This window comes from Tauraco erythrolophus, chromosome 6 (assembly GCF_009769465.1).
Source record: "Tauraco erythrolophus isolate bTauEry1 chromosome 6, bTauEry1.pri, whole genome shotgun sequence".
In the NCBI taxonomy this organism is placed as follows: domain Eukaryota; kingdom Metazoa; phylum Chordata; class Aves; order Musophagiformes; family Musophagidae; genus Tauraco; species Tauraco erythrolophus.
In genome coordinates, this window is record NC_141470.1 from 26936334 (window position 1) to 27176361 (window position 240028).

Genomic DNA, 240028 nt, shown 5'->3' on the forward strand with positions numbered 1-240028 from the left:
ATTTAGAGGAATTGGTTAGATCGTCTTAGTGGCTCAGAAGAACTGGAAGGATTTTCCTCTGTCGAGGTGAGGCATAGATTGCTGAGGGCAAGTAAAAGGCCTCAGCAGTGGGAGATGCTGGCTCCTGCTCTGTAAAGGGACACTGAAAACACCCATGTGGCTTACACAGCTGAGATGCAGCCACAACTCCACAGGCTCCACGCACACACCCACTTGCACACCTTTCCTGATGGGTGTAATTTCCTCCTAAGCCACGTCCAGCCCCTCACTGTAGCGTAGTAAGCACACAGACTCTGCAGGATGGTAGGGATCAAATCTAAGTTATTTTTCTTTACCAAATTTATATCATACAGAGCCCCTTCCAGGCTCCAATCAACGGTAGAATCGTGTATTCCTGTATTTTTAAGTCTTACACAGCAGTCCAAGTATGTACACAGCCCCCTATTTATGCCAGGTGTTCTTCTCACGGGATGCTGCACGGCCTTGGTGCCGACCTTGCTGCTTGTTTCTTAGTCTCTGGAACATCTTGATATTATTGCAGGGCTCAGAGATGAACAGCAGCTGTGAGAACCCTGTCTTTTCACAGAGCTCAGAATCCTTTTCTCTATTTACAATTCCCCCTTTTTTGTTTGTAGCAACTCCGTTGATTACTAAAGCCACCGCGATGCGTGCTTCTACCTTTTGTGCTCGTGGTATTGCAGTCCAAGGAAACAAACAACACTGGAAATAATATTAACAGCAACCTCCAACAGCAATAAGAATCTGTGTGTATAAGTTAAGGCCAGAGAACTAATTTTTTGGATTAATCTAGGATAAATCTTAACTTGCGTAGTACAGCTTTCTAAAACCTACAATACTATTAAAACAGAGGTTAATGCAAACACATAAGGATAAGAAACACGTATCGCTACAGAGGTATTAGGTAATAACGTTAAATTTGCTTCAGTGGTACTTTTTGCCATGTATACTTGAAACACCTGTCTGTCCAAAATAGCAAGGTTAATCTCTAAGTTTGCTCATGAACGGGGAATAAGACACGTTATATATATGTATTATTTGCAAAAGAGACCAGGAAGACCCCACCATGGAATACTGATGGATGACAGCCATGGTGGAACAGTAAAACAGTCTCGTTACCATCCCAAAATACTCTATGTGGTCTCCAATCTATAATCCAGTCTGTTATATCATTTCATGTTCTTAGGGTTTTGGTTTGCTTGCTTGCTTGGTTGGTTTTGTGTTGTTCGTGGTGGGTTTGGGGTTTTTTTTTGTTTGTGGGTTGGGGTTATTTGTTTGTTCGTTTGTTTTTTTCTGGTTTAAAAATGTTTGTTTAAAAGAAAAAGAGATCTATGCCCAGATGGCCAGGAGAAAGAAAGAAAAAAAAATTCCTCAGTTTTCCCCCCCAAAACATTACTCTGCAATTTACCTCTCCCTTAAGTTTCAGCTTCAATGCTTTATTAAAAAAAAAACAAAAAAACACACATCTTGAACTTTCATTTCCTTTTCCTATGCTGTTAGACCTGAGGAAATTAAGTACCTTGCACTGAAGGGTTGCATGGGATGTGAGAAGAAACTGCAATAAAAATTATTCGCAATATACAAGTATAAAAATATCTTGCTTAGGATTCAGGATCATAAATGTTTGTTGTTTCATAGGTATCTGGGAAAGGTACAGACACATGTCCTGATCCTGTAACAAGAGGTAGAAAGCCAACATATGGTACAACCTTCCAGTAAAGAGTCAGCGTGACTTTCCTGTTTCCCTTGAGACCATTACCGTCACCAAAGAAAAAGTACTTTGACTTCATGTCTTTTAAGACCAGCCTTGGGTGATCTCCTCTCAACATGATCTTGTCCCAAAGGACCACCTGGTTTAGAGCACTGTTTTTCGTTGAATATTCTGCAGACAAATACAGAAACAATTGTTTAACATTCCAGTCAAATATACTCTACAGATTTGCAGTAATGTCAAACGTGACGAATCCCAGATCACTTCTTTCTCTAGGTCCAGTGAAATCTTCTACCATTTTTAGCGTGACCCGGGAGACGGCGATGGTGATGGACACACTGTGCTCCTTGAAGGCGGTGGTGATGAAGCAGCCGAAGGCAAGCGCCACCATCACGCTCAGAGAGAAGGTGAAAAACGAGTTGTCCTGGGACAGCACCGTGTGCACCTTCCCGCTCCGCTTGGCCCACCCGCTGCACTGCACATGCTCCCAGGCTCCATGTCACTATTAGTTTCTTCCGGGAAATTTAACTGCGAGTCTTTTTTGTCTGCATTTGACATCCAACTCTTTGCCACAAGCAGCTATCATAGGATCCCGTAGCAGGGAACCAGGGACAATTATTCCGGACCCATAAAAGCAGTGCAAACTAACTGCGAGGTCTGGACCCTGAACCCCTGGTTGTTAAGAAGTACCTGCAGAGTCCTTAGTGTGTCATTTTGCTCTGTTGTAGCAGTCTGTCCCATCGTAGCAGCAGACGGATCTCCCCACAGCTGCTCACCTCAGTCGACCAGTGACAGGCGGTGTCATTAGTAGTCAGGACGTGCAGTTCGGCATCCTTCTCCGTCCAGCTGGGGTACACCACCGCTGTGCCTCCTTAAGTCGTTCGTCTCTCCAAACCCCATTGGAGCGCTGTTTGTAGCGTAGTAAGCACACGGACTCTGCAGGATGCTAGGATCAAATCTAAGTTTATTTTTCTTTACCAAATTTATATCATACAGAGCCCCTTTCCAGGCTCCAATCGACGGTAGAATCGTGTATTCCTGTATTTTTAAGTTTTACACAGCAGTCCAAGTATGTACACAGCCCCCTGTTTATGCCAGGTGTTCTTCTCACGGGATGTGCACGGCCTTGGTGCCGACCTTGCTGCTTGTTTCTTAGTCTCTGGAACATCTTGATATTATTGCAGGGCTCAGAGATGAACAGCAGCCGTGAGAACCCTGTCTTTTCACAGAGCTCAGAATCCTTTTCTCTATCCACATCTCACCATCGGGGTAAAAATGTTTAAAAGCCAATTATGGGGCTTGAGTTGGATCTGCTCCTACATGTGCTACCTATGGAGCAGCCAGCTAGTGTTGAATTGCAGAGCATTTGCCACTGCAAAGTCACCTCTGAATAAGCTGGACACGGCTCCTTCTGCAAGCCTGCAGCAGCTGGTGGGGATGTGATCCACTGCTGCTTTCCCTGCGCTGTATCTGCTTCTGCCCCGCGTACTCAACAAACTGAGCAAAAGGAGAGAGATCCAAGGCCTTAGAACCCAGTTACCCCTTTTCAAACTTAGTTCACAGCATTTGTGGGGGGAAAAAAAAAGCAATGAAATTGGACAGAGAGAGAAAGAAAATGAGGAAAATAGTCAGCAGGATCTACTGGGTTAAGACCTGACCTTGATATTAATACATAGGATCGGATACGAGGACCACGTCGTCATCTAAACTCAGCAGATGTTGGACCATGACCACAGATAGCAACATTCCGGCAGCCACTAGAACGGTTACAGAACAGGCCACCCACTCCATGCAGTCAGCAAGATAACACGGAAGGGCAGCTGCTGGAGCACGCACTGCTATAGAAGGGAGTATATAAACTCCGTAGCAATCACATCCGGCTGTTTCACACTGCAGCACTGGCTGTGTTGGCAGACGTTCTGCAGAACAGACTAGGGAGAATCATTAAACGCAGGCAGACCATGAGCCTCTGAAACATGGCCATCAGCTAAGGTTTCCTCATGTTTTTTGGTCGGCATGCTGGGTAGATACTCCCACTAAAAGCTGTATTATCAGTCTAGTGTGGTAGCAAGCGATGGCTGTCCACAAAGCTCTCAGACTTTTCTAGGATAGCAGCCAGCTTCATTTCAGGTTTTATACAGCCATAAGAATGCTCTGCCTCGTCTAAGGAATCAGTCCCCTCCCCCCAGTTGCTCTGTGTTATGAGTAGGCTTGCTCAGTCATGCACGGCCACGCTGCCCAAAAACTTGTCTAAATAGGCAGCGATGACCAAGACTGAAACCAGTCAAATCAGGAACTTTCCAGTCCGACACGAAAAAAAAAGAAACAAAAACAAGATTTCCGCGACGCAGCCCGCAGGACAGCAGTAAGGCTCGAAGTAAAGCTACACTGAGCAGCTGAAAGGTTGACACAGCTTGAGGCTGTCAAAAAGAGAAGACTGCGTTCACCCCACACTAGCTTCAGTGTTCACCAGGGCCTCTACAGGCCAGTTCCACTCATGAACCTAGCAGAAAGCAGAAGAGGAAAAATGAACCATTTTTGGCCAGTTTGCAGGGTTGGCTCGGCCGACAGATGGATCTGACAAGCTGCAGAATCAGGTGCAGGGTGGGGAGGACAGCAGGTTGCTAGATCAGCTCAAGCTTTCAGGTTATCCCTTTGTGCTGAGGGTGGACGGGGGCTGCTGGTCCAAGCTCTGAAGCAATGGGAAGCAGAAGGTGGGGGGGAGACAGAAGCGAACTGCTTCAAATGCCACAGCCAGATCCTTGAGAGCTAGTATACACCCTCCCTGAGAGCAGAGGGTGCTTCCTCGCACCTGCTGCGGCCAGGCCATTTGTGCTCAAAACTGCCTGGGCTATAAATCCTGTGCCTAATTTGGTCCATGTAAAACCCAGTTGCATGTCTGTGTGTGTGTGCGCACACCGTGGTAGCAGGGTTAGGACCTTCAGTGTTGCAGGCCAAATGATGATGAGACGCACCGAGGAGACAGCTCACAGCCAGCCGTGCCTTGGACAGGGACTCGTGCTGAAACGGCAAAGGCTGAACACCTAGAATTTGGTCAAGTCACCAGGACACTAGGGAGTGAAGATGTTAAATCAAGCCCAAAAGGGAAGCGGCTGTAATGAGTTCTCTTACAGCACATTTCTCCAGTCAGGAGGTGCAGATTGAGCAAGAGGCTGACATCAGCTAAAAGAACAGGATGGTGGAGGGAGTGGCTCAGATGTTAAACCATGTGAATGTTACTTAGGACACCGCGTAAAACATAATTTCTGATTGGGAAGAAAAATTAGACAAGAGTTGCAGCATTGTTACTTAATCCAGGAAACTTTGGCAGTAAAGTTCAGCTGTACGAACTGGCTCAGCATGACCACACAAAAAAAGCTACCAGCCTCTTACTGGAATTCTAAGTGACTGCATCCCTAGCCACAGCGAGGCTTACCTAGCGGTGAAGACTGCCTGACATCGGCAATTCCTACCTCTTTCCCTGCCCTGTCGCCTCAATAGAGCAGAACTTCCCTGGAGAAGATGCTGTGTCACGTCCAGGTCCTTGCCCAGCATGGAGCACGCGCCCCAGCCCTGCCTCACTCATTATCCGAGTGCCTCAGTTTCAGAAGCAAGGGTCAAACAGATTTTCTGTCAAACCTCGTGCTTGTTTAACTCCTGCTCTTATCACACAGCTCTTTGATCCGTCAGTTTAAGTCCACAGACGAGGAAAGGTTGTCTCACTGCCCTGTTAAAAAAACATTTTGGATTTAAGATACCCTATGAGCCAGAACTGCCCATGTATACTTTGCCAGCCGTTATGACTGCTTTAAGGAGTAGACAAGTTGTATTTGCTGATCCTGCTGTTGAGCCATAGAGTAGCATTAGGGCAGCACACGAGTCCTTAGAAAAGATCTCCTCCGTTTCCCTAACAGAAGCTCACTTGTAAGTAAAGCCTGTGTTTACTCTGATGCTTTCTTCATCTTTTCATATACTTTGGAGTCACTGGGGTCCTATGTCCCCTCCCTGTAAACGTGAACCTAGCCTAGTAAAGGAAAGAAGAACATCTACTTCCAGTGTTTGCTACTGAAAATCCTTCTCCTTTGCATCATCACCTTAGTCCTGCTCATAAGGTCCTGTGTCATCACAAACTTCCTCAGGTGGGAAGGGTTCCCTACCTTCTTGCTGTATGTTAGAGACTGGAAAAGCAAATCAATCAGGAAGCTGATCAGTACAGGAGAAAGGAGCGCTTCCTAAACTACTTCAACCTAAACCAGCCCATAATCCCATCACAGTAATGCAACTGCACAGAGGCCTACAGTAACAAAGCTGACAAGCCAGGAACACAGCTGGAAATTGAGGGGACTGAAAAGGAGGAAGGAAGGGGACTGAGAATCCATCTGTTTCTACAGCCACACCCAGCGCAAAAAACACCAGTGCATGGAGAGACTGAGGAACGGGAAGAGAAAGTGACACCCTCTTTAGTTCCGATCAACTGGAAACTTTCTCTTCTTGCACTAAGTCCCTCAGAAGTGCCTTCTTCCAGAAAACAATTGGTAGGAGACAGTTCTACCTATTTCCCCATATCACCCCCCAGCCATAATCAGACAGACCTCTTACTGTTTCAAACAGTTTCTGCTTTCCACTTAGTTAGGAATATTGCGCTTGAGCAACAGCACCTACGAAAGCAACCAAACCCTAAGGGCTAGGAATTGGGAAGCAGAGGGAATCTATTTCTGACCAGCACATGACCTTTGTTCATCTTCCTTCTTGAGAATGAGATAACATTTCATTTTCAGGCAGCATGTTTTGTCTGACATCTGCAGCAACCAAGATAAGAAAGGCACTGTTCGTTTGCCAAAAGCAAATTTTAAAAAGCATTTTTTCACTTGTGAAAACTGCTGGATTGTCCTTGTGTTACATCACAAGTCAGGGGATATGTGAAAGGTTACAGGACTTAGCTTTAATTTCAGAGTTCAGTTGTCCTGCGAAGAATGCTATCCTTTACAACTCCTTCTAGGAAGATTTCATATTAACATTCCCATCTTGCTTACAGCATGAGGATTACAGTCAACAACTCACACACTGAGAAGTTGGTACAACTCCCAGCACTCCTCTTCTTCCTCCCATTTCAGCCCCTTCCCCCCTAAAATGCAGCAGTTTAATAGAATTTGGGGGAGGGTGGAAAGATAACAGAAAGCTGCCAACTGCCAGTAGTGTCTTCCAGGATCATTACTGTTGCAGAGCTAACACACCTGCCTAATCCTGTCATGGTAAAGCAAGAAAGCTCATTTTCCTATAAGTACTTTCCACTTCGTTGGTCTTCATATACATTAGCTCTGCTTCCTCAAGCTGTACAACCGTGTCATAACTCATCTGAGTCTTCTTTCCCTTAGCAGAACCAATCTGAGTGACATTCCCACCTCATCTGACTGCCTAAGGCTGCCTGGAACATCAGGGCATCTCCCTGCTCTTGAGCCTGCGCCAGCCTGTGACCCAGAGCTCCTCCAGCTCACTGTGACCTCAACTTGCCATTACAGCGAGCAAGCACACCCTGCCAGGCGGCGGGGCCCAAGAAAGTCGCCAAGCAGACACCAAGATGTCAGGAGCAGGCAGCCACATAAGTACTCATACCAGCTTTAGGCCTCTGGTGTCCGTGTCTCTGCCCCTCAGGGGAGAAAGGAAACAATGAAAAATGGGAGAGGAAGGCTGGGCGCAGCACCAGACCTGCCGTTCCCCTCCTTCCAGCCCTGCGGCTCACCACGTTCACCCCCGTGAGCAGCAGGAACACGTGAAACAGAAAACAGCACTCACCCCGCAGGCACCTCCTCACCCACCGGGGCCGGGAGAGAGAGGGGCCAGGCCGGCCAGGGGAGGGCAGGGCAGGGCAGGGCAGGGCAGGGCAGGGCAGGGCAGGGCACGGCACGGCACGGCACGGCACGGCACGGCACGGCACGGCACGGAACCACCGCAGCACCCGGCCGTCACCAGCCGCCAGGTCTGCCCCGGGCCAGCCTCCCTCCGGGCAACAGCGGGCAGCTCGGGCCAGACCTGCGGACCGAGAAGGAGCGTACGCGCCGCTGTGGCCCCGAGGGGGCCGGCGGGCGGGAGCGCCGGTGAGGCCGGGGCTGGGGGAGCCCCACCTGCGCTGCCGCCGCGCGGGCCGCAGGGGGCGCTGCCGGCCGAGGAGCGCCCATCTGAGCCAATCGGAGGGCTTCGTGAGCGGGTGCGCGGGCGCATGCGCCGCGGCCCCAGAGCATCCTGGGAATTGTAGTTCTGGCAGGGCGGAGTAGGGTGTCCACCACTACCGCTCTCAGCGCGGCCGCTGCTGGGGCCTGGGGGAAGCCCCCTGCGGTTCGGCGGGCCGGGTCGCGTATAGTTCTCTTCCTCAGGGTCACTTGAGGACCTGCAGAGTATTTTCCGACGCCCCCCAGTGCTGCCGCAGGTTGTGTGGGGGCGCCGGCTGACAACAGACCGGGGCGGGAGTCCCGGGCCCTGCCGGGCCGGCCCGCTGCCGCCGTGGGGATCGGCTCTGGGTGTCGAGGGGTGATGACGTCGCTACGGCGCCGCCGTGCGGCGAGGCGGCGCGCGCAGCATGTTGGGAAGGGAGAGGAAGTGGCCGCAGTGGCGCCGGAGGCGTCTGTGCGGAGAGCGCGGCTTGTGGCCGTGCTGGTGCCTGACATACCTCTGCCTGAGGTGGGCGAAGGAGGGCCGGGGGCAGCCAGGACGCCCTCAGCTCCCTCGGCTGGGGTCTGCAAGTGCTGCCAGGTGAGGAGACCCTCAGCAGCCGGCTCGCAGCCAGCCGGGCCCCGGGCTGCCCTGTGCGGGGAGTCCAGCCAGGGGGACGCGGCCTGCGCGTCGCAGGGACGGGGGTGACATTTATCAGTAGTGCATGCACGCAGATGGCAGCCAGGATTTAACAAGGTCCGAGATTTAACAAACTCCCAGCTAAGCATTTGCGTGGTCACCCCTCTGGTGAGACACTGAGGAGTCCCCGTTGGCCGGGCTGGCCTCAGCCTCCACCTCCTCCCCAGAGCAGAAAGGCACCGTTTCCAAGGTGCCACCATTCACCACATCCAAAACTAGCCCACTGATGACGCCAGTTCACCATGACTGGCAGTAACAAGCAATAGGATGAGTGGAAATATCCTCAAGTTGCACCAGAGGAGATTTAGATTGGATATTGGGAAAAATTTCTTCACCAGCATGGTCAGACCTCTGCTGAGATAAGCTCCAGCTACCATGGAGGTGCAGATCCTGCAGGACATGGCAACAGTGTAGAGAGGAGAATGACATATGGCCATATAGTGGTCATAGGCCATCACAGCCAAAATGAGGCACTCGGCATCGGTGAAGGCAGCAAAGAGAAACGTGTGTGTTGCACAGCCAGTTAAAGAAATGATCTTCTGCTGTGCCAACAGATTCACCAGCATCTTGGGAACAATGGCAGGTGAACAGTTAAGGTCTAAGAAAGATAAATTGCTGAGGAAGTAGTACACAGGGGTATGAAGGCAGGCCTTGAGCTGGATGAGTACAACAAGACCAGCATCCCCCACCAAAGTGGTGGTGTAGGCAGCATCATAGAATGGTTTGGGTTGGCAGGGACACCTTCCACTAGACCAGGTTGCTCAAAGCCTCATCCAGCCTGGCCTTGAACACTTCAGGGATGGGGCAGCCACAACTTCTCTGGGCAAACTGTTCCAGTGCCTCACCGCCCTCAAGAGTGAGGAATTTCTTCCTTGTGTCTAATCTAAATCTCCCTTCTTTCAGTTTAAAGCCATTGCCCTTGTTCTATCACTACATATCTTTGTAAAAAGTCCTTCTCCAGCTTTCTTGCAGGCCCTTTAGGTACTGGAAGGCTGCTAGAAAGTCTCCCCGGAGCCTTCTCTTCTCCAGGCTGAACAACCCCACTTTCTCAGCCTGTCTTCATAGGAGAGGTGCTTCAGCCCTCAGATCATCTCCATGGCCCTCCTCTGGACCTGCTCCAACACTCCATGTCCTTTTTATGTTGGGGGCCCCAGAGCTGAACACAGTACTGCAGGTGGGGTCTCTCAGAGTAGAGGGGCAAAATCCCCTCCCTTGACCTGCTGGCCACACTTCTTTGGATGCAGCTGTCACGGGTTAGGCCGATCCGGCAACCAAACCCTACACAGTTGCTCACTCACCCTCCCCCAGCCCCAGGGATGAGGGAGAGAATTAAAGGAGAAATGGGAAACCCGTGGGTTGAGATAAGAACAATTTAATACAGATAACTACTACACAGTGTAGATGCTCACCACCCCCTCTTATCCGCAGCCTGTCTTGTCCCGAAGCTGCAATCCTGGATGAACGCGAGGCCCTGAAATAGACAGCGAGAGAGAGAGCACTCTGAGAGTCTGAAAGTGAGAGTCCCAGAAGGGAAAAAAGCCCTTCCTTCCAGCTGTCCCTCACTTTTATACTGGGCATGACGCTGCATGATATGGAATACTAATTGGCCAGTTCGGCCCTCAATCTTAAGTTCCACCACAAATCACAAGGGAATCATGGCCCCCTTGTCCCTGCCATGCTCCCCCTTATCCTTTTGTGCTCCTGCACACTGGCAAGAACCCGGCAAGCTGAAAAGTCCTTGAGACCTCAGTGCCAACTACAAACATCAGTGTGCTATCAGCATTCTTCTCAGAGCGACCCTCTGAGTAAAACCAAAACACGGAGCTCTCCTAGCGGCTAGAAAGAAGAGCTGACTCTGTCCCAGCTAAAATCAGGACAGCAGCCCAGGATACGGTTGGCTTTCTGGGCTGCCAGCGCACATTGCCGGCTCATGTTGAGCTTCTCATCCACCAGCACTCCCAAATTCTTCTCCTCAGGGCTGCTCTCAATCCATTCTCCACCCAGCCTGTACTTGTGCTTGGGATTGCCCCAACCCACGTGCAGGACCTTGCACTTCACCTTGTTGAACTTCATGAGGTTCACAGAGGCCCACCTCTCAAGCCTGTCAGGATGCCTCTGGATGGCATCCCTTCCCTCCAGCGTGTTGACCACACCACACAGATTGGTGTCATCAGCAAACTTGCTGAGGGTGCACTCAATCCCACTGTCCATGTCCCTAACAAAGATGTTAAACAGCACTGGCCCCAGCACTAACCTCTGAAGAACACCACTCGTCACTGGCCTCCACTTGGACATCTCTCTGCTCTTTCGTTTGATATTCTTTGCATGGGGATCATCAGTCAACTTAAGTTACTTATCTAAGCCTGACTTCTAGACTACTTCTGTAATCCATGTAGAGAAATACTCGCTCAAATCCTAAAGTATCCAGAGCACAAACATCTGTGTATAGGCTACTGTGGGCATCGCTTGTCTGAGGTCAGGAGAGGACTGTCTATCTCTCTTCTGATCCAATCGTGCTTTCAGGCACCAGTCATATGTCTAGTATTCATCAACTGTCTAGTGTTAGTCAACTATCTCAGATGACTACAGGCTGTAAATCGGTAAAAATACATCTTAAATGCCCAATAAGGAAGGCTGTCAGTGATGTAAATTATCTTTAGATCGAATAAGGGGAATGCGGACTGGAGTTCAGCTCACCTGTGTTGGTATTGTTTCATGAGAGCCAGCAAAAACTTGAAATAGTGATTACCCTCCCTTCATGTCAGCTCCTTCTACTTCTCTTGTAAAGCTGGTTGTTTCATGAGACCATTTTGATGAAATTGCAGTATCCTCTATATTATAGGACCCGTGCTGCTATGGAAAACCATCTAGTTAAAAAAACAGAAAACAAACAAACAAAATAAATTTGGAAGTCCCAGCCATGGATTTAAATAGAAAATGTCACCTAAGATGATGGATCACCACTTACAAATATTTATTTTTTAGCAGAACCAATGCCAGACCACAGCACATCAACTGAAGCCCTTAGGAGCAGCAGAGAAAAGGAGAGCTTTTTGTCTCAAAATACTTCCTTAGGAAATTTAGGAATTACCCTAGGAGATACAGATTTCGCCCCTCTCATAATGAAGCGATCAGAGATAAGTAAATAGAAATTGCCCATTTCCCTGTTAGATACACAGAATTAGAGATAGGGATCTTAGCCACGCAGAAACAGAACGGTTCAGACACACCTGGAACACGATGTTCATATCAGAAAAGGCATTTAGGAGGATGGGTAGCCCCAGCCTGATGTCAAGCTCACTGAACAGACCATGAAAGTCTACTGGAAACCACTGATGTAACAAGTAACAGCGAGGAGCTGTCAAATTAACAGCATCATGATGGACAGCCAGATTTCACGAGTGGTTTGGAGGGCACCAGAGATGGGCAAAACTGGTCGAAAGCGTTGGGCACCCTTTGGGGAGCAGACCCTCACAAAGCCAGCAGTGCCTGGGAACCGTACCAGAAACACCACATAAGACCTGGTTACATTGTATCAGGAATAGTAAATTCAGGTGTGAATGTAGCAAAACTGGAATGAACATGGGGAAGTGATCAGAGAAGATCAGAGGAGACAATGGTGGAGAAACTGAGGGCATCATGTCTGAGGAGGGAAGGGCAAGCAGGGGCAATGACAGAAGAGAGGGTGTTAAAAGGGGCCCTATGCCTGACCACCGCAGCTGGTCCCATCTTCTTATTCAGTTATATTCCCAACTATGTATCTATGACTACTTCTGCCAACAACTGCAGTGTAGAGCTTAGAAATTCTTTTGGGGAAGAGATGCAACTACATGTCAGGTATAAGTGATGAAATTATTCACTGTGGTCAGCTAGGACATCGACCTGCATGAAAACTACCTATCCACGTGGCCATGCAGAGACAGCAGAAAATGCACACACCTAGGAGAACAAGAGCTCCTGGGCACTTCTATGTGATTGGTTGGGAACAGACAGAAAAGAGCTTTAAGGAGAGATGGAGCAGAACATCAGAGTCTAGCCCTAAAACCAAGAAGTTTTGGGAAGAAAAAATGTTTAATATTGAAGATCTTCAGGGATATTTCATACATGGGTCAGACAGACCAAACAGTGTTTTCTTTCAGAGTCTATGGACGTGTAGAAGTAGAGGCATGTTCCTGCAATGTATCCGTGTGGCTACTGTCAGGGAGCTGCAAGGGCCAGCTGGTCCCCAAGGGACAGGGAGCCAAGGCGGACACCAGGGCAGGCGGTGCCTCACTCTTGGAGCACAGACCTACAGGGGCTGAACACAGGATCCGATAACACAGAGCCAAGGGCTGGCAACAGGATCCGATAACAGCCACAGCAAGCAATGAAGTAGGTACAGGGTCCATCCACAGCGTGCCTTCAGGAGCAGGGCGAGATGGACCAGGAACAGGGGTGGAAACAAAGCTGCAGTCTTGATCCAGGGTCCTATCCAGGAGGCAGAGACATGACTGTAGCCAGGCACACCTATAGCTTAGCTAAGGAAGGACAGATGATCCTAGACTGAGCTTAAATGGGTGGTGGGGCAGGGGCATGTGTATGGTGTGGTCCAGGTGAGGCTGACCAGGGCCATTAAATCCTATTAGTGCTCTCCAGGCTCTGACAGCTTCTAGGTGGAGTCGGGAAGCAGTAGTAGGCAGGCTGAATTAGCAGAATAATACCAGTGAGAGGGTGAATCTCTGTCAGAGGAGTGATTCTTCTGGAGAAGTTGAACAACTCATTAAGACTGCACTGATAAGGGCTGCCCTGCACCGTTTAACCCCTCCTTTTGCTTTCCAGATTGAAAAGAACGAAACACAAACCTCACTTTCTGAATCAGCCGAAATACCCGCTTCACATAATAGTAAGTTTTCAAGGATCCACAGCTTTCCAAGTGGAGGAAATACAGTTTCTAATATGTGAAGACGCAAAGTACTTAAAGGGTGGCTACAAAGAGGACGGAGGCCCTCTCTTCGCGAGGACTCATGTGGAGAAGACAAGGGGCACAAGTACAGGTTGCACTGGGAGAGATTTTATCTCAACATAAGACATTTTTATAGTAAGAGCAATTGTTCAGAGGAACAACCTCCCCAGGGACGTGGTAGAGTCCCCATTGCTGGAGGTTTTCAGGATAAAATGGGCAGGGTGCTCAATAATCTCATCTAGGTTCCTTTCCAACAGAAGGTTGGACCAGATGATCTTTCAAGGTGCCTTCCAGCCTGCACTATTCTATGACAATTGTTTGAAGTGTCACCAAAGTAATAAACACTACTCCATGTGTGCGTGCACACGTGTGCATGTCCAAGGTGAATGATAGTTGTATATTAGTCTTTAATCTCCTTGTTCTCAGTGTTTGTGTGGCTCTATGGATTGCACTGCGTCTAAACAGCTCATCTCAAAGTTCTGTGTACATAAGTATTTAAGAGAGTAAAAAGACTTTCAGTGGAAAACAGCCCACTTGGAGGAAATGTGGTATCTTGGCAAAACATCATTAGATTTACTCAGCTACCTTCTGCAGTAGGAGTCTTTGGTTTGAAGTTTTGAAAGTCCTTGATTCCAGATTTATAATGCCACATGGGTATGAGGAAGGTGGTTGCGGCAGATATGTGCATCTTTGCATGTAACTTTGGGCAACCTGATCTAGTGAAAGATGTCCCTGCCCATGGCAGGGGGAGTTGGAAGTAGGCGATCTTAAAGGTCCCTTCCAACCCAAACCATTCTGTGATTCTACGATTCTGCGATTCTATCTTTTGTAAACAGAATTTTAAAAAATAGGCAGGAAAGGGAGGAGAGAATGGCACTGAAACACTGAACGCTAACTTTTTGAGCCCCAAAGTCTTGGGAATTTAAAGCCAGAACTACAGCCCAACCCGAATTTCACAGCTGGATAGCATTTTTAAAGGAGAAAAATAAATCGTTCACGACCTCTTTCATGTTGCACATTTTCATATGTGACAGCACCATACAAAAGACAGATAGGAAAATCTGCCCTGGTTGCATTGCAGACGAGAAAAAAACCACATTAATAATATATTTGAATTTTGCTTATTTCTCCTTAAGAAACACCTTCTCCACAGCAAACACGGAGAAGTGAGAAGACGGATTAATACTCACAACTCAGCCATGTTCTTGTGCACTGGTTCTTCGTTTTGGGTAACATACACTTTGGCAAGGATACAGGGTATGAGAAATTGATTATGGCAGAGATTATCGGAGTGGCTCAGGAGGCCTATTAAACCATCTGCAACTGGTCTGTATGATTATAATAAGCAGTAAAGTCAGTGTCTTTGTCGAGGTTTCAGTTGAAGTTCAATAGCAACTTGCATACGAAAGTTTTTTGAAGGCACATCAAGAATTTCAGGAATCCTTTATCTTTAGAAGTAGACACGTGAAAATGGTTCACTTTCATCCCTTACTGGTTATGTGAGATTAGCCAGGTGCACAAAATGGGTGAAGTCTGGTTTCAGTGGCAAATGTTTGTCGTGGTTTTTGGACTGAGAGTCGAGACAAGAACCGAAAAGGGAGCACCCACTAACCATGGTCTCGGGCAAAACATGACTCAGGCTTTCTTCATAAAAAACAAAACAATTTATTAACAGTTACTAAACAAAAGACAAAAGGGAACGAAACCGGTTACTTGAGAGGAGAAAGAGAAAACAAGGCCCGATCTTAAAACAACACCTCCCCACCCCCTATTTTCCTTTCGTTCCTGGCTCTGTCTTCCCCCCAGCGGCGCAGGGAGACAGGGAATGGGGGAGTACAGGTCAGTTCATCCATGTTGTTCACTGCCGCTCCTTTCTTAAAGGAGGAGGAGTCTTTACACCATTTTTCCCTTGCTTCGGTGGATCCCCTACTCACAAAGAAAAAAGTCCCCAACTTTTCCAAAGTAAGTCCTGCCCGCAGGATTGCAATCCTCCCCATGGATCGCACCAGTTCGGGCTTACCAGTCTCGGCCTCTTAGGGAGCTGCTGCCACTCGCGTCGGCGTGGGTCGTCCCACGGTCTCCAGATGCCTCCACGACCTCGTCGTGCATTCCATGCCCCATTATCAACAGTACCTGGTCGCGCATCCCCTGCTCCACGACCCTCTCCTGGGCTCAGGGCATCTCCTTCCCGACGTGGGTTTCTCCACAGGCCACGAGTGGGTCGCTGCTCCGCCGAGTACACCCTGGCTGCAGGGGGCGCCTGCCATCTCACACCGATTTGCAATGGGAAGCCTCAGCTCCAGTACACCTCCTCCTGCTCCATCTTTGCTGACCCGGTCGTTGTGGTTGTCTTCTCTTAGATATTAATCCTCTCTTTGTTTGTATTCTTCTCTTTGTTTGGAGGGGAGCTCATTCCAGAAATTCACCTTCTGCACCATGGTGCGGAAGAGCACATCAAAGAAGACCTGTATTTGTAGAGATGTCAGTGAGCAACTGCAGGGAAAGAGTGGAGATTCTCCTGAAGCAGCAGTATAAAAATAAAAGATCACCAAACAGAGCTTGCCAACATTTTCCTGCCTGTTTGAGCCGCCGTTCGATAACGGTGCTGTCTGTCCAGCTGTTCCAACAGGGCAGCCTCACTGGTAAGAATAGGAGAGTAACTGCAGTGGGAGACGAATCGGCCCAGGATATCAATTTCTGATGGCAGCCAAAAATAGATGTTCAGAGAAAGAGTATCAGAAACTGGTGTGAGTATATTATGATCCTTCCCTGTTAATATTTTCTCCAGCTCTAGCAACGAAAATTGCAGCTGTCTAACATAGCTGCCTCTTTCTAGGTCGTAGGCACAAGACAAAAACAAAACATGTCTCGTTTTTTGAGGGACACCTTATGGATGAGCACCTAGCTCAGGGGCTTACAGGTGATGACCTCTCCTCAGAGATGGAGTGCACCTCTTTATCCTTGGCTGAAGATGCTTACATTCCTAAAGGAAGCAGGTCCAAAGTGAGGTCTTACTTCCTTTCAGGCCTCCAAAATTTTGAATGAACCTTGGCATACCTCATCCGGCACAGACACCTCATCAAAAATGTGTCATAAAACAAACTTAGTCACTGAGTCCAAATTTTTTGCAGTTCAAACAGCATGAAGTTTGAAAAACAACTCAAACATATTTGCTGAATCCTGTGTGGTTCCCTCTGAAGCCCTTCTGACTTCTTGAGATGTCCATCATGCGTCCAGGCAGATGGGACAGAGATGAATACCTGGTGCTAAAGGAAACTATCTAGACTGTCCATTCCCACCCCACCGGGCCCTTGGGAAGTCGTTTCACCAAATACAGGTATTTATCCTCCTCTTTCCAAACAGAGAGATCAATCACTAGAAATGCTGTTTCCTCTGAGCTGAATATGGAGGAACCGTAGTTTCCCTTTTGCTCTGAAAATGGCAATTTTCCCTGTTACCTATAGAGAAAGTTAGTAGCTTAGACTACATAACTAACTTTGGCACATCTGAAGAGGATTTCACCTTATGAGATGTCTTCAGATCGAAATTGGGAGTATTGGTATGTTTCAGCCTCACAGAAGTCAATTGGCTCCAATAGGAATAACTGGATAAAATTCCATGTTTAGACAATCCTCTAAAAATCCCACAAATCCATTAAAATATTTGGCTCTTAAGATTTGAAGTGTAACGTATGGTTCACCAAGTCATGAACACTCAATTTTTAAAACTTTTGCCAAAACTGCAATTGTTTATGACGTAAGTACTTAAAATTATACTTTGGCTTGTGCTTACAAGAAGATGATTGCAATGCTACCTCTGGGACCACTTCCCTTTGGCATTTAAAATTGGTTATGGTGTCTCAAAAGGGAAATTTTGAAATGGGATTTCAATTCTTCCACTACTTTGCTCTCACTTGAATGAGCTAAATTATTATAAAGGACTAAGCTACTTGCGTTTATTTCTTACCTACAGACCTCTAACAATGCCTGGAGATTGGGCACAGGGTGTCTGCAATTTTCTTTTGTGTATTCTACCTCGGTATTCTGTTTATGGATGAGTTTTAACCTTCTTGCAGATTGGACATTTTCAGGTACAGAAAAAAGCATTTTTTTAATTTTACAAATCTTGAACAGAGATATGTCAGGGATTACAAGGTATTTAATCTATATCAGAATTTAGGTAGGTCCAAGCATAATGATTTCTCTAAGAAACCTCTTTTAACCTTGAAACAAAACACGTACTTTTTTTTGTCTGCTTTTTCTCACCTCGAAAACATAAATGACTCTCATCCTTCAAATTGCTTTGAAATCAAAAGCCGTAAAATTTGGAGCTTGTGCTATCTATTACTGTCCATAATATAAGGAGATGATTTTTGGAAGTAGGTAAGTGGTGTAGAAGCACAGAGCTCAAGTCCATGGAACTTCTCATGAGCCACTTGATCTCAGATACTCCAAAGTATTTAGAAAACTAAATCTTGTAGAAAATCCCATTCTAGTTATTCATACTATTGCTCGAGAAAATTTCCCTTCTTGTTCCCAGAGGCTTACAGTTTTCAGACCCTGAAGGATGTTTTTTTGATGTGGTATGATATTCATCGAAAACATTACCACAACCAGTTTACTGAGAGCAAAGTTTAATTGGTTTTTTGCCTATGCAGTGTAATTATGTGAATTATAAACACCTGAACAGAATCAGAAGCTGAATGTAGTTGTTTATGTTGGCACAGGCTTTAAAATGATTGTGCATATATGTGCTTAAATGAGAGAAAGATATCTCTCAAGTTCTACATCCTTTTTAAGAAAGATGCTGAATTTCGTATTATTCAGGTTCTTATAGCTGACATCATAACTGATAGAGTCCACCTGGACTAGAGAGTTCATGTCTTGAATAAGAATGGATTAATCTCATCAACATCAGAGATCAGACCCCCCCTCACCGGAATTAGGTATTTACAGGAGCTGATTGCCACATTTGCACAGGTGCCAGTGAAAAGCTGGTTGATACAGTTGATACAAGTCTTCTGCAGCTCTTTTATTGTTTGTGTTTGTCCCATACAGATGTATTGGACAACCATAGTGTACCTAAACCGGCAACAAGGATGCTGATGCTTCAGCACCCTAATCCTTCCTTTCAAGTACGGAGGGATGCACCTGCCTTTGAGGACTTGAAGATAGGTTGCCGAGCAGTCTGGGCTCCCTGGGCCGCAGTGGAGACGGAGTCCTCCAGTTGTATGGCTGCAGTGATAGCTCAGCATCTCACCTACCTGAGGTTGGTAACCTTGGGTGAGGCAAACTGCCTCCTTGATTTGAGCTTTCTAGGATTATTTCTCAGCCTCCCTTCCAGAACAGTTTCTGTTTGGAAGATGCTTAATTTTGCAACATTTTCCCTTGACAGTGTAATTGCTAATTGAGGTTGGAGGGTCTGCTTGGTCTTAAAACATGAGATAGGATTCAGTCTCAGGTTAAGGCATCAGATTTAGGCATCTACCTAGAAACATTTACATGTAAGTTATACATCTAAATTTCTGTCATGAGTGGGGAATAAAACTGGTGTCAAGGTTAAGTGCAAAAAGCTACTCAGGTTCATAGAATGGTTTAGGTTGGAAGGGACCTTCAAGATCATCTAGTTCCAACCCTCCTGTAACGGGCAGGGACACCTTTCCCCAGATCAGGTTGCTCAAAGCCCCATCCAACCCGGCCTTGAACACTTCCAGGGATGGGGCAACCACAACTTCTCTGGGTAACCTGGTCCAGTGCCTCACCACCCTCAATGTAAAAAATTTCTTCCTTGTGTACAATATTAATCTCCCCTCTTTCAGTTTAAAGCCATTGTCCCATTGTGGAGAAACCTTTTGGCTGCTGCAGCATCCTGTGAAAGTTCTTTCCCTATGCAGGCTAACTAAGAAACACCTGTAGCTCGTTACACTGGGAAAGTTGCCTGAAACAGGTGCTGTAGCATTCAGCCCATCACTCTGGGAGATGGATGGTCAAGTGACCAATAGCCTTGACCCATCTAGCAAACCACGTGACTCCTGACTATTTAAGGCAGGGTGTTTGGTCCTAAGGGCGAGGCATTTCCTCCTGAGCCTTGGAGGAGTGTGGGCCTTCGTTAGAGTAGAGCCCTGAAGCCTTTGCATTAGAACATTGGTCTGCTTGGAGCCGCCTGAAGCCTTCAGCTGCGACATCCCTTGTCCGTCACTACACGCCCTTGTAAAAACTCCCTCTTGAGCTTTCTTATAGGCCCCCCTTTAGGTACTGGAAGGCTGCTAGAAGGTCTTCCCGGAGCCTTCTCTTCTCCAGGCTTAACAACCCGACTCTCCATCCTGTTTTCACAGTAGAGGTGCTCCAAACCCTCGGATCATCATCCATGGCCCTCCTCTGGACCACTCCAGCAGCTCCATGTACTTCTTCCATTGATTGTATCAGCTAGACATCAAAATAATTTGTTGAGCTGTAGCAGCCTGGCACCACCTGAGACATCCCAGTGTGTCCTGTCATTTGCCCAATTTTCATTCCAGAGGAGCACAAGCCCTCCAGCATCCCTGCATCAAATGTGATGGCCACCTTCAGATGCCTCAGGTACCCTACAGTTTATCAAGTGACATTTATTAGCGTCTGTCACAACGTTATTAATGTAGGCATTCTGCTACTCTCCTTTTTTCCTGCACGAAGACTCGGGATCCAGCAACCGTGACCATATACTACTTGGAAACTTTCTTGTCATAGTAGATCTTAACACATCTTAGACAATATTGTGTAAAGACAGAACATGGACAGTAGGAGCTATAGTGATGAGAATGCCATAAGACCCTAGACATACGTTAAGGTGGTTGGACATATTTAATTTCTTAGATGTGGTATGCATGCTGAATTTTGGCTTTATTGCAGGAAAAGGATTCAGGTCTATGGATTATTGTCCAAAACGTAGATCTGTGTCATAATCAGAGTGTCTGAAGGATTGTTTCACTCCAGAAATCTGTTTTGTATTTCTTCCCATGATAATTTTTAGAACTGGAATTTTAACACAATCTTTTGATATAACATTGAATTTTGATTTTCTAAAGAGGATAGTAACTCTGTTGAGCATTAAAATGTGTATAAATTGGGCATTCCTCTGTTAAATCTGCATAGTTAGACCTCAACCAACATGAACAGGGTTCAGTGAATGTGCATGAGAAAACTTTCTCAATGTTTTCTCATTTTCTCTGGTCACCATAATATGGTAATATACAATGGATGGTATGTTGTGTCTGGTACATTATTTTCCACAGCAGATTCTTCTCCCCTTCAGAGAGAAATATAGCTCTCGTTACACTTATCTTGCAACAGATTTGAGTTGACTTTGTTACCATTTCTTATCTTGACAGTTAAACCACTGGAATAATAATGGCCAGGGAAAACCAAGCATAGTGACCAGAATTCATCTTTCAAGGCTTTTCCTCCCAGCCAAGGACACAGGCTGTTCTTTTCATAGTGTTCCTGGTTTTTATCTGTTCACAATTGTTGGGAACATCACAATCATTACAGTGATCAGAGCTGATTGCCAGTTGCAGTCACCCATGTACTTTTTCCTGCTAACCTGTCCTTCTGGATATCTGCTATGTCTCCAGCAACATCCCCCAGATGCTGCTGAACCTCTTGACCAAGAAGAGGACCATCTCCTTCTCTGGATGTGCTGCTCAGATGTATTTCAGTCTAGCTTTTGGCATGACAGAGTGTCTTCTGCTTGGGGTCATGGCCTATGATCGATATATGGCAATATGTCACCCCTTGCTCTACACCACTGTCATGAACAGGAAGGTTTGCATTCACATGGTCGCAGCTTCCTGGACCAGCAGCCTGCTGAGCTCCACAGTCATAAACAGCCTCACTTTACGGCTGCCCTTCTGCGGGCCTGACATCGTGAACCATTACTTCTGCGATGTGCTAGCAGTGCTGGCCTTGTCCTGTGCCGACACTGCCCTCATGGAGTTGGTTATCTTTATCTTCAGCATCATCATAATCTTCATCCCCTTTCTTCTGATCATCACCTCCTACGCCCATATCCTTTCTGCCATCTTGAAGATTCAGTCTGTACATGTGCAATCCAAGGCCTTCTCCACCTGTGGATCCCACCTAACAGTGGTAACCATATTCTACGGGACAGCCATCTGCATGTACATGAATCCCAATTCAAGGCCTCCACAGGACAGGGACAAAGTGGTTGCACTGTTTTACACTCTTGTAGCCCCAATGCTGAACCCCTCATATGACAGCCTCAGGAACAAGGACATGAAACGTGCCCTGAGAAGGGTAATGAATAGACCCAAATCCCTGTTTGTTTAAAGGCTTTTCAGGGATTGATAGTATTTCATTTAGTGTTAGGTAGTCCTGCGAGGAGCAGGGATTTGGATTCAGTGATCCTTATGGATCCCTTCCAACTCGAGATCTTCTGTGATTCTATTGCATTTAGTTCTGAGTTGAAACAATGCTCAGATGTGATTATTTCAATTGTCCTAGACTTATTTTTACAAAGACTGAGACGAAGTCATAAATGTGCCAGCACTGAAACCAGCACTGAAACAAAAAGACAGTGCATACAAATAACTTTCTAAATGACATTTGGGATTTGGCCTAAAACCCAGAAGCTAAATAAAGACATTGCGACTTCGGCCTGCCTTGGTCTGGCAATTCATTTAAACTAAAAGTGGAAAATGTCAATAGCATCATGACAAGAAAGAACAAAAAAGAAAAAAAAAAAGAAGAAAAAAATAGCTAAAGAACTGTGAGAAAAATTAAGTGCTTTATATAAAGCTTAAAATGTATTTTGCTTCTGAAGGGTTTCATAATTAACTTCCCAGTGTACAAACATTTAAGTTATGTTGCCAACATGAGCTGCTGCTGTGATTTCTCTTAATTCCTGAAGATTTCTCAATGTCTGTTACGTTGGTTAGCAAACAAAACTGCCATCTTCTCCAATAGAGAGTGCAGTTGTTTGCAACTAATATTTATCCCCTCGCACTGTGAGCATTTTCTCAACGCTGTTTCCATAACCTGCTTTGCTCCCTCTATAACTGATTTCTGCCCCTCTTAATTCCTACTGCATTTCAGTCCAACTCTGGGTCCTCATGAGCCAAGATCTTTCCGTTTTATTTTGTCATGTGGACAACTGACAGTAGATTATTTTTTTTTCTGATTTGAGTGAGACATAATCAGATCTGAATATCAGAAAGGGGTTTTCTTTCTGTAACTCAAAGACAAATCTTTAGGTTTTAAGTAACCCAGGCAAGATAAAGAATATTTCAGAATTCCTCTGAACTTACTGACAGCTAAACTTACCTTTTTAAAGATACTCTTTGACCTCGCATTGATGCAACACAGGCAGGTTTGTCCCCCACTCACAACACAGGTGGGTTTGCTCCCCACTCACTAGCTTTCTCAGTCATGGACGAGTGCGCGTTCTGTCTTCTGTGGTGTGGGTTTATTTGTTACTCAGTGACATTACAGCCAAAATCTGGATGCTCTTGGATGCCATTGTAATTCCAATTTTGTGTCTGAATCCCCCACTGACTGCAGAGGGTGAACGCCTCTCTGTAGGCTGATCAACCTTCATATGTAGACATATTGATGACTAACGTTAGATGAAGTCATTCAAGCCTAGAGAGAAACCCACAGAAAGTCCTTCCCCAATGGACTTCAAATTCCTAAATAAACCAACACTTGAAAAGAAAGCAAGAAACAAACCCATATGACATCTAAGACATGTACAGCCAAAGCGATAGAGCATCTTTAAAGGCAAAATCTTGTCTTCCACTTTTAATTTTGTGGTCCAAACTATTCTGCTCTAAGAAACATCATCCAGCCTTATCCCTTTTTTCCTTCTGCCTGTCAAGTTAACCATCACCAGAAGCACCTGAGGAACGTATCAGGAAAACTAGATCAATTATATGGAAAGTTATAACACAGTGGGACACAGCTGACTTTCTGGCATCTAAAGATGGGAGTCAACTCACATGTTTTTAAAAATCCGTAGTGAAACATCTAAGTCTAAGCTAGCTCCCAAGGCTCTGAGGCAGTTCGCTGGGCTCCCTGTGTAGTCAGTGGGCAGAGAAACTCATCCCATGCTACAGAGACTAAGAAAGTACCAGTGAATTATCTATAAACGAGGGGAGAAGACAACAAAACAGCTCATTCATAGTCAGTGTCAGATGAACTTCAGCTTTTATAGACACAAGAATGCCTGTAACCTTACAGGTGTGCAAACACACGCAACCTTACCCAACATGTCTGAGGTTTAACACACCTAAAGGTAACAATTGTCCCAAATACACAAATTAGTGATTATAATTTTGCAGTGCACGTTCTTTTTTTAATGTTTGCCAACACAAAACAACAAAACCTAATAGGCAGGATTTGTACTCATGTGGTTTCCTCTGCAATCAAGCAGAAAGTGGAGTCCCAGCAGAAAGTTGAAGTGTGGAAAATGCAATTAGTGAACAAATCTCACTCATTAGCCAGTATCCTGCGCACCAAAACTGTCTTATATGCATTCCTGCACAGGGAAGGACCAAACTAAGGAATAATTTCAGCCCTGGTTCTTTACACTGCTATCAAGCACCAGCATCTGGAGGTGGCATTCATGGGTTTGAGCCCAGAAACCCGCCCCAGAGAGATAGGTCTGGGCTTTCCAGCACATTGTCCCAGCTGTGGCGCTTGCCTTCCTGGCAAGGCAGGGAAAGGATAAAGCTTATTTAAGTGTTTTATCTTCAACTACTCCCTTACTCTTATGCCACTTTAGATATAAAACACATGAGGACAAATGCCTTGCTTTGATTTTTGGGCAGATCACAGTACCCCAGGGGAAGGTGACATGCCAAATGTCTGCCCTGACTGCTATATGTCACCCTCGAGGGCAGCCAGGGCAAAGGTTTAGGTCTGACATCTGGCACAAGTCATTGCTGGGGCAGGACCTGTTAGCACTTTGGTGAACAACTCGTTCTTCACAGCCCCTGTAGAGGTGTGCTATGCTGGTAGATGTTCCTGCTGCTCAGCACCATCCCAGACCAGGACCCTCCAGCCACCTACCAGGGGAACATTAGTTAGCCTTGAATTATGTCAGCTGACCAAGCCCAGAATTGAATTTGGACCTGGTGGGCTACGTACTGGAGAGTCTGCATCTCCTGCAGAGTCTCTTGGGTTAGTGTAAGTGAGCCCTTGGATAGATGAAGCCTTTAGCAGGTAAATACAAAGATAAATCCAAAGATATTCAGTGCAGAGTAAGCCAGAAAAGGGGAAGCATAGCCAGAGCCAGATTCCAGCCTCTTCCTACACCAACCCAGGATCCCAACCACACCTCTGCTTTTCTAAAAAATATTCTTCCCATGAGCGAAATAGAAGGAAGATAAGGCAAAGTATCTGATTAGTGAAGGCAAACAAATGCATATGAACTGTAAACTTGGGGAGAACAGAAGATCTTAAACCTTAACCAGACTAAACAAGAAGCCTTGTCTAATGGTGGGTGGAGGCAATAGTCATAGCATGACCCACTGGAAGCCTCTCAACAGGCCTGAATTCCAACATCAGCTAAGTCATTATGTCTATTTCCGTCACAAATAACACTTCTCCCTTTCCCAAAACAAGGAACTCCCCTGGGGACCAGCCACCCAAGAGTCATCAGTTTAACAAGCCCTTCTGGGCATGGTGAAGAAGCCTCTAATGATCTTGATAACTTCTTAGAATACTTAAACCTACCTCATTCTTTGTAACAAGCCCCTGGAGACAACTTCACAAACACTGAGGAGGAGAAAACTTTCCTCTTTGTTAAAGGCAGTAAGCACTTCCAAAGCAGTTTACTAATCCACACCCTGAAGTTGGTGGTTGGAGAGTTTATAGGTTGGCATACACCTTTCCAGTCCTCCACTTGGTTAGTCCAGAAGTTACCACTGGAGTTTGAAGGATAACAGATCTGTGCATCACACCATCAGCAGCTGAGAGAGCAGTTGCCCCCAGTCAACAACTTCTGCTTGGCAGAAGTCACTCAGCAGCTTGCATCAAGTGCTTGGGACATCACAAGGGGTCCATCAACAGCCAGAGCAGTGGCAGATGAGGAACCAGATTCCGGGTTCACCCAAGGGGTCCAGTCAGAAGCAAAAGGAGATGTGGCTGGAGACAAAATACAATGTACATACATTTGCCCATCCAGGAATAAAACTATCTACAGCACAAGTCCAAGGTCCATTCAAGAGACAGATGCAGCCATGCACGCCTACAATGCGACATAGGGAAGGCCTGAAGGCCCCCTAAAACGGGGGGTCCTAGTCCATGAAAGGAAGTGAGTGTGCATGTGGCAGGGGGGAGAAAACACCAGGTGAGGCTGATGAGGACCACCGCGACCTATTGTTGCCATCAGGGTCTTGACCCACACGAACTACCCCAGTTCATGGATGCTGACATCCATGCTGACAGTGGTGGTGGTTCTCACTTGCTTTCTGCTGCCTGAGGGGCTGAAGTCTGTGAGGTGGTATCCTCTGTCACCAGCTCTATCTGTAAAAGCATGGCTTGACCTGCAGCCATCCAAGGCTCATCCCGACACTTACCCTCCATCTCCCTCCCTTGCACATGTCAAAACATAGTCCTGTCTGCTGCTGCGTTGCAGCCTTGCATGTCCCCAAGACATGCTGCTGCTTAAAAACAATTCACTTTGATAGGGTATTAAACAATATTAATATGTTAAAAATGCTAAAAGTTGTGGAAAACACTGCCAGTCCTAGTGAATTCACTATTCACACAGGCCAATGTCTCGGCAGGCTTGGGGGAGTTCATAACCTCTCACTGCAGACTGGGGAAGGGGACATTAGCACTGTATTTCTCTTTGAGAGCTGCTTGGCATCGAGGTTGAATGACCAGTGGGACAGTCACGGCATGAGCTCCTCGGTGGGACCTGGAGCTCGCCCCTGCGAGCACGGGGAGAGTCGAGAAACACCAAGCACTACGTGGGGGTCTGCACCCTGAGGTACTCTCAGAGGAGTCACATGTGGGGAGAGGCTGAGCAATAGGATGACTGATGAAATTCAGCATATCTATGTAAAAAGCAACATGCAGGGGAAAATAGAATCATAGAATGGTTAGGGTTGGAAGGGACCTCAAAGATCATCTAGTTCCAACCCCCCTGCCACGGGCAGGGAAATCCTCCACTACACCAGGTTGCCCAAAGCCTCATCCAACCTGGCCTTGAACACCTCCAGGGATGGGGCATCTACAACTTCTCTGGGCAACCTGTTCCAGTACCTCACCACCCTCAATGTAAAGAATTTCTTTCTTATATCTAACCTAAATCTGCCCTCTTTCAGTTTAAATCCGTTGCCCCTTGTCCTATCACTACACGCCCTTGTAAAAAGTCCCTCTCCAGCTTTCCTGTAGGCCCCCTTTAGGTACTGGAAAGCTGCTATAAGATCACCCCGGAGCCTTCTCTTCTCCAGGCTGAACAAGCCCAATTCTCTCAGCCTGTCTTCATAGCAGAGGTGCTCCAGCCCTCTGATCATCTTTGTGGCCCTTCTCTGGACTCGTTCCAGTAGCAACATGTCCTTCTTGTGTTGGGGACTCCAGAGCTGAACACAGTATTTCAGGTGGGGTCTCACGAGAGCTGAGTAGAGGGGCAGAATCACTTCCCTGGACCTGCTGGCCACGCTCCTTTTGATACAGCCCAGGATACGATTGGCTTTCTGGGCTGCCAGCGCACATTGCTGGCTCATGTTGAGCTTCTCATCCACCAGCACTCCCAAGTCCTTTTCCTCAGGGCTGCTCTCAATCCATTCTCCACCCAGCCTGTACTTGTGCATACTCCACCCAACCCACGTGCAGGACCTTGCACTTGGCCTTGTTGAACTTCATGAGGTTCTCACAGGCCCATCTCTCCAGCCTGTCAAGGTCCCTCTGGATGGCATCCCTTCCCTCCAGCGTGTTGACAACACCACACAACTTGGTGTCATCAGCAAACTTGCTGAGGGTGCACTCAATCCCACTGTCCATGTCTTCTACAAAGATGTTAAATAGCACTGGTCCCAGTAACGACCCCTGGGGAACACCACTCGTCACTGGCCTCCATGTGGACATTGGACGAGTGGTGTTCCCCAGGGGTCGGTACTGGGACCAGTGCTATTTAACATCTTTGTAGAAGACGTAATAAAAAGCATTAACTTTAACAAAATTAAAAGCATTAACTTCAGCTTAGAGCCCCAGGGTTTGTACTTGATCTAAGTACAAAATCTTTGCACTGAACTAAGCAAATGGAAACAGTGCCTCTGGCTCTCACTATGATCTAGAGAAGAAAACTTATTTTAAGGAAAGACTCATAAAGTTATTTTGAATAGGTCATTCGATGTGTTCTTTATAAATAAAGAGAAGTATATTCAGTTCAAGGATATGAAGTTATACAGGTACTATCCCCGGAGGCTAGTGGTGGTCAACAAAGAAGTTAATGCAATGAAGTTTTATGGTTCAGCCTAAAAACATTCACATATATAGCATAAATTCTTTCAGAATTAATAAAACTTTATATTTTATCATGACTTTTAAAGTATTCTCTATCTAGTACTGCACATTAAAATTCATGCTCACTCAGCACATGCACCAAGCATTCTGGAAATAACGTTTTGCGGTCGGACTGCTTAACAAAAATGGAAAATATAAACAAGTATTTCCAGTTAACCAAAAAAGAGTGATGGTTCTAAGTAGCTGCAAATATTTTGATGGGAATTCCAACTGCTGCACCCTGGTTATGCCGCCATTCAGAGACCTGGAAGGACTAGAGAAACGAGTCAAGAAGGACTTCATGAAGTTCAAAGTCCTGCAGCTGAGGAGGAATAACCCCAGGCACCAGAAAGGCTGGATGCTGACCAGCTGAAAAGCAGCTTGGCAGAGAAGAGCCTGGGTATCCAGCGGCAGCAAAGTCTTTAAATATCTTCAGCAACTCCTCAGGAGAAAGAGTTTCAAAAAGTGGCTATGGATTGTAACAACATCAAAGCTCTCTTGGAGAAAAGTTAGTAATAACCTGGATAGAAAGTTTAAGAATTCTCCTGGATACTTTTAGTAAGTCTCCAGGATACTTTGTAAAGATATTGGCTTGATGGTACCTTACTTCTTCCCCACAACCTGCCTTGTCTCTGCTTCCTCTCCCTGGTCTATCCATGGCACTATAAGCATCTTTGATGCCTTTTCTCCAGCTCCTGGGGTGTTCATTAGAGGAATGAAACTGAGCTTATACCAACCATCGCAAGGCAGATTTCTATGGAGTGTTTTTTCCAGCCTGTCATTAGATGTCAACATCTGAAGCACGTTGGGATTGAAATCAACAGAAGCTGGGAAACCTGAGCAACAAAGACACTTCGTCTTCAGGCAGGCCTGACCTTGTGTCTTTGCAAAGTGCCATTCATTGGACCTTTCTGAGCCATCTGCCCTGAGACAAGATCAAGGAGTTATTTCTAACAAGGGCCAGTTTCCCTGCAGAGGCTCTGAATGAAACCTCTAGAGAAGGGTCTCTTCAGCGATGGTCCCCGTAGAGTTTTTGGGGACACAAACACAAGCCAGGCTGCATGGTCTGGATGTCACCGTCACTTGGTCAGCAAGCTCACATCTGGGCAAACCGCTGTGGAGCTGCCCCGAGAGGTGGCTACAGTTACGCAGAAAGTCCCTAAAGGTATCTGGGAAGCTCTGTTAGCCCTAGGACAGGTCTGGGACTTACCCCTTCCCCTGGCCTCGGACCTGAAGGGCACTGCTGTGGCTGAGGCTGCGGGGAGCCACTTTCAAGGAAGGCTTGGACCACAGGTCAAATAGAGCCAAAGGACCTGCCTTGCAGGGTGCAGAACCCGACTGGCTGCAGAAGGGGCTCACGGCCTGTTCCTGCCACTGTTGGAGCCTGCAGTCCCCTCTGGGTATGGGGGAGTGCAGCTTTTGGGGTGAGGCTGAGCCCTTGCCGTGGCCAAGACAGGGCTAAGGAGGAGCTCCAGGAAAAATAGCCATCTTGCCCAGGCTTATCCTGAGCACCTCATCCTCCTACCAGGACAGTGCAGCTTCCCAAGTACCCCTGAGCCCACCTTCCCTTTGCCATCCCCAACACACCTGGCCTCACTGGCAGGGTGTAGGCCCCTCACACAGCTCTCTGGGGAACAAGACAACATGTTTGTTTAGAACAAGAAAGCAACTATGAAGAGCAGGAGCTGCTGCTCCACAGCATAGAATCATAGAATCATAGAATGGTTAGGGCTGGAAGGGACCTTCAAAGGTCATCTAGTCCAACCCCCCTGCAAGGAACAGGGATATCTCCAACTAGATCAGGTTGCTCAGGGCCTTGTCCAACCTGGCCTTGAACGTCTCCAGGGATGGAGCATCCACCACCTCTCTGGGCAACCTGTTCCAGTGTTCTACCACTCTCATAGTAAAAAATTTTTTCCTAATATCCAACCTGAACCTACCTCCCTCTATTTTAAAACCATTACCCCTTGTCCTATCATAACTGGCCCTCCTGAACAGCCTCTCCCCATCTTTCCTGTAGGCCCCCTTGAGGTACTGGAAGACCGCTATAAGGTCACCCCGGAGCCTCCTCTTCTCCAGGCTGAACAGCCCCAACTCTTTCAGCCTGTCCTCATAGGAAAGGTGCTCCAGCCCTCTTATCATCTTCGTGGCCCTCCTCTGGACCCTCTCCAACTGGTCCATGTCCTTCTTATGTTGGGGGCTCCAGAACTGGACGCAGTACTCCAAGTGAGGTCTCACAAGGGCAGAGTAGAGGGGGAGAATCACCTCCCTCGACCTGCTGGCCACACTCCTCTTGATGCAGCCCAGGACGCGGTTGGCCTTCTGGGCCGCAAGAGCACATTGCCGGCTCATATTGAGCTTCTCGTCCACCAGTACTCCCAAGTCCTTCTCCTCAGGGCTGCTCTCGATCCAATCACCACCCAGTCTGTATTTATGCCTGGGATTGCCACGACCCAGATGTAGGACCTTGCATTTGGCCTGGTTAAACTTCATGAGGTTGGTACGGGCCCACCTCTCCAGCCTGTCAAGGTCCCTCTGGATGGCATCCCTCCCTTCCAGCGTGTCAACGGCACCACACAGCTTGGTGTCATCGGCGAACTTGCTGAGGGTGCACTCCATGCCACTGTCCACGTCACCGACAAAGATGTTGAAGAGGGTCGGGCCCAACACGGACCCCTGAGGGACGCCACTCGTGACCGGTCTCCACTTGGACATTGAGCCGTTGACCACTACTCTCTGAGTGCGGCCATTGAGCCAATTCCTTATCCACCGAGTGGTCCATCCATCAAACCCATGACTCTCTAATTTAGAGAGAAGAATGTCGTGCGGGACAGTGTCAAAAGCTTTGCACAAGTCCAGGTAGATGACATCCATTGGTCGACCCTTGTCCACCGATGCTGTCACCCCATCGTAAAAGGCCACCAAGTTGGTCAGGCACGATCTGCCTTTGGTGAAGCCATGTTGGCTGTCACCCACCACCTCCTTGCTCTCCAGGTGCCTTAGCATGGTTCCCAGGAGAATCTGCTCCATGACCTTGCCAGGCACAGAGGTGAGGCTGACCGGTCTGTAGTTGCCCGGGTCCTCCTTGTTCCCCTTTTTAAAAATGGGGGTTATGTTCCCTCTCTTCCAGTCATCGGGGACCTCGCCAGACCGGGGGGCATGTCAGAGCTCCCCAGAGATGGAGACACCTTCCTTCACCACTGGCAAATCTTCTCCAGGACCAAACAGAGCATGTCATCAGTCAGCACCACTGCAGTATCCTGGGCTGGGCACAGGTGGCACGAGATCATGTCTGGTGGCAGGGACACTGTGGTGCTGCTGCCAGGATGGGCTGTACTGGCTGGGGTCATTAAGATGGGAGGTGGCACAGCAGTCTAGGGTGGCATTCCTGTGGGAGGCTAACAGGACCCCCTCTCCTTTGCAAGTCTGTGTTCCTGGAGGTGCCCTAAGACCATACTCCTCAGCCCAGGGAGCTGTCAAAGCTGCTAAGGCACTGACTCCTCGAGGACAACCACCTTTGCCCTTCATGGTCTTCCTCAGCCCCATGGGGCTTGGATGTTACAAGCACTTTTGCGCTTTGGCTCTTTCGCCACTTTTGCTCTTTTGCGCTTGTTGCGCTTTTGCTCTGTTGCCTTTTTTTCCCCTCTTTCTCCCAGTACTCCCACTCTCGGAGTACTCTCTCTCTCTCTCTGCCCCTCTCTATTTCGGGGCCTCGCGTTCATCCGGGATTGCAGCTTCGGGACGAGACGGGCTTCGGGTAAGAGGGAGTGGTGAGCATCTACACTGTGTATTACTTATCTGTATTAAATTGTTCTTATCTCAACCCACGGGTTTCCCGTTTCTCCTTTAATTCTCTCCCTCATTCCTGGGGGTGGGGGAGGGTGAGCGACCAGCTGTGTGGGGGTTCCATTGCTGGAGCGGCCTAACCCACAACAGTCTTAATTGGCTAGGATTCAAAGCTAGTCAGGTGTAAGTGGGAAATGCTTCTTGCACTTGCAAACAAGTCTAATCTCATAGTGCCTGGTTTAGCAATCGGAATCTTTAGATTTACAAGGAACCTGAGCACAGCTGCTCCTTCTCCATCCCCACATAATATCTGGAGTAATTTTCAGAACCCTGCAGAAGCTCCAGCCTATACTGAGTTTTCTGTGTGCATTTTTTTTTTTTTGAAGTGCAGTGTCACTTTGTCCACATTGATGCACATCTTGTGATTTGTCAGATGGCTTTGGAGTAAATGGCACTTTTTTGAAAATGGTTTTCACTGTTACAGTTCAAGGATCACAGGAAGCTCTGTAAACATCTGCTGTCTACTCTTAAGTGAATAGCCCTGATTTGACAGTAGAGGACTCGGTCTTTTCACCCAGTTGGTGACTTCTGACCTTTTCATCTAGTCTAGGTAGTCTGTAGTTTTTATGGAGCAGGAACTATCTACCAGGAAAGACACCTTGGGTCATCTTGCATGCCACTAAAGCTTGTGTTTAGAAAACTGGATCCCAACCATACCATAGGTCAGGACATTAAACTCTGCAGGAAGCTCTGTAGCGTTACAGTTACATGGGTGGCCTTACCAATTTCGTAATGCTTGTCTTTGAAATTGAAGTGGTCTTGGATGGACTTACATGCATTTTCTAAAGTTGGTGAAATACACTTTAAAAAAACTCACAAAATAAAAGAAACCCTCAGAAAATCCAGAATATATTACCTTAGAGAAAAGCTCTTCAATCATTAGAGTTGACTTTTGAATCCTTTGTCAACATGACTGACAGCTGAGAACGGATGAAGCTTCAATTATTTCCACTGGTTTAATATTGAGAATGTGCATGTTACCACTAAGATATGAGTTCCTGCAGGAAAGTCGTTAGCTTATCCTTTACACCAAGACAGCAACCACAACCAAGGCCACTAAGACAGACAGCCTTGACATTTGGGTTTAGTAAGGAGCAGTGTGCAAACAACAAAATCACATCAGTTATTCAACACGAGGCACGACAGCCAGAGTGACATGCCACAGCACTTTAACACAGCCTGAGGTCCATCTCAAGTTGTTGGATTTCATCATCCCAGCGTAGAGCCTCATAGCTAAGATACACACAGATTTACACCTACAACACACAGAGGAGACTGCACAGCACTCCCTCCTCTCTGCACATCCATTTCCACCTTTGTGTCAGCCACACCTTCACTTTTTGCCTCAAATGAAGCACCATTACTAGTTATGGAGTCACGTAGACCTAAAGCACACTCTGCAAACCTTCCTTCAAGTCTGCCAACACTGAGAAGAGCCAGGGCGTGCCTGTGCAATGGTCACAAAGCCCGTGACTGCAAAGTCCCCCTTTCTCCCACACTGGCTGCAGTCTTAGAAACCTATCGAACATATAGACATCAGCATAGTTGACATCTCTCATTTATGGGAGTTGATTTGCACCCTGGCAGACTGATTTTGAGATACATCGTGCAAACTATGGCCAGATTGCACCTGGTGGTACTGCAGGTGTTGCAGTTGGAGTCTTGGCATGCACGTGGAAAACACACCCAGACAGATGACCTTAAATGATGCCAAAGGAGCCTTCCTTCCAGTTGATCTCCCACAAAGGATGTGCTTACATTTTCTGCGGGAGCAACATGGTCAGTAAGAGGCACCAGTCCTATAAAATGCTTTAGTACAGAAGAACATATATCTAAGTGTGCCTACAATACCCATTTCCAGCATTCATGCAGCAATCAGCAGATATGTGTCCAACACCTGTGTCTAAGGTTGAGGCTCTCATCTAAGCTTCCTCTGTGATCAGTGGAGAAAAACATTACCAGCTGATGTCATCTCCTCCTGTGATAATGACCTAAAGCTGTGCCATCCAGTTGGCCTTCTGGAGGTGCACACCCTCCCCCTTTTAACTGTAAAGGGAGCCCACAGAAGGAGTTTTGATCCCAGCATCTAAATTTTAGATGGCCTAAGTTAGAGAAGATCAGTCGAACTGCAGCGCCTGTCCAATTCCTAGGGCTCCAGAGGACGCCAGAGACTCAGAGATGTTCTTGTCTTGTTAAAACAGTTCATACCTGACTGATCACTCTTCTTAGGGCACATTTAACTTCTTTGTTCCTCAGACTGTAGATTATGGGGTTTAGCAGGGGAGTGAGGATTCCATAGAGCATGGAAACTATCCTATCCTGATTAGGTGAGTAGTTGGAAGAAGGCCGTACATATGTGCAAATGGTGGTCCCGTAGAAAAGGCACACTACTGTCAAGTGAGAACCACAGGTGGAGAAAGCTTTGTGCCTGCTCTCAGAAGACTTCATGCACAGGATAGCCAAGAGGATGTAGATATATGAGATCAGAGTGACCACAAAGGCACTGCTTCCAAGGACCCCAGCAACTGTGAGAATTACCAGTTCCCTACTGTAAGTAGGTGAGCAGGAAAGGGCCAGCATAGGGGGAATATCACAGTAATATTGATCGACTTCATTAGAATCACAAAAAAAGAGCGTAAAAATCAAAGATGTGTGCAACAGAGAATTAAAGAATCCTGCTACCCAGGTGCCAATGGCGAGGTGAGCACACAGTTTCATATCCACAATATTCATGTACTGCAGCGGATGACATATTGCAACATAACGGTCATATGCCATCACAGCCAAGAGAAAAATCTCTGTGCCTACAACATCAATGAGGAAGAACAGCTGGAGCATGCAGCCAGTGAATGAAATCACCTTGTCCTCAAGCAACAAGGCCTCCAGCATCTTTGGCACAGTGATAGTGGAGCATAAGACATCCAGTAAGGATAAGTTGCCAAGGAAGAAGTACATGGCGTTGTGCAGACGAGCGTCTGTGCTAATGGCAACAAGGATTGTGATGTTGCCTGCCACAGTGGCCAAATAAGTGATCAAGAACAGCACAAAGAGAAGAAAACGGACTTCTGGAGCATCAGAAAGGCCTACAAGAGCAAATTCAGATACCGTTGATAAGTTGACCTTCTGCATCTTATCTTTCATTGTGGAAATGATCGCAGAGGTTTACCTGGAAGAAAGAAGAAGTTGTAACTTAGTCAAAATTGCATTTCCCTTCTAAAGAGCCTGATTTTTTTTTTTGTCCTTTTTACAGTTCAAAAACATTTGCAAGTTTGCATTGCCACACTCAAAAATCTAAGTTTTACTCACATACACCTAATGTAAAAGGCAAAATACAGGTATTAAACTTAACAGCAATTAGTCAAAAAAGTTTAATTCTTGCAAGCCATCTTCTGAGACTGAATAGCTGAAAGTTGAAGACAAAGATACCTCCTCTGTGGTGGCTGGCTTGGTTGGACATAGCCCTGAGCGACCTGACTGGGCTTTGAAGGTAGCTGTAAGCTGAGCAAGGCAAGTAGAGTACAGATCTCTAGAAATCCTTTCAGCATAGATTATTTAGTGTTAATAATATCACCAAAGAGATCTAGATTACTAGCTGAAGCTAAACACCTGATTTTTTTTTTTTAAAGTGAGTAATGCTATCGCAGAAGAATTAAATCCTTTGTAATCAACAGACAGGTAGTATATTTTAGATGTATTTTGGGTTTTTTCAGCTTTATCCAGTGGGATATAAAAAGAGTTATAATCTAGTATCCAATTAAAGACCTCCCTCCTTTCTATAAATTTTACCTGATAGACTTCCATAACAGTATTAGTACTTTTAGGGTCTAGCTGGACTTCCCCCACCACCCAGCTTTCCCAATTCAAAGAAGTCTAAGAAGACTTGGCATTGAAGGATCTTTTCATCTACCCTGCATCACTACATTGAACATAGCTCAGTACTTACAGTAATGATTTCCATAGCAGCCCTACAGAGAGATAAAGCCAAGTTCAGCACAAGCATCTCATTTGCAGATTAGAGCATGATTATGAGATTATGCAAATATCATAATGTATTCTCATTTGCAAGAGATACAGAGACCAAATTTAATAGGTGACTATGATATCCCATCTGAGCCAGACTCATCTGTTGTCTCATGTGTTCACAGAAGTTTGCTTCCAGCTTGAAAGGGACCAAAATCAGGGCTCAAACTACCATAAGAAATATTTTAGTCAGAAGAAATAAAAGGCACATGGTGCTTTAAATCACAGCATCACTTGTTCTTAAAATAGGGAACTTAGGTGAAATACAACAGAAACTTAACACAGAAATACTCACTGCTACAAAGAATTAGTTACTGGTAATATTTAGTCACCTGTCTCTCCAGGAAACATGACTATCCTTTTTCTTCTTTCTACATCTGATTAGATTATCTACACATGACAGAAAAATTATTTTACTGTAGACTCAGGAACATCAATCTGTTAAGGATGTGATGAGTCCAGATTTAGCAGCATAGGAATAGTCATACAGACATCTGCAAATGCTAGCTTGACTGCAAGGGTGAGCACCTCTTCTTTAATGAGGGTTTATAAACACGTGAGGGTGTGTCTGGGGAGGATTCTCTGAAGCTTTTTTTGATGCTTCTTTTGTTGCATATATGAGGCTTTTTCAGAATATTGTCAGAGGGGGCTAGAAAAGTGATAAACTATTTCTTCACTCTGAATCCTTTGATTCCTATGACTTTCATGTTGTAGGACTTTTTTAAAGGTCTGTGGTTTGATACTTGAGTCTACTCCCAGGAAAAAGAAACAGGTGGTGTCATTCTCCCTGGGTACTGCCAGCCATTCCAGGTTACTGAATTTTTACCTCTCGCAAGAGTCCGGTGCTCCAATTTATTTAAATTAAACTACAGTCTGAAAATTGCTTAATCACAAATTGTTTTCAAACCAATTTTTCTTGCTCTGAAGCCTGAAGTCTGTTGCTTACATATATTGGGTCAAAATAAATTTGGCAACAGCTACTCTGCAAAAGAGCGTATCTTAGATGAGGGCAGCAGTAACAGTGTTTTTGCAGGGTAAAGAGCAGAACCTGGTCTAGTGGAAGGTGTCCCTGCCCATGGCAGGCGTGTTGGAACTAGATGATCTTTGAGGTCCCTTCCAGTCCAAACCGTTCTGTGATTCTAACCTGAATGACTGCTGTGGAGTGGTAGTCCTTGTGTTGCAAGGACATCTAGGACAGCATCGTGTGCCAGTGCCCATAAAATCAACACAGAAGGCATTTGCAATCTCTAATTCTTGTACAGGAGCAACCTTTTAACTTTATGTAGCCCCTATAGAAATGACAGGAGATAAACCTCTTGTGAAATCCACGCAAATCCACGCACTACTTGAAGCAGATGTGTACCCTGGCATAAGAATGAACATAAATTACCAGCACTACTTTGAAAAAGCTATCAAAAATTCCTGTCTGGTTCCAGAAAGCATCCAAGCATTATGCATTCATTTATGGAACCACCACTTTTCATCTGTGTACAGCATGTCAGACCTGCTCCTATCCCAGTTTACCTGCCCATAACGCGTGCCCTGTTAACATGAACAATATTGTTTGTCAGTTGTTCTTAAAGCCAGTTTGCTATGTTTGCAGTGTGTGACTCTTACAAAATTAAGACTTCTACATATATGTCAGCAGATAAATTTAAGTTCTCCAAGGGTTACAAAGCACAAGCCTATCCCACTATGGTTGCGTAGACCCGTGGCTGGAATAAATCCTGGTGGTCCAGATCTTTCTCTGTGCGCTGCAGTTAGCCCTAGGACCATCAGACATCATACTTCCTGTGAAGTTTTGCAACAAAGAATGGAGCTAATCATTTTGTAATAAGCCCAGATGCCAGAAAGAGTTACAACAAAGATCAGTCTCATTCATAGCTGTGAGAACTAGGACTGTGCCCTTCCACCTTCCTAAACTGCCTTCATGCCACTTCCACTGACTGACAGCTACCCCGCTTCGTTGTACAGCCACAAAAGAGCAATACCTCATGCAAAATCTCTACGTGGTACAAGGCTTCAAAGTACCTTGCTGTACCAATAGTCAAGAGACAATGTGCTAATGCTGGCCGCAATGAGGGGCCTCCTACTATTTGCTTTCAGTATTTTTAATCTGAGACTTTATGCCTGACAAAGTGCTGACAATCCAACCTTAGTACAACATAACACTGACATTCTGCTCAACTATTCGTTGCCAGCTGCCAGTACATGTGATAGCTAGATATCTCACCAAAACACAAACTTCTAAAAAGCAGTGGTGTGTTAACATGTGCAAGTATAAACCTCTTCGGAGAGGTTCACACCATAAATCTTAAATGCTCCTTTTGGGGTGGGATGCATTGGTCCCATCAAAGTGGCAGTCACCAGGACTATGGAGAGCATGTTGGGCTGCTAGCTGTCAACTCTATGTCTAGTACTCAGTTGTGTATTTATAGGGGTATTCTTAGTTGGATTATTAGAAGTAGAAACACAGGACGGGATCCAAGATACACTTTTCGCCTAACCTAATCAGGCTTTCCATTTAATGAGGTTATTTGCGACCCTACAAAGGCCTAACCCCCACGATTATAACACCTGTGAGCTATACATGCCACTAGTATGTGCCAGATGCAAACACAGCCTTTATAAGCTCTCATGAAAATCATCAAGAGTTACCAAAACTTCCTTGTCTGCACCTGCCATCCTGTTATTTTAATCAGTTTTATTTACCATATGCTTGCCAAGGCCTAGTGAATTTTACATAAATAAAGGCTCCATAAAAGCAGCCTTACTATCTTAGATAAGCATATACTAGATACTGAAATATTCAGTCCATGTTCAGTAATTGTAGCAGCTCTGAAACATTGCTTAGGGAAAAAAAAATTAGGCCTTAAACCCAAATGCCTGCAGACATGACATATTGCTTGTAGAAAGGGTATTCTGCCTCAAGGAAAAGAAAAAACAATTAAAAAAAAAACAATCAAAGTTTCACAGGTAGTATTCCTCATCTTGTAATACCTCAAAGCAGCCGGAAGACACTTGGATGGTGTAAATCTCTCAAATGTTGCTATCCCATACCCCTAAACTGCCGACATATGTAGTATGGTGGAAAAATCCGTGTATCTTACTCACTCAACTAGCTCAAAGTCACTTGCTGCAACTCAATGTGCTCATTTTCCTGTGGCCTCCACAAGAAATCCCTAGCTGAAAAAGCACACTTTAAAGTTACAGTTTTTACATTACATTTTTTAATAAAACAGTCATTCCGCAAAGGTTCCATCCACAAGGGTTCCATCGCCTGGTTAGAGCTGTCCCAGGCCTGCTAGTCACTGACAGTTTTAACAGAAAGCATTGGCCATCTCTCTGAATTCAGTTGGACAGCACAGAGACAGCTGTTTAGTTGGAGAGGGGCTTTATTGCCCACCCCTCGTGCCATGCCAGGACCATCCTCAGCGTAACACAACCAAAAAAAAAATTTATTTTGGCCAATTGTGGGATTACTGAGCTTCATCAAGTTTTGAGCTTTCCAGCTAGGAATGCTTATCACTAACCCAGACTTATTACAGACGTGGCTGCTGAAAATGCTCCTTTTTTTCTAATGACCATTTGTGTTTCAGGCACGAGGATAAACTCTTTTGAGGTAATTCTGCTGTCTTCATGCCTAATGAGGGAATTAAGCATGAAGATTCAGTTTTAGAGCTGTGCCCCCAGTGCAACACAAGTAGCTCTGCTTGACCCATAGTCTTTAAATAATATTGATTAGACCAGGATCTCTTCAAGTTTTTTGGGGATTTAATGAAAGTATTGTAGAGATGCATCCAGTTTTAAAAGGACGTTCTTTTTCCTTGGAGGCAGTCTTCCACTGTCCGCAGAATTAGAGCAATAATCAAACCTGAGTAAAAGCTAAGAAAGCTGCTAATTTCCAGGAGAGAAAGAACTGCAGATTTTAACGATGCCCAGTGGAGCCAATTTACACTCTTGCAAACTCACTTGCCAAATCACACTACTGCAATTTGTCAAGTACCAACTTTTTAACACTATCTATTGAGGCCTTATTAAAATCATCCCAAACTGTTTCCTGGAGAGACAAATCAATTATATTAAATTGCTTGCCTTGAGACACAGGCTCCCAAAAACCATATGGAATTTGCATTTGGCTTCCTTGCCAAAAATCAGAGCACTTATTTCAAATCAATACATGGTGTTTCCTCATAGAAAAGCAAAGGAAGTAGCAGGAACTTCCCCTAGAGGACATGCGGAATTTTTTAAAAAAGGAAGTAGGAAATTACGGTGTCCTGGTTTTAGCTGGGACAGAGTTAGCTCTCCTTTTTAGCAGCTAGAAGAGCTCCGTGTTTTGGTTTTACTCAGAGGCTTGCTCTGAGAAGAATGTTGATAGCAAGCTGATGTTTGTGGTTGGACGTGAAACTCCAAGGACCTTTCAGTGTGCCGTGTTCTGGCCAGAGTGCAGAAGCATGGTGGGATAAGGGGAGAGCATAGCCGGGACAAGGGGGCCACGATTCCCCTTGTGATTTGTGGTGGAACTTAAGATTGAGGGCCAAACTGGCCAATTAGTATTCCATATCATGCAGCATCATGCCCAGTATAAAAGTGAGGGACAGCCAGAAGGAAGGGGTTTTCTGTGCTTTCGCTCTTTTGCCGCTTCTGCTCTATTGCCTTTCTTTTTTTCCTCTCTCTTCCAGTATTCCCACTCTCGGAGTACTATCTCTCTCTCCCCCTCTCTGTTTTGGGGCCTCATGTTCATCTGAGATTGCAGCTTCAGGACGAGATGGCTTCAGATAAGAGGGGCTGGTGAGCAGCTACACTGTGGTATTAAATCATCGTTATAAGTGTTCTTATCTCACCACGGGTTCCCGTTTATCTTTTAATTCTATCCCTCATCCCTGGGGATGGGGCAGGGTGAGTGATGACTGTGTAGCGGTTGGTGCCGGAGCAGCCTAACCCCAACACACAGTTTTTGCGATTATAGATAGATGAATAAAGAAACATTTGGCCATGGTTTTTCCTCTTAAAAAAACATTCCTGGATTTACTATTTCTACTGTAGCATCCAGTGGAAAAGGTTCAACCAAAGCAATACTAGCAACGAAAAACAACTTAGAGTGGACATACCAGTTTCTATGTCTTTGGGGAGGCCAAGAAGCACTTTACAGGCCAATTCCACTGTGAGGATACAAGTAAGAGGAGCTGACACTACACAGCAGAAGAGCTTAAAACTAGTTAAATATCCCATAAATATCTAAACCTGGATTTGTAAATAGGTTAATGAATAACAGCAACAGAAACAGCAAAGATGACTGATTGCATCCCTTCTGCATCTCTGAGCAGAAGGGTTCAGTCTCCTCTGATCCTGCTGCCCAATCAGTTAGTTTCCTTGCATTCACCTAAAAAACCACACAGGCCTATTCAGCCCAAATCCAAACTCTACTGAATCTCAAGCAGCAGCTTTAACTTAACACAAGCTGCTAAAACCCACAGGCTTCTTGAGAGACTGAATGATAGGACTGATCTGGGGTTTTTTTTTTTAGTTACATGGACCCATTACAAAAGGAAAAACAGGTCCCTTGGCTGACAAAAGAGCCAGTTTGCACTGGCTGCGTGCAAGCAGCTGCATTCCTAGGGTACAGACACCACTACTCTCCAAGCTTTGAGATATTTGGCCAAGGGCCATCACTGTGACATTGCTTACTTACATTCTGAATGCAATCCCCTGCTAGCAGAAGCACTGATGTTTTTCTGGAGATAGTTCCTAGTTACTTCAGACACAAACTCCAATAGCTTGTATCAGCTCTGACCTCAATGCCCTTGATTTATACCTGCTGAACAAATGAAACAAAACAAATTAACAGCAGCTGAATAACTGGACCACGGGCTCTGATTAGACTGGCATTGATTTACAACAGCTGAAGACTTTTCCACCTGCTTCCCATAACTGTGTGGTGCAAAAGTTATTCTTACCACAAATATTTTTACTCAGTTTCTTCAGTGGAGGTATTAATACTCTACAACACAAGAAGTTCTGGAAAATTTACTGTAATAGAGTACTATTTAGCCCAGGGATTTTGTTAGAGGTGGTGGGGATTCACCAGAGCTGGGAAATGCCAGTGGAGCACAGCATATTTATCCCAACACTGGGAGACCAGCCTCTGTGTGTTATGGGGTGATTTCCTTGGCTACATGATCTTTGTAGGAGCCATGCTCACTCGTACCAACTGGAGATGTGTTTGGTTGTCCTCAGTTTAGATATTCTGTTTTGCACCAGATGAGACACTTCTCCTAAGGACTTAAGTGATCCTGATCTATAAATATTTTAAACTATTTTTACTTCTTTTAAGCCAGCTTCCTAGCTAGTCAGCTGACATAGTTTGACTTTGATCCATTAGTTTGTTTTAGATCAAGAATGCCAGATAAGTTTGAGGAGTTGGTAACTTACAACATTGAAGCATTTGCCTTAGTAATATGAAACATGGTTCATGCCTATTTTCCTGTCTAGCTTTATCTAATTTAAAATATAGTGTTATTAAACGTTATATGGTTGTGTGTGATTTCTATAATATATATTCTGAAATGTCTCATAAAAACTTTTATTTACTGAAATTATTCAGAATTATGAAAATTATACATTTTTTGGTTTTTTCAATTGAAATTTACCCTAATTTACCCAGAGGACATTTTAATATTTCAACATTTCTCTCTAATGCACAGAAAGATTACAGAAGTAGGAATTTACCATTAAAGAATAACGCCATTTTCTACACTACACCAATACGTGAGGTAAGTCTCCATGATGACTGTTTCAAATGCTTGGACGTGCCAAATACTTGGGGTAAACCTACAGGAAGAGAGAAAGAAACTAACTTTTTCAAAGAGTGAGTCTTCCCAAGGATGAGATGAATCTTTTCCAGGAACTGCCTCTCTCCACTGAGTACGGAGGAAGCTTGGATGACTAGATCAGACTCAGACAACACTTGCACACGCTTACTGGTAGATGACACCAACTTTTTCATTCTCAATTTTTTTTCCCTTTAAAGGCATTTTTTTCTCTATTGAGAGACTTTGAACCATAGAGACTCCAGAATGAGATGCTTCAGTAGCATACCCAAATTTAGGTGATACGCGTCCAATCCTAAATCATTCCAGCACAAAGAAACTTACTGTGTTCTCCTGTTGGCAGACACTGAACTGCTGATGGATTTGGTGATATAATTGCTACCTTCATAAAGGAGAAAGTTTGCTGAAGGAGTACAGAAACTTAATTACTGCAAGGTGGAAATTTCAGTTATTAAAAACACCTTGCTGAGCAAAATCCTGTTGTCTTTTCTTTAGTCTTCCTCAAACACTGGTGCTATCTGCCCAGATACAATGCTGGATTGTGTCACTTCTTCCTCTGTATATTGTCTCTTGTATGATTTTACTGATTCGCTTGTGTGAAAGAGTTTTGTCTATTTCCTGTAAGGTTAAAAAATTTCGCATCCTTATATGTCTAAAGAAAATCCTGCAAACAAAATCTCCACAGTCTTTAACTTGAACATCAGTATCAGTGTACGCATTTAGAGACACTTAGCGTACGTGTCTCCGTCATCTGGTGGCAAAGCACAGGAATAGCATGTCAGTGCCAGAGAAAATTCTTGTACTAGGTTTATTTATTTGAAAATTATGATCCCATGCAAGTGAAGCTGTTTATAAATTTTCAGTTTTTCAACATTTAGTTTTAATATTACCAGTCCATAATTTGAAGAGCTTATATTTTGTAGATCTTGACTTTGTGATATTTATTGTTTACTGCTGCTAGTTGTTGATAACGTATTATCTCACCCAAATCTGCACCAGAAGTGAGTCCATCCGACCTCATCAGTCTAAGTTTCCTTCATGGACAAAAAAAAAGCACTTCTTGAACACTGTTCGTCTTCTCTTAGAATAGACATGTTCATACTCTGGGATCCACAGATCTTTGTTAACTAAAAAGATGATCAGATGAGCAACACAGGTGAAGCTGATTACTTCTGAGATCTCATACTGTACATCATAGGCAGCTAAAGCGTAGAAAACAAAACCTCACACCTTGTCCTTCAAATTGGGGGATCTAAGTCACTGAATGTAAACATAACCCCATTACTCTGTCAGGTATCCTGAAATATTGATTGTGTCAGGTATAGCCATGCTACCCTGTCGGGCTAAGGTGAGAAAGGTCTTTGATGCATAATACATACTAAGGTAAATAAAAAGATAAAGACTAATTCTTGCTTCTTGTGGGAGGGAATTCAGCAGTTACACTGGTTAGTATGAAACTTGTGGTTTTCAGGTCTTAGAAATTAGTGGTGAAAGACCTCTTTCCCATCACCAGTTTCTTCTTTATGACAGAAGGCCAATCATTCTGTCATAGCAACTGTTCAATTCTGCTAGAACAGCAGATTTCAACACAGGCAGAAACTTTCCGAATTGGGAAATAACCTCGATGTGTGTTTCAGCAGTATGACCTAGGCAGAAGCTGCAGCATAACTGCTTGTAAGTCTCTCTGGTAAGGGCTGGGTTACTTTCTGGATTTCCCTGCAGACCTTTGATCTCCTGATGTCTATACATACACATAAAACTTCCATTGTTAACCTGATGCAAGAACTTTTGGAGCTGCTTTTTATTTTTACAGTGCTAGAAGTTGCCAAAACTGGAATAAGACTATTCTGGGATCCCTAGACTGTAACATTCTACTTCCACATTGTCCTGAAGTGATGCTTTGCTAAATGTAAGCCCAGTTTTAAATATGAACTGACTTTGTCTCTGTTATTTCAGATAATTCAGAAAATGCCTATAAGAAACAGTCCAAAAACCAAGAAGCAGTCTAAAAAACTAAAAGAGGCCTAAAAGTCAGTCGCTGTGGGCAGCAGAGTCTTTTTTTCCACACATCTAATAGTTTAGAGCTGAAGTAGAGGAAATTAGTTTCTTTCACCAACAATATGGAAAGAGGAGTCACTTAGGCTCCAGAAGTCCTTTCTACCAGATTTTGTGATAATGGTAGGTAACATCTTAAGAAGAATCTGAAATGTTTTGAACAGGTTGTAATCACTTGCCATGCAGAGAAACAGCTGTGTGATGGGAAGAGTCCATCCATTTTTAGAGAAGGCAGAGGAAACAAACATGGAAGAACAAAGACCGACAACAGGGGTGGAAAAGACATGACAAAGACCACAGTTGTTCAGATCTTTCGATTTATAGTTCAGGAAAAGAATTATCATGCCTTAAAAATTTCTCCATGTTCTTATAAACAGTAACAATGTTGGTGCAAATTCCATTGCGTAATGATGGTTTACTCTTTCCAAGCAAAGTTCAGAGGCTGTTCAATGTTTCCACTCGTGGAGATCCAGTGCTCAAATGGTTGTTATTTAGACTCTACTATATTTGGCAGCACAATTCCTTTCCTTAGAATTTCATCCCAAACATCTGAGCTCTGCCCTAGCAAAACTTCTAATTCACTCCCTGCATCAGAAAGCTCACTGCGCACGCTGTCATTCTGTGCTCAGAGTTTGGTCCTCCTGACTTCTCTTTGAGGAAGCAGAGAAGGACGGTCTAATTGTCATCAGAAACTGCAACTGTAATTGCAAAGCTATGTGAATAGTAAAAACCTTAAAAATATCTCATCTGTCTGCAGCAGTGAAAAATCTATAGGTGGACTAAGGGGGTCTAAAGCCCACAAAACAGAGAAGAGTACCAATGAAATCTATGGCTCTGAAGAACCAAGATTACGTAAATTCCTGAACTGGAACCAAACATCCTTGGATTTCAGGTTATTGCCCTACATGTCTTATTCCAACCCTGTTCCCACACTCCAATCTGCCATTAGTCTGTAGGAAAGTAACATCCAGGTTTGCTGTAAACCCAGCTTGTCTCAGAAGGCTCTGCAGCGCTTCCACAATTTCCACATGGACGCCTTCACCTCATTATTCCTCAGGGTATAGATGAGGGGTTCATCACCGGCGAGAAGACAGTGTAGATCACACAGATGAGCTTGTGGAGGAGAAGGTAGAAAAGGGCTGGAGGTAGATGACATGCAGGGTACAAAGAAGAGGGTGACAACCATCACATGTGAGGCACAGGTAGAGAGAGCCTTCCAGTGCCCCTCAGTGAAGCGGACCCTCATTGGTGACCAAGATGAACTGTAAGATGTGACTAGCACCAGGAAGCAAACCAGGGATATTAAGCCGCTGTTGGAAGCATTAGCCACTCAATGACATAGATGTCTGTGCAGGCAAGCCGAATGACAGGAGGCACGTCACAGAAGTAGTTGTCTATTGTTTTAGGGCCACAGAAGGGGGAGCTGGACTGTGAGCAGCGTCTGGACAATGGAGTGGAGGAAGCCCCCTGCCCAGCAGGCAGACACCAGGACCCAGCACACCCGCCGGCTCATGATGTCTGTGTAGTGCAGGGCTTGCAGTGGCAGTGTAGCGGTCATATGCCATCACAGTCAGGAGAAACATCTCTGATGCCCCAACGAAGTGCAGAAAAAAACAGCTGGGCTTACAGTCTTCAAATGCAATGGCCTTCCTCTGGGACAGCAGGTCCACCAGCACCTGGGAGAGGGACAGAAGTGTAGCAGATGTCTATGAAGGACAGATTGCAGAGGAGAAGGTACATGGTGAGGACAGCTTGGGGTCAGTTCTGACTGTCACAATGATGAGAAGGTTCCCCAGCAGAACCATGGCATAAGCCAGGAGGAAGAAGGTAAAGAAGAGGACTTGCAGCTCCTTGTATCAGAAAGTCCCAGGAGGATGAATTCAGTCACCCGGGAGAAGTTTCCCAGTGCCATTGCTTCAGCTCAGGCTCCCATAGCGCAGGTGTTGGGGTGAAGTCATGGGACTGACCAGGATAAGAAGGGATGTGCTACACCTCCAAGGGTTCGTGGATGAATGAGAGCGGGATGCATTACAGCAGTTCTGCCTCCTACAGAAGGCACAGTGACACATCATAAATTATGGTGAGCAGTGTTTGCAAAGAGCACTGTCCACCTCTCCTCTCCTGCCTTCACACTCCCTTCTGAAATTTCTGGTCCCTCCACTCTGATCCTCACTGCTGAACTCACTCCAACCTTTATTTTCTGCATTGTAGTCGGTGTGACAAAGTCTGTGCCCTTATTCTGTCAGGGAGGAATCACATCCTACTCTCAGAGAACAAGAGCCATGAATGCTGGAAAAATGCAACACTGTCCTTTTACCTACCGAGAGTTTAAAGTGCTACAATGGAAGCGAACGCTTGCCATGCTCAAGCATCATGTCTATGATATATGGCTCAACCATGAGATGCTCCATGTTCTACTCCTAACTGCCTTCCTCTAAATTGACAAAAGGGCTCTCCAGTTAGCTTGTCCACTTTGGAACCAGAAATACGTGCACAGAAACCAGGTCTGGGAGGTCCTTCACTGATGTTCCTCTCCATTGAGCTATTTATTAGCTTGAGTGCTCTCTTAGGCCTGCTGTTAACAGAACATGCTCTCCTGAAGAAATTGTGTTTTCTAACATAGCAGAAGATGCAAAACTTTGCACGGTTTCTCTACCTCTTTGTCACTTAGAGTAATTTTTAAAGTTCTTCAGTAGACATATGCACTCACTATCTTGTGGAGGTTGAAATGTGATCAGCAGAGGAATGCTCATTTTCATGTGCAATCACACCAGGAAATTCTTTAGCTGCTCATTTCTGCCTAAGAGTTTGTAAGTGAACAAGCAGGAGATTACTACCAAGAAAGCAGTGTCTGCTTTTCGTCTGTGCCTCTGTTGCCTTTTGCTAATACCTGAGCACTTTCCTCAGATCCTACTCTATTCTCTACCACTTTCCAGTAGTTCTCAAGGACTGTTTTTATTTCCCATCGAACAGGTTTGCTTCACACATAATTGGGAATTACGTTAACATTAAATGAAGCTGCCTTGAAGGCTTCAAATGACCAAAGCATTACAGTAGTATTTAAATTTTTCTGTATATTTTTCAACAGATTACCAAGCATTTCTCTCTGCTTTTCTGTCTACATTTAGTCCATATCCAGGGCTAAACAATACCCAGCTGTTTTGTTACCCAGTGACCCCTCCCCACTCGAGAAGGGGAATCTGGAAAAGGAAAGAAGACCTGTGGGTTGAGATAAGAACTACTTAATAATAATAATAATAATAACAATAATAATAATAACAACAACAACAACAACAACAATAACAACAAATACAGACAAGTGATGTGCGGTGCAATAACAATAATAATAAATACAGACAAGTGATGTGCGGTGCAATTGCTCACCACCCCTTGGCCAATGTCCAGCCTGTTCTTGGCTAGCAATCCCGGAGCAGGAAAATCCCGAAACTGCAATCCTGGAAGAGAGAGAGTTGGCCTCAGGAGCAGAATGACAAGCGAGATCCTTCAGGGATGGTGACCATTAAGAAACAGAGGCCTTCCCTAACAAACTTTCCAGTTTATAGTCAGAATGATGTTACATGTTGTAGAATATCCATTTGCTAGTTTAGGTGTCAGTCGCCCTGGCCATGCTCCCCCCAGCTTCTTGGACCATCTGGGTCATTAGAAAAACAAGTTGAAATGCCCTTGATCACTACGGATACCTGCATACCACAGCTGGCTCAAACTAAAACGTAGTGTCTTATCAACTTTGCTCTCACTGAATCAAGTGCTGTAGTCTTCTTAAAAATGCAGCTTTCTTTAGAAATGTAGCTTTTCCGAACATAAAATTGATTCTATGATTCTATCCCAGTGAAACCAGGACACTTTCACATAAACAAACACAACCACACATATATGCTTTAATATGTCATGGCTGATATGAAGAACATAAGCAAAGGAGAGGAAAAAATAGTTACTACTGTACCCAGTTACTAAATGTTGATACAACATAAACTTTCAAGTCTGAACTCCACAGCGTTTGTTGTTGGAAAACATTTGAAATCGTTTACTCCAAATCTGTTTCAAGTTACTCATCCAAGAGATCAGGGCATTGTTTCACTCTTCTTCCTCCTGCTTGTAATTGCCATATCCTTGCTCCTGTTTAAGTTTTTTGTTGCATAGAAATTTGTTTCAAGAGATTTTCAAGTGATTTTTCTTTTCCTGACAGGTTACAGGCAAATGTTACTGTGATAGTATCAATGTCCCATTTTCTGTCTGTCATTTAAACAGAAAGACCCAATGAGGCAACACCTCCAAGGCTTTCTGAACTGACCTCCATGCTTCCCACATCTTCCTTCTCCCTAAAGTCGTCCCATCCCAGCACAACATATAAATACTGCTGTAATATACTGGATAGTAAACAAAGGCAAAAAATAGTCTTCCGCTAGTGGAGTTGGACCTGTGAGAACTGTGTCATTACCAAACTCCAAGCAGCTACCCAAGGGCCCTATTAAGCAGTTTTGGTGGCTGGGTCCCTTGGCGTAGAAGAGCACACCAATTTGCTCAGTGAATTTCCGTGCATGGAGTCCTGAAGGTTGATAAAGAGAGGATAAGACACCACGCACTTCTAAGCACTCAGAAGCCCTTTGTATGAAAAAACAAGTCTCTAGTAATAAAAACATAAATGTAGAGTTTTACTACCGATCCCCTCATTGAGACAGTGTTGGGCACCAGGAAACGTTGCTTGAGATCAGACATTGGTGGGAAACTGCAGTCACTCAGGGATAGATGATAGATGGACCAATGCCTCATCAGGATGAGATATAAAGATAAACTAATATGAATGTTCATTTCCCAAAACAAAGGAAGGTCTGGGCAGACCAAAGATGTCAGTGGTGATGTGCCACTGAGAAATGCGGCTCAAGTTCAAATCAGCTCTGCCTGTGACATTAATGGGTAAGAGATCCTCCTATCAACCCATAGCTTTTTTATCTCATTTGCTCCCCCGTCCTGTTGCAGACACTGAGTGAGAGAGGGGCTGGGTGGGTGTCGAGCAGCTAGCCAAGGTAAATCCACCACATGGCATGAACTTTAAAGATGGGAAACTAGGCTCTGAAAGCATGCAATCTAGAAAAAGAAGAAACATGATTATTTAATTTTATGGACATTTCTGCTACGTCTTCCAGAGGTGATAGGAGTAGCATCTTCCTGTGAGGAAGAACCTGGAAATCTAGAAAGGAAATCTTGGTGACGACTATATACCTGTTTTCGTCCTCTAACAGCAGGAAAGATAAACCTTCCTCTTCTATCAGTCATTGATAATTCTTTCTCTTTCTATTCTGCCTGAAAATATGGAGAAATTATAAAAATTCTTTGTCTGAGTAGTGATGTTTTACTTCTCATTTTGCTAACATCATAAAGTAACAAGGCCTTATTGCTGTACTTCATCTCTCTGTGTCATCAATTAACTTGAGGCGAATGAGTGAGTTGTCAACTATTTTAAGGACATCCTGTTCCTCTGCTTCCCATCCCAAAATATTAGTGCCAACAGAAGTTTTTAGAAAATTCACACCTTGACCACAGTCCAGGCAATTTGCAGTATAAGAGCATTGTCCAAGTCAGTTAAATTCATAGGGCATTTCACGTTTCCGTGCTGGAAATGGCTTGGAGAGTGTCCGACCAAACAACAATGTTCTCCATAAGACTATGAGTGAATGTTTCCGTGTTCAGCTAGGAATTTGGTTTGTAGTTTCAGTATGGAGAAATATTTAATTCTCATATTTCCACTGAGATACCTATGCCTTAGATAATGCTAGTGTAATAGCTGCAGAGTACTGGCCAAAACATGACGTTTCATCCAGTGTCTAAATAAAACTATTAACACTGTCCTGACAATTCCACTGGACTGTGGATTGGTCAATGTCTATGGTCTTTAACCATGCTTGGATTGCTGCCCTGATAGATTATAAAGGCCACCTATGACATAAACTCAAGGTCTCAGAAAGGTGTTAGACAGCAGGGCTTCTTTAAATGAAATTCATCCAGGCAAGAATAGCCATAATTTTAGGTTTATAGTACAGGAGGGTTTTTTTGGACCTGGGCATTAACTTGTATGTCTTAGATTTGTTGTCACTGGACAGCTTAGGTTATGAGTGTTTGAGGAACCAGGGGCAGGAAGGAGAACAAAACCGAAGCAGATAGCACGTTCACCAGAAAGTACCAAATACGTAAAAATAGGAACATTCAAACTCACGATTGTAGGAAAGCATTTAGCTATTAGCCTGGTGACCTTTTAAATCACAGTATTGACTTTGAGCTGTAATAATAGCAAATATTATTACTGGAAATTGCACTGGCAGGGAAAGGAGAGAAGATTCCCCTCTTGTTACTGGCATCAGCAAATGACCAAACTCGTACCTAGTACCAGCTTTTTAATAGCTAACATGGATTCAGCATATGACAATGTGATAGTCATCACAAGGCATTTACCGCAAGCAGAAAGGGAACACCAGCAGTATGATTGCTTTCAGCAGCAGGCAGCAATCAGTTTTGCAGACGTCTTGAGCCACCATTTCCCAGCTGAACGGGCTACAGAGTAGCTGCAGGTTGTCTGACTGAAAGTTCACACTCTAGGTAATAGGATGCTCTGCCTGGAAAACATTTTTAATATTTACATATAGGTGTTTATTTATTTGCTGGTGTTTCAGTACAATCTGCTGTCTCTTCCTGTCATGCAGAGACCTAATATAACCTCCTACATCTCTCATGGTCCTATTTTACAAAAAAACGAGTCCCAACTGCCCAAAGGCTGCTGACTTTCCTCAGCAGCTTGCTCAGTTTTAGACATTTCATGTTAGCACATTAAAATACATTAGACAAAAGCTGCCAATGCTGTGCCCTACTGAAAGGTTTGTTTACTCTTGGAAGCTGGGTACCACTGTCACTACTTTGTGCTGAAATTTAAGGAGATGCTACTCTCCAAAGCTTTTAGGAGCTAGTAGGAAAGAATAACCTCTCAAAATAGTTGGTTGTTTCTCCTAATGCTGGGAGAAGCCTAGACAAATGCCCAAGATACTGCTATGAGGTGCCTGAAGGTAAATGTCACTATACCACCCCCAATGCTCAGGTTTGGTAGTTGACGATAACCTCACATCTTTTTGACTGACCATTTCCAAAGAAGTTACATAAAAACTCTAATTTAGTGTCAGCCCTATTCTAAACAGCTGTGCTAAAAACAGAGCAACATTACTGAAAAGTCTCTCCTGAACACTTCTCTTTCCATCCCCGTGGTTTCTTAAGCTCATATTATCTTACAAACATGCATGGTGTTGTTTCATTTCTCACTCCTCTTCACTTTTCTGTTCCACAACTTTTTCATGGCGTTTTTCACCTCTTCATTTCGAAGGGTGTAGATCAAGGGATTGAGCATAGGCGTCATGATGATGTAGAACACAGAGACCATCTTGTCTGCTGAGAAGGTGGTGGAAGGGCGCATATAGATGAAAATGCACGGTCCAAAGAATAGAACTACAACAGTGATGTGGGAAGTGCACGTATACAGTGCTTTGAGACGCCCTTCAGAAGAGTGCGTCCTCAGAGATACCAAGATAACAGCATAGGACACAACAAGAACAACAAAACAGCTCAGGGAAATCACACCACTATTGGCAGCCACAATGACACCAATGATGTAGGTGTCAGTGCAGGCCAGCTTCAGTAAAGGGTGAACATCACAGAAAAAGTGGTCAATCTCATTGGCCCCACAAAACGGTAGCTGAATGGCCAGCAGGGTCTGCACCAATGAGTGTACAAAGCCTCCCACCCAAGAAGCTGCCACCAGCCAGCCACAGACATGCTTGTTCACAATATTTGTGTAATGAAGGGGCTTGCATATAGCAATGCAATGATCGTAGGCCATCACTGTGAGAAGAAAGATCTCAGCACACCCGAAGAAATGGCCCGCGAACAGTTGAGCTATGCAGCCCACAAAAGAGATGGTCTTCTTCTCAACAAGAAGGTCATAAATGAGTTTGGGAGCTGTGACAGTAGAGTAACTGATGTCTACAAAAGACAAGTAGCTCAGGAAGAAGTACATAGGAGAGTTCAGCTGTTCACTTGTATTTATAGTAATGATGATAAGCACATTTCCAAGAATGATAATGGCATAAAAGACTAAGAATAATGAGAAGTACACTTTTGCTACTGTCTTATCTTGTGTCAGTCCATGAAGGATGAACTCTGTCACATTGTTTCTGTTCTCCATAGGCACCACGTAGACAGGACCTGAAGCACAGAAAAGAGACACCAGCTTTGGCATTAGACATAGGACATTATCAATATACATACTGACCACTGGTATGTTAAATATTAAGCATATTTATCTTGCTGTCTTTTTGGGACTGTTTCCATTTAAATTCAATGCTTCCCTCAAGGAATAACAGGTGATATCCAAATTAGAATGTATTACTGACATACATAATAACAAGATCAGATTATTTATTTGAGGAAGGTGGTAGAAATAATACCCTCAAGAATCTTAGTTCTTACCTTTCCATCTTTTGAAAAAGACGACTAATACTAGGTTCCCTCAAGACTCACTTTTACGTTGTAATGTTGATTTAGAAATAAAAGTTGACCAAAATAGACAGTGCAGATATAATTCAGGTCTCAACACTTTGATAATGGCCTGAAGAAGGTCCTTGCGCAAGCAGCGATTGTACTTTCCTTCTCAGTCCCCTAAAGGATTTCAGCAGAACTACTCCTTACTATCTCTCTGACTGCGATAGACCTAAGTACGTTCAGTGACAGAAAGAGCTGGCCAGTGTTTTCTCAGACCACCTTTCTCACAGTACATGAGTGAACTAAACTGGAGCTAATTTGCATTAAGGGTGAATTAACAGGTGTTTGTGTACTTCACCCAGGTCCTGGACTTAGTGTGGAACACCTCATAAATACACCTGTAGAGGCAGTGGGGTAATGAGTGCACCACTGGCAACCCTCCTTTACTCACAAACACCCACAAATTCACCTTTGCGGCATCCCCATGCAGTATGCAAGTATCACTAGTGTTCAATTTATAGATGAAGATAGAGGTGGCAAATGTATGATAACTTTGTGATATCAGCAAGGCTTTTCAGGTCTGAATTCTTTTTGACAATCACAGGACACTCAGTTCTTTCTCCTGAGCTCTCTGCCTCACCTCCTGGCTGCTCGCCAACTAGGGCAGCAGAGGAAAGGCGCTTTAGTGTGTCCTTCCCTATCTCCATGCCCCTCCATGAGCAGAGGGAAGACCAAAGTGTGTGTGTCATGACCATTGTTGCTTGTCGTGTACAGCTCAGGCAGTGTAAGACTGAGCACATAGGAAGTGCTGTCGTCAGCTCTTGAGTCCTCTCTTTAACAACATCCTCTGTGACAACATCCTTTCTGGAAATGGCATATAACTGGGGAAAAAAAAATCAAATAAGACACCAACTGAAACAAAGGCTGAAGAAGCTGTAATGTGACAAAACACACCTCACAAAAGTCACTTAGCAGAAATACCTGTTTTCAAAGGTAGGATTTGAGTCATGCTTGAACAAAACAAAGGAATGATATCAGAAAACTTACACAGTTCATATTTGCCAGTCTCTGAGAGTTCGCTTGCTATTCCTCCTCTGATGACCTCCTCTGACCAGTTTAGGTGGTTTCTTCAGAATGTTTCAGCTGCAAGTTGCTGCTTAGATGTTGTGAAAGCAGTCCATATCTCTGCTGATTCTGAAGCCTACAGTGACTGAAAAGAACAGCCTGACTCTTTATCTGTATGTCCCATTCTGCAAAAAACAACTTCCAAGAACATCTACAAGAACAATTACCTCTCACAAGATGGAGAAATTGTGGCAGAAATATTTAAGGTAAATCACAAAGCAGAAGCACAAGACTATCAGGAGTAATGAGATCCCAGAGGCATATGAAGTTGTGTCAGAAATCATCAGCGGACAAGGAGCTAAAAATTGTACTTTGGATAGCTAGTAGGGTAGTCTCTGGAGAGTGATGTTGGAGTGTGGTCATCTAGACTGTGACATTGCACGTGGGTTTGCTTGCTTACTTGTTTGTTGGCTGGCTGGCTTTTTTATGCTGTCCAGATGAATAGCCTTTATTTACTATCGGACATGTATTTCTTGTAGAAGCATTTCTGGTTCAAATAAACATGACACTTGGCCATTTGCAAGATTTATGTTCACCTTACCTTTGCAATCAAATATTCTTGAAGTAAAGATGTCTCTTACATCAGACATTTATACAAATTCTGCTTTTTGTCCTAAGCTAATATTTCTCACATGTGTTCTTATTTCTTATTAACTTGTTCTTACCATTGCATGTTGACAGTATAAAAAAAAATCACAACTGTGCTATAGAGTGTTATCCCTTAGACATCCGCTGTATGAATTTGAAACGAGAAGTAAAACAGGAAATTACTTCAAAAATTTAGAAAGGTTTGTGGCTAGTCCTCACTGCTTACCAGATATTTTTACTGAGGCAATGCAAAACAGAAGCAACTCTTTAGCCCAAGTATTAATTTCTTACAAGAATTCTTACCAAAGTTTAGAGGAGCTTAATGTTGTTTTCAAAGACACCTTCCCAGAATCTATGGTTGAATATTTGCCCAGAGGCACCCAGAGGTGAGACCTCCAGAAAAAAACCCTGGTGTTCACACCCAAAGCATTAAAAAAAATATCTATTTTTAATATATATATGTATATATGGAATTTTGTGTGTATATATATAAAGTTATAAGCCCTAGCTTGGGCTGGGGACACCTTGTAACCTTGAATCCTACTTAAGTCACGTTCAGGTGTAATGCAGGCATAGGTGTTTATAGGGAATGTAAGTGAAAAAATAAAAGTGCTTCAATTACTTTTGGATGGCAGCAAACAGGTCTTTTCCTTCCTCACTCAGCTGATTTGGTGGTGTTCTGCTGTTTCTTCTCTTCTCTCCTGCAATAGTAGGTGTAGCAGCTGTTCCCATGGAAAACCTGTTTCTTCCCTTGTGTGGGTGTGTAAATGTGCTCTGTTGGGCTAGGAGTTGTCTTAGAATAGAGTTGTACTGGAATAGTTCCTAAACAATTCTTTTTTTTTTCCATTGACACATGAAACTGTGCCTCCAAACACCTTCTTTGGGACTCCTTCATTTCTTGTAGTCAGCAAGGTGTCTTGCATTAGATCTATGATTCTATATTAGTCTAAACATTAAAATAAAAAACCTGAATCAGAGTTGAAGGATAGAGGGGATGGTTGGAAGGATGGTATCAGTGAAGTAGATAAAATTATAGAATTAGAAAACAGTTTGGGTTGGAAGGAACCTTTGAAGATCATCTAGTCCAAACCTCACTGCCATGGGCAGGGATATCTTTCACTAGATGAGGTTGCTCAAAGCCCCATCTGACCTGACTTTGAACACTGCAGAAAGGATTTGTTGCACGGGCAGGGGAAGAGGAGAAACTTCCCCTCCTGCTACCTGCATCAGCAGATGACTCAACTAGCACCTAATATCAGTTTTTTAATTGCTAACCCATGGATTCAAGATACCACCACGTGGTTCTCGTAAAAAGGCATTTACTGCAAGCAGAAAGGGCCCTCTGTTTCCAGCAGCAGGTGACCATACCATAGTCCTCTCTTTCCCAGCTGAATTGTTTACAGAGCAGATGGAGTTCATCTGAAAGTTTATACCTGAGTAATGGGATGCTCTACCTGGACAACATTTTCAGTATTTTTGATAGAATTTATTTAAGCATTGGTGTTGCAGTTAGTTTTCAGGAGCCTCAGGCCTGGGCCTGTGCTAGTTGACAACAGAATAGAAAGGGAATGCCTGCTCGTCACAGAGTTCAGAATGTCTTTTGAATCACAAGATGAACCTTCAGTGTCTTCCAAATGAGAACAGGAGCTAAGAACAAGCTTTCCTTTGAAAGGCAGTTTCTGGTGAATTTTCATAAAAGAAATTATAGTGAAAGATACCTGATTTTCTCTGATCCTTTGGAAATGTCACCACAGTTCTACACCTTTCCATTTTCACTTCCCACTGTTCTACTCCACAGTTTTCTCATGGCACTCTTCACCTCCTCGTTTCTTAGCGTGTAGATGAGTGGGTTCAGCATGGGTGTGATGACAGTGTAAAACACTGCCACGCTCTTGTCCTCTGACAGATTGCTGGATGGACGTATGTAGATGAATGTGCATGGCCCGAAGAACAGAATCACCACAGTGATGTGGGACCCACAGGTGGAGAGGGCCTTGTGCCGCCCTTCGGATGTTTGACTTTTCAAGGAAACCAGGATGACAACATAAGACATGACCAGGATGAAGAAACAACTCAGAGTTATCATTCCGCTGTTGGCAACAACAGTGATGCCAATAGCGTAGGTGTCAGTACAGGCCAGTTGTAGTAAAGGGTGGACGTCACAGAAGTAGTGGTCAATTTTGTTAGGGCCACAGAAGGGGAGCTGAGTGGTTAGAAGAGTCTGCACTATGGAGTGCACGAAGCCTCCTACCCATGAGCCGAGCATCATCTGCCACAGACACACGCCTGGGTCATGAGGGTGTGTTAGGGAGAGGTCTGCAGATGGCAACATAGCGGTCGTAGGCCATCCTGGTGAGGATGAAAATCTCCGTGCAGCCAAAGAAATTTACCCCAACATCTGTGCTATGCAACCCACAAAGGAGATGGTTTTATTTTCAACAAGGAAGGTCGGCAATCATTTTGGGAGCTGTGACGGAAGAGTAACAAATAGCTACAAGGGACAGGGTAGCAGAGGGAAGAAATACATGGGGGAGTTCAGACTTGACTGCTAGTTACAGTGATAACAATGAGCAGATTTCCTGCCACAATGATCATATAGAAGATCAAAAACATCACAAAACATATTTTCTGCACCCCTTCCTTCTCTGAGAGGCCCAGAAGAATGAATTCTTCACACTGCTTGCGTTCTCCATGTTAATCAGTTGGGCAGCAATATGCAATGTACAGCCTAGGCACATGGAAAAGAAAGACAGATGATTCATCAGTTGTTTCATTATTAATAATGAGTTCTTTATCAGAAGTGCATACAGACTGAGAAATATATAGGGTTAGTATTAAGTTTATTAAGTGGCATTTTTTGTTTTTTTTTTTTTTTCCTTCTCCCCCTAGGTATTTAATTCTCCTTGCATGAGACTTCAGCCATGCCAGTTGCTGCACTGAGACAGATGCACTTGTGTTATGTTCCTCCGTCCTGGTCCTCCAGGATTTTTAAGGACTAGATCTATGGCTGGTATGCTAAGAACAAGGCCAGAGTGTTCACCTCAAGCACTACAGTGGTTACCGATGTTTAAAAACATGTTTGCCGTCAGCATAGACCAAGTCCATAATAACGATCTTTGTAAAAACAGTGCCTTTAAGAACACCTGGAAGTATTCCGTGGAATGCAGATTAATTTTATAAGTAAAAATGATCTTGAATTGTTGTTCAGAGGGGAAATGAAACCATGCACAGGAAAAAAAATGTGTATATAGTTTTTGTAACATAAATTTGTGGCTTCATGGACTGAACAATGAGTTCTGGGGAAGTTATCTATCATGGTGGAAAACAGCAAACAATTTCACGTATGACTTGCTTGAGTTATTTGGCTTGCTCTAAATCTCAGCAATGTTCCTCTGAGGGGAGGGAAGAATGAAAGGATCTTTTCAGATTCTTCTGTTACAGCATCGTATGGGTTTTAATTTATGCACTCTGCGGGATATTCTCAAGGGCTAACCTCTGTTTCGTGAAGCCAGTCTAGCTGGTGATCAAAGTCTCTCTATAGGCAGAACAGCTAAACTAAGGTCCTTTACAGAAACCTTTCTTTTTCTGTTGACTAGGAGGAGCCTGAGTAAATTAACATCCTCAGAGTAAAGCTAACTTCAGACAATAATACTTTTGTCCCCTGAAAGTAGCTCAGAGCTTTCCATAATGCCATTCACATTTTTTTTTCTTTTTTTTTTTATTTTCAATGTGCTATGGCTGAACTCCTTATCTCTAGGCATTTCTACACCTCTACAATTTCTCTTTTCAGACATGGTCACATTGCAGTATGTGGGGCTTCTTTGGTTTGACTTGTTCCAGTTATAGCCCCTGGAGCAGTACGTGTCATAGTAAATGAATAATCTACATCTTTGAAAAGACTTGATCCTTAACACTGCCAACTTGCCATTAGCACTCAGATATCAGAGTTCCTTTGGTCAAAGAAGCCTGGAAACCACTAGATTAAGCTCTTTACAGAGATTAAGCAAAAATAGGCATCTCGTAGAAACAAATTATCAGCTGTATGGGATTCATCCTAGTATCAAAACATTCCCAGCCAACTGCTGTTAAAAATCGCCATTGCCAGTCCTGCCCAATGAAATCGCAAGTGGTTCTCCCTGTTTGTGCAGATGATCTGAGCAGATCTGTGGAAACTACAGCAAAATCAGAAACTCTTGTGAAGGCAAAAACTGATTAAGCATCCACAGGAAACGCTGAAATGGAGAAAAACCAAAATTGCTCTCAACCCAAAAAGTAAAGCCTAGAGAGGAAGTTGGGAAAGTTAGGGACTTTTCCTGTGCTTACAGCTGTATTAACAGTAGGTAAAAGATTTTAGAAAAGGGGGTTAAAATTTACACAGATAATTCCTTTTCTGATATAGATCCAAGAAAAAAAAAGATCAATTAAAACAATGCGATATCAATTTCTACCTAGTGTTACCAAGTTGTGATCCTTTCCATCCCTCCTCTTTTCACTTAACACTGACTCAGGTTTCTACAGAAAACAAAAGGACAAAACAGGTACATATTTATGGCTGCGTGGTAGCCAGTGGAAGAGAAACAACTGGGCTCCATCTAGTCCAGAGCAGAACTGGAAGCAAACCCCACCAGTCTCAGTGTCGTGTTTAGGAAATCAATGATTCAGAAAGGAGTGACCAAGAGATAAATGATGAAGGAAAACCATATTCCTGAATAACAGCAGCTGAGAAGCTCCTAAGCTAAAACAAAGTGTATATTTTTGAAAGCATTGTAAAGATAGGGACCCATTCACAACAGATAGCTCTACTGTGCGTCCCTCTTGGTAAGGCCCCTGTCACCACCACCAAATTGCATTTTGCAATATATTCATCTGCCTTGTTCCATCTCATTTACTTACATCATGTAGGCACCTATATCTGAGCGAGTCATATGCACACTTTTATATGCCTTTGCCAGGCAATTCATGACCAACCTAAGGTGTCTACTTAAAGATGTGATGAATTACATGCTGGAGGTGCCTATTTCTTCCATTGATTCTTAAGAGGATGACTAGAATGACTAATTCAGTAGAGGATTCCCACACGTCCTACCTCTAAAAGTTTCTTTTCAGGGACAGACTAGAGGTATATGATATAATGCAACCAATTGCAAAATAAAATAAATACAATGTGGACTGCTAACATTTCAAAAATGATGAGACGTTGCACCATCTCCTTATTGCAACCATCTTCCCTAAAATCTCAGGTTGTTAACGGACAACAAAATATCAAAATAACCTAATCTGGGACTGCAGTGCTAGCTCTGTACGTGGATAGCCATATACAGTTGCAAACTTTAGTGAAAATTTCTTTTTGTATTTTTTGTCACATTTGTTCACAAAGAAGGGAAACAAAAGAGGAAAAGAAATTAGGAAAAGAGGAGAAAAAAGGGGGAAAAAAAAGAAAATAAAGAATCCAGAGGACCTGGAAAACTTACCTCCTCTGTATTTGGAGATCTAATTTTTTGTTTAAAGGTTGTATGATTTTATCTCCTCAACACCTGCCTTCCCTGATAGTAACGTGTTACAGCACAGAGTCTTTAAAGAGCATAGAATGGCTTCTGGAAAGCTTCCAACACTTGCTTAGGAGGTACCTTTTACTGTAATAATCTCATCTAATTTAATTTCTTGCTTTTCTGTGTATCACAGGTGTATCTTGGTATTTTCTGCCTGTGTGAGAACAGTTTTGATGGGCTGTCTGGGTCGAGTGGCCTGGCCTGCGTGCGCTGAGCGATGCAGTCACAACCCAGCAGCAGAAAGAAGGCTGAGAAGAAAACTGTTTAAATAGCACTCTTTAACTGTCTCCAAGGAAATCTCCCACCTCAAGGGCTCTTGGGGCTGGAGGAGGGAGGCATGGAGGCTCAGTGAAAGGAAGGCATGAAAGGAAGGGGCAACAGAGGAGAAATTAATTCCATCTTGCCTGAAAAGTTTAAGCGAACACATTTTAACAAAATAGCCATCAATCGGTGATAATGATATTATGAAGGTGTTTCAGAATTTCTCCAGTAGAAATAACAGCCAATGGATTACCTCAGTATTAAACTGGACAAGCACGTGCAGCAATCTAGTCCAGTTAACCCTTTCCAGAGTCCTTCATTAAGCCATGCTTTATGGTTTTCTCGTTCAATCCACCACTTCAGCTTTATACCATTGTGAATAATAAAACAGTACTTTGTAAATCTTTGTGGATTCCAAAAAGAAAACACATAAACCCCAAATCTTCATTAATGAAAAAGTCAGAGGGATTTCTATTAGTAAGGAGAGAGGTGCCATGCTCTGGAGGTGGTAAAAATTACCTCTCACAGGTAGTCTTTTTAGGGGGCAGGTTAGGCACACTTCTCTCACTAGCGGGTAAGCTTAAGCTTTCAGAGACAGAAGATGGCCTGGATTACCTCTTGATGACTCTTCAAGTCCTGTTTGCACGAAATTTCACTGGCAACCGAGTGAATAAAGCCTTTTGCAAGAACTTGCATGTTTTAGCAAAGGCCAGCGAATTACAAAGTAAAAAAAATCCTTCTTTTACAAATGAGGAGACCGAGGGAGGAAGTCAGCTCTTTTATGCCAATGGAAGTCAGTCGAGTCTTTGTCACTCTAAGGCTTTCCTATGGAAAAAATAGATCTTTCCAGAAATTGATTCACCTGATCTACCTTGGACCTGATTTAGGATGGTATTAAGTCTGAAATAGGCATCTAGATTCTAAACAAAGTTACTTAGGGCAGACAAAGGCCGCCTCCAAAGAGTTACAGTCAATGACTCAATGTCCAAGCAGTAACCAGCAACGAGTGCTGTCCTTCAAGGGCCTGTACTCGGACCAATACTATTTAATATCTTCATCATTGAAGAAGGGATCGAGTGCATCCTCAGCAAGTTTGCAGATGACACCAAGCTGAGTGGCGTAGTTGATACGCTGGAGGGAAAGGATGCCATCCAGAGGGACCTGGACACGGCTCAAGGAGTGGGCCCATGAGAACCTCATGAAGTTCAGCAAGGCCATGCACCTGGGTTGAGGCAATCCCCACTATCAGTACAGACTGGAGGATGAAGGGATTGAGAGCAGCCCTGCAGACAAGGACTTGGGGATACTGATGGATAAAAAATTGAACATGGGTCAGCAATGTGCACTTGCAGCCCAGAAGCCAATCATATCCTGGACTCCATAAAAAAAAGTGTGACCAGCAGGTTGAGGGAGGTGATTCTCCTCCTCTGTTCCACTCTAGTAAGATCCCATCTGGAGTACTGTGTCCAGCTCTGAGGTCCTTAGTACAAGACAGACATGAACCTGTTAGAGTGGGTCCAGAGGAGGACCACGAAAATAATCCAATGCTGGTGCACTTCTATAAAGAAAGGCTGAGAGACTTCAGCCTGAAGAAGAGAAGGCTCCTCAAGACCTTCTTGTGGCCATTTGATATATAAAGGGGGCTCATAAGAAAGACAGAAAAGGCTTTTCAACAAGGCCTATAGTAACAGGACAAGAGGCAATGGCTTTAAACTGAAAGAAGATAGATTTAGATTGGACACATGGAAGACATTTTTATTATGAGGGTGGTGATGCACTGGAACAGCTTGCCCAGAAGTTGTGGATGCCTCATCATTGGAAATGTTCAAGGTCCAGTTGGACGGGGCTTTGAGCAACCTGATCTAGGGGAAGATATCCCTGCTCATGGCAGAGGGGTTGGACTAGACAATCTTTAAAGGTCTCTTCCAATCCAAACCGTCCTATGATTCTGTGCAATCTTGCTGTCAAGAAAAGCCTCATCTTTCTAAACTTAAAACTTCTGCAGCCAAAGGTGAATCTATGAAATGAAACACAACAAAGCAAAACAGATCAGGTCAACTCAAACTCATCACTGCTCTGAAATCTACTGTGTATTTTTAGCTTCTGACTTATGGGTGTCAACAAATAATTTAATCCACTGCCCATTACTTTGTTTTGTTGAGATTTCTTGAAATTAGAATGGTCCAATAACAACCAAAGTAATGTAACCATGTCCTGACACAGAATGCCAGCAATCCAGGCAGTGAAAATGGACATTCACAAATTAATGAAGAGATTAAATATTGCTCTGGGTGAAAATAGTCCTCTAACTTAAATATTATCTTATACTGTAGCCTGGAGTCCTGGCCAGGTTAATAAGGGTTAACAGTAGTCACTACAGGAAACAGAGTATTGAGTAAGAAAGTAAAAGCAGTCTTACAATCTTTGGGAAAGAAAGAGGAACACAAATGACAGAAGAAGCTAAAGATGAACCATCAGGTATCTGGCCTTCTAAGCTAATTTGAGCCAGATCTGCCGGTTTCTGTAGCCACTGGCACACATGGCAGCAGTTTGGCTAGCATCATATTCATCTCCTTTTGTTTCCCTAGCCAAATGGACCAGCAGAAGTGACTTAATGCACAAACCGAATCAAGAGTTGCTGGTTTCTCTTGTTGTGAAATAGTTCCCTGTAAGGATGTGCTAATGGCAGGAAAGAAGAAAGGTGTTTCCTCCATTTTTACTCCACTTACTTTGGCATGTGGATCTGGACACCATGGTGGTGGTAGCTTATGCACATGGAAGGACTGTGCATGGTAAGAAGATGAGTGAGATGTTGTGAGTGGGGTAGCAGATGCTGGCAAGGGGCTGTCTTGATAGAGACATGAGATGGTGAAGAGGTGTGAGTTTGATAGTGGGCAGGATGGAGCTGAGGCACTGTTTCAGGGGGAAGTTGTGAAACTGTAAATGGAAGGTGTGAGGCTGGAGGCTGTCTTGCAGGACAATTGGAAAGTGAAATTGGAAGTGCCTGAGGTGTGGCGAAGGAATGTGCTGAAAGACAGTATGAAGTGGCAGGTAATACTGCGGGGTGTGAGGCTGCATTGAAAGATGTCATGACATGAGAAATAGAAAGAGGGGAGATTTCGATTAGATATAAGGAAGAAATTTTTTACATTGAAAGTGGTGAGGCACGGAACAGGTTGCCCAGAGAAGTCATAGATGCACCATCCCTGGAAGTGTTCAAGGCTGGGCTGGATGAGGCTTGAGCAACCTAGTGTAGTGGAGGGTGTCCCTGCCTATGGCAGGGGGATTGGAACTAGATGATCTTGAAGGTCCCTTCCAACCCAAACATTCTATGATCCTATGAGAAGTGAGCATTGTGTATTGAAGGCAGCCCTAGCAGAGGTTGTTCAATTGTAGCTCCTGAGGTGTGGTAAGGCCTATGGAGTTTGGGTGGACTCTCCTCCAGGAAAGATTGTGTGAAGCAGTACAAACTAAATAGGCTGATAACTTGTGTTGGGAGAGGTTGTGAGTCAGAAGAGGACACTCCGTGGTGAAGGATGTGTTAAGGACAGTTTGGTAGGGACAATAGGCCCTCAGGGAATGAGAAGTTGTGCTGAGGGAGATTATGAAATCATCAGGAGGCGTTATGGAAGAGGACTGACAATTTCTCAGTCCGTGTGACCCTGAAGAGTGGTAAAGGCATCCTCTTCAAGGACTGTGAAAGTAGGGACACAGTAGGAAAGAAACCATCAGTGCAAGAGGCAAAGTGTAATTTTGTACAGACAGTTCTTGCTTTCTTTGTATTGTGAGAGTGAAGAAGGGAGAAGTAGTAAAAAACATTTCCAAAGCTACGACAGTGACAGGTTCTGTACAAAGAGGGAAGGGGGAAGTGGTTCGAATCTAAGTGACCACGCACAAAAACCTAGAATATTTCCCCAAGAGAGTGATTGGCTGCTGTCGGATGTCACGTTGAAAATACCGTGGCTTTTTAAACAGTGTCTAACTACCCCAGCACTACGGTATGACACAAGGATTTTATCTGGACCATATTGTCACAGAATTCAGGTGACAATTTTCCCCAGCAGATCCATACCAGGCAGCTGCTGCAAACCAGTCACTGAAATTCCAAGGAACCTACAAAACGGTGAGAAATTCTTAGATGGTATCTTTGCCATTGCACTCTGTCTAATGCTTTCTGTCATGCTTTTGGAGAGACATGAGGGGAAGGAGGGAGCAATAAATCTGGAGGAAAGGAGATCAAACATTTTCTTCTCCTGATGGTTAGAATTTGCTATAGGTAAGCAATTGTCTTGATCATTTTCAATATAAGGAAAGCTTCATTCTGGGGACGCTTTTCCATGAACAAGTGCCATTGACTTGCTGTAAATACACCTCTGTAATATACGATGTCATTACTCAGAGACCTAGCATTAGCAGTTTTGGTCTTAATCACTTAAGATTAGCCAATAAAATACAGCATCATAACTTTGTGTCCATAGTCTAAAATGTCTTGTGGTGGTCAAGGTTGTTCAGACTGACGTCTGTCACAAGAGCTATGTAGTACTCAGCATGCAAACCACAGGAAGGATGTTTAATCTCAGAGAGAAGAAGACCACCTAGACTCAGCCTGCTGCTGTTTGATGCCAGCTTTCATTAATTAGTTTCTTTAAGCAAATAGACTCATATCTTGAATGTCTTGCAAACATGAATGTTCTTGGAGACAACAAGAAATCAGTCTTTCTGAAGTCAGACAATAAATAGGAGAACTGTGAGTGACTTTTCCAGCATTCTTTTCCATGGTCATACAGAAGCCAGAGGAATTCCTTCACTTCCACTACCATGGAAGGCAAAATCGTTGCTGTTTTGCAATGTATCCACAGCGCGTCCATTACAGCGTGGTTGTACCTGGAAGTCTTTATGCATATATGACCAATGGCACAGGTCAGTAGTCATTTAACATGAGGAAATATGTTTGACAAGCTTAAGTTAGACAGCTAATCACCTGGTAGAATAGCCACTTTCCTAAAACGGGCACCTGGTCAGAAGGCTGGAGTGAGCTTAGACTGAGCTTATGTGACACTCAAACATTCATGTCCTTTCATAGCAACTGGAAATTTGCTTCACGTTACACAGATAGCTTGTAGCAGAGGATAGTGCTGCATTTGGGTCTTCTAAAGGCTAGGAAACCACTTAACCACTGAGTCTTCCTTTCTTCTCACAGCAGACTTGGTTCAAGAATTACAGATCACTTCAGCTGCTTTCTGCTGTGAATCAAGGTCTGATAATTTGGTTCTGAGAAGTAGGTAGTGAGGAAGTGAACAAAGTCATAAGGCTGTACCTTTACAATTTGCTTGCTGCAGATGTTCAGGTAAGAGGTAGCCTTGCTAGTGATGTTGGTCAGGCCGTATGCTGCTCTCCCCAGATAAGGAAAAGAAAGTGAGTTTGAACTCAAGTATGTTTGTGTTATGAAACTGCTACAACAGATATTCTGTGCATTCTGAAGGAGAGGATGTTTTTTTGTTTTCCGTAGTTTCTTTCAGTATCTGCTAAAATTCTTTCTTCAGAGACCACTGGTCTCTAAAGTCTTAGTGTTAGAAGCACTGAAGGTCCCATAGCAGCTGAAGATGGAATCAACTAGCTTCCTATATAAGAGTATGGTGCGGTGCCAGAAGTTCCCTGGTTTCCCTCAACCCTAAAGGTTTCACATCCTGCAAGCCCTGGTAAAGTTAAGGATGGAATTCACCTCAGCTAACTTCACCTGTCCACACACTAATCCTCTCACTGAAGCTGGCATTCTGCAATGTATCTGCAGTCAGCCAAGACAGGCAGGTGACTGCATACCCTACCTACAACACCTATTTTAGGATAAAATATGTTGCTGTTGGAGGTGCTCATGAACCTCCCTAAATTCAAAAGGCAGCTTTAAAGGCAATGTTAAATGAGATGTTTGCATTTTTAATGATGAAAGCTAGGTGTAACGGTCCCAGCTGGATTCCCAACCAAGCACTGCTGGTGTATGTGCCTTTCACAGAATAATGCGGCAAGATTGTCTCCAGTGCTCCAGGCCATCAGCTGGCCAAGGAAATTACCTGCATCAGGCTTTTGTCTTGCCTATATCCAGGCAACCCTGAAGCAATGTGTCTGGGGTGCTGAGATTGAAACAACAATGATTCAATTTGTCACATTTTGCTTATTTATGGAAGTCTGTCTCCATGTATGCTGCAGCATTTTATAAAGAACAGACTATTCCTGCTGGTTAGGCTGTTCAATGATTCATGTCTTCCTAGCTCTCCCCGTTTTGACTTGTTCCTCTCTTCTTTTTAACTATGTCCTGCTGTCTTTCATGATACTTCGCTGCCTTCCCACGCCAAAATTAATAGCTGGTAGGGAGAGAGAGAGAGATTGTCACAGTCTTTCACCTCATCAGACAAAAAAAGATGTGAATGATTTTTTAACCTTTTCCCCCCAAGATTCTCATTGAGATCTCAGTATCATGGGGGAAGAAGCAGGGTGAACTCCCTCAGGGAACAGGGTGAAATAATTATTTGAGCCATAATTTCAATGTCCTGTGAGGGTCAGACACTCTGTCCAACATACAGTTCTTACAGTTTTTGTCTGAGAAGGGAGTTATTAAGGGCTGATTCTGTCAGACTGAATTTTTTATGGTCTGTACACAGGGCTCGAGAGAACAAACCAACCACATTAAATTACACTTTATTAAAATAGAAATCAGCCATCAACATAAAAAAACTACAGCTACTTTGAGTACTCTCTACCATGTTTTTTGGGCATATGCATAGGACAAAACTCGATCAGTCTTCATGATGATTAAAATTGTATGCTGATTGCCTCAAACTTTCACACACTTTCGACAAGATTTGTCTCACCTAATCCTAGCTACGTGAAGCAAAGACAATTCTACCAGAGTTTTTGACACTGACTTGTCTTTTTATTCAGACAGAGAAAAGAGGTACTTTTCAGACATGATTAATCTGAGCTATTATTGCTTTTTTAAGATACTCATTTCCCAATACTGACTGCAAAAAGGACCCTCAGGAAATGAATTTTCAAAAAGGAGAAATGCACTGCAATCTAACTATTCCTACATGTTGTGTAGAATATGACCTTAGATACCATGCTTTGAACAATGCTCTACGCTCAAAGTCCAAACACAGCAATCCCTCCCTAAATCAAGCTCTGGCTACAAAGACCCGGAACAAATCAGAAGCACCAGCAAGTCATCATGAGGGAAAGTCACACTGAAGTTACCACCATCTCTCCTCTCTGCTTACAGGTCTGTCTGAAATCACTCATTATGAGTGCTTCAACTACATCATTCTTCCTTCTCACTGCAACCAACCAGACTCATGGGACTAATCAGAGTGGTGCTGTGGGAAAGACAGAGCCATCATACGCTGTCCTCAAGTTCATGGAGAGCTTCTGCCTCATCAGCGCTGCCTGTGGCATGGTGGGAAATGGCATGGTCCTATGGTACCTTGGCTTCCGCATCCGGAGAAACCAACTTCACCGTCTACATCCTGAACCTGGCCGCTGCTGACTTTGGATATCTCCTCTGCATCGCCATCGAGACGGTTCAGTACCTGATGCAGTTCAACGTGGGGGTGCAGTTTGGGATATTCCTCTTCCTAGATCTGTTCATGTATGGGACCGGCTTGTATCTCCTGGACTGCCATCAGCATTGAGAGGTGCCTGTCTGTCCTTTGTCCAATCTGGTGCAGAAGCCACCGTCCAAAGCACTTGTCCGGCATCATCTCCGGACACCTCTGGGGTCTCTCCTGCTGCTGAACACACTCGGGTATGTTTTGTGCCACCGTTCGCCGCTCTGCCAGGACCTGCCAGTTCCTGCTCATCACCATTGGAGCCTTGGACTTTCTCTTCTGCACGCCCCTCATGCTGATCTTCAGCCTGACCCTCTTCCTTAGAGTCAAGTGCAGCACCCAACGCCTCCAAACAGGCAGGCTCTTCACTGTCATCATGCTCACTGTCCTCTTCTTCCTCATTTTCGCTGTGCCTCTGAGCGTCCTGATCCTCTTTGACTTCTTGGGCTACAAGTTCCTCTACTCCCCCGAGATCGGCTTTGTGTTGTCATGTGTGAACAGCAGTCTCAACCCCGTCATTTACTTCCTTGTGGGGAGCTACAGGGATCGGAGAACCAGGGTCACTCTCAGGCTGGCATTCCAGAGGGCCTTTGAAGATTCAGCAGATGACAAGGATGAACGGGAAACCCCCCGTGACACAATAACTATGTCCTCCTAATACCCTGCTGTGCCTAACACAGTTACACTGATCTGGAGCTGAGGGCTGATAGTTTACAGAATTGAAGAACTCTTGAGATATTGGGGGAGGGTTTATCTCACCTAACCTGTCAGTATCTTCAGGGTAGATCTCTACCCTCTAGCTAGTTATTTTAAGCTCCATCTGTGGTGGGTGAAAATACATAAGCACTTGGACACAGAATTTTTCTGACCTGTATTAGGACCATATTGAAAGTGCCTGTTTCTTTCCAGCGGCCATTAAATGATTTCACTTTGGTAAGGTGAAGTGTCTTGATATATGCATTTCGTCAAAGGAATCCCTCTCAGACTTTTCAGCTCACTCAATGAATCTCTGTCTTTCAGAGCAAACAATATCAAATTCATAAATTCGCAGTCATTTTTTACTCAGATCTCTGAAGAAGAGGTAGGAACCAATCCTTCTCCTGTTGAAATCAGCCACAAAATTCCTGGAAGGAAAGTCTATAATCTATCTCACTTCGTTTTAAAGTCCTGTATCTCAGCAACACATGCAACCTTTTGCAGCTCACAGAGTGCGTGAATCTTTGCTTCCTAACGTGAATATTTCAAATGGTGAAATGATTCATGCCCTAGAAGTTCCTTTCTTCTATTAACTAGGGAGATTTCCATACCATAGAGTTGTGATGTAGTACAAAAGGGCTCCAATCCCTACCAACTTGCCTTACAACTATACACACTGAGTTGCATGCTCCCTTTCTTGTGTTTCAATTAAATACAGGGCTGAAGTTGTATATTATTTTAGCTTCTCCAGTCCAGGACAGAGTATCTGCATCTAACTACATCATGCATTGGGTTGTTATTTCTTCCTTAAGAGGACAGCTTATAAGAACCCATGGCTTCTAACATCTCCTCCACTAATAGAAATAAATTCAAGGACAGGGAAAAAATAGGAAACAGAATAAAGGTAAATAAATACCACAATTTGCAACGAACTATTCTTCAGACCAAATCTTTTGATCCACAAGATGTGACTATTTGAAGTGGTGCACTATCAGACTATATAACATTTCCTCTTTTAACCTAAATTGAAGGAAAGGGGCAACACAGGTAATTTTCTTTGAGAAACTTTACAGATTTCCTCTTCGTGCCTTCATCTGCAAATATATTCCTAAAGGGAAGCTGCATTCTTCTGTTCTCTATTATGTTTTTTTCTGCTCGTCTTTTTATTAATTTTGAAATGCACCACTTAAAAAAATAGTGATTCACCCTAATGTCTGTGGTTGCTTTTTGCTTCCTGTTTACAGTTCCTGAAAGCTGAAATTTGAGTTCCACTTTTACTATTGTTTAATTTTTAATGCTATTGTTCTGCAATGTACATATGGTTGATTCAGATCAGGTCTATGTCATCAATTACTTTTAGTAAGGTTCTTCTTCTAACTTCTACTGCTGTGGGAAGAGAGCATCCATTTATCAGAAAACATGTTAAAAACGTTTTCTTTTAATGTCTGTAATGATTTTATCATTGGGAGAACCAAAACATTCCGTTATTAATAAAAATGTCAAAAGCCTTTTTTTAGAAAGGAAAACAAAATTGTATTTAAAAACATTATCGTGCTCAGAAGAAGCCATCAACTGATAAAACATACAGAATAAAACTGTAAACATTCAGAACATAAACTGTGAAAAACTTTCCATCCTGACAGTTTGTCCTTAAACATAGCCACTATGAAGAGAAGCAGCATTTAACCTGAACACTTTACGCATCACATTGATGTGAACACTTCACACCCAACTTTGGACATTTAACAGGTGATGCCTGCATATAAACCTCCATCGGAGACACCCTCAATCATCCATGGTAAAAGACAAGCATTCTCAGGGGTGGCGTCTGCCAGATATTTGCAGTGTATCTCCTGTGGTCCAAAGGCAGTCAGTGATAGGATCTGCAAGGAGATGGGGATCATTTGCAGGCTTTTCCACCCCAAACTAACACTAAGATAGTCAGCCCAGCCTGCCAAGGAGAATGTCCTCAGCATCTGAATTAAGTTTGTCCTCTGAATTGCGTGATATCTCTCTGGAAGGATGCCAGAGCATCCAGAAGATCAGAGGTCCTGCATGAGAAACTTACATTCCTCGGGGCCACCAGCACCCAGAAAAAAAAACACATTTCTGCTTCCCTGGGGACAGCTGAAAGGAGACAGTCAGCCCAGGCCATAAGTGTTGAGTGTGCTCCTCAACATGGTCCATGTGGCAGCGGTGTGCAGTGCCTGCGAGGGATGGTGTCACCTATTCCCCAAGGGCAGCAAGCATAATCACTCCTCCAAGGACCCTAGACAACAGTCTGAAATAATCTTTATTTTCTCCGGGATTTCAGCAGAAGGCACACACATTACTGTTGGTATTTCTGCAGTGCCGTTAAAGCCTGGGGGAAGGAATACGTTTAGGCATGTACACGCTTCAGAACGATCTCGTTTTCATCACATGCAGGAGAGTGGAAGACTCTCCAGTGTCTTAATTTGATTCCCTTCCCCAAGCCTCTGTCTCCTACCAGTTATCCCCACCCTCCCCTTCAAGCAGCTACTCCATTCTCCATTCCGAGAGCTTCTACAACAACCAGCCCACTTCTCTCCCTCACCCCAGCCTATGTATCTATCTCACCCACATCTCAAAGGAACAGCCTTTCCCTTGTGATACCTGAAAAGGAAAATTGAACTTTCCAAGACTCATTTTGGAGTTTTAGAATGCAGGCATTCTTTATTGCAGCGCTGGGCGCACGGGGGATATCTCCTCCTAGCATGCACACCCAGCTTCTGGACAGAAAATTAGTTATACCCTAAAATCATGCATAATTCATAACATATTTACATATTCTTAAACAATTGGTTAATTTTCTCTCGCTTTACATGTAAATTACTTCGCATGCTCAGTTCTCTTCGTCCACCCCTTTCTTTTGGGTCTGGGGTGTATTTAGGGTAGGTGGTCCGTGAGTTGGTGGTCGCAATCTCCCCCTGCCGGAATTAACTTTTCCCCCCAAGTCACTGCATGTTCACAGTTCAGAAAAACATGATAACAAAGTTTATGCGGTTTCTGGGATGTTCACTCCAAAGGCAGACAGTTCTTGATAAAGAGTCTCCTTTTTAATCACTCCTGACAGCTTCAAGGATGGTCATCTTGTTAGTTTCTTTAGGTATGCATAAATCACCTACTGCCTACTGAACCCTTCATGAAACTCTTACACAAAAACTTTCACCCCTTTATTGTTGGGTAACACTTGCAGCCCTCCCCAACATTAGCTGCCAAATTCCTTCTCTTGCACCTTTCATGGAGATGTGGCTTCATGCCACAGGAAAGAAGGGGCAGCAGCTAGCGAGAGAAGGCTACATCCTCTGTGGAAGAGGAGTGTCAGGGACAGCTAATTAGTGGCAGAAGGAGGGGCAAGCACCTCTAGACAGCTGTCATTTGCACTATTTAGGTGTTGCACCAGCTCACAGCCCAGTGGTGTCTTAGAACCCACAGAGCAACTTGGGATCAGGCACAAAGAGGAGCAGAGCAGGTGCAACAGTGCAAAGAGGCTTTGGCAGGTGAGATCTGCTGGTGAGACCCAATTTAGGTTCTAGAAATGCCACTTTAGGCCCTGCAGGTTGTACACTTTAAAAGCTTAACTGTCAAAAGCATAGTCACCCATTCCTACCCAGGCCAGAAAAAGATGGCACGCCAAAGCAAGCGTCCATAGGCAAGAAGCTGTAGATAAAGGACTTAGTCTGATCCTGAGATCCATTTAATTTAAACTAAGAGAGGTGACAAAGTCAGGTCATCACAACTTCACAAAATTTGGATCAAGTCTGCTCGAAGGCAACTCCTGACTGCAGAGGCGAAGAAAGACTCTTGCATCTTCACGGTGTGACACCTGAAGACTGAGGGACATTTTTCCCCCTGGAGCCAACACGTGCCCATTTCAAAACTTGCACAGCTAGATTGTTAAGTCTTTTCTTCCTGTCCAGTTTATCTCCTGTCTGCAGTATTTCTGATGATTGCTATGAATAAATCGCTGTGTTTGCTACCCTTCTAAAGTCACTTTCAGCTCAGCCTTTTAAAATACTTTTTCTCTGCGATCAGAAGTGAGCCATGAGTCATTAAGGAGCTGTAAGAGCTCTGTGCAGTTTAGCCAGGCTCCACCTGCCAGCAGGAGAAAGAAATAGGTGCCTTTTTACACATACTGTGAAAGAAGGAAGGCTCACAAGCACTGCTGGGTGGACAGTAAGGGCTGATCATGTCCAGAAAGGATTATCGATGCCTAGCACTCAGGGGATGAAAGCCTCATTATCTGATCTGTCTCCCTCACCCCAGACACATTGGTCAAGCCATTTTTTTCTTGGAGTCTTGGCAGGATTTGGGGTAAGGCACTGCACAGGAAGTGAATTTCAAAGGAGACATTGGGGAAAGGAATCTTCTCCCTTGGAGTAATCCAATCTAAACCAAGTCTGATTTTCCAAGAAAGGCAAAACGAAATAGAACACCATTCCTCTGAGAACTTCCCACAATCTCTGCTAACCACTCATTTGTATGTCCCTAGCATAACAGCTTTTGGCCCCAGTACAAATGCACAAAGAGCCTTTCACAGACGCAAGCAATATCCCAGAGCACAATGGAATCCCTGGCAGGTGATTTTCTCCCCACCTACTCTAGGAGCAACCATAGAAGTGGAGCAGAAATGTCAAATCACCTCACAACGTAAAAGAAACCCATTCTCATCTGCTGCTGACTTCATCCCATTCTCCTCCTCTGCACAGTGAAAACACTCTTTCCTGACAGCACTTGCATCATTATATCACAGAGGACACAAACTGAATCTGCAGACTGAAACATCTTCCCCATCTTTTCCACAGAAAGTGTTTCCCAGAAGATGCAACAGGATAAAAGAGAAATCAAGAGAAAGACACTCTAGAGCTGATGCTAGATCCTGGCTTCTCTGAGAACTCAATTCAGCTGCACAGGGCAGAAGGTAAGCAGTTGAGGATTGGGTTCAGAAATGCCTCACCGTCCACACATTTTGCATTGTTCTTTGTCTCTGCAGTGCCATATTCCGGTCCTCTCTCACAGGCATACATGCACACAGAGTCACTGTGTACTCACACCCTCCCCATCTCCTACTGCTCTGTTTGTAAGTAGTAATGCTTTCTTCTGCTTCTTTTTTCTCTACTCTATTGAACGGTCTCATTTTTTCTTCTTCTGCATGGATGCCACACTTAGCCACCCTCCATCTCTCCAAATTCCTGCATGATTTTGCCCTTTTCTCAGCAGTATGCATCTTGCTAGCTGTTACCTACATAGATAGTAATCACACGTGCCCCTTGAAAGCTATATGTGCCAAGCCACAAAGCTGTAAGAATAAAAACAATGTCAGTCACTGAATGTCTCCATCTCTTCTCTGATCCCAAGAGAAACAGAAAGGAGAGACGTATTTGATTTGAGGTATTTCGTCATGACTGAGGAGCTCTATCACTCTTTCCTCAAAGCAACGCAAGCCAGGCTTATGGAACTAATCAGAGTGGTGCTGTGGGAAAGACAGAGCCATCATACGCTGTCCTCAAGTTCATGGAGAGCTTCTGCCTCATCAGCGCTGCCTGTGGCATGGTGGGAAATGGCATGGTCCTATGGTACCTTGGCTTCCGCATCCGGAGAAACCACTTCACCGTCTACATCCTGAACCTGGCCGCTGCTGACTTTGGATATCTCCTCTGCATCGCCATCGAGACGGTTCAGTACCTGATGCAGTTCAACGTGGGGGTGCAGTTTGGGATATTCCTCTTCCTAGATCTGTTCATGTATGGGACCGGCTTGTATCTCCTGACTGCCATCAGCATTGAGAGGTGCCTGTCTGTCCTTTGTCCAATCTGGTGCAGAAGCCACCGTCCAAAGCACTTGTCCGGCATCATCTCCGGACACCTCTGGGGTCTCTCCCTGCTGCTGAACACACGGGTATGTTTTGTGTACCGTTCGCCGCTCTGCCAGGACCTGCCAGTTCCTGCTCATCACCATTGGAGCCTTGGACTTTCTCTTCTGCATGCCCCTTATGCTGATCTTCAGCCTGACCCTCTTCCTTAGAGTCAAGTGCAGCGCCCAACGCCTCCAAACAGGCAGGCTCTTCTCTGTCATCATGCTCACCGTCCTCTTCTTCCTCATTTTCGCTGTGCCTCTGAGCGTCCTGATCCTCTTTGACTTCTTGGGCTACAAGTTCCTCTACTCCCCCGAGATCGGCTTTGTGTTGTCATGTGTGAACAGCAGTCTCAACCCCGTCATTTACTTCCTTGTGGGGAGCTACAGGGATCGGAGAACCAGGGTCACTCTCAGGCTGGCATTCCAGAGGGCCTTTGAAGATTCAGCAGGTGACAAAGATGAACAGGAAACCCGTGACAATAACTAGGTCCTCTTAAATTTCTCCCTTTTTTTGCCTACCGCCTTTTGAAATGAAGAGAAGGAAAAAGAGAAGAAACATATAAAGATTCGTTTGAATCATTGGGCCCTAGAACCCGGGAGCGGAGAGAAAGTGAATATAGGAGCCTAATTTAGGGTTATACCAAGCCATGTTGCTAGCCCCATATGTTAACCTCAAGTTCAAATGCATTTTGTTTATTTAGGCTCCTCCACATTTAAGATGAGAACTGTCCTTGTGATTAGCTTACTTTGCTTACTGTCACTCTCTCTGGGTGCCAAGTTTAATAAACAGCATTTTTAAATGGCTCTGCCCGGTCTTTGTTTGCTCTTTGCTCTTAGCTGTCACTCTAGAGCTGCCATTTCAGCTCCTTTTCCACCAACTTTTTCACTTCTAATGCCATTGCATTTGCATACCTCACATATTGTAAAAAGTGCTTTTCAAGACTGGTTTCAAAACAGATTATCTCTGGAAATGAAGCATAAAATTGATCTTCCTTCACCCCCCAACACTTACTCTTAAAAAAACCCCAACAAAACACGAATCAGTTGTTACAAAAAGAAACGGAAGCCAGCACACCCACAATGTGTTGGAGGCTGAGAGCGCCATGTGGGAGATATGTTTCTCTGCCCCTGTTCTCCTCCCAAGGTGTCTGACTGGACACTGTCCCTAGGGACTCACCAGAAGGAACTTTCCAAAACTACCCCAGCCGCAAACTGAAAGCCTTCTCTTAAAAGAAGGAAGAAACACTAAGACATGGAGTAGATTTTCATGGCAGAAAAGATGAACGAAGGGATGAGTTTCTGGGAGAGATGGTAGTGCAGGAGAGCTTGAGAAGCATCTGAGGAAGGCACACACTGCACAGTTGTACACAGTGTAGGAGTCTCTGCAAGGCTTGGCAGCAAAAGGTGTTACCTGGCTGCAGGTGCAGACTAGTTTTCAGATTCTCTCTCCTGGCACCTGCTTCAAGTCCCTGTGGGTGACCCATGAAGCTCTGGCCAGAAGAAATCTAGAACGTTTTTGAGAGGAATCACAGGAGGAGGCACAAGGATTTGGAGAACATAGACAGCATTAGTGCTGGTCAAGGACATTCTCTTTCCTGAATGTACCTTTATGATAGAATCCACTTACTTACCCTCAATTTCACTCCTTTCGTGCACCTTCCAAACTCACTTGCATATCAACAAAGGGGCCTTTTCTCCCTCCTTCACCCCCAGCTCAGGCAACTGAGGACAATCCCTGACTGATCACATCTCAAACAGTGTGACACATCCCTGCAGTAAAGCTGACTGGTTGCAGAAATACGAATGGGGTTAATTCAAGGAGTTAAGCCAAGGAAAGAGCTGGGCCAAGGCTGAGCTCTTGGACACTCTACTTGGCATGTGTCATGTCAGGCTTAATCCTCAATATGCCATTCATCTTGTTTTTTCCATAAGAGAATAGATGTCACCTGAGGCTAGAATTAAAATGCTAATGCTATTTAAGATGTTAAAATTACTGTAAACTTCAAAGTACAGATACTATTATTCTGCTGCTTTTCTTTTCAGGTTAGTAAAGTGTCACTACATCTCCCCGGACAGTGAACTGAACAGGAATTTGGAAGGTTTAGAAAACAAGACAGAAAATTTTATGGCATCCAAACAGAAAACATACCTTTGTCAAGACGACGAGCTAAGGACCCAATTGAAGCAGTCATGGTAGGGAGACGTGATTATTGTTACATCAAACTAACTAAACTTAGCAAACTTCAGGTTAAATACGTTCTGAGAATAGTTCCTCTGAGCTCAACCTGCTGACACTACTCAGTGAGGTGACTCCTCCGCCGTCTCTCTGCAGGAGCTGTCTTCTAACTTCCATCTTTGTTTTACTCTTCAGAGGCTTTCCATAGCACAAAAAACCCTTAACCCTTTTTTAGTTATTCCTTATAGGGTAATAGATTTGAAAAAGTGCTGCTGCTGCTTGCAGAAAGAAAATCTCTGGGTGCAACATGTAATGACCAGCTAAAAATTTGATGGATTGATACATGCCCTGAGGAAAACATCAGGCAGGAAGGCAGTGATAAGAATGTAGATCTCTCCTAGCTGATCCTGCTCTGTGTATGTTTTAGATGCTAATGAGGAGGAAGATGGAGAAAATCAGTAGCAAAAAAACAAATCAGGAAATCTGATATGAAGATGGACTTACTATCTTCTTGAAGATAGGCTGAGAGACTTGAGATTGTTCAGACTGGAGAAGAGAAGACTCCAGGGAGACCTTCTAGCAGCCTTCCAGTAGTTAAAGGGGCCTACAAGAAAGCTGGAGAGGACTTTTTACAAGGAGTGTAGTGACAGGACAAGGGGCTTTAAACTGAAAGAGGGGAGATTTAGATTAGACACAAGGAAGAAATTCTTCCCTCTGAGGGTGGTGAAGGTTGCCCAGAGGAGTTGTGGACGCCCCATCACTGGAAGTGTTCAAGGCCGGGTTGGATGAGGCTTTGAGCAACCTGGTGTAGTAGAGTGTCCCTGCCCATGGCAGGGAGATTGGAACTAGATGATCTTTAAGGTCCCTTCCAACCCAAACCATTGTATGACTCATCGTTAAAACACGTTGCTCCACACATCATTAGACAATAGTCTCTTAGGTTGGTGGACTCACCTGGAATTATTGATGCCAAAATGCCAGTTCCCCTCCGGGCTGATGGATGACTGCTGTGGTACAAAACTTTGTAGCACTGTTTACTTCACAGTTTTGAAACAAGACAAGAAGTAGCTGATTTCACTAACCAGCAAGAGGAAGCAAGCGTGCAGAGGTGCAAGCCAGCACCCAACGAGGCTGGGAGGGGATGACTGGAAACCTCATCCTTTCAAAGATGGCAAAGAGAAGAGGAATAGGAAGATGGAAATCAGCCAAAACAGAAAAATGGCGATGGTGCGTAACAACAGGACACAGCCTAACTGAGTTCTTGGGAAGAGTGAGAAGCAGCAGGGAGAGCAGCACAGGTGGCATTCCTCAGCCACGGGGGACCCTGCACTGGAGCAGGTGGGTGTTACCTGACAGGAACTGCCGCCTGAGGAGGACCCATGATGGAGCGGGGAAAAGCAGGAGAGGGAAGGATGGCGGAGAGAAACCGCTGCATACGGGCTGTAATGGCCCTCAAGTGCCCCTGTGCTGCTGGTGAAGGAGTCTGGAGGGAAGGAGTGCAGCTGAGCTGGGGGTAAGAAGGTCGTGCTTTAATTGTCTCTCACTTCCCGAATCTATTTTAATTGCCAGTAAATTGGTTTCCTCCGAGTCAATTCTGTTTTGCCCGTGATGGTAATTGTTAAGGGATCTCTTGTGCAAAGGCGAACTGAGGACACCTTTCTCCACCAGTTTTAAAGAGAACTGAGGGTGTCTGTCATGTGCAGAGGGTCTTCCATAATACATCAAATCCCTGTAACTCAAATCTGTCTCTGTCAGAGGGAAGGACTCATTACAAAGCTTTTCTCGTTGGTGTTTCTCTCCCCGTTTCTTCCTTTCTCTCCCACCCTTTAAGAAGCAAGAGGACATAGGAACTTTCCTTTGCCCCGGTCTGTACTTTTCTGGTAATGTCTGTCCCTATCCAGGTCCCAGCTTGGAGCTGACGCATCCTGAGGTGTGGGGGACAAATGAACCTTGACCGTGACCAAGGGGCCTTCTAGTGAAAGATACAGAAATGGAATGGATGGGAACCAGAGCTGTAGAAACAATAAGCTAAAATGGTTTTAGTGTTTAAAAAAAAAAAAATCCTTCCTCTCAGCACCTGGGTCTGAACCAGGTACTGTAGCGAGTCTGACATGCGATTAAGGCAGATCAACTCCACAGCCTCACTGGCTTTTCACTGGCAATTTTTCCCCACAATTTCCATGTGAGTGTTTTCTGATTGCAACCAGTCACTTGGAAGTCTAATATTTCCCAGCTGCAATGGGTGGAATTTGTCCCCTTGGGATCTTTTGGGACCTTTCATAAAGAAACTGACTTTGCATCACTTCGAACTGAAGGAGGAATGAGCTCATGAAGTCAAATTTCTTCTGAACAAGGACCAAGTTTTAGGTCACTCAGTGACGCTCATGACTTCTAATCTTCTCTGAGTAAATGACTAATGGAAAGAAACTTTAGAAGATAAGCAGTATAGAAAACATCGTTTTTTGCTGACAGATATTCCTATTTTATATAGATTGTTTCTGTCCTGGTGATTATAGCAATATTAGTCCTACTTAATAGTTTGGTTTTTTGTTCTCTGTTTTTAATTGAATAATGTCATGGATACTTGGCACTATGATTTTCTCCATCTTAAAACACATCTTGTTATCTTAGTCCATTATGCTTATTCGGAGCTTTCTTAGGATGCGTTTCCATCATAGCTCTGTTTTGCATTAGAGCAGCAATATGTGCATCACCCATTTTATGGGAAGTTCCTGACAAAAAGGAGGGATCTGAGAAGAACCAGGAACATTCATTGCACAAAGTGTGGTAGAGGAAATAATACTTGAATTACTGTCAAAGACAGCACTAAGTATAAGGCAGATCATAATGAGAATAAACAAAGGGGAAAATGAAGACAGAAAATGGGGACTGGACAAGATAAATAGTTTTTTATTTAGGACACATGAAGAACCTTCACGTCAGTGTGTTCTGAAAAAGGACAGAAAAGCCAGTTTTATTTTAGAACTTCTAGTTGCAGCTGTTAGTCTGGTATTTCACAGCTGCACTTGCGCTTTGGCAGATGAATAACACTTTTTCCAGTGATTCCAGAGGGAGCAAGACCAGCCTCTGTGCGATTCACCCAACTACACGTGAGGATTTAGCACTCTGGGGATGTTCTTCTTCATCTATCCTGTCCAAGCAAATCCTTTATATCATGCAAATTTGTGGAAAAATAACAGAAATTGGGGGGGAATGGGAGAATATTATCCCCCAAAGTACAGCTTATGTCTTAACATGAGCTGTAATATTAGAGCAGCCTTGAAACAAGACACAGTTGCTACTCCTAGCAACAGAATGCACTTGGAAATGGACAAGGCCTGCATCTAGTCGGACGGAATGTGCAATATCTGTGATGTGGGGAACAGAGTGGTATGGAGGTACCACGGCTCATCCCTGTTATCATGGATAAAGAACATCCGGCAAAGATAACCACATATACTACAGGAAGATGGATCGCAATTACTGCCTCAGCAATGATGGTGAAATCATGTTCTGAAGCTGAACTTTGCTCATTATAACATCAATATAATACCAAAATACACCTCCACTTCAAAAGCTACCCGCCTCCGGGCTGCGCAAAAGTATGTGTGACTAGAGTCACTCAAGCTCCACCTAAAAGTAAAGAAATAGTATACAATGGTGAAAGAGAAGGGGGTGTTAGGGAGAAGACCTCCATCGAAACATCTGGGATCAGTTGACAGGCTGGATCTCTCTTCGCTATTGGATAAGAGCTCTGTGTTATGCGCATTTACTTACTAATATCTTGCTAGCTATTTACTAATATCACTGATCAGTTCTAGTTTTATATTATTCGACATCAAATCTGTTTTCGCAGTCAGTCCCTATCACTGCTATCTTCTAATCTGCCTGTCACAAGCCCATGTAATAAAATTTATATCATATATATATACACACATGTAAGTTTCTGGAAACTCCATAATTGATACAGAGACTATAAGGGATTTGACCCATTGCGCTGCCCATGAGGTCCCTGAACAGGTTAGGCAAACATCCTCCAACTTAGCGGGCTGCCCAGGGAGGGCAGGTGGGTTGGGTACAAGGGTCTCATCTTTATTGGGAAGCTGGTAGACTGGTCAAATTGCTCCCTGATCTCTGTTGACCTGGCCTTGTGTCGTAACGTGACAATATTATCCCTGTTCCTCAATTTCACCTGTACCTCTAGTTGTTTGCCACTGCTTTGATCTGCAAGGTAGGTGTTCGCGTGCCATCTTTACTGTACCAACACTTGTCTATCCTGTGCTTAGCAAGTTCCAGAGCTTAGGCACTGCTCCTGTGCCATTCACATTAGACATTTACGCTTGTGTAAACACTTTGGCTGGTGTTCACAGCTTCTTGAGGCTCCTTCTGGCCCATCAAGAGCAAAGCTTTCATGGGAACTGGATTTATTTGAAAGCGAACTCCAGAGCTATTGCCTATACCTACAAATCCTTCATCAGTTATGTCCCAAGACTATCATAAGAAGCAGCAATACTTCTATTGATATGGTGATTTACCTTTCTCTTTTATTTTGAAGAAAACTTCCCTTAGAAAGTATTTGGGTGGGAAGAATTCTCATGATTCAGGAACCACAGACGTGCCAGGTGACACCACTACAAACACAGAGATCCAGCAAACACCATCAGTGGAGCTGAGAGCATAACTGGGTAAGGGGAAAAGACAGTGGGGAGGTATCATGGTTTCTAGTGTGATGTCTGCTAAAACAGTATTGTAATCAGTCATAAAAAGTTCTCCAAACCTTGATAACTAACATGAAATGGCTTCAGTGAAACTGCTGCTCTGTAAAAAGAAAAACAAATAAAAAAGAAAGGTTATGACTCCCTGTTACTTCTTTGAATGTTCTGATCAGGACATTTTCCCTTCTTTCTCTGATTTAGACCAAGCTTCGAAAAAAACGGATTTAGATCCCCCCAAGCTTCGAAAAAAACGGATTTAGATCCCCCAAAAGACCACAAAGACTCATTCACTAACCAACAGAGCAAGAGTTTCATTAGGTTGGGTCCAGGGCATGGAGGCCCCCTTTTCCCCTGGGCTGCCTTGGGGGGGCTCAGAATCTTCAGCCTCTGCCTACCCCACCATGGTCCCCTGCCTGAGCTCTTCCCAGTCCCACCAGCACATGGGATTTGTGTCTTCGGATGTCTCTGTATGAGTTTGAAGTAGCTGCAACAAAACCCATCTCTGCTGGGAGCAGCCTCCCATAGGCTGCCACACCGCACGGGAGCCCTCCAGGTTTGGCCTTAAGTCAAAGTGAGGGAGAAGTTGGCACACAGGGTCCAGACCTGGCCAACATCCAGGGTCTCTCCTCCTCCTCTGCCCTACCTGGTCTGTGCCACTTGCTCCGTATCACCTCGTACCAGGAATGAGGTGAGGCACCAGCCTCAAGAAGACAGTGACAGGGCGGAGAATATGAGGGAACTGAGAAGGTCAACACCTCTGAATATGTTGCTGCAGACAGACGTCAAGTAAAAATTACAGCAAACAGAAGTGAAGCAAATGAAAAGACCAGGCAAAGCCCAGAGCACCCCCACACGTTGCCTGAGAAGTTGTTGTGGCAGTAGCTTCGATACCAGATTGGGAAGAGGACAGAGAGACATCGCTCCACACTAATTGCTGTCAGGAGATACATGCTGCTAAGGTAACAGAAGAAAAACAGGAGGTAAACTACCAGGAAGATGGTGTCTGGGAAGTTCAAACAAGAAAAAAGCCTACACTGTGTAATGTGAATGGTAAACAAAAAAAAAGATGATCAGAGAGAAGTCAGCGATGGCCAGGTTCAGGACATAGACAGTGAAGAGGCTCTTCTTCATGTGGAAGCCCAGGAAACAAACACACGACTACCACATTTCCCAGCAGCCCACAGAGCCAAATGCCCCACCAAAACAGTGTGAAAAGTCAACCGTAAAAGGCTGTGATTCATGAGACAGGCTGTCTCTCCCATGTACTCCATAATACAAGGAATCATTGAATGTAGAGAGGTTTGTTGTGTTGGTCTCCGCCATGGTGAATGACCCTGCTCTGGGTGACCACCTTCTCCTCTCCCACCACCTCCTAGGAGCCTGTCCCCTATCATGCCCAGGACAGGCTCCCACCCCTCCAGCCCTGTCCCTGGCCAGGAGACATCTCCCACCTGCCCATCCCCAGCCACCTACCTCCCGGCGCTCCTGCGAACGGTGCTGCTGCAGGAGCTCCAGCAAGGCCAGACTTGCCAGGAGAAAGGATCTGGTGACAGCTGCTGGGGCCACCCAGCTCTGCTTCAGCTTCCTCTCTCCATCTGAGAGAGATCATGTCCCGTGGTCAGGAGACTCCCCTCACAACTGCATCACGTCGATGACAGCTTCCCCTCACATCTCTCATGGATGGCAATCTTGTCAGTGGGAGTTGTCCACATCACCCCCTTCCTCACCTCCTGCCATCCTCCAGCTTTGAGAGGGGCTTCTGGCTTTCACTGCGTGTACCTGGCGCTGGACCAGAAGACCCTCCACACTGGGAAATAACCAGTGTGTGGACATGAAACAGCATAAGGACTTCACCTGCTGCCTCTGATGAAATTCCCCAGGCTTGTCGCCTTAGAGATTGTGTCTGTGGGTGACACAGGGCTGCAAATGGGATTTTATCTGCAAGATTCTTGTTTCACTAAATCTTGTCCATCAGCACCAACAAGACAGCTCACTTTTCTCGTATTTCCTTTTTTTTCTTTCTCTTTCTTTCTCTCTCTCATTCATTCTCGCTTTCTTAGCTTGCTTCTTTCTTCTTCTTTCATTCTTCTTTCTTCTTTCTTCCTTCTTTCTTTCTTTCCTTTCTTCTTCTTTCCTTTTCTTCCTTTCTTTCTTCTTTTCTTTTCTCTCTTTCTTTGTCATTCTCCAAATTGTAATTTTACCCTATGTCTTATTCTCTACACCACTAATCCCCCCATCACCCACTAGGACCCATTAGCTCACCCATATTTCCAAACCTTTTTGCAGAGCTCTAACTTGCTTAGACAACAGAGATGGCCAAGACTCCCCAAGGGCCTAATGTATCAGACCTTCCCCAGACAAAAGATCCCCCAAAACACCATGAAACTCATCTGCTGAGCCAAAGGAGCCAGAGTTTGTTCGCTTGGGCCAGAGCAATGAGGGTCATTGCAATGGGGAACACAGTCCGTGCGCCGGGACCAAGGCTGGCTGAGCCATGTCGCGCTGGGTCTGTGCTATGAGCCCCCATGCCTCCATTCCCCAGACTATCTGCAAGGCTCCGCACCTCCAGGCCTCCTTGACAGCAGTGCCTTATAGAGTGGTCTCCACTGCAGCGTTCTCAGGCACATGGGTCTCCTCCCTGCTCACTGCTTTCTCTTCAAATACTTGGTGGAGGGTGAGTTTCATGGAGCCTTGAAACCAGCACTGCCGGCAGCTCCCTACCAGGAGGTAAATGAATGGGTTGAGACTGCTGTTCACCGATGCCAGCAGAAAAGATGTATACTCAGGAAATAATTCATGTGAACTTAGATTCAGAGGATCTGAAGACAGATAGGGGAAAACCTCTACACTGAAAGAAATACCAAGGGCAAAGAAAAAGATCACATAGAGAAGGACAGCAACATAGAGTTTCTCCAGGTGCCATCTCTGTGAGCCACATCGGAGTCTGACGAACAGGGACAGGTTGGAAATCAACATCATTGATGACAAAATTATGGAAATTGTAGTGTCTACACTATCAAATACTGTCTCACAGTCTTCAGCGAAGGTAAAGGAAAGATACATCGAGGAAACAAAAAATCCAGCAAGAGCCCAGAGCACCCCACTCACAATGCCTGATAAATGCTTTGGGCGGTGGCAGCAATACCAGATTGGGAAGAAGACAGAGATGCACTGCTCCACTCATTGCTGTCAGGAGACCCAGGCTGCTAAGGTCAAAGAAGTAGCACAGAGATTCGGCTTAAAATACAAAATTTGTGTAGAAACAAATTATGCAAATAAGAGCAACATACTGCTCAAATCTGCCAATAAGAGCAGAAAAAACAGGAGGAGCAAAGAGAAGTCAGCCTCAGCTAGATGCAGGATGTAGATGGTGAAAGGGTTCTGCTTCATATGGAAGCCCAGGAACACATGACTATCCCATTCCCACAAGTCCACAGAGAGAAATCCCTATACATACACCTGCAAAAAGCATCAATCCATAAAGTGGTCTTGAGCATTCATATTTGGTATTTTCCTCATAGTCCACATATCCAAAAATGATGTCATTCAGAGAGACATCTGTTGTGTTGATCTCTGCCATGGTGAATGACCCTGCTCTGGGTCGCCACCTTCTTCCTGTCCCACCCCTCCTAGGAGAGGCAAGGAAGAAGGAAATGAGGGGCATCAGCCCCCCCAGCACTCACCATCTTTCACCATGGCCCCACACTAGCCCCAGGCTGTGCAGGGAAGATCTCGTGCCCTGCCGTGCCCGGGATAGGTTCCCACCCCTCCAGTCCTGTCATCTCCCACCTGCCCATCCCCAGCCTCCTACCTCCTGGTACTCCTGGGAATGGTGCTGTTGTAGGAGCTCCAGCACACAGGGCCTCTGCAAGGCCAGACTTTCCAGGAGAAAGAGGGTGGTGATGGCTGCCGGAGTCACCCACTCTGCTTTGGCCTTGTTCCTTGTGCCTGAGGAGTAGACCTTTGCCTAGATGTAATGTCCCATGGTCAGGAGACTCCCCTCACAATCTCATCATGTCGGTGACAGCTTCCCCTCACATCCCACAGACAGCGATCTTGTCACTAGGAGGAGGCCGCGTGACCCCCTTTCTCTCCTCCCCACAGTTTTTCACCAGGAGGTGCTGATCTGATGTGATCCCATTAAGAAAGGCACTCAGACTTGGTAAAGTATCATTTTAAACGGCATTTACTAGATTTAAAACTATGAAGAAGCCAAGGATAGCACAGATAATTTAATGTCCCTTCAAGTGCTGGGAACTCCAGGTCTTCCAGCGTCAAACAGACCTCTGATCAGGGCAGATCGTGTCCATGGAAATGTTACCCCATTGTGGTCATTCGAGCTATTACAGGATTTTCTTAAAAAAAAAATTCATTCTACTGACAAACAAAAAGGATATTCATGAGAACCATTGCAGCAGTCTTAGACAAAGGCAAGGACATGCAGGTGGTGCACAACGAGTTTTATTCCATGGCCAAAGGTGATGCACGGCACAGCACGCTACAGGCCTGGGACTACTTGGGTTGAGTGTTTCATGGATCACTAACTCTCTGATGTATCAGGATCTCTACGCCCCATTGCCATACTGGTGCCTCCTGGGTGTTGCTGTGCGAAGCTGGCAGTGGAAGACTTGCCCTAGCTCTCTTCTGTTCCTTTGCTATCCTTACAGCCTATATCACCAAGGGGATGGCAGAGAAGAGATTTGGCAGGACAAGAGGAAGGCAGAATGATGAGAATGAGGTGAGCCAGACATCATCACAACGGAGATGAACGAGCTGAAACCCCTCAGAGGTCCCTGACAGTCCCATGGCTTTAATGTTTCTTCTTCCCATCATTCTTCAGGTGCAGAACGACTCGGGTCGTGCCCATCCCTTCCCCTGCTCTCCCAGACCTCATCATACACACAATCCCTGCACCTGGGATGCCAACAGAGTCCCATCAACAGCTGCCAAAGGGGCAGAGCACTGGCCTTGTCTCAACTTGCCATGAAAAAACAGTGTTCAGAACAGCACGAGGGCTTTGCCCGCTGCATCTGATCACATCCCTGACATGCATGTGTCTCCTCTGAGATTACGTTTTGTGGGGTACATAGTGCTGCAAATGTGCTTTTATCTACAAGTGGTTCCTGTTGCACAATCTCATCCTTTAGTGTCACAGGGATTGGCATTCTCATAACTTATTTTTTCCCTCTTTCATGTGTTTCCATCTTTTGAATACATCTTCTTGGGACTTATTGCCTATGCTTGTCATCCTCAAGACTGAAGTCCTCCAAGGATATTCTTTGATTTCATCGGATGAACACACGGTGATGAACAAGGTCTACAGTCTCTCCAGGATGTCCAGCCTGCGGCTGCAGCAGTTGGGGCCAGAGATAGACTTGAAAAAAGGCCAATGCATAGGCTCAAGGTCCATCCATTAGAGAGAGATGGAGATAGGTGTTCAGACAGGTGCAACTCCTGCATAGCTCAGGCAAAGCCTGGTTGCTTGGGCCTGACCCTAACTGGAGCCGTTGGTCCCATCAGAAGGGGACGAATGGGTGGGATCAAGGCAAATTCAGGACTCTGGAAGGGAGAGTCAGAGTGCCTCACATGGACAGTTGAATGTGCTATGTTGTTCAGCCATACTTCATGACATTAAATCCCTTTATTCCCCTTTCCCACAGTTCTAGGCCTATAAAAATCAGGTCATCATTGTCCTAAGATGACAGCACGTGTTTTCCTTTCTCTGCTTCCACTGTGAAAAACATTTCCCTTTTTGATTTCTTCTGTGACTTTGTAGCATCAAATTTCTCATAAATTATGTTCTGTGCTTTGACACATTAAAGCAAAGCCTCTATCTAATGGCAATGTCTCCCAGAAGAAAGTTGGGAGAAGTCTTCAAGCACCAGTTTTGATGCCATTAGAGGCACTGAGCAAAGCCCTCAAGCTGTTGCACATCTGCACATCAGTGATTTCCCACTGTTAAGGGTCCCTGGGTCGTCTCTCTCACCTTTCTGCCATCCTCCGTCCCTGGCAATGATTTATGCACCCTCCTGTCTGAGGGGTGCAGGGACACATCCAGCTCGGGGCTGGCAGTGGTTTCACAAATATCTGCCAGGCTGATACCTCTAGATGGCAGGAGAGGGGTACAGATCGCACCGAGCATCCTCCTCCTCCTTCTGTCTAAAGAGCTGGTCAGCAGAGTCGACCCTGCGGTCCCAGCTGATGAAAAGAGAAACAAACCTACATCAGGTCGGGCTGCAGAGCCGGGGAAGAAACAAGAGCATTCTCTTACACTTGAAGTGGGAATTTGTCACACTATTTAATTCCAGGCTTAAATCATTCTGTGAAACTATGGGTTCGATAGTGCCAGGGAATTATGAGCGGTGTTCCTGCAAGGGGACAAGGAATCTGCTCCTATCAGTCCTACAAAAATCAAGAGAGGATTTTAAGACATGGTTCACTTTTCAGTATCTCCACCAAAGCTTTGTCCACAGGGCCAAAAGCACCCCAAAGGATGCTTCAGACTCTTTTGCATTACTTCATCCAAGTCTATGATACCCTGTCCTTCAAACTTGGAAGGGGACATGAGGCCAGCTGTGTTTCCAGGAAAGGCACCGATTTTGGAAAGGAAATATTTCAAGGTGAAGGGTGAGATAACGCAGTGCAACACAGGAAGTATAATGCCAAAGATCACCTCTCTGACGTCAGAGAGGAGCACAGCGGGCGAATGTCAGCTGCTGAGACAGGAACCTGCCCTGGCACAGCTCACCAAACACTCCCCAAACACAGCTCCAAGCCATGCTGTGAAGCAAGGCAGGGGATTACCAGATCAGATGGTCTTGGTAAGTCAGAGACACTAATTACTATATTTTTTCTGCTCACAGCAGTAATTTCATAGTCACTCCACTGAACACACCTCTTGCATCCCTGACCAAAAAGCACAAATCAGCTCAAAAGCAACGGTTCGTTGGTGGCTGAGTTCGCAGTCAAACGAGAGCTGGTGTATCAAGAGCCCTCGATAGTGAGGGCTGACAGACACAGGGGGGAGAGAGGAGCAGAGAAACACTGCCCAGCAAGTGCCTGAGCCAGGCTACAGAGTCAGTCAGACTGCTACCCTCACAGTCTCAACAGGGTCTTTCTCATAAAAAATCCACTGGTTTCCTTCCCTCTCCTTGTATGCTCTTTCACATGGAAAATCCAGAATCTTTACAGAGTCTTCAGGCAGGGCTATGCTTTTGGGGTTGTTTCGGTTTAACCCCACCCTCTTGTTTTTCTGGATGAGGAACTGACATACCAGAAATGGATTCAGACCTCAGGTCATGGTTGCGAAATGGCATTTGCTCAAGCTAACCATCCAGACAGGCCGGAGAAAAGGATGAGGAACCACAAGAAGCAGTTCCAGTCACAAACCCTTGCGTGCAGGCAACCCATGTGATGTGCAGACAAAACTCAGTTTGCAGCAGAAGCGATGCATTTCGGGGAAAGCCTTCCAGGGGCGATCCCGACCACATGCCTGCTTGCCTGGTAAGAAAGCTGGATGTGAAATCTCCACATATTTTTCACACATGTTGGCACCCTCTGAAGACACACGCACAAGAGTTGGCTGAGGAATCCTTCTGCCCTGCTGTGCCAAGCTTTCTTATCCACCTTCACTCTGCTCTTAAGCAGACACACCAAAAAAAAACCACCGGCAAGAGCTAAGAGCCTCCACTGCTCTGTTTTGATAGCACGCAGGGTAGAGCAAGCTGACTTTTGAGACAGGGAAAGCTCAGAACTCTTGGATAGGACAGGTTCAAAACAAAAGTTTCAAAGCAAAAGGTTTCAGTGGGTATTTCATCACGCTGTCCAGCCCAGGCAGAAGTTCTCATGCTACCCAGCACCTTTAGTCATGCTGCAGCTAATTCCGTTCAGCTGTAGCCAGACACGCAGCAAAGCCACCTTCCTTGTCTCACCTCCATCCCTAGAGTATCTTCTCTCAGGAAGAAGCTGCAGAGGTTTAAACAGTTGTTTCCACTGTGTTTTCTCCGGGAGTTTCATCTCTATTTTGGGGCTCTGTTACGTCTTCAAAAGCCCTCTGGAAAGCAACTCTCACAGAGAGAGTGAACTTCTTTGTACAGCTCCCAGCCAAGAAGTAAATAACAGGGTTGATGCTGCTGTTCAAACAGGCCAACAGGAGAGAGATGTCAAAGACAAAAACAGAAAATCAAACAGTCTTAGCAATAGCCAGTAACCAAAACCAGCAGTGAAGAAAAGGAAGAAGAAGACAGCTAGCAGGACTACAACACAGAGCTTCCTTGGAGGGTGCTGCCATGCACAGCACAAGACCCTGACAAGCAGGGTTAGACCAGAAAAAATCAGGGTAAGCACTGATAAGAGGTAGCTCAAGACAAAGACAATGAGCGCCCAGGGCAGAAGTAGAGGGTTGTGGTGAGCAGGAAGGAGATGACCCAGAGCAGGGCACACATGAGCACTGGCAAGCGCTGGGAGCAGTGGCAGGGGCAGCGGGCTGGGGGGAGGACAGATAGAGACATCATGACGCTGAAGGCTGTCAGGAGGTAGATGCTGGCGGTGAAAGCGAAAAGGATGGTGATGTTCAACGCAGTTGTCACGTCCCGTGAGCTCAGCCCGAGACAAAGGTTCTCTGGGTCATAAAATATCACAAGGGCAATGGCGATGGAGAGGAGGAGGGTGAAGTTGGCGGTGGCCAGGCTTAGGACATAGATGATGATGGGATTCCTGCAGACACGGGAGCTGAGGAAGCAGAGGACAGCCCCATTCCCCACCAGCCCGCAGAGGCAGATGAGCAGCGTGACAGGACTTCGCTCAAGTGACTGGCTTCACAGTCAGTCCAGTCATAGTCATCGTCCTCATGCCTCAGCAGCCCGTGATGCCAATTCCTGTTATATGCCATTCCACTAGGCTGGCTCCAGCAAGCAGGGTTGGCTCTTTCCATGGCGGGGATAATGTGCTCATTATGAAACCTCTGCTGCTTCTCCGTCCTTCTCACACAGCTGGAGGGATGAGATGAAACAGATACATGTTAGCAACTCTGCTGTCCTCCACAATAGACTTTTGAGATATTTGCAGCCATGCCTCAGCTTCTGCATGGAGAAGCACAGAGAGAAACGAGGGACAGGAGAGATGGAAGACAGGATGGGAGAAGATGAGTATGAAACAATAGCATGTCCAAGATGGAGTAAAAGCTAGTGAGATGCCTCCTTCCTGGATTTGAAAAGGGCAGATCTGGAGGAGAGAAATGAGGCACTGGAACAGGTTGCCCAGAGAAGTGGTAGATGCCCCATCCCTGGAAGTGTTCAAGGCCAGTTTGGATGAGGTTTTGGGCAACCTGGTGTAGTGGAGGGTTTCCCTGCCCATGGCAGGGGGGTTGGAACTAGATGATCTTTGAGGTCCCTTCCAAACCTAACCATTCTATGATTCTATGAAATAATAAGATGAAAGGATTGTCCTTGGAGATGTCAAAGAGCTTTGGGAGTGGATCTGATACGGGTTCTCAGATGTCTAATGTTATAGTTGATATTACTAAACTGCTGAGTTCCTTCAGTGAGATGCTCGTTTCAGTATTCCCCTACCCATATTTCCACAATGTTTCTAGGTCTTAATATCCTAAAAACCACTAGTTCCCAATCAGATTTGATGCAAATTGACCAACAGGTTCAAAACCAATGAAAGGAGGCACTGATTAAGCTCAAAAAAAAAAAAAAAAAAGCACCCAGGAAAGTCTGACCTTCTTTCCTCTTGTAGCCGGGAAAACTTCACTAGAGCAGATGTGCTGCAGACTCACATCACCTTATGCTCGCCAGCTGCCGTCCCTGTGATGGGATCTTCATGAGGTTTCCTGGAATTATCACATGGAAAACTGGATGGAAGCCTGCCTTGGTGAGCCTGTGCAGCGTCCAGCATGGGTCTTTCTCAAGTCCTTTCACAAACGACTTTTCTCAGTGGTAGCCAAGCAGGTTCTCAAGGGTTCTTGCAAACAGGCATCTATTTAATTGCATTCAATGGTATCAGGGTTCTGGTTGTAATCTATTTTTGGCTTTGTACAGGAAATGACTAACAAAAAGAGTCTCAGAAACTAGACCTATGGGAAAAGCGATTCTCTCTGTGTCAAGTTCCTCTTTCATTTCATTTTAAAGCAACCTCAATCCCAAAATATTCGTATCTTTGAACTGGCTGAACTTTTCTTCTATCATTCCAGGGGTGTCTCTTTAGGACCCTGCACTACAAGCTCAGCGTTGCTGCAAAACTTCTATTTCTGATTCAGATCTGGGTTTGCCACTTGTGATACCACCATTTCACAGTGATACTTGACCTTCGAGTACACAAGTTTCCAAGCGCCTGCTACTATGTGCATCAAGGAGCTAACTGAATCATAAGATCTGTGCCAGAACCAGCGCACAGGCAGATGGTGGAGAGATGACTTAGGATTTCAGGAAAACCTTTTTTTTTTCCTAAGGAGAGGTGAATCACTGCTGCTCACTTGGCTTTAGCCACCTGAAAGTTACAGGTTTCATCCGAATTGTCTTATACTCTCTCTTTGTAGCCATTTGGCAGCCTACAATGTTTTCCCCAGACAGGCCCATGTAATTTCTAGAGAGCTGAAGGTAGGTGAGATGATTCCTACTCAGACTGACTGCGGTGAAGGTGAAAAGCAAACAGCTCCTGTTGCCTCTGGGAGCAAGGATACTCTTGCTGGGAACTGGACTCCAAGAGCAAAACCGCCTCCTCTCTCCCTCGCTGGCCCTGCATTTGTGTCCCCAACTACAGAATGTCACATCCCCTCACCAAGCCAACCCTTTCGAGTTGCCCCTCTATTCTGCTCTCATGAGACCCCACCTGGAATACTGCATTCAGCTCTGGAGTCCCCAACACAAGAAGGACATGGAGATGCTGGAGCGGGTCCAGAGGAGGGCCACAAAGATGATCCAAGGGCTGGAACACCTCTCCTATGAAGACAGGCTGAGAGACTTGGGCTGTTCAGCCTGGAGAAGAGAAGGCTCCAGGGTGATCTTATTGCAGCCTTCCAGTACTTAAAGGGGGCCTACAGGAAAGCTGGAGAGGGACTTTTTACAAGGGTGTGTGATAGGACAAGGGGAAATGGCTTTAAACTGAAAGAAGGCAGATTTAGATTAGATATAGGGAAGGAATTTTTCACTCAGAGGGTGGTGAGGCACTGGAACAGGTTGCCCAGAGAAGTTGTGGGTGCCCCATCCCTGGAAGTGTTCAAGGCCAGGTTGGATGAGGCTTTGGGCAACTTGATGTAGTGGAGGGTTTCCCTGTCCATGGCAGTGGGATTGGAACTAGATGATCTTTGAGATCCCTTCCGACCCAAACCATTCTATGATTGTACGATTCTATAAGTGTAAACAGGTCATGGTGAGAGAAGCACCAAGGTACACCAGCATAACGCTGCGCCATACAACACTCGCTGCCCGATCTACCCATGTGCTCAACAAAAGAGCAGAATCACCCAGGGTTTCTCAGCTTCGCTTTCATGGGCAACATCGTGAGCATGTTCACCTGAAGTTTTGATTTCCAGCACAAGATTTACAAACATTGGAGATCTGTTTGTATCAGGGTTGTGTTTGTATGTGTTCAAAGGAAGATACGTTCTGTAAATATTATGGCTCTTGTAGCAGTTGGTTGCTGTGTATCAGGAAAGCTAATAAAACCACCTGGCAGGCAGAGCTCAACCTCCTCAAGCTACTCCCAGTAAGAGCCTTCCCATCCTATGTTTCTGTCTCTTTTTTTGGGTCTGTCCTGCCAGTTTGCTCCATGGGCTTCTCCACCTGATGCACAGTATCACACTTTCCAGCAGCCATCAGCTCCCAGCTGGCTGCTCCGTCCAAGCCGGTATGGTGTCAATCACCGGCAGTACTTGCCTCTTTGTCCGTCCCTTCCTGCCTCCACGATTAAACCCTCTTGGCACTGTGAAGGTTTGGCTACTGACTGATGCTGCCAGCTCCCACCAGACTGAGATAGATTTTCTCTGTGGCACAGGAGAACATCAAGCCAGAGAGAGCTGAAAATGTCATTTCTGTCCCTCCCCATCATCTCCTCTGGTCTGGAAGATTATGAGGGTCAAAGTGGTGAGTGCTCAGTTCTCACCAAGGAGCCAGAACAAGGTAGAGGCAGGAAGAGGTGGGACATCTCCACACAGGGAAGCATGGTGCAGATCAGGGCCCAGGAGTGTGGCCATGTTAAACCCTGGAGAACAGAATAGATAAGGCAGGACTTTCTGGACCACATTATTTCAGCATTATAAACTAGTGGGCAGCATGAGGTGACTGTCACAGCTGTAATTTTGAGAACCCCATGGAGCCAGCAAGGCAAGAAACCGCAATCACCAGTACGTTACATGAAAGCACTTTTATTAAAATAACTTAAAAATAAATTTGAGGTGGGAACCAGTCCTATTCCTGGAAATCTCATCAAGCGTGGTCATGTCCTGGGGGACGTGCAACTATCCACTGTCGGTCCTGATCACCCAGCTGGGCAAGGGCTCTGCTTCCGTGGATGCTGGCCTGGGGTGCAGAGGCAGGGCTGCCCCTCTTTGGTCTGCAGCCATACAGGTTTAGGCAGCAATTTCCATCACAGGGGTCTCAGCCACCTCTTGGGAATCTGCCCTATCTTCAAACACCCTCTGAAGAGCCACTTTGACGGATCCCCTGAACCTAGACTTTCCGTAGCTCCCAACCAGGACATAAATAACTGGATTGATGCTGCTGTTGACAGAGGCCAGCAACAGGCAGATCTCAAACACAAAATTAATGTAGATGAAGAAGTTGAGGAAGATCTGAACACTGAGCGGGATGCCGAAGAGGAAGAAGAAGAAACAGTGAGGAAGATGACAGTGTACAGCCTCCCTGAGTGGTCTTGCCAAGAGCTACGCCGAAGCTTGATGAAGAGGATCACATTGGAAAGAACCATAAAGGGAGTGAAAAAGCAGAAATTGAGAAAGCACAAGGTTCCAAGAACCATCCAGCAGTGTTCAGAGTGACCCAGGTCACACACAGAGTACACTAGCCCGGCAAGGACACAGGCGAGGGCCCACAGAAGGCTGCACATGATGGCTGACAGGAGCTTTGGGCGGTGGCATCGGCACCAGAAGGGCCAGAGGACAGCCCACACCTCTCCACACTGATGGCCGTGAGGAGATAGACACTGGTGCTGTATGTGAGCAGAACCATGGAGTGAAATAGCGGCAGCACCCGCAAAAGCTCTGGCTGAAAGCAGGTGAGCATGGGCATATGATATGACAAGGAAAGCTGACGTGCAGAAGAAAGCAGGTATCGGCCATGGCCAGGTTCAGGAGGTAGGTGCTGAAGGGGTTCCTCCTGATGTGGAAGCCAAGGAGCCAGAGGATGGCCCCGTTCCCCACCAGCCCACACAGGCAGATGATCAGTGTGATGCTACCGGTGATGATTTCAGGGATGTGTTCTGCAAAGCACCTGGTCCCATTGTGTCCATCCCCATAGACTGTGCTCTCCATAGGTGCTGGGGACACTGTACGCCAGTCATGAATCATGTTGTTAGGATATCGGTCCATCTTCCTCCTTTCTCTCTTGTGCTCACCTGGGAAAAGCTACAGATGAAGGCAAGATTAGTGACTCTCAGGTCCCCAGTACTGTGAATGTCATCTGGTTGTTCAACCTTCCCCCCTCCTCCATGAGCTACAACATCTGCAAACCAGAGAACATAAGAACTGAGCAGAGAAAAGAAGGAAGGGAAGGGAAGGGAAGGGAAGGGAAGGGAAGGGAAGGGAAGGGAAGGGAAGGGAAGGGAAGGAAGGGAAGGGAAGGGAAGGAAGAAGGGAAGGGAAGGGAAGGGAAGGGAAGGGAAAAGGGAAGGGAAGGAAGGGAAGGGAAGGGAAGGAAGGGAAAAAGGGAAGGGAAATAAATAATAGAAATAAATAGGAATAATAGGAATAGGAATAGGAATAGGAATAGGAATAGGAATAGGAAGGAAAAGCTTGGGCCAGGGTGGCAGGAAACAGACAGCGAACTGGAAGAGGAATGAAGGGAGAAAGAGAAGGCATGCAGAGCCATTTGCCCTTTAAGGACTGAAAAAGGTTGAGGAGGAAAATGGAAAGAACGGAAAGACCGAGGAAGAGCAGAGCAGCGTGCCCCGGCAACAGGAGTGGAGGTTGAGCCTCAGACCCCTCTCACCATCGTGGGGGTTCCAGCAAGAGCAGAGTCCTTGCACAGCCTTTGTCCCAGAGATGTAAACTCCAGTCCTCTGTCAAACTTGCACATGGAATTTTAGAAAGCTGTCATGCCAAAACCATCTCAGATGAGATCTGGCCACGAGGAACAAGGTAACTCCATGATGAGGTTCCTCCAACGGTCTGCACACGGTCTCTGGCACCCTGTCTCTTCCTCAGCTTGAGGCCAGATGAGCCCTGGGACCACAGTCTTGGGTTTCTGCTGAGGGGTGGGCAGCTGTGGGCATACAAACGTGCAGGGGCTTGGTCATCGCTTCTGAGAGCTACGAAAGCAGATTACCAAAGAGTCAGCCTCACAGGATGGGTGTTGCAGACTGATCTGCTGGTTGCTTCAAACGCTTCCTGTTTGCAAAGCTGCCATCATATATATGATCATGAGGTCATCATCTTCTTCCTCCTCATTCTTCTCTCTTCTGCACCCCCTGGCAATGTTCCCGAGATGTGTCGCGGTTCCTATCTGTGTGAATGCCTCCTCTCTGCTGTCACATGAAAGCCCATCAGCTCCCCATCAACCCAGGGGAACAATGCTCAGGCACAGCACCCACCACCCGCTGAGTCTCACTTCCCCGCTTGCAAGAGCTGAGCTGGACACTTCCATCACCCCACGCCACAGGGAGGTGGGAGGGAAGCGGGATAGTGTGACGCACCCAGCCACCACACCCCATGGACAACGCAGACTGCTGGCCCTGCCTTCCTCTGACACTGACAGGTGGGTGGCCGCTCCGTGCCCCGTCCTCACATCTCGCTCTGCTGAGGTTGCGGGATGCGGTGAAAGCCCTCGGGGGACTATTCGTTCCCGAGTGATCTCCACGGGGCAGGAGCCTCCTCACGCCAGCGGCCCGTCTCTTTGCCCTGCTCTGAGCATCTGTTTTTGGGGCCTGGGAGATCTGTCCCACTTCCTTGTGTGATCTACTAAACAAACAGCTTGGAAGAAGTAATTGGGACACACAGAGAAAGGGGAAGCAACTGCAACCCAGGGGAACCAAGAGGAAGCCGCTGTGCAGCAGGTCCCCATACCTCCACACTAGCAGCATGGCACAGGCTGGGAGAACATCCCGCCCAGCCCGGGGCTGCAGTCCTGCCTGCACCTCCATCCTAAATCCTGGCCGGTTGCAGGCAAGAGGGGGGGAAGGGATGCGGCATGCCAGCAGGGTACTCTGCTTCTCCTGCGACTTCAATCAAGCAGAAGGTGTAATCAACAGCCCTGATTTGGCAAGAAACCCAGGCTCCTCTAAATTCCTTAATAAATAATGTTTATTTAAATGATAATGAAGCTGGACCAAAGGAAAGCTTTGACGCAGTAATCTGCCTCATCCAGCCCCAGCTCTTCAGCATCTCCAAAGCCCACAAGCTGCTCCAGCCACCAGCTGGTTTCAGCAGCGGCTTCAGTTTCCCCCGAGGATCACGGGCTCCCTGTACCACCGGGAAAGGGGCTGCACTGTCCCACTTCTTGTTATATTTAAAGGATGATTCAACAATTAAATAATAGGACCTGTAAGCAGGACAGTGAGAGCCCCACCAAGCGTACAGCAGAGGCTGCTGCGGGGACAGTTCCTCTGGACAGCTCTTTCTTAGCTGGTGGAAAAGCACAGTCGGCAGTTATATGGCTCTGTTTCCCACCTGTTTGTAAATAATGTTGAATATTTGTTTAATTTTATATGATGTTAATGTGATACAGAAAAAAAGTAGTAAATAATAGATACCACTAATAGTGAACAGTAAATAATAAACTGTAGATGGTAGGTAATAAATAGTAAATTAGCGAATAAATAGTAAATAATAAATGCTAAACAATATATGACAATTAATTAGTGACAAACAATAAATATAAACAACAAATAACAATAAATAGAAATAATACAGACAAATTAAGCTATAAATCAGTAATAAATAATAGTAATCATTATTATTCCCATGATAGATAACGCTGCCAGCAGCTGCTTGGAGAAGCTCCCTCCTGCCGAGCGGTCGCAGGCAGGCGTTGGGCAGGGGCGTGCATGAGGCCAGAGGATGTAGTTCCTGACGGTTCCAGCGTCCTGGTGCACCCACAGACAACCAGCATGGTGACAACAATGACTGTTGGACTGAGCACCCGGTTCTTTATTTCACCTTGTGGCAGCTACTTTGGCATCAAACTCTCTGATTCTTCATCAGGCCGGCACTTAATAACTCCCGCTGGTGACAGGGGTGCTGGGGACAAGGGTGACAAGTTCCCTCACACCGTTGTCCCTAAAGGCAGCTTTTGGCCTCTTTTTTAAATGTCAAAGTTTCTTCTCTAGATGGTAAAATGGGGAGAAAGGGGTAATATTACAAAACAAACTCACAGCCTTTAATTAAACCTGGAGTTTTGCCCGCTCTGAAGTCGTGCTGTGCTCAGAAATAACCCCCAAGCGAGTTCTTCTTACAAACACTTGGGTTTTTGCCTGGTTGCCATCACAGGGAACCAATTCCTTTCTTTGGGCTGGGTATCACCAGACAACAGGGGACATCACCTCGCAGCATCTCTTCTGCCCATCACCATTTCCTTCCCAGGCCTGTCATGGAAAAGACTTGATCAGCTCCTTCCTGGAAGAGTCTCTGATTTGCTTTGAATCCTTTTCTAGATCACTGTGATCCCAGGAAAAAAAAAAAATGTAAAAAACAGAAAGCAGAGTTGGAAGTTTGTCTTTTACCATCTCTGCCGTATCCAGGGCCAGCTGGACCAAACGCCAAGCCACAGGAACATATGTGTGAACTGAACTTAATTAATCAGCATTTTTCTGCCTGCAGCTCACCCTGCGCTGCCGGGGAGGGCTCGAGTGGAGGCACTCAGTTCCCAGCAGAAATGTTTTCTTACAAACCACCCAGCAATCAAAGGGAACCACATGATTATAAGAAATCAGAACAAAATAATAAAGGATTCTGACAGGGTAGGAACAAAACTATATGCTTGATCACAAAGGGCAATCCTTTCACCTGGATTGTTTAAATAACCTAAGAAAAGCTCAGGTATCTTAGTGTTGAGCTTCCAAGTGTCCCAGTGAATAACGATGCTGCCGAAGCTTGGAATAATTACCACCGCCATCTCCAGCTCTTGCTGTCTTTCCCCAGATGTTCTTCCAACCACAAGTTCTTCAGGCCAGCTTCCTCCAAATTCCCCCTCAGCACACTCCCAGCATCCACTCTGGCCATGGAGGAGCGGACAGGGTGTCCCGGCTTGGCATCCTCCAGGAAGACCCTGCCCAACGAAGAAATGGGCTGGAAATAGTCCCTTGCTGCAGGACCACGGGCAACACACCCTGCCAGATTCGAATCGGTGCTGCCATGGGGCTTCTCCTTCAGCCTCTGCAAAAATCAAACCCAAAGGTAGTTTTTTCATGCTAAAGCAATTTCAGGTTTAGATAAAAATGTTCTGCCCCGGTGGTATCAGGCTGTGTTAAATGCGATGCAGCTGCACTGCAGCTCAATCTCCCTCTTGCTCCCAAAGCTTCTGTTCAGTCAGATTTCCATGGGCCAGAGGGAAAGCACGATCCTGGGCTTTCTTAATCCATCTTCAGCCAGTGTGAATCAGAATGGACCTGCAGAACGACACCCTCCCGGCTTCTGCAGCTGCAGGGTGTGCTTCACAATCCATCCTCCTCCTCCCAGGAAGGCTGAAACCCACGGGCACTGGAGCTGCGCCGAGCTCCAGGTGAGACCCATCACAGCATCCGTAGGCGTGAACGGCACAACAGCATGCCAATGGCTCTCACTTCCCAGGTGTTTTTTTTCCTCATGAAACTTGTCCAAATACAGTTCTGCGTTTGTTTGGCTTTCCCCGGGCACGAATCTTGCGGGGGGGGTCACCACATGAACCCTCTCTGCCCTGAGGATCCCCCAGCATTGGGAAGAATTTGTGGAAGCAGCTGAGGAGACGTGAGCTGTGCCGGCACCATGGGGCTGAGAAAAACCTGGTGTGCTCCTGAAGTCCATTTGCAAGAGATGCAGCACGAATGGATTTCAGCAAAAGGCTGAAAACCTTTCTGTGTGACCGATGGGTGAAGCTGCCTGCTTAAGGTCTGGTTTTTTTAAGATAAAAATAGACATCTGGAGAAAAACTCGATGTCAGCGCGCATCTTAGTGTTAAGGAGCCATCTCTGCCCCTGCAAGCACCGATATCTGCGCTCATAGGAGAGAAGTGCCTCCTGATACAAGAGGTGGACGGGGTAGACTCCTCCCCAGAGGTTTTTTTCACTAATAATACTTCGCAGTCGGCACAGCCTCGATTGAAAAGAAACGGCGCAGATCCTTAAGCGTTTGCACAGGGGTAAAAAGCAAAATTCAAGCTCGCTAAGTCACGGAAGAAGGGAGTTTCCTCAAGCTCAGAGGACGTTATGCTGGCAATTAAGAATTGGCTTGAATGGCACAAAGTGAGAAGATTTGTTGTTTTATGTAAAAGTTTGTTCCCGGAGGTGTAAGAGCACATCAAACACAGTCGCAGGGTTACGACATTCCCGTTTGATTTTGCTGCCTTTTGTAAACTTCGAAAAGGCTAGTTACGGCACATGCCCTTTGGCACTAGTCTGTCTTCATAAGAAGAAGTTTATGATGAGGAGAATTCCCCTTTCGGAAAGAAGCGGCTGCGAGGATCGGGCAGAGCCCGGTGACCTCTTGCCAGAGCTGTCCCCTCTTCAATGAATCATCCCTCCCACCGCCAGCAGCCACGGTGCCAATAGTGGCGCTGATGATTGGTGCCGTTTCTGTGGAAGAGGTGAAATGAGCACAAGATAAAATCTGTTTTCTTCTTTTCCTTATAACAAAAAACCCCACAACTCCCTCCCAGAAAAACAAAATCAAGAAGGAAAGGGCGACACACAGCAGTGCTGCTGCCCACGGCTCCTCTACCCCCCCCAACTAGTTTTTTGAAGTTAATTAGTGAAATCCTGCCCTTTATTGTAAAAAAGACTCTACAGAGAATCCCAACACACCAAAAAATTCAGCCTACCCAGATTTTTGCTTCATATGTGCCTTATCAGGTAAACGAAGAGCCTTGGCAAAAAAAAAGACCACCAAAAGCAAAAAACAAGTTCCTACCATCCCCAAACTAATGTCTCCATCTGATTCACTAAACCTCATTGGAAGAAAAAACACCCATTTCTTGATGAGCTCTGTGTTTTGATTTGAAAAGCCAGGGATGTTTTCAGCCGCCCTTCCCACATGTCACAGGGAATTCCCAGTCTCCGGCCAGTTGCAATATATTTATTTTGATTTCCCAGGAGAGCGGCTGGAGAGAGGTGTATAGAAGCGCCACGAGCCAAAAAGCGGGGTTGAGGTCAGCTCGATTTGCAGCCAGCCCACCCGGGAACGAGCAGCCAGGGAATAAAGGGCTTCCTCCCCGCTCCCGCATGTCAGTATAGTGAAGCACTCCAGTGCAACTCGGAATGACTCCGAATGCTATGTTCAGCCTTAAAAATAAGCAAATAAACAGACAAACTTCCCCACACCAAAAAAATAAGAACCTTGAAGTCAGCATATAACAACCTCTTCGGGAACAAACACGTGACTCCTAAGAAATCAGGTGTCTGTGCACACAACAATTTGGTCGGGCAGCTGGAATCGTTTGTTTCAGGATGTTGAGATACCTGAAGAACGAATGGGAGGTTTCAACCAGAAATCCTTGGGGTGCTACAGACACTCATATGTGCCTGCTCCCAAGCTGTCCCCGTCCATCTCACCCTGAGTAACCAAAGCCCAGGAGCATCACAGTAAATATGCTCTTCCTTTCTGACTCTGCCAACTGGAAAGCAGCCCTGGCCAAGGTTGTGACGAGGGTGGCAGCGGGGTCCACAATGGTTTTGCCCACCTTCGGGATGTGGCTGCTAAATTTACCTCGAGGATGCACGAGGAGAAGGGAATGGGGAGAATTCTGCAGCTCCCGCCGGCATCCCCAGGGCTCGTGGCTTAGCAATGGGCTCTGTCTGCATGGCTTGGTCCAACTTCTCACACACAACGTGGGTGATGGCATCTGCTTTCATCATGCAGCCCCTGCTGAAGGAAGGGTTTTGATATCAAGTGACTTTGACACAAAACCCTCAGAAACAACTTGGCCCTTAACAAAAGTGGCTGAAACTGGAGTTGTTAATGGAATCAATCCAAGATGTCTCTTTGGAAGTCAACTTTAAGCATTCGCAGCACATTTTAGAGCAGCCGAAGGCTATTGCCACAAAGAACCAAGTAGTCAGCCGGGCAACCAGCAGAGAAGCCGAAAGTGCCTTTGAATTGCAGGGCACCATGGCGCGGGAGACACAGGGCATTCCTCGGGGCGATGGATGTCTCTGGAGAAGCTCTGTCGTTTCCATCATCACAACGAGGACGTAAATTATGCAAAACGTTGGCTATATAAATGAAGCCCTTTGCAGACCTTGCAGTGGCTGTGAGGAGGTCGGCTCCCCGGTGACCTGCCCAGGGGATGGCACAGTCAGACCAGGCATGGGGGACAAGTTCTTTCGTGGAGATGTTCTGCTCAGCCCCGAGCAGGAGTCCTGAGCGGCAGGAGAGTTTAACAACATCCAGGCTGAGCTCAAGAGCCACAGGCCCGGAGCATGTGGGCTACCAAAGAGATGGGATCCCATAAAAAACAACCACAAGCACTCCCAAAACTGGTGAAAAGCTGAGAGGGCTGCAGCTCACTGTAAGGGTCCATGGGAAGGGGGAGCACAGCACCCCGAAAGCTGGTCTCTAATAGCTCTCATTGCATTACTAAGGTTATTAGTGATAATTAATCTGAGCTCTGAAAGCCAGTTTATAATCTGTCTGAAAAGAACTGTTTGTTGTTCTCCAACCAGGCTGTCAAAGCTGCCTTAGACTGACAAGAAATGCTAATTCTTGGCTCTGGGTTGAAGGTGTGCTCCCTCGGGCCCCACGGAGGTTTTGGCAATGATCCCTGTGTGTTTCGCAGAAAGGGAGTTGCTTCTGAGAAGCACCCAACCGTCCCTGCCAGCACCGCCAGTATTGCCAGTATCACCAGTATTGCAGAACTGCCGGCATCGCCAGAACGGCTGGCATCACCGGAACCACCAGAATCAGCAAAACCACCAGCATCGCCAGCATCGCACTCCGCTGCTGGAGAGGCGATGCCCCGCCAGGAGTGCTGAGGTCCGGGGAACCCCACGACAGACAGGGAAGAAACGAAGAAGGGCCGAAACTTGCCAGGAGAGGGAAGGCAGTCAGCGCCGGTCGCTGTTGCGGGAGGAGTGTTCACAAAGTTCTGCTTGCAAAGCTTCTGGCAAAAGTCATTTCCTTTGTGGCAGAAAAAAAAAAAAAGACAAATAAAACAAAGGAGCGGAGCTCTGACGTACCCGCAGTCAGAAAACCGTTTCAGACCGTCCTGCGACCCCACTGCAACTGGAGGAGCGGCGCACACTGCTGAGGGGTGCACTGAGAAAAGGGCACAGAGAGAAGCCGGTGGGACAAGAGCAGGGACCTTCTAGTGAGCAGGGGGACCCTCTTCAAGCAACTGTCCTGGGAGGATCCACTTCAGGATACAGATCCGAAGGGAGCGTGAGATTCCAAGACACAGGCGCTTATCTGTCCGAGACTGGCCAGAAAGACCTGCCCTTGCCTCCTGCTTCAACAAGCTAACAGTTAAGTATGATGTTTTCCTTTGTCCCTACCACTCCCTTTCCTCCAGCATCTATTGCCAGCAGCTACATTCCCACCACCCTCTCCTGATGACCAGTAGCTCTCTGCACAGGTCCTCTTCCCGCTGCCCTGCACTTGCCTTCTGCATCTCCCGGTGACCTCCCCTCTGCCTCCCCTCCCATCTCCCTCTCCCACCCCACAATGTCCACCATGCCCCTCCCCGCACGTCCTGCTTGCCATCCACTAATGCCTTCGCAGGGCAGGGAGCTGGTGAGGGGTTGCATGGCTCAGCTCCGGTTTCTCCAAGCCACTAACTCCCCGTCTGCTCTGACCACAGCCAGGGACCACGTCCCACTTCCCGCCATGGAGCTGAACCAGACATCTCCCTCTCCCACATCGCCCGTGCTGGAGACTGATGGAGATGACCTGTGTGGAATCGAGGTCACTGATGTGGCCGTAGACGCTGTCATGCTGCTTGTCTCCCTCTGGGGCTGGTGGGGAATGGGGCCATCATCCGACTCCCCAGCTCTCACATCCGCAGGAACGCCATCACCGTCTACATCTCCCTCCTGGCCTTCACCAACTTCAGCTTCCTCATCATCACGGCCATCTCGTCCCTCATCTACATAGTGGAGAATGTCTCCTGCTCCAGTCTTGTGTTCTTGAGTTTCAAGAGGTCATTTCTTCTTTTATCGCTGTTCTCCTACAACATTGGTTTCTACCTCCTGACAGCCATCAGCATCGAGGGGTGCGTGTCCATCCGCTGCCCCAGCACCCGCCGTTCCCTATGCTTGTCGGCCGTGGTGTGTGCCCTGCTCTTGGCCTTTTCCATGGCTGTCATTGCTACAGTGACGTCTCTATGCCTGTATCACAAGCATGAGCACTGCCGCATGGCTCTCATCTCCATGTACGCCCTCAACTTCCTCATCTTTGCCCCACTCATGGTCATTTCCACCACAATCCTCTTCATTAAGATCCAGTGTGGCTCCCAGCAGCGTCAACCCAAGAGGCTCTACATTGCTATCTTCTTCACCGTCCTCTTCTTCGTCCTTTTCGCTCTTCCCCTCAGCATCTGGAATTTCCTGCAGCAGTTTAACTACATGGCCGTGCCTTCCCAGGTTGTTTTCCTGCTCGCCTGCATCAACAGCAGCATCAACCCCTTCATCTACTTCTTGTAGGGAGCTACCGGAGGCGCTGCTCCTTGGTGTCCCTCCAGGTCGCCTTCCGGAGGGTCTTTGAGGTGCCAGAATACTACATGGCATGCAACAACAATATTATGATGGACGCGCTGGCCCCAGCCTGATGAAGCCTTTCCATCGTTCAGCTTAAGGCCCCCAGGACAGTGGCTGAGGGTTTCCTCGAGTAACCAGATTAATAAACATCTGCAGTATTTCACCCGACTTCACCCTCTCACGCTGTAATTCCTGCAGAACAGGAGAGCAGGGGCATCGCCAAGGTCGATGTGGGGAGGAATGCTCCATGGGAAAGTGCATCAGAATGCAGCTTTCCTCCTCCCTGCCAGCCCATCCCATTTCCTAGGGCACCTGTTTCCCCTTTCCCCAAGGGGAAAGTGCCCCGGAGGACCATATTCCCATCTCACGTGCTGTTGGCTTTTTGTGCCCCCAAGGACCGTGTTCCCATCTCGAGCGCCATCGGCTTATCAGGATGAGTGTTGCCTTTGGGAAACTGACTCAGATAGAGCACAGGTAGAACCCGTTCAGTGTCCTACATCCCTCTCCCCATCCCAGCCTGCTCTGCTTCTTCGAGCTCCACTCTCCTGCAATGCCAGCGGAGAGGGGACCGTTGCCCCCTCACCAGGTTCTGCCGAGACCCCGCTACTCTTCCCTCCCACCGGTACCCAGTTCCTGTATCCCACTGCTCCCTGATACCAATAAACAGCACCGTGCATCCTGGGCTGCCTCCAGTTCCTGTGCCAGCACTTGTTGGCTTCAGCCAGATCCCGCTGCTGGCCAAGGGGTGCAGGTGGAAAGAGGGGAGATGCTCACATGGCTTGTGCTCGCTGGAGCAAAAACCATGGTGAGTGCCGGGACTGTGCCAGCATACTGGGAGTAGGCAGGATGGGCCCAGGGTACGGCAGTGCCCCCAGACTGTTTTATTAGTGTTACAGCAATTATCTCCCCGAATTTATTTATTTTTTTTTAATTTTGTAAGCCAGGTCTAAGTGTAAAGGACTCTTCTTTTCCTTCTGAAACTCTTCCTCTCCCCCGACTTCAGCATGCTGGAGCATTTTCTCCTTCTTCAGCAGGCCGGGACAGTGCAGCAGCAAGGGGAGAGGGACCCCATGGTCCACAGCCCCAGCCACCGCCTTCCAGGAGCAGGGTGCCACATCTGTGGGTCACCACCGGCTCCACAGGGCATTGCTTGCCTCCCTATGGCTTTGCTGAGGCCTCAGCAGGTCCCACAACTTCCGTCATCGCAGGAGTAGGGCGAGCTGTGGGTGTGCGGAGAGATGTTGCCGGAGTCAGCAGTGGTGCGTCGGACGGCTCCAGACCGAACACCGTCGTTCTCGGTTTCGGTTTCCCCCAGTGCCGTCATGGAGGCGGGAGGAAGGAATGTTGCTCATCTTTGAGCTGTCCCACGGAAACATGTGGGGCCGGTGCCCCTCCTGTCCTGATGGACTGCAGACCCCTACCATGTCCCACACTCCCCAGCCAGCCCCACCATGTCCCACACCCTCATCTAGCACCACCACCTTCCCGCCCACCCAAACCCTGGCCAGCCCCACACCTGAGGCTCCAGTGCCTCCCCACGGGCTGCCCACCCCGGGCCGCCCCATAAGGTTTTGCGGGGGGGAGGGCTGTTTCTCGGGGAGTCCCCCCCCACTCCGGCAGAGGTTTCACCCCGGTTGCCCCGGGCCCCCGCATCCCCCACTCCCCCCTCCCACGACAGGCCGGAGAGGAACGAGAAGCGGAGAATGGAACCAGCGGCGTTTATTGGACAAGAGGAGCGAGATCCGGCGCCGGGACCGGGACCGGGCTTTGCCGGGGTTTCCCGCAGTCAGCGCCCGGTTCGGGGGGCAGGAGCGGGGCTGTCGGGCATCATCCGCCGGAACCCCCGCACCGAGCCCCGCCCGGAGAGGGCGAGCGGGGCTGGGCGGGCCCCGGGGAGGATCTGTGGGGGCCGCCCGTCTGCTCGGCTCTCGCTGGAGGGCAGCAGAGCCCCGCGCTCCGCGCTCCCGGCCGGGAGCGGGGCCATCCCGACGGAAGAACTGCGGGGGAGGGGCGGGAGAGGGCGGGGTTGGGGCGGGGCTGGGATGGGGATGGGGCTGGGATGGGGATGGGGATGGGGTTGGGATGAGATGTGGATGGAGATGGGCTGGGGAGGGGGATGGGGATGAGAATGGGATGGTACTGGTATTGGGATGGGGATTGTAATGGGGCTGAGAATGGGATGGGGATAGGATGGGGATAGGGACAAGATGGAACCAGGACAGGACGGGATAAGGGATGGAATGCATTCTGACACACAGCTGCAGGAAGGTGACCTGTAGGCCCTGCTGGGAGCAAGGGTGGGCAGCTGAGCATGAAGCGGAGGTGAGCAGCGTGGCCAGTGTGAACACAGTGGCCTCTTAGCTGGAGACCGTGGTGACCCCCGTCTCTTCGAAGACCCTCCGGAAGGCGACCTGGAGGGACACCAAGGAGCAGCGCCTCCGGTAGCTCCCTACCAAGAAGTAGATGAAGGGGTTGATGCTGCTGTTGATGCAGGCGAGCAGGAAAACAACCTGGGAAGGCACGGCCGTGTAGTTAAACTGCTGCAGGGAACTTCCAGATGCTGAGGGGAACCACAAAGATGAGAAAGAAGAGGACGGTGAGGAAATAACAATGTAGAGCCTCTTGGGTTGACGTCGCCGGGAGCCACACAGGACCTTAACGAACAGGATCACGTTGGAAATGACCATGGGTGGGGCAAAAATAGTGAAGTTGAGACGTACATGGAGATGAGAGCCACGCGGCAGTGCTCATGCTCGTGTGACAGGCACAGAGAAGTCACTGCAGCAATGAAGGCGATGGAGAGGGCCCAGAACAAGGCACACACCACGGCCGACAAAGCGCTGGGGACGGTGGCAGCGGTACCAGAGCGGGCAAAGGATGGACACACACCTCTCGATGCTGATGGCCGTCAGGAGGTAGGAGCCCATGTTGTAGGAGAACAGTGAGAGCAGGAGGAACGACCTCTTGTATGTCCGGGACACAAGAGCGGAGCAGGAGATGTTCTCCATCACGTAGAGGAGGGCTGAGGTGACCATGAGGAGGAGGAAATGAAGTCTGCGACAGCCAGTTGAGGACGTAGACAGTGACAGGGTTCCTGCAGATGCGGAAGCCGAGGAGCCAGAGGACGGCCCCGTTCCCCATCAGCCCACAGAGGGAGACGAGCAGTGTGACAGCATCTACAGCCATATCAGTGACCTCAATCCCGCACAGGTCGTCTCCGTCGGTCTCTGGCACAAGGTGATGTGGGAGAGGGGGATGTCTGGTTCAGCTCCATGGCAGGAGGTGGGATGTGGTCCCTTGCTGTGGTCAGGGTGGACAAGGAGTTAGCGGGACCCCGAAGAATGTATCAGGGAGAGGAGTCTATGGCAGGGGGGTTGGAACTAGATGATCTTTAAGGTCCCTTCCAACCCAAACCATTCTATGATTCTCTGTGGCACAGCAGGGCTGGGAACAGGGGGGTGACGGGAGGGCTGGGGGGCGGCTGCCTCGCCAGTGATGGGCTGAGGGTGTGAGCATGGAGGAGAGGCTGGAGGGGAGGACATGCATGGGAGTGGTAAGAGGGGCTGTGAGGAGCTCTGGGGAGACGCAAGCAGCTCCCGGGGCTGGGCTCCATTCCCTACTCCCTACCTTTCCAAGGAGCAGCCTGGGGCTGAATTGCCAGCGCGTCTGAGCAGGGCACGCTCCCTCCCTCCGGCTCCACTTCCAATCTTCTCCACTTGCCACGATCTTCTCCAATGAGGAGACTGGGGTCTGCGCGTCCTCGGAAGACCTGAGCAGCCTGTCTCTCCTCCAAATAAAGCTGCTTTTTGGGGCGTTTCTGCAAGATCATGGGTCAGGTGGTAAGAGAGGACTGGGCAGTTTGGAGGCAGCTGCTGCATCACATAGCCTCTTCCCCCATCAAATTTCTCTTGGTCTTGTGGGAAAGGAAATATTTTGTGCGAGGGAATACCCCAGAGGACAATACTGCAGCAGCTACATCTCACTGTGAAAGAATCTTGATGCTTTTAGCATTCAACCTGATATCTCATTAGACTGGTAATTACCACCTTTCTAATTGTTTTCTTGTGCTCCACTTCCTCCCCAGATGGTGTCCTGATGCTGGCATCCTGCTGAGATTGGTCATTACTGTGTGCATTTGCCTTCCAGCCTCCCGGCAGGCAAGTCACATGCTGTTTCTCCTCCGTCTTCATTGTGCATCAGGCCTGGGTGGGAATTTGATGTTCGAGACGTCGGTTCAGACCTTCCCCAGCTGGTCTACTGCAGGGCCCTCCCAGCCAGGCTGGGGACCCACCGAGGAATCCGGAAGCAGGAGAGGAGATGAGCCAGCCATAGAGCTGGGGGGAACAGCCGACATGATCCCCCCCCATTCCTCCCTGCACCCCTATTCCAGAAGCCAGTGAGTTGACCTTCACTGAGGTATTGAGGATGGCACCAGTCAGAGGGGAGGGGGTCTTGGGGACCTCCAAGCTGCTATGTGGGGAACATGATCTCTCCATGGGAAGGGATGCCATCCAGAGGGACCTTGACAGGCTTGAGAGGTGGGCCTGTGCAAACCTCATGAAGTTCAACAAGGTGAAGTGCAAGGTTCTGCATATGGGTCAGGGCAATGCCAAGCACAAGTACAGGCTGAGTGGAGAACGGATTGAGAGCAGCCTGGAGGAGAAGGACTTCGAGGTGCTGGGTGATGAGAAGCTCAACATGAGCCAGCAATGTGTGTTGGCAGCCAGAAAGCCAACCGTGTCCTGGGCCACATCAAAAGATGCGTGGCCAGCAGGTCGAGGGAGGTGATTCTGCCCATCTTCTCTGCTCTTGTGAGATCCCCCTGCAGTACTGCGTTCAGCTCTGGAGTCCTCAGCGCAGGAAAGACATGGAGCTGTTGGAGCTGCTCTAGAGACCACGAAGATGATGTGAGGGCTGGAGCACTTCTGCTATGGAGACAGGCTGAGAGAGTTGGGATTGCTCAGCCTGGAGAAGAGAAGGCTCCAGAGAGACCTTCTAGCAGTCTTCCAGTACCTAAGGGGCTACAAGAATGTGGAGAGGGGCTTTTGACAGGGCATGTAGTGATAGCACAAGGGGCAATGGCTTTAACTGAAAGAGGGGAAATTTAGATTAGATAGAAGGAAGAAATCTTTTACATTGAGGGTGGTGAGACACTGGAACAGGTTGCCCAGAGGAGTTGTGGCTGCCCCATCCCTGGAAGTGTTCAAGGCCAGGTTGGATGAGGCTTTGAGCAACCTGGTGTAGTGGAGGGTGTCCCTGCCCATGGCAGGGGGGTTGGAACTAGATGATCTTGAAGGTCCCTTCCAACCCAAACCATTCTATGATTGTATCATTCCTCCCCAAATTGGCACCGGCTGCCCTCTGTGTCCTCTCCAGCTGTGGGATCACCTGTGCTGGTGGGGGAACACAGCCAGATGGTGGGCAAAGCACCCCCCCACCACTGGGTGTCCTCAGCTCCTCCAGTAAGGGCAGAAAGCTGCTTCTTCAGCTCATTAAGCCGGCTAATTGCTGCTGGGACTGCTGACACCACTGCCCAGCTCACCCGTGCACTGCTGGCAGGAGGGAGGCACCCACACATGAGGCTCCCAGAGCCCGGCCACCACCCAGAAACGTCTCGTGTCCCAAATCTCCCATGTCTGAGCATCCTCTGAGCTCCCATCGACCAAAGCGGTGCCATAGGGGGTTTCTGTCCTGGGGGACAAGGGCGAGAACCCCTGTAATACGGAGTGGTCACTGTGTGGTCCACGCACGGCACTGTCTAGGACACAGGGAACAGCCCTGGGTGGTATGTCCCCAAGCAAAGCAGGGTGTTGCAGCCCGTCTCTACCATCGGGGTCACCAGGAAAAAGACTGTGGGCTGGCAGCTGCCCACAGCAGCTAGGTCCCGCTGGGCCCAGTGCCAGGGACAGGGCTTCCTGGCACAGCACAGCACGGCACAACGGGGCAGGGCTGGGCATGGCACATCACCCAGTGTGACGGAAAGGGTGGCAGCGGCGGGGAGGCCGGAGCTGTGAGTCACCCCCCCTGCACCTCCCTCCACCCTGGACTTTGTCTCCCGTGGATGCCCGGAGCAATAAAACCTGGGCACACGGGGGGGCTGGGGCGTCGGGGAGGGCCCCCACCTGCAGCAGGTACCTATAAGTCAGGGGGCACATGCATGTGTTTGCACGCACGAGTATGGGAGTGTGCGTGGGCAGGAGGGCGTGCAAGGGGCAGTGGTGCAAAGTGTGCGCGGGTGCATATGTATGCGCGCATGTGTGCAAGAGAACCCACACACGTATGCAAAGCAGAGCCGAGTGTGCAAGCCGAGTGTGCGAGTGAGTGTGTGTATGTGCAAAGGAGCTGCACATGTGGGATGGAGTTGCATGCGTGTGTGTGTGTGTGTGCGCGCGCAACGGGCAGCTGTGCCCATGTGCGTGCAAGCGTGAGAGGGAGCGTCGCACACGCAGGCAGGAGGCAGGAGTGGGCAGCATGTGCCACGCGCGCAGTGGGGCTAGGGCATGCACGGGCAGTGGGCTCACGCGTGCGTGCAAGGCACCATGTGCGTGCAAGGACGCCCATACACGCGTGGCAGGGAAGGACCCTGCCTGCCGCCTCACCGTGGCCCCAGCCACGGGCGGGTCCGGCGGGAGGGTGGAGGCCACACCCCAGGCCAGGCGGGTGGCTGCCACCACCCTGTCCCCATCCCTGTCCCCGTCGAGGCCGGGCAGGCTCTGTGATCCCGCTGGCCGCCCCCATGCAGCCGGAACGTGGGGGACAGAGCCCAGGACTCTCCGAAGCCGAGGTCAAGGTTGTCATCGTGGGGGACGGGGGCTGCGGGAAGACGTCACTGCTGGTGGCCTTCGCCAGGGGGGACTTCCCCAAGGTACCTCCCTGACCCTCGGGACTTCAGCCCTGGTGGGGAACCCTGTTGCCAGTGGGGTCACCGTCCCTGAGCTGCCCCCCACGCAGACCTGCTGCTGCTGGGCGAGGCTCCCGCAAGCAGCTGGACGGGCGAAGGGCAGCAGCCGCAGGACGGGACGGGCATGGCAGTGGCAGCGGGGTCGTTTGTGAGGCCTGGGGGAGACTGGGGCAGGGGGTGGCCCAACCAGGAGCCGACGGGGGTCCAGGGTGGCCACCCCCTGTCGGTGGGTGGACGGGCACCTCTGCCTCGCCTGGGAGGGGGTCACAGGACAGGGAGCAGGGTCCATCCGCAGTGAGGGCACGAACGAGGCCCAAGGGGTGCCGGGAGGGGAGGCAGCTTGCAGAGACCCCAGCACCGCTCTCCCGCACCCCTCGGGTCCCACCGGGGCATCCCGCCTCCCTGCGGGGATGAGGGGGCCATGTTCCCCAGAGCTGGGGGGGACCAGTAGCATGTGTCCCCCACCACCTGCCCTGGGGAGGCACCACCGTCTCCTGCTCCCCCCATTTCCCTCTCTGGACCCTGCGTACCTCCCTGTGCCCTGCCCTGCACATGTATCGCCTTGGGAGGTCCCATCCACCGCTGCCCCCCCGCCACCGCCCGTGGGCAGGTGGGACCTGTCTCACCTGTCCCCTGTCCCCCACCAGGTCTACGTCCCCACCGTGTTCGAGAAGTACACGGCCTCCCTCCAGGTTGGCAGCAAATCCGTGACGATCCACCTCTGGGACACAGCAGGTGGGACGGGAGGGGATGGGGCAGGCAATCGTGTCCCCCCATCCGTGGGTTTGGGGTGTCCCACACCCATGGGTCATGCCTTGGAGGGGTGTCCCCATGCACTGACCATGGTAGATGGGGAGTTAACCCACAGTGAGCCACAGGTCCTCGAGGATGTCACTCCCAGCAGTGCTGCCTTTCTGTCCCCAGAGCCCAACGGTGTCCCCAGGCTGGAGGGGTGGACAAGGTCCCAGGCTGGGGGAGATTCAGCCCAGTCAAGAACTGGTGCGTAATGGTCTGCTTCTTCACCTGGCAGGACAGGAAGACTACGACAGGCTTCGCCCGCTGTCTTACTCGGATGCCAATGTTGTCCTCATCTGCTTTGATGTCACCAACCCCACCAGCTACAGCAACATCCTAACGAAGGTAGCACAGCCCCCAGGGGGGCTGCCCCTGTCCTGCACATCCTCCTCCTCATGGGAGATGGCATGGAGCCGGAGTTGCTGTCCGTCTAGTGTCCCCATCCCCTGGGTGACATGCGTGTCCCCCTCTCGCAGTGGTACCCGGAAGTGAACCACTTCTGCAAGGGCATCCCGGTGCTGCTGGTGGGCTGCAAGACTGACCTGCGGCAGGATCGGGAGGTTCTGCACAAGCTGCAGGAGGGACGCCTGGAACCCATCTCCCACCAGCAGGCAAGTGTCACCCCCCCGACGGGCCAGGGATGCCCCGCGGCATGGGGCACTACGGGAACCAGAGTCCCCAGGGTGAGGGGTCTGACCCTGTGGGTCCCCACAGGGAGAAGCCATGGCCCGGCATGTCCACGCCATGTCCTACTTGGAATGCTCGGCCAGGTACCAGGAGAACATCCGGGACATCTTTGTGGAGGCCTGTAGTGCTGCCCTCAGTGCCTCCCGTCGCAGCCAGCGCAGGAAGAGACCCAGGAGGGGCTGCGTGCTGTGCTGAGCCCCCCACCCCTGGCATAGCCTTTGGGACCTGCTGCTCTCCCCCCCGCCTCGCTTCAGGACAGCACCTCAGCTCCCAGCTGCTCCCAGACCTCCTCTGCCACCACCAGACCTCTGTTGCCACCGCTGCCCCACACTCCTGTCCCCCCTGCAAGGGCCCTGCGAGGCTGGCACTGTTGGTCGCCGTGGGGTGCCAGCAGTATGACACCCCCCAGGCACGGAGAATCTGTCCCACCAGGGAACCCAGCATCCGAGCATCCTCTGCCAGCCTGCCCACACCGAGCCCCGTGAGCAGATGGGGCCTGAGAGCAGAGAACTGACTTTTGGGGTGGGGGGGGTTTCCCCTTCCCGCTGGCAGGCCAGCGAGGGAGGGGCGACACAGGGCGATTTTGGTGCAGTTCTGCCATTAAAGCTCAACAGTCGTCAGCGCAGCACAGTCCCTGTGGGCAGCAGCAGCCCTGGCATGGCATCAGGGAGACAGGGTCCAGCCATGGACCCTCTGCGGCCGGGCAGCCTCTGGGAACCAGCCCCCTCCCAGCTTTTTGGCTGGAGTGTGCGTATGCGTGTATATAGGTGTGTGCATGTGCATATGCATGTATGTAGGTGCGTGTGCTGCATGTATACAGGTGTGCAGGCGTATCTATAGGTGTGCATGCACGTGCGTGTACGGGTTGTGCACACGCACCTCTGTGTCTACATGTCTGCATGAATGTATATGCATATACCCACCTACGCAGGTACGTGTAGCTGTATGTACACTTGCGCGCATGTATGTCCCCGCGTCTATGCGTACCGATCCCCGTACGCGTGACTGCAGGTGTGCACAGGTGAGCAAGTGAGCGTGAAGCCTGTGCGGACGTGGACGCGCTGCAGCTGCCCGCGCCGTTACCCGTGTACGCGGGAGCGCGCCCCCACCTGCCCGCGGAGGCCCGGCCAGGGCCCCCCGGCCCGCCGGGAGCATGCGCGGAGCGGCGGGATCAAGCGGGGCGGGGCCACTCCCCACGCCGCGCGTGCGCGCTCGCTCCCGCTCCGGCGGGGCGGGGCTGCTGAGGTGCGTGCGCGCCCCCGCGCGGTGCCCCGGTGCCGAGGCGGCCGGGGAGCCGGGGGGGGGGGGGGGGCCGGTGGCGCATGCGCGCGGCGGGCGGCGGGGGAGGCGGCGGGGGGGGTCAGGGGAGGTTGCGGGCGGCGCAGGCGCAGTGCGGCGGCCGAGTCAGTGTGTATGTGAGACTCTGACGGGTTCAAAATGGCGGCGGCGGCTCCTGTGTGAGGAGGGGAACCGCGTCCCGGCCGGGGGGCGGCGGGTCGACGGCGGTGGGGCACGGCGTGGCGGGCGGCGGCGGCCGGCGAGGCCGGCGGCGGCCCGGCACCCGGCGGCGGGGGGTGCGGCGGGGCGCGCCGGCGACGGCGGGGGGACGCGGCGCCGGGCGGACGCGGCACCGGGCCGGGGAGCGGGGCCCGCGGGAGCGGGCAGCGGCACGGGACGGCCGGTGGGGCTGTCAACGCCCGCTCGCCCCGGCGCCCGCGCTGGGAGCGGCGGGGCGCGGGAGGGGGGGCGGGGGGGCGCGGGCCGGCGGGGCCGCCGGGCCGGGCCCGAGCCCGGGCCCGGGGTCGGGGCGCGATCGCTGCCTGACCCGGGGGTTTCTCCTCCGTCTCTTCTGTTTCTCCCCGTCTCGGCGCTAGAAGAGGACAAAGGCGCAGGAGAGACCTGGTGAGCCATTCGCTGGGGGTGGGGGGGGCCCGGCGCCGACCCGCCGCTTCTGGCCGACCCTTAAGTTTCCGCGAGTCCCCGGAGAGGGACCGGGCGGCGGGCGCTGGCCGCTGCCCCCGCCGGGTCGTGCCGCGGGCGGCGGGGCTGCTGCCCCGGCCGGGAGGGTGCGGGCGGGTCTCCCCTTCTTTGCAGCCCCCGGGAGGCTGGGCTGGGAAGTTGGTGGGCAGGGGGCGGCGGGGCGGGCGGCTCCCGGGGCCGGAGGGTGCCGGCTGACAGCTCCCCGGGGACTGACGTCCTGAGCGCCGTCCTAGGGCTTCCCCCGCCGCCGCTTTGTTCTGCCGGACGGCTCCGTCGGGCTGGGGCTGCTTCCCTCCTGCCCCGGGGCCGGGGTGCGGGGGGGGTGTCGGGGCCGCGGCGGGAGGGCTGGCCCGGGACGGGCCTCCGCCGCGGGGGTGGGATGGGGCCGGGGGCTGGCCGAGCCGCGCCGGGCTGGGGGTTTGCCCTGCGCTGGGGCAGCGGGTGTTGCGAGCGGGCGGGCTGGCTGGGCTGGCGTGTTGCACTCCGGTTGTCTGGGTGTTTATAAACAGAGTTTATTAAGTGTAGGGAAGCCGCCTTAGCTCAGCTGGGAAGTCTGGTGCTGAGCGGTCCAGGCGGCGGGATGGGGGAGATGCTAGCGGGACTTGAAACGCTCTGCTGTCAAACCGTGCTCAGAGGGTCCGGGAAGAGTGGGATGAAACAAGTTCTCTCCACGCTGTGGTAGCGGTTCTGTAACACTACACGGGGTGGCAGATTCCTTCTCTGAAGGTCTAGCATAGGCATAGTCCTGGGGATTAAGAGCTGTAGGAGACCTAGGCTTTGCTTTCTTTCTGTTCCTTTAAAAAAAAAAAAATCAGGTGCCGTCTGACACCTTGGGAGGTTTTCCCATGTAATTGTAGTGTCACAAGGTGGCAGATTTTGAGATCTGAGCGTGTAGGTCTTCTCAAGATGGGAGTTAGTCCCCTACCTGCAGCTGTGCTCAAGCACTGCATGTAGGAGAGATCCCATATGCCTTCCTTGTTCATCGGAGATTTTCTGTACCTGTGTAGCTTCTCCCGAGTGCCACGGTACAGGATATCCAGCGGATGGCAATCATGTTGTTTGGAGGAGTTGGCTCTCTAATGCATAATCTTGTAGTCGGGGGAACCAGACTGCTCCCCGACTGCTGTCGAGTGCTTGAGAGCAGCTTGCCTGTTTCACATCACAGTGTGGGCCAACTGAGCTGCCATTTGTGCCAGTGGTAGTGCAGAGCAGAGGCCTTTTCCTGGTCTGAGACCTGCAGCTCATGTCGTGTTACAGAACAGCTGGTGAAGTCATTTACCGTAGGTCATGCCTAAAGTTAGAATAGGAGCATGAAAAGTTGAGGTGGGCTCATCCGCTGTGTTCACTTAGCCCTGCATAGTGGTATGGAATCGGCCTCAAAACGAGCAAAGAAATGAGGAATGTAGGCATCTCTCGTGTCTGTGGACCCTGCTTCACTATTTCCCCCTAATTTCAAAGGAGGAAGAAGAGGAAGACAGCAGTCCTGGAGTGTCCTTCTCACTCTCTTCAGAAGAGTCGGAGATGGAGCCCGAGGAAGAAAGGATCCGTTACAGCCAAAGACTGGTCAGTATCGGCCCTGAACGATCACATTCTGTTCTTGGTTCTGTTGTGACTGAAGAAAGAAAAGTCTTCTACTGGCAAGAGGTTTAAACAACCCAAAAAAGTGTTGTGGTGGATCGCTCCAGCCTCCCCAGAGGTGTTCTCTTAGCTGGCGGTGGGTTAGATGGCTTCGTGTGTATGTCACAAAGTTGCCCCGGGGAAGGGCACTTGGCTACTGAATTCTGGAAAAGAAGAGAGTTGAAGGCTGTGACTGGGTAAGATGCTTTGCAAAGGTGCTGGATAGAAATATGTAATGAGTGTTGGTGTAGTTTCTGGCACAGCAGGTTTTTTCCATGTGTTCGTAACGAGCAGAGAACCTGAAATACTTTGTGTTACCATTACATTGGCCTAGACTTGATTTGAGTGTGCTGCAAAATCTGAGAAAACCAGCTTCAGCTTCAAGCTTGAATTTACTTGTGCCTGTGCACATGTGCAGGTCTCCTGGTGTTTTCTTTCAGAGGAAGCTGTTCCAAAAGTCAGGTCCTAGTTAAGCTCTGTCAGGAGCTCTGGCTTGTCCAATATTTGTGCTGCTGTTCAGGGGACTGCACGAAGCCGATGGTCTGTTAGTTGGGCCATAACTGAGCAGTTTGGAAGCAGCTGCTCTGAGATGATATTTCCGGAGGTGCCGGAGAAGGAGGGAAGCTGCTGTGTCTCCTGCAGGTTGGTTTCATGTTGTTTTGAGGCAGTTGTAAAACCCCTGGGAAGGCCGAGTGTCAGCTCTGTGATAGCTGAAGCTGATGGAGCTCCTCTCTGAGTCACAGCAGTATGTATACCCTCACCTTCAAGGTGCTGTCTGTAAAGGTAAATCCTTATCCTTTAATACTCTAAAATCATTTGGTGTGAGGCAGCGTGGTACTTGGCGTTAAGCTTTGCCCTCAACAGTGAGCAGTTCTTTTTGCTCTTTTGTGGTTGCTGGGTGCCTGGCTGTAGAAAGGGTGCTGGGGAGTTGTAGCCAGCACGTGCCTCATAGGTGGCCTAGGGGAAATCCTCTTGGGAGGGTAGAAACAGTTATTCCAGCATTGATCCCTGTGGAGAGGAGGATACTGCCTAGGCTGTGGTTTGTCCAGATGCCTGGTTTGCTGAACGTGTGGTCCTTTTCTGGTGCTGCTTGGTGTCTGTTGCATGTTCACTTTTTGCAGAGAGGATTCTCATACTAGATGATGTGGTGATGGGCATCTATAATTTTATAGTCACCTGCTTTAGCCCACTTCGGGAACCTGAAGTGATTCTGATTTGAAGTGGTTTTTAATCTCTTCTCTTTCTTTGTGCTTACCAAAAAAAAAAAAAAGAACCAAACAAAACCAAACTTGTAATACCTCTGTGAGCCCTTCAAGATGGTATGTTTTTCCCAAGTGCTTTGGTGGATGCTTTAATTTGGCAGTGCTGCTAAAAGCAGCAGTCTCACCTTCTCCCTTGTCCTGGTGCGCTTGTTCCCACAACCATGCGGCATGCAGCTCAAGGTGCTGGTTTAAGTGGGGAGTGACCAGCAGTAGTGACTGCTACACTACAGTGACTACACTGACTACTCTACACTACAGTGACTGCTGTAGCCAGCAGTCAGGGTGATAGGATAGCTTCTCCTGGAGGCAATGCTGGCTTCAAATTTCTACAATCTCAGCTACACTTTAAGCAGAAGTAACCAAAATGACTGAATAAAGACTCAGCAGATGAAGGAGACTAGTGGCCAGGAGCTTAACAGTTTAAAATGTGTATAATCTCATAAATAAAAATTATTAGGAAGAGTTGCTCTCCTAGTATAGGTGGCCTGGACTCCAGCAGAATATGCTAAGCTGGATAAATAGCTGCACGCTGATGAGCTACATGCTTAAGGGGCTTGAGAAGGCACATGGGCAACAAGCAGAGGATGAGGCTCACCTAGGCTTCTGTGGCCTCGTGTGAGTCTTGTCTCTGCTGGCCTGCAGCCGAAAGGAGGAGGAGGAGGCGGCGGCATGACCCCTGTATGGTAGGTGAGGCTTAGTTTATGCCTCCTGCTTCGCTTTTCCTGGGAACTTCCAGCTCGTTATGCTCTTTTGCTGTGTCAGTGAAGCTCTCTTGTTGAAGGACCTTTAAAAGATGACTTTTTTTTTTTTCTCTGAGATGCATGCTTTGAAATTTAGGGAGCTGTTCTCTTAGCTAGTGTTTCTGGCCCTTGCAGAACAAGGTATCATGAGCGAATTATCCAGAAAGAGAAAAGTGCTGAATATGACTTATTTGAATATCCTACTCCTATGTATACCTTGGTCTTGGGAGTTGGTTTTAATATGCCTACATTAAAAGCTCTAGGTAGAGAAACAGGTAGTTGGTAGTACAGTATGTTTCTGTCCCTGTAACTGGATTTCTTGTGTGTGGCTGGGGATCAATGTGGGTACGATAGCAAAAGAATAAATATATTAAAAAAAAAAAAATAAAAATCAAGTGTGATAGTAGCCCTACCAGCCAGACAAACTGGACCAGTATAGTTTATGGTGTTGAAGGAGCTGAGCTAATTGCATGGGCAAGTAGCATGGTTTGATGGTACCAGTGGCCCGAGATGCGAAGAGAAGCTTGCTATCTGGTGTGTCAGGGTAATTATAACAACAGCATCTTTTGACTGACTGGCTTCCATTGGGATGCAGAGTAAGTCTTGAGCATTTTCTGTTGTTTTATTTAGTGAGCAATACTGTTACCTTCCTCTGGTTCAACAAAAATCTGATCTGTGTGTATTTCTGAATGGATTTGTCTGCATTGGTGAAAGATCCGAGTTTTGAGGAGAAATTTGCCTCTACTTCGGGCGTAGTCACACTCCTACAATAATTCTCTGTTGGTTCGCACATCCCTCTGTAGCGTAATGACGTTTACGTCAGGTGGGTCGCACTGCTCTAACTGTGCTTGCTTCCTAGTTCAGGCTTTACGTCCATGACTCCCAAGATTATGAAGGCCTGAGTGAGTTGGTCTGGATGCAGGGGTACCCCAGCAGCGGGTTAAGGGATATCTGCGTTCCCACCCAGAGATTCAGCTGGACCTCCCTGAGCTGTGAGTAGTGAAGGACAAGATGTGTCAGGCACTGCGGAGTAGTTTTCTACTAAGTCTGTGTGCATATTTCTGCTCCTCAGCTGTATAATGAGGCAGTACCTTGGGGATTGGTTTGAGGTGCTTGCTTTATAAGCTGTAGATGCATGTTTTGGAGGCTCTTAATCGAGGAGCTGAAATGCTCTATTGTATCCTGTGGCCTGAGTGACAGTCCAGGCCTGGCACTAACAATGCGATGGTCCCTCTCTGAGACTTGGAAGTCTTCCGCTGACTGTCACTGGGTGGTCGCACCCAGCCCCATGTCACACCAAGCTGTTCAGCTCCCCCACGAGGAGGCCAAGGGCACATTGGCAATTAGAGCAGGAGACTGGACTTCTTAAAGGTGGCAACGGCGATGCGAGCAGCTCTGGCTATGGACTAACAGCTCTGAAGAAAAAGAAGTTCGGTCAGTCTGGTGCTAACAATGCTCGGATACTCTGCCTGGCAGGCTCTCCAGCAGTTTCCTCACATTATCTGCCTTGCACCACCTCAGTGCTCACCAGGATCTCCATGAGGTGATCTGAGACTGAGGAGAAACTGTTGCATGCATGTAACTTAATGTTTCAGTAAGGTTAGATCTGTGTCAGGGCATCGGCAGGGAAGGAATCTCCTGATGGTGCTCTGGAGCTGTTCAGCAAAACAGTCAGTACATGTCTGGAAACTGGTGCCAGAGGGGCTGTTTGACCCAAGGCTTTCTAAAGAAGTGCTTGGCGTGCTTGAGGTAAGGTGTGCGTGCTGGTGCTCTGGTGACGAGGGATTTCGCTCTTGTTCCAGTCTTCACCCACACAAAGCCGCTTTACCCATCCGAATCTGTGTGAATCTGTGGAGCTGACGAAGGATTCTTCTTCAGTGGAATGCGGGGCTGGTGTCTGCTTGTCCTTCTGCAGGAGAGTCATTGAGTGTTCCTGAGTGCTGGAAGTGTGAGGACATCTTGCCTTCTGTCTGCTCCAGGGCTAATTTTGCCAGGCTGTGAATTAAGACTAGCAAGACTCCATGAATTACGAGTTGGGATTAGCACATCACCGAAGTGATGCCATACACTTTCAGTGACAACATTCAGGGTGAGGAATGAAGGGCAGTAGCGTCGAATCGCTTCAGAAGGGCTTGGGGGAGCATAGCAGGAGGGCACCATTACCCTAACGACAAATCTAAGTCTTCCTCTCTCTAATGCTGTCAAGTCAGCAGTCTGTATCTCAGGGTGTGGTTCCAAGTTAGGATTGTCAGGGTGGCAAAGCTGGTTTAAGAGGTTCTCTTTCTCCCTCCCTCTGTTACTGCCTCGGGAGCTGATGCCCCTGAGCTGAATGCTGCTTCAGGGGATTGTGGATCATGCCCTAGATGGAAGTTTTGGAGCGGGGGGAGCATCTAATCCAAATTGTTGACTGGACTAGTGAGCTAGCTGCCCCACCAGCAAACCTGATGAGACCAAAGAGGTGGCAGACTGAGATGGGGAGACAGGGTGGGGTCAGAACCCCTTAAACTGGCTCTGCTGCTGGAAAGAGCCTGCCTGGTGGAGCCGCACCCTCCCTTCAGGGTGGTGGGTGCTCTCTGGGGCTTGGGCACAGCTCCTGCTGAAGGTTTTGCAGTGTCTGAGCCCTGATGGACCATCACTGGCTGGGTGTGGTGGTGCCCTTGGTTTGATTGTTGGAGTCACCCATGAAGGAAAATGGGACCATGGAGGAAGAGACCCACCTGCTCTTAAGTGCTCTGGGTGCTTGAGCATAAGGGAGGTGAGGGGGGGAGCCAGAGAGGAAAGTGCTGTCTCTTCCATTGCTTGAGGCAGTCTGTGTCCTGCCTTAGCACTGCCCTGCCCTCTGGTCAGGTCCTTACATGAAAAACTGAGGCCTCTCCTGTAAACAGCAGTTAGCAAACCTGTCCTTACATGTTGCTGTCCACACTGTCCTTTGGGTGAGAGTTCACATGAGTTTTGCAGTGATGTGGAGTCATCGGCTGAGGGATGAAGCTTGGGGAGTGTGGAGGAAAGGGTTTCTCTTGCAGACGTTGTGTACTGTGGTGTGGAGTGGCACCTGCATGCACAGCTACATGCCTGAGGGATGGCAAGGCTGGCTCTGACGGGCGCCCGGAGTCACAGCAGCTCTAATCTTCTGGTTTCCAAGTTATTCGTATTGGTGGTACCAAACCTTTTCTGCAGGATGGGGTGGTGTCAAATGCAAGACATGACCCACAGGGCCAGGAAGGCCCATGCATGTTAGCGTTCACGTGACACTCGTGACAAAGTTCCATCCCTTTGCATCCTTGCATTGCCAAGGGGATAGACGGCCTCAAAACTGAGAGAGGGAGGTCAGCGGGGAGCAGGGTGTGGGCTGGCAGGATGCTGCTTATGTTTGGTAAGGTAGCAGAGGAGGACACAGCTGCCTGCCCTCCCATGTTGGTCAAGCAGCTACCCTTGCTCTACCTGGAATGGCTCATGCTCTCCCAACAGTGGGATGGAAGGAGCAATGCCTTCCCATCAGGTTCAGCCTGACTTCTTCTTTGTAATCCTTGTAATGCTGCTCACTACCGGGTAATGATCCCTTGCAGTCACTGGTGTTTGTCATCCTCAGATCCTGGTGTGCTTGACAGAGGCCAGTCTTGCTGGATACTGGCTTTCTCGTAGCTGGTCCCATGACGTGGGACTCATCTGTGTGTGCTGGGGTGAGCCTACCAGTGTAGTTACCACAGGTACTGAAGTGTGGGACGAGCCACACGTGCTGTGGTGAGAATCTGGGTGGTTGTACGTCGCCTCCCCCGTTTGAAATTTGACGCTGGTGATCTCTTGTCTGTTCGAGTGATGCTCCCTCCTGTTACCTGAAAGGGCTCGGAGTTTGTCTGCTGTGTGCAACCCTGTCTGGCCCAATGTCACTGGTCTGCTGGACACACCTCAATTTCCCAGTCTAGACAAGACCTGTGCAAGTAGAGTAATTAATCTCTCCCACATGCCTCTGCTTCAAACTGAAGACACTGCAAATGAGTCATTCCAAATGACCCAGGTGTAATAATTGAGCTCTAAATAATTTAGAGACTGTTCAGATTTGATCTGGGTAGCTCTTTGGTGGAAGCTAGCAGCAACTGAAGGCTGTCCTTGGAAAGCTTTAGAAACCCCTGTGAGCGTTTAGATCCTGAAAGATGCAAGAGCGTGCTGGTCCCAGGGAGAATACGTCCCTGAAACCAACTGGATGATGTTCTGTGTCAGTAGAGAGGAACGCAGGAGGTGAATATCTCAGCTGGTTTCTTACCTTCCCAAGCCTGGCTGTGTCTTGAGTATGTCCTGGAAGCTGCAGTGAGCAAGCAAGCACACAGCACAGGAGCACTTGAAATCACTTGTTACTAAACAATATTTGCTAGTTGCATTGATGTCTCCTGTTAGTAAGTAGGAGTAGGTTTTCACAGGGCTATCCCAGCTGGCGATGATGCTAACAAGTTAGCAGAGCACTCCCTATGTCCCCAGTACCCTTTTATTGTTGGCTAAATTATATCGGGAGCAACCCAGGCGGGTTCTACAGGTCACTGGCTGGGTTTTGGGGAGAAATGGCACGTGTAGGGGAAGTGGTGGAGAAACAAGGTGGTGCACTAACACTGCCCTCTGAAACTGTATGAGGGCAAGCAATTATTTGTCTTCAGGGTGAGATGTCTGCTGGTGGTGATGGAAGGGTGTTGCTGATTCCAGAGGAGGAAACGATGGGTGAGCTCTGAGGAGGTAGCCTGAGCTCTGGAAAGCTTGATTTGCTGCCAGAATTGACTTATTAGTTCACAGACTTTCTTACACAACGCCTGACCTGCTTTTATTTGTGTTGAAGAGGTTAAAGGCAAGTGGAGGAGGTAGAAGGTGAGGAGGAGCAGGGCATACCACGCTGAATCACTGCTTGTTGTCATGCAGCTGTGGCAGGAGGTGGTTGGGGACGGCTGCCGCACCAAAGCGTGTACTGATGTGCTCGGAGAATGGGAGTTGTTGTAGCTGAGCAGATTTGCCTCGCTGGATGTCCTGCCTGTTCTTGATCCTGGTGGAGAGGGAGATGAGAGCAGAGGAGGCTCTCACTTGGTTGCTTTGGGAAAAGTAAAAGAGCAAAGTGAAAGAGCAAACCCCACAGTAGGAGGACAGGGTCTATAATTAGATATCAAAGATAATAAGCTGTCAAAAACTCTAGGAAGCAAGAAGGGTGGGGAGCATGTATGTCAGAATTGGAAGTGTTATCTCCAGTCAGCTTGGAGAACCTGAGATCTCAGTTAGACTTGATGTTCTTGGGGTGGGGGTTAGACGGAACAAACCCATGCAGACTCCCTTCTCGCTGGGAGGGAGCAGTGAGCAGAGGATAGACATATGCTCCCATTTGGAAAATGAGATGTGACCATTTCAGCTGAAGCTAGGAAGCTATATGTGACTGCACTTGTACAAATGTATCCTCAAAAAGCCTGTCAATAAAATCTGAAACCAGCATCACAACTGTCTTCCGTCTTGGATGGTCTCCAGCTAATTGAGCTGCAGACCAAACTCTTCACTATAGAAGTGCCTGTGCTGGTCCAGGCTTGATTCCTTTTCTGGAGGGTTTAGGGTAGAGTGTCAGCCTTTTGGAGGCTGTAGGGAGCTTTGATGGTGTTCTTCCCTTTCTGCAGGGGTCTGAGCTCCCTGTGCTGCCCGCCTTCAGGTACCTGCAGATCTCCCTTGGCAGGGACGCTCATGACTTCTGATTTTTGGAGGGCCGAGGAGTAGGGAAAGTTTGTTCCTACTGCTTCTTCTCTAACTCACTACCTCTCAGGTCCTGTCAGCACCGCCAAGTAGCAGCTCTAGGAGAAAATGCTCTGCCACCTCTGTGTTGCATCTCTGGCAGTTAGGAAATGCTCTGTACTGTGTGTCCCCCACTCTGCTAGAAGCAGGCTGCATGCTAACAGTTGGATCACACTGGCTAATTTTCACTTGTCCTTGCTCATCTCAGGGAAATCACAGGCTCTAGAATGGCGTGAGCTGCTGTAGGTCACTGATGCTGCAAGAGCTCTGCTCAAACAGCCTGGAGCTTGATCTGGAGAGACCAGAAGGGATGCAATGAACTTGAAGTTTTCTGTTTGCTGATCATCCCAGTTTACCTCTTTTCCCAGCTTTTAGGAACCATAGGAAGATGTATAGCTGTCCACAGGTGTTGCTTGCTGGCATTTGAGATGGTCCAGATAAACCTGGTGACAAAGTGTAGCCTGTGAATCCATGATGGGCAAGAGGAAATGGATCCATTTGACAGAGTTTCTCTCTGTTCTGTTTCTGTGCGTCCATGCTTGTGCATCTCTGTTGCTGTAGAAACAGTACTGGTAGTAAACAGCATGAGCTGGCTATCCAGGGACTGTGAATCCCTGTGGAAGTTCCAGGAACTTGAACTAGAGGAGATTTTGGTCTGGTATCTGCCTGGGGTTGCAGGATGGAAAGAAGACAGATGGGTTTATGCCTGTGCTCTCTAGTGCTTCCACTCAAGTCGGGTGCTTGGAAGGATGCCAATCTGGGTGGTGTCCTTGCTGAGGTGTGGTTCACAGCACTGCATGTGATGTGCTCATGTGTGGGAGCAAGCTGATGGTGGGGGAAAGACTGGCAATTCTTACTGCTGTCAACTCAAACAGGTCATATCGATGAGATGAGTGGAGCGGTAAACTTTCCTCCCTGCAGTACATTAAACACTGGCTGCTTTTCATCTTTCCCTGGATCTTACACGTTTTAGCTATCACACTGTACACAAACACGAGTTTTAATAAAGACACCCCCCGACATGCACCCTGCACGCTTTTATGTCAAGGAGGAGGCTCCAGGGTGTGATCATAGTCTGTGGTTTTCGTTAGTGCTGGCCCTCAGGGTTGGGAACTGACTGCAGAATCACGCTGTCGTGTCTTAGCCGGTTGTGACAGAGTTTGGGAGAAGAGGTTGCTTGATAAAAGGCACCAGGGGAGGATCAGGATGTTGCTTGATGGAACAGTTATCTAAAGAACCAGATCCCAACCCGTGAGGTGCATGCTCACTGCAAGTGAGACGTGCAGAGGGGACGGTCCTTTTTGATGTTGCCTCTTACCTTACCTTAACTTTTCATGAGGCAGTGATGAAAGTCTGCAGGGTGAAAGAGAAGAGAGAGATGGTACTGTGGAACTTGGAAAGACACGAAGCGAATGCTGGAGGAACAATCAGAAGGCATGAGAGCAGAAAGGCCTGTATTAAAAAAAAAAAAGGGGGGGGGGGGGGAAGAAGGTGGGAAAAGACTGACCTGTGCTGTTCAGTCCAAGGGTGGCCTGCTTCCCTCCTTCCTCTCCTGTGTACCCCTGGCTCTCAGGAACTGTAATCTTGGGATCGAGCTGAGGCATATGGAAGTGGAAAGAGGAGGGCTGGCAACATGTGGTCTTTTAGGGTTAGTCTGCCTCAGTGTTTCTAATTCACTGTGCATAAATATTTCTGTGTGTTACTGAACTGCTGAGCCCCTTTGCCCTGTTTGGAGTAAGGAAGGGGCAAGTACTGGTCGTGTTGTGGAGCAAAGCGGGAGGGAGTGTGTGCAGTGATGGTGTAACAGTGGAGAGTACAGAGGAAATATCCTTCCTAGTAGACGGTTTCATACACTGTCTATGTTCTTCCCAGTGACCCTGGCTTGTTTTCCTTCTTCGTGAGGATCCTAGGCTGTATAGCTGCAATTCAGGCAGCCTATTGCTATTCTCTTTAAAGAACAGTGCCAGCTTAGCAAGAATTGCAGTACAAACCCCAGAGTTTCCTATGCTTTTGCTATCCAAGTACTCCTGTGGTCCAGCCTTGTTCAGTTTGTGTGATGGGACACAACCGGCAACAGATTTCTGCAGAACTGGTTTGGGACACTGGGAAGTTTGGAGGGTGAGCTCTTCCTCACTGCAAAATCCAAGCTAGTCCTCTGAAATCCCACCATGTTGTGGACAGAGATGTGCTCTGCCTGTCCCAGCACTGAGTGAGCTTGCATAGTGCTGACCTACTGATGCTGGATCAGCTGCACGTCTGTCTCTGAACGCACGTGGTTCCATCTGTCCCTTGTGTAGGCTTGGTGGGCTCAGCAACCTGGGTTAAATGGTCCACTCTTTCCCAAGTGGGAAAATGGGTTAAGTGCGTGTAATTTTCAAGCCTGCCTTTTTGGAAAAGTTTGATCTACTTTGTTCCATTTGGGGGATGCTCTGTTGCCTTCCTATACAAAGCAAAAGGAGGAGCAGAGCTGGGAATACTCATCTACGTGACTGCATAGCACATGTGCTGGGGACTCCCTGGCAGGAAAAGGCTCTACGCACAAGGTTGGTTGTTTTGGGTTTTTTTCCTTGGATTTCTTCTGGTTTGGAAGGTAATTAAAGGGATTTGGAGGGTTTGACAGTCCTTCATGAGCTTCCACAAGCTCTCACAAATCCAGGCAGTTTGTTCAGGTACCAGGGTGCTGCATCTGGTGGTGGATATGGGCGGTTGGAGGGTTAGTAGTGCCATAAGCAGGTCGGGACAGTGGCTGCGGGTGAAATACGCTGCGGGTGACTAGAGTGAGAAGCCGTATCCTTCCCTAGGAGCAGAGTTTCCTTGTTGGGACTATTGCCAGACTTGCCCATCTGTGATCTGATCTAGCACGTTCTTCTGTCTCGTGGTTTTGCTGCTGTGGCTGGTCTGTGTGTGGTTTAGTAGCAGCTGCTGGAGTTCTCTTTGGCCCATTGGTCCTGTTTCCCCCACCTGTCTCTTTCAGCCCTGCTCCAATTCCCCAATTACTCCTTGTGTACTTCCAATTTCGTAACCCAAAAGTGCAAACCAAAGCGTTCTCCCTGCTTGTTCTGAAATGCTGCCAGCCCTGCTCGTGATAGGAATCCCTCCTGGAGCTGTGAAGCCTGGAAGGGCTCCAGTTTTGCGTAGACTCCTGTTCACTCCTCAGCCTGGTGCTTTGAGTCAGTCTTTGTCCAAGAATGTGCAACCTGGGATACGCCAGTTCTGTTCTCCACGTCTTGAGACAGACAGGAGATGATGAGGGGCAATTAATCTGGGTTAAAGCTGCTGGGTTAGTTCTTGGGTTTCTCTTGTGAAACCAGGCAGCAAAAGAGTGAGTTTAGTATGGCCATCTTGTCCAGATAGTCATCATCAGTGGATAGGGCATGCAGAGCTGCTAAAATTAGCCCCCTGCTAGCTTCTTCTAGCATCGGGCTGGCCTCCAGGCTTGCCCTGAGATAGATATGGTCACTGACAGGTTGTCTGGGATCTCTTGCTTGAGGGGTTCTGACCCTCTCTTCAGATCCTACTGCTTGTCCTTCTTCTAGCTGGGAGAGTGGGGAGCCTGAGACCACTTTATTATCATCTCTGTGGCACTGGCAAGTTATTTGGCAAAGCAAATGTGTCTGCAGAGCCAAAATATATGAACAGAATGACATGGGCCCATCTCTGTAGGACATTTTGTACCCTAAGGGTGACAGAAGGTGTTGTGGTTTAGTTAATGCTTCCCACACTTGGGAGGAAGAGGAGCTGAGGAGAAACTGAAGAAATTGAAGGTGGGGAGGAACAGAGGACAGAAGCCTGCTGCTTCTTTGGCAGAGAGAAGCACAAGTAACATGCTTGTGTGGACCAGAGCTTGGAGCCTAGACCAGGAGCTGAAGTAGGAGGTGCAGGCTTGGAGGAGAGGAATATAGAAAGGAAAGCTTTGGTGCTTAGGATAAGCAGTAACCTGGCAGACTGCTGATCAGGTGTCTTGATCTTTGTGCCTTGGTTCTTCGTGCTGTATCTGAAAATACTTGCAAGGGAGCGTCTTCCCTGTGTAGTCAGTTCTGGCATTGGCACCTACTCTGCCCTGAGTCTGCCTTGCTGCTGCCATGCCTGTCCATCCTCCTGCCAGGGACTGTCTTTGCCTTGCACCTTCCCAGAGAAATGGGACCCTTTCCCACTTATATAACAGATCTCATGTCATCTTTTGGGGGGGTGGCTGTTAATTGCTGGCGGATCTCAGCACAACATCTTGGAGACCGAATTCTGGACACTGCTGTATGTCACAAGATTAAAAGACCCGTCAACGAGTTTGGATGTTGAAAGTCTGAACTTATCTGGATTATCTAGACAAGAGCCATAGTTGATTACGGTAAAAGTATATGAGAAGTCACATTCATGAACTGAGGAGAGTTGAGCTTGTTTATTACCAATTTGGATGCGTTTCAGCAAAATAAACCTACAAAGGGATGGGTGGCTAAGAGGCACCCAGTGAGGAGACTCAGTGGTCAATGAGAGATCCACTAATAAGTCACACTGCTCTATACACATGCTGAGGGCCAGGTAGAAGTTATAATACCTGCTACAAGGGAAGTCTGGAAGGAGAAAGCTCAGAAACAAGAGTGAAACGTGACTGCGTTCTTCATGTCAACGTCTTTCCTCTAAAAGAATAGGAAAGATTGTGGGAAGCTTCAAACCAGGCGACCTGCCCTGGAAACGCAGCAGACAAAGGGGAGGAGGCACAGGGAGAGGGAGGAAAAGTGAGGGATGCTCTGGTCTCCTGAAGTGGAAGGAGCTGTGGCACAGGGGGAGGAGGCTTCCTGGGGACTGGGAGATGGAAATGATGGGAGATCAGGGAGGGAATGGCAGCAGATAGGACAGGAAGTGACTAAAATACTGTGGTGTTTGTTGGTTTCACTCTGTAAATATGTGAGGCTCTTTCAGCGAAAGGACAGCTTGTTCTTTTTTTTTTCGAATGTGACCTTGCACTAGTTCTTCTCTCAAAAAACAAACAAAAAAAAATACACAGGAGAATAGTCTTCTGGTTCTCCTCATCAGCTGTCAGTTCCTCTGCCATTAGAGGTGGCTGTGCTCCATCAAGGCAATAGTTGCTGATGGAGAGAGGTGTCCAAGGAAGGGTTTTGAAGAGTACCACCATGGAGCTGCATGAGGCACTTCGCCTAGCATCACTGGGAGAAGGAGGCTGCAGGTGGAAGGATTGGAATAGAAGGGATAGTGCCGGAGTTGTCTGTAGGATTAATATTCATGCTTCCCATTTCCTACATTAAGTGAATGGTACCCAAGGGGGCCAGAAAGAAATGGTGAAGGAGAGCTATCTTAGATGAGAATTACTGGCTGGCTGGTATTGGAGGATGAATAAACTGCCTTTATCTTGACCCTGCCTGACACGGAGAGAAAGGCTTTGGACTGCTTGTCAGTTGTTCCTTAGTAAAACTCTCCTCAGGATGAAAAACGCCTGAATCCTAACGCAGATCGTGAAGCTGGAAAAAAGCAATATTTAAATATTGCTGCTTAACGCTGAAGGCTGAGGTTGTCCAACAGAGATATACATAATGTGCCTGACTCTTAGCCCTTGCTTTGCTGCGGCTGAGCTTCATCTGGGACATTCTCATGGATGGCAGTTCTGGGGGCGTCTGCTGATCTCCTTTTTGGAAGTCGCACATCTCTGAGTGAACTGACAGTTGACACTGGAAAAACTCCAAGTAGTGGAACCACCTCTGGGAAGAAGCGGTCTCAGTCTAAGAGCCCAGGGCTGTGACTTGCTCGTGTGCTCTGGTGAGGCCTGCCAGGATGGAGTCGCACCAAGAAGCAGAAAGAAGAGTGGGGAAGGGCTGTAGCAGTCTGCTGGGCAGGGGTTCTCAACCAAGACCCAGCCCTGGCATGGGCTATGAGACAAAAGTAGCCGGCTCCTCCTGGGAAGAGATCACACTTTGTGCTGTAGGAAGGATTTGTGCAGTTCTCACAAAGTGTGTGCTCGCAGAAAAGTGAGATTAGCATTAGCATGTCATGGCTTCGCATGTCTCTTACCCTTTGCAGACATCACTTGTAGCCAGTTATTTCACCTGGTAGCAATTCCCTGTGTGTCAGGTGAGCATCAAAGCACATTATAGAAGAAAGGGGGTTTGGAATGTCTCTACAGAAGCCCTAGGCTTGTACACTGACCACGTCTGTCCTCATATGGAGACCTGATTTGGGGAGCTAGGGTACTGTGGCTTGGGTAATTGTGCTGTGAGGAAGCTGCAGACTCCGGGAGGAAAAAACTCTGCTGTAGAGATTTGCCCAAAATCCCAGCAGATGCTGTCTCTCCCAAAACACATGCCTGGAAGTGCAGAAGCTTTTCCTTCCTCCTGTCTGCTCTGCAGGCACTGAAATGTTTTTCCCCACCCTCCCAAAACAACAATGACATGAAAGCACTGTGGCCCCAGCCGAGTACACGAGAGACGTTGTATAACTGATGGGAGCTATTTGTATTGTGGCAGCGCTTTTGGGTCCTCAGCCGTGACTGGGATCCTATTCTCCTACATACTGTGCAAATTAGGAGGCCACACTCTTCCCTGCCCACTGGAACAAGCAAAGCTGATCTGGCTGGGAGTGTGGAGGGGGTTTTGTGACTTGCTTTGCTGATGACAAGAGCACTAGACTTTGAAGTTTTCTTGGCTGGAGGAGATGACCCTTTCCTTCCGCATTCTGCATCCCTCTTTCCCCATTGCAAAGGGATTAGAGTTTATTTCCTCATGTTTGCACCTTTGCGGTGTGGCTGCCTTCCATTTGGCTGGGAGGCTGCGCTGTGAACGAGATCAGGGAAGAGAGTTGGAAAGTTTCCCTGATCCCACAGTGCAGATCCATGGGTGGATCTAGCTGGAGTAAGACGAAGTTTGTATTGCTGCTGTTTCGTGTAACACGATTCCACGGCAGGTTAGGCTGGTGGAGTGGCATCCTCTGAAACGCATTGCGTTTCCTCAGTCATAAGCCTCCAAGCTTGTTAGTGAGCAACCAAATCATTTGCTGCATGTTCACGTAGCGTGGGAGTCAGATCTGTCCTCAGAGCTGTAATTTGTGCTCAGGATTAATCAAGACAAAGCAGTTTTGCAGCCCAAATGCTAAACTGGAGTGACCAAGCGCTAGAGCTAGCACCATGCAGGCAGCAGCAGCAGTGGGTCATGGGAAGGGAGCAGGAGCTCCTCTGCATAGCATTTCTGGCAGTTTACCCTTAGCTCAGCCTTGGGTTGTTCAGTCCTGGTGGGACCGTACCCCCAGTGCATGTGCAGCATCCACCTACGGCACCAGTAGGATCTGGATCAGGCCTGGCCATGCCATCATGTTTCTGTTAAATTAACTGGCCTACACAATCCAGAGCCCATGCTGGCTTGGTGCCACTTCCAGCAGGAAAGACAATGCCTGATGTGGCATGCTGTCTAGCAGAGCAGTAACTGCGTCCCCACCAGAAGGAAATCTTAAAGGGAGCTGTGAGACTGGACTTGTGCTGGGTTAGCACTCAGTTGAGTGGCTGCAGCGGTCTTTGTCTGGGGGAGGCTCCCGAGGAGGCTTATTCAGCCGTGCTGCAGTTATACTTAAACCATGTAATAGAGGTTATACTTAATAGAGGTTATACTTAACCTCTGCACGTCACCCTGTCTTTCCTGTCCTGGCAGTAGCTGTAGAAGAGTGCCTAGGAGCAAACCAGCTAATGCCATCTGACGTTCCACCGGGATAAAGGAAATCTGAGTATGTCAGCCAGACACCAGGGTCTCCGCAAGGTGACAGCAGAGTTTTCCCAATATCTTGGTTATCTACCTGGACAGTGCATTTGTGCTGTACCTTGTCACTACCTAGTTTTTGAGGCTCCTGGTGTCCTTGGACAAGTGCTGTCAGCTGGCCTGCGCTGCTCTTTACTGAGAGGTATCTGCTTGAAATGGGGCTGGAGCTGGTCATCGTGCCTGTGGCTGGAGCTGTGTTCCATCCTGGGTCTCCTGGAGGTGAGAGGTTGGTGGTCAAACGGGACATGCCTGAGTTTCGGCCCAGTGCGGTAATCCCTGTTGTGTAGCTTAACTAGGAGCCCTGAAATACACTTCCAGCCTGAGAACCAAATACAAAGTTATTAAGAGACTAGTTTGAATATAGCCTCTTCTTGCTAGCATTTAGCATGCCAAACCTTTTTCATCTCGTGAGGTTTTGTACTCAGCAAAGGCAAGAGAGCTGCTTTTTCCTAAAACCTGCCAACTCGAAGCGAGTGTCTGGGGTAAGGGAGCAGGTCAAAATGCAGACTACAGCCTGGTCCACCACCACCTGATTCCAAAGCAGGTGAGACCTGCAGACTATAGGGCCCAGCATCCTCTGCCTCATTATACACATCCTCTAATCATCCTAATGACAGAGAACTGCCTGCTGTGGCCAGTAGTCCCAGACCTTGTTTCCTAGGCTTGCCTGGGAACGGGGGTAAGTGAAAAACTAGTCATGTGGGAAGGTTATTAGCATGCTTACCTGGACCAGGTGTGCCTTGAACTTCCCTGGTGTGATTTAGTAAGGAATAAGATATCTGCAAAATAATCTTAAGTCTCCTGTAGCTGCTGCCCTTACAACAGCAGTCCCAGCAGGAACCGTGACAGGCAGCTGATGTCTGACAGCATCACAGGGCAGGATTTGAGATGTGTTTGAGCTGGACAAGGCCTGCAGAGTTAAGGGTCTGAACAAGCATAAGGAAGTGCCATGACCTCTGCTTCTTTCTCTGAAAGTGTAGAAATATAAAGGGGGAAGTTCCAAATCGGGTTTCCTTGGCATGTTTGCCCATATGACCTCAGCCTTCTGCACCCTCGCGTAGCGCTCTTCAGGGCAGAAGTGATTTGAAACAGTTCTGGGATGGGAATCGTGGTCGTCCAGCAAACTGGAGCTCTTTGGGCTTCCCTCTTGCATCCAGAGGAGGTGAGGAAGAGTCTAGGGGTGTACATGGAGCTGGAATCAGCTGGGCTGTTGTTTTCTGTTGGACTTACCGGTGCTCTGGCACCCAGAGGTGAGGGCCTCGCAGCTGTTCCTGCATGCTGTGCTGTCTGTGAGAGTTCAGCAAGGTCTCCTGTGGGTTAGCAGGAGCTGAGACCTGTGGGAGCTGGTTGTACAGCTTCCTGCCCCTCCAAAGGTGGGGCCAGCATGGCTCCACCTGCCCATCTTGAGATCCTAAAGCACCCAAACCAAGGTCCTCAGCTAACAGCAGCATACCTCCTCCATCCTTCCTCACCATGGGCATCTTGTGGTGCAGCTATGCCAGGCCCCTCTGGCTCCATCCTTCCCAGGCAGCTGTTTTGGACTATTTCAGACCACCAGCGTGAAGATGAGACATGAGGAGAGGCTTCTGGATGGGGGGTGAGAGGCTCAGTTCCTCCTGGGAGCTGGAAGCCTGGCCCGGAGCTGGAAGCCTGGCCCGGCCCTGGTTAGCTGTTGCATTTTGGCAGAAGCACAGCAATGCTCCCAGAAGCCTGCCGAGCCGGTGCTGGGGCCAGCCTGCTGGCATGTGTGCCTGCCTTGTGCTGGGGGTCTGCGTTTGAAAGGGGCCTTTCCTAAAACACTGGGGCCTTTCAGCAAAAGCTGAGCATGAGGTTGTCTCTCCTGTGTCCCTAAATCCTCTACAGAGCAGGCCCGGCCCCCTCTCTGCTGTGCCCTTGTTTAAAACTGAGCACCACGCAGTGTTAACTGATCCAGTGATTTTTAAGAGAAAGTACTTTATAAGGTGGGCTCATCCTCCGATAGAACACAGCCAGGTACTCTTCTCCCAGTAATACCTCTACATCTTTAACTTCAGGCTCAGGTTCATGTCCTCGAAAGAGCTGGTCCTGGTTTCAAGGCAGAGTGACTGAGGGTTTGGGAGTTTCAGCCCCTGGATTTGTTCTGGGAGCAGTAGGATATGTGGCCCCAGCACCCCACAGCTGTTCCCAGACGGTGAGTTGGTGTTCAGTCCAGCCCTAGCAGCATGAAATTCCAAGTCCCCCAGGAATATGTCACGAGTGGCACATGTTTTTTTTAAATGCATCATTGTCCATTTGTACAAGTATGTCCATTTGTACAAGTATGTCCATAAAAGCCCATAAGTAAAATTAGTTTTATCTTTGTATCATTAAAAACAGTGAAAGAAAGTACTCCTGCTTGCTATCACCGTTTATTGGGTGGCTTAAGACAAAGGACTGAAAACCTGAAACGCTCTTCCAGGTTGTTTAATCATTGGGACTGTCTGGACAGGCCCTCGGAGAACATGGGTTTCAGGGCTCTTTTGGAGATGCCTTGTTCAGGAGCAGGCAGCTGTTTGTGCCCATATTGCGTTCTGGGTGGGGTTTGGAAAACCAGGTAAAGTTAGTGAGGTGTTAAGAGTGGGGAGATGTAAGCTTCTCCGCCCTGATGAGAGGGAAACTACTTGTGAATTGATCGGCCTTCTTGAAAGTGTGAAGCTGAACTTGTATGTTACAGGGAGGGGAAAAAAGTCCTTTTTCGCAACCAGCGACCCCATATGCTCCTGCACTGGTTGAACTAATTAATTTTAAAAGTATCTTTAAAGCAGTGACTCTTCTCTTTCACCGACGCTCTTTAAATAGATAAGGCCAAAAAGGAGAGAGGGACAAGCAAATTGATGTAATGATTGGACTGATAGATGGTTAATACCAGACTGTAACTCACTGGAAAATATCCCGGGTGTGTTTAACTCAGCTTTGCAGTGAGTGGTGGGCTGGGGGGAGCAGGCAGGTGGGGGCTGAGTGGGAAGGTGAGGCCAGGCAGGGCTGGGGCTGACTGTTCGAGGCAAAATAAACCTTCGCCCACTCAAGGGCTTTCACCATCACAGAAAGGTGGGCTCCTGGCACTTCACCTTCAGAGCAAGCCCTGGCTGGATGAGGAAGACAGAGGTAAGCAGAGAGTGGCTTTGGGTGAAGTCTGAATCGCAGCTGTACTCTGAGAAGGAGATCTGCAGCTTGATGCTATAGGGAAAGGAGTCTCAGGTGTGTGTGCCCTCACCTGGGAAAGGGCACTCCGGTCTTTTCCAGGAGACCCTAAAAGAAGGAAGAAATGAGCTATCGAATGTGCTCCGCTCCAGGCTGCGGGAGATGTGCCGTGCCAGGAGGTTGTGCGAGGACTGATGCACAGACGTGCACACCGGTCACCTCACTGACAATGGGGAATTTCAGCATCACAGTCTGTGGCTGGGACCGGTGTTGTTGCTGGGGATGTGACCCTCCTACCCTTGATGCTGTGCCTCCTCGCTGCAGGCAGGTGCCAGCTTTCAGACCCAGATGTGACAGTAGCTGCTGCATCACCTTGTGCCCCATCCTGTCCCTGGCTGGCTGCTGGCACAACAATTGGTGTGACTGCTTTATAATGGGAGCATCCCTAATTGGGGGAAGTCAGCTTGTCTAATTCAGACCAGGTTGACTTTTATCTGAGGGGATTTAGGGAGCATTCCCACGAACGGCTGTGCCAGAGCATGGCTAGTCTCTGGAGGGGTGGCTAACAGCTGGGGACAGTAATTTCTTCCAGATCCAGCAATGCTAGAATAGGATGTTTGTCAGGAATCCTAGTACAGATGTACTTACGAGACCCTCTAAGAAAAAGGTTGCTTCCCCTTGGCTATTCCCCCACTCACAAACAAGGAAATAAATCAGCTTTTGTGTACAAGCATAGCTAAAGATGAAAACTTGAGAACTGTCTTTGTAAAACCCTTCATTTATCGCTTGGCGTTCTGGCAGGGATTTAAATTCACAAGTGCCTTTACCTCCAGCGCAGCAAAATACTGATGGAGCTCTAAAAATGGGGAACCGATTCTTTTTCCTTTGCCCCAGTTATACTGAACTATCTTTCCTCCTCCTATGTTCCTGTGTTAGCGCTCATTAGAAGTGAATTATCTGTCTCCCATATAGCCCAACTCACACAAATCAGTTGGTTGTAGGAGGAGCAAATCTGATGTTTCAGTGGTGTGTTTGGAATCCAGGACAGATGTTACCTAAATAGATCTTCTCTGGCATGTCTTTCTTGAAAACTGATACCAACAGTGCTTTTTGAGCAAGAGACCTCGTGGATTCTATAACTCGGGCAAGGGGTCCCGCAGAGGCCCTGGCTGAGCTGTGCTAGGTTGAGAGGAGGCTCTGGGAAGTGAGCTGGTTATTCCTCCTGGTCCATAACTCTTACCTTCCTGGTCTGCTCTCTCCTCAGCGTGGCACGATGAGGCGGCGTTACGAGGACGATGGCATCTCCGATGATGAAATTGAAGGAAAGAGGACATTTGACCTTGAGGAAAAGCTGTCCACCAACAAGTTTAACTCCACCTTCGTGGTCTTCATGGAAGGCAAAGGTTTGTCTTGGGACTGCTGTGCTTCGGTGTGTGCTACGCTACTGCTGTCAGTAACCAGACAGCTGCGGTGGTTGGCCGTTTCTCCAGCGAGGCACGATGTGTGAGATGACCTTTCCTGGAGCCTTTTGTAGAAGGCTAAGAGTCATTGCAGTTGGATGTGCTCTTGTGCCTCTGACTACACCCAAAGCCTCCCTGACTGCCAACTTGAAGGGCGGTTACAAGGCAATTGTGGTGTTAGTGGAATCCTTTCCCACTGTCCTGTGTTTTGCTGCCTTTTTACTTTCCATCCTTCTGTAAAGTCAGGAAAACGTGTCTGCTGTTCACACCAGTTCTGTGCTTTCCTCTGCTGTTGCTTGTATAACCCAAGTGGAGCAGAGCAGGCTGGGGACATTTTTGCCTGCTCCCCTGCAAGTCTGCAGGAGTGCCCAAGCAGTTTGAAGCCGATGTGAGGCATATTGGTGGAGGATTGGCTCAAGCCTGTTAAGTCCTTGGGCCAGAGGAGCTAGTAACAGGGAGCGTGTGGGAAATGACATGGAAGCCTCTCAGTCTGGAGAGCAATAAGCTAGTCAGCAGCGCTGCAGGCTTGCTGGGACACATGGTAGCCAGGAACAAGAGGGCTCGCCTGGATCAGCACCTGTAACCGCAGCCACATGTCTACTAGATGCTTAATTCAAAGAATATGTGGGATCTTTCCCCTTTCTTTCACCACGCATATGGCTCAGTGGGATGTCTTTTCATTGCACAGCTGGTGCAAGCCTCATGAGGGTTTACTGGGAAGGAGGAGCATTTCTTCAAGGCCTCTTTTGCTTGCCTGTGAGCTTCTTGGGGAAGTGAGGACCAAAACCCATGCTGTTCCCCTGTCTGGTATAGCCTGTTGGAGCAAACTCCCCCCTCCCTGGGAGGTCTGTCTGAGGCTTGTCAGCAGCACACACCATGCTGCTTATAGAACTGCCACAGAGGAGTTCCGGGATCTCCAGAGGGGTGTAGAAAGAGCAAGGAGCAGGGCTTTCTTTTGCTGGCCAGCTTTGCCACAGAGATACGGGTTGATTCTCAAGTCTCAACTGCACAAGGCCCTAAACGACCTGATCGGAGTCTGAAGTTAGTTTGCTGGGAGCAGGGTTGGTCTAGAGATCTCCAGAGATCCTGTCTAACCCCAGTTTGTCTACAGTCCTCTGAAGAAGTCTCCCCTAACACCTTCTCTCTTCTTTTCTCCCCGCACCAGACTTCACAGTTGAATACATCCAGCGGGGTGGTCTGAGAGACCCTCTCATCTTCAGGAGCTCTGATGGGCTGGGGATAAAGTAAGTCTCAGGGCACAGAGTGGTGGATGACTCTGGCCTGATTTCTTGCCTCTCTCCACACTGTGTGGGATCTGATATTGGTAGCTGGTTCTGTGCACTGCCGAGTTGGTGTTGTGGTTGTGTCCTGTCCATGCTGTTCTTTATGTGCAGTGAGCAGAGAAGTATCTTCCACCTAGTCTGTTTGGACTTAAAATGAGGACCGAATTGGCTGTAGGTTATCACAATTCAACCAAATGTCTGGAAAGTCCCACTGCTGCTCTGATGCAACATCTGACTGGGTTTCTTTCTGGCAATAGATGCCTATATTACTAGGAAAGTCAAGCAATTTGTCGTATTTCTGGCATTTTCCAGCATTCCAACCTGATTTGCCCAACACAATTACTTCTGAACTGCCCTCTCTCTCTCTTGCTATGTTAAGTCAATTAAGGTTTACAGCTTTGAGTGTAAAGCTATACTGATGCAAGACTTTGTGCTGGTTTATGATGTTCATATAAAAACATCGTGGGGTGTTAGATGTAGCTTTAAGGCAAGTAATAATACATCAAAACATTACAGCTGTCTTTTGCAAAATTAAAAAAAAAAATGGTCTCATCCAGTGTTTCTGCTGGGTCAGTAGTTTTTGTTTTTGATTAATATGGAAGTTAGAGGAATAAATTACCCCTAGCAAACTTTGTCAGAGCCAGCGTCAGCAATGCTGCTCTTAACTTCCTCAACTGGCTGTGAACGGATGGGCAACACCGCGTCCAGTGCATGATGTACTGTACTGTGGTGAATTAGATAGGAAATTGTGCCGGGCTCAGTTTTAACTGCTGGGTGACTTGGGAGGGCTCAGATTTGATACCGAGGATTACAGTGTGGGTGAAAATGGATTTCTCCTGAGCTTTTGGTTGTTTCTCTGGGTCAAGAGCCACTTGAATGGCTGCCTGCCCGTTCTGTCTGTGACAGCAGTGTTTGTACAGATAAGTATGCCATTACAAACAGTTAGAGTAGTTATGCTGTGTCAGTGAAATATACTGCTTGTACTGGTTTGGCTATGCCCTTTATATTGGGATAACTCATATGAGTAGTCTTTAAAATGAGAGCTAGGATTGCTTAGCTCAAGGCCTGCTTGGTCATTTGCCAGAAGCCACTGTACAACAGCTCATGCTCTAGAGATGGTATTCACAAATCTGCTTCCCTAGCCAGAAGTTGGGCCTAGTGTTTCACCCCAGGCGTGTGCCCCCAGAGATCTAGTTGCATGGTCTTCATCTGCACCTAAGAGGCAAAAAAGCAGCACAGTAGTATCTTCAGGGTGCCAATGCTGGGGATACAGGTGGGAAGGGTCTGCAACCAGAAGCACGTCATGATTTTTTTAGCAAAGTGTTTGTCCTGCAGGATGCCAGATCCGGACTTCAGCGTGAATGATGTGCGGCTGTGTGTCGGTAAGTGTCCAGGGACCACAGTGTGCCCCTGCTGCGCCCTGGGCAGATAGGGAGGAATGGGGAAAGTCATGGGGGTTTATCAAAGCTAGAAGTCTGGTTTTGTGGCTCCCTCAGTGTGCAGCTGGTTGAACCTGAGCAGTCTTCTACCAGTGGATCACAACTCTTACCTGCTTGAGGAGTTTGACCTGAAGCAGCTTCTGTTTTAATGTGGGTATGGAAGATGATGAAGTTACGGCAGAGGCCGAGACATTACATGTCGGGGGTGGGGGGGTTCTTTGAGGAAGGGTCCCCTGTCTTCTGGAGTGTCTCTTCTGAGTGGTCCACTGTGTCCAGGGATGGTTCCAGTGACATCTGTCTGTTCTGACAGGGAGCCGACGGATGGTAGATGTCATGGATGTGAACACGCAGAGGGATATTGAGATGTCCATGGCACAGTGGGCACGCTACTATGAAACGCCGGAGGCTGAGCGGGAGAAACTTTACAATGTCATCAGCCTAGAGTTCAGCCACACCAAACTGGAGAACCTGGTGCAGAGACCTGCTACGGTGAGCATGGCTCTTCCTTCTGCAGGAATGTCCTTTCCCTTGTGCTTGTGGTCATCTGAAGGCAAGGTGCAGCCTGGCACTTGAATGCAGGAGGAGAGAGGCTGCTCGTAACATGCATAGGCTCAGACAGGGATGTCCCTGCTGTGCTCTGGAAGCTGCTGGAGCTGGTCCTGTGTTTGAGTCAGACCCGATGTGCTACAGCTGACCTCACAGTTGGGTTGAGGCTGCCCAGCCTGTGCATCCCTCAGCTGTAGTGACCACAGTCAAATCCCTGTCGTGTTGTTCTGCAGAGAGCTGACCTGTTCCCTAGCTGTCAGCAATTAGAGAAACAGAAGTGATCGGTTGAGGAATAATTAGAGTGAAGTAATCTGCTCCTGCTGGCTGGTGATCAACAGGCACAGTTTGAACAAGCACTGGAGTTTGAATAGAGAGGTCAGATTTATGCTCAGCCGCAGTGAGTGTTGGGGACAGGATGGGGGACACTGGCCTCCAGCCTCTCCCAGTTGCTGATTTCACTGTCTGCCAAGGCCTTGGCTGTTGTTTGGTCTGGGGCTTATTTTCTTTCTGTGCTGTGCACTGCACTGCTCTGATGCTTGGTGCAGAGCCCTCTCCTGCATCTTGCAGCAGCGATGCTGCTGTTGTGGAAGAGAGAGGTGCAGGACAGGGGTAGCTTGCCATAATGTATGTCCAGGTCTAAAACTCCAGCTGGGCCTAAATCAGACAGCAGAGCTCAGCAGCTCAGCAATGCTTGCTGCACTTTGAGAGTGTAGCTAAAGCCTGGGTGCTGGTTAGGCTTTGTGGTTTCCCTGGAGTTTGGAGACCATGGTCCTGTTAGAACAGCAACCTTATGTTCAGTTGGGACTCCAGAGGGTTGTGCAGTGTGACAGGAGGTGTTTCTGATGCGAAGTGCTGAAGTTTCTGAGGGCAGAGGAGGCCAAGACTGGGGCTGTGGTGGAAAAAGGGTAGGAAGCTGTTCGGCAGGGGGGAAAACGAATGGCCCTTAAGTGTGGAAGGTGGGATGTGTGGGATAGACATCCTGAACTCCCTCTGCAGTCGGTGGAGAGGAAGGGGCAGCTCTGAAGGACTGTTCACTTCCCTCTGTTAACTGTAGAGGGAGCCTGGACATCTCTGCCTGTCCTGAAACTTAGTGAGTTGAATCCCACCCTAGCAGATATTGCCCAGTGTGGTTTTTTTATGTAAGGGCAGTGCATAGTAGCTTCTGTATAGCCCCTAAGTTAGAAGACCAGCATCCCAGTACCATGCTTGGGATCTTGCTCTGGTGTTTGCTGCTTGTGTGAATCCAGAGGCTCATTGTACAGCAACTGCCATCGGAACAGCTGATCCTAAGCGCTTAACGTGTGGGATTGCACCAGTGGCATCGTGAAGGTTGCTGGGTTGTGAGGGGGCCAAAAAGGGGATATCATGGCCATTCAGCTAACACCTTCCCTTCCTTGGTCCTGCGGGTTTTTCGTGGGTGTGCTCTGAGCTGGGCTGGCTGGCAGTCTGTGCGCAGCACTGCAGTGGCTTTGGTGGGCCTGCTGCAACTCTGCATCCTACAGCTGCCCAGCCGTGTGTGACCTGTGGGCTTACCAGACAGGTAATAGGTATTTGAGCTTCCAGGACAGCCTGGAAGTAGCAAAAGGGGTTCCTGTGCCCCTTTCATCTCTACTCATGTTTCCCACCTTTCTGCTGTAGGTGGATTTGATTGACTGGGTTGATAACATGTGGCCCAGACACCTGAAGGAGAGTCAGACAGAGTCTACGAATGCTATCCTGGAGATGCAGTATCCAAAGGTGCAGAAGTAAGTGACTTCCCAAGCTGTTCTAGTGGCGGCAGGCAGCAAAGCATTTCTTGCAAGAAAACTGCCCAAGGGGGAAGCAGTTTGTACCAAGGGGAAGCAGGAGGAACAGTCTCCCTGTTTATTTCAGCGGGTGACTCTCATAAGGACGCTGCAGTTAGTTATTTAAGGCCCCACTGTGTGGAAGAGTAGTTCACTGTGCTTTGGGGAAACTCTTGGTGCTCACCACCTGGAGACATCTGGAGTTGGTTGAGCTGCTGGATGCTGCCCATTCTTCCCTATAAGCCACACCTGTGACAAGGGGGTTTCTAGAATTGCCAGGCGTGTGAGGATGAAGGTTCTCCTGCCTGGGCTAGATCTTTTTGTGAGGTTGCGATCTAAATGCAAAGTGAGCTCTCCTGCAAACCACCACCTCCCTGCAGCGAAAGTGCTTAGCACTGCAGTAATTGGCTTCTGGTGCTACTCTTAGCCCATTGGCCTGGGTTTGAGCAGCCCATTCACTTTGAAAATGTTATATCTAGTCTAAAATGTGGATCACCACTCATTTTCACCTTATCATGTTTTGTTTTCTGCCAGGTACTGTCTGATGAGTGTCAAGGGCTGCTACACAGATTTCCATGTGGACTTCGGTGGTACTTCTGTGTGGTACCACATCCATCGAGGGGGAAAGGTAGGAGGACAGTCACCGTTTGGAAAGTTACAGACACTTCAGGAGAGTGGCTTTTAGCCTATTCTCTTGTCAGTCCTTGAAGATATAGGTCCCAGACTGCATTGAAGTCTTTCCACCCCAAACTTGTTTGTCTGTTGTCCTTGTAAGTATTTCAGGCCTTCAGAGGTCCACCAGACAGTCTGAAAACCTGTGCTGTAGAGATGATGCTGAGACAACCTTATAAAAGGCTAAATGATGTAGAGTAGAGTAACCCAATTCTTCCAGTGCCTTGGGCTTCTGAAAGATCATTTAGCTACACGGCTGATCACCTCTTGGTGTGGTGTAAACAGCACATGGGGAACAGCCAAATGGAAGAAAGGTAATTAAAGATGAATGGGAGCCTCTCCAAAAGCTAGGCTGTCCAGGGGTTTTAAATAGTCAACAGATGTGTGAGGGGTCACCTTAAAACATCAAGTGACTCCAAAAGCAGAAGTGTTTGAACTGAAGGTTGGTGACAGGTCTTCACGGTAAAATGCTTGAATGGTTTCTGGTGAGAAGTTGCACTGAAACAGTGTCGTGTCTGGAGTCACTTCCTGTAGCTGAGCTCAGCCTAAGATGCGAAAACTGAACCCCAGGCTCCATTGAGTTTGAGTTTATCTGGTTACAAACTCCATCTGAGTGCAGTGTTTTTTTCTTGATGGGTGACTTCCAGTTATAATTGTGCAGGGATTTCCTTGTGCCAAGCATCCATCACGCCAGCTGTGTGTTGTACCGGGGCCTGGCTTGGAAAAAAAACCTATCTGGAAGGGGATCTGGGAAGGTGCCAGTACTCCCAGTTGCCCTTAGACAGGTGAATTGCACCTTAAGCTCCCTTTACCGTTGGGGATGTTGTATTTGTTCTCTTAACTTTCTGAAAACTGACTTGTCATAGTTTGAGTGCTGTATCACTGAAGGGGCTAGTTAGTACTTGAACAATTAAGTCAGACACTCTAAGTAAGCACTTCTGCTGCCCTAGAAAAGCACAGCCATGTTCAGAGCATGACACTTGGTCAACATGAAGTCCTTGCTGGGAAATCCTCCCCTCTTACTGTTGTTGGGTGGATGTGCCTGTTGTCACGGGACTCACTCGGTCTGTGCTTTAGCGTTACCACTATAACAGCACTGAAGAGCTTGTATTCTGAGCTTTTACTAACTACAGGTATCACTTCTACTGGAGTCAAGGAAACTTTGCCCTGCTGTCCGGGGAGGCAGCAATACAGACAGACTCATCATAGTACATTTGAATCGATGCAGTCGAAGCAGCAAATTCTGATGGTAGCTCAGTTTAGTATTAGTAGGAAGAGCTAACATGCAGAAAAGAATCCTGTAGCACAGGATGGCAGGTCCCATCTCTTTCCCAGTGCAATGTGCCTAGCTCTTTGCTCAAAAGGATTAAGTTATTAGAAGAGATTTCATTGCTTCTGATAAAAACCATCAGCCATCTAGGGCTGAATTCATCAAGGAGCCAGGAGGTAAAAAAGGCTTCCTGTGGTGACTGGACATCTCCAGAGAAAGAGCCTTGGACCACCTTAGTATCGGGAGCCCTTTTGCTTGTAATTGCTGCAAAGGAACTGTCCAGCTGAAGGTGGCTGGATGGGCTGCCTCCACAGTCAGTAAAAGCAGATCTCTAGGAAAAAACATTTTTGCTTCTTTAGGACAAGTCCTGGGCAAATTAGTCCATCCCATCTTTCTCCACTGACTTAGAGTAGTTTCAGGGAAGGCAGCAAACTCTGCCCCACCTGAAGAATCTGGGCTTTTCATCTACCTTTCCTTGCAAAGGAGTTGTAGCTGCCAGACTTCCCCAGCAATTCTGATGTTTTGTGGCTCCTGTGCCTTCCCCCAAAGGATGAGCTAATCGTCTCCGAAGAGCCTAGCTGGGGCTCAGGAAGGACCTTGTTCAGCAACTTGCCCTCTCAAATGGGACAGCTGTTTATGTCGATCTACTGGGAATTTCTGCAGGCTTACATCCCCCGTGGGTGGGGAGAGGGAAAGATTTAGATGTCTGGAGAGGGAGCAGGGCAGATTTGGAGGAAGCAGGGGGTAGTCAGTAGCTGTTAATTATGTGATGACTTACATACATGTGTTGTCTTCATTTGCAGATCTTCTGGCTGATCCCTCCTACACCCCAGAACTTGGAGCTCTATGAAAACTGGCTTCTCTCAGGAAAGCAGGGAGACATTTTTCTTGGGGATAGAGTGTCAGAGTGCCAGCGCATCGAGCTCAAGCAAGGCTACACGTTTGTCATCCCCTCAGGTACGGCAGGGTGGGCAGGTGCATCCTGATGTCTGCCAGGATTGTGGCAAGAGGCTGAAACTCCTGGGACACAAGCAAAAGCAGAACAGGCAGCATGTAACTTCCTCCCTCATGAGTAACTGAGAGAGGGAGGTGTGATGTGGCTCTGTCCTCTTGCTTCCCAGCTCCCAAAACATGCCTATCATGGCACTGTGGATTCAGCCCAAGAGACAGGAAAGCTGTGACTGGTTCACGTCATGCTTGATGAATTATTAAAGGAGGCTTTCCTAGAGCTTGTCATGGTGGCAGGCGGAGCAGTGCACATTGAGGACAGAGGTTGGCCCAAGGCAGCACATCTCCTCAGCTTCCTGGATCTCTTGTGAAATCTCTGCAGAGTTACGTTCAAATTGTGAGGCAAGGAAGAGAGCCACTGTGTGAGTTTAAGGAACAAGGTGACTGCTCTAGACAGAAGGAAAAACACTTGAAATCTGCATGTACTGGAGACAGAACTGGAAAGCGTATAGCTAGAAGTGGATATTGCAAAATACTGAGACCCAGTGGGGAGCTGGGAAGCAGTAACAGGGAAAGACTTACAGGTAACTGCTTTGCAGAGGGTTTGGGCAAGGAGACTTTGAGGTTGGGAGTGGGAACTCTGAAGAGTTAAGAGAAGTCTTTAGCCTGACTTGGTTTAGCAAGCAGAATAATTGGAGGGCATCGGCAACGGCTTGCATCACATGTATGGTGCTGTGCTAGAAAACAGCAAAGGCAGGAGAGACGAGGCATATGAAAAAGCGGCTCAAGTTGGTTGTTTGCAAGGACTGACTCAGCCTTTTAGAACCTGTGATGGAGACCTGGGATGTCTGTAAAATGTTGTGCTTGTGCTAGGGAATATTCCTTTGCAAGGAGATTGATTGTCGGACCCCTTTCAAGGCTTCTGATAAAACTGTTGCATAAAAATTGTGTCCATAAGACTGTCCCAGATGCCAAAGGCCGCTGTAATCTGCCGTTTCATCTCCATCAGCAGTGCAGGAATAAGCTGTGTTGTAGCTTATAGTGGGTCCAGGAACAGAAAACACCAGGGATTGCACAAGTTACTCATTTGAATCCTGTTACCATGACTGACACTTCTTTTGAATTGAGTGGCCTTGCCCTAAGGAAACCCATGCTGGAATTCCCAAAATGTTGGGCTTGGCTGGATTGCTTAGCCTTGGAGATAACACAGCTGGGACTTGAGTTACTTTGAGGGGTTTCTAGTTGTTGAACAGGCTTTGGAAGACTATTTTCCTCGTTGCTGGTATTCTCAGACTTAACGTAACTAGAAAGCAATTTTCCAGGGACACCAGGATGACAAAGCTATGGGCGGGAGGTGGATACTGGCACATGCACCACCATGGGAGGATGTGAGGCCAGATCCACAGGTGTGTTTAAGTGCCTAAGTACAAGCCTGTCTCTCTAGTTCTTAGATGGGTCAAGTGAGCTGGATATTGAGTAATTTAGTACTGACACTCCAGGGGGGGTGGATATTTTTGCTGTGACACAGCAATGTCTGCATTCCACAAAGAACTGGAGTCTATGGGGTCCCGTCCTAGGCCCCCCACTGCTTCTAGGGCTGGCTGGTGTGACAGGGCGTCAGTAGCTAGTCTGTGTGTTTGCACATAACCTGGATGCAGGTTAAGGGTGCAGCTGTCAGGATGGACTTAGCTCAGCAGAGTGGAGATTTGACAGCCCTGCTCTGAAGAACATGGTTTGTAAGGAATTGGAATTAGTAAAGACTGTCAGTTGTGAGATTTTGACCTCACTTAGTTGCTCAGAAGGATTCTTCAAACCCTGCTTTCTCTCCAAGGTTGGATCCATGCTGTGTACACACCTATGGACACGCTGGTTTTTGGAGGCAACTTCTTACACAGCTTCAACATTCCTATGCAGCTCCGGATCTACAGCATCGAAGACCGCACGCGGGTAAGGATCAGAAAGAGCTGGGAGGACGCGGCCTCCTGGGGTGGTGGGGAGGGCGCAGCCAAGAGTGGTGGTGTGCAAGCAGGTGGGTTGAGTCACACCCTATGACAAATTGCTTGAGCTCCAGCTGTCTGTAAGCAAGATGTCGTAGCCTCATAAACGTACAGGCAGGAGCTTGGGCAGTGGGACAGCCTGGAAACATGCACGAAGGCTTGTTGAATTTGTTTGTACTACCTCCAGTCTGACACCAGGCTTCCAAGGGGTCTGGAAGCCCTGCTGTGAGTGTGATGGGGGACCTCCCCTGGCTGCCTGAAGAGGAAGGCAGTGACATGTCCATGGGTGTGCATCCAGTGTGTTGCCTTTTCCTTTACCTGGCTGCCTTCTGCTGCTGCTTGGTGTTGATCTTAGGCCTTGATGTGGTCTAAGATGACTAAAACTAAAGGCTTGCTGAGGTCTCGAGCAGAGAATGCTGTTGGCAAGTGGGTGTTCTCTCTTGCTTGTTGTGAAGACATGGGTTTTGCAGTGCTCAGCACCTTCAGAGAAGCCTCAGGACACGCCTGGCCTGTGATGGACAGACTGTTGGCTGCTTCAAAGCAGTTTAGGGTGCTGCAGCAGGCAGGACCTGTGGGTTAACTTTCAGATGTCAGACGGTCATCTGGAGCAGCTGAGACGTACACAGATGGTGGTACACAGACGGTGGAGCGTGTGCCTGCTCCGCCCTGGGTAGTGCTGTCTCGGGAAGGTGCAAGGCAGGTGGCATGGTCAGGGGTGTCATGTGAATTGCCAGCGCTGATGTGACAGAGCCCTGATACCAGCTCAGCCCTTTAGCAGAGCGCTAACACCTCTCTCATAGACCAACCCTTTCCCTCCTCCCATACAAATACTGTCAGGTACAGTGCTGGGGCTTGGGAAGAGGGCTTGAACCGTTACCTTCAACTGAAACCTTTTGTGGCATTTGCTGTTTTTTTTCTTGTACTAATGAGAAGGAGATCTGTGGGGGAAGAGCTGCAACCCTAACGAAGGAAAATTAAATGTTAATGGCTTGCAAGCGAGTAGTACCTTGTCTCTGCTCTGCCTGGTGATAATATTCTTCCGCAAGGAGCATTACATCAGGCTGCCAGAAGCATGAATGATGCTGTTAAACATGTCTGTGCATTTCCTGTCTCTCAGGAGGGGTCGATCTGGTTCGAGGCAGCAGTAATAAGAGCTATCTCTGTGCAGCCCTGTGGTGAAGGAGACCTGAGCTGATCCCTTTCCCCTTGCCTCTTTTGCAGGTCCCAAATAAGTTTCGTTATCCCTTCTATTACGAGATGTGTTGGTACGTGCTGGAGCGCTATGTCTACTGCATCACTAGCCGCTCGCATCTGACCAAGGACTTCCAGAAGGAATCACTCAGTATGGGTAAGCCTCCCGCGTTGGCTGACCAGCCCTTATTCCTTTCTCACATGTATTGAAGCGGTTTCTTGCACCCTCCTGCTTAGTGTACTGTCTGGCTCAGCAGCACGGCAGGCAGGGGAGGGCTGTGTGGGAAGAATCTGGGACCATGACTTCCTCAATTTCACAAGGTGGTTTCTTTGAGTATTTCCTCCCTTTTTGCTGTTCACTGTACCGAGCAATCAGATGGCGTTGCAGACTGGCCAAAGGAGGTGCGATTTATTTCTTTTCCTTTGAGGAAGAAGACAAAACTAGCCAGACTTTTGCTTCCTCCTTTCCTCTTGCAACAGGCCAGGTTCCTTGCAGCCGCAAAACCAACACACGAGTTCCTGGCCTTGCTGGCACAAGCAAAGCGTTTAACAGAAGAGGTGGAGGGAAGTTGCAGTAACCACCACTGTGTTGTGGGCTGCGGGGCAGTGATGCTTTCTTGCTGATCAGGGCCTTCCTACACCCAGAGTTTAAAGTGCTGTCACGGTTATGTGCAAGGGAGTGCAAGGAGTCTATCGTAAAAGGAATGCTTGGCCTTCTTACAGCCAAGGCATGTGGGGCCAAAGCAGTGATTTGAGAGATGATTTCTTAGAGACCCTTCTTCAGAGTGGGAGAGAGCTGGATAGCCTTCCACCCAAGGTCCTTGAAGCAAATCTGTCCTTGCTTCCCTAAGAGGCTGTGAATATTGACTCCTGGGCACCTCTCCATAGCCACAACCTCTTTGAGGCTTTTGATTTCAGTCCAAGGGGTCCTAGCAGAGAGACACAGCTCCCAGCTTTTGTCCATTTCCTGTAGCCCTCTTGATCTCCCTCAGCACTTGGTTTGGGAAAGGCTGTCTCTGTCCTCCTGCTGCCTGTAGGCCTCCAGTGCCTTCATCACCCTTTGTCTACCACAGAGCAGCTCGAAGTGGTAACTAGTGCAGAGATCAGAAAGGAAAGGAGCAAGAGATCCCCCTTCTGTTTTGCTGTCAGGAAGGGTACTTGATTGTGCACAATCAGTCTCAGACTTCATGGTCATCTAGTGACTCCACATCCTCTCTCTCCCATCATGAAGGCAGGACCAAGATCCCAAGTCACTCAAAGGACCAGATGGCTAGAGATCCCAAACCCTCCAAAGCAAAGTCAGGTTGGACAGGGCTCTGAGCAACCTGATCTAGTGAAAGATGTCCCTGCCCATGGCAGGGGGGTTGGACTAGATGATCTCTGAAAGCCCCTTCCAACCCAAACCATTTTAGGATTCTATGAAGTACAGTCTAGGGCTTTTCTCTCTCCTTTTCTGGGAGGTTTTCCCAGGTGCTTCACCTGCCCACAAAAATAGCCAGGAATAGGAAGGGGTTTTAGCTGTTCTTTCCTAGCCACTACGTGCCCCATCCTTTCCTCTCACCTTGTCCCCATAGATATCTGTTACTCCAGCATCTCAGGTGCCTGGGGGGATTCCTCTAGAAACTAAACACAGAATCACAGAATGTTAGGGATTGGAAGGGATCTCAAAGGATCATCTAGTCCAATCCCCCTGCCAGAGCAGGACCACCTAGATCAGATGACACAAGAACGCATCCAGGCGGGTTTTGAACACCTCCAGAGAAGGAGGCTCCACAACCTCTCTGGGCAGCCTGTTCCAGTGTTCTGTTACCCTCACTGTGAAGAAGTTCTTCCTCATGTTTAAAAGGAACCTCCTATGTTCCAGCTTATATCTGTTTCCCCTTGTCCTATGATTGGATGCCACTGAGAAGAGCCTGGCTCCATCCTCATGACAGTCACCCTTTACATATTTATAAACATTAATGAGGTCCCCCCTCAGTCTTCTCTTCTCCAAGCTAAAGAGACCCAGCTCCCTCAGCCTTTCCTCATAAGGGAGATGCTCCACTCCCTTAATCATTTTTGTGGCCCTGCACTGGACTCTCTCAAGCAGTTCCTTGTCCTTCTTGAACTGAGGGGCCCAGAATTGGACACAATATTCCAGATGCAGCCTCACCAGGGCAGAGTAGAGGGGGAGGAGAACCTCTCTCGACCTACTAACCACACCCCTTCTAATACACCCCAGGATGCCATTGGCCTTCCTGGCCACAAGGGCACATTGCTGGCTCATGGTCATCCTGCTGTCCACCAGGACCCCCAGGTCCCTTTCGCCTGTGCTGTTCCCCAACAGTTCAGTCCCCAACTTATACTGGTACATGGGGTTGTTCTTACCCAGATGCAAGACTCTACACTTGCCCTTGTTGTATTTCATTGAATTTCTCCCCGCCCGACTCTCCAGCCTGTCCAGGTCTCTCTGAATGGCAGCACAGCCTTCTGGTGTGTCAGCCACTCCTCCTAGTTTAGTGTCATCAGCAAACTTGCTGACCATGCACTCTATTCCCTCATCCAAGTGATTGATGAATATGTTGGACAATACTGGTCCCAGTACCGACCCTTGAGGGACTCCACTGGATACAGGCCTCCAACTGGACTCTGTCCCATTGATCTCTACTCTCTGGCTTCTACCCTTCAGCCAGTCCACAATCCACCTCACTACCTGATCATCCAGACCACACTTCCTCAGTTAGCTGTGAGGATGCCATGGGAGACTGTGTCGAATGCTTTACTGAAGTCAAGATAGACCACATCCACTGCTCTACCATCATCCACCCACTGGGTGATGTCCTCTTAAAAGGCTATCAGGTTTGTCAAGCACGACTTCCCCTTAGTGAAGCCATGTTGACTGCCCCTAATGACCCTCTTATCCTTGATATGCCTAGAGACAGCACCAAGGATAAGTTGTTCCATTATCTTTCCCGGGATGGAGGTGAGGCTGACCGGTCTATAGTTACCTGGGTCTTCCTTCTTGTCCTTTTTGAAGACTGGAGTGACAAACACCTGTGAGTGATTATCTGGCCACTGTGTTCTTTGCTCACTTTTTCTCCATCGTGACAGATATGGAGCTAAGCTCCTCAGACTCAGTAAACATGGAAGAGGAGGAGGAGGAGGAAGAAGAAGAGGATGCAGCAGGGAAGGAACCCAGGCGACCGGTCACAAGGCGGTCTGTTCTCACCAGCCCCATAGCCAACGGTGCCAATATGGACTATGATGAACTGGGCAGGAGCTGCCGGAGCAGCCTGCCGGGTCTGAAGAAGACCCCATCTATAGACTCTTCCGACTCCAGCCGAGGCTCCCAAAACGGCCAGGCCTGGGACCCGAATGGTGGCAGCCCACGCAAGAGCAGGAAGGTGCACCTGACGCAGTTTGAGCTGGAGGGACTGCGCTGTCTCGTGGACAAACTGGAGTCACTCCCTCTGCACAAGAAGTGCGTTCCCACCGGCATCGAGGATGAGGACGCCCTCATTGCTGACGTCAAGGTAGGTAGGCGCAAGAGCACTGCAAGTGCAGCTGTTCCTCAGGGTTGCCAGGAGGCATCGGCTTTCTTGCAGTGTCGGAGGTGGAAAGATGTGGGAAAGACAGGGAAACCATGTTTGACTCTGACCTTGCTCCCTTCATGGAGCAAGGGAGTGATTTGTCTTCAGGTTTGGTGTCCTCTTCTTCCTCTACATGAGGCTGATGTTACACCAGGTGATGCTGAGGGGCAGCCCTGGCTTGCATTTTGGGTCGGAGCTAGCAGAAGCAGTAACTGCTCCCAGGCTTGAGACTCGTTTGGGGACCCTCTGGGCCCTGGCTGGGTCCTTTACGGGTGTCAGTGCAAGAGTGCCCGTTTGCAATGCGCTTCGTTTCCAGTTCTTCTGGCTGTGGACTCTATGGGCTGCTGGACGCTGTGACAGTTGGCGCCCTTTCCTTGCCCCAGGTGGATTTGGCCTTGTTTCTTTAGGTTGTTTGCATGGGATGTGACCTTAAGTTATATGAGTGGAGTCTTTTTTCTTTTATTTTGTCTTTTTTTTTTTTCCCCACTGCCCTACTTTACCCCCTGAGCTTTGATATTTCAGCCGTTTCAGCACTGAAGTGAGAATGTCAGCCTCACTCTATTCCCCAGAGTCCATTTTAATCCCTAAAACCACCATTACCTTCTGCTCCATTCCTCACTGATGGTCTGCTGCTCAGCTGCTTGGCTATACCAAAGGTGATATCCAGATATAGCCATGGGTGTATACTGGTCTTTGCCATCGTCTTTCTTTTCCGAGATCTGTCTCCTGATTTTTTTTTTTTTTTTTTTTTGTGGGTCATTTGGTAAATCCGACACTCTGCTGCATTTGGAGCAGAAGATGCAGCCCTGGGGTCCCAGGGTGGGCTGTCATTTGCAGGCCAAGCTCTGGTGGAGCTTGGCTGAAGGAGTGGGAAAAGGTGCTGTTAGGGGGCTGCATCTCTGGTTTCCTGTGGTTTTCAAGAGTGCTGTGTGTGCCGTGGCCTCTGGGTAGGCAACGCGAGTGTTTCTGAGCCACTGTGGTGGGCTGGCCTCAGCCCAGCATCCATATGATGCTCTGGAGAAACTCAAGCTTCGAGCTGTGAGTTTTGGACTAAGAAAGGGAGGGTGGTGTTGTGTGTCAGGTTCTTGAAGGCAGAGCGTTCAAGGTTGTTGGTGTTCAGCTGGGTTTTGAGACCTGTTCAAAGGACTTCTTGTGTTCTGGAGTTAATGGACATGTGCCCCTGTGGCTTTGATGTGACCCACCAGCCCTCATGTGTGGTTATACCTCATGAATGAGCTGCAGGTGAAAGTCCCTGCAGTCTGGTCAGAGGAAACCCTGAAAGAGCGTAGATTTCGATTAGATACAAGGAAGAAATTGTTTTACAATAAGGATGGAGAAGCACTGGAACAGGTTGCCTAGAGAAGTTGTGGATTCCCCGTCCTTGGAGGTGTTCAAAGCCAGGTTGGATGAGGCCTTGAGCAACCTGATCTAGGGGAAGGTGTCCTTGCCCATGGCAGGGGAGTTGGAACTAGATGATCTTTAGGTACCTTCCAACCTAAACCATTATATGATTGGATGATTTTCTCCTTAAAGCTGGCTGTCCTCTGAGGTTCAAAAGTGTCCTGAGCTGCAGGGACTCTGTCTGTCAGGACTAGCAGCTCCCAAGTAAAGCCTGTGCTACAGGGCATCCTCAGGGCATGAAGATCCTTAGTCATCAGACTGCAGTGGCTGGAGAAAACACAAGTTTGTCAAACTGCAGCAAACCTCTGCTTTCAAAACTTACCTTTTCCTTAGAGGTGACAGAACTGGCAAACATAGGTTGACTTTCAAAACCTGGAAAGGGCTAAGACGTTTCTAGCTAAACCTTTCAACTGGTCTGGTCACTGAAAAGCCTGATGAGTGAAGGTCTAACTGTCAATATCAACAGCTTGTATGGAGAACACCTTTTTTTTTTTTTTTTTTTTAAGGTAGGACAAGTTGTTACCATGCTAGAGGCATGAATCCGTGCATCTGTAACTCATGATGTGGGGATGTGGGATACAGATCCTGTTTCAGTCATGTTTCCTTTGTAAGCTTCGGTATAACTCCCTCCTCTAACAGCTTTTATGTTCTTGCACAACTGTAGCTGACTCTCCCAGAACACAGTCGTACCGAGGCTGTGTGTAAGCACAGCCGTTCTCTTCTCCGGTCTTGTTCTGATGCTCCTGCCTTCCCTCACAGCTCTCAGGAGGTTTGATCCATGTGGGATCCCTTATGCTGCACCCCCAGACCTGAATCCTTTCTGTTCAGATCCTGTTTCTCTTTATGCACTAGTGGAGAACTAAAGCCTAATCCACTTTCAGTGACTTAAGCTCAACAGAAAGCCTATGTCCTCCACAGCATCTCAGCCTGACTCTGAAGTGTCAATCTGCAGCAGGTACTCTTACCCTTACGACATCAGGTGAGGTCATTAATGGACCTGGGATCTGGCTAACAGGACCATTGGGAAAGACGACCTCTACAGAAGCACGGAACCAATGTGTTTTCAGCGTTTTCAGCACTCGACAACTTTGCTGCTGCCACTATGTAGCTGTCTTCCAGTTAGGCAGACACTGCATTGTGGAAGGCTTTTGTGGCTGTGGCCTGCGCGTTTGTGGTCTGTCTGCAACCCAGGATCAGAACATGGTGTTTTCTCATCATAGAGCCCAGACACGCAGGTAGTGACCCGGTACTTTGATCTGCCTGTCACATACAACAATTCCTGCCACCCTCTGCTAACCAGGGTCCCCAGGCACAGAGCAGGAAAATGCTGCCTTTTCTCACAGCCTCTTGTGTGGTGATCATGACTTCAGGATGTCTATGTGTTGGGTCACAAGGAGAAATACACTTCTGTATCCTGTTGTGAGTTGAGCCTGGAGCCATCACATGGTGGGACATGACACTTTGTATGTGACAAAGATGTGCTTCCAGCTCCATGGCAGGAGGGACTGTCCATCCGCTGAGACTCTGTAAACATGGCTGCATCAGGCATCTTGAATAGGAAGAGCATGTTGCCACCTCTGCCTCTCTTTAACCTTTCTAGCTTTGTCTTTCTCCTTTGGGAAGCTCCTGGTGACACCATGGCATTGCCTCCTGGACTGGTGATGGAGAGCTGCTCTCTGGTGGGCTAAATGGGCTGGCTTGCAGAAATGAAAATGGCTTCTATCACTGCCTCTGGAGAAGATCTACCTTTACAAAATGAGGTTGTGACAAGTTGCCTTGTAGCACTGATGTCTTGCTGAAAAATCTCCCAGCGTTTGGCAATGCCTCTGTGCATGGTCTGTACTGGGGTGGTTGGAAAGATCACTGGCGAAGAGGCAACTTCTGAGAGGTCCCATTGTCTTTTGACTGCTCGTATCACTCCTGACCCCTCTTGGAGTGCACTGGCTTCCATCATTTAGGCTTCAGAGGAGGATGGTTCATGAGGGTCTGGCTTTAGAGCTGTCAGACCTGCTGTTGGCTGACTTGTGGGGGCCTGAGTCCATGTTTGAACCATTCGCTTGCTGCAGTGCTACCAAGCCCTGTGGCCTCAATAAGTGGCACAAACGAGTTGTTTGGCCTCTGCATGGAGGTGTTGGAGCATTAAGCTTTGTAGAAACAAAAAGCGCCTCTTCCAGAAGCACAGATCCTGTCTCCAGGACCTCATCTCAAAGCCTCTGGTCTGGCATTGCCCACTTACCCGGCTCTGTGTTGTGTTGGGTCATCCCATGATCAGAGACATCATCTCACCTCTCTGTAAAAGCATATTACTCTCCTGGTCTGCTCCTCCTGTGGGTCACATCTGCCTGAAACATTCCCCATGCCTCATGCTCTCCTTTCCCTGCCCTAGTAAATCTGCCAGCTGGAATCTGCTTTCCCAAGACAGTTTGTTTCTCCAGGTGCTCATATCTAAGAGAAGCAGCGACCATGTCAGCTTACTGAAGCCCAGGGGATGTAAAAGCGCTGATGAGGGCCCTTGGGAGGAGTGAGTGGTCTCAGGGCCCTCCACTGCCTCTCTGCAGCCATAGGGAGAGTGTGCCCAGTCCCATTCTGTTTGCTGCAGGACAATGGGGCACAGAAAGGACTTGGTGAGGAATGGATGCTGCTTCCACCAGGGTCGGATGAGGAAGGTCAGGGTGGCCCATGAGCTATGTCCAAAAAGTCCCACCTTGGTGAAACAGCAGCACTGGTCAGATGAGCGTGAAGTGCTGAGCTGCGTGCGAGAGTCCCCTGCCTCTGTGTGTGCCAGGGGTGTGACATTCACGAGATGCCCAACTCTTCCACGATGGAAGCACTGCAGCCTGGACCACGTGAGGCCAAAGACCCCCTCTGCTGTCCTGCCTGACCAGGTGTCACCTCAGCGTGCCATCTGATGTGCTCGAGCTCGGCAACGTGACGGAGGAGCCACCCTGCATATTCTCTGCGCCAGGCCCAACCACACTGTGGGAGTGGGTGTCCCCAGTGCGATGCCAACGGTGAGATGCAGGGACCTGAGGATGTTCAGGTGGTGACAGTCCAGACCCAGGTGCCTGGTCAGTGTGACCCGGTGGCTTCCTGGGCTCTCCAGGGGCAGTTGACGCAAAAGCTGAGGTTGCCTGCAGATGCTTTGGATGTGTCAGGAGTGGGAGCAGTCGCTGTTCTCCAGTGCTGCTTTGGGAAGCTTGCTTTATTTCAAGAGTTTCCTCCATTTTAATTCCGGTGGTTTGTAGCTGGGGGTGGGGGTGGGGGTGGGGGTGGGGCGGGGGGTGTTTTAGGGAGCCCGGGGCTGGTTGGAGAGGCCTTGCGTCGCCCAATATGGGTTTGTCCCCCTCTAGCGGTTAGGTCACCGGTGGCTTTGGGACTACAGCTGCTCCCAAACTTGGCTGGCGGGACGCTGTCAGGAGGACGCGGGTGCAGCATACTGAGGGGGGGGGGGGCGCGGCTCGTCCCACTTGCCTTGATTTAAAAGCTCTTTCTCCCTGCTCACGCCAGTGCTGTTTCCTAGATCCAAGTGGGTTCGGCTGCCGGCAGGAACCCCAAAAACCGCCTCGGAGAAAACAAAGGCGTTGGAGAGGCTGGGCGGGAGCGGGGCTGGGGGCTGCTGGGCGGGCCGGGGCTGGGGCTCCCCGCCGTGTTCTCCCCAGCCTGCCCCGACCCTGGGGAGCCCGGTCCCGGCATCTCCGATTGCGGTGACGGAGGGAGGGAGGATGGTGGGCCGGGCAGCCCGGACCCCCTGCGCCAATCCGCACCGCGCCAGCCGCCCGTCCCGGCCCCTCCCGGCTCTGCAGCAGAACGGCTCTGCCCTCTGCTCGTTCGCTCGCTTTTTTCTCTTCTGCCATCTTCCCGTTGCAAAGCATTGCTGGGAACCGCATGTGGGTGACGCAGCAGCATTGTTTCAGGCTCAGGAAGCTGCCGCTGCTGCCCAAGGGCTCGGGAGGAACACGCGGTTGCCAGTGCGGCTGCCGGAGTCCGGGGCGCTCGGGGCGGGGGGCGCAGCCACTCCCCCCGCCATGTCCCCGAAGACCGAGGGTCCGGTTCGGGTCTGCTCAGAGTGAGGCAGCCCCTGGAGGTGTCTGGGGAGAGGGGGGGGGCCCCAGCCCTCGCAGTGCGGGCACCGAAACAAAGAGGGCTCGGCAAACTTCACCCCAGAGTCTCGGCAGCTCCAGAGGCGCAAGGTCAGGCAGTTGGCAACGCTGGCGGGGTGGGACGCGGGGACGCTCCGGACTCAGCCGGGGTGGGAGGGGACCGCGGGGGGACCCTTGCTTCCCTGGAGGGGACCCCAGCTGGTGCTCGGGCTCGCCTCTTCCCCTCCCCTCCCCTTCCTTGGGCTGCGCTCGCCGGTGCCGAGTTGCTGCCGGCTGGGGGAAGCGTGCGGTGCGCTCGCAGGCTCCCCTCTGCCTTGTCCCCTCTGCCAGAGCCTGAGGGGTCAGAGAGGACGAGGGGGCTGTCGCCCCCACCGGCTCCGAGCCAGATGCAGCCACGGGACCCCGGTACCCCCCACCCAAAGCCCCTTGGCCCCCTGACTCGGAGCATGCCTGAGCCGCTGCCGTCACATACCCCCCCTCCCCCCCAGTGCCCCGGGCAGGAGGAGGCTGCGGTTCCCTGTCCGTGTTCCCCCCCCCCCCCCCATATATATATATATATATGTGCATATATATATGTGAGCCCCCCGCCCCCTGACCTTTCATTTCAGCGTGTGCTCACGGGAAGACTGACGGGGAGGCGGAAAGTCTGTAGGCAGCACGCTGCGCTGCCGGGGAGCGGAGGGGAGGCTGCGGCTTCCTGCCTTCCGCAGCCGCCCCAGAAGGGCGGAGGAGAACCGGAAAGCCACGCTGGGCCAGGACGCTTGCCCACGGAGTGGGTAGCCCCACGAGGGTCACTGGCTGGCTCCTGCCCTGGTCCTGCCTGGCAGCGGGAAGCGCCACACGGGATGCCGGCAGGAGGGGATGCCGGTGGGAGGCTGCTGCCGTGTAGCCATGGCAACGCGAAGTAAATAAAGCACCTTTGCAACGGGCAAATGCGGTGGGGAACGGCCATGGGGAGCAGGCTGTGACACGGGGGGAGCAAGAGGGCTGAAAGGGCCAGGCTGAGCACAAGGAGCCCCCATCTGCTGAGAGCGAGGGTGCCTGTTGTGCCGTAGGGCAGCGTGCCCATCCGGTTGGTGCTGAGGGATCTCTTGTGGCAAAGTCAAAGCCGAACCCCGAGGCAGTGTGGGGGAGCAGCTCTTGGCTACCCGGCAGCTTGCACCAGGCTACAGAGGGGATGCTGGAGTACCACGTCCTGCTGCCCTGTGCCCAGGGACTGTTGCGGGGACAGATGGAGGGACCTTCGTGCTTCCTCCCCTGTAAATCCCCCTGGATTGCAAAAGCTTGGCGCTCTTCCCTTGCCACCATGCAGCGCGGGGCCTCGGGGCTGAAATGCAGTTGATGAAAGCGCTCGTGCAGATCGACTCGACAGAGCTTGTCTGTCTAACATGGGGAGGGATCGTTGCGGGCGTGGGCAGAGGAGGACTCCTTCCCAGCCCTGTTTGAAGCGTACTGGCCTTGGCATCTGGTCGGAGCCTGCTTCGCTGGCGGGAGCCTTGTTTCTCTCTGCTCACACCTGTGCTTTTTGTCTCTTTTTCCCTTCTCCCTCTCCTTTAGCTGCTGCTAGAAGAATACGCTAACAGCGACCCCAAACTGGCACTTACAGGCATCCCCATCGTCCAGTGGCCCAAGAGAGATAAGGTAGGAGCTGCAAGGAGGGGACCCGGGCACGTATCGCGTGTGGTTGAGCTGATTACCTGCCCTTGGCCGAGTCACTGCCTGCGACTGGGGTGCACTGGCACTGCTTCCATACTTGCCTTGGGAGCCTTAGCCAGCGGGAAGAAAGGGAGCAGTGCAGAGGCAGGCCATGGGGCACAACCACCTCTGCAGCACCGTGGGCAAACCCATTTGCTGGCAGTGGTGGAGGTCTCCTACCGTTCTGGTTACTCCATTTCAGCTGATGGGTGTAACTGGGTCAGCCCCAGCTGCTCCATGTTCTCCATCCCCTCAGTCATGCTCAGAGGAGCTGGAGTTCTGCTGTTGGTGGAAAGGATGATCCTCTAAAGTAAGCTCTCCCAGCAGCTTTCCAGCTTGACAAGGGAGTCCTGGGTGGTACGAGTGATGTTGCGTGTCAGGGGAACATATGGATATTGCATTCCCCGAGAGACGAAGGGTGAGCTGTGGGGGTTGATGACACTAGGTGAGCGTGCTCCTTGAGTCCATGCCCCAGCCCATGCTTTAGTATTGACTCTTGCAACCACAAGGAAGGCGGCTCCCTCCTCGGGATCTCTACCTGCAGATAGCAGTCAGCTTCTCGGGAAAGGGGCCTTTCAGCCCTTCCCTCTCCAGCTGTGCTCGTAACCCAGGGCCTAAAGTTTGGCAATGGCCCAGGCTGAGCTTGCTGGACAGATAGAGGTGAGGAGCAGCCTGCCGCTGGTTGGCCGGACTTCCCCTCTGCAGGATGCCTTCCCAAAGCCTGGCAGGATGGCTTCTGTAGGTTACTTCTTCCTTCCTGTCGGGAAACGGTCTCACGGGCAGGCGTATGGGAAGAGCAGGACCCTATTGCACTGGGAAGGGTGGGTAGTACCCTATCTGTGTGTGTGGAGACAAACAAGCCTCTCGGAATGCCCTTTGGAGGTGCCTGTCTGCCTACTGTGCTCTGCCCAAGGGGATCCAGCATGATTTCCTGGTCCTTCAGCAGCACAAGCATCTCAGACAGCTTTTTATGAGAGAAAAGACCTGGAGATATCTGCACACTTTGGATGCAACACTCAGATTCTTGGCGCATCCCCAACCCTGTTCCTGTGCTGGGATTTTTGGGTGCCTGCCCTTCCCCAAGCCCATCAGCTGTGGTGCACATGCCATCACGGCCGATCCCAGAAGGATGCTGCAGCCAGTGTGTTTGCTGAGGGCTGATGTCACATGTGGTGGCAGGTGTCTGCTGGAGAGCTGTGCTGTCCTACCCCCACTGTAAACAGGGGTGCTTGGGTGTTCCTTGGGTGTTTTTTTGTGGGAAAGAGTGACCAGAGCAGTCACTTTGGAGCTCAGCCCTGTCCCCTTGCACAGCTGGTGGTAGGGAGGTTAGAGGGCAGCCTTTCGCTGTCATTCCTTGCTTCAGAAGCAATGAATGGCTGGTTTTGGGGCACTGCGATGCTTTTGGGACTCAGCAGCCCATTTCTGACTCCTGATGAGGGATGAGAGGAAGGAAAACTCTTGGTGTGGGATGGTGAAGGCCGAGTGAGTGTGCTCGAGGAGAGCTGGCCAGGGCAGCGCTGATACAGACTCCTTTGTCTGTAGATAGGTGAGGGAGTGGGACTGCTCTCTGTCACGTTATCTGACATCGTAGCAAGGGAGCCAGGGAATCAGAGGCTTTCTGATCTGAGCTGAATGCTCATCTTGCACTTCTTCCCTCTCTACTTCTCTTGCCAGCTAAAGCTCCAGGCCCGGCTGAGGGTGCGCCTGCCCACCATCCCCATCACCAAGCCGCACACCATGAAGCCAGCCCCTCGCCCGACACCCGTCAGGCCTACGGTCTCTCCCATTGTGTCAGGCGCCCGGCGGAGGCGGGTGCGGTGCCGAAAATGCAAGGCTTGCATGCAGGGCGAGTGTGGCATGTGCCACTATTGCAGGGACATGAAGAAGTTTGGTGGACCTGGCCGCATGAAGCAGTCCTGCGTCCTCCGGCAATGCTTAGCGGTGAGTCTACGGCCTGATCCTTTTCTCAGAAGTCCAGTGCAGCCGGGCAGCAACTCTATGTGGCCAATCAGGGTCAGACAGAGGAGGGCAATGACCAAATTTGAATCCTGGGGGATAGTTGGCCCCTTCCCCATGATTCAGGCGATGGAGGAGAGAAGGAGGAAGGCTGTCCCACCTTGCCCTGGTTTCACCCCTGCTTTCTTTTGTAGCCTAGGCTGCCTCACTCGGTCACGTGTGCACTTTGCGGGGAGGTGGATCAGAATGAGGACTCGCAGGACTTTGAGAAGAAGCTCATGGAGTGCTGCATCTGCAACGAGATTGTTCACCCTGGCTGCCTGCAGGTGAGCAGTGCGGGTGCCGAGGCAGGGGAGGGCTTGGCTGTGGGAAAGGGACTGCTGCTGACCGCCTGCTTCTCTTTGCAGATGGATGGGGAGGGGCTGCTCAACGATGAGCTCCCTAACTGCTGGGAGTGCCCCAAATGCTACCAGGGTGACGATGCAGAGAAGGGCCAGGTAGGAGCCAAGCTGGGCTGTGGCAGGGCAGGATGCATGTCCTCCATCCCTCTGTGCATCCTGCTGGGGGATAGGTGGTGTTCAACAAGGCCAGGCTGTGTGGGTGGGCTGGAGGGCAGGCAAGGACTAGCGGGGTCCAGGGGACCGGTTGGGCAGTGACTAGTGAGAGCATGGATCGTTGTAGGGTGGAGTGCAGCAGCGTTCAGGGTCCTGGCAGCATCCTGCTGGCAGACACTGCTGCAGACTGGTCCTGGGATCCTGCAGCGGGGCGAGCTGACAGCCCCCTGCTCTCTGTCCCCGGCTCCCAGAGAGTCCGTCAGCAGACCAGGGCCAAGCTACTGCAGAAGCGACAGGGGCAGCCGGGTTCCTCTGCCAGGCAGCAAGCGGACTGCATGTGGCAGCAGCTGGCCCACTGGCGGCTGCCAGCGCTGCCCAGGACACCGGCCTACGGCTGCCGCGTCACCTGTAGAGCAGTGCCCGCTGCTGTGGATGGAAGCGTGGCAGCTAAGGCAAGCCAGATGGGGAGCAGCCATCCTGGGACACTTTCACCTTCTCCTGGGTGATGTGCATGCTTGGGGCGCACATCTGCCTGGTTCCTGGGTCCCCCAGCACTTCAGGTGGATGTGATGAGCACCTCTGGTCCCCACAGTGTCTTGTGCTAAGCTGTAATCCTGAGAGTTTCCACTGCAAGAGATGAGGGATTGTTAGGCATGGAGTGGAAGCCACTCACAACCTCAGGGGACACTCATTTTGTGAAGGAGGAAGGAAAATGTTGGTTGCTAGTGTGGGTGGAGTCTGGTCTTGGTGGTACTGGGCACTGCTGGTGCAGGCCCTGCCAGCACCGTGATGTTGCCCTGGGGAAGAGGAGAGGGGAGAGGGGGGTGCATTCCCCAGGCCCACTGTGACTCCATCCCCACTAACCTCCTTTCCCGCAGAAGCGGAAGGTGGAGGAGAGCGACGACGACACGGCACAAGCCAAGGTGCTGCGGCCCCTGCGGAGTTGCGAGGAGCCCCTGACCCCCCCACCAAACTCGCCCACCCCCATGCTGCAGCTGATCCACGACCCAGCGTCGCCGCGAGGCATGGTGACGCGCTCGTCCCCGGGAGCCGGCCCCAGCGAGCACCACAGCGCCAGCAGAGATGAACGCTTCAAGCGACGGCAACTGCTGCGGCTCCAGGCCACTGAGCGAACCATGGTGAGGGAGAAGGAGAACAACCCCAGCGGGAAGAAGGAGCTGTCGGAGGTAGAGAAGGCCAAGCTGCATGGCTCTTACCTCACTGTGACACTCCAGCGCCCCACCAAAGACGTCCACGGCACTTCTATCGTCCCCAAGCTGCAAGCCATCACGGCCTCCTCTGCCAACCTGCAGCACTCTCCTCGCGTGGTCATGCGCCACGCACCCACCAGGATGCCCTTGCGGGGTGGGGGGGAGGAGGAGGCAGCCGCCGAGGAGGATGAGGAGGAAGAGGAGGAGGACGACGAGAACACGGAGGAGGGGGGGGCGGCCCGGCTCAACGGCCGAGGGGGCCGGGCGCAGGAGGGCGAGGAGAGCTGGATGCAGCGCGAGGTGTGGATGTCCGTCTTCCGCTACCTCACTCGCAGGGAGCTCTGCGAGTGCATGCGTGTGTGCAAGACCTGGTACAAGTGGTGAGTGTGGGAATGCGGGGCTGGGGAGTGGGGCCACAGCCAGGCCTGCCCATGTCCTGACCCCTGGACCGGGCATGGCCACAACAAGCCTGGTGCCTGATGGGCAGCCAGAGGGAATTGAGGAAGGGATGTCGCATTGGTGCCCTCCCTTCATGCCCTGGCACTGGCACTTGCCAGGCACTGTTGCCCTCAAACCCTGTGGCCAGCTCTGCTGGCTACAATATGTGCACTGGTCTTTATTGACCCCTTCCACTGCCTTCCTCCTGTCCCTTCTGTTGGGAGACAGTGGCAGGCTGTGCTGTCACCTGAGCACCTGTGTCCCCTGCCGTGTCCTTGCAAGGTGCTGATGCCCTTTCCTCGCCTGCCGCCCTGCGGGATTATTGCCCTTCCCTGCCTCCCATTCTGCCTCGGCCTCCCAGAAGGCAGGCTGAGGCAGGGATGGGTTTGCTGGCTGGAATTGCCTTGAGGGGTGTTAGGTCTGAAGACAATGCTGGCACCGGGACAGCTGTGGATGGAGGGCTTGGCGAACAGACAGGGGCTGGAAACTGGGAGGTTTCTAACTGCTGAGAAGCGGGAATGGCACAGTGGGAAAGGACCAGCCCGCTTTGATCAGTGGCTGGTGGGAATGGTGTGACATGATGGCTGGAGCAGAGCGTCCCCTCACCTGCCACTCGTGGCATCTTCAGGGGCACAGCTGAGCTGCCATTGGGTCCTGGGTCTCCTCGGGCTCCCGTGGGAGAGGAGGGGTTTGTGCCACCACGGGGCTCTGTGGCTGCTCTCGGTGAAGCAGCAAGCACTGCTGACACCATTGGGTGGGGACTGGGCTGAGTGTTTCGCCTGCTGGGAGCGAGGATGCTTAAGACCTTTGCCCTGGCAGGAGGAGCACCCGGAAGGGGGCAAGCAGGGCCGACAGCTGTGACTCAGAGTCTTGTTACATGGCAACAAAACCCCGCTGGGGCTGTTCTGGGCGTTCCTGGGTGGCCGGACACTCTCGGCAACCTCCCCATGTGTTTAGGAAAACCCAGGGAAACCAGGCAGAGCAGCCTTGTTCTGTGACTGAGGGCTTGTTCTGAGCCAGGGCTGGGCTTCACCCTGAAGCCAGGCAACCCGCCAGCTGTCTCTTGTCCCATGGGGCTCTTGGGGCTCAACTTTAAGCCTTGTCCCCATTCCCAGGTGCTGTGACAAGAGATTGTGGACAAAGATAGATTTGAGCAGGTGCAAGTCCATCACTCCCCAGGCACTGAGCGGCATTATCAAAAGACAGCCAGTCAGCCTCGACCTCAGCTGGACCAATATCTCCAAAAAACAGCTTACGTGGCTCGTCAACAGGCTGCCAGGTGAGTGTGGGCTGGGAAGGGGTCCCTACCTCTGCTGCCAGCCTGCTCCGAGGCTTCTGGATGGCTAGACCACAGTGAGAGACAGGCTTTGCACTCTGGTATGCACCAGCTTGAAAACTCCGAGGTGCCTGGATCCCGTCACGCAGCAAGCAGCTGATAGCGATGAGGTTTTGTGCTGCCTGTGTTAACTGCTCCTTCAGAGAGCCCGGCTCCCCGTCACACCCCAGGCGGGGAGGGGATCTGCTTCCTCATGTGCCTGGAGAAAGAGGGTAGAGATCTGGGACATCTCTGAGCTGGCCAAGCCAGTCTGACTTGTTACCTCTCTCCCTTCTCCCGGCAGGCCTGAAAGACCTCATCTTAGCGGGCTGTTCCTGGTCTGCGGTCTGTGCTCTTAGTACCTCCAGCTGCCCCCTTCTCAGGACCCTCGATCTTCGGTGGGCAGTAGGAATCAAGGACCCTCAGATCCGCGACTTACTCATGCCTCCAACAGACAAACCCAGTAAGCTGTTGGTCAAGCTGCCACGGGACAAGGCTGGGGCGGTGGTGACCAAGGAGGGTCCCTGTGGGTTGTGAGGAGCCAGAGGAGGGTGATATGTTGGGCACAGAGCGGGTAAGATGATGATGCTGGATCTGGAATGCCCCAAGGCAGCAGGGCAGATAGTCCACGCTTAACTTCTCCTCTCCCTTTGCAGGTCAGGACAATCGCAGCAAACTCCGCAACATGATTGATTTCCGGCTCGCCGGCCTGGACATCACCGATGCCACGCTGCGGCTGATCATCCGCCATATGCCCCTGCTCTCCCGCCTCGACCTCAGCCACTGCAACCACCTTACGGACCAGTCGGCCAACCTCCTCACGGCCATGGGCTCTTCCACACGCAGCTCCCTCACCGAGCTCAACATGGCAGGTGGGTACGCTGCTCCAGGTGGCCCAGGTTGGCCCGAGGGTGGCCTGGCAGGACTCGCTATTGTACAGCGGCTTCCTCCTCCCAGCCTGACACAAGAGCTCAGCTCCGGCTTGGTGGAGGTGTTGCAGCTCACTTCCTCTCGTCTCCCTTTATTGCAGGCTGCAATAAGCTGACGGACCAGGCCTTGCTGTACCTGCGCCGCATCTCCAACGTCTCTCTAATTGACCTGCGAGGTTGCAAACAGATCACCCGCAAAGCCTGTGAGCACTTCATCTCGGACCTGTCCATCAACAGCCTCTACTGCCTGTCCGATGAGAAGCTGATTCAAAAAATCAGCTAGAGACCCTCCCCGGGGCAGACTGAGGAGAAGGAAAAGAGCCCATCCCACCCCTCTCGGAGAGCCGCTCCTCCACATCCCCACCTTGCCCTCCGTGTCCTGCCGCTGCCTCCCACCTGACTCGGCAGGCAGGGCCACTGCTGGCCTCGCTCCGTCGTCCTTCCTCCTCCTCCCCCGGGACTTCTGCCAATGAAGATGTCCCGCCAGGCTGGCCAGTACCAGAGGAGGAACGGGCAAATGGCAAGGAGCCTTGGCCCTGGAGCTGGCCGCTCCCAAGGCGGAGGTTGTAATAGAGATCTCTGTGCAGAGAAATGGGGTGCCCTCTTCCCGCAGCTTTTCCCTTCCTCCCCATCATCTCCTTGCCTTGAAACACTTGTCACTTCCCCGTTAGCACAAAGCTTGAGGGTCAAGGTCTCTCCAAGGAAGCGGGAGCAGAGCTGGAATTAAACCTACCCCTCTGTGCCACCGCCAGCTCGTTGCTCACCCTGTGCTCTCAGCCCTTGACAGTTTCCCTCGTCCAGCTGCAGGGGCTGTGATCCAACCCCCTCCTTCTCCCACCACTCTCACGCATCTGGGCAGCTCTTTTTGTGTCGAGGGCAGGAGCCCTGCAGCCAGGGTTGTCATGTGTTCTCTGGACAGGAGCAGGGGCTTTGCAGTCCCCTCTCCCCCTGCCCGGGGAGATGAGGCTTCTGCTCTGGGGCAGCACCGGCTTTCCTGGAGCACAGTCTGTCCTGACGCAGCCCTGTGCAGAGGTGATGGCCGGGGCCGGGCACTGGTGGGGAGCAGGGGAGAAACCACAGGTACATCAGAGCTCAGGGAGGACTCGTAAAGCATCAGCCAGGGGTGAGTGAGCGCACGGGGAGACAGGAGCTGCCTCCTCTTCCTCCCCAGCTCCCTGTGCGTGGCCCAGCATCGTGAAGCACTCTAGGGCCACCGCAGCTGGAGGGGCGAAGGCTTCTCAGTCTTGCCCAGGGCACTGTGGCCTGGGACCGAACTGGCACGAACACCCCACTGCATTGTCTTCTCCTTCCCCCCCACCCCCTTTTAGCTGCCATTTTTTTCCTTTGCAATGAATGGTCGGTCCAAAGAACCTCTCTCTAAGGCAGCAGAGAGCTTTTTGCACTTTAAAAAAAAAAAAAAACAAAAAAAAAATCAAACCAAAAAAAAAAAAACACAAAAAAAAAAAAAAGAAAAAAAAAGAAAGGAAAAAAGGTTGGAATCTTCTTTTGGGTCACTATTTTATTTCCTTCCCTGTCCTGCCTGTGACCAGACACTCCCCCTCTCTCTCCCGGTGTCAGGACACCACTCTCCCCAGCCCGGCCCTCCCCAGCCCCTTTGGCAGCACGTACAGAATAGCACAAATCGGCCTACCCCGTGCCAGCGGTTCCCCAGCCCCGGAGAGGACGGCCGAGGGGCAGTGGGGCTCCTGCAGAAGGCAGCCCCTGCCGCCCCGCTGCTTCAGAAGCAATAAGGGAGGAGAGATGGCCGCTGACTGCCTTCTACTCGGGCGCAGGGGCTGGTGGCGCATCCGTCGCTCCCCGGCTGCCGGAGGGGGATATGAGGGGTTTGATCGCCGCGGGACAAGGGGCAGTTTTTTGCCACAGTGGATCTGGAGGGCTTTTGAGCAGAAAAGACCCTGGGTGCTTAGAGAAGGAGTGGAGAGCCGGGACCCCTGGCTGCAGTCGGGCAGCGGAGGCCTTTCTGCCTTAGTCTCTCTTGTTGGTGGCTCCCGTGAAAGACGTCGGAAGAATCAAAGCTTTTCTTTTTCCTTTGGGATTGATTTTTTTTTTTTTTTTTTGAGTTTTGCAATGAGGAAGAAGATAAAACAAATGAACCCAAGCTGAGGTAGAGCTTGTCCGGAGCCAGGTGGGCACAGGGCAGCAGACCCTCCCTCGGGGCGGGTGGGAGGTGGGTGAGCGGCCGAACTGGGGTGGCGATGAGCCTTCCCCCAGGTACCCCCTCCCCGGCCGCAGAGACTCCAGTGTGCAACCCCTCGTCACGCCACCGGCTGCCCTGGCCCCTGTCTGTGGGCAGGGGGTGAAAATCCACAAGGAAGAGGAAAAAAATAAAAGAGAATTATATATATAAAATCACTTAGTGATTTAAAAGCAACCCAGACTGCTCCCTAAAGACAACTCCTGCAAGAAAAGTCACTATTGTTTAAGGGTTTGGTTGTGTTTTTGTTTTGTTTCAGTTTCCCCTCCCTTCCTCCCCCCCCCGCCCCCCACCCTGGAGAAATATTGTAAATATATATTTTTTTGTTGGCGATTTAGAGTCCATCTCTGATGTTTGTGCTTTAAAATTAAATGTAAGCATTAAGGGTAAAAGCAAACCAAGTCTTACGCTCTCTCAGTCGGGATGGTTTGGGTTGGGGGTTTCTTTTCGGGCGGCAGAGGGAGGGGAGCTAGTTGGCCTTTTTTGTTTTGTTTTCTTTCATTTTGGTTTTTGTTTTGTTTTGGTTGGTTGGTTTGGTTTTTCCTTTTTTCTTTTTCTAAGCAGTCTCCGATACTGGTTTTTAGAGAGGAACTTTGCTCATAACATTACCACAGGGATGAGAGAGATGTTGTGGGGGGAGGGAAGATACCAGCCTCTGAAGGGAAATATTTTGTTTCTTGGGGGTGGATTTTTGGAATAAAAAAAAAAAATTCAAGAAAAACAAAACCCTGCGTCTCGGCTCTGCCCATTGTTTGTCCGCAAGGAAAATGGAAGGGATGAGGCCGGTGCTTGGGAAGCCCCCAGCCTCCCCCCAGCACTGGGGCTTCCCACGCTGCTGGAGACCCCATCATCTCCTGAGGGGTGATGGCAGCTGTCACCGTGTCGCGTCACCACTTGCCTCACCACTTGTCCCACCCGTGAGCCAAGGCCATGGGGCCATGTGGGGCTGTCGCCTGTCCTCTGTCTCTCTTGGGAAAACTGCTTTTTCCCAGCAGATCCCTGGGCTGCTAGAGGCCATGGCTTTGCTGCTCCCCTGCAGCCTCTCTGCAGCAGCCAGCTTTCAGCCCAGCTGCCCCACCTCTGCAACCCGCCTGACACGAAGCAGGCAGGGAGCACAGGCAGCTCCTCCGCAGCGGGAGCCAAACCTGCTGGTGCCTTGCACAGTGCTGGGACCGGCTCTGTGCCTGGCTCTGCTTGGGACAGGCTTTATCTCCCCAAGCTGGGAAACCCAGAGGCGTTTCCCACCTCCCCCGGTTGCCAGGCCGGGGTCATGCTGGCAGGGACTTGCTGAGATTTATTTCTCTTCCTCTCCCAGCAAAGCTGGGTTTAAAGGCTGGGATGAGAGGCTGCTGGGAGCAGAGCTGGGACCAGGGCAGACTCACTCAGCCACCCCGAAGGGCTTCTGCTGGTCCCACAGCTCTGCCAGGGCCGGCTCTGGGCCGGGGGCCACCGAGGTGACGTTTACCATCGCCCAGCCTCCTCTGCAGGGACGTCACGGTCCAGGCCCCCGTGGCGGTTGGGGTTGTACGGAAAGCAGCAAAACAAGCCCTGGGCCGGGCCATTTGCATGGCGAGGTGCGGAGCTCGCTCTGCCGTGCGCGAACATCCTCCTCCACTGGTGGCTGAAGCTACAGCCGCCCTCGCCGCACCGGAGCACCAATGTGTGCCCACCTCGGCAACGCACCACGTTTCGGTGCACCGGAGCCCGAGCGAATCTCAGCACCCCAACCTGCCCCTCGCCCTGTCCCCTCCACGTGTCCCCTCCTGGCTCCCAGGGACAGGGAGCCTCCTGCCCACGGTGCTGCTGGAGCAGGGCAGCTGCCTCCATCACCCAGGGCGGCCACCCCGCTGCACAGCCCGCTCGCTCTTGACCCGGTTATTTTAAGCCCTGTCCATTTATAGCCGCCTCTCTTCTCCAGAGCGAGAGGTGAAGCACCTCCTCGGCCCGGCGCTCTCCTGCCGCCCGTCTCCCACCCAGCCGGGCTTTGCCACCACACTGGTGCCCGGCCCAGGTCCACCAGCTGCCAGGCCACCGGTCTCTGCCCGCCCCGGCAGCAGCTGCCCCTCCTGCCCGGCACGCGGACACGCACACCACCACGCACACGGGCCAGCGGGGTGGACGGTGTCCCCAGTGCCAGCCCCCACAGGTGGCACAACCCCGTGGGGACCCCCAGCCACGGGGGTTCCCTGCTGGGTGACGTCCCGGGGTGGGATCGGGCCCCCTCTCCCTGTGCCGCACCCCGGGGTGGGGGGTCTCGGCATAGGTGTGCACGCACGCACACGCGGACACGCGTGGTGCCGCGCGCCGCCACACACGCTGCAGCCCACGGTCACGGCCGGTGCCTCACGCGCACAGCGCGGCGCGCGGAGTGCCGCACGCGGTGTCACGCACACCGTCACACCGGCTGGGTGACACGCACGGGGGGTCAGGCGCACGGTACCACAGCTGGTGTCGCACGGGGTCACACCCACGGGAGGTCACACCCACGGGGGGGTCACACCCACGGGGTCACGCCCGTGTCACGGCCACGCCCCGGTGGGCGGGGCGTCGGGAAGGACGGGCCCGGGCCCGCCCCCGCCCCCGCGCCGGCCCCGCCCCGGGTCGGCGGTGCCGCCTGTCACACACACGCGCGCACGGACGCGCGCACGGACACGCGCTCCCCTCAGGCCGCCCCGCCCGCCATGGCCCCCCGCCGCTGAGGCCGCGCCGCCGCCTGGGCTTCCCCGCGCCGGGCCGGGCCGGGCCGGGCCGGGTCCGTCCCGGCTCCACTCCGGGTCCGCCCCCGGTTCCGGTTCCGGGTCCCGGTTCCGGTTCCGGGTCCGTCCGGGTCCGGTCCGGCGGCGGTAGGCGGTGGGGCCGGCGGGGCCGGCGGCGCGGCTCAAGATGGCGGACCTGGAGGCGGTGCTGGCGGACGTGAGCTACCTGATGGCCATGGAGAAGAGCCGCGCTGCGCCCGCCGCCCGCGCCAGCAAGCGGATCCTCCTGCCCGAGCCCAGGTGAGGCCCCGCCGCCCGCGGCTGCCCGCCCGCCCCTGCGACCGCCCGCCCCGGCCCTGTCCCGGTTCCCCGCGGCCCGGCGCAGCGCGGGCCCTGCCCCCGCGCCGGCTCCCCGGACGCCAGCCGCGGCTCTCGCGGCCGGGCAGGGTCGGACCACTGCGGCCCCGGCGCCGCTGCACCGGCCTCTGGGGGGTACCCGGGCACAGCCCTCCCGCTCGCCCTCCCCCGGCACGGAACTCGCCCGCCTCGGGCAGGGCCGCTGCCATCTGCGCTCGCATCTGCCGCGCACATGTGTGCGGTGCACCCAGCCTGCGCACACTTGCCTGGGCGTGCACACGCACCTCCTGCCCGGCACACGGACACGCTCACCCCGGTGCACAGTCGCGCCCAGCCGTGCGTGCCCGCCCCGTGTGCGCCGTCCTGGCACACACCTCCGCTGCCAGGCGCAGCCACAGCTGTGCCCGCCCGCAGCCATGCGCGCGTGTGTGTGCACATACAGAGTGCGCACTTACAGAGTGCTGCGGCGGGCTGCACACACACTCGTGTGTGCTTGCATATGCACGCACCGCGTACATCAGCGCACGCACGCAGGGGCTCAGCTGACACATGCAGGACTTCAGCCCTCCCTGTACACAACACAGACACGCAGAGTTGTGGTGCTCCCCGCTGCACACGCCGCCCCCATGCCTGTTGCTCCCCATGCGCACACCCCCTCCTGCCCACACAACCCGCTTCACAACTTCCCTTTGCACACCCAGCCTGCGCCGGCCCCATGCGCAGCCCGGTGCACACACGCGCACAGCCGGACCCTCGTCATGTGGCACAGTGAGCATGGCACGACACACCGCATGGAGCACAGCGTGGCATGCGGCATCATGGCATGCCATGCACAGGATGCAGGCGGTGGACAGCACAGCACGCAAGCACCCCGCACAGCAGCCCGACTTGACACCTGCCGTGCAGCCTGGCACACACTGCCTGGCCCTCACGCTCCAGGCGCACACGCAGCCCTACACGCATGGGCACATGCTGCTCCACTCTTCCCCAGGGACCAGGAGGGGACCCAAGTGTGCAACCTCGGTCCCCACCTCTACTACCCTCCTACACCTTTGCTGCCCAGCACTACGGAGCCTTTTTGGGGGTACCCTTCTCCCTCGAACCCCACCACACAAGGCACCCTGTGCCTGACCCTCACTGGGGCTCAGCAATATGTCACACTTGTGGGAGACTACACAAGATGGGAGGACACACGTGCCAATGGGGCTTGGAGGGTGTCGTGGGGACACAGGAGGAGCAGGAGAGTAGGGGCATGGTGGGTACAGGGCAGGCATGGCGGGACAGTAGAGGTGTCAGGAGCAGAGAGGTGCTGGGGGTCATGGGGCAGGTGGGGCGCTGAGCCCCTCCGGTGTCTCCACAGCATCCGCAGCGTCATGCAGAAGTACCTGGAGGACCGAGGAGAAGTGACGTTCGACAAGATCTTCACGCAGAAGATCGGTGAGCTGGGGGCACAGGGGAGGGCACGTGGATGAGCATCCACAGGCATAGGGACACTCATTGCATGCCTGGACAAGGGCTGGGGGGCTGGATTGGTGGCAGCTGTGACAGTGGTAGTGGCTGTGGCCCTTCCCCTCTGCCCCCGGCATGGCCTGGGGGAAGCGAGAGGGCTGTGGGGCCGGGCTGGGCAGAGGTTCCTGGGGGCCGCGTGACACAACCCCCTGCGCCACGTTCCCCACCCCACATCCCCCCACCCCGTCACTTCCACCCAGTGCTGGTGCTAACCGTCCAGGGCAGGAAGCGCCTCTCACTTCCTCCCGCTGACTCCCTCCCGGTTTCCGGGCACGTCCTCCTCACGGCAGCCTGCTTCATGGTGCCTGCATGTGCCCCTGCCCTGTTGCTCCCCCACTGCACCAACCTCCTTGCTACCCCACCAGACCCCTGCCCCATAGTGCCCTATAGCACTGCACTGCTGCTCGCTGTGCCAGGCGCTGTCCTGGCCTCCCTGCATCACCCTGCCAAAGCCTGGCCAGTCCCCAGCTTGGCACTTCCTCTTCTTCGAGCCTGGCATGGGGGTGGCTGTGGGCACAGGCAGGCCCAGGGGACATCCCTGTGCCCCGTGGCCTGAGCTACGGGGCACACGCTGCTGCTCTGGGACAGGCACCTCTCACACCATGGCTCTGTCCCTGCCAGGGTACCTGCTCTTCCGAGACTTTGCTTTTAACCAGGCAGAGGAGGCCAAACCCCTGATGGAGTTTTATGAGGAGGTGAGATGGGGGGACCCATCTGGATGGAATCCTGTGGTCGTTAGGAGGGTTGGGGGTAGGATTTGGTAGCTGCAGGGCCCACAGACATGGTACCAAGAGCATGCAGAGTACCCAGGGAGCCAGAGGGTGATGCTCTCGGTACCCAAGGGACATGATAACCATCGGGTGACTGTGGGACATGGTACCCAGAGGGGCTGGAGCTATAGTTCCCAATGTACCAGATTCCAGGGGCCGCCCAGCCCTGGGCTCACCTGCCTGGCGTGGGGTGAGGGCTCTGCCCTGTAGCAGTGCAGGCTTGGGATCTGTGTGCCCGTGTGCCACCGGAGCTATGCCCTTCCCAGATCAAGAAGTACGAGAAGCTGGACTCGGAGGAGGAGCGAACTGCCCGGAGCCGCCACATCTTTGACCATTATATCATGAAGGAGCTGCTGGCCTGCTCCCACGTGAGTGCCATGCTGTGCCAGCGCCACAGTGGGGAGAGGTACCAGGGAGGCATCCCCAGAGCAGGTGGGAAAGATGTACCCAGTGTCCCTGGCACTCAGTGTCTTCAGAGGGAGCTCCAGACACACCATTGACTCTGTTCTGGGAGCCACAGACCAACCCTATGGATGGAGGTTCCTCCATGAGTCCCCCTGCTGCCTGGTCACTGTGGGACTGCCTTGACCCTGTGCCTGTATCCCTTCTGCCTGGGGTGACATGATCCCGTCTTGCTTCACAGCCCTTCTCCAAGAGTGCCACAGAGCACGTCCAGAGCCGCCTGAGCAAGAAGCAGGTACCTCCAGACCTTTTCCAGGTGGGCATCACCCAGAACAGAGAGAGGGTCTCTGCCATCTCTGGTACTCGGAGGGTTAATCCTTACGGGGGGGCTGGTGAGAAGGAGCTGGTGGCCATGGGAGCCCCTAGAGATGAGGAAGTGGTCTCAGAAAGTATGAGGACTCCAAGGGGTGGTGAGGGGATCCCCAGCAGGTTGGGAATAAGAGGGATTGCTGGTGGTCCCCATGGGGTGATAGTCAGGAGACTCAGGGCTGGAGGTGATGGTCAGGCTCTTCAAAGGGTGGTGATTTGGACTCTGGATGTAGAGGTGACTCAGGGTGACAGCAGGGTCACCAGGGGTGGTGACATTGGGGTCCCTAGAGACCCCAGTGACCCTGGGGGGCAGAAGCATCCCCAGGGGGCTGGCAGTGGCAGGGTAGCGGGAGAAATACGTGAAGTGCCAGGGTTGAAAGAAACCTGACATCGTGATGGGACGTGAGGGGTATGGGTGACCTGGGTGACACCGGGGACCCAGCACTGAACTCTGTGTGTGCCCTCAGCCCTACATTGAGGAGATCTGCCAGAACCTGCGTGGGGGCATCTTCCAGAAATTCATCGAGAGGTGAGATGGGGGACAATGCCACGAGGATCGGGTTGTCCCATCCCGGCCCAGAGAGGGAACAGGGGTCCCACCTTAGATAGGAGCTCCAGGGGTATCTGTTCCCAGACGGGGGTCCCGGGGGCTGCTGCCTGTCTCCAGACAAGTCCAAGGGGTCCTTCTGCCCTGAGACAGGTGTTCAGTGGGGGGTGTCTCTCCAGGGGCTCCACTCTTGCCCTCTCTGTGCTTCATTGCAGTGACAAGTTCACGCGGTTCTGCCAGTGGAAGAATGTGGAGCTGAACATCCATGTGAGCAGGGACCCCTGCGCCTCGGGGGCACCCCGGGCACCTCTGGGCACTTCCAGGGAGGGGGGACATGGGCACAGTGACAAGGCTGCTGCGCCAGGGCTCACTAGGGCTTACGTGTGTACCCTTGGACGAGCACCCCGCAGGGGCACCCTCACACACCCCCCAGGCTTTCACTCACTCACAGGTGGCTCTCCCCCACCTGCCCACGCTCATGGGAACACGCGGCTCTGTGTTCCTCGCCTGGGGAAGCTAAGGCAGGGTGTGGGATCCCCCTGCCACCACGGACACACACAGCTCTTGGTGCAGGGCAGGTGCTGCGGGTCCCGGGTGTCCAGGTTCAGCCTCACCTCCTTCTCACCCCCTCCAGCTAACCATGAACGACTTCAGCGTTCACCGAATCATCGGTCGCGGCGGTTTTGGGGAGGTCTACGGCTGCCGGAAAGCGGATACAGGCAAAATGTAATGGGGGATGCTCTGTCGCGGGAGGCTGGAGGGATCAACCTGTGACTGGGAGGGGCGGGTAGGAAGGCTGCTGGGGCTGTGGTGGTGGTCCCAAAGGCATCTACAGTGGTGTTGCCATGATGACAGATGTTAGGGGGGTTGCTGAAGTATCACCATGGCTACGGGTCTCTGGGGGATACAGGGATGTCATGGCTGTGGGTGGTAGCTGGATGCGTTGAGGTGGCTGTGGGTGCTGGCAGTGGAGGGACACTATGGCATGGCTGCGGTTGGTGGGGCCGTGGGCAGAGGCAGGCTGTGGCACCGAGGCTGCGGGCAGCAGCAGTACCCTGCAGGGACTCTTTGCCCCCAGGTACGCCATGAAGTGTTTGGACAAAAAACGCATCAAGATGAAGCAGGGCGAGACCCTGGCCCTCAACGAGCGCATCATGCTGTCCCTCGTCAGTACTGGGGTGAGGGGACACAGGCACTGGGCAGGGCTGGCACCCCAGTCACAGGCTGTGGCACAGGCGAGGGGAGGGGGACAGTGAGGGAGGGTGTTCCCAGGGCACTGTTGGCACTGCGTGACCCTGTCTCTCCTGCCAGGACTGCCCATTCATTGTCTGCATGTCGTACGCCTTCCACACACCCGACAAGCTCAGCTTCATCCTCGACCTCATGAACGGTGAGAGGCTGCTGGCCCCAAGGGACCCCGTGGCTGATCCTTTGCCCTCCCCAGGGCCACAGCTGGTCTGAGCCACGGGCTCGAAGCCCCCTGCCCATGCCATCCCAGGGCATGGAGCGCAGTGCCGGGGTGACAACTGGTCCCTGTTGTCACAGGAGGAGACCTGCATTATCACCTGTCCCAGCACGGCGTCTTCTCAGAGGCAGAGATGCGCTTCTATGCGGCTGAGATCATCCTGGGCCTGGAGCACATGCACAGCCGCTTTGTGGTGTACCGCGACCTCAAGGTGAGCGACCCCACAGCTACCTCGGGCACCCACACCCCAATGGGCACCCTGAGACCTTGCACATGTCTAGAAACCCCACTGGCATGTCCATACCCCGTAGAAACCCTCCCAGGACCCTGTGGGCACCCACAGGTGTCACAGGCACCCACAGAGCCCGCAGGAGCCCAGAGGGTACCCCAGGTCCTGTGGGCACCCGTGACCCTGCAGGAACCCCCCAAACTCCATGGGCACCCTTGGGACCCTGTGGGTATCCTTAGACCTCGGAGCGGGGGACACTCTTGCAGACTCCGCTGGCACTTCCCACCACCCTGAAATCCCACAGACCACCCCTGCCTGACCCATGTGGGCAATCCCAGCCTCTCTGCCCACCCCACCCACTTGGGCTCAGGGGTGGTATGATGTCTCGCCAGCCGGCAAACATCCTCCTGGACGAGTTTGGGCACGTCCGCATCTCGGACCTGGGCCTGGCCTGTGACTTCTCCAAGAAGAAGCCCCATGCCAGTGTGTGAGTGTGCCCGCGCCCCTGCCTGCCCTGCCAGCCTGCCTGGCACAGCCCCTCACCCTGCCCTGTGCCCCTGCAGGGGCACCCATGGGTACATGGCTCCGGAGGTGCTGCAGAAAGGAGTGGCATACGACAGCAGCGCTGACTGGTTCTCACTGGGCTGCATGCTCTTCAAACTGCTCCGGGGGTGAGTGCCACAGGCACAGGTGGGCATGGGGAGGCATGGTGGGCACCGCTGAGTTTCCCTCTTCCCTCACATCCGCAGGCACAGCCCCTTTCGGCAGCACAAGACGAAGGACAAGCACGAGATTGACCGTATGACCCTCACCATGGTGAGTTGGGGCACCCTGGCCTTTACCCCATGTGCCAGGGAGGGCTGAGGCATGGACAGGGCACGAGCACCCCTGCACTGCTGTGCCCCACTACTGTGCGCTGGCAGAGACCTGGAAGGCACACAAGGAGTGTGGGGGGGTCAGGGACAGCTGGTCCCTGAAGGTGGGCGGTGCCCGGAGTGTGTGCTTGTGCCCATCTCTACGTGTGTGTGCAGGATGACATGCAGGTGGGTGTGTTTGTGTTCACACACAGCAGGGGGGTCCCTTGCACACAGGTGTGTTTGCAGAGTCCACGTCCTGTCCATGCACGCGTCTCTGTGGTGTTTACACGTGCCAGCCGCCGTGCACTTGTGTGCCTGCTGTGTGCGTACACCCATCCGTGCGTATGTGCTTGCACGGGACTGAATGTGCACATGCACCTTGCATGTGTGTGTGCCTGCACGTGTGTGCATGCGTACGTGTGTGCACGCCTCCCTGTGTATGTCAGCGTGTGTCTGTGCTTATCTGTGTGCATCCCTGTACCCGCGCACACGTGTGCCTCGGTGCTTGCATGCTCACGGCATGAACAACCCGTGCCCTCTCTCGCAGGCCGTCGAGCTGCCGGACTCCTTCTCTCCTGAGCTGCGCTCCCTGCTTGAGGGGCTGCTGCAGCGTGACGTCAACCGGCGGCTGGGCTGCATGGGGCGCGGGTGAGTGCTGGTGGGCACCAGGGCGGTGCCAGGGCTGGGGCAGAAGGCAGGCACCCCGCCCCCAGGCCTGCAGCCAGGAGCCTGCAGCGCTCACCCCACCTCGCTCCCCAGGGCTCAGGAGGTGAAGGAGGAGCCCTTCTTCAAGGGCCTGGACTGGCAGATGGTTTTCCTGCAGAAGGTGAGGGGCGTGACGCCCGGGCATGGGAGGGGGTACAGGCGCACAGGCAGACACCCCTCTAAAACCCCTTTCCTGCCTGCAGTACCCGCCACCCCTGATCCCGCCCCGCGGTGAGGTGAACGCGGCTGACGCTTTCGACATCGGCTCCTTCGATGAGGAGGACACGAAGGGCATCAAGGTAGCTGGGCAGAGGGACTGAGTGTGGGGGTGCTGAGGTGGCAGAGAGCCCCTGACCTGGCGATACCCACCCACTCCTCTGCCCGCCAGCTGCTGGAGAGCGACCAGGAGCTGTACCGGAACTTCCCACTCACCATCTCAGAGCGGTGGCAGCAGGAGGTGACAGAGACAGTCTTCGAAGCCGTCAATGCCGACACCGACAAGCTGGAGGCTCGCAAGAAGGCCAAGAACAAGCAGCTGGGCCACGAGGAGGGTGAGTGGAGCCAGGTCCTGCTCCCCCCTCCCCCCAATACCCCCCCAGCTCTGCCCAGCCCCCATGACCGTGCTGTGGGCTGACGCTGCTTCTCCCTGGCATGGCGGGCACAGAGTACGCCATGGGCAAGGACTGCATCATGCATGGGTACATGGCCAAGCTGGGCAACCCCTTCCTGACGCAATGGCAGCGCCGCTACTTCTACCTCTTCCCCAACCGCCTCGAGTGGCGTGGGGAGGGCGAGTCGCCGGTAAGGCGGGCACGGGGCGAGAGGCGGGGGGCACAGGGCAGTGCGGGGTGAGCACGGTGCTCGGCGGACACACCGCGGCACTGGTGGACATCAGGGTGAGGCAGGGGGCCCATGGAGTGAGGGATGTGTGCAAGCAGGTATGGCACTGCAAGGGGTACGGGAGCGTGTAGGGGGGTCGTGGGCGGACCTTGGTGTGGGCACAGAGGCCTGGGGGTGAGGGCTGGGCTGAGCCTGTCCCCCCAGCAGTCCCTGCTCACCATGGAGGAGATCGACTCAGTGGAGGAGACACAGGTGAAGGAGCGCAAGTGCATCCTGCTCCGCATCCGTGGTGGCAAGCAGTTCGTGCTGCAGTGTGATGTGAGTGTGCCCTGGGTCACCTGCTGGGGCTTGCTACCATTCCCTGGGTATACTGGCCACCCCTGTCAGGCACCAGCCACCTCCTGTCCCTCACTGGCCATCTCTCCCAGGTGCCAGTTGCTCCCACTGGGCATCAGCCAAACTTTGCTGGGCTCTAGCCGTCCCTGCTGCTATGTGCTAGCCACCTCAAGGCCATTACTAGCCATACCCTGCTGGGCACTAACTACCACCTTCTGCTGCCTGCAAGCCACCTCTTGCTGGCCACTAGCCTTGCATGTATAACCCTCCAAGCCATCACAGGACACTAATATAGAAAGTGTGGGGTGGCCCCAGAGCCGTGGCACCTCGGGGAGCCCCCAACCACCCTGTACCCTGCCCTGGCACCCTGGGGAGCCCCGGCCTGACCCCTGCCCTGCCCTACACAGAGCGACCCCGAGCTGGTGCAGTGGCGGAAGGAGCTGCGGGACGCCCAGCGCCAGGCCCAGCAACTGCTGCAGCGGGTGCCGCGCATGCAGAACAAGCCTCGCTCGCCCGTGGTGGAGCTCAGCAAAGTGCCATTCATCCAGCGCTCTGCCAACGGGCTCTGAGCCCGTGCCCACGCACCTGCGCACCCCTCTTTCCCATTCCCACCCCGCCTTTAATTTATTGGGTTGGGTTCCCGTGTGCCCCTGCTCCTTTTTGTCGTCTCTAGGCCAGGCGCTGGACGATGCCCGGTGCCGGTTTCACCTGCCGCGTGTGGAGCGGGCACAGCTGCGGCATTGCCAGCCCAGCCTCCGGCACAGAGCTGGAGCTGGGCGTGTGCTGCGGCTCAGCACTTCTCCCCAGCGTCCTCCTCCAATCCTCTACCAGCTCTCCGGCTAAGATGAAGGCAGCCCCTGCACCCCGTCTACGTACCCACCCGCTTTGCCACTGCTGTGTGTGCCAAATGGGGCAGGTGGGTGCCCAGCTCCGGCAGGGCAGGGACCCGGCCAGCTTGTCTCACCCGTAGCCTTCGCCCACCTCCCTGTGAGCCGGCGTGCCCCAGCTCAGCTGTGCCCATTGTGTGGGTGCCAAGTCCTTGGTGTGTGTGTGTCCGTGTGAGTGCGTGTGTGCCCAGGGGGACCCCCTGTAAATACTGTGCCATGGGGTCCCCTGTGCCCCTCCTGCCACCCACCTGGGTGAGGGGCGCACCCCCTGCCTCCCCCCGAGCTGCAGGGCAGCAGTGCCCATTTGGGGGGCACAGGGTGGTGGAGGAGGAAGGAGCAGGTGTGACCCCTCTGCCCCCAAATCAGCCTCATGTGATGCTGGTGTCCCCCAGGGCCCCCACCCCCTGTCCCCCCTCCCAGCCCCTGGCAGCATCTGTAAATATTGGTCTGCGGTCGGTCTGCTCCAGGGGCTGGGGGGGGGCAGAGGGTGGCACCAGGCAGGGCCAGGGCCAGCGGTGAATGCGGTTTTAATGAGCAGAGACGTGAGAATGCAAAAAAAAAAACACAACACAAAACAAAAAAAAAGAAGAGTTTTTATAATAAAAATCTGGAAAAACAGCGCCTGGCTGCCCCTCATTGTGGGGTGGCAGAGATGTCCCCGTACCCGCTTAGGGGGACCGTGACGCAGCTTGCTGTCACCTCCAGTGCTGTGGGCATGGGGGCTGCCTGCGTGTCCCCTTGCACGGGCACGCTGGCACTTCGGGCAGTTAGCGGGGTGCGGGTGGGAGTTGTCCCCGTGGGCTGGGGATCCCGGGGCAGCGGTGGGAGCAGGGAGTCGGCTCCGCGCTGCTGCTCTGTCCCCGTGGGTGACTTCGGCTGTCCCCTTGCCGCGGGGCTGTGCCGGCTGCACCCCTCCTGCCCGCACCCTGCGCGGGCGGCACGTCCGGGGTGAGGCGAACCGGGCCGGTGTTTCGGCATTCCTGCCGCCCGGATGGGCCCGGGGCTGGGGAGCGGCGGAGCCGCGGCCTCGGGGAGATTCTCCGGTGCCTGATGAGAGGGTTGTGCCGCGACCGCGGCACGGAGCTAAACAGCCGCCCCTGCCCGGGGGGGAGGAGGCAGCCCCAGCGCGGGGGCCCGGGCCTCGTAGGCCCCCCTCCCCGGATCCCTCGGGAGTGCCGGTGCTGCACGGGGCTGGGGCCGGAGAAGGGGATGGGATGGGGATGGGGATAGGGGCGAGGCCAGGTCCGGGACGCACGGAAGTCCCGGGCACCGGGTACCCACTGGGAAGCTGAGCTCCGCGGCATGAAAGGGGGAATCGCGGGGCCTCGTAGACTCGCGGGGTACCCGGGAGGAGGTGCCGTGGAAGGAGCAGACCCCGGTACCGGGCCAGCTGCGGAGTAACGGGTTCCCGGCGCGGGGCGAGCCGTGGGGTCCCGGGGACAGCCCCGGTGCCCGGTGCGTCCTTCTCGAGGCCGCTGGTGCTTTCCGTCTTCGGTGCTGGATGCCGCGGGGGCCGGTGCCTGGCCGTGCCCGGAGCCAGGACCCGGTGCCGGGGTCCTACGCCCCGCCGTTCCTAGTGCCGGTTCCGGGTGCCGGTGCCCCGGCCGCCGTGCCCGGTGCCGGCCCCGCCCCGCGCCGCCGCGCTACGACGCCGCCGCCGCCGCCGCCCCCGCGCGCAGCCATTGCGGGCAGGCCCGGCGCTGCGGCCCGTCCGCCCGCGCGCTGCCCGGCGCGGTCCCGGGGACATGGTGGCGGGATGGCCCGGCCCGCCGACACCTTCCCGCTGCACCGCCTCGTCTGGCACAACCGGCACCAGGCGCTGGACAGCGCCCTGCGCTCCGGCACGGTGGGCGCCGGCACCGGGCACCGGCAGCGGCACGGCGGGGGCACCGGCACCGAGGGCCCCCACCCACTCCGCCGGGCAGCGAGCGCCGCGGGCAGCCGGCGCAGCAGCGTCAGGGGGGGTGGAGAGGGAGGCGGGGGAGAGGGGAGCAGCGGGGACCTGGGTACTGGGAGCTGCAGCGTGGGGGACTTGGATGTGGGGGCAGTGGGAGAATGGGGGACTCGGGGACGGGGGGCTTGGAGCGCTGGGGGTGCCTGAGAGCACTGGGACCACTAAGGGGGACTGGTGGCACTGGGAGCACTGGCGGGGACTGGGAGCACTGAGGAGGCTGGTGGCACTGGGACAGAGGTCCTGGGATCATAGGGAAGGGGGAGCACTGGGACAGGGTACCGAGGTATTAGGGGAATGGGAGTACTGGGGGTATGACGGGGCTGGGGGCACTGGAACTGGGTGCCTGGGGGACAGGAGGACTTGGAGGCTGGAGGGGAGGGGGCACTAGGGGACAGGGGGCACTGGGCCTTGGGAGCATGGTGGGCACAGGGCATGGGCACCCTGAGGGGCTGAAAGCTAGCGCAGGGAGATCAGGGACTGGAGCAGGACGAGGGGACAAGGACCAGGGGCTGGGGACCAGCACTGGGGTGCCAGAGCAGAGCGCCAGGGCTGTGCTGGATGGGGGGCACTGGGGGTGGTGCAGGGTGTGTGAGGCACCTCAGGCCGTCAGCGGTGACCCTGGCTGTCCCTGCAGCACGACGTGGAGCTGACAGACCCCCGTGGCCGGACCCCACTGGAACTGGCCGTGTCCCTGGGCCACCTGGAGTCAGTGAGAGTCCTGCTGCGGCACAACGCCAACGTGGGCCGGGAGAACGCCAATGGCTGGACGGGTACGTGGGTGTGTGGGCCCTCCACCAACGGGGACACCGGCATGGGGACCCCATCATGGGGCACAGGTGCTGGCGGTGCCTGGGTCACGGTGCCCTGTGGCCCCCCCCCCCCCCCCCCCCAGTGCTGCAGGAGGCCGTGAGCACGGGGGACCCTGAGATGGTGCAGCTGGTGCTCCAGTACCGCGACTACCAACGGGCGACACGGCGGCTCGCCGGCATCCCGGAACTGCTCAGCAAACTGCGCCGGGTACGACTCAGCCCCGGGCAAGTGGCGGGTGGGCACTCCCCCTTCAGCATTGGAGTCCCACCAGACTGGAGGCCAGGGAGGGCAGAGGGGAGCCCCTGGACCCCCCAAGTGTCCCCAGGACCCCCATCTTCTCCATAACCCCACTCTTCTCCCCAGGGACCCCCTGCTTATCCTTCCCTGCCAGGCCCCCACCCAAGACTCCACTCTCCCATGTCCCCCTGATCCCCACCCAGGAGGTCAGTAGGGAACTCCCCACTCCTCCAGACCCCCCCATGTCCCCCAGGTTCTCAATGACTCCCTCGTCTCTTCCAGGCATCTGACTTCTATGTGGAGATGAAGTGGGAGTTCACCAGCTGGGGTGAGTGGGGCTGGGGGGCTTGCAGGGCTGGGGGCTAGAGGGTTGCCCCCCATGTCCCCCTGCCTCGCCATGCTGCTGACAGGGCGCGGGTTCCCGCAGTGCCGCTGGTCTCCAAGGTGTGTCCCAGCGACGTCTACCGCGTCTGGAAGCGGGGCGAGAGCCTGCGGGTTGACACCACGCTGCTGGGCTTTGAGCACATGACGTGGCAGCGTGGCCGCCGCAGCTACATCTTCAAGGGGGAAGGTCAGCTCCAGCTCGTGCCGGACCCCCTGGGACCTCATATACCCCCCAGTCACCCTGGGAATCCCCCCAGACTCCATAAGGACCCCACATCCCCTACACGGACCCCCTGAGGACCCCAGTTCCCCTTCCAGCAGCACTGGGAACCACCTCAGCCCCTCCACACACACACATACCAGGGACCTCAGTCCCCTGCAGGGACCCCTGATTCCCCACTGGGACCCCCAAGACAAGCCTGAACGCAGTGACCCCCACGCTCAGGAGTGTCAGGGTGCCACGAGGTGCCAGGGGCTGACTTGGCCCTCGGGGCAGATGCGGGTGCCAGGGTGGCCGTGGCAGACTCTGACCCACTTCCCCGTGTGCAGATGAAGGGGCAGTGGTGATGGAGGTGGACCACGACAAGCAGGTGGTCTACACGGAGACGCTGGCCCTGGCCCTGCATGAGCCCGACCTGCTGCTGGCAGCCATGCAGCCCTCGGAGGAGCACGTGGCCGGGCGCCTGACTTCCCCCATCGTCTCCACGCACCTCGACACCAGGAACATCGCCTTCGAGCGGTGGGGCCCGGCGCGGCACTGCGGGACGAGGCAGGGGGCATGGGGCAGACCCTTGCGTGGCAGAGTGGTGGTGATGGTGGTGATGGCGGTGATGGTGGTGGTGGCAGTTACTGGGAAGGGGCCGAGCAAGGGCTCGCATGGGGCAACCACGTGCAAAGGGGAAGGAAACACTTGTGCAAGAGGGCAAGTGGCATAGAAGGAGCTGCCTCTGCGGGGGGCTGACACTTCCCCCCTCCCCAGGAACAAGTCGGGGATCTGGGGCTGGCGCTCAGAGAAGATGGAGGTGGTCAGCGGCTATGAGGCCAAGGTGGGCATGGTGGGGGGATGAGGGGGACCACCCACGGATGCCCAGCGGGGCTGATCCTATCCCCCGGCAGGTGTACAGTGCCAGCAACGTGGAGCTGGTCACCAAGACGAGGACGGAGCACCTGTCTGACCAGGACAAGTCACGCAGCAAAGGTGACAGTGCTGTCGGCCAATCAGGGAGCCTGCCTGCAGCTGGGACATGCCCCCTGCTGGAGCAAGGCCCGCCTCTAGTGCAAGGTCCACCCCCTTCCTGGGTGGGACATGTGCAAGGCGTTGGGTGTCACACTGGGTGCTGAGTGTGATGCGTTGCAGGTGTGGGACACTGTGGGTGCTGGATGTCACCCATCAGGCGTGGCGCAGCGTGAGGGGTGTCACCCACCAGACATGGGTCACCGTGGGTGCAGGGTGTCACCCACCAGATGTGGGTCACCATGAGTACTGGGTGTCACTCACCAGACGTGGGTCACCGTGGGTGCGGGGTGTCATTAATCAGATGTGGACACCATGGGTGCTGGGTGCCACCCATCAGGTGTGGGACCTTGTGCGAGGCGTGACAGCCCAGGCAGACGTGGGAGTGCTGTGCCCCCGCTTGCCCTGCACCCCTGCACCTCCCCTCTCTCCCCGGCCAGGCTCCAAGACCCCCTTCCATTCCTTCCTGGGCATCGCGCAGCAGCACGGCACGCACAATGGGGTGAGTGGCTGGGGCAGGGGGTCCCCCCGGGGCTGGGGGTGCCAGGGACATGGCTGAGCGGTGCCGGTGCCGCCACAGGCGCCCATGCCGCAGGCCGCCAGCCCCACCAACCCCACTGCCATCACTCCCGAGGAGTACTTCGACCCGCACTTCGACCTGGAGACCCGCAACATTGGGCGCCCCATCGAGATGTCCAGCAAGGTGCAGAGGTGAGGCCACCACCCCGGGGTGGCAGGGTGCCAGGGACATGGCACTGCCATGGCAGCGAGCCTGTGCAGGGTGGTTATGTGGCACTGGGGTGGCAGAACTCTTGGGAGTGGTGACGTGGTCCCCTGGGATGTGGCATTGGGGTGGCAGGACCCATGGGAGTGGTGACAGGGTCCCAGGGGATGTGGTGCGGGTGGGTGGGTCCGTGCCCACGCCGGTGCCCGGGCAGGTTCAAGGCGACGCTGTGGCTGTGCGAGCAGCACCCGCTGTCGCTGGCGGAGCAGGTGACGCCCATCATCGACCTCATGGCCATCTCCAACGCCCATTTCGCCAAACTGCGCGACTTCATCACCCTCAAGCTGCCCCCCGGCTTCCCCGTCAAGATTGGTGAGGGCGGTGTCGGGGGGGAAGGGGGGGAAGGGGCGTGGCCTATCCCGAGGCACAGCCACTGACCCCTGTACCTCCAGAGATCCCCCTCTTCCACGTGCTCAACGCCCGCATCACCTTCAGCAACCTCTGCGGGTGCGACCAGCCGCTGGGCTCTGTGCGGGTGTGCGCCCCTACCCAGCCCCCTGGCACCCACCCCCCTGGCCCCAGAGGTGAGGCTGGGGGAGGTGGGGGGCCCTAGGGGCACATATGGCTGGGGGGCTGCTGTAGGATGGGGGGTGCCCTGGGGGTCTCCAGGGGGTAGGGGTGAGCCCAGGGCTGATGGCTGTGGGTGCAGGGTGGCACTGGGGGGGATCCCTGGGCGTAGGGTGCTGCAGGGTCCCTGGGCTGGGGCTGCCCATGGGGTGATGGGTGCTGGGGAGTGCCAGGTCCAGGGGATGACAGGGCCTGCAGGCTCTCTGTGGACACAGGCTGGCGTTGCCGTGGGCTGGGGGTGCAGGGTGCTGGGGGGTGCTCGGTGGCACAGGGTACCGGTGGTTGCGGGGTGTGATGGGATGCTGTGGGGTGCCATGGGTGCAGGGTGCCACGGCATTCCCTGGGATGCCACGGGGTGCTCACGGTGCCCTGTGGGCGGGGACACACGCAGGCTGGCCCTTCCCGTGCGAGGTGGAGGCAGGGGTGTTCGAGGTGCCTGCAGGGTACACCGTGCTGGGCGCGGGACGCAGCGAGCCCCTGCGGGATGAGGACGACGACCTGCTGCAGTTCGCCATCCAGCAGAGCCTGCTTGATGCCGGCACGGAGACCGACCAGGTGGGACCACGCCCCGCCCCTCCGTGGGGCAGGCCCCGCCCCCTCAGCGCAGGCCCCGCCCCTCAGTCCCGCCCCCATCCCGCAGGTGACCATCTGGGAGGCGCTGACCAACACCCGCCCCGGCACCGACCCGCCCCCCTATGACGAGGACCTCCAGCTGGAGCGGTGAGGCACCGCCCCTAGGGGCGGGGTCTGATCATGCCCCGCCCACTGGGCTTGGGGCGTGGCCAGGGCGGGAGGGGCGAGGTGCCAGGGCGGGGCGGAGGGGAGGTTGGGAGAGGCCCTGGGGGTGTGGCCCGGAGGGGAGGGTCTTCCCACTCCCTGGAGGGTGTGGCCAACATGGGCGGGGCTAACTGCAGGTGAGGGTGTGGCTAGCAGATGGGTGGGGCACGTGGAGTGGGGTGTGGCTCTCCAGCCCAGGGTCGAGCTGTGAAGTGGGCGTGGCCACCCGGGGCGGAGCATGGGTGGGGCACTGTGTGGGCGTGGCCTCCGCGAGGGGGCGTGGCCACAGCGGTTCTCCCCGCAGGGCCCTGCAGGAGAGCATGCTGCTGCAGGCGGGTCCCAGCGCCGACCCCCCGGCAGGCGGGACCCCCCCCGGGGCGGGCAGCGGCAGCCCCCCGGCACCCCCCGGCTACGGCAGCTTCGCGGAGCAGCTGCGGCTGGCCATGGCGCTCTCAGAGCGGGAGCAGGAGGAACGGGAGCGGCGCCGGCGCGAGGAGGACGAGGAGCTCCAGCGCATCCTGCGTCTCTCCCTCACCGACAAGTAGCGCCGGGGCGACGGGGACAGGGATGCCCCACGTGGGGACACCCCACATGGAGACAGGGACGCCCCACCGGCCTCGCCTGGGAACCACCGGGCACGTCCTCACATGTGGACACTCCAGCGTGGGCAACGTCCCGCACTGGGACACCCCAGCTTGGGCACAGCCCTGCCTGGGGACCACCCGGTGCTGGGGTGGCCCCCCTGTGCCAGGGGACCCCCCTGATGTGGGCACAGCCATCCCCGCACAGGGGGGCAGTTGATCCAGGGATCCTCCTACCCCCAGGACCCCTGATGCAGGGATCCTCTCCCGCCAGGCTCAAACCTCAGCCCAGGGACCCTGATCTGGGGACCCTCACCCCAGGGACCCCCTTGTCCCCAGGACCCCCACCCTAGGGACCCTGCTTCTCTTCGGTGTTGTATGTTGACCCCATGGGGGGGCAGGATGGACCCAGGGGTCCCCATGGGACACAGCTGACCCCTCTTTAAAGGCACCCCGCTTTTGGGGTCTGCAGGCCAGGCAGGGACCCCCAGGCCTTGTCCTTTGGTGGCGGGGGGGGGACGCGCGGCTGTATGTACATATACATATACATATATATATATATATACACGAATGTGGACAGACTGTGCCTGGCAGGGTGAGGGGAGGCCCAGGGGGTGGAGCCTGGGGAAGGAGGTGGAGCCTACAGGGAGGGGCAGAGTTATCAAGCACGTGGGTGGCACTGGTGGGATCCCAGGGGGGTTTCCTTCCCCGCTTTGACCTCCCTCCCCCCAAATCTGGCCCTGCAACCCCATTCCCTGCACCACGGCTTAATTTATTAAATTTATCCTTCTCGGGGAGACTTCCGCCAGGGAGAGGGTGTTTGGTGGGGGACCCACTGCTGAGCCATGGGGTGACAAGGGGCTCACAGGAGCGGGTCCCAGGGCTGTGAGGGTCCCAGTGTAAGGTGGGAGGGGATGCCCCGTTCCTGGGGTGAGAGTGAGGGTTCATGGGCACAGGGCCCAGGGAGGAGGTTGGGATGGGCTGGCACCTGCGGGGTCACGGCCAGGGGATATGGAGCAGTGCCAGGGTGAGGGGCTTTAGGGAGGGGGGAGGATCCTCGGTGCTGGGGGGTTCCCACCTGCTGGGGATCTGGGGAACGCTGCCCGGGGGTCTCCCAGAGACCTCGAGGAGGTCCCGATTCCGGGGAGTGGGGTCTGGGGGCTCCCAGTCTGGTGGTGCCGGGATGGGGGTGAAGGTGGGAGGTGGAACCTGTCCCGCTGGAGGCCATGCCGTGCCCGTTCCCGTCCGGGCGGGGCAGCGGCGGCGGCGCTTCCTGGTGCGGCGGCGCGGCGGGGGCATGGCGCTGGTCACCGTGCGGCGGGCGGGGGGCTCCGCCGGGGGCCCGGCGGTGAGTGCGGGACGGGGCCGGGGAGCGGGACGGAACCGGGATCGGGGCACCCCGGAGGCGGCTCGGCAAGGCCGATCCGGGGCCGCCGGGTGCTGCCGGGACGGGGAGCGGCTGCCGGCGGCGGGGGCGGCCGGGCGGTCCCGGCTCGTCCAGGAATTCCGGTAGGAAGAGCGGCTGCCCCGGGGGCTCCCGGCAGGGGCGTACGGGCTGTCCCGGCTGCTCCCAGGCCGCGATGCGGGGGGTTAAGGCTGCCCTGGTCGGTCCCGGTGGGAGGTTACTGGGAGCCCCGTTGCCCCCAGCACTGGGGGTCTCCTCTGCTGCCGGCTAGGGGGGGGGGGATGTCCCCAGTTGCTCCCAGAGCCTTCGCTGTCCCAGTGGCTCCCAGCCCCCCTGCTCCCCCCCCCCCCCCCCTTCAATAACCGCTGGGCCTTATCAGGGTGCACAGCCCCGGGCCCCCCCCCGACCATTTCTCCCCTGGGCAGCAACCAGCCCGGGGTGGGGGGCACGGGGACAGGACCCCCCCCCAGCAACCCAAGAGATCCGCAGGGATCTGCCTCCCCATGGGACTCCTCCCAGGACCCCCACACTCCCCCGTGGAGCCCTGCCAATGCCTCTTGCTGCTGGAGGGGGGGAGTTTGGCGGCGGGGAGTTTGGTGGAGGGGGTCCTGGCCCACAGTGCCCAGGTGGGATGTACCGGGGGTGCTTGCTGGGCCCCCCGGGCATGGTCTGTGCCCCAGGGTCATGCTCCCCTGGGGGCACTGCCCCCACCCCCGTGGTTTGCAGGAGGAAGATGCACGCAGACGTGGCCAGCTGCAGCGGCGGTGAGAAGGGGCTCCAAAGCCATGGGCTGGGGGACACAGGGCACCGGGGTGGGCAGGGGACACAGCTACACCCCGAGGAGCATTTCCTCCCCCGTGGTGCCCCAGCACCCCCCAGCAATCCCCCTCCCCGGGGGAACATTTTCGGGGTACCCCCACTGCTGTGGCTGGGCCCCACATCCCGCTCAGGGCCCTCCTGCCCCCTCAGGCAGAGCTTCGTCATGGTCAAGGGGGCTGCCCTGCTGCTGCCCGCCGAGGAGCCGCTGGTGGCCGAGGCCCCCCTGGCTGCACCCCCCAGCCAGGCCCCGGGGCGGCAGGAGCAGCACCTGCACCTCATGATGCAGCTGCTGCGTCCCCAGGATGCCATCCGGCTGGTAGGGGATAGGAGTGGGACGGGGACGGGGACAGGGATGGGGATGGTGACAGTGACAGGATGGAGATGAGATGGGGACAGGGATAGAGGTGGAATGGGACAGGAATGGGATGGGGACAGTGATGGGGATGGGATGGGGATGGTGACAGTGACAGGATGGAGATGAGATGGGGACAGGGAAAGAGGTGGAATGGGGACAGGGATGGGGAAAGCATGACATGGGAATGGGATATGGATGGGGACAGGGTGGGGATGGGATGGGGACAGTGACAGGATGGGATGGAACAGGACAGGATGGAAGGGTATGGGAATGGGATATGGATGGGATGGGATGAGGATGGGGATAAGATGGGGATGAGGGTGGGATGAGGACAGGATGGAACAAGACAGGACAGGATGAGATGGGTGATGGGACAGGACGGGATGGGACGGGATGCCCAGCCTGCCCCGCCGTGTCCTTGACGCTCCTCGCTGGGCACTGGGGGCACTGGGGAGTGCAGGAACACCTCTCATGCCTCCCCCCCCCAAGGCAGTGCGGCTGGAGTCGGCACGGCCGCAGCGGGTGCGGTACCTGCTGGTGGTGCGACCGGAGGAGATGGGAGCTGAGCGGCAGACGGTGCTGCTGGGCGTGGACTTCGCCCACGAGGGGTGAGCAGGGCGTGGGTGGGGGGCGCGTGGGCAGGGCGGCCACACCCCCTGACCTCTGTCGGTCCCAGGGCCACCCGCTGCACCCTGGGCATGGTGCTGCCTCTCTGGAGTGACACCCAAGTCTTCCTCGATGGAGATGGGTAAGGACTAGGTGGGGCTTCTGTGAAGGGGAGGGGCTTTTGAGGGTGGGGCTCACAGGATGGGGTGGGGAGGGGCAGGGCTGGGGTGCCCACCCTGACCCAATTGTCTCCCCATGGTGCCAAGAGGGTTCAGTGTGACATCAGGGGGGGAGACCCGCATCTTCAAGCCCATCTCTGTCCAGACCATGTGGTGAGCAAGTCCTGGATGTGTCCATGGGCATGGGGGATGGGGGACATGGGGACCGCCATGGCCATGGGAGATATGGGCGCAGGGGACATGGGGATCATCATGGACATGGGGGGACGTGGGCACCACTGTGGGCATGGGGGCTGTGGGCACCACTGTGGGCACAGCCAGAACATGGCCATATGGGCACCACCATGGGCCCAGTCATGGGAACGGGGGATGCGGGGAAGGTTTAGGCGCAGCCACGGGCCCCCCAGCTGTGCCCATGGGCTGTGCATGCCCAGGAGAGGGGAGGTGGCACCCATGCACTGGGGCAAACCAAACCTGGGGGTGCCTCGGCCACGGTGGCGGGGCGGAGGCGCGGGCACGTGCTGGAGCAGTGGGCAGTGCCGGGGCGGTGCAGCCGTGGCAGGCGGTGTGTGGCAGGGCCGTGCTGCAGGAGCTGCACCGCGCCTGTGAGGAGGCATCCCGCGGCGGCCACATCCCTGGTGGCCCGGCGCTGGCCTGGGCCCGCGGCTATGCGGCGGCGCTGGCCTCGGAGCAGAGCTGCCTCAACGAGTGGGAAGCCATGGCCGACCTCGAGTCCGTGCGTCCTGCCTCGCCCCCGCCCTGCCGGTACGCCCCGCCCCCCGCCCCTGCTGGCCAATCAGCACTGCTGCTGCGCTGGGGAGCCTCGGGGCGGGGCTTGTGGCAAAGGGGCGGAGCGATTGGGTGGGGCTGTGAGGGCGGGGCTCTGCTGGGAGGGAGGGGCTTGTGCTGGGGTGGGGTCTGGGATCAGGGTGTGGCTAATGGAGGGGCAGGGATGGGGTGGATGAGGGGTGGGGCTTAAAGGAACTGGGTGGGGCTTAAAGAAACTGGGTGGGGCTTCCCATCTCGGGAGGGCCATGGGGAGGCGGGGCTTGCATTTAGGGGAGGGGCTTGGGAGAAGAGGAGGTGGGGTCTGGAGAGGGGTGGGATCTGGGATCAGGGTGCGGCTAATGGAGGAGGTGGGGATTGGTTGGATAAGGGGCGTGGCTTAAAGGAACTGGGTGGAGCTTCCGGTATCAGGAGGGCCATGGGGAGGCAGGGCTTGCATTTAGGGGAGGGGCTTGGGAGAGGAGGAGGTGGGGTCTGGTCAGGGCGGGGCCCAGGTGGGGCAGCTGAGCGCCGCTGGCTGCGGGTCGCAGGCCGGCAGCGCCGGAGCTGTCAGAGCAGGCAGTGCGGGCGCTGCTGCGGGACGTGATGGCCAGTGCTGACCTGGAGAGCGTCTCCTCCAAGGAGGTGGGTGCCACTGGGTAGGGGCTCCTGGTGGGCCGGGGACCTGGCGTGCGGGCAGGGGCAGGCAGGGGCAGGCAGGGGCGTCCCTCAGCCTGTGGCCATGCCCAGGTGCGGGAGGAGCTGGAGCGGCGCACGGGGCACAGCCTGGCCCAGCACAAGGATTTCATAGACAACGAGATGCTGCTGGTGCTGGCACAGATGGACCGGCCCTCCCACGTCTTCCCACACCTCTACCTGGTGGGCAGCAGGACAGGCGGGTTGGGCAGGGCGGGCAAGGCTATCCCCACCCCTCACCGCTGTCACCGCACAGGGCTCCGAGTGGAACGCGGCTAACCTGGAGGAGTTGCAGCAGAACAAGTGAGCGTGGGGTGGCATGGCGTCATCTGGGGTGGCATGGTGGGGTGGGCATAGGGGCATCGTGGAGTGTCATGGTGGGGTGGCATGAGGTCAGCTGAGTGTCATGGTGGGGTGGCATGAGGTCATCTGGGGTGGCATGGTGAGGTGGCACAGGGCCATCTGAGGTGTCACGATGGAGTGGGCATAGGGTCATCATAGAGTGTCGTGGTGGTGCAGGTGTGAGGTCACCATGAAGTGACCCGGTGGGGTGGGTATGGGGTCATCATGGGACACTGATGGGCTGGGCATGTGGTCGTGGTGGAACACCCATTGGGGTGAGCATGGGGTCATCACGGGACACTCGCCAGGGTGGGTGCAGCAGGGCTGCGGCACCACGGCGGGGTGGATGTGGAGTGCTGTGGGGCACCCCATAGAGCACAGGCAGAGCCCCAACCCTGCATACCCACTGTGCCCTGTGCCCGTGGCGCTGCAGGGTCACCCACATCCTGAACGTGGCGCGGGAGATCGACAACTTCTTCCCGGCGCTGTTCACCTACATGAACGTGCGGGTGTATGACGAGGAGACAGCCCAGCTCCTGCCCCACTGGAACGACACCTTCCTCTTCCTCTCCCGTGTCCGGTCAGTGGGGCGGGGGCACCCCGGGGCGCAGTGAGGCGGGAGACATCGAGGGCACATGAGGGGGACACGGGGCTTGGGGGGCATGGAGGGGCAAGGGTTGGAGCCAGGGGCAGGCTGGGGAGGAGCATGGAGGGTGTACCTGGGGAGGCAAGGGGGTATTGGGAGGGGTGTCTTGAGGGCTGCGGTGCTGGAAGCCCTGGGGACACTGGGAGAACTGGGAGCTGGGGAACTCTGGGGCAGTGGGTCTCTGTGGACACTGGGGGGGCCTTGGAGCAAGGGAGGCCTGGGGCATGGGGTCCTTGGGGACATGGGGAGCCCTGGGGACATGGAGTGCCTGGGGCATGGGGTCCTTGGGGACATCAGAAGCCCTGGGGACATCAGGAGTCCTGGGACACTGATGCACTGGGGACAGTGGTAGCACTGGGGACAGGGGAACTGTGGGGCACAAGGTCCCTGGGGACTCAGGGAGCACTGGGGACATGGTGCTGGGTGTCCTGGGCAGGGTGCCTCCGGGGTTGGCTGGGGACCCATGGGGAGCCCCAGGACCTTGGTGGCAGTGTGGGTGGGTGCCACAGGGCCGGCGGGGGCCGGGCGCTGGTGCACTGCCGCATGGGGCTGAGCCGCTCGGCGGCCACGGTGCTGGCCTACGCCATGAAGGAGTTCGGGTGGCCCCTGGAGCGGGCACTGCAGCATGTCCGGCACTGCCGCCCCAGCGTCCTGCCAAACCCTGGCTTCATGCGCCAGCTCGACTTCTACCAGGGCATCCTGCACGCCAGGTGGGCGGGGCAAGGGTGGGGTGGGACACGCCCTGTGGGCAGGGTGGGTGGGGCCTGATGTGACCACGCCCCCTCGGTCAGGACAGGGTCTGCTTTGACCATGACCTCTTGGGTGGTGTGGGTGGAGCCTGTCATGGCCACGCCCCTCTCATGCAGAGTGGGTGGGGCTTCTGTGGCCACGCCCTGATGGGCAGGATGGGCTTTGGTGTAGCGGGATGCCCCACCCTTTGATGCTATGGCCGTGGGGGCAGAGCCTGTGGGAGCCCCGCCCTGACTCAGAAGGGGCGTGGCTCCACACGTGGGGCGGGACCAGCCACTGACAGCAGGTGTGTGGCAGCCGGCACAGCAGCCTGTGGGAGCCCAAGGTGGCGGAGCGGGTACCCCAGCCCCCGGAGGGCCCAGAGGCTGCCCCGGAGGACGAGGGTGGCCTGTCCCCAGCCCCGTCCCCGCAGCCCCCTGAGGAGACCGGCAGGCCGGGGATGTTGGGGGCCTCCCGGCGCCCCCGCATCTCCCTCTGCGCCGTCATGCGGAGCATCAGCCAGCTGGAGTCCCCCGAGCCCCCCGAGCTGCCGGGGGAGCCCCCCGCCGGGGAGGTGAGTGTGGGACAGGGCCAGAGGGGGGGCCAGGCCACGGCGCCGGCTGAGACCCCCATCCCCTTCGCAGGTGTTCGTGGCCGCGGAGGCACCGGGGGTGCCGGGGGTTGCCCTCCCAGGGGCTCGGCCCTCCTCCCGGCCCCGCCGCGTGGTGCGCCAGGCCAGCCTGGATGGCGGCCCCGCCCCCGCCTCTGACCACGCCCCCACGGACGGCCACTCCCCACCTGCCACCAGTTGTGACTCCACCCCCTCCTCCACTTCTGAGCCCGCCTCCTGCCCCACCCTTGCCTCTGACCCCACCCCTAGTGCTGACCCCACCCTCAACCTCCCCTCCACCCCGCCCCCTGCCCCCTAACCTGGGGGGGGTATGGGGTAGAACACCCCCCCACGCCCGTTGCGTTGGCACTATGGGGAAGGGGCGGATCCTAGGCCTGCTGGAGGCGTGGCCAGGGAGCCGGCACGCCCCACACGCACACTGCCTGCACTTCGGGGACAGAGGTGGCCCTGCCTCATGCCCCCACGCACAGGGCCTTGCTGCCACCCATCACTGTGCCAGCACTGAGAATAAAGAGTGGAAACGGCCGCCCCCGCGTGGGTCCTGCTCGAGGGTGGAGGGGACGAGCGTGGGGCCTCCTGCGAGGCCCTGCCCAGCTGGGAGCATTGGGATGATGCTCTCCCTGTCGCCAGTAGGGGCCAGACCGAACACGTAGGCTGTAGGGCCGCCCTCTGTGTGCGGGGAGGGGCACTCGGGTGTAACCTCCGGGGCAGCCCGGGGCGGGGGTGCCGGCGCCCCGCTGCCCGCCCGGCCGCCGCGTACCGGCAGAACGGGGCAGCGCGCGGCTCCGGCGTAATCTCGTGCGACGGGGAGGGGAACTACAGCCCCCGGCGTTCCTTGCGCGGGGGCGGGGCTGTGCGCATGCGTGCTGCGCTCTCCTGGTTGCCATGGGAGCCGGGCGCAGGCTTCACTCAGCGGGCTGGGCCGCGCCGCGGCACCGGGACCGGGGGGGTCCGGGGACCGGCAGCGGAGGAGTGAAGCGGGGCAGGGAGCCGGCAGCCCGCTGTGGCCGTAGCAGCGGGGCAGGCTGGGCGCTGGGGAGGCGGCAGGGCAGCCCCACCGTCGTCTACATGGGCTGCTTCATGGCGGAACCGCAAACCGAGGCGGGAGCGGGGTTCCAGCAGGAGGAGGAGGCCAGTGGGCAGGTCCCCGGGGCAGCAGCGGGAGCCAGGGCCTGGCAGGGGCAGGGGCAGGCTCTGGCAGAGCCTATGACTTCAGCACAGCGGGTAGGGGCACCTGCCAGACATACCTACCCCTATGGCCCACAGCACTGACGCCCCTCTCACCAGGCTCTTTAGTGCCTGACCTGGACGTGCGGATGAGGGCAGGCAGGAGGAAAGCCACAGACCGGGCTGCTTGGCACTTATCAGCCTGCCACCTGGGAGGGCAGTGCTGCAGGGCACAGCCCACCCTGGGCTGGGAGGGCAGGCATGTCAGCAAAGCCATGGACCAGGGATCTTCTGGACGCTGGAAGAATGAACATGGAGCCCCACATGGAGACAGAAGGTTGCACATGCCTCTGACTGTGAGGGCCAGTATTGAGGAAAGGCATCCTGACTGGAGCGTGCTCTAGGGGGAAACCATCCTGGAGTTTTCCCCTGCCACCCTTGGGCACCCACCAGGTTGGGACTCTGCACCTAGAGAGCTGCTGGAGTGTGGCCAGAGCCCTCGCTGGCTTGTGGCACACCGGGACGGACCTGACTTGAGCAAGAGCCTTGTGCTGCTGGGCTCTGCTGGCACCCCGACTTTTGCTCTGTCAGTCGCGTCTCACAGCTGCCGCTGGAAAGGGCAGTGCAGGGCGATTGCAGCAAAGGAGCCAGGACAGGGGGAAGTGCCGCCAGCCTCTTCAGACTCCCTTCACGTGGGAGGACATGGGCTGGAGCGAGGGGCCACAGCACTGCTGTGGGCTGTGCAGGGCATCCTGCCTCTGGTTTTGGAGATAAGACAGACCCCATTTCTTCTTGAAACCTTTCCTCAGTTTGGGGCCTTCTTGGTCACCACCCAACGCCTCTGGGTGCTGTTTGGGTGGGGTTTACTATCTCCCTCTCCCAGCCCTCTGTGACTGCAGGGAGCCTGGAAACCTCCCTCATCCTCCCCACCACAAACTTGGGTCCTGGCCCCCAGCATGCTGCATCCGAGGACATTTTGACAGTTGATGCCAGACAGGCCAGGGGGGTGTCATCAGTGCAGAGCAGCTCTGCAGGCGTGCCCAAAGGCAGAGGGAGTTTAGCTGTGGCATCAGCAGCCATCAGGTACAGCAGGACCATGGCACAAGGCTGGACCCAGGAAGGTTAGGGCAGAGAGACAGGGCGTGAGGTCCAAAGAGCCCCCCTTGGAAGACCCCCCACCAGCTGCCTCCCTCCTCCTAGCCATAGGGCCCTCCTGGGCATGACGCTGGCCTGAGTGTGGGGCACTTACGTCTTGGGGGGGTCCGCACCCTAAATACCTCTGTCCTGTTCTCAGCAGGCAAGCCATGTCTCCCAAGTGGAAGACGTTCAAGGGCCTGAAGCTCCTGCAGCGGGACAAGATCCGGCTAAACAACACGATCTCGAGGGCTTGGTACCTACCTTCGATGTGAGTGGGCCCAGCGCTGCGGGTAGCCTCCCCACCCTAGGACACGGTCTGGGTTACTGCCAGGTCCAGTTCTCTACCGCTTAACTGCAGACTTGGGATATAACCGATTCATTTTATTGATTAAGCAACAAACTGCTAGAGAGCTAATAAATTAAGTAATCAATAACCTAAATAATTAACAAACACATCCTGTTATTAACTTACGATTAAATGATTCTGCACACAGCAAAGCTGCTAATTATGGCTTTCAATCTTAGGAATCCCACAGGACTGTCGTTGAGTGACAGCTCTATCACTCTTCCCTCCAACCCTTGTGGGGGGAAGGTCCTGTTGGCATCCCGATGGTCTGGAGGGGGAAAGCGGTGCCTGCCAGACCTGGCTCTGCATGTCGACAGCACTACAATCCACAGTCATGTGCAACCCTAGTATCAGATTTCCTCCCCGCTGTGCTCACCTTTACCTGATTTTATATCTTATTCTCCATTTTTTCCCTTTCTGAGCCCTTTTTGCTATCCTTCCACCTTCCATTCTCCACCCAAACAGCTGCTCCAAATTAATGTTTTTCCATAGGTCCCACTTTTGTTTCATCGTTCTGAAATCTGATCATTTTGCTATTACTACCTAGGTAACCTCCCTTTTCTCCCAAGCCCTGGGGTGTGATGGTGCCTGCCAGGGTGGCACAGCCCAGGCGTGGGAGAGGAGAGCAGCAAAATCATCTCTTTTCCCTTCTCTCCACAGATGGGATGAAGAGGAAGGAATCCCGCCTGCAACTTTGTGACGTTGCTGGAGGCTGGGGACGAGCAGGAGCACTGTGGTCCAGAGGTGAGCCCCTGCAGTCCCCCTAGTCCCCGACAGGACCGCAGCTCCCTTGGGGTGCTTTGGCATGTCATGCCGAGGGTCTCTGCATGGGACAGGGAAGTGCCTCTTGGGGTTCATAGTCCAGGCTGGGGGCTGCAGGTGCTGAGCCCACCGCCCCCTCAGCAGAACTGGGGGCAGGCTGCGGTGCCCACCGGACACTCACAGTGATGTGTGTCCGTGTAATACAGGTAGGGATGATGGAGGGGAAGTGCCACATCCAGGACGTCACCCAGGAGTACCACAAGTGGAGGACGTACTCGTGCACACAGGTAAGGACACACATGGCCACAGGGACACCTGGGCTCCCCTGCTGCCTCTCTCCACAGTCCCAGTACACCCCCCACCCAAACCAACCAGCAATGGCATGCTCCAGCCAAGCCCTCGCCAGCCTGGGGACACCTTTGTCCCCAGCAATCCAGCCCCATTGGCTGCCACCACCCCCCTCCCTCCCTCGTGTTACCCAGGGGTATGGGCAGCCCTGGGCAGGAAGGGGCAGGTGGCACTGCCCGCTCTTTGCCGGCCTTGCGGGCAGCCAGGTGGGCAGCGACTCGTGTCATGGTTCCTCTTTGATTTTTCTCCAGGTGCTGAAGACAGAGGATGAATCAGCAGCGTTGCCCTCTCAGGTACCAGCGTGGTGTCTACACCCATGCTCATGGTCGAATGGCTCCCCTCTCCCAGCTTGGCCAGTTCCACTGGCATTACTGGGAGTCCCAGCAGTGCCGGCTTCTGGATTTGGGCTCCCCAGCTCCCCTCACCCTTCTTGTGCTTGGCACGGGGTGCCTGATGCTCGGCAGGGTCCGGTGGCCAGCGGCGAGGCAGAGGGCAGCTGCCCCACAGAGCTCCATCTGCTGCAAGACCTGGAAAGGCTGATCTTGGACCTGGCTGACACCATCTTCTTCAGCCACAACACCTACAGAGGCCCAACCGGCACAGCCTGGGTGAGTGGGGGCCATGCCACCCCCTCTACCCGTGGGGCACCACAGGGATGTCGGCGATGCCTGACTCCCTGCCACCCGCAGCTCACCAGGGTGACACGGACATGATCCAGCCCATGCTTAGCCAGCTGCATCCCAACTTTGGTGAGGATTTCATGGACACCTTGGACCCTCTAGATGTAGCCTATGGCCCCTCTCCTCTCCCCTCAGCCTGTCGTGTGGCATCCCATGCCCCTTCTTGTGTCCCGTCCCTGTCACGCTGCAGGGCAAAGCTCTGCTGTTCTCCTATTCTTCCCCATCCCACAGCCACGGCTCACTTTTGGGGGTGCACCCCAACCAGGGGACCTTGACCTTCTCTCACCTTCCCCATGGTAAGGACCAGTCCCTCCAGGTGGCACGGCAAGAGGTGTGGCAGGCATGGGGTGGGGGCCAGGCTCTGGGCACTGCCTGGCATCTGAGTCTTCTGCCACCTCCTCCTCCCCTAGATTTCTTTGCAGCCAGTCGTCCCCAGCCCACACCACCAGTGAGGACCGGGGTGGGGCCCCTCAGTGTGCCCCAGTGCTGAGCGTAGGCTGCAGGCCCTTCTGGCTGGGGGTTGGTGGGGCTGGGCTGTGCAGGCTCTGCCCCTCCACTGAGCACTGTGCCCACTCTCTCCTCCTCCCCAGGTGTCTCCAGACCCCTGGGCACCCCTTGCCCACCCTGGCCTGGGTGCCAGCCTGAAACAGGAGCCGCTGGGTTCCGAGATGCCACCACTCACCCTCCTCCTGGAGCTGAGGCCCCATTGCTGCTGGCAAGGGAGACACAGACCTTGCTGCCCCTCTTCCCTACCTCCCTGCTGCGGGTGCGCCCCCGGCCCATTGCACCTGCCAGGAACCCCCTCCAGGCAAGTTCTGCAGGTGAGGGCAGGGCTGAGTGCCCTGCCTGGGCACCATCCTGCCCACCCCATCTCTTCCCTTCCACGGCTCTGGCACCCTGGACCCTGCTGTGGATGTCCTGCTGATGAAGAGCCTCAGCTCCGGCTCATCCCCGAGGGCCACCAGTACGTGGGGGCAGGCATGAGCTGGGGCAGGGGGTGGTGGGCTCCTTCTTCCTCCCTCAGACATGGAGCCAGCGGCGTGCCTGGCCTGCGGCCTCCCCAGCACCAAAGTATGGCCAGGGGGCCTGGGCAGCAGTGGGCACCACCCACGCACCATCCACCAGCCCACCCTGCCCACTGCCAACCATGCCTGCTGCAGGCATATCGGCGCCAGCTTCAGCACCCTCGTCCTGCCTGCCCTTGCCGCCACCCAGGCTCCGGTCAAGGTAGAGTCTCTACCCCTCCAGCTGCGGGGTGTGGGCCAGGAGGATCGAGCCTGGGGGTCTTCTCCTTAATGCCCTGCCCCCCCAGTTCAGTGCCATCAAGAAGCCACTGTTCGAGAGCTACCATCCGGCCATGAGCACCGGCAGCGCCGAGGTCTTTTGCTGGTTGGCAAAAGTGCTGTGCCCCAGTTTGTCCCTCTGCCACCCTACAGGGTTGGGGGCACCTGTCCCTCCCAAGACCCCCTGACCTGTCATGTGTAGGGGACCCTCTGAGGCAGGAGCACCCCCAGAGTGAGGGGAGCTATGGGCAAGAGTGATGCCTGTCAGCCCCAGAGCGAGGGGCTCCGTGGGGCAGAGGGATTGCCATCTGCTCTGCACCGTGGGGCAGAGGGCTGGGGGGGGGGGGGGAGGCACCGTGGGGTGGCACAGACCCCTGGTGCTCCCAGGGCTGGCATTAAACTGTGTAACTGGACAATCCCCCTGGCTCTCTCTTAGCGGGGAGATTTGGGGCCTGCCGTCCCCCCGTGCCCTATAGAGGGGCTTCGCCACCCCCCCCCGCCCAGGTGCCCCCCAGACAGCACGCGGCAGCCCCCCTCCTTCACTCACACCAGCCTTTAATCTGCCCGGTGCCCCCGGGGCTGTGGCACAGCTGCGGTCAGGCCTGGGAGGCAGCAGGCACGGACTCCCCCCTCTCCTCCCTCCGGCGTGTGGGCCGCAGCGGCTCAGAGCGGGTACTCATGCCAAAGGCTGTGGGGGACAGCGGGGTGGGGGTGTCACTGGGTGGCCGGTGCCCCCCGCCCCTGACTGTCTGTGGCGGGAAGGATGCCCCCATGACGGTAGGGTGGGGGGCACCGGGAGACGGAGGGGGTGCCCGGTGCCCTTCCACCCCGTCCCGTACCCACCAGTAGGTGACATCGGCGTTGTCCCGGTGCTCCAGGAGGGCGTCGCGAACGGCGCCCGGGGGGCTCAGCCCCAGCGCCTGCGCCCGCTCCCACCGCTGCAGGCGGGTGATGCCTGCGGGAGGGCCGGGGTCAGAGGGACCGAGGGGCAGGGGGGGAGGGGGCGGGGGGCGACCGGGCGCTCTCACCGGTGCAGGGCCCATATTCCCAAGCCAGATCGAAGCGCCGCAGCATCTCCAGGAGGGCTTGGTCCGGGGAGGGCGGCGGGGGCTCCTCGGCGGGCGGGGGGGGCGCGAGGCCGGGGCCGGGGGCAGGGGCGGCCCCTGCCCTTGACCCTGCCCGGGGCTCGCCGCGGTTGCCGCCGCCGCGGGAAGGAGTCGGTGATGCGCCGGGGCTGCTCCATGGCCCTGCAGGAGAGCGCGGCTGGCGGCGGAGGCCCCGCGGCTGCCGGGAACCGGCGTCCTGCCGCCTCGTCCCGCCCCGTCCCGCCCCTGCTGCTCGCCGGGAGGAAGCGGCGGGGCCGCAGCGGGGCTGGGGGGCGGCCGCCGGCACCCCCTGCCCGGCAATCCCCATCAACCCCGGCTGCTGGCACCCCCCGGCCGTCCCCGTCGCCCCAGGCACTGCCACCCCACGGAGGTCCCCGTCGGTCCGGGCACTGTCACCTGCCCCCCGGCCGTCCCCGTCGCCCCGGGCACTGTCACTTCCCCCCCGGCTGCCCCCGTTGCCCCGGGCACTGTCACCCCCGGCTGTCCCCGTCACCCTCACAAGCCGTGACTCGGGCCGTGACTCACTCCGCGCCGCCGTCACCCTCTGCCCCTTGCTGCGCTCTGGCTGCCCCGTCCGCCGCCGCGGGAAGCACAGCGCGTGCCCACAGTGGCTGCCCGTCCCCACCCCCAGCTGTGGTGACACTGTCCCGAGGGGGACACGACAGGTGCCACGGGCGCAGATTTGCCTGAGGCTTCTCAACCCTCCCTGGGGGGGGGCTGAGAATAGCCAGGGCGGGGCCGTGATGCGTGTCCCGGCACAGAGGGATGGGGTGACTCCCCGGGGACACAGCTGTGTCCCTCGGTGGTGACACCACACCAGGTCATGGCTGTAACAGCTGGTGCCCAGCCAAGTGCGAGAAAACTGGTGCCGGAGGGAGACACAACCCTATAGCAGAGATCAGAGAGTCCACACTGCTCTTTGGTTTTGCTTTTGCTTTTGGCTTTGGTTTTCTTCCTTGCCCCATCATGTGGGGAGGGGACACTTCCCTGCCCCATTGTGGGGGACACTCAGGGTCCAGCCCTGCCCAGGCCGGGGTTGTGCAGGACAAAGCAGCAACGCCCGGGCAGTCGCTGGTGGCCCAGCTCCTCCTGCAGCCGCTGTATGGGCGTGTTGTCCATAGCCGTGTGCCCGAAACTGGGGAAACCACGGGCCTGCGCCCGCTGAGCAGCCAGGGTCAGCACTGCCCGCATGTAACCACGCCGGCGCTGGGCAGGCAGGGTGTAACCGTGGGTCCCTGTCCCGAAGGGATCGGTCAGGGCCCAGGACAGGGGCTGCCTGCTGGCATCCTTCAGGCAGACGTTGGGGAAAAGCTCCAGCATCTCTGCCAAGTACCGTCGGCTGCGTGCATTGCCCCCATACGTCCACGTCTCGTTCAGCAGATCCACGTGCGCCAGGCTCAGCGAGCCCACCCGTACGCCGGGGGCCAGCCTGTAGCGAGGGGCGGCTGTCAGCGGGGACCGGCAGGTGCTACCGGCAACGGGCGGTGGCCGGGAGGGCGGCTCACCGGGGCTCGGGGATCATGCTGGGGTCAGGGTGATGGTAGGTGTAGTACTTGGTGACCTCCAGCTCGACGCCCTTGGGCCCCGCGATGGCCTGTGACACCGTGGCCACCCCCTCCTGCAGCCCTGGGGACAGTGCGGTCAGGGGTCCTGCTCCCCCAGCCCCCCCTTTCTGACCCCAGCACGCTGGCTGTGCCCTCCCCAGTGTCCCCAGGGGCTACCCACAACCCCAGTCTCTATCCCCAGTAGCCCAGTTCCTGCTCCAGTGTGCCCAGCACCCCAATTCCTGCCGCTGGTGCCCCCCAACACCCCCAAGTCCAACCTCAATGCTCCCTAGTGGCCCCCGGTGCCCCCACTAACCTCATCCCTGTCTGCAGTGCCCCCCAGCACCCCAAGTCGGGTCCCAATGCTTCCCAGTCACAGCACCCATCAAACCCCTACCCCCAGTGCCCACCCCAGCACCCCGAGTCATGCACCCCAGTGCCCCCAGCACCCAAAAACCTGCTGCTGGTGTCCCCCAGTCCCCCTAATTCATTCCACCAACACCTCCCAGTGCCTCCAGTTCCTCACCCCTCTATCACCCCCGTCTCTCCCCAGCGTCCCATGCTCCTGGTGCTGCCCAGCACCCCTCATTCCCACCCATGGCACATGTCATCCCTGCCTGCAGTGCTGTCCAGTGCCCCCCCAGGACCCCTGTGCCCCCCAGGCCACCGAAGATGTGGAAGGCAGTGTCCCAGCGCAGGCAGCCGGGGGTATCCAGCAGCGCCCGGTAGGCACCCACGTCCCGGTAGAAAGCTGCATTCATGTTCCTGTAGCAATCATCCACCGGCATCTGCGGGGCACCCAGGGGCATCCTGAGCCCATCTGGCATGTGCCAGGGCACCGTGTGCCCAACCCGTGCCCACCCCTCCCCGCAGCCCACGGCCCCATCGGCCACCTCTCTGCTACGCCGTGCCAACACAGCGCCGAAGTCGGGCCACGAGTCCACCACGACCTCGAACTTGGCCGGGTTGCCCCGGTTCATGTTCATCACGGCCCCGTAGACCTGCGGGCAGAGGGGTCAGAGCTTGGGGCAGTGCGGGGGCATATTTGGGGGCTCCCCGGGGCTCCCTGAGCTGGCACAGTGCGGGTGCACCCCACAGCGCCCTGTGTCCCACCAGTGAGCCACCCTCGCCCCATGGGGCTCAGTGGGGTGAGGGCAGAGGGGGCGGTGCCTAAAGCCAGGCTGCCAGCAAGTGGGTGGAGCTAAATGGAGTTGGGGCGTGGCTGGAGTGGGGAGGGGCAGGCAGGAAGTCTGGGATTGGCTGCGTTGCACACTGCCTAGGTTAGGATTGGCTGGCTTGTATGGGGGGGATCTGGGAGGCGATTGGCTGGTTTCTGTGGGTCTGGAAGGGGATTGTCTGGCTCAGAACCAAGCCAGGCTGGGATTGGCTGGGGCAGAGTCCACCTGGGCTGGGACTGGTGGGCTTGGAGCCAGCACTAGGGTTGGGCGATTCCCTGGGGGCAGCTGTCCTGGACTTGGGACACCCGAGGGGTGGACACAGAGGGTGACACTGGGGTCCCTGTCCCTGGTGGGGAGGTGACACTGGGGTCCCCATCACCAGGGCCAAGAGACAGGGGTGACGCTGGGGTCCCTGTTATGACGTGTGGCAGGGGTGACAGTGGATCCCCCGTCATGGCGTGGGGCAGGAGTGACAATGGGGTGTCCCATCATGGCATGGGGCAGGGCTGACAGCGGGTCCCCTGTCACCGGCAGGGCAAGGGGCAAGCTCCTCCGCAGGGTCTGCTCCAGGCGCTGCATCTGGGCCGGGCACGTCAGGATCAGCATGGTCCTGCTGAGAGACCCTACAATAACAGAGGGACGGGACCCCCAGGTGGAGACCCCGTCCCTGTTCCCGTCCCTGGTCCCTGTCCCCAGGCCCTGCAGAGGCTCCGTGGTGCCCAGCCCCGGGGGCTCCCAGCCCCTCCAGCACTCACCCCACAGCAGTCCTGGAGGTCCTGTGGGGCTGGACGCCTGGATACTGTGGGGCAGGTGGTGACACCAGCAGGTCCCTGCTTCTGTGGAGCAGGTGGTGACACCGATGGGTCCCAGAGCTGCCACCAGCTGTCATGGATCAGCGAGTGCCCCCTGCCCAGGGAGGGGGCAGGATCCGTCCCACCAGGCATGGGGCCAGCCCTGCCAACCATGTGGCCTCCTGGGGAGTGCGTGCTCAGATGGGACATCCTGTTGTAAGGCCACCAGTGCCCCACAGCCCCGGGATCCTCTGTGTCACCATCTGCCCCACAGCCACGGGGCCATGGTGATCCTGACGTGCCCAGGCCACCTCCAGAGCCCATGTGCCACCCTGCCAGTGACTGGGACCATGGGGACCCCTCTGCCTCCCCCCTGCCATGTCAGTGACAGGGACCCCAGAGACTGCTGAGCCCCCCCAGCCCCGTGTGCAGTGAGTTCAGGGGCACCTGGCGACATGATGGCACTGGAGGCCCCAGTCACATTTCTGGGTGGCACAGAGGTCCCAAGCACATCCTGGGGTGATACAGGTGTCCCCAAGCACATTCTTGGGTGGCACAGGGGTCCCAGTTGCAGCCCAGTGTGGCACAGAGGTCCCTGAGCACATCATTGGGTGTCACAGGGTCCCTTGGTGACATGATGGTGTCCCCAAGCACATTTCCAGGTGGCACAGAGGTCCCCAAGCACATCTCCAGGTGACATGGGGGGTCCATGTCCCAATCACATCCCCAGGTGTCAAAGGTCTCTGAGCACATCCCTGGGTGACACAGGAGTGTCCCCAAACACATACCGTGGGCACCGATGCTGGGGTACCCTCCCTGGGATGGGGGTGCCCTGGGCTCGGGATGTCCAAGGATGGAGGTGTGGGGGTAAAAGGGGAGGCATAAGGTGGGGTGTCCTGGCTCCCCACTCACTAGCCCCTATACAGGGGAGAACACCCAACTCAGCCCCCCACCCCCGAGCTCTGAGTCTGAGGCAGCTCCTTGTTCACCCTGGTTCCTACTGATGGCAGGCACTGGCTCCTTAGGCCCCTCCTGCCATGTGGCGCAGGCAGGGCAGGGGAGCGCTGGAGAAAGGCTTTTATTCGTTCATACAAGAATAGATCTTCTGCAATAAATACCCCAATAAATAACATCTCCAATAAATAAACAATCATAGACGCACCGGGATAGCCGCCCTGGGGCCCCGCCTCTGGCCCCGCCCACCACAGCCCAGAGCCCCACCCTCCTAGGAGGCCTGTGCATCGCTCGGCAACCAAAGACAAGGCGGGGCTTGGGCAACAGGGGGCGGAGCCTGTTGTAGGAAGGAGGCGGGGTTTGCTACGCAGGGCTTGTTGCCGTCCGGGGAGGGGTGGAGCCTACTGCTCCTGGGGCGGGGCTTGCTGATGGATGGGGCGGGGCCTATTCCTATGCACTGGGGGATTGGTCCTTTCAAGGGTGGGCGGGGCTTGCACCCACTCTGGAGCCCTTGGGGGTGGAGTTTATTGCTGCCATGGAGCAGGGGGAGGAGACTGGTGGCCTCCCCAGCCCCACGGGTGCTGGGACAGTCCCGAGGGGACACCAGCAGGGCGGGCGCAGCACGGCGGTGGGGACACCGTGGTGGCACCGTCCCCTGCCTCAAGGCACAGACAGTGCTGGCACGAGGTGGCTGTGGTGGCACTTTGGGGTCAGGAGACCCATCCCTTAAGGCACTGTGATGATGGTGGGGATGTAGAGTGAGTTTAGTGGCACTTTGGGTTCAGGAGACCCATCTCTCAAGGCACAGCAAGGTGATGATGAGGATGCATGGTGGCTTTGGTGGTACTTTGGGGTCAGGAGCCCCATCCCTTAAGGCACAATGTGATGATGGTGGGGATGTAGGGTGGCTTTGGTGGCACTTTGGGGTCAAGATCTCCATCTCTCAATGCACAGCGTGGTGATGGAAGGGGGTTGTAGGGTGGCTGTGGTGGCACTTTGGGGTCAGGAGCCCCATTTCTCAAGGCAGAGCATGGTGATGGAGAGGGGGCATGGGTGACTTTGGTGGCACTTTGGGATCAGGTTCCCCATCTCTCAAGGCACAGTGAAGTGAAGGATGTGAGGTGGCTTGGTGGCACTTTGGGATCAAGTGACTCATCTCTTAAGGTACTGTGGTGATAGTGGGGCTGTGGGGTGGCTTTGGTGGCGCTTTGGTGGCACTTTGGGGTCAAGATCGCCATCTCTCAAGGCACAGTGTGGTGATGGAGAGGGGACATGGGTGGCTTTGGTGGCACTTTGGGGTCAGGATCGCCATCTCTCAAGGCACAGTGTGGTGATGGAGAGGGGACATGGGTGGTTTGGGTGGCACTTTGAGTCAGGAGCCCCATCCTGCAAAGCACAGCGAGGTGGCGGTGGGGATGTGTGGTGGCCTGTCGAGGTGAGGAGCCCCATCCTGGTCCCAGTTGGGGGGTTGCTCAGAAGTCCCTCGCCTCCAGGCGCAGCGTGACCACGGCCGGCGGCACCTTCTTCTTGAGGCGGTTGAAGTCCTTGGCCGAGCGCCACAGCCAGGTCTGCAGCTCCTTCAGCAACCAGAAGTCATCCATCTTCTTGAGGAAGTCATTGGGGGCTCCGGCGGTGCCAGGGGGCGCAGAGGGTCCAGCAGGACCAACCGGTAATGGGTAGCCCAAGGAAGACATGACACCGGCGATGCTGAGCACCAAACCTTGGAGGCTGGAGCAGAAGTGGCCGAGGCGATGGCGCAGCTCGGCAGTGGCCGCTTGCCCGTCCAGCGCCCGCAGGTAGCAGAGCAGGCGGCTGTAGGCGCGGTAGTTGGCAGCCAGGCGGGCATTGTCGGTCAAGCCTCGCCACAGGTCCAAGTCCACTGTGGCGCTGGGCACCCGCTCGGCACGCGCCAGCCGCGGCGGGTTGAAGTCAGGCTCATTGAAGGGGGGACCCAGGTAGTTCAGCTGCAAGGTTTTGGGGGAATGGGGTGTCAGGGGTCTCTGTTCCAAGTTTCCATGGCCACCATGGCCATCACATCCCCCTTCCCATCAGATCTCCACCCTCCATGTCTCCCAGGTCTCTATATCCCCTGCCCACCATGTCCCCAGTCACCGTGCCCCCCACATCCCAGGTCTCCATGTGCCCAGTCTGGACATACCAACACATCTCAGGTCTCCCTGTCCCACTGCACACCATGTTCCCCTGCTCATCATGTCCCTCTTCCCATCATGTCCCAGGTCTCCATGTCCCCCTGCCTACTATGTCCACAGTCTCCACGTCATCCACATTCCAGGTCGCAGTGTCCCCCAGCTGGACGTGCCCACCACGTTCCCTTCCCTTTCATGTCCCTGGTCTCCATGCCACCATGTCCCCAGTCTCCATGTTCTCCAGGTGAATGTGCCCACCATATCCATCATGTCCCCCAGGTGAACATGCCAACCACATCCCAAGTCTCCATGTCCCCAACATCGCAGGTCTCCATGTCTCCCAACTGGACACGTCAACCATGTCCCCTTCCCTTTCATGTCCCAGGTCTCCATGTCTCTCGGCTGAACATGCCCACCATATCCACCATGTCCCCCAGGGAAATGTGCTCATCACATCCCAAGCCTCCAAATCCCCCAGGTGAGGATCACCCTCCTCACTAAGTTGGCAGCACCAGGAGGGAGCACGAGAACCTCCGCATGAGCTGGCGCTGCCGGCGGGCAGGGAGAGGCAGATGCCCGCACCCCTGCCTGCACCCTGGGCCGAAGGCAAGAACCCGGGAGCCGCCTCTGCCCTCGGCCGATGAGACATTTCCTTGGCCGCCGGCACGGATGCAAGCGCGTGAGCACCAACACGTCACTGGCAAACGCAGGGCGTGTTACGGCACACACACGTGTGCAGGAGCAGCGAGGCGTGCGTGCATGTGCAAGCACACCGATGCACACGCACACGTGTGTGTGCAGGCACAGGGATGCACGTGTATGTGCAGATATGTGTGTCTGCAAGCAAGCATTTGCACGCACACCAATGCACATGGATGCATGTATGTGCAGGCACACTGATGCACAAATATGTGCAGGCACACATGCATAACAGTGCGCAAGCACACACGTGTTGCGGGCACACTTGTGCAAGCACACGCATACACGTGTGTGCAGGCACAGTGATGCACGTGTATGTGCAGGCAGGCATGCAGCCACACTGATGCACAAGCACACGTGTGTCTTGCAGGCACATCAATGCACAGCACACATGCATGTAGAGGCACACGTGTGCAGGCACCCTGATGCACGCACACACACACAAAGGTGTGCATGCATGTGTGCAGCCAGATCAATGCACAGACACGCACATGTATGTGCAGGCAGAGCGATGCGCACGCACACAGGTATGCAGGCATGCAGGCAGATAGACTGATGCTCACACATATGTGCAGGCACACTGATGCACACGCACATATATGTTCAGGCACACTAAATGCACATGCACAGATATGTGCAGGCACATGTAAGCAGGCACATTAATGCACATACATGTGCAGGCACACCAGTGCACATGCACACACGTATGTGCAGGCACACACATGCGTGCACACAAGCCCGCTCCCACACATGTGCACACTCACTGTGTGCGCAGACAGGGGGACCCCGGCTGGTCCTAATGGTGGGGGGGACCCTTTCTTCCCCTCCCTTCCCCTCCCTTCCCCTCACCACGGGGATGCCCCCCTGTCCCCTCCCACCCTTGCCATGTGTGCTGGGTGCCAGCTGCTGGGGGCGTGCAGTGCCAGGCAGTGGGTGGGCAGAGGACTCCGGCAGGGTGTATTTGCTCAGAGGAGCCCCGACCAGCCAGAGCATTTTCTCAGGAGAGATGGTGACAGGGTGACCGGACACACCATCCCCTCTTGGGTGCCATGGGGGAAGGAGGGGGAGTGTCAGGGTGAGGGGTACCGGTGTGGGTGAACCCCCTACTCACATAGGTGCCGGCAAGGGTGCGGAGCTGGTGCTCCAGGTAGCGGGTGAGGTCGTAGGTCTTCTGGATGGACTGGCCGGCGCCCAGCTCCTCAGTGCAGTTGAGGGCCGGCAGCGCCGGCAGGTTGCAGAGCGCAGCACACAGGAATGTGAAGATCCCCCAAGAGTCTCCTGCGGGGACATGGCACCTCAGGGTGAGGGGGACACCAGAGTCGGGGTGGGGGGGCAACACCCCTCTTTCCACTCACCCTGGCACGGGGTGACAGGGACACAGTGGTGGCAGGCAGAACCCCCACCCCGGCACTGCCGCTGCTCCGGATGCTGCCAAGCAGCCTGACTGCGCGAGTGGGGAAACTGAGGCACAGAAGGGTTGCGCTCACACCAGCATCTCTTGGCACTGGGCATGGCCGTAGCAGCACTGGGAGCATCAGTGGGATGTTACCAGCACAGCCAGTGCAGCGGGGACCCCCCTCCTTGCCCTGCTGGCCGCCGAGCCCGGGCTCCCCTTGGCAGGCTGCAGCAACAATCCTTTATATGGTCTGGAGCGAGCGCAGCTTGCGGCGCTCCCGCCGGGACGGCACGGCCGGGTTATATTTGGGCACGGCGACTCAGCCACCATCGATGCCAGAGCGGGACAAGCATCTCGCGGGGCTGCCGGCAGCCCCGGAGTCCCCTGGCCACCCCGCACTGCAAGGAACGGGGCAGGTCCAGGACCCCGAGGGGTGGCCGGGGCATGAGGTGACCTTTGCCGAGGCTGCCGGAAACCGCCGGCTGGGTCCCCGTCATCGCCTTTGACGTCAGGGCGGCCTGATGAGCTCCGGCAAAGGTCACAGCCCACGGCCAGGACGCTCTGGCCAACTGGCATCTCTCGGCACGCCGAAGCCGGACTTCCCGGCAAGCTCTCCAGTGGGAGGCCCCGCCACCGGCACAGCTCATCACCGCAGGGCTCGGCGGGGGTCCTGGCGTGGGCAGCCCCCCCCGGGAAGGCAAGGCCAGTGGGAGCCCTGCGGTGCCCTCGCGCGTCACCGCTCTCCGTCACACATCGCTGGGAGGTTCGGGAACCCGGGAGTGGCCAAGCACCGGTGACGCACGAGGGTCCTCGGGGACACGCCGGCTCTGGCCGTGCCAGCCCCACTGCGGCGGGTACGTGGCTGCCTCCGCGTCTGACACGGAGAGACGGCTGCTCCCAGCATCGAGTGGGCATGTGATGCGGCACACGCACTGGCGACGCACCCCAGGGTGTGCAAGGCACCGCGTGGGCGTGTGATGGAGCGTATAGGTGTGCCGCACACCGTGCAGGGCTGCTGTGGAGGACACGGGTGTGCGACAGACTGCACATGCGTGGGATACGCCATGCAAGTGTGTCGATGCACACCATGCAGGTGTGTGACATGCTGTGCACATGTGATGCACTGCAAAGATGTGTGACACCCTGTGCATGCATGACATCGTGTGTAAGCATGTAACACCCCGTGCATGTATGACATGCTGAGTGTGACACCATACATGCACGACACACCGTGTAAGTGTGCAACACCCTACGCATGCATGACATATTGTGTGTGTGCAATGCCCTGTGCATGCATGACACACCATGTGTGTGACATGCCATGCATGCACGACATACCATGTAAGTGTGCAACACCTTGTGCATGCACAACATGCCACATGTGTACCACACCATGCATGCATGACACACCACATGAGCGTGCAACACACCATGCACGCGCGTGACACAGCACGCAGTTGTGCCACACCACGAAAGCGTATGACGCACAGTGCCTGCGTGTGACACACGGCGCATGCCAGTGCACGCACGCTGCCAGCTCGTCTTGGGTGCCCCGACACGCCGTCGTGCCCCGCGGTGGGCACTTGTAGCTGCTTGCCCGGCGTGCCGGTGCATCCCGGCACGTGGAACGTGCCACTGTCCTGCTTTGCGTGCGAGTGTGCGTGGGACGGGTGCCGGGGGGGCCACGCCGCGGTGACTCACCCACCCCCGGCTGTTTGCTTTGGCCAAGCCCCGGCACTGCTGGGTTGGCCGGACCCTCGCCCGCCGCCGGCTCCAGTTTCCAGAGCAGGATTTACACCAGCCCTGGCCATGACGCGGCCAAATCAAACACAGACGGGGGAACCGGGCTGGGGGCGTAAGGAGGCGGTCGGGGCTGGCAGGGGAGGGATGGGGATGGAGTCACCGGCAGTCCCAGGCAGGTGGAGGAGCACGAGGATGAGGAGGAGGGAGGAAGGGCACAGGGAGGGGGATGGCTGAGGGCCAGGAGATGGCGGGACGCATGGCTGTGGCACGACAGTGGCCACAGCACAGCGGTGGCATGGGCATGGGCATGGCATAGCCATGCAGGTGGCATGGCGGTGGCCGTTGCACAGCGGTGGCCATGGCGCAGACATGGCTATGGCACAGCGGTGGCCATGGCACAAGCACAGTTATGGCACATCCGTGTAGGTGGTACGGTGGTGGCCGTGGCACGGCGGTGGCCGTGGCACAGCGGTGGCCATGGTGCAGCAGTGCCCACGGCACAAGCATGTGAGTGACACAACCATGATGGTGGCGATGGCCCAGCCGCTCTCCCTTGCCCACCCTGGTCACAGGCTTCAACACCCAGTGGAAAACGTCTGGGCACCGGCACAGACAATGGCAGTGGCAGTGGCGGCAGGGAGGAGGGAGGCGCGGGGCCCAGCACAGCTGGATCCCGGTGACGTCGGAGAGGAAGAGCCCGAGGGTTTCAAAACCGGCCCTGGAGCGTGGCCAGGACGTCCCAGCCCACGTAAGCAGCTCACGGTGCGGCGGCCTGGGGTCACCCGCTGGGCGCCGGGGGCAGCCGGCAAGCTGGGGCAGCCGGGGACACGGCACCAGGCACCCCCTGTGCAGTGCCGGGCAGCACTGTGGGCACCCGTGCTGCCGACGCCAAGGGGCTTTGGCAGGGTGGCGAGACACAGCAGTGGCGCCACAGGCATCCCTCGCACACGTGACGGCATGGATGCGCACGGAGCCACGGCTGCACCGGTGGGGCTCCCGCCATCCCGCGGGCCACCCGTTCCCCTGCCAGCGTGGGCAGCCAGCACTGGCCAGACCTCCCGGTGAGCGGCCGAGGTGGCAGTGCAGGCGCGGTGGCGGGTGAGCTGTTCCCCGGGCACGCTGTGGGCAGAGGCACTGAGGTCAGGAGCCACCACAAGACGCCCAGAGCTGCTTTTCCTGAAATTCTCATGCAAAGTGGCTCTCAGGGCGGGGGTGGCAGCTGGGAAGGGGGAACCCCGCACCACAGCAACCCCCTCGGTTAGAAAACAGAGCCGAATCCGCCCCACGGCCCCCAGCACCACGGCAGGAGCTGCTGTATCTGATGGGCCAGTGGCCAGTGGTGAGCAGAGCCCAAGCCCACCCAGCCGCTAGGGGGAGAGCCTGGTCCAGGGGGTCTCACAGTGACCGCACGAACGTGGCATCAAGGACAAAGTAGCCGTGCCTGCGGGCAAGGCAGGCGGCAGCCATCGCCCTGGCCAAAGCCCCATCACCAGGCGGTTTGGCAGCCCGATGCGGTGGCCAGGCTCCGTGGGGCTTGGAGCGGGTGATGCTCCAGGCCACGAGGACAGAGACCCTGGTGTCCCCAGGCTGCTGGTGCTTGACCCCGCTGTGGCTGGGGAGGTGACCAGGGCAGCCCTGGGGAGGCAGCGTGAGAATACTCGCACTCCGCGTGTGCCCCGCGACGGGGCACGGCGGACCCCAAGCGCTGGTGGGAAGGACACACATGTCCTAGCTCCCACAAGTGGCCACAGCCACCACGTCCCACCCCACCAGATGCCACCTGCCTATACCCCATCCATCCCACCCCTCTCCCAGCTCCCGGTGCCCACCACTGTCCCCACCTCGCCGGGACCCTCGTCCTCGCATGGCTGCCCAGCGAGGCCCCGCGTCCCCCCCACCCCGCATCCTCCCAGCCCGTGCTCGCGGCGCTGAGTGTTTACATCCTGTCTCCTCCGTGTGTTTATAAATGCAGCCGTGCACGGGACGCTCCAGCGAGGCTGTAATTAAGCCGGGCCTGGATTTCCCATCCGGCTTCAGTGGAAACACCCCCGCCGGCAAGGGGGGTGCAGGCCCCTAATCCCAACCAGACCCCGCTGCCCCACACGCACAATCAGCCCGGCATGGCTGTCCCAGCACGGGCACAGCACCCACCGCCGCCAGCACCCATGAGCCATGCAAGGTGCCCCCAGACCCCTTCCCACCCCTCCCAGCACAGGTCATGGAGCCGTGCAGCCCCCCGGCCCCTGCCCACCACCAGCCTCCCCCCGGCATTGCTCTGGGGTGTTTCATCGGTGTGGTGGTGAAGCCACAGCAAGCCAGTGCCAGAGACAGGCTGGCCCGTCTCCGGCAGAGCAGGGGACCCCTGGTGCCATCCCACGTGGCACTGAGGAGCCCTGCTGTCTCTCTCCATCCCCTGGTACCTCCGGACCCACTGCTATTACTGGCATCTCCTTTCCAGCAGCCACCACCGTGCCGCGGAGATGCTGCCCAGCCTGGTTGGTGTGGGACCGGCAGCTCTGCGTGCCATGCCTGCTCGGGACAGCCAGGCCATGATGCCCAAGCTGCCCCACATCCACCATCACCCTGGCCAAGCCCAGGACACCTCCATCCCCTACGGGCTACATGCCATTCAAGGCCACGGCACTGCCAGGCTGGTGGCTTGCTGGCACAAGCTGAGACGGCTGCTGCCCAGCTGTCCCATCTGTGCCGGGTGAGAACCTCCCTGTCTGCCTGCCAGGACTTGGGACAAGGGACTGCAGGTCCGCTGCACTGAGCAGCAGGGTACCAGCCGCCGTGGCACAAGGGGAACCGGGCGCTGCCGCAGCAGCTGGGCAGGTAGGAGCGGGGCTGGGGGAGTGATTTATGGGGTTCCGTGCCACTTAGCAGGGCATAAATCTTCCGCCAGCCCGGCCCTGTAAGCAGAGCCCTCCGCATTTCCCTTCAGAGGCTGCTCGCGGGCTGCGCCTAATGCAGCCCAGATGTGCGCCGCCACCGTGCCCTCGCGACGACTGCTAAATAGGCACCGGGACACCGGTGCCTATGAGTCCCTGAGTCCTGGCGGGGCCAAAAGGTTTGGCCACCGCCAGCCAACGATGGCCCAAAATGGGGAACGAGGCTCAGGCAGCCAGTGGTGGCTGGGCTCTCGCCCCACAGCTCCTTCTCCTGTGCTGGGCTTGGTGTCCCCTTCCCTGCCCATCCTGGTGCCGGATGCCTGCTGACATACCAGCAGGCCCTGGTACTGGTTGTGCCACCAGCTCCCTGGCCACGACCACCAGCCACGGCGGCACGCAGGAAGGGGGAGAGGAAGGGGCGAGGGAGGGCAATGGAGCCGCTGGGGATCCCGGCCTCGCTTTTCCGGTTCCCTGGCACTCGCCCCACTTTGCCCGTCCTGTGTCACGCCGGCACCGTGGGAGCCGGAGCCAAACTCGGTGCCGGCCTTGTGCTGCTTTGGTCCCAGTCCCACCGGGTGGGAGCCCTGCGGCACCCACAGTTTGACCTTCTAAGGGTGTTTTCCAGCATTTTCCCCGTCATTTCCAGGCGAGAAGCCCCCGATCCCAGTGTGCCGCAGGGCCAGCTGGCCCCCCAACCACCTCAGCTCTCCCGGGACACTCAAGGAAGCCACTCAGGCTGGAGAAACAAAGCCATCCCACCATCCGGGCAACGGTCCCCTCCAGAGAGCGACATTCCCCGGACACCCCAAAATCCCGCTGCTGTCTGCCGGAGGAAATCTCAACCCACTTCGGCAAAGGCAGGCAGAGGCAAACCTCGAAATCCAACTCCGGGCAGGAAAAATAACTCTTCCTACCCCCTCTCTTCCCCCCCCCCAAAATCCCAACGACTTTCATTTTCCTCCCCTCTGTCAGTCCTGGGGTTTAATTCTCCGTGCTCAGCGGCGGTTCCCTCCCCGGTAATCACAAACATGCATGGAAAAGAGGGAAGGAGAGAAAAGGGAGGGGGGGGAAACAACAAAACCCCACCAAAACTAGAGAGGGGAAAGTCTTAAATCAATCCCAAAGCCAGACAGACGTTTTAATCCCGTCAAATTAAAATCAGCAGCGGCTCGGAAAGGAAAAACCACGGCAGGCAGAGCACAGGCAAGGCCCCCCCCGCCAGCAGCACCCAACAGCTCGGGCTTACCTGGGGGCTCCCCAGTAACATTTAGCATAGTCGGGGTGCAGGATGGGAGGGTCTGGGGGGGTGGAGAAGAGCCCAAAGTAAGGGTTTGGCTCTCGCTCTGCGCCCCGAGCGGCCGGCCCAGCCTGCCTGCTCGCCTCTGCCCTGGCTCGCTTGCTTGCTTGCGTTTGCTCGGGGTTGGTTTTATCGGGGGTTTTTTGTTGGGGTTTTTTTGGTATTTTTTTTCCTATTTGTTTTGGTTTGTGTTTGCTTGGGTGTTAGGTAGAAAAAAAAAAGCTGTCCGGGTTGGGTGGGTTATTATTTTTTTTTCAGTGTGTGTGCATGGTTCACACCACGCTCCGGCTGCCTCGTTCACTGCCTTTCCCCCCCCCGCCTTCTTCCACCTCCCTTGATTTGCTCTTTTGATTGGTGTCCAGGAATGCAAGAATAAAAAAAAAAAAAGACAAAAAGAAAAAAAAAAGAAAAAACCCTCCGCGAGCTCACATACACCCTCGCCGAGCTGCTGCCTCCCTCCTTTGCTGCTCTTTTTTTTTTTTTTTTTTTTTTTTTTTTTTTTTTTTTTCCAAATTCAAGTGTTAAGCAGAACCAGGTTGCTTTCAAGAATGTATTTGATGGAATTGTACACAAGAGCGGGCTCCATTCATTTCCCCCCTCCTCTCCTCCCCGCCATCCCCATCCCCTCCCCGGGGGTCCCGGCGCCGGGCAGAGGTGGGGAGGCTGGAACCGAGTCCCGGCGCCTCGGATAAGCGGTGGGGAGGGAAGGGAAGCGGGTCCCCGGGGTGCTGCCGGCCGGGCAGGAGGGGGACACCCCCTTCCCCTGCCCCCAAGCCTTCTCCCTCCCTTCGTTCCCCGGTTCTGGCTCCCGAACGGCTTTTGTTAGTGGCAGCGGCGGGGCCGGTGCGGGGTCGGTGCGGGGCGGCGGAGGGGAGCGGGGGACGGTTTGGGGGGGGGTCTCCTACCTGCTCTCAGCTCCATGCGGGACAGGAGCGGGGCCGGGGCGGTGGGTGCGCGGTCGGGGGTTCCCGGGCAGGCAGGCAGCGGTCCCGCACACCGGAGCGGGACCACGGCTCCCATTTGCCGGTCGGAGCCGTCTCGCTTCTTCTCCTCCCGACGTGTAGAGCCGCCGCCGCCGCCGCACGCCGAGAGCCCGGTCCCCCGGGGAAGGAGGGGGGGGATGGGGGGGCGGGAGGGAGGGGGGGGGGGGGGGTCCGGGAAGGGGAAGGGGGGGAGCGGGGCGAGGTGCGGCGGAGCGGCTCCTCTCGCCGCCCCGCAGCGGGGCCGGGGCGGGGTGGGGGTGGGGGGGGAGCGGAATTTGGGGGGCGGAATTTGGGGGGCGGGAGGTGCCAGCCTGCTCCCCCCCCCCCCTCCGCCCCCCTTCCCTCTGGGAGCGAGGAGGGGCGGATGGAGGGATGGAAAGGCAGGCGGGCAGGGACGGCCGGTGCGAGGAGGGTGGCGGGACGGACAGACAGACAGACGGACGGACGGACAGACGGTCATGCAGGCAGGGGGACGCTGTCCTCGCCTCTCCTCTGGCCCGGCCAGCCCCCTCCCCTGCCGTTCGACCGGCAAAGAGAGGGGGTCCCGGCGATGGGGGGGTGGCGTGGACCCTCTCCCTCCCGTCCACCCACCCACCCCTCCCGCTCCCGGCTCGGCTGCCAGCGGCGGGGACGGGAGCGCCGGGACTCGCAGCACCGCGGTCGCTGCCCCGCCGGGACGGCCCGGGGCGGCGGCAGGTGAGCGGCGGAGCGGGGATAGGGGGGACGGGGGAATTAGTGCGGCCGTCGGGGCCCCGATCCCGTTGGGCTCCGACCGCGACTCACCCCCACCACCACCTCGCGGCGGTACAACCGGAGCACTTCGGAGCAGCGGCGGCGGCTCAGCCCCGCGTCCGCCGCATCGGCTGCCGGGACCGGGGGGACCCCCCGCCCCGGAGAGTGTGCGGGGGGGGGCAGCTTCTCGCGGGCTGCCCGAGCTCCTGCTGCCCCCACGGCCACGCAGGGAGGGAATCCATTCCCGCACACGACACCCCCCCGCCCCGACCCCCCCTCCTTCTGCGGGATGCGAGAGCCAAGAGCCGCTTCCTTCCCAGTTAACCCCCCCCCGTTAGGACGAACCCCGACCTGGCGCCCGCGGGGGACTTTGGCAATGACCACGGCGCTTCTCCTCACCCATCCGGGACAAGTGGGGTGGGGAAGCCGGGGCGAGGGCAGCCCCCCAGGGTGTAAACTGTGGTGTAAAACCCTCCCGATCTGCTGCAGCAGCAGGGTGGGGGGTGTGTGTGGGTGACCCGACTCCCAGACGCCGCCATCCCCCAGGTCCCTTCCCCTCGTGACCCACATCCACGAGTGGGTGGCTGCCATGGAGGTGAGCAGTTGGTGTGTTTCCCCTGTTCGGAGAGGGCAGAGGGGCTCAGCGGTGAGGGGGGAAACATCCTGGTCCGAGCTGGCTCCCCCGAAAAAAAAAAAAAAAGCTTTGTTTAAAACAAAGGCACTGGCCAGGAGGTAACAGGCAGATTCGTTTCGACTCCAGCCCCAGCCAGGTCTGAACCCACTCGGTTCCTTTGCTTGGCAGCAATCGCATCCTCCCAGTTTTCTCTGGGGCACAGAGCAGCAGGGCACACGCCTGGGCCAGGCCGAGAACACCCCTTCCCCAAAATCACGGGGACCCTCAGTGCTGAACCTGCCAGCCCTGGATTTAGGGACCCACCGTACAGATAAACCACACACTGACACACGCTGTGGTGGTGCTGGGGTGATTTATTGCTTGGGATCCATGGGTTTGGTGTTGAATCCATGAGGAAGCACCCAACAAGGTGCTTAGGGGCAGCAGTGCCGGGGTCTGGATCCCCCCTGGTTAAGAGGGGGTTCTCCACACACTGCTCCGGCCAGGGCGATGCCACCGCTCCAACACTGCGGACTGGATGAGAAGGTTCCCTGGTGCTTGCTCGGTGTCGGGGGTGCCACAGGGCCAAGGGTGAAGGTGGGGGCTGCGGAGGTGTTGGTGGGGCAGCTGGCGCGCCAGGACAGAGCTGCCCAAGATCTCGCATCCGGAGAGACAGCGAGAGTGGCTCTGCAGAGGGAAGGTGCCTTGGCCTGGCTCCCCAGCAGCGTGCTGGAGGGGTCCCCACCTCCACCCCTGCCTGCATGGCGTGGGGCCAGCCTCTCTGCTCCCCCAGCCGCAGTGCAGGGTATCTGGTTTCCGTGTCGTCCCCCCTGAGCAAACAGCCCCCACCAGCAGCATGGAGCAGTTGGGAAAAGCCGCCTTCACGTCCCCAGGGGGCTGCAGTGTGGCCAGGGCTGCGGGAGTGGCTACCAGCCCAGGGGGGGGCCATCAAGTTCTGCCTGTCGAGGCAGGGCTGCCCGTCACTGCCCTGTCCCCTCCCCAAAAGGCAGTGCTGAGGTCATTCCTGGGGAGTTTTCTGGCATCACGACTGCACGGCTCATGCTGGGCCAGCACCTGAGAGAAGAGGGGGGGAGGAGGAGGAGGGTAACGTAGCCAGCAGACATGGCACAAGGCCCCCAACCCAGTAGCACCATGGTAGCCCCCTCAAACAGCCAGCAGCCCAGCAGGGAGTGCAAGAACCCCCAAACACAGCTGGTGCCTTCCTTCCCGGTTGCCTCCAGCTTCTCCTCTGCCAGAGAGCCCTGTGCCAGCTGGCAGTGCCGAGATGAAGGCCCTGCCCCGGGACAAGGGGGGGCCCAAGGCACGGGCCCACCAGACTGCTGGAGAGCCCCAGCCAAGCATCCTCCTCCTCCTCAGTAGGCCCTGCCCACCCAGCCCCGGTCACCAGCCCGCCACGGCCATGTGTGGGTGAGGCCGTGCTCCCCACTGCCTCGGCGACCACGTCACCGGCAGCGCCGTGGGCAGCTGACCTCACCTTCGTCTCAGCCCGGGCCGCGCGGGTCCCTCCGCTGGCGTCACTGCCGGCCTTGCCTCCCACTGCTGACCTTTGCGGTGGGCAGCTCGCCGGTCTGCCCACTTGCAGCCGCGCCACAGCCTCTGCCCGCCTGCCCACGGCTCTTTGCACTCCTACCTGGCCCCCAGCTCCGCATCCAGCATCATCCATGACCTGACAGAGCCCTGGGCCCCTGGCAGACAGAGGAAGGAGAGAAGAGGGGCTGCTGAGTGCCCCAAGCACCAGGGCATACCCAGAAACCCTGACACCAGGGAGGGGTTTTGGCCCCAAGCCGCCTGTAGCCCCTCAGAGCCGCGGGGCTCTGTCCCACCTCCTCAGGGGAACCTCTGGGGTGCAGACAGGGAATGTCTCAGGGCACCGAGCAGACATTCGGGCTGGTGGTGGCAGGCGCCTGTCCCCTCTTGCCAGGCAGGGAGCAGGAGCCCAGCTGTGGCCGTCTGTCTCTCCGCACTGCTGCCTGGGCAAGGGCACCGCGCCATGTGCTTGGGACGCTGTTCCGGAAAGGAAGCTGTGGCTCTCGGGGGAGCAGGCAGTCACCGGTGCTGGGAGACAGCCCCGAACCCAATGGGAGGGAGGGGGCACCCAGGGATGGCAGTGAAGTTGATAAGGATGACAGTCCCCAACCCCAGAGGTGTGCTAGGAGAGGCAGAGTAGGGGTGGGCTGAGCCCGAGGGTGCTAGAGCCCACCCCCGAGGGCTGCCAGGCTCCTGCCCCCAGCCCATATCCAGCCCAGTCCCGGGTGCCTCATCAGCACTGGCTCAGGGCGGCCAGGGGAAGAGGGAGGGGTGCGCGTGGCTTTGGCCACCGCTGAGGTGTGTGTGTCACGACCGCAGCCAGCTGCGTCCTATCCACAGCCCCATAAAATGCCGAGCCCTGAGGCCAGAGCCCCTCCTGGGGACGCCGGCTCCAGAGGAGCCCGGCTGCTGTTCAAGAGCTGGAACGGACGCTCACACACAATCCTGTCCTCCTCCTGGGAGGAAGAGGCCGGTAGCCAGTGCTCACCCCAGGGGTGGAGAGAGGCAGATCCAGCTGACCCCGGAGGGCCAGACCCCAAGCCCAGGCCAAGGCAGGCCTGGGAGTCCCCTGAGCTCCCTGCCTGCGGTCCGAGCTCAGCCGCACGCACGTGGCTTGGCCCACAGAGCAGCCCCACAAAAGTCAAAAGTTTGCGTACCTGGAGGGGATGCGCTGCCAAGAGTCGTTGGGTCTGAAATCCTGGACACAAGGCATTCAGAGAGGTGCTGAGCACCAGCAGCACACCTGAGATGGAAAAGAAGAGAAGAAGCAGCCACGGCCACAGGCTGGAGGACGGCAGCTGTGGGAAAAGGGCTCCATGCCTCCCTCCCTGGGTACCAGCCCTGCTCCGCAGGCTGCACGCCGGGGCCCCTCGGCTCAGGCTCCGCGGCCACCAAGCCCAGGAGGAGGGACTTGGGCAGCTGCTGAAGGACCCTGCTGCGAGCGCGAGTCAAGTTCCTCACAGCCAGATCCCCTGGCCTCCCTCGAGGCCCCAACCTGAGAGGCAGTCGTTCCAGGCTGGCTGCCTGCGTAAGGAAAGCAATTCGCTGAGCTCCCCCTCACCCAGCCTCCCCAGCAGGACCCTCTTTACTGCTTTCATACCCTCGCCTGCCTCAGATATGACACCAGCCTTCCAGGTACAAGCTTCTTGCTTTCCACGGCGGCACAGCTGGCAAAGCCTGCAGGATGGAGAGACCATTAACTGCTGCCAAGCCAGCTACAGCAGCCCCGCTTGCCCGTGTGCCTTCAGCTACTGCCTGGGAGGCAGAGATGCGCAGGCACAAGCAGGGCTCCCCGGCACACCGGGCTCCCGGGAAGCACCAGAGCAGGGACAGTTCCGCCAACTACTGCACGCCCTCGTGTGGGCGGCCACGCAGCTCCGAGGAGCTGCAGCCTTTCCCAGCCCCACGGCCCACGGGTGGGCACCAGGGAGCTCCGTGCTGCAGGAGCACGGGCAGGGGCTGGCGGCAGCAGATCGACAGAGGGAGCTGAGCTGAAGGGAACAGAAGAGAGGGTGATCCTGACGGTGGGCAGCCTTACCTTGGGCGTTGCTGGGAGACGAGGGGGAGCCAGGCGTGAGGGGATGCTCACCAGGGAGAAGGGGGCGGCTGGAGCCCCAGCAGGACGCATCGGAGGGGCAGGGGAGTAGGCACGGGGAGCCAGGCTAGGGTCCTGCAGAGAGCCACGGAGCAGGCTGGGGCTACTAAAGCCGCCAGAGATGCCACAGGCCCCTCAGAGAGCCCCAGGGACCCCAGAAGATCCTCCCGGGAGAGGGCTGGAGCCTGGCAGCCACAGGCCGGGTATAAACCCCGGGGAGAGACCGAGAACAAGCCAGGAGGCCCAGGGAAGGACCCGGAGGCAGGTGGTCAGCCACGGGGCCAGGACGACAGCCTGGAGACGGGACAAGAGAGGGCGGTGCACCGGGGCCGGGCCGGGCCCAGGAAACCGTGCGGAAGGGCGCACGCCCGCCGCTCGTCGTCGAGGCCCCATTGGCTGAGCCGCACGTCACTCCAATCGCCGGCGGCGCCTGCGCCGTGCTGCCCAATAGAGAGCCACGGGGGGCGGGCCCGTCTACGCGCTCGCCGCCGGACGCCCGGAGCACGGGGAGGAGCCGCCTCCGGTCACGTGAGGCGAAGCCCGGCGCGAGAACGCCGCCGGGCCGTCACGCGGCCGCCCCGACCAATCGGCCGGCGGCAGGGGCGGGACGGAGTTAGGCTCTCGCCCAATGGGAAGGCAGCGAGCGAGGGCGGTGCGGGAGCGGGGAAGGTGCCGGCGCAGCGCGAGAGTGAAGCAGGCGGGACTACTGGCGGGTGGAGGGGGGGGGCGGGCGAGACCATTCCGGGGGCCGCTGGGGCGGCGGCACCGCTGAGGCGCTCCGGGGCGGGAATCGACTGCCGGGGGGTGGGGGGGTGGGCGCTGGGCGCGCCCATCGCGGGGGTTGCGGGGAGGAAGGCCGCAACCATCGGGAGGAGGCGTGGCCTGGGGCGGGGGCGTGGCTTCAACTCGCGGGGCGGGGCCCGGGGCTGGCAGGCGCGAGGCTGCCGCGTGCCCACCCGGTCCCGGTGCCCAGCCCTGACCGTGCGCCATGAAGTGCGTCATCACTGGCAGCAACGTCAAAGGTGAGAGGGGCCGGGGGGGACACACGCGGGGGGGAGTTTGGCAGGCACTAGCGTGCCCACCACACCCGCCCCACGTGTGTGCCCCCTCCTTGTTGCTTCGCCAGTCCTCGGCCGAGCCGTGCACTCCCTGTCCCGCATCGGGGATGAGCTCTACCTGGAGCCCACTGAGAGCGGGGTACGGGGCACCGGGGGGGGCCTGGCTGGGATCTGGGGGGGCCACCACGTGCCCCCCTCCATCCCTGCTGGGGAGCAGGCCGTACCAGCACTCTGTGTGTGTGCATGTCCCCAGCTGTCCCTGCGCGCCGTCAACTCCTCGCGCTCTGCCTTCGCCTCCTTCCTCTTCGCGCCCCTCTTCTTCCAGCTGTATGAGCTGGGCAGCCACCAGCCCGACAGAGAGCTCTTCCGATGCAAAGTCGTCATGAAGGTGCAGCACCCTGCCCGGGCTCCCCCAAAGCTTCCCGTTGCTCGGGGAGGAAGGGGGCAGACAGGGTGACAGTCCTCATACCCATCCCCTGCCCGCAGTCCTTCCTGGCTGTCTTCCGCTCACTGCCTTCGCTGGAGAAGACGGTGTGGAAATGCCTCATCCTGCTCAGACCCCAGGCCAGCCGCTTGGTCGTGCAGCTCCACTGCAAGTACGGTGAGTGCTGGCAGCAGGGTTTGGTGGGGGGGACACACGATACACACGTTGGCATCACTGCTGAGCTGGTGCCCTCTCTGCCAGGCGTCACCAAGACCCACAACCTGGCCTTCCAGGAGTGCGAGCGGCTCCAGGCCATCTTCGACACTCAGTGCTACGCCAGCAGCCTCTGCGCCCCAGCACGGTGAGCGGGGGTGGCAACGGCACGGGAGGGTGGCATCGAGGTGGGGAGGGGACTGTGGGTAGAGGCTGTGGGGGCAAAGGGGATGTGAGTGGCAGTGGGATGGGCAGGGGGCTGCAGAGGGGGATGAGGGTGGATGGAAGGAGGGAGCCTGGCTGGTCCTGTGGGACCTGGGGGGAGTGGTTTGGGGTGCTCAGCCCTAGGTGTGCACCCCCACCATGTGCCCACAGGGTGCTGGCAGAGGCTGTGGTCCACTTTCCCCCGACGCTGGCTGAGGTGACACTGGGGGCCGGCCCCGGGGGCAAGATCAGCCTCCGAAACTACGTGGAGGACGAGGCAGGTGAGCCCTGCGTGGTGGGGGTGCCCCCTCCCTGGCCTTGGGGTGCCACCACAGCCCCCAGACCCACCTCTTTGCCCACCCCCCCCACCAGAGCCGAGCAAGACGATGGTGACGGAGCTATGGCTGGCTGAAGCTGAGTTCCAGACAGTGGCCGTGGCCCCGAGCTCCCGCATCACCTTTTGCCTCAAGGAGTTTCGGGTGAGTCCCTGTCCAGGCACCCCCTGCTGCTGGGTCACCCCTTGGCCCACACTCAACCTCCCCTTTGTCCCCAGGGGCTGCTGACCTTTGCTGAGGCCTCCAACCTGCCCCTCACCATCCACTATGATGTGCCTGGCAGGTAGGAGTGGCTGCCTTGGGCCCTCGTGCCAGCCTTTCCCCTGCCCCTGCCTTCTTCAAGCCCTCTGTGCCCCCAGGCCGGTGGTCTTCACCCTGGACGACACTGTGCTGGAGGTCCACCTGGTGCTGGCCACCCTCTCGGACCTAGAAAGCAGCTCACAGCGCCCCACAGCCAACGGGTAAGTGGGGCTTGTGTCGGCCTCGGGGTGGGTGAAAGTCCCAGCTCAGCCCTCCAGCTGCCATCAGTAGGGACCACAGTGAACAGCTGCCACTTATTCACTCTCTCCTCAACAGTGTGTCCCACCTGCCTGCCCCATCAGATGACTTTGGTGATGACCTCGGGTCCTACATGATTGCCATGGAAACAACTGCCTATGAGGAGGGCTCGGGGGTACCCCACAGCCCCACCTTCCCCCTGCGCACCCCACGTCCAGCAGAAAGCAACCCTGAGGAGGAAGAGGAGGATGAGGAAGGAGCTGTGCCAGGGACTCCCCCTCACAAGAAGGTCTGGCATGGCCACAGGCATGCCTGGGGGCAGAGGGATGGGCCCAGCCCCCCTCCTGACCCCCACTTCTCCCCACAGTTTCGCTCACTGTTTTTTGGCTCGGTGTTGACGCCGGGGGGGCCCGGCCCGGCCCCCACCCAGGAGGTGCTGGCAGAGGACAGCGATGGCGAGTACTGAGAGCCCCAAAGGCAGGGAGCTGCTGGCACCCACCCCTGCGTGACCCACCCCCCCCCCCGCCCCCCCCAGCATCCAGCCAGCAGGACAGGCACAGCCCCAATGCAGCGTGAGCCCCTAAACACAGGCACCCCCCTATCACCCATTACAAGTTTATTCCCCAAAAAATCCTCCTGCCCGTCCCCCCCTCCTCCACCGCCATCCCAGGGCTGGGCTCTGGGCTCCCCCCTCGCCCTGGCGGTCCCTGCCCTGGGGGGCTGGATTTAGTTCGGTGGAGCGTGGCGGAGGGGGGCAGGATCTTACAAATAAAAAACGAGTCGAAAGAAAAACGACCTGATGCTGAGGGTGGGGGGGGCCGGGCCCCAGCCGGAGGGGGGTGGCTCACGGCTCATTTCTTGGCTTTGGCAGAGTTGCGGGGAGGGGTGACGGGGCGTCCCGCGGGGTTCAGCCCGCTGAACTGCCCGTATTTGCCCTTGTTCTTGTCAGCCGGCTTCAAAATCTGGTGGGGGTGGTAAAAGCAGTGAGTGGGGATCTGCACACTGTGCCCCCTCCTGCCCCAGCTCCCCAGTCCCCTCCTGCCTTGAGGGCGAAGGCTCCCCCTTAACTCTACTCTCCCTCCAGCCGCCCTCCCTGCAGGAACCAGGTCCCTCTCACAAGCCTCACCCACCCATGGTCATCATGAGCTGCGTCTGTCCCCCTACCCCGCTGGCAGTGCCCCCAGCCCACCTGAAACGAACACATAAGTGTTTCGTCCACGCTCATCATGGCGCCTGCGTTGTCGAACTCCCCGCAGTAGTTGGGTGCTGAGAAGAGGGTGACGAGCTGGCGCTTGGCGAAGAACTCGTAGCCATCCTCCACCACCTGTGTGGGCGTTGGAGCCGGCACTGAGCTGGGCACTCCTGGGCCAAATACCACCCCCACCCCAAGCAAATACTCCCAGGGGTCCTGCCCACACGGTCCAGACAAGCCCCCCAGCACTCCCAAGGTCAAACATCCCCTTCTGGGGGCAAATACCTCCCTAGGAACCCCACCTGTACAGACCCAGGCAGCCCCAAAAGCAAATACTAGGGGTATTTGCTAGCAAATACTAGAAACGCCTGCCCCATACCCGATACCCACTAGAGACCCAAATCCCATCCCCCTAAAGGGGTGCACCCACTTGCCAGCCCCGGTCAGGTGCCCAGCGGTACCTGATGTGCCCGGCAGATGAGGTCCAGGTCGTGCTTGTGCAGGAACTTCGCCACCACCTCCGCGCCGAAGGTGAAGGAGACGCCGCGGTCGTTCTCGCCCCAGCCCTGCACGTCCTTGTCAGGGTCGGACCAGAGCAGGTCGCAGAGCAGACCCTGATCCGGCACGTCCGTGGGGCGCATGATCCGCCGGATCTGTTCCATCGACTGCAAGTCGGGAGACAGCCCTGCAGGGAGGAGGGGGCTGCATCAGGCCCTGCCTCTTCGCCAACAGCCCCTGTCCTCCTGGGGCACCCCCTAAGATTCAGCACAGAGCTCCTGTCCCCCTCTCCACCCTCTGTGGCTGCTTCCCCAAGCTCCCAGGCAGGGCCATGCCCACCTCCGTGGCAGCAGAAGATCTTCTCATCCACGATCGCGGCGATGGGCAAACAGTTGAAGCAGTCAGTGAACGTCTTCCAGAGCTTGATGTTGTACCGCCGCTTGCCTGCAAGGCAGTGGGTGTGGGTGCCTAGCACTGCCCTTTTTGGGGGTACAGGGGCGTGTAGGACTCCCCATGAACCCCTATGTGGGCTCACACCCCGCCAGGTGAAGCGCACACAGTTGTCCAGAGGCCCACCAGCCCCAGCAGAGTGCCAGCTGCATGGGGACAATGCCACGCACTGTGTCACGCAAGGGGTGTCCTTGGGGTTTGCACTCGTAGAGTCATTGGCAAGGAGGGACACAGGGGTGGTACAGGTTGGTTGTGGGTACGAGGATGGCACAGGGGTGGCAGGGGGACTCTCCTTGGTCACAGCAGCTGTCGATGAGGTTGGTGCAGGACAGCATGGGGATGGGAGAGGGGTTCTGGAGGGACATGGCCGCAGCCTGAGCACTCACACTCGTCATAGAAGCCATAGATGCGGTTGATGCTGGCGCACTCGTGGTTGCCACGCAGAAGGAAGAAGTTCTCGGGGTACTTGATCTTGTAGGCGAGCAGCAGGCAGATAGTCTCCAGTGACTGCTTACCCCGATCCACGTAGTCACCCAGGAACAGGTAGTTGCTCTCAGGCGGGAAGCCCCCGTACTCAAAGAGCCGCAGCAGGTCGTAGTACTGCCCGTGGATGTCACCTGGGTGGGGAGGACAGGGCGTGTGTGGGACCTCAGCTCCCCACAGCCCACCATGCCACCCTGCAGCAGGCCCCAGTGCTGCCCATCCACATCCCTGGGGAAGCACGGAGTCACGCTGGGACCTCCAGCTGGCACCTGCACCCATCCCGGGGGCTTGCCCAGCCCGTGCCCAGGCACCCAGCCAGCACTCACCGCAGATCTTGAGGGGTGCCTCCAGCTCCAGAAGGATGGGCTGGCTGAGGAAGATTTCCCGCGACTTGAGGCACAGCCCCCGAATCTCGTTCTCCGTCAGCTGCACGTTCTTCCCCGGCCGCGACCCTTGGACTGGCCCCACCAGAGAAACAAGCATCAGGGACCCCACCAGTGTCCCATGTGTACCCCACGCGCTGGCACTGACGGACAGGCATCAGGGCCATGGCACACCCTGTCCCCATAGACTAGCAGGAGCGATGGGCTCAGGGAATTCAGGTGCCCACCCAACCGAGAGAGGGTCCAAGCCTACCCCAGAACAGGTGGGCATGGATCACCCGCTGCCCCAGGGCACCCCTCTCCTGCCAGAGCTGGGGGTTGTGGCAGGGCCCTCCCAACCCGCTGGGCCTGCAAATCCAGATCCTCCCCCTGGCACCCCCATACCTCAGCACACCCCTCACCCCACATCCCCTAACGCTGGCCCCCCCCCAGCCTATCCCAAATCAAGCAGCCCCCTTGCCAGCCCCCAAACCCCACAGCCCTCCAATACCCACCCCCTAAACTTCTCTGCTGCCTCCCAAGCTTCCCAGTCCAAAATCCAGGCCCCATCCCCTGCACAGCCCCCCAACAGCCAAGCGCAAGCCCCCCACCTCTACCTGGCCCTGACACACAGCCCCCAGGCCTGCCCCTCGTATTCCCCCGACCCTCCCACCCCCAGAGGCTCAGCTCCAGGACCCCTCTCCTGGGTGCAGGCCCGTGCCCCTCGGGGACCTCAGCCGGCGCCATCAGCCGGCGCCATCACCCGGCCCTGCAAACTCCCCTCCAACCACCGCGACCCAAATCACCCTCCGCCGAGCCCAGGCCGGGACCCGCCCCGGGGGTTCAGGCACTGTCCGGACCCGACGGCGGGGGAGGCCCAGGGCTGCTGGCGGTGGCCACCCGCTAGAGGCTGCTGGGGGGGCTGGGGCTGTTGCGGGGTGGGGGGGAACGGGGCTGTTGGGGAGGCCTATAGGCCGCTAAGGGGGCCTGGGGGGGAGAGAAAGGGGCTGCTGAGGGGGGGACGCCGTTAGGGGGGACCCTGAGGCCCCTGGGGGGATCCCGGAGTGGCCGGGGGCCTCCAGGCCGTTACAGCGCGGCCCGGGGCTGTTGGGGGGAGCGGGGGGGGAAGCGGAGGCCGCTGGGAGGTCCCGAGGGCGTTGCGGGGGGGGTTCCGGGGCTGTTAGGGGTCCCAAGGGCGGCGGTTCCCGGCGGTGGCGGGGCCGCTCACCCTCCAGGAGGCGGCTGATGATGGAGTCGAGGTTGAGCTTCTCGGTGTCCGCCATGGCCGCCGGACGCTCCCGCCCCGCCCCTCGCGCCGCGCGCCCGGCGGGAGCGGCCGACGACGGGGAGGGGAGGGCGGCGGAGCGGGCGGCGCCCCCTGTCGGCCAGGAGGAATTAGCGCGGCAGGAGGGGTGGTCCCGGGGGCACCGGGACAGAAGACCCCGACCCCGCGACTGGGGGCACAGAGACACCCTATCCCCGGCGTGGGGGCACCGCGTCACCCCCGTCGGCCTCACGCAGACACGGAGGCACCCGTGGCACAGGGACACCCCGGGCAGGGGGACGCAGGGGACCCCGGGGCACCCGCATCCCGGTCCGCGGGGCGCAGGGGGCGGGGCAGCCCAGGAGGGTGATGGAGTCCCCGGGACTGGGCTGTCAGGGGGATACGGGAGGGGATGCGGTGCCTGGCAGAGACCGGGGGGTTTCTCAGGATCCCGGAGCCCCCCACGGGGTAGGAAGCGCCCCGGTGCCCCCACTCCAACGGCGTGTGCGCGCCCCGGCACCGTGGGGCCACCGTTGTGAGCAGTACCGGGCTGTTGCTGGGAGGCTGTTGCCACCCTGGTGTCCTCAGACACACCTCGGAGCCTGGGCTCCCGCGGGCACGTCGGGAGAAGCTCCGGGGACGCGGGGCGGGGCGATCCCCGTTTGGGCCCCGGTTTACGGAGTGGGGGCAGGCGGGGGGGCAGCTGCCCCCCCTCCCTAGTAGCCGTCCCCAAGGTGGGGCCCCGATAAACAGGCAGCGGGGCCAGACCGCGGGTGGAACCGGTACCGCCACTCCCCGCGCTGCGCCCTGCCACGCCCGAGCTTAACGGGCCGTGCCACTCTGTGCATGCCGCGCTGCATCGGGCCACGCCGTGCGGCACATGCCAGGCGTACCATGTGCTGGGCTGAGCCATGCCATGCTGTGGCACTCCGTTCCTCACATGGCCGGCGTACTGGGCCATGCCGTGCCATTCCCCGTGTGCCGTGCCATGCCTTGCCATTCCACTGCCTGTGTGCCATGCCATGCTGTGCCATGCCGTTCCCTGTGTGCCGTGCCATGCCGTGCTGTGCCACGCCATGCCGTGTCATTCCCCACGTGCCATGCCATGCCATGCCATGCCATGCCATGCCATGCCATTCCTTGCATGCCGTGTCATGCCATGCCGTGCCATGTCGGGAATAGCTCCCCGAGGGGGCGGGGGGGGTGCAGCCGCCAGGCCCCAGCCCTGACATTTCTGCTCCGCGGTGTCAGTTTTACAGCCGGCCCCAGGTGACCCCGCCGGGCTGTCACCGTCCCTTGTCACCCGGTCCCCTCATCCCCCGTCCCCGTCCGCTGTCCCCTGCCCCCCACAGTGATGACACCCCAGTCCTCCCGCCCCCGACTCCCCGCTGCCCCCTTGTCCCGGTACCCCCCCCCCGAGGATCCGCACCCTTCCCCCCGCCTAGGGCCCCCCCGGGCCCGCCCCGCCCCTCCCGGGGCTGCCCCGCCCGGGGCGGGAGGTGCCGCCACCACCGCCGGGACCGGAACGGGCACAGCTGCGAGGCACGACAGTACCGGACAGACCCACCGCCACCGCCACCGCCACCGCCGGTGGGTGCTGGCGCGGGTGGGAGTCGCGGGGTGTGGGGGGTGGCGGGTGCGCGTGCACGCACCGGGGGTGCCGGTGCTGGGGAGGGAGGCTGTAAGCGTAAGAGCAGCGGGATCCGGATCGGGGGGGGGGGGGGGGCGTGTGTGGACGGGTGGGTGTGCACACGCGTGTGTGTGTGTGTGCACGCGTGAGTGTGTCATGTCCGTGTACGTGTGCATGTCTGCGTGTGGGCACGCCTGCGTGCATGCGTGTGCATACGCATGTCCGCATGTGTGCGTGCGTGTCTGTGCGCCTGCACGCGTGTGCGGGCACGTCTGTGCATGTGCATGCATGCACGTGGGTGTCTGCATGTTCCTGCACACATGTGTGAGCATGTGCACGCATGTGCGTGTGCGCACAGAGCCGCGTGGCAGTGCGGCTGTGCCAGGCCGGGGGCACTGTGCACCCCGGGGCTCGTGGGGCGGTCGTGGCCGTGGAGTGGGTGCTGGGGTGGGTGTGCAGGTGGCAGCTGTGCCAGGTGTACCTGGGTGGCCGTGGGTGGCGGGGCATGCGTGGCAGGGCGTGCGTGGCTCTGTGTCGTGGTGGCCGTGCTGGTGGCTCTGTGCCTGCCGGTGACGGTGACAGTGACGCTGTGGGCAGCTGGAGCTAAGCCGGGGGACGTGCGGCCTGGCAGCTCCGCCATGCTGGGGTGAGGGGGACGGGGGGGGGCCGTGCCTATCCCAGCCAGCTTGGGGACAGGGACATGGGGACACCCCAGCACGCTCAGCCACCGCCTCAGGTCCCACTGCGGCAGCATGTCCCCATGCCTCTCTACTGTCCCTCGCTGTCTCTGGTGATGGGGACGAGGCCAGGGACAGGGGTGCAAGCCCAGCTCAGGGCAAGGGTTCCAGCGCCTGGCGCGAGGTGCCCATGCCCCCCCCAGCCACAGAAGGGACAATGGGGCTCTGTGCCACCCGCTGTGCCCGCTGCCTAATCCAGGGCACGGGGCCGGGGGCCGGGCACCCCGGGGCGGCACGGGGGGTGGTTTAAAGGCCAGAGCCGACTGGTGTCCCCTGTGCCAGGCGTTCCTGAGTCCTCGACCTCTGCGCACTCTCAGGCCACGACTCGCACCCCAAGGTAACAGGGCAGGCACGGGGGACACGCTGTCCCAGTCTGGGGACTGCAGAGCCATCTCCTAGCTGGGATTGGAGGGGGCACAGTGTGGTCCCCAGGCTTGTTTGGGGGTGGAAACACGGACCTGTGGGTGCCCCATTTCTGGGTCTTGGAGGGGTCCTCATGTTGGCAGGTGCTCGCTGTCAGGCAGGGGACTGAGCCATGTGCCCCCCCCCGTCACCGGATCCTGGGCATCCCTTGGGGACACCCCTTGGGGCTGTAGGAGCTGAGTGGGTGGCTATAAGTGGGCACTGGTCAGCTCTGTGCCTCGGTTTCCCTCCGTGCCCAGGACCCAGCCAGGCACCCTGCTGGGAGCTAGGGCACCCCATGGTGGGGGGGGTGAGGAGGCTCTGGGTGCTCGGGTTTGTGCCCCTCGGGGCTTCTTGGTATCTTCGGACAGGGGTTGCCCCCTGGCTGTGCTGAACTGGCACGGGATTACACTAATCCCTGCTCGGGCTGAGCCGGAGCTGCAGGGTCACCGGGGCTGGCACCGAGGGGACAACCTGGGGTCACCGGGGCTGGCGCCACAGAGTGCCCCAGGAAGGGTGCCTGGCCTTGGGTGCTGCAGGAGGGCTGCATGAGGGGTGCCCTGGGTGCTGCAGGCCTGAGGAGGGGGCTCCCCGGTGCTAGGTGGGGATGGCTGCAGGGTGTTGAGGTGCCTGCAGGGTGGCTGCAGGTCCCTGAGGTGCCCTGCTGACTCTCTCCGTCCTTCTCTTGCAGCCTCTTGGTCACCAGGATGGTGAGTGGCCCTGGAGTGGGGGGTGTCCGGGTGGATGTGGGTGCCCCATCCTGGAGGGGCACAGTTCCTGGTGAGCGCCCCCCCCGCAGTGCCGGGCACTGCGGCGGGGAAGTGGGTGGCGTGGCATGCTGTCCCCACCCGCCCGCGTGACCCCATGGGGACAAGGGGACGCTTTGTCCGGGAGCTGGTGGCCCTGGCGGCTGGCACTGCCCCGCTGTCCCCGAGGTGGCGGCTCTGTGCCCGGCACCCGCTGCCCCCCAGCACCCTGATGCCCCCACCCACACGTGGGCAGCAGCACCCCCTGCCCTGTGCCAGCCTCTTGCCCCCACGGCTGCCCCATCTCCCCCATGCCAGCACCCTACCCCTGTGCCCACCCAGTGTCTGCCCCAATGCCAGCCGCACACCAGCCCCATGCCAACCCATTAGCTCCATGCCAGCCCCATGCCAGCCCCTTAGTTCCATGCCAGTCCCTTAGCCCTGCGCCAGACCTGCACCAGCCCCGCACCAGCCCCATGCCAACCCATTAGCCCCATACCTATCCCATGCCGGCCCCTTAGCCCCACACCAGCCCCTTAAGTCCCACACCAGCCCCGTGCTGGCCCTGTGCCAGCCCATTAGCCCCATGCCATCCCCTTAGCTTCACACCAGCCTCTTAGCCCCATACCAGCTCCTTAGCCCATGCCAGTCTGGTGCCAGCCCCATGTCTGCCTGCCGCAGCTCTCGGTGGACAAGACAAGCGCCGAGCCGGTGCCAAGCATGAAGGAGCAGGACTGGGCAGGGCCGGAGGCACTGTGCCCAGGCTGGCTGGAGAATGAGGCCCCTGACAGCGAGGTGCCCGAGGACAGCAGGGACTCCGACTGTGGTACCCATGCCTACGAGCTGCTCCAAAGCGCCCTGCACCAGGAGGGGCTGCCACACACGCTGGACCACTCTGCGGAGCCCCGCACGGGTAGGGGGACTGAGATGGTGCTTGGGGACACGGTGCCAGGCTGGGGACACAGGGGTGGCAGGGACTGGGATGGTGATGGGGACACGGTGCCAGGCTGGGGACATGGGAGTGGCAGGGACAAAGGTGATGCTGGGGGCACAGTGCCAGGCTGGGGACATGGGGGTGGCAGGCACTGAGATGGTGATGGGCACATGGTGCCAGCCTGGGAACACGGGGATGGCAGGGACAAAGGTGATGCTGGAGGCACAGTGCCAGCCTGGGGACATGGGGGTGGCAGGCACTGAGATGGCGATGGGGATATGGTGCCAGCCTGGGGTCATGGGGGTGGCAGGCACTGGGATGGCGATGGGGGCATGGGGCTCAGGGGGCTGGGACATGGGGGTGGCAGGGGCTGTGATGGTGCTGGGGGCATAGTGCCAGGCTGGGGACACAGTGGTGACAGGGACAAAGGTGGTGCTGGGGGTACGGTGCCAGCCTAGGGACATGGGGGAGGCAGGAACAAAGGTGGTGCTGGGCACACAGTGCCAGGCTGGGGACATGGGGGTGGTGGAGACAAAGGTGATGCTGGGGGCACAGTGCCAGCCTGGGGACATGCAGGTGGCAGAGATGGGATGATGATAGGGACGTGGTGCCAGGCTGAGGACATAGGGGTGGCAGTGACAATGGTGGTGCCAGCCTGGGAACAAGAGGGTGGCTGGGGCCTCACAGCTGGGCTAGAATGCCAGCGGCAGGGTGGACAGGGGTCCCTGTCCTGAGGCTATTAACCCTTGCCTTGCTGGCAGGATTTGGCCCGCTGGACATGACTGTCTGCATCCTGGGCTCCCCTACCACCTTCCTGCCTGTCCTGCTGGAGGGTGGCACCCGCTACCCAGGTGGGTACAGTCCCCTCGTCCCCACCCTGTATGAGACACCCGTGAACCCACAGTGGGTGCTGCCCGGGTCCTACCTGGCTGCTCCAAGCCCAAGCCAAGGCGTTCCCCACACCCACCTGTGCCTGCGCGACCAGGGCTGGGAGGGAAAACTGAGGCAGGGGATGGAGGTGGCACCAGCACCCTCCGTCCCCCACATCTACAGCCCCATTAACCCCAGTACACACCAGTGACGGCAGCAGGTGCCACCCTGGGGTGCCAGCGATACTGCAGCATCGCTCCCTCCATGCTCCCTCCCGAGGGGGAAATCTCAGGGCAGGGGGCCGGGGCCACGGCCAGCCGCTGCCCATGCCCCTGCCCACCCGCAGGTGCCATGGTGCTGTGCCTGTCACCTTCCTGGGCCAGCCGGGTGCCCTCGGAGACATCCCCGGGTGCCTGGTCACTGCTGCTCTCTCGAGGGGTGTCTTTTGAGGCTGGGGGCCACAGCACTCTAGAGACCTTCGTGCCTCCCCGCCGCGCCAACTACGTGATGGGCACCTTCGCGACGGGGGATCTCGAGAGTGGCTGGGCGGGTGAGCTGGCCCGCGACCTCGACTGCCCCACGGGGGGCTCGGTCCCTCTCTTCCGCCGGCTTGAGGACCCGCTGGTCACCCGTTGGACACTGGCGGCCCGTGCCGGCCTGCCCGTGCCCCCCACCCTGGCCTTCATCCTGGGGTCGAGAGGGGACCTGCCCGCAGAGCCAGTGGCTCCCAGCGTGAGGCTGGTGCGGCTGGAAGATCCTCAGAGCCAGGAGAAGCTGGTGCAGGAGGAGGTGGGCGCCTTCCTGGGGGGCACCGCCATGGAGCCCTACAGCCAGGTGGGCACGGGAGCACGGCAGGGCATGACAGGCACCCATCGGGCATGGTGGGGGGTTGGCAGGGACACGTGGGGCGTGGCTGGGGCATAGGGGTCAAGATCTTGGGCACAGTGGGGTGGGCGGGAATACCCATGGGGCATGGTGGAGTGTGCAGGGGCGTGGTGGGGGGCACAAGGGTGGGGGACACAAGGGCAGGGGGCACACATGGGGCACATCGGGGCATTGAGGGGACCTTTTGGGTCACACACCAGTGGGGTGTCACCAGTGAGACGGGGTGACAGCTGTACCCAGGCAGTGGGGTGGCTGTTGGGGTAGTGGTGGCACCAGGTGGCATGGTGGCATGGGTGGGTGGTAGTGGGTGGCCGTGGCATGGGAGTAACATGGGGGTGTACACAGGTGACGGTGCGGCCGGCGGGGTGGCGGTGGCATGGGACGGGCACTCGCAGCACCCACAGCAAGGAGGAGGGGGCAGCGGTGGCGCAGGCAGTGGGTGCCTGGCTCAGCGGGCTGCGGGAGGAGGACAGCGTCCTGCTGGAGGCCCTGGTGCCCACCGCCCGCCTGCCCATGCCCCCTCCACGTAAGGCCCCTGCCCTTGGGTGCCCACCACCCTGGGATGGGAGGGAAGGGACCCTCCCGGAGTCCCCTGGGGGCCCTGCGACTGCACTGGCCACGTCTCCATCCCCTGGGGTGGGAGAGTGGGTGGGTGGCCATTGGGGCACCCAAACCCCTGGGCTCCTGGGGCAGGGCATGAAGGTGGCCACCTTGGACCCTCATGGTCCCCTAGGGTAGGGGTGGGGGGAAGGTGGCCACTCTAGTTCCCTGTGGTCCCCTGGGGTGTGTACGAGGGGAAAGTGGCAACCCTGGTCCCCTGTGATGGTGGTGGGAGGAAGGTGGCCACCCTGGTCCCTCATGGTCCCCTGGCGTGTGTAGGGGGGGAAGGTGGCCACCCTGGTCCCCCGTGGTCCCCTGGGGCAGGGCAGGGTGGTGGGGTGACCACCTTCAACTCCCACAGCCTCATGGGGCTGGGGGTGACGGTGGCCATGCTGGACCCCGCAGTCCCCTGGGGTCGGGGTTGGACGGGGTCCCCACGGTACCACACAGGGTCCCAGAAGCCCTCGGGGGGGGCGGTGGGGGGGTGAGGTGGGGTGTCGGGCAGGGACTCCTGTCCCCAGACGGCGGCCGTGCCTGCCCTGTCCCTCGCCCCCCCAGGCAGCCCAGCCCCGCGGCTGCCGGTGGCCCTGCGCATCTGCACCCTCGTCTGCAGGTCCTGGGGAGACCGGCCCCACCTCTGCCAGGTATGGCCCCACCTGCCCCAGGCTCCTCCCCTTTGGATGGGTGGGGTGCAGTGGGTGTGCCTGTGGGCATCCTCACCCGCCGGTGGGGCATGGCTGTGGGTGTCCCACTAGGCTGTGGGATGGTGGGCGTGGCCCCATGCTCTGGTGTCCCCAGGCTATGGCGGCCATCCAGGCCTGTGTGGCTATGGTAGTAGCCTGTGACCCCAGGCTATGGCATGGCAGCCTGTGTCCGCATGCCCTGTGTTAGTGCATGTCCCCATGTCCTGGTGGCATCCCATGTCCCCATGCTTTGACTCACTCATCCCCAATCTACAGGGTGTCAGCCTGTGTCCCCAGGCTATGGTGGCCACCCCTGTCCCCATGCCTTGGGTCCCTGTGTCCCCAGTCTAAAGGGTGGCAGCCCGTGTCCCGGGCTATGGTGGCATCCAACATCCCCATGCCTTGAGTCACTGTGTCACCAGTCTACAGGATGGCATCTCATGTTCCCATGCCTTGGGTCACTGTGTCCCCAGGCTATGGTGGCCATCCGTGTCCCCATGCCCTGGAGGCTGCCCATGTCTCTATGCCTTCGGTCCCTGTGTCTCCCCATGTCCCTGTGCCCCCTCTCTCATCCCCAGGCAATGGGGTGGCAGCCTGTGTCCCCATGCTCATGTTGGTGTGTCCCTGCAGGTGGCTTGTGGTGTGGGGCGTGCGGAGGCGCCAGTGCGGCACGGGGCAGCACTGCCCCAGGGCCTGGACTCCAGCCTGCAGCAGTGGGGGGTAGTGGCCTCCACCCAGCGGCAGGCCCTGGCCACACGGCTACGGGAGGCTGCCGAGGCCGCCACGGCCGCCCTCCTGGCCGCTGAGGCCGAGCTGAGCCCCCAGCAGCGTGGCGGCGCCCGCGCCCGCACCGACATCTTGGGTGAGCACTGGTGGCGGCGGGGGGGACAGCACCAGTTGCGAGGGACCACCCCGCAGTGCCGGTGCCGCCCTTGTGGTGCTGAGCGCCATGTCGCCGTCCCCAGGCGTGGACTTCTTGCTGGCGTGCGTGGATGATGCCCTGGAGCTGGTGGCCCTGTCGGCCAACAGCCAGCGGTGCCTGGAGACCTGCCTGCTGGCTGAGGCCATGGGGCAGGCCGTGGGGGAGCCCCCCGGCGACCTGCCCCGGCTGCTGGCTGAGACTGTGCTGCACCGGGCACAGTGTCACCTGGTGGAAGGCAAGGACATCCTGCTCATCGGGGCCGGCGGCGTCAGCAAGAGCTTCGTCTGGGAGGCAGCCCGTGACTACGGCCTGAGGGTGAGGGGACTGGGGTGGCTGGTCGGTGGGTGCTGCCATCAGTAGCTTTCAGAGTGAATGCTGGGTGCCACCCCACACAGCTGTGCCCATGCTTCAGGCAGTCTCTCCACTGTCCCGGTCGGTGGTGGGGAGGTGGCACAGCTGTGGTGCCAGCTGCTCCCCGGCACAGTGACACCTCTCTGGGGACACAGATCCACCTGGTGGAGTCGGACCCGGAGCACTTCGCGGCGGGGCTGGTGCAGACCTTCCTGCCCTACGACAGCCGGGAGCACCGGCGGGATGAGGAGCACGCTGAGCGGGTGATCGAGTTGTTGCGTGCCCGCGGAGTGCAGCCCCACGCCTGCCTCTCCTACTGGGATGACTGCGTGGTGCTGGCGGCACTGGTGTGCCAGCGCTTGGGGCTCCGCGGCAGCCCACCTGCCGCCATCCGCGTGGCCAAGCAGAAAAGCCGGACCCACCAGCACCTGCAGCGGTGCCGCCAGGGCCACCCGCCGCCCGCCGCCTTCGCTGTGCCCTGCTGCCGGCTGCAGAGCCATGAGGACGTGGACCGGGCAGCTGGCACCATGCCCTTCCCCGCTGTGGCCAAACTGGAGTTCGGAGCAGGCGCCGTGGGTGTGCGGTTGGTGGCGAGTGCCGGGCAGTGCCATGCTCACGCCGCCCGCCTCTGGCGCGACCTGCGGGATGACGCCGACCACCCGGGCATTGGGCTGGGCTGGGGCAACGCCATGCTGCTGATGGAGTACGTGCCGGGCACCGAGCACGACGTCGACTTGGTGCTCTTCGAAGGGCGGCTTTTGGGCGCTTGGGTGTCTGACAACGGCCCCACGCGCCTGCCCACATTCCTGGAGACGGCTGCCTGCCTGCCCTCCTGCCTGCCCGCCGACCGGCAGGCGCAGCTGGTGCGGGCAGCCCTGCAGTGCTGCGTGGCGTGCGGGCTGCGTGACGGCGTCTTCAACGTGGAGCTGAAGCTGGCGCCGGGCGGTCCCCGCTTGCTGGAGATCAACCCCCGCATGGGGGGCTTCTACCTCCGCGACTGGATCCGGGAGGTCTACGGCCCCGACCTGCTGCTGGCGGCCGTGCTGGTGGCCTTGGGCTTGCCGCCAGTGTTGCCCGCTCGCCCCGTGCCCCGTGTCCACTTGGCCGGAGTGATGTGCCTGGACTCAGAGCACGGGGCGGCCCTGGGGGGCGGCGGGGGGCTGGCAGCTTTGCAGGCGCTGCAGAGTCGGGGCCTTGTCCGCCTCAACCGGCTCTTCGAGGAGACGGCGGGGGACGGCGATTATGAGGAGCCCTGCCTGAGCGTGGCGTGTGGTGGGGCAACACGGGCGGAGGCCTGCCTGCGCCTGCTGGGGCTCTGCCAGGCGCTGGGCATTGACTCACCTCGCTACCCGGTCGAGCATTTCCTATCCCATTTCAAATAGCCTCGGGCAGGCAGCGGGGCGGGAGGGGGAGCGGGGTGGGCACTGGCACCAAGCCGCTGCCCTGGCACCCCCTTCTGTGGCCTCGCCGCTTCTCGTCCCGGTGCTCTGGCATCCTACCAGCAGCCCATCCTCTGTCACACAGTCCCATCACCTCGTCTCCTGGCATCCTCCTCCTGCCCTGGCAACCCATCTTCTTGTCCTGACATCCCATTCCCTAGCATCCACCCCCTGCCCTGGCACCCCATCCCCTGGCATACCCCTCCATCCTGGCACCTCATCCCCTGGCATTCACCCTGTCCTGGCACCTCATCCCCTGGCATCCCTCTGCTGCCCTGGCACCCCATCTCCTTGTCCTGACATCCCATCCCCTGGCACCTTCCCTGTGGTGGCACCCCATCCCCTGGCATCACCCCACTCCCCTGACACCCCGTCCCCTGGCATCCCCCTTCATCCTGGCACCCCATCCCCTGGCACCCCCCCTATCCTGCCACCCCATCCCCTGGCATCCCCCTCTATCCTGGCACCTCATTCCCTGGTATCCCCCCATTACCCTGGCACCCAATGCCTTGCTCTCCTAGCACTCCACTCCTCCTCTCCTGACCCCCCCCATCCCTGGGCTCCCCATCCCCCTGCCCTGGCACCCCATTGCCTGGCACCCCCAAGCCCTGTCCACAGTGTCCTCTGTCCTCACAACAGGGGGGTTCCAGTGCCCCTCTCGTGCCAGGGGACACTGACCCCCAACCCTCCCCAAGGTGGGGGGCAGACAGGGTCCCTTGTTAACAAACCTTTGCTAATAAGGGGTGAGGGTAGCTCCCCTAGAGGCACCTAGGCCACCCCAGCAGAGCAGCGGGCACAGCCTGGGCATGGGGAGACCCTACAATAACAGCCCTGTGTGGGGACACCCCGCAGTGATGGACCTGTGCAGGGAGACCCTACAATAACAAACCAGCACGGGGACACCCTGCAAGAACAAAGCTGCGGCAGGGAGACCCTACAATAACGAAGCAGTGTGAGGGAGACCCCACAGTAACACACTTATGTGTGGAGATCCTACAATAACAAACCAGCGTGGGGAGACATCTGTACGAGAAAACCCTACAGCAGACGCACACAGGGAGACCCTACAATAACAAAGGAGCACCCGGGGATTCCCTGCAGCAGCAGAGCAGCTGGGAAGACCCTTCAGGAAGAGACGTGTATGGGGAGCCCTTGTGATAAAAGGCCTGTCACCAGGGAGACCCTACAATAACAAACCAGCCCCAGGGACCCTATATAAGACCCAGGGCTCGGTACCAGGGGTCCCGCTCCAGAGCAGGGCAGCTGGGTGTCCTGCCATGGTGTGGGGACATCCCTGGGTTAGCACCCTGCCCTGACCACCCTGGGCATCCCACAATGACACGCAACCTCCACTGTCCCTGGGACCCTGCGGCGG

At 54.0% G+C, this 240028-nt stretch overlaps 24 protein-coding genes and 1 long non-coding RNA gene across 34 annotated transcripts; 11 read left to right on the forward strand and 14 right to left on the reverse strand.

Annotated features, from left to right (window-relative positions):
* Nucleotides 1-457: 457 nt before the first annotated feature.
* LOC147528554 (uncharacterized) lies at nucleotides 458-15955 on the reverse strand. The gene is given in 5 exon segments (XM_086612943.1): nucleotides 458-2221; nucleotides 7852-8043; nucleotides 8394-8559; nucleotides 8950-9141; nucleotides 15944-15955. Coding segments are annotated over 5 exon segments (1164 nt in total). The 3' UTR covers nucleotides 458-1619.
* Nucleotides 15956-20968: 5013 nt separating this feature from the next.
* Nucleotides 20969-23646, forward strand: LOC104377155 (olfactory receptor 2K2). Its single transcript, XM_009983881.2, is given in 3 exon segments — nucleotides 20969-21095; nucleotides 21097-21808; nucleotides 23593-23646. Coding segments are annotated over 3 exon segments (786 nt in total). The 5' UTR covers nucleotides 20969-21075.
* An 8425-nt stretch (nucleotides 23647-32071) lies between these two features.
* LOC104373374 (olfactory receptor 5V1) lies at nucleotides 32072-34999 on the reverse strand. The gene is made up of 2 exons (XM_009979263.2): nucleotides 34079-34999; nucleotides 32072-32095 (listed from the first exon to the last, which is right to left on the reverse strand). Exons 1-2 carry the CDS (start codon nucleotides 34997-34999, stop codon nucleotides 32072-32074), a joined length of 945 nt encoding a protein of 314 aa, XP_009977565.2.
* Nucleotides 35000-45769: 10770 nt separating this feature from the next.
* Nucleotides 45770-46687, reverse strand: LOC104373371 (olfactory receptor 4D5). The gene is given in 10 exon segments (XM_009979260.2): nucleotides 45770-45843; nucleotides 45846-45896; nucleotides 45899-45928; nucleotides 45931-46092; nucleotides 46095-46194; nucleotides 46196-46304; nucleotides 46306-46452; nucleotides 46454-46517; nucleotides 46520-46627; nucleotides 46630-46687. Coding segments are annotated over 10 exon segments (903 nt in total).
* A 5400-nt stretch (nucleotides 46688-52087) lies between these two features.
* LOC104373373 (olfactory receptor 4S2) lies at nucleotides 52088-53035 on the reverse strand. Its single transcript, XM_009979262.2, has one exon. It carries the CDS (start codon nucleotides 53015-53017, stop codon nucleotides 52088-52090), a length of 930 nt encoding a protein of 309 aa, XP_009977564.1. The 5' UTR covers nucleotides 53018-53035.
* A 3747-nt stretch (nucleotides 53036-56782) lies between these two features.
* Nucleotides 56783-58103, reverse strand: LOC104373372 (olfactory receptor 4S2). The gene is given in 7 exon segments (XM_009979261.2): nucleotides 56783-57335; nucleotides 57337-57418; nucleotides 57421-57472; nucleotides 57474-57539; nucleotides 57542-57576; nucleotides 57579-57713; nucleotides 58088-58103. Coding segments are annotated over 7 exon segments (939 nt in total).
* Nucleotides 58104-68119: 10016 nt separating this feature from the next.
* On the forward strand, nucleotides 68120-69092 carry LOC104371522 (proto-oncogene Mas). The gene is given in 3 exon segments (XM_009991226.2): nucleotides 68120-68334; nucleotides 68336-68500; nucleotides 68502-69092. Coding segments are annotated over 3 exon segments (960 nt in total). The 5' UTR covers nucleotides 68120-68130.
* Nucleotides 69093-73781: 4689 nt separating this feature from the next.
* LOC147528555 (proto-oncogene Mas-like) lies at nucleotides 73782-75494 on the forward strand. Its single transcript, XM_086612947.1, is given in 3 exon segments — nucleotides 73782-73801; nucleotides 74587-75045; nucleotides 75047-75494. Coding segments are annotated over 3 exon segments (927 nt in total).
* An 8993-nt stretch (nucleotides 75495-84487) lies between these two features.
* On the reverse strand, nucleotides 84488-85478 carry LOC147528556 (proto-oncogene Mas-like). The gene is given in 4 exon segments (XM_086612949.1): nucleotides 84488-85079; nucleotides 85081-85184; nucleotides 85187-85313; nucleotides 85315-85478. Coding segments are annotated over 4 exon segments (987 nt in total).
* Nucleotides 85479-89820: 4342 nt separating this feature from the next.
* Nucleotides 89821-90830, reverse strand: LOC104383381 (proto-oncogene Mas-like). The gene is given in 4 exon segments (XM_009991530.2): nucleotides 89821-90076; nucleotides 90079-90282; nucleotides 90285-90695; nucleotides 90698-90830. Coding segments are annotated over 4 exon segments (951 nt in total). The 3' UTR covers nucleotides 89821-89873.
* A 3438-nt stretch (nucleotides 90831-94268) lies between these two features.
* LOC104383382 (proto-oncogene Mas) lies at nucleotides 94269-95473 on the reverse strand. The gene is given in 4 exon segments (XM_009991531.2): nucleotides 94269-94729; nucleotides 94732-95022; nucleotides 95025-95165; nucleotides 95168-95473. Coding segments are annotated over 4 exon segments (969 nt in total). The 5' UTR covers nucleotides 95445-95473; the 3' UTR covers nucleotides 94269-94469.
* A 7642-nt stretch (nucleotides 95474-103115) lies between these two features.
* On the forward strand, nucleotides 103116-105764 carry LOC104383379 (mas-related G protein-coupled receptor member H). The gene is given in 4 exon segments (XM_086613344.1): nucleotides 103116-103720; nucleotides 104056-104202; nucleotides 104205-104888; nucleotides 104891-105764. Coding segments are annotated over 3 exon segments (936 nt in total). The 5' UTR covers nucleotides 103116-103720; nucleotides 104056-104081; the 3' UTR covers nucleotides 105022-105764.
* Nucleotides 105765-107307: 1543 nt separating this feature from the next.
* Nucleotides 107308-108224, reverse strand: LOC104377534 (mas-related G protein-coupled receptor member H). Its single transcript, XM_009984341.2, is given in 7 exon segments — nucleotides 107308-107496; nucleotides 107498-107556; nucleotides 107559-107666; nucleotides 107669-107789; nucleotides 107791-108016; nucleotides 108018-108178; nucleotides 108180-108224. Coding segments are annotated over 7 exon segments (909 nt in total).
* A 3462-nt stretch (nucleotides 108225-111686) lies between these two features.
* On the forward strand, nucleotides 111687-113528 carry RHOD (ras homolog family member D). Of its 2 annotated transcripts, none has more exons than XM_086614198.1 (5): nucleotides 111687-111815; nucleotides 112499-112586; nucleotides 112882-112991; nucleotides 113123-113261; nucleotides 113365-113528. In XM_086614198.1, the coding sequence occupies exons 1-5, from the start codon at nucleotides 111687-111689 to the stop codon at nucleotides 113526-113528; spliced, it is 630 nt and encodes a 209-aa protein (XP_086470324.1). The 2 variants fall into 2 exon arrangements, with proteins under 2 accessions (XP_086470324.1, XP_086470325.1); XM_086614199.1 differs by having other exon boundaries at nucleotides 113123-113257; nucleotides 113361-113528.
* Nucleotides 113529-114748: 1220 nt separating this feature from the next.
* On the forward strand, nucleotides 114749-166757 carry KDM2A (lysine demethylase 2A). Its single transcript, XM_086612646.1, has 22 exons — nucleotides 114749-114790; nucleotides 115208-115235; nucleotides 116772-116876; nucleotides 136855-136993; nucleotides 138216-138294; nucleotides 139669-139715; nucleotides 140083-140261; nucleotides 141957-142063; nucleotides 142637-142730; nucleotides 144848-145001; nucleotides 146824-146939; nucleotides 148211-148337; nucleotides 151271-151692; nucleotides 158808-158891; nucleotides 160620-160886; nucleotides 161096-161227; nucleotides 161309-161398; nucleotides 162334-163046; nucleotides 164220-164383; nucleotides 164724-164882; nucleotides 165076-165291; nucleotides 165450-166757. The coding sequence occupies exons 1-22, from the start codon at nucleotides 114771-114773 to the stop codon at nucleotides 165629-165631; spliced, it is 3624 nt and encodes a 1207-aa protein (XP_086468772.1). The 5' UTR covers nucleotides 114749-114770; the 3' UTR covers nucleotides 165632-166757.
* Nucleotides 166758-170446: 3689 nt separating this feature from the next.
* Nucleotides 170447-179944, forward strand: GRK2 (G protein-coupled receptor kinase 2). 4 transcript variants are annotated; one of them, XM_086612706.1, is made up of 21 exons: nucleotides 170447-170559; nucleotides 171977-172053; nucleotides 172747-172820; nucleotides 173162-173263; nucleotides 173539-173640; nucleotides 174134-174195; nucleotides 174429-174480; nucleotides 174848-174939; nucleotides 175292-175391; nucleotides 175525-175603; nucleotides 175759-175889; nucleotides 176300-176394; nucleotides 176471-176578; nucleotides 176657-176723; nucleotides 177312-177412; nucleotides 177524-177590; nucleotides 177673-177768; nucleotides 177858-178020; nucleotides 178134-178270; nucleotides 178514-178627; nucleotides 179053-179944. In XM_086612706.1, exons 1-21 carry the CDS (start codon nucleotides 170447-170449, stop codon nucleotides 179212-179214), a joined length of 2094 nt encoding a protein of 697 aa, XP_086468832.1. In that variant the 3' UTR covers nucleotides 179215-179944. The 4 variants fall into 4 exon arrangements, with proteins under 4 accessions (XP_086468832.1, XP_086468833.1, XP_086468830.1 ...); XM_086612707.1 differs by having other exon boundaries at nucleotides 173539-173613; XM_086612704.1 differs by lacking the exon at nucleotides 179053-179944 and having other exon boundaries at nucleotides 173539-173613; nucleotides 178514-179036.
* A 1344-nt stretch (nucleotides 179945-181288) lies between these two features.
* Nucleotides 181289-186847, forward strand: ANKRD13D (ankyrin repeat domain 13D). 2 transcript variants are annotated; one of them, XM_086612708.1, is made up of 15 exons: nucleotides 181289-181378; nucleotides 182121-182256; nucleotides 182379-182503; nucleotides 182816-182861; nucleotides 182961-183104; nucleotides 183467-183656; nucleotides 183897-183963; nucleotides 184034-184115; nucleotides 184592-184653; nucleotides 184732-184862; nucleotides 185090-185247; nucleotides 185328-185474; nucleotides 185894-186057; nucleotides 186143-186222; nucleotides 186584-186847. In XM_086612708.1, exons 1-15 carry the CDS (start codon nucleotides 181289-181291, stop codon nucleotides 186822-186824), a joined length of 1863 nt encoding a protein of 620 aa, XP_086468834.1. In that variant the 3' UTR covers nucleotides 186825-186847. The 2 variants fall into 2 exon arrangements, with proteins under 2 accessions (XP_086468834.1, XP_086468835.1); XM_086612709.1 differs by having other exon boundaries at nucleotides 185328-185459.
* A 1310-nt stretch (nucleotides 186848-188157) lies between these two features.
* On the forward strand, nucleotides 188158-194331 carry SSH3 (slingshot protein phosphatase 3). Its single transcript, XM_086612928.1, has 14 exons — nucleotides 188158-188208; nucleotides 188992-189029; nucleotides 189235-189400; nucleotides 189929-190047; nucleotides 190116-190187; nucleotides 190312-190377; nucleotides 190801-190989; nucleotides 191541-191634; nucleotides 191740-191868; nucleotides 191942-191988; nucleotides 192461-192607; nucleotides 193183-193383; nucleotides 193721-193976; nucleotides 194047-194331. The coding sequence occupies exons 1-14, from the start codon at nucleotides 188158-188160 to the stop codon at nucleotides 194329-194331; spliced, it is 1860 nt and encodes a 619-aa protein (XP_086469054.1).
* A 5979-nt stretch (nucleotides 194332-200310) lies between these two features.
* On the reverse strand, nucleotides 200311-201008 carry POLD4 (DNA polymerase delta 4, accessory subunit). Its single transcript, XM_086612930.1, has 4 exons — nucleotides 200902-201008; nucleotides 200785-200870; nucleotides 200600-200711; nucleotides 200311-200444 (listed from the first exon to the last, which is right to left on the reverse strand). Exons 1-4 carry the CDS (start codon nucleotides 200997-200999, stop codon nucleotides 200420-200422), a joined length of 321 nt encoding a protein of 106 aa, XP_086469056.1. The 5' UTR covers nucleotides 201000-201008; the 3' UTR covers nucleotides 200311-200419.
* An 862-nt stretch (nucleotides 201009-201870) lies between these two features.
* On the reverse strand, nucleotides 201871-204190 carry GLYATL3 (glycine-N-acyltransferase like 3). Its single transcript, XM_086612929.1, has 5 exons — nucleotides 204113-204190; nucleotides 203300-203407; nucleotides 203074-203194; nucleotides 202368-202488; nucleotides 201871-202291 (listed from the first exon to the last, which is right to left on the reverse strand). Exons 1-5 carry the CDS (start codon nucleotides 204188-204190, stop codon nucleotides 201871-201873), a joined length of 849 nt encoding a protein of 282 aa, XP_086469055.1.
* A 2611-nt stretch (nucleotides 204191-206801) lies between these two features.
* Nucleotides 206802-216423, reverse strand: CLCF1 (cardiotrophin like cytokine factor 1). Of its 2 annotated transcripts, none has more exons than XM_086613918.1 (3): nucleotides 216408-216423; nucleotides 209287-209453; nucleotides 206802-207293 (listed from the first exon to the last, which is right to left on the reverse strand). In XM_086613918.1, exons 1-3 carry the CDS (start codon nucleotides 216421-216423, stop codon nucleotides 206802-206804), a joined length of 675 nt encoding a protein of 224 aa, XP_086470044.1. The 2 variants fall into 2 exon arrangements, with proteins under 2 accessions (XP_086470044.1, XP_086470043.1); XM_086613917.1 differs by lacking the exon at nucleotides 216408-216423 and adding an exon at nucleotides 215452-215479.
* Nucleotides 216424-218184: 1761 nt separating this feature from the next.
* Nucleotides 218185-221595, reverse strand: LOC147528561 (uncharacterized). The gene is made up of 5 exons (XR_015222214.1): nucleotides 221417-221595; nucleotides 220979-221055; nucleotides 220536-220621; nucleotides 219326-219536; nucleotides 218185-218904 (listed from the first exon to the last, which is right to left on the reverse strand). It is a non-coding gene; the product is annotated as an uncharacterized LOC147528561 (long non-coding RNA).
* Nucleotides 221596-222434: 839 nt separating this feature from the next.
* Nucleotides 222435-224671, forward strand: RAD9A (RAD9 checkpoint clamp component A). 2 transcript variants are annotated; one of them, XM_086613583.1, is made up of 11 exons: nucleotides 222435-222495; nucleotides 222600-222670; nucleotides 222785-222919; nucleotides 223018-223132; nucleotides 223217-223316; nucleotides 223544-223653; nucleotides 223745-223851; nucleotides 223926-223990; nucleotides 224067-224168; nucleotides 224284-224494; nucleotides 224573-224671. In XM_086613583.1, the coding sequence occupies exons 1-11, from the start codon at nucleotides 222462-222464 to the stop codon at nucleotides 224669-224671; spliced, it is 1149 nt and encodes a 382-aa protein (XP_086469709.1). In that variant the 5' UTR covers nucleotides 222435-222461. The 2 variants fall into 2 exon arrangements, with proteins under 2 accessions (XP_086469709.1, XP_086469708.1); XM_086613582.1 differs by having other exon boundaries at nucleotides 224284-224671.
* A 119-nt stretch (nucleotides 224672-224790) lies between these two features.
* On the reverse strand, nucleotides 224791-228485 carry PPP1CA (protein phosphatase 1 catalytic subunit alpha). Of its 3 annotated transcripts, none has more exons than XM_086612648.1 (7): nucleotides 228419-228485; nucleotides 227155-227286; nucleotides 226732-226962; nucleotides 226235-226339; nucleotides 225859-226082; nucleotides 225395-225529; nucleotides 224791-225167 (listed from the first exon to the last, which is right to left on the reverse strand). In XM_086612648.1, exons 1-7 carry the CDS (start codon nucleotides 228471-228473, stop codon nucleotides 225057-225059), a joined length of 993 nt encoding a protein of 330 aa, XP_086468774.1. In that variant the 5' UTR covers nucleotides 228474-228485; the 3' UTR covers nucleotides 224791-225056. The 3 variants fall into 3 exon arrangements, with proteins under 3 accessions (XP_086468774.1, XP_086468773.1, XP_086468775.1); XM_086612647.1 differs by having other exon boundaries at nucleotides 227155-227312; nucleotides 228412-228485; XM_086612649.1 differs by lacking the exon at nucleotides 227155-227286.
* A 2647-nt stretch (nucleotides 228486-231132) lies between these two features.
* On the forward strand, nucleotides 231133-238596 carry CARNS1 (carnosine synthase 1). Its single transcript, XM_086613789.1, has 10 exons — nucleotides 231133-231158; nucleotides 231915-231933; nucleotides 232651-232882; nucleotides 233665-233754; nucleotides 234120-234607; nucleotides 235004-235184; nucleotides 235817-235902; nucleotides 236572-236803; nucleotides 236907-237178; nucleotides 237370-238596. Exons 2-10 carry the CDS (start codon nucleotides 231931-231933, stop codon nucleotides 238594-238596), a joined length of 2811 nt encoding a protein of 936 aa, XP_086469915.1. The 5' UTR covers nucleotides 231133-231158; nucleotides 231915-231930.
* The last annotated feature ends 1432 nt before the right edge of the window (nucleotides 238597-240028 follow it).

What these genes read in the sequence shown, in the direction of transcription:
- LOC104373374 (XM_009979263.2), bottom strand. Translation starts at nt 34,999, where the DNA reads ATGCAGAAGGTCAACTTATCAACGGTATCTGAATTTGCTCTTGTAGGC. An exon ending in TAAGAAGAGTGATCAGTCAG is followed by an intron (nt 32,096 to 34,078) that starts GTATGAACTGTT and finishes ATGGAGAAGGAG; the next exon opens with CAGCTGTGCTCAGGTTCCTT.
- LOC104373373 (XM_009979262.2), bottom strand. Translation starts at nt 53,017, where the DNA reads ATGGAGAACAGAAACAATGTGACAGAGTTCATCCTTCATGGACTGACA.
- RHOD (XM_086614198.1), top strand. Translation starts at nt 111,687, where the DNA reads ATGCAGCCGGAACGTGGGGGACAGAGCCCAGGACTCTCCGAAGCCGAG. An exon ending in CCAGGGGGGACTTCCCCAAG is followed by an intron (nt 111,816 to 112,498) that starts GTACCTCCCTGA and finishes GTCCCCCACCAG; the next exon opens with GTCTACGTCCCCACCGTGTT. An exon ending in CCACCTCTGGGACACAGCAG is followed by an intron (nt 112,587 to 112,881) that starts GTGGGACGGGAG and finishes TTCACCTGGCAG; the next exon opens with GACAGGAAGACTACGACAGG.
- KDM2A (XM_086612646.1), top strand. Translation starts at nt 114,771, where the DNA reads ATGGCGGCGGCGGCTCCTGT. An exon ending in CAGTATCCAAAGGTGCAGAA is followed by an intron (nt 142,064 to 142,636) that starts GTAAGTGACTTC and finishes GTTTTCTGCCAG; the next exon opens with GTACTGTCTGATGAGTGTCA. An exon ending in ACATCCATCGAGGGGGAAAG is followed by an intron (nt 142,731 to 144,847) that starts GTAGGAGGACAG and finishes CTTCATTTGCAG; the next exon opens with ATCTTCTGGCTGATCCCTCC.
- GRK2 (XM_086612704.1), top strand. Translation starts at nt 170,447, where the DNA reads ATGGCGGACCTGGAGGCGGTGCTGGCGGACGTGAGCTACCTGATGGCC. An exon ending in TACCTCCAGACCTTTTCCAG is followed by an intron (nt 173,614 to 174,133) that starts GTGGGCATCACC and finishes GTGTGCCCTCAG; the next exon opens with CCCTACATTGAGGAGATCTG. An exon ending in CATCCTCGACCTCATGAACG is followed by an intron (nt 175,604 to 175,758) that starts GTGAGAGGCTGC and finishes CTGTTGTCACAG; the next exon opens with GAGGAGACCTGCATTATCAC.
- ANKRD13D (XM_086612708.1), top strand. Translation starts at nt 181,289, where the DNA reads ATGGCCCGGCCCGCCGACACCTTCCCGCTGCACCGCCTCGTCTGGCAC. An exon ending in TCAGCGGCTATGAGGCCAAG is followed by an intron (nt 183,964 to 184,033) that starts GTGGGCATGGTG and finishes ATCCCCCGGCAG; the next exon opens with GTGTACAGTGCCAGCAACGT. An exon ending in GGACAAGTCACGCAGCAAAG is followed by an intron (nt 184,116 to 184,591) that starts GTGACAGTGCTG and finishes CTCCCCGGCCAG; the next exon opens with GCTCCAAGACCCCCTTCCAT.
- SSH3 (XM_086612928.1), top strand. Translation starts at nt 188,158, where the DNA reads ATGGCGCTGGTCACCGTGCGGCGGGCGGGGGGCTCCGCCGGGGGCCCG. An exon ending in GTGGACTTCGCCCACGAGGG is followed by an intron (nt 190,048 to 190,115) that starts GTGAGCAGGGCG and finishes TGTCGGTCCCAG; the next exon opens with GGCCACCCGCTGCACCCTGG. An exon ending in ATCTCTGTCCAGACCATGTG is followed by an intron (nt 190,378 to 190,800) that starts GTGAGCAAGTCC and finishes GGTGTGTGGCAG; the next exon opens with GGCCGTGCTGCAGGAGCTGC.
- POLD4 (XM_086612930.1), bottom strand. Translation starts at nt 200,999, where the DNA reads ATGGAGCAGCCCCGGCGCATCACCGACTCCTTCCCGCGGCGGCGGCAA. An exon ending in AGGGGCCGCCCCTGCCCCCG is followed by an intron (nt 200,871 to 200,901) that starts GCCCCGGCCTCG and finishes CCCGCCCGCCGA; the next exon opens with GGAGCCCCCGCCGCCCTCCC. An exon ending in GGAATATGGGCCCTGCACCG is followed by an intron (nt 200,712 to 200,784) that starts GTGAGAGCGCCC and finishes GCCCTCCCGCAG; the next exon opens with GCATCACCCGCCTGCAGCGG.
- GLYATL3 (XM_086612929.1), bottom strand. Translation starts at nt 204,190, where the DNA reads ATGCTGATCCTGACGTGCCCGGCCCAGATGCAGCGCCTGGAGCAGACC. An exon ending in CACTGCCTTCCACATCTTCG is followed by an intron (nt 202,489 to 203,073) that starts GTGGCCTGGGGG and finishes CACTGTCCCCAG; the next exon opens with GGCTGCAGGAGGGGGTGGCC. An exon ending in AGCATGATCCCCGAGCCCCG is followed by an intron (nt 202,292 to 202,367) that starts GTGAGCCGCCCT and finishes CCCTCGCTACAG; the next exon opens with GCTGGCCCCCGGCGTACGGG.
- CLCF1 (XM_086613917.1), bottom strand. Translation starts at nt 215,479, where the DNA reads ATGCTAAATGTTACTGGGGAGCCCCCAG. An exon ending in TGTTACTGGGGAGCCCCCAG is followed by an intron (nt 209,454 to 215,451) that starts GTAAGCCCGAGC and finishes ATGTCCCCGCAG; the next exon opens with GAGACTCTTGGGGGATCTTC. An exon ending in GCACCCTTGCCGGCACCTAT is followed by an intron (nt 207,294 to 209,286) that starts GTGAGTAGGGGG and finishes AAAACCTTGCAG; the next exon opens with CTGAACTACCTGGGTCCCCC.
- RAD9A (XM_086613582.1), top strand. Translation starts at nt 222,462, where the DNA reads ATGAAGTGCGTCATCACTGGCAGCAACGTCAAAG. An exon ending in TGGAGCCCACTGAGAGCGGG is followed by an intron (nt 222,671 to 222,784) that starts GTACGGGGCACC and finishes GCATGTCCCCAG; the next exon opens with CTGTCCCTGCGCGCCGTCAA. An exon ending in GATGCAAAGTCGTCATGAAG is followed by an intron (nt 222,920 to 223,017) that starts GTGCAGCACCCT and finishes CCCTGCCCGCAG; the next exon opens with TCCTTCCTGGCTGTCTTCCG.
- PPP1CA (XM_086612647.1), bottom strand. Translation starts at nt 228,473, where the DNA reads ATGGCGGACACCGAGAAGCTCAACCTCGACTCCATCATCAGCCGCCTC. An exon ending in GATCTTCTGCTGCCACGGAG is followed by an intron (nt 226,083 to 226,234) that starts GTGGGCATGGCC and finishes TCCTCCCTGCAG; the next exon opens with GGCTGTCTCCCGACTTGCAG. An exon ending in CACTTATGTGTTCGTTTCAG is followed by an intron (nt 225,168 to 225,394) that starts GTGGGCTGGGGG and finishes CACCCCCACCAG; the next exon opens with ATTTTGAAGCCGGCTGACAA.
- CARNS1 (XM_086613789.1), top strand. An exon ending in CGCCCGCACCGACATCTTGG is followed by an intron (nt 236,804 to 236,906) that starts GTGAGCACTGGT and finishes CGCCGTCCCCAG; the next exon opens with GCGTGGACTTCTTGCTGGCG. An exon ending in CCCGTGACTACGGCCTGAGG is followed by an intron (nt 237,179 to 237,369) that starts GTGAGGGGACTG and finishes CTGGGGACACAG; the next exon opens with ATCCACCTGGTGGAGTCGGA.